At 35.6% G+C, this 242,537-nt stretch overlaps 8 protein-coding genes, 2 long non-coding RNA genes and 2 other non-coding genes across 27 annotated transcripts; 6 read left to right on the forward strand and 6 right to left on the reverse strand.

Moving 5' to 3' along the window:
- The first annotated feature begins 23,039 nt into the window (after positions 1 to 23,039).
- LOC128246227 (uncharacterized) lies at positions 23,040 to 24,676 on the forward strand. The gene is made up of 3 exons (XM_052964420.1): positions 23,040 to 23,106; positions 23,882 to 24,128; positions 24,485 to 24,676. Exons 1-3 carry the CDS (start codon positions 23,040 to 23,042, stop codon positions 24,543 to 24,545), a joined length of 375 nt encoding a protein of 124 aa, XP_052820380.1. The 3' UTR covers positions 24,546 to 24,676.
- Positions 24,677 to 34,753: 10,077 nt separating this feature from the next.
- Positions 34,754 to 37,113, forward strand: LOC128203784 (uncharacterized). The gene is made up of 3 exons (XM_052905326.1): positions 34,754 to 34,820; positions 35,303 to 35,549; positions 35,902 to 37,113. Exons 1-3 carry the CDS (start codon positions 34,754 to 34,756, stop codon positions 35,960 to 35,962), a joined length of 375 nt encoding a protein of 124 aa, XP_052761286.1. The 3' UTR covers positions 35,963 to 37,113.
- Positions 37,114 to 42,065: 4,952 nt separating this feature from the next.
- LOC128246874 (rho guanine nucleotide exchange factor 5-like) lies at positions 42,066 to 93,748 on the reverse strand. 13 transcript variants are annotated; one of them, XM_052965383.1, is made up of 23 exons: positions 93,613 to 93,748; positions 77,193 to 79,449; positions 73,403 to 73,457; positions 67,326 to 67,368; positions 66,132 to 66,853; positions 63,744 to 63,922; positions 63,279 to 63,347; positions 62,680 to 62,749; positions 61,659 to 61,673; positions 59,244 to 59,394; positions 58,690 to 58,779; positions 54,875 to 55,013; positions 53,225 to 53,421; positions 52,690 to 52,925; positions 51,401 to 51,553; positions 50,394 to 50,601; positions 49,834 to 49,926; positions 48,987 to 49,162; positions 48,335 to 48,523; positions 47,287 to 47,363; positions 46,590 to 46,694; positions 45,772 to 45,798; positions 42,066 to 44,586 (listed from the first exon to the last, which is right to left on the reverse strand). In XM_052965383.1, exons 2-23 carry the CDS (start codon positions 79,357 to 79,359, stop codon positions 44,435 to 44,437), a joined length of 5,313 nt encoding a protein of 1,770 aa, XP_052821343.1. In that variant the 5' UTR covers positions 79,360 to 79,449; positions 93,613 to 93,748; the 3' UTR covers positions 42,066 to 44,434. The 13 variants fall into 13 exon arrangements, with proteins under 13 accessions (XP_052821343.1, XP_052821344.1, XP_052821351.1 ...); XM_052965384.1 differs by lacking the exon at positions 93,613 to 93,748 and adding an exon at positions 92,343 to 92,494; XM_052965391.1 differs by lacking the exon at positions 93,613 to 93,748 and adding an exon at positions 85,664 to 85,727.
- Positions 93,749 to 93,790: 42 nt separating this feature from the next.
- On the forward strand, positions 93,791 to 115,694 carry LOC128246875 (uncharacterized). Of its 3 annotated transcripts, XM_052965397.1 has the most exons (19): positions 93,791 to 93,897; positions 94,521 to 94,644; positions 96,029 to 96,107; positions 98,720 to 98,770; positions 99,619 to 99,714; positions 100,904 to 100,983; positions 101,766 to 101,965; positions 103,401 to 104,957; positions 105,053 to 105,131; positions 106,159 to 106,316; positions 106,550 to 106,686; positions 106,956 to 107,012; positions 107,726 to 107,776; positions 110,462 to 110,564; positions 111,554 to 111,676; positions 111,924 to 112,036; positions 112,387 to 112,518; positions 113,442 to 113,612; positions 114,302 to 115,694. In XM_052965397.1, exons 1-19 carry the CDS (start codon positions 93,882 to 93,884, stop codon positions 114,452 to 114,454), a joined length of 3,480 nt encoding a protein of 1,159 aa, XP_052821357.1. In that variant the 5' UTR covers positions 93,791 to 93,881; the 3' UTR covers positions 114,455 to 115,694. The 3 variants fall into 3 exon arrangements, with proteins under 3 accessions (XP_052821357.1, XP_052821358.1, XP_052821360.1); XM_052965398.1 differs by lacking the exon at positions 107,726 to 107,776 and having other exon boundaries at positions 114,302 to 115,693; XM_052965400.1 differs by lacking the exons at positions 106,956 to 107,012; positions 107,726 to 107,776 and having other exon boundaries at positions 114,302 to 115,693.
- A 13,793-nt stretch (positions 115,695 to 129,487) lies between these two features.
- Positions 129,488 to 130,877, reverse strand: LOC128246228 (uncharacterized). The gene is made up of 2 exons (XM_052964421.1): positions 130,815 to 130,877; positions 129,488 to 130,621 (listed from the first exon to the last, which is right to left on the reverse strand). The coding sequence occupies exons 1-2, from the start codon at positions 130,875 to 130,877 to the stop codon at positions 129,488 to 129,490; spliced, it is 1,197 nt and encodes a 398-aa protein (XP_052820381.1).
- Positions 130,878 to 133,913: 3,036 nt separating this feature from the next.
- Trnal-uaa (transfer RNA leucine (anticodon UAA)) lies at positions 133,914 to 133,995 on the reverse strand. The gene has a single exon. It is a non-coding gene; the product is annotated as a tRNA-Leu (tRNA).
- Positions 133,996 to 134,143: 148 nt separating this feature from the next.
- Positions 134,144 to 134,225, reverse strand: Trnal-caa (transfer RNA leucine (anticodon CAA)). The gene has a single exon. It is a non-coding gene; the product is annotated as a tRNA-Leu (tRNA).
- Positions 134,226 to 140,456: 6,231 nt separating this feature from the next.
- LOC128246511 (uncharacterized) lies at positions 140,457 to 145,072 on the reverse strand. The gene is made up of 7 exons (XR_008263268.1): positions 144,739 to 145,072; positions 144,335 to 144,405; positions 143,854 to 143,942; positions 143,341 to 143,416; positions 142,110 to 142,186; positions 141,762 to 141,876; positions 140,457 to 140,557 (listed from the first exon to the last, which is right to left on the reverse strand). It is a non-coding gene; the product is annotated as an uncharacterized LOC128246511 (long non-coding RNA).
- Positions 145,073 to 160,827: 15,755 nt separating this feature from the next.
- LOC128245724 (uncharacterized) lies at positions 160,828 to 169,154 on the reverse strand. Its single transcript, XM_052963953.1, has 6 exons — positions 169,015 to 169,154; positions 168,485 to 168,660; positions 165,262 to 165,438; positions 164,782 to 164,940; positions 164,020 to 164,169; positions 160,828 to 161,054 (listed from the first exon to the last, which is right to left on the reverse strand). Exons 2-6 carry the CDS (start codon positions 168,654 to 168,656, stop codon positions 160,843 to 160,845), a joined length of 870 nt encoding a protein of 289 aa, XP_052819913.1. The 5' UTR covers positions 168,657 to 168,660; positions 169,015 to 169,154; the 3' UTR covers positions 160,828 to 160,842.
- LOC128245723 (mucin-2-like) lies at positions 161,061 to 163,994 on the forward strand. The gene has a single exon (XM_052963952.1). The coding sequence runs from the start codon at positions 162,335 to 162,337 to the stop codon at positions 163,568 to 163,570; it is 1,236 nt and encodes a 411-aa protein (XP_052819912.1). The 5' UTR covers positions 161,061 to 162,334; the 3' UTR covers positions 163,571 to 163,994.
- Positions 169,155 to 183,778: 14,624 nt separating the features above from the next.
- Positions 183,779 to 184,844, forward strand: LOC128203473 (uncharacterized). The gene is made up of 2 exons (XR_008255952.1): positions 183,779 to 183,983; positions 184,228 to 184,844. It is a non-coding gene; the product is annotated as an uncharacterized LOC128203473 (long non-coding RNA).
- A 1,962-nt stretch (positions 184,845 to 186,806) lies between these two features.
- LOC128245554 (uncharacterized) lies at positions 186,807 to 191,248 on the forward strand. 2 transcript variants are annotated; one of them, XR_008263180.1, is made up of 4 exons: positions 186,807 to 186,963; positions 189,619 to 189,716; positions 190,035 to 190,162; positions 190,407 to 191,248. XR_008263180.1 is itself a non-coding variant. In XM_052963753.1 (3 exons), the coding sequence occupies exons 1-3, from the start codon at positions 186,919 to 186,921 to the stop codon at positions 190,543 to 190,545; spliced, it is 312 nt and encodes a 103-aa protein (XP_052819713.1). In that variant the 5' UTR covers positions 186,807 to 186,918; the 3' UTR covers positions 190,546 to 191,248. The 2 variants fall into 2 exon arrangements, 1 of the variants encoding a protein (XP_052819713.1); XM_052963753.1 differs by lacking the exon at positions 189,619 to 189,716.
- Positions 191,249 to 242,537: the final 51,289 nt, after the last annotated feature.

Genomic DNA, 242,537 nt, shown 5'->3' on the forward strand with positions numbered 1-242,537 from the left:
ATATCACTCATTGAGCCACGTTCAGAGTTATGAACCTTCACTTTGAGAAACTATGTCATATAGAGCATGCAATATTGTGTCGCACATATCTCTCATGGAGCCAAGATCAGAGTTATGAACCTTCACTTTGAGAAACTATGTCATATAGAGCATGCAATATTGTGTCGCGCATATCTCTCATGCAGCCACGTTCAGAGTTTTGGACATTGACTTTGAGAAACTATGTCGTAAAGAGTTTAATGCATTCTTGTGTCGCGCATATCACTCATTGAGCCACGTTCAGAGTTATGGACATTGGCTTTGAGAAACTATGTCGTAAAGAGTTTAATGCATTCTTGTGTCGCGCATATCACTCATGGAGCCAAGATCAGAGTTATGAACCTTGATTTGGGAAACTATGTCATATAGAGCATGCAATATTGTGTCGCGCATATCTCTCATGGAGCCACGTTCAGAGTTTTGGACATTGACTTTGTGAAACTATGTCGTAAAGAGTTTAATGCATTATTGTGTCGCGCATATCACTCATGGAGCCACGTTCAGAGTTATGGACATTGGCTCTGAGAAACTATGTCGTAAAGAGTTTAATGCATTCTTGTGTCGCGCATATCACTCATGGAGCCAAGATCAGTTATGAACCTTGATTTGGGAAACTATGTCATATAGAGCATGCAATATTGTGTCGCGCATATCTCTCATGGAGCCACGTTCAGAGTTTTGGACATTGACTTTGAGAATCTATGTCGTAAAGAGTTTAATGCATTCTTGTGTCGCGCATATCACTCATGGAGCCACGTTCAGAGTTATGGACATTGGATTTGAGAAACTATGTCGTAAAGAGTTTAATGCATTCTTGTGTCGCGCATATCTCTCATGGAGCCAAGATCAGAGTTATGAACATTGATTTGGGAAACTATGTCATATAGAGCATTCAACATTGTGTCGCGCATATCTCTCATGGAGCCAAGATCAGAGTTATGAACATTGATTTGGGAAACTATGTCATATAGAGCATGCAATATTGTGTCGCGCTTATCACTCATGGAGCCAAGATCAGAGTTATGAACCTTGATTTGGGAAACTATGTCAAATAGAGCATGCAATATTGTGTCGCGCTTATCACTCATGGAGCCAAGATCAGAGTTATGAACCTTGATTTGGGAAACTATGTCATATAGAGCATGCATTCTTGTGTCGTGCATATCACTCATGGAACCAAGATCAGAGTTATGAACCTTGATTTGAGAAACTATGTCATATAGAGCATGCATTCTTGTGTCGCGCATATCACTCATGGAACCAAGATCAGAGTTATGAATCTTGTTTTGGGAAACTATGTCACATAGAGCATGCATTCTTGTGTCGCGCATATCACTCATGGAACCAAGATCAGAGTTATGAACCTTGATTTGAGAAACTATGTCATATAGAGCATGCAATATTGTGTCGCGCATATCTCTCATGGAGCCAAGATCAGAGTTATGAACCTTGATTTGAGAAACTATGTCATATAGAGTATGCAATATTGTGTCGCGCATATCACTCATGGAGCCAAGATCAGAGTTATGAACCTTGATTTGGGAAACTATGTCATATAGAGCATGCATTCTTGTGTCGCGCATATCACTCATGGAGCCAAGATCAGAGTTATGAACCTTGATTTGGGAAACTATGTCATATAGAGCATGCATTCTTGTGTCGCGCTTATCACTCATGGAACCAAGATCAGAGTTATGAACCTTGATTTGAGAAACTATGTCATATAGAGCATGCATTCTTGTGTCGCGCATATCACTCATGGAACCAAGATCAGAGTTATGAATTGTTTTAGGAAACTATGTCATATAGAGCATGCATTCTTGTGTCGTGCATATCACTCATGGAACCAAGATCAGAGTTATGAATCTTGTTTTTGGAAACTATGTCATATAGAGCATGCATTCTTGTGTCACGCATATCACTCATGGAACAACGTTCAGAGTTATGAACCTTCCAGAAACTATTTCAATTTCTTTCCGGCAACTTTCACGGAATTAACTAAACATCATAGTTTTTTGTCTGCTACAAGATAATCATCTTTGCCATGTGGACAGTATTTGAATACAGAGCCCACAATAATAAAAAATCTCATCAGCAGAAAAGCCATCACTGTCTGTAAGTTGATGGTCAATGGAGTTAAATGGAGGATGGCTATCTTCCTCGGTTATGAAGAATGAGCCAAACAAGGACTATGCCAGGAACAAGTCAGAAGCATTGGACCTGAAATCACAATTTAAATTTGAAACAAGAGCACTTAAAAGCAATCAACAACCCTTCATTGTTTTTGATTGTAAAATTAGTATTTATGTTTGTTATAATTGAGGTATTTACTATAATCATCATTTATCTGCCTACAGCTGAAAAGTTGTAACGGTAGGACCTTTTGCAAGGTAAAGCAGCGACTATGAAAATATTTTGACTCGCATTATTTTAGAGTACAAATAAATACCAACATATGTATATGTGATATAAGGACATTTTGGTTTCCTGTGCTTAAACCGTCTACCAATGTTCGACTTCTTTTTACGAGGCATGCTGAAGGGATCCGCTTATAAATGATAAGAAATGAGTACAAGAAGTGGATGGGGCAGCCTAAACTACAATTTATAACATAACCACAGACATGTGTCTATTTTTTGACTACATAAGAAATATAATTATGCAACAACAAAAAAGTAAAAAATATTTGCCAAGGAAAAACATTAAAAATGGGTGAAATATGGCTCTATTATTTTTTATGCTGATTTTTGATCTGTCTGTAAGGAGTATATTATTAATTCCATTAACTATGATATGTTAATACCATTACATAAACGAAATGGCCAAATTGATATAAGTATGTGTAAAATAACGAATAAAACTTATCCATTAAATAGCAAATACCGCCATTTTGTGCGGATATCACCCATCCTAATACGAAGGACTTGCCCCTTGACTTCAAAAAAATGGTTGTAATATCGAATAATATCAATTGTAGGCCTTTAAATAACACCTGCGGTAAAAATCATTGATAATGATTAAAAAAAGTTATAGAGGATGTTTGTTTATTTCAGTGTAAGATCGTATTTTATTTCAAAAGTGTCATAGAAAAACATATTTTCACGAGTGGGGAAGTTTCACGATCTTACACTGAAATAAACGAATTTTCTGTTTCTTTTATGCTTATTTTTGGAGTTTTATTAGTGTTTTTTTTTTCATTTATTTCTTTATTACCTCCTTTTTTGAAAATGGTGTTATTTACGCCGCTACCCCTGGGGCGCCCCTTACGCAAAATTATAGCTGTCAACTTTTCTATTCCCGGTTTGTTGAGAAGAAGATCTCTGCTATTCATTCTTATAGTTTATTATTCGCTCGTGTTTTTTTGTGTTTTTTTTAGTGCAAAGCTCTTATGAACAGTAATCAATAAGTTTTATAAGTGCACATATGTTCCAAAAAACTAATGAAAAAACTTTTATTTTAAGTTGGGCATGAATACATAACCAGATTACTACGCAGCCATTTAATGAATGAAAAATTGGAAGGTCAAATGAGTTAGCAAAAAAAATGCGGATACTCATTGGATTTTAAACAGTTTTCTTAGTTTAAGACTGCATGTGTTTCATGATACATGAATATTCAGTCACCTTACTCTCAGAGACCAGTCTGCTTCGCTTGAAAACAGGTTTGTTTAACCGGTTAAGAGTGAATGCCACGCTAGTATTAAACGGTAAGTTGTTAATTTCCAAATATATATTTATTTAAACTTATAATACATTTCTTTAAATTTTAAACATTTTATGCCAACATTTACTGGTTCAAAGTGACGTGTTCTGTTTTGATCAAGGGGAATTAACTACAAAGGAATATTAAAGTAGTTCTGAAAGTTGATATTTTTACTCTTTATTTTTTTAAATTTTCACTGTTGTTATTTCACTGTTAAAAACCCATATATCATCGAAAAGCATGAAAGAAAATGAAATATTTAAAGTTTACGTCAAATTCATTATATTTATTTGGGATGAAAATGATGCTTATTTTATTGTCCAGTTTTCTCTTCTTGTGTTGTATTTGGAGCTAAATCTGAAATTATACAATATTTTTACTCATATTCATTTGATTGTATTTTTGGACAATATCTCTTGCATGAGGCTGTCTTTAAGAGAGGTACATAGCCGGGTATAAAATGAATAAAATACCGCATCTTTTTCGGGTCAGAAAAAAATAAACAACTGGGTATTTTCCGTTTCGAATGATAAAAAATCATTCACCACAAAATGCGCCATAACGGGGTTTGGTAATGGGAAATTAAAACACGGTTAAAAAGGCAAAACAAGCGTTTTAAATTTGAAAACGCGCTTTTTTCACTACTTTATGACCGGAAACTTTGCGCGATTTTATCATAGGAGAGCGATAGAAACCGAGTTATATGCTTACAAGATTACGTAAAAAACTTGATGTTCTGAAACATTTAATATCTTAGCTTTGCTTAAAACTCATTAAACGTGATATTATTCGAACGTTACATATACTAAAAGCCATGTATCCAGCCTGGGTTAAAATATCATAATACGCTTCGCACTGCCGGGACGAGCCAGATTTGCCAACAGACTGTTCTGAAATCTATAAGTCGAGTAAAGAGATATGTCTTAGTTCACATGGAAAGAATGGTGTAGTAGTTTTAAAAGTATGCCACACTGTTAGGCTGTTAACATCACGCTGCCAGGCTGCCAAGCTGCTAACTTAACGCTGCTTAGCGGCTGGGCTGCTAACTTAACGCTGCTTATTTGCCTGGCTGCTGAGCTGCTAACTTCACGCTGCCACGCTGTTAGGCTGTTTACTTCACGCTGCCACGCGGCCATGCTGCCAGGCTGCTAATTTCAAGCTGCCAGGGTATTGGGCTGCTACCTTCAAGCTTTTATATGCCAGGCTGCTGGGCTGCTAACTTCACGCTGCTATGCTGCCAGGCTGCTAACTTAACGTTTCCAGGCTGCTGGGCTGCTATCTTCACTCTACCAGGCTGCAAGACTGTCAACTTCACGCTGTCACGCTGTCAGGCTGCCAGACTGCTAACTTCACGGGCATGGATTGGTGTGGTTCTAGCGGCAAGGACGATGATCAGCAATAAAAGTGTCTAGGATGTTATAATGTTCATCTTTGTTTAATCCTTAATTTAATTGTCCTTAAATTCTGCTTTACAAACTGAAGGGTTATATGCGATGAACATTGTATACTAAAATATATTAACATGTATATGTACTTCTTATTGTCAAATATGTCCGTTATAGTACGTTAATGACGTACTGATTGCTCTTGTAGATAAGCTGTACATATGCTTAATTAACATTTCCTATGTAATATGGTGCCTTAATGCTTGTCAGTTCGCAGCTGCCGAAATAATTGTTTAATGAAGCAAAAATAATAACCAGCTCCTTATGGCCGTGTGAACAACTTATTGAAGGATCAAGACAGGATCATTGATCGAGTGGTCACTGGCTGAATAAATTATCATTTAAGAATAATCTGAGTGCGAAAAAATAAGTGGCGGTTCAATTGAGGAGATGTATGTATTCACTTACTTAGGATAGGTTTATGCGGAAAAAATCAAAGCGCAGATTTCACTGCCAGAATGTAGCTAGGCAATACATCGTTGCTCATGTTCGTCAAAATGAAGTCCAGAATAAACATGAGTGTACGCATTTTGAAGCAAAGAATGTTAGCGCAGCTGGTTAAGGAGGCAGGAGATGAAAAACCGGCCAGAAACTGACGCGACAACATTTAAATCATAGTTCTAACGAATGGTTTTGTTTTGTTACTCAGCGAAAAAGTACATGATCTGACCTGAAAATAGGAATGATAGTCGTACATATTTACGTCAAATAACTAATCACACACCACTAACATCGTCATTGATTGAAAACAACTGCGAAAATTCTTTAATTTTCTCACTGTTCATGCGTTCCTTTCACTCCATATATTGTATGTATGCAGTTCTGTATTTTCAAATGCTTATTTACTGTGTTCAATATTTTCTTAAATAAATACTGGTTAAACCAACATCTGCGAAAAGTTGGGAGCATATCAGTGGATTATTTTAACTAATCCATTAACAACTACTTTTCTCGACGAAGACAAAAGTAATGTCGATAATAAACTCTAACATTGTCACGGTATGATAACGTACACAGGCTTTTGCGCAATAAGTTTGTGCAAACAGGGTTATTCTATACATTTACTGTCCACGCTTTTTACGTGTACTGTGCATGTAAAACATTATATTTTGATATCCACGTTAACTTTTATCAATGCATTTGTCAGTTTATCCTTCTTTGAATTATATAAAACTGATATTTGTGTGATTGAATTATGCCTTTTTAGAAGAAGATAGTTGATTGTTTGTTCAATTGTTTTGAGATATTTGTTTGATAAGATAATGTGGCAAGTCTCATTGTTTTGGCGATAAATTAAATTTAACTGATATCGCATATCTCTGCAAAATATATCATTTACAGTGTATATCAAATCACAATAGTAGCGTCATCACGGTGTTTCTTTAAATCTATAATTCATGCAAAAATATTAAGATAGTTCATCAAAATCCATTAAACATTGAAATAGCCTCGATGTTAATATCTCAAATGCAGCAACAAATCCTTGTGTTGGATGGCTTACCTTAAAGTTTATTATCTAGATATTTACTTCTGTTGAAATTTAGACAGCCGCTGGGTTATAAATGGATAATATAAGTAAACAAATGCCGCTTAAAACAATTATATTACAGAACCATTTGTTACTTCATGTTTGATCAACTCACCCACAATATAAGTTTATAAATGGACTGTTACTTGCTTTTGATTATATCAAACATATAGTATTTCCTGCGTCATATAGTTGTTTATGTTCTTGTCATATCTTAAAAAAATCGGAAATATATACGTGTGTAAACGTACTTACTATTCTATGCAAAACATGCTTAGATAAAACACTGAAGAATTGTATGCTTTGTGATGAAAATAGATACCAGGACTTTCCGTTTAACACTGTTTAATGATAATAATCTATGCTTCATATGCCCTTGATGTTTATGTAATGTAATTTCTATATCTATATCTATATCTATATCTATATCTATATTTCTATCAGTATAAACACTCTCTTCCACTTGCCCCAAGTAACGATTGAATTCGCATTGTGTACGTTCCCACACCGTGGTCGGTCGATTTCTACACTTACTCTTTAGTGATGCTCGGTATATAAGGACCATAGATGCTCATATTATTTTCCTAACAAGCAAAAAACAATCGAGGATGGTGTGGTTACAAAAATATGTGGTGTGTACGAGTTTCCTCTTTATTCTCGAATTCCGAAGTTTTGGTGAGTTATTTTTTACTCTCATGATACAATAGACGCATGATGATATTAAAACAACTAAGCATTATTATATTTGATGATTATGACCTGAGTTTAACTTGAAATAAAAACATTGGTATACTAATAAAACATGAACAAATAATATTTTGTGTACTTTGATAGTATCATAATTATGTTTTAATAAAACAGTTAAACTTGTCTATATCTTGACCATCATGCTATGTTGTACGCTTTTCTCCTGTGTGTTTAAATACTATACTGGAAATTCGTAATAAGAAACTTAGTATTCTTAGTAACTTCAGTTGCTCTTTCAATTGATCTAGGAGAAACTCTGGCAATGCGGCTAGCGGATGATCTTGCCGTCCTCATGAAATACGAGGCCGCGAACACAGGCAGCCAAGTAAGGTCGACTGACTTGGATCGGCTACGACTATTACAGGAGCGGCTGCGCTTGGTCGAGGCCCTGGATGCAGTGGCAGGTGACCGGAATGACATCCAGAAGATTGCCCAAGATTTGCAGAAAATGGTAGACAAACACAGGGGGAAAAGGTAAATGTACAAAAACCTAACTTGAAACAAACTACCATACTTATTATTATGTCTCATGACATTGGTGCCATGTTTTGGTAAAACAATAAATCTTTTGATTAACTGATTGAAAGAGATGTTTTATGTAATGAATTTAAGCTCTTCAATTACTATTTAAATGGTAATCTTCAAATCATTGGGAAATCTTACTACACTTGTAATTATAGTATCCTTTTTCATACCATTATTAGAAGGAAATGATACAAAAAACAATCTGGACCTTTGCCCTTAACCAACAATATATTGCCTAACGTCTTTTAGGAAAATATGGGTTATTGAGATTAACGATACACTCTAGAAAAACGATACACTCTAGACAAACGATACACTCTAGAAAAACGATACACTCTAGAAAAAACGATACACTCTAGAAAAAACGATACACTCTAGGAAAACGATACACTCTAGAAAAACGCTTTAACAAGGGCCGTATTTAGAGACAAATGTTTAGGGTGTAACATGCACACAATGACCAATTACAACACTTGCAGCTCACATAAACATTAAAATAACATTTTTAATGCATTTTTGGACTACCGCCCTTAAACGTTCAGCGAAACAGAATAATTACAGTATAAATGTCGACTGTTCTGTAGTATTCAACCATATCACGGATTTTACAAGGTATTATAAAGTTAACGCGTGTTCGCGTGCTATTACCATTGGCGAGTTGATCAAATGACATCAATAGAGAGTCATCAACCAAGTTGGTATCATTTTGATACAGCTACTGGCAATAACTGACCATCTGATGTAACGTATACATTGCATGGCATGTGCCGTAACGGAAGTAATTCATTTTGAAACGTTTAAAATATAACAAACACAGTCCACGTGTGTTCATGATTTATTTGTATAAACAGTTTGCATTCTTATTTGTTCTTCTTGTAGGGCCCTCAATGTTGGTAACTGTAGTGTTCCGCCTTGGTGTGGTACGAGCGGCAAGTACGATCCGTAATAATGATTACGTAATGATGTCGAAAAATAGCTCATTGAGCTTATGTTTCTTGTTATCATATATCCGACTTTAAATAAAGTTTCTTGTATCTTGAATCTTGTTTTACATATAAGATGATAAGTTAATCTTGAAACTCGGTTTTATGAACTGTACGTTCATGTGCTATGGAAATTGTTAATGTATGAATACTTGCGTTTATTTATCCTTTACCTCTTGTTGTCACTTACACAACTTTTAGAATGTTGATTACTTATTCATTGCGTTTGAGTATAAGCTATATATGCCAAATTAATACAAGATTGTGTAATAAAGTGCTTGATTTGATTCATCATTACATGCTTAACAATGGAAACACAATGGTGGTATGCATACCTTTCCCAAGGGTTAATTCAGGATCTTAGATCGAGTGATCACTGGCTGATTATAAGATTTTATTAAGAGCAATCCGAGTGCTTAGGATTTTGATAAAAAAAGTATATTATGTAAGAAATCTTAATCAAGGAATAAATAAGACTAGAAGACCATAAAATGTCAAAGTTCTTTATCAAATTATACGTAATTTACGCCAAATATCATTTTTAATTCATTTTGGATGAGAGTTGTCTTATACAATAGATATCGGCCTCTTGCCAAAGAGGTTGTGATTTCGAGCCCAAGCACAGACACTTTCTCATGGCTTTTCAAAAAGGACAACAGTACTGGTATCTGCCCTAGAAACGGTCTCAAGAGTAATTCATTACAGCTTGCAGCTGTTTCCTTACATACATAAGTATAATATGATTGGTAATATCAAGAAGATTAGATTCGAATTTCGATGTAAAATCGCAATTTAGTTCACCGAGATATGACATAAAGAAATCATCAGTGCTCGTGAGTGACGAGTAAAATAAAGTAAAATAAGTCTTGCATCTTATTTTCTATTTATTGTACTATGCTTTAAGATATGAGAAATATCACCTTAATATGTATTCATTAACGTCGTGGCGTCAGAATGGTGACGTCATTAAGAAATATCTTAAAGGCCTAGTTTAAGCCTTCTATAAGTGGTCGAACCCCCCCCCCCAAAAAAAAAAAAAAAATGTGTACAGTACACAACCTCTGTTTATTGATCTTAATCTACTTAATCTACTTGCCTTGATCCTACTTATCAGATCTCCGATCTGAGTATCCTGCTGTACAGTTTTTGCAGTTTAATTATAGAAATGGACCCTATATGGCCCGGAGACAATAAACGAATACACAGGAAATTCGCCCCTACTGTTACACCAGTGCAATTAGCAGGAGATGCACAGCAGGGGATTATCACGCCAAACATTCGTTAAACTAGGCCTTTAAGCCATGAACTTCGTATGCTATTATGTAGATTTGAAATTTTAATAGTATACCCGCTGGACTGCTGGGATGAAATTAATTAAAGGAATGCATATTAAAAGAACAGGCGATATGTTGTTAAGTGGTTATTAAAACCGTATAATATTTGGTACACCTCCTTAACAAAATATTGTTATCACAATGACCTTAAACTTCCTAACATTAAGTTTAATGAAAGCCTTCAGAGAAAGAGGGTATAATATAAGCCGTTACAGCATGGTCGTTTTTTTCCATCATATAACGATTTAGTATAAAATTTATATTCATTCTGTTTACATAGGTCTTCTAGCCTTATTTCTTTTATCAAAATGTTATACACATTAATCCGAAACAAACATCTGCTCAAGTAAGTGTTCTTTGTCTTCCCGGTTAAGAGCTTGATTCCGACGAATAAGTTAAACGCATGCCTGGAGGACATTATCTAAAAAATAGAGTTTAATCGAAATCGAGTAAAATTGCGATTAATGCAGTAGCTCATTTGTGCTTTGTGTTTTGCCAGAAGAGCAATTCTTTCAGGTCGTGTTTTGTCGAAGGCTCACAAATTCCACATCTGGATTGCCAAAGACGCATCATTATCTTTGGGTTTAAAGGACAATCAAGCAGGCCATGAAATGTGATTGATTTTAGCAAGTATAACATAATTTATATGCTCCTTGATCATGCTTGGTACTCCAATGCAGGCGTTGAACTTATCACGTACAGTTCAGATGGCAAAGGCTTAGGCTCTGGTGTGTATTTTGAATGGTGATGGCCGTTAGGTTATGAGGCGCACAGCTTCAACTAAGACATTCAATTCAATTTGGGTTAGTCAATCATCGGTGGCAGTCATATAAATTATAACCTCCAAATATATTCAACAAAATGTTGATTTTAAGAGGTATATCAGTGACTTGTTTGGCACATAATATCGTGATCAGAGCTGTGCATTGTCCTGGTGCGAGGACCTGATTTGTGACTATTCAGTCTGTTCAAAGAGTTGGCGGACAGAGGCAGATCCAAAACCAGAGCTTGTTCCAACAAACCCGAAGTTGGTAATACAGGTGTTTATTATGTTGGTGTGCCTAGAAGAGAACCATGCCAAATTAAAAACAGCAAACGAATTAAACTGCATGGACAATGAATATTACTAACATCGGGTTTTCACATGAGAATGAAAAATGTCAAATATTGTTATGAGTAAAAGACGTGAATGTAGCACTTGCTATAAACATTGGTTGAGCAAAAACATGTTATGATCATTATTATTTTAAGTCATGATTTGACAAAATATTATTGGTAAATCGGCATACAGTTTTGCAAAGGTCATTAACATTGCAAAGACATACTACTCATGACCATTACATTTATTGATAATATGCATATCATACATACCACAACATATACTGTAGTAAACACAGCATACAACTAAAATGTGTAGAATGAGCAATTATTCTGAACCGTTTTTTATCATAGAAAACAATATTGATAACAATCAAGTGAACCATTGTCTTTTGTCATTCCTAAGTTTCAATGATTCGACTTAATATTTTAAGATTTATGATGTAAACATTATGTAACGACGTGAGAAATAACACAAATTGATAAGACATAGTTATATATTTATTGATGTTATCCAATTGTTTTTACTAAAATGGCTTTAATACTGGCATGGCACATTCATTGTGATAAATTGCATTTGCACGCCATGTATAAACATAATAAACAAAAACAAAGAAAATTACATAGAAAATCAATTGTTTGATTGATTTTTGACGAAAATGCTACTATGCTTGGTCATGCCGTAGTCAGAGAAAAGGAGGAAAGAACCCGAACAGGCATGTCACCGACACGTGTTAGCCAAATAAACCCTTATTCTGTGGCAATGATAATGTATTGCGTAATTTTATTTTCCTTTTTCCATATTCTTCATTTTTTTTCTCAACTCTCCAACTCCGCAAAAAGCCAAAAAATAGACAGAAACTAGAGTGTGTTATAGTATTAAACTATAAGGGATTAATCCTGGCCGCAAATTACATTCAAATGTTTGCAGTTGAAACAAACAACATTTAATACATATTCCGTCCAAACCTTCACAACCAAGGTTCAACGCCGTGATCAAGGGAGATCATTCAGTAAAATACTACACCTTTTGATCTTGTTAGGTTCATCTATATGAACGCACCACAAGTCAGAAGCATGCCGTCTTAAACTTTCTTCTTGGCAAATATGTGGGACTACTCTTAACAAATTCGTCCCTCAAATATCTTATCTAAAGTTCAACATATTTTACTGCTGAAGTTGAATAACTTGGTTAAAGCTGCTTGCATTGTGACAGGATACATCCGACAGCTAGCTTAGTATACGTGGACACCATTAGAAGAGTAAAAATCAGGCGTTCTGCAACAACATTTGAGACGATTATCCGACCACTATAAACACTACAAACAGCCTGTCGACCCAAACGATTTGTACGCTGTCTCTTTATGTCAATGGCCTAGCAGATGAATGATGCTAGGCCATTGACATAAAGAGACAGCGTACAAACCTCCGAGTCATATCAACATTGCCGTTTTAAAGCATCGATACCAACGATTTTATAAACAATATCAATTGTTTTCCGATTTAAACGTTTGATGCTTCAAAGCGCATTGAGTTAACAACTTTTGTCACCGCCTGCCTCTGGCAAATTATGTATACGCATTTTTTTTAAAGAAACCAGGTCCCGATTTATTACTTAAGAAAGAAGCAAAACATTGCGGGCTCCCGAAATGCTTCCTCAAAATGACGTCTTTGCAGAAATAATCAATGCATTGTTGTCTTTAAAATACTATTCATTTCCTGAATATAGGTTGATGGCAGGAAACAGTATGATTACTGCATCATTTGTGTGGATATATAAAAACTGATACCAAACATGGCCAACATTGTGCTGGGTTCTGTACGCTGTATTGTAGTGTCTATGTGTACGCGGTCCAAAACAACGCTTTTCGTCTGCCTGGACTCAGACAAAATGTATCAAAGGGTACAATCCTCTCCAAAAAGTCCGATCACAACATCTACATTAATACTCCATTTCTGAAGAAACCAAAATGAGCTTTACAAAACAACACATGTAAACCATATTTTATCATATGAATCAGTTTTGGGAATAGGATATATCTGCGAGTTTTGTTCCTTCCTGTTCATTGAAAGTCTAGAGAGGAACATTCAAAATCAATATATAGGGAATCGAAAGTCATGGGGCCGCTAGATAACCAGTATAGTTTTGTTACATACATTTGTGTGATTCACATATCTCTAAGAACGTACCAGGGGTTCCATTAAACTATTTGACATTATTATATTCCGGTATTATTCATTTGCAAGATGTCGAATCTCTATATTCAAAATTGCATATTTTTTGTTAGAGCCATCTGTTGTTTTTCTCTATGGATAGAAAAACGTACTCAGCCAACCATTTCTTTGGCATTCATGAAGCTTCTCAGAGAAAATCGGAATGAATATTCGTTCATATATACGTCAAATTACTAATCATATATCAGTGACATTTTTATTGATTTGCAACATCTGCAAAATGTCGGAGCATGTCAGAGGATAATTAAAACTATTCCATTGAACAAATACCTTTTTCGACAAAGACAAATGTTGATCGTGACTATAAAGTTGTCACGGTGCGAGAACGTCCAAAGGGTATTGCACAATAAGTGTGTACAAACAGGGGTATTCAATACAGTTACTGTCCGCGTATACTGTATTGTGGTTGACATTCATGTACAAACAGGGGTAATCTATACATTTACTGTCGGCGTATTACTGTATTGTGCTTGACATTCATGTACAAACAGGGGTATTCTATACATTTACTGTCGGCGTATTACTGTATTGTGGTTGACATACATGTACAAACAGTGATATTATATACATTTACTTTCAGCGTATTACTGTATTGTGCTTGAAATATATGTACAAACGGTGGTATTCTGTACATTTACTGTCAGCGTATTATACTGTATTCTGCTTGAAATACATATACAAACAGGGGTAATATATACATTTACTGTCAGCGTATTATACTGTATTGTGCTTGAAAAACATGTACAAACAGGGATATTCTATACATTTACTGTCAGCATATTACTGTATTGTGATTGACATTCATGTACAAACAGGGGCATTCTATACATTTACTGTCAGCGTATTATACTGTATTGTGCTAGAAATACATTTACAAACAGGGGTATTCTATACATTTACTATCAGCGTATTATACTGTATTGTGCTTGACATACATGTACAAAAAGGGGTATTCTATACATTTACTGTCGGCGTATTACTGTATTGAGCTTGAAATACATTTGATTCCAATGCATTTTATCGTTTTATAAAATGTTTACGGTTGATATTAGTTAGTTAATCATTAGTGGCAATCTTAAGAAACCGGGTTCGCTACACTTTCAACTTCCTTCGTTTTGTTTTTCCATCTTATTATGTTTCAAGAAACTGAAATGGGTATTTGACGGATAAAACTTAAATGTTTACTAATGTTGAAATGTTAACAACTGTTGGGTTATATCTGCAAGCAAATGACTCGTAAAAAATAATTCCACTAAACTTTTCGTTTCGTATTTTTTGATCAACTGATCAGCAATGAAATTAATTTAAAGCACGGTCCATCATTAGACCATAGAAATGCTAATTAAAATGGGTTCTTTCATATATTTTATTCATACTAACGATAACATACAAAATATTTGTTTAAATTAAGATATACACGATTCAGAAGTATATCAGTTTTAATAAAACAAATCTCATTACAGTATACATTATTTGGATGAAAAACATAGATGTGTTCTTGTCATATTTGAAAAATGTCGAAAATACAAACGTGTGGAACTCTGTACAGAAACATATTTACACCTAAAAATCGCTTGCTTTGTTTTGAAGATAAAAACCCTGTTATTCTGGTTAACACTGTTATAAGTTAAAGTGATACTCTTCTTCAAAATCAATACATATACATGTTTAACAAACATATTTTCTTTAGTGATAAACCTTTAACTACTTACTTGATAATGCATTAATGGAAAATATTAATAACTAATAACAAATTGTAACCGTGTATTTAACAGCTGAAAACGCAAAAAGAAAAGATTGGTGAGTGCTAAAAGATTTACTGTTATCTACTGTCGTCTCATAAGGTAGAAATAGCGTGTTTTCTGCACCTTTCTTTCAAATTAAATTCGGTATCCTTCATAAGAACCATTGTTTTCAACATTCATTCATCCTTTTCGGTATATTAAAACAATTGTATTAATTGTGATAAATCTTTTTTAAGAGTAAGAATGCATCTTTAAAGATCTCTGGGTAGTTTTAACTTGATGTTAATGTAATTAGATTTCATATAAATGAGGAATCGCCAACTTCATCTACCCCAGATAACGATTTGATTCGTTATGGTATACGTTCCCACACCGTGGCCCAGTCGAATAACTCAATAATGACTGGCACACGGTATATAATGATCCTAGATGCTCATGTCGTTTTCACAAATAACCGAGGATGGTGCTTTTACAAAGATATTTGGTGTTCACGAGCTTGATCTTTATTCTCGAATTCCGAAATTTTGGTGAGCCTTTTTATTACCATGTTAACGAATATAATCGACAACATCATACAACAGCAGTATACTAGTAATAATATTTAATTAACTTAATATTACTTTACTTTATCTTATAAGATTGTATGGTTTCTGCAATTTCCGTTTAAATTGATAAGAAACAATACTTGTACACTATCTCAAGAAGTTGTAACTAATTTAGGACTTCTTTCGGTTGCCGTACGTTGAAGTGTATTCAAAACTGATATCTGATACTGCTATATTTATAATGGTTAAGACCTGAGTCTAATTTGGAAAAATGTTGTTCTGAAAAAATCGCATACTCAACACAGAAAAAGCACTTCACTTCAGCTGGTGTTCCACTTGATAGAGGAGAACCTTTGGTAAGGCGGCTGGCGGATGACCTGGCTGTTCTCATTGAATACGAGGTGGCCAACGCAGGAAGCCCTCCGCGATCCGATGACTTGGACCGGCTTAGACTGCTACAAGACAGGGTTCGCGTGGCTGAGGCCCTGGGTGTCGTGTCGGGCGACCAGAATGACATCCAAAAGGTGATCCAAGAATTGCAGGACGTGGCCGAAAAGCACAGGGCAAAAAGGTAAATCACCATTTACGTGGTTGTTCGCAGATCATTGGGAATTCTTTCTCTACGTTAAATTATATTACATGTACTATATACAATACAGTAATTCAATTATTGACCGGAAAATAATAAAATAGTAATACTAAAAATACAGTGTAGTATCAATCGGGATAATCTTAGCGATTGAGAAATTGTTCTATAATTGTTTAGAAGCACTTTTTTAATGTATACTGTACACAAAGCACCAAATTTTAAATTTAACCTGAAACTTATATAATGTGTCTTTAAATAAACACTTCACTGTCTTCGGGTAATACATTGATAACAAAATCTTATTGATATTTTGTTTCCTCTCGTAGGGCCGGCGATGACTGTGAAGTACCGGCATGGCGTGGTATTGGCGGCAAGCAGTAATAAGGATTTCATACAGGGTGATTTGTTACATCTGATAAATCTATCCTGAAATTTGGCTTTTTTAATTATACATTTTTTGGCTATGAACATGGTAAACATATGTATACTTGTGTGTACTTAACTTGTTTCTCTTCTTGTGACTTATAAGACTGGTAGAACATTAATTAACTATTGGCTGCTTTTTAAGATAAGCTGTTATGCTCAATTAAAAACACATTTGCGAAACATGGTGCTTGCTTTGTTTTGCTTAACCCTTCAAATTATTTGTTTTTAACGGAAAAATGATGGTCGTGAGCAAACTCTCACAAGGGTCAATACAGAATATTAGGTCGAGTGTTTGAGAGAGCTATTAATGGGGTGAGTGTGGTCTAGTGGGAGAGAGAGAGAGAGAGAGAGAGAGAGAGAGAGAGAGAGAGAGAGAGATGGGGGGAAGTTTGCTGGACTTCGAGGTTAAAACACACTTTATTGTAACGAATGGTCACAGAAAGGAAAATTTTCATAAGTGGCTAACTACCAGTGCATTTACAATTTTCGGTAATCACGAGTTGATTTTTGTTTGTTTTATACCGAAATTCAGCAAGCATTCTGTGTCCCTTCTGCTATAGACCATATGATGTTGGTTATCATTGGACGACTGCGATATAAAATTAAAGACGTGACGTAAAAATAGTGTAGCCATGTTCAGCGCGGCACTATGGACCCCGTGTTGTTGTTTTTTTCTATTAAACAATAAGGGATCAACATTTATAAGAGCAGTGAAAAAGATGGTTTTATTGAAGTGAAAATGACAGCAGTGCAGATATCATAATATTTCACCGAAAAGCATAACAGTGACGATTATTCTTTTACTTGGTATCGGTAATTCAGTAAGCCATTCTCTTTGTATGTTATTAGACGTGACCTAAATATTGGGACGATTGTTTGCAATACTCAATCGGTGTCTATGGATAAAGTTTAGTTCTTTAAGAGAAATTATGTCTTAAACAACTTTTATATTTTTTTGTCTTGGAATATATTAATCTTTTCTGGAGACCAGATATATAAGACTGGCAACAAAATATCAAATCGCAGTTTTAAATATTTATGTTTGAAAATTAAAGTTTTGTGGCCAAAGCGTTACAAACGCTTTCAGAAAAATGAGTTCGTTTATGTGAAAAATGTGTATGCAGGCTTATATCACTCGCTCTCAGATATCAACGCGAAAGAAAACGGTCATTCTATGAAAAAATAAAGACATTGTCAAAGCGTCCATCTGTGAGAAAGTGCTCCTGTTTAAGTGTGTAATTTCTGATAACAACTTTCATTCAACTTTTCTCAAAATGTGTGGTGAAGAACCGCGCTGATGCGTGTAAAAACCTTTATGAAAAGGATTTATATACGCGAATGATTCACTTATTTCAAATTTAACAGTTCGATTATTCCTGTGTTTGATATAAACGTCATGGTAACTACGTAACAACATAACTTTAAAATAGAATAGATACATGAGATGCTAATCAAACGACTCGGGTCATGCCGTTCCTGAAAAAAACCCAGACTGAATGCAGAATGGCGACACCTGTTATATCGTAGGCAATTTTCCTGTTTACATTTAACGGACACATAACACCACGATAATGAAACAGAAAAGGCATAAACTTAGATCGTCGGTATTTAGATTTATCAAAAATATATTTCCACGAAATTATGACCGAGTCACTTGAGTCTTTTATTGTGTACTTTTGACACTCAAAAATTAAATACAACTTATATAATCACTTTCTGTTAATAGTGTATTAAATGGCGTTATCCATATGCCTGGATATGCCTGACATAAAGAAGGCAGTCTTACATATCAGAGTAACAGCTATTACATGTTTGACCGTTCAGATACAATAATTTTATTTTAACTGTATAAATGAATGAACTATAATTTGAATGAGAAAATGTGAGCAACTGAAATCGTATTGCATTTTACAGACAAGAGAACATGGCTGCTAATATTCAGGGATAGAAAACAACAACAAATGTTTGGTCTGTAATACGTATGGGCCGATTATTTGCTTGACCTTCTGTTGTTGTTCAGATAAATGTTTTATAAAAGTCTACATCTACACCCTATATCACTATTGGAGACACCTCCAATTGCTAACTGTGTTGCTAGAACAATGCGAAACATATGAGACTCAAAATAAGCTATGATAAATGTACTTTCGTGATTTATTTGGTCAGGACGCTTTAGAAACAGGCTTTAGTTATTGGTAACTCAAACTGATGGAGGACCAAGACACCTTCACCACCTGAGCGTACCGAAATATATATTCAAGCATCGACTTTACTGTACAAAGGTTTGCCTTTCCTACGAAATCCTCAGGGTCATTGGTGTCCTGCTTGTTTTGGATATCCTGATCGTAACTAATAAGGCTCTAGGGTTGCCTTCGAATACAGAAGAGCGGATAAGGTCTATGGGTCACTACTCAAGCGTAAATTGTACGATCTAATTATTTATTCAACTGTATCGATATCGTACTCCCCCGAAACATTGTAACCACCCAAACCAAGAATTGATAATATGATAAATTAATCGATATTTAGTATCAGACTTTCTTCAAACTATGTCTGCATTCAGTTATTTGGTAGATATATATGCGAAATAATGCCAAAACGCCTATTGCGATGCCAGTACGGTATGCGTGTATCGTTTTGAAGATAATAAAATGGTTTCAGAATACGAAATTAAGGTTAATATATACATATAGAAAGCGAGACGTTGTCGAGCTCTTTGGTGAGTTGATTATGATTGTGTATTATATTGTGATGAGTATCAGATTCTTTTTAATGAGCCTAATATCTCAAACTGACAAAGCTATGCCATTTCCCGCGCTACATGCATCAACGAAAATGAAGTTCCCAAAATTATTAAATCTAAAACAAAATATATTTCCGATCGTTTCATTACAATTAGAAGTAAACTAGATACTAAGATGATATCAAATAAGAACCACAAAATAAACAAAATACTTTTGACAAAACATTTCTTTCATATAATTGTTTGTATGTTTAAATTGTTAACACATATGCGGAGAGATACTGTTATATTACAAAGTATGTGTTATAAAAAAACATGATCTATAGTGATGATGATAGTAATATTTTAACGGAAATAAGGTAAAAATGAGACTGAGCTTTTGACCTTGCAAAAATAATAACAATATTTAATTAAGACTTGGGCTGTAGTTTCACTATTTATGATTCATATATTGCTATCTTTGAAGTCGATTACATGGGGGATTATTGTTGCTTGGACAACCCAGTAGTGTTGCACAGGATACGTTGCCTATGTTCATAATTGATAGAAGTAATAATATGCACAGATAACTTTGTCATTACGTTTGCTTATTTTGTTAAGAGTTGCCTTCACTGAATACACATGGGCTTAACATTCAAATGTTCAATGAAGCGCACCAAACTTAATTATCAAATCGTATCATTATTGCCGTATTAAAGCATCAATACGAACGAAATTATAAACCATATCAATTGTATTCTGAATAAAACATATGATGCTTCAAAATGCATTGAGTTAACAATCTTTGTCATCGCCTGCTTCTGCCGAATTATGTATACGCATATTATAAAGAAACCAGATCTCGACTTGTTATTAAAGAAAGAAGGAAACAAACCGTTGCGGGCTCCAGAAATGCTGCTTAAAACGACGTCTTTGCAATAATACAGGCGCTTATATCGAGCCATTTTATCGGTTTATTGTTGTATTTAGGAGTCGATTCATATTCTGAATATTGGTTGATGGAAGGGAACAGAACGAGTGCTGCATCATTTGTGTTGCTATATAAAAATATAAACCAAACATGGCCAACAGAATGTTGTCAATTGTCTGGTTTTCACACGCTGTAATGTAGTGTCTATGTGTCTACGCGATCGAAATAACGTTTTCCGTCTTTCTGGACTATGACAATGGGGATTCAAAGGGTATTGTCCTCTCCAATAAGTCCGAGGAAACATCTTGATACTACATTGCTGAAGGAACCAAAATGAGTTCTAAGATACTGCAAATAATATCTTATTATATGAATCGGTTTTGGGAATCTGTGAGTTTTGTTCCTTCTTGTTCATTGAAAATCTAGAGAGGACATTCAAAATCAATAAGGGGATTTCAAAAGTCATGGGACCGCTTGATAAACCAGTAGTAGTTTATGTTACTTACATTTGCGTGATTCACATATCTCTAAGAACGTACCAGAGTTTCCATAAAACTATTTGACCTTATTGTGTTGCGGGATAATTTATTTGCAAGATGTCGAACCTCTATATTTAAAATTGCATATTTTTGTTACAACCATCTGGGTTTTTTCTAAAGATAGCAAAACGTAATCAATCAACAATTTCATTGGCATTTATGAAACTAATCAGAGAAAATCTGAATGAATAGCGTTTATATATTCGTCAAATGAATAATCATATATCAGTAACATTTTGTATTGATTTGCAACATCTGCAAAATGTCGGGGCATATCAGAGGATAACTAAAACTATTCCATTTAACAATAACTTTTTCGACAAGGACTAATATCGATAATGAACTATGACATTGTCACGGTGTGGGAACGTACACAAGATATTGCGCAATAAGTGTGTACAAACAGAGTTATGCTATACATTTACTGTCCACGCATACTGTATTGTGCTTGTAATATATTTGAATTCAATGCATTTTATCTTTCTATAAAATATTTACGATAAATATTAGCTGTTTAATTTTTGTGGAAATCGTAAGAAACCGGGTTCGCTAGGCTTACAACTTCCTTCGTTTTGTTTTTCTTTCTAATTATTTTTCAAGAAACTGAAACGGGTATTTGAAGGGTAAAAATTAATTGTGTACTAATGTTGAAATGTAAACAACTGTTCTGTTGCAAAATGCTCATGAAAACAATAATTTTACAAAACATTTTGCTTCGTATTGTTTGATCAACTGACAAGCAATGAATGTGATTCAAAACACAGTCCATCAATAGACTATAAAAATTAAAATGGGTTCTTTCACGCAAGGTAAATAAAGATTGTAAAATGTTTCGAAAAATAACGTTTAACCAGTTCTTTACAACTTATAACAATAATTTGGATATGGAGAAGACATTCTATTCATATTAACAATAACATACAAAATATGAGTTTAAGTTAGTATACACACAATTCAAGAAGTACAATGCAATACGGACAGACATAATTGTACTAAAAAGTCAAAATTAATATTAGGTATTAGACCTGTACAATATTCATATTTGCCATAACGATTTCAAATTACTCGTGTCAGTTTTAATCATTATTTTTTTCATTTAAGCATATATTATTTCGATAAAATACATAGATGTGTTCTTGCTGAAAATCGTCGGAAATACAAACGTATGAAACTCTATACAAAAACATGCTTACACCTAAAAATCACATGCTTTGTTTTGAAGATAAATACCATGTTAATCTTTAAAAACGAAGAAATGAGTTGTAAATCGAGCGTTTGTTTATTTCTGGTCGGCAATCTTGATTCATGTATCTGAGACGGTAAATCAATTTATTATATACCCACACGCAATAAATATCGCAAAATACGGTAGTCCGTAGTCCAATATGTTAAAATGACATTTATTATTAAAACAAGTGACTTTTAAGTGGTCTAGCCAGAAATTGAATAATAATCGTAATCGCCTCGTGAAATCTGAATCTGCAAAAATCCACTAGAGTCGAATACAACCTCCAGGATCAAACGCATTACTAATTACCCTATTTTTTCCACCTCTTGGAGGACGGTAAATATTATCATGGTAAATAGCTCGGTACAATCTTGATTTTGTTATATACAATTACTAACCGCCAATTTACCAGAAACATTACCGGCGGTAAAATTTTACCTTGTATAAATCTGTTTATACAATTCGCTACTGGTGAACTTTGTTAATGATCCTTGGGTAATGTGAACTTGATGTTAAAGTCATGTAATTTATTTTATTTTAACCTACACCGGGTAACGATATGATTCGAAATGGTGTACGTTCCCACACCGTGGCCTAGTCGAATAACTCCATAGTGAATGACACACGGTATATAAGGATCCTAGATGCTCATGTCGTTTACTTCACAATTAACCGAGGATGGTGCTGTTACAAAGATGTCTGGTGTTCACGAGCTTGATCTTTATTCTCGAATTCCGAAGTCTTGGTGAGAGTTTTACTATCATGTTAAAGAATATAATCGATAGCATAATACAACAGCAGTATGATGATCTTTAATTAACTTAATATTACTTATGATTTTATGGTGCCTGGATATTCATTTTCTGTTTGTATTGATAGGAAACAATACTTGTACAATATCTCAAGATGTTGTAACTAATTTTGGGCTTCTTTCGGTTGCCGTACGTTGACGTTTATTCAAAACTGATATCTGACACTGCTATATTCATAATGGTTAAGACTTGAGTTTAATTTGGAAAATGCATACTTTGATAAGATTTACCTGTTACGTTTTTACTTTATTTAGGCTTGTTGAGTGAGGTTTGTGCACGTAAACTTACATTTTACTGACCGTTCCAAGGCGGTACCTAACAATCCTTGATAACCATACCTAGTTTTTTTTATTTAGTATATATGCACTGTGCTGTTTGTGGAGTTTTGTGCTGTTTATCCATGTTTTTTGTTTGCCATTTTTTTGTTTTTGTGTTCTTTGTCTTTGGTGTTTATCCAGTACCATTAAACCAGGTTAATGTTTAAAGTTTTGGCTACTGAGCTTGTTTCTGTAGTTTTTCACATAAGTATTGTTCTGAAAAAATGGCATACCCAAGACAGGAAAAGCACAAAAGTGTATTCTTTTAACTTTTCAATGATACAGTCTTAATGATCCATATTTTAGCTATCATGCTCTACTGCTTGCTTTTTTCATGTGTATTTAAGTATTATACTTGGTACTTTTAATAAGAATCTTAGTGTCACTTCAGCTGGTGTTCCACTTGATAGAGGAGAAACTCTGGTAAAGCGGCTGGCGGATGACCTGGCTGTTCTCATTGAATACGAGGTGGCAAACGCAGGAAGCCCTCCGCGATCCGATGACTTGGATCGGCTTAGGCTGCTGCAAGACAGGGTGCGCGTGGCTGAGGCCCTGGGTGTTGTGTCGGGCGACCAGAATGACATCCAGAAGGTGATCCTAGATCTGCAGGACATGGCCGAAAAGCACAGGGCAAAAAGGTAAATCACCATTTACGTGGTCGTTCGCAAATCATTGGGAATTCTTACTCTACGTTAAATTATATTGCATGTACTATATATACAATACAGTTATTCAATTATTGACCGGAAAATAATAAAATAGTTTATTAACAATATAGTGTAGTATCAATCGGGATAATCTTAGCGATTGTGAAATTGTTCTCTAATTGTTTAGAAGCACTCTTTTAATGTATACTATACACAAAGCACCACATTGTAAAATTTAACTTGAAACTTATATAATGTGTCTTTAAATAAACACTTCACCATGTTCACGTGTCTTCGGGTAATACATTGATAACAAGCTTGAATTCATATTTTGTTTCCTCTCGTAGGGGCGGCGATGACTGTGATGTACCGGCTTGGTGTGGTTATAGCGGCAAGTACGAGCCGTAATAATGATGTCATATAGGATGATATGTTACATCTGATTAATCTATCCTGAATTTTGGCTTTATGAACTGTAGATTTCTTGGCTATGAACATGGTATACATATGTATACTTGTGTGTACTTAACATATATCTCTTTTTGTGACTTATAAGACTGGTAGAACATAAGTAACCTATTGGCTGATTTTGGAGATAAGCTGTTATGCTCAATTAAAAACACCTTACACATTTGCGAAACATGGTGCTTGCTTTGTTTTGCATAACCCTTTGAAATACTTGTTTAATAACAGAAAATAATGGTCGTATGCAAACTCTCCCAAGGGTCAATACAGGATCTTAGTTCGAGTATTTGAAAGAGCAATTAAAGAATAAATAAGACTTAGTCTAAGAGACATGTCGAAATTAACCAAAGAAAATTAATGTTATGTGGGTCCAATTGAATATCTATTGTAATGTATTTGGGGTGAGAGTGGTTTACAGAGAGAGAGAGAGAGAGAGAGAGAGTGCTGAGTTTCGAGGTTATCACAGAAAGAAATAGTTTCATAAGTGGCTAACTACGATTACAAATACAATTCATTGTGATCACGAATAATAATAATAATAATAATAATAATAATAATAATAATAATAGCAACAATAATAATAATAATAATAATAACAACAACATATATTCTTAAAACTACGCCTTATACAAAAACAATAAAACATATTCTTACAACAACAATAACAACAACACCACCACCACCAATTCTTAAAACTAAAATATTCTCTATATTTATCTTGGTCGGATTGTGTCCACGAGGGTGAATTGTTATACTATCGTAAATGCTCGACTATATCAGGCAAGCTCGGAACAGAACTATGTTTAAACCGAAGCTCTTCTAGCACTGCGGTATTCACTGCTTGCCCGAAATTTAGCCATTGAAAGCGTTGGAAATACTTTTTCCAGTACATCTGTCTATGCCAACACAACTCACAACAACAAACACAATGCCATCTAGCTTTACTAGGCATACACCAACTATTACGGTGCCAACAAGAACCAATACTATTCATACTTATACCACTAATACCCGTACAGCAACAACATAAAGAAAATAAAACAACTATCTCTACAACAACCGCCACTGCGCCTACAACTGCAGCCAACTAACAGCAACAACAACAACAGAAACGACAACAACATAATCAACCAGATGGTTTTATTGCCGTGAAAATAACAGCAGTGCAAATATCATGCGCTAAAAGCGTTACAAATGCTTTCAGAAAAATAAGCTTTTTGGCATAAAACATCAATTTTCGAACGTAAATATGAAATATTTGTCAGCAGTCTTATATCACTGGGTGTTAGACATTAACGCAAAAGAACTAGCTCATTCTAAGACAAAACTTCATAAAAACATTGTCAAAACGGTCCATCTTTTAGAAGGCAGCTTTAATTAATGATTACAACTTTCATTCAAATTTGCTCAAAATGTGTGGTGAAGAACCGTGTTGATGCGTATGAAAACGATTTATATACGCGAATGATTCACTTATTTCAAATTTAACAGTTTGAATATTTCTGTGTTTGATATAAACGTCATGGTTACTTTGTTACAACATTACTATAAAATAAAACAAAAATACTGAGGAGATGTAAATGAAATGACTCGGGTCATCCCGTTGACTGAATACAGAATGGCGGCACCCACTATATCGTCAATTACTATTACCCTTTACCGCACACATAACACTACGATGTTAACACATAAATAGCAAGAAGTTAGATCGTCTGTATGCGGACACGTGGGTCTTTTTATTGTGTACTTTTGACAGACAAAGATTAAATACAATCTATATAAATAATCACTTTCTTTTTTCAATAGTGTAATGAGGTTACCATTATGTCTACAAGGGGAAGGACAGAAGAACATAACCTTCAATATCAGAGTTACAGCTATAAAATAACAAATGGGGAAAAACAGAAACCATGGAACACATGTTTGACCATCTAGTTACTATAAGTTAACCTTTTTGATTTGTATGATTGAATGAAACGTATTTCACAGTGTGAGCAAATGAAATCATTTTGAGAACACGGTAAAATTGTTAGAAGCTTAATCTCTGATTGAGTCAGTATATTTCGATATATTTAGGGATAAATAAGCAACACGTTACTGGTTGCAACTGGACTCAATAATATTTTGAAAGTGCCTCCAAGACAGATAACGTTGTTAAAAAGTATCTTCACTACAACTGTTGACTGTTAACACATTTTGCTTCTATGGTGAACCATTTCGATAGATATATTGTTTTTAAAGCGTAACATAACACCATCCAAAATATGATATATCTTTGGTGCGCGACTGCGGCAAAACCCCTTCTGTTATTTCTTGGCTATGTTTAGATCTTTCAATGTTTCCAACGATTCTTTTTTTAATGTTACCCAAAGTGAAAATGTTTTAATAATTTAAAGAAAGCGACTGAGAGGACTTAAAGTGGGGGCATGTTACTCGTATTTTCTATAATGAAAGCTGTGTTTATTAGTCCACCGTTAAGTTTAATGATAGTGGTTTAGATAAAGAATCCAGAAAATGTTACAGCGTTTTGCTGATGATGTTTCGGTTTAATACACAGTTTATATTCACAATACTCAGATTTTTCAAGCTTAATTGCTTTTAACATTTTAACGCGTTATTACACAGCAACACACATTGTTTAAGCTTTACTGTACGGATGATCAAGGCAAAAAAAAATGATGTTACACTGAATGTCCATTGTTTAACGCCATAGACATTGCCAGTAACATCTCTAGTATGAACATAGGGATTCAATAGTTATAATATCTGTCATGTGTTTTCGTTCCGGATCGAAAAATCCGACCCGAGGGCACCTGCGTTACCAGGTAACGAGGCTTGCCGAGTTACCGGCTACGCAGCGTGCCCGACGGTCGGATTTTTCGATCCGGAACGGACACACATGATAGATATTTTTTCTAGCATACCTTGAATTACACTTTTTTGTGAAAAATGCATAGAAAAGCGCAGTTTTGTAAATTTCACCAAAAAGCACGTGCGATGATGTAAGCTGACGTCATGACGCGCATTAATATTTATTCGCTGCATACGTCAAGAAGTTACTTTAGTATCACGTCTTTTAAGGGTTATTTTGTTTTGTTTTGAAGGTGTTTTTTTTGTAATGATAGTTATGGAACTCATCTATTGATATCTCATAATTATGGTTACATTAAATGTAAAATAAAATAAATGAAAAGTATTACGTCACAGCGCGTGACTCATCTGGCATGGGGGATGCCAGATGGGATTTTCCAGCACGGCTGACGTCACCGGAAATGCCTATCCGGTGTGCTAGAATATTAGTTATGGACGTATAAATAATTTATACAGCATGCCGTAGTTAATTATAAAAAAGCAATGTTCTTATTAGTTTTCTTTGTTCTAAGTATATACGTGTGCTTTAACTATTTTAGCATTAGGTCTGTAGGTCCATTGACCTAGCAAATGTATCATACATACCCTCCGATCAACAGCCAAAAATTAGAGAGAAACTTAAATCAGTGTTAGGCTATAAGGGCTTAATCCTGGCACGTTATTGCATTCCAATGTTTTGTAGTTATAACCAACATCATTGAATGAATATATTCTGCCAAAGCCTGTACAATCCATCATCCCAACCGAGGTTTGACTCCATGACCAAGGGAGATAATTAGAATAATTGATCTTGCTAGTTTCATTCATGGTTAAGACCAATATTACGAACGCAACATAAGTCAGAAGTATGCCTCCTAAAAAATTCCGCCAAAGCAAATTTGTGGGTCTACTTCTGAACAAATTTGCCCCACAAATTTTTATCTAATGTTCAACGTATTTGACTGCAGAAGCATCATTGAGGAACTAGGTTATAGCTGCCTATAGCTACGTATATATTCAAAATCTGAAAGTTTTAACATTCCTAGCTCCATGGATAAGAGCTAATTGCCGCCCGGTTTAAAAAAAATAACTTTTGAAACACTCGTTTTCATTTGCATCCAATCCACTATGGGCTTTACCCGCTCGAGCAACGAGTACCAGTTTGTTGGTCTGATATCTATTTTATAAGAGTCGAAAGTGCAGCTCTCTATCCGCTATATGTCACTATTGGAGACACCGCCCAATGCAAACTCTGTGGCTCGACCAATGCAAAAACTATGAGACTTGAAATTAGCATATGATGAACGTACTTTCGTGAAATATCTGGTGAGAACCCTGAGATTTGAGCCTAAGATATTTGCAACCCAAAAAAGGGAGGAACAGGAAACCTTCAGTACCTGGCGTACCGAGATATAATCAAGTATCGACTTTATTGTACAAAGGTTTGACTTTAATTCGACATTCTCAGGGTTATGGGTGTTCTGCTAGATATTGTAACTTATAAGGCTCTATTGTTGCCTTCGAATACAGAAAAGCGGCTGCACAGTGGTTCTGGTGAAGTACCTGATAACGCAAGCTGGCTTATTCAAGTCGTTGGCACGATTGTTAGCGAGAGTGTGGTATTGTGATACGGAGAAATCCGGAGAAACCGGAGGGAACCAACTTTTGTAAATAATTGGAATATTATCTGCTATACGTTTAAATTATTTTATAAATATGCAAACAATTAATTAATTATGAATCTAGATATTAAACTTTTTTTTAATTACGACTGGAAATCAAACTGGTCTCCTGGAAAATATTAACTTGCTAAAAAGGCCGTGGATAAAGCAAAAAGCAAAAAGCGGTGGAATGAAATTGTTTGTGTTTGCTTTACCTTATACATATAACATGCTTTTGGTCAGGGTTTGATGAGATATACTCATGCTTAAGAGCGGACTAGGTTTATCGGTCACTACCCAGCGTTAATAGTACGATAGCAAAACAGTGTTACCACCCAAACCAAAACTAGATGATATGATAAATTAATCAATATTAAGCATGTGAGCCATATATTCAAAGTGTTAATACGTGGTAAGTGCGAAGCATTTATCAATGTTCTGCAATGACGTAAGACGCAAAAATAACCAACAGCCGGAAGATCCAGTACTAGCAAGAAAATACGGATTTTGAAGCAAAACGCGTCCTAGCGGCTGGTAATGAAGGCTGAAAGGAAGAATAGGAAAGGGCTTGAAGTGAGGACATTAACATTTAGATTGAACTATTTTATTTGAAAAAACAGTGTCTTTAAATCATAATTTAAAATAAGTGCATGTCTTGTTTGAATAAGACCTATTATTGTTTGCAACTCAATTGTTAACACACATGCGGAGTGATACTGTTATATTACACATGTGTTATAAAGAAAAATACTAAGTTAGTTATATTTAAACGGAAATATGGTATATCATGTGAAAATGATATAAAGTACATTACTTTTTATGTATGTAATTTTGACGATATTTTACGTTATCAAGATGAATGACTACGCAATTTGCTAGGACAACCCATACAGTGTTATAAATGGTGCGTTGCCTATGTCCATAACTGATATAAGTTATTATATAATCAGATTAATTTGTCATTACGTTTGCTTATAAGCGAGCCTTTTTTAGTGATTGGTTTATGAGATCGTACTGGAGACGGAAATGATTGATTTTTGCCTTTCGATTGTAAGCGTATGCACAGACAAGTGTTGTTGAAAATTTAGAATAATAGAATGATACTTTTTTGACTACTGTTAGAGTGATTTCGATTTATCTTTTGTAAAAATGTTTTTCTTTAACCTAATTGGTAAAAGGTGTAAAGAAATAATGTATTTTTTTTCCATTTCGAGGCGTATAAACAAAGGCCCGGAGGTCAATAACTCCTTTCAATTTTTGGACATGCGCAAAGAATGGTAGGGTATAAAAGACTGGCCGGACCGGACCAAATGTAATCTCCCAACTGTTACGGAAATCTTTCGGAAAATTCCTTATTTTGTGTTGGTATAAAAAGACTGGCCGGACCGGACCAAATTAAAATACGCATTGCTTTGTTTTATAGATATTGAATCTATTCTAAAATATATTTTATTATGTCTGTCTGTGCGTATGTTTGTGCATCTGTCTGTATGTATGTCTGCATGTGCGTCTTATGTGCATGCACGACTATGTGCGGCTGTCTGTGCGCCTGTAAGTATGTCTGTCTGTATATATGTATATATGTATATATATATATGTCTGTCTGTATGTATATATGTCCGTCTGTTCGCCTGTCTGGGCGTTTGTATGTGCGTTCGTATGTTTGTATGCCCGTATGTTTGATTGTCTGTGAAACTGTCTGTGCGTCTGTATGAATGTCTGTATGTATGTATGTATGTATGTATGTATGTATGTATGTATGTATGTATGTTTGTGCGTCTGTCTTTCTGTATTATTATTATTATTATTATTATTATTATTATTATTATTATTATTATTATTATTATTATAACTATGATTAACTATGATTATTATTATTATTATTATTATTATTATTATTATTATTGTAACCTTACATAATAAAATGAATTGATTAATAAATAAAAATATATGAAACATAGCAATGCGTATTCTAATTTGGTCCGAAAATAAGGTAAACTTCCGAACGATTTCCGTAACTGTTCGGAGATATTAGTTGGTCCGGTTTTTTCATTCTGATTGAAGAAGCTGAAACAAAGACGGGTATGTAATTAATGCTTTCTTTAACGGATTGAGTTATTGACGTCATATATGCTACGTCTGAAGGCAATATTTTGCTTAAAATGAAGACTTAAATCAAAGATAACCTTTCTTTTACTACACCATTTAAAATAAAACAAAGGGCAGTCTATGCCGCTTAAAGAGCCCCGCCTCCGTTTTATTACCGGAGTTTGATAAGGTAAATTGTTTAATCGAACACTTAGACAAACCTGTCACCTGTGTCACCGCCTGCTTCTGACAAATTATGTTTACGCATATAATAAAGAAATCAGGTCCCGACATGTTACTGAAGAAAGAAGCAAAACGTTGCGGGCTCCCGAAATGCTTCTTCATAACGACGTCTTTGCAGTAATACAGGCGCTTATATCGAGCCATTTTATCAATTCAACGTCGATTCATTTCCTGAATATAGGTTGACGACAGGAAAGTATGAGTACCGCATCATATATAAAACCTAATACAAAACATGGCCAACATTGTGCTGGGTTTTGCACGCTGTAATGTACTGTATATGTGTACGCGGTCCAAATAACACTTTCCGTCTTCCTGGACTCACACAAAGTGTATCAACGGGTACGGTCCTCTCCAAAATATCCGATAACAACATCAACATTGAAGGAACCAAAATGAGCTTTACAAAACAACACATGTAAACCAAATCTTATCATATGAATCAGTTTTGGGAATCGGATCTATCTGCGAGTTTGGTTCCTTCCAGTGCATTGAAAGTCTAGAGAGGAACATTTAAAATCAATACGGGGATTCAAAAGTCATGAATGTACTGTGGTCGCTGAATAACCAGTAGTCGTTTTTTGTAACTTACATTTGTGTTATTCACATATCTCTAAGAACGTACGAGGGTTTCCATAAACCTATTTGACCTTATTGTATTCTGGTTTTATTCATTTGCACGATGTCGAATCTCTATATTCAAAATTACATATGTTTGTTTGAGCCATATGTTGTTTTTATCTATGGATAGAAAAAAGTACTCAACCAACCATTTCTTTGGCATTGATGAAGCTTCTCAGAGAAAATCGGAATGAATAGTCGTTCATATATACGTCAAATTACTAATCATACATCAGTGACATTTGCTATTGATTTGCAACAGCTGCCAAATGTCGGGGCATGCCAGAGGATAACTAAAACTATTCCATTGAACAAATACCTTTTTCGACAAGGACAAATGTTGATGATTGACTTTAACGTTGTCACGGTGCGAGAACGTCCACAGGGTAATACGCAATACGTGCGTACAACTAAACATTTACTGTCAGCGTATTATACTGTATTGTGCTTGACAAACATGTTCAAACAGGGTTATTCTATACATTTACTGTCAGCGTATAACTGTATTGTGCTTGACATACATGTACAATTAAGGGTATTCTGTACATTTACTGTCAGTGTATAACTGTATTGTGCTTGACATACATGTACAAACAGGGGTATTCTAAACATTTACTGTCAGCGTATAATTGTATTGTGCTTGACATACATGTACACACAGAGTTATTATATACATTCACTGTCAGCGTATAACTGTATTGTGCTTGACATACATGTTCAAACTGGGGTATTCTATACATTTACTGTCGGCGTATTACTGTATTGTGCTTGACATACATGTACAAACAGGGGTATTCTATACATTTACTGTCGGCGTATTACTGTATTATTCTTGAAATACATGTACAAGCAGGGGTATTCGATACATTTATTGTCAGCGTATTATACTGTATTGTGCTTGACATACATGTACAAGTAGAGATACTCTATACATTTAATGTCAGCGTATAACTGTATTGTTCTTGACATACATGTACAAACAGGGGTATTCTATACATTTACTGTCAGCGTACAACTGTATTGTGCTTGCCATACATATACAAACAGGGGTATTCTATATATTTACTGTCAGCGTATAATTGTATTGTGCTTGACATACATATACAAACAGGGGTATTCTATACATTTACTGTCAGCGTACAACTGTATTGTGCTTGCCATACATATACAAACAGGGGTATTCTATATATTTACTGTCAGCGTATAATTGTATTGTGCTTGACATACATATACAAACAGGGGTATTCTATATATTTACTGTCAGCGTATAATTGTATTGTGCTTGACATACATGTACAAACAGAGTTATTCTATACATTTACTGTCAGAGTATAACTACACTGTGCTTAAATACATGTACAAACAGGGGTATTCTATACATTTACTGTCAGCGTACAACTGTATTGTGCTTGACATACATATACAAACAGGGGTATTCTATATATTTACTGTCAGCGTATAATTGTATTGTGCTTGACATACATGTACAAACAGAGTTATTCTATACATTTACTGTCAGCGTATAACTACACTGTGCTTAAATGCATGTACAAACAGGGGTATTCTATACATTTACTGTCGGTGTATAACAGTATTGTGCTTGACATACATGTACAAACAGAGTTATTCTATACATTTACTGGCGGTGTATAACAGTATTGTGCTTGACATACATGTACAAACAGGGGTATTATATACATTTACTGTCAGCGTAGTACTGTATTGTGCTTGACATACATGTACAAACATGATTATTCTATACATTTACTGTCAGCGTATTACTGTATTGTGCTTGAAACACATTTAATTCCAATGCATTTTATCGTTCTATAAAATGTTAACGGTTGGTATTAGTTGTTAAATCGTTTGCGGCAATCTTAAGAAACGGGTTCGCTACATTTTCAACTTCCTTCGTTTTGTTTTTCTTTCTAATTATGTTTCAAGAAACTGAAATGGGTATTTGACGGGTAAAACTTAAATGTTTACTTATGTTGAAATGTAAGCAACTGTTGGGTTATATCTGCAAGCAAATTGCTCGTAAAAACAATAACTCCACAAAACTTTTCGCTTCGTATTGTTTGATCAACTGACCAGCAATGAATTTAATTGAAAGCACAGTCCATCCTTAGACCGTAGAAATGCTAATTAAAATGGGTTCTTTCACGCAAGGTAAATAAAGATTTTAAGATTTTTCGAAAAATAACGTTAAACCTTTTCTTTACAACCTATCAAAGTAAATTTGGATGGATATGGACATATAAGACATTTTATTCATATTAACGATAACATACAAACTATTTGTTTAAATTTAGATACACACAATTCAAGAAGTATATCAGTTTTAATAAAAAAAAATCTCATTTAAGCTAACATTATTTGAATGAAAAACATATGTGTTCTTGTCATATTTGGAAATACGGTCGGAATTACATACGTGTGGAACTCTATACAAAACATGCTGACACCTTAAATCTGTTATCTGTTAACGCTCTATGAGTAATTAGAACTTGATGTAATGTGATTTCGTGTTAATGAGGAATCGCCAACTTCACATTCCCCAGGTAACGATTTGATTCGAAATGGTGTACGTTCCCACACCGTGGCCTAGTCGAATAACTCCAAAGTGAATGACACACGGTATATAAGGATCCTAGATGCTCATGTCGTTTACTTCACAAATAACCGAGGATGGTGCTGTTACAAAGATATCTGGTGTTCACGAGCTTGATCTTAATTCTCGAATTCCGAAATCTTGGTGAGATTTTTACTATCAAGTTAAAGAATATAATCGATAGCATAATACAACAGCAGTATGATAATCTTTAATTAACTTAATGTTACTTTACTTGATCTTAATTTTTTTTATGGTGCCTGGTTATTCATTTTCTGTTTGTATTGATATGAAACAATACTTGTACAATATCTCAAGATGTTGCAACTAATTTTGGGCTTCTTTCGGTTGCCGTACGTTGACGGTTATCCAAAACTGATATCTGATACTGCTATATTCATAATGGTTAAGACTTGAGTTTAATTTAGAAAATGCATACTTTGATAAGATTTACCTGTTACGTTTTTACTTTATTTAGGCTTGTTGAGTGAGGTTTGTGTACGTAAACTTACATTTTACAGTTTTAATGATCCATATTTTTACTATCATGCTCTACTGCTCGCTTTTCACATGTGTATTTAATTATTATCTTGGTACTTTTAATAAGAATCTTAGGGTCACTTCAGCTGGTGTTCCACTTGATAGAGGAGAAACTCTGGTAAGGCGGCTGGCGGATGACCTAGCTGTTCTCATTGAATACGAGGTGGCAAACGCAGGAAGCCCTCCGCGATCCGATGACTTGGATCGGCTTAGGCTGCTACAAGACAGGGTGCGCGTGGCTGAGGCCCTGGGTGTCGTGTCGGGCGACCAGAATGACATCCAGAAGGTGATCCAAGAATTGCAGGACATGGCCGAAAAGCACAGAGCAAAAAGGTAAATCACCATTTACGTGTTGTTTGCAGATCGTTGGGAATTTTTACTCTGCGTTAAATTTTAGTACATGTACTATATACAATACAGTTTTGCAATTATTGACTGGAAAAAAATAAAATAGTTACTAACAATATAGTGTAGTATCAATCGGGATAATCTCAGCGATTGTGAAATTGTTCTCTAATTGTTTAGAAGCACTCTTTTAATGTTTATTATACACAAAGGACCAAATTTTAAAATTTAACTGGAAACTTATATTATGTGTCTTTAAATAAACACTTCACCATGTTCAAGTGTCTTCGGGTAATACATTGATAACAAGCTTGAATTCATATTGTGTTTCCTCTCGTAGGGCCGGAGATGACTGTAAAGTACCGGCTTGGTGTGGTTTTGGCGGCAAGGACGAGCAGTAATAAGGATTTCATATAGTACAAAAAAAATAAAAATGAATTTCACTATTTTTTCAAAATTATTTTCCCGACCGTATTGATTTTGGTGCGAAACGAAAGAAAAATGCACAGATAAGAGTACGAATGCAGTAGATCTCGACTGGTTTGTTGTTCCGTGGCCGTATTTGCCAATTTATAGTGATAGCATGTGAGCCAGTCAACTGTTATGGCAGCGCCGATGGCAATGGCGGAATTGACGATAGCAGTCATTCTTTGTATGAAATAATTAATTAAAATATGCAGGAGTTGTTAAAATAACAATAGCAATAAACATTGGCAAATTTAACAGCCGACACAAACAATAACTGTCACGCGATTGTTGTTATTCCCCGCCAATTTAGGTCATGAAAATATTGTTGTTTATAGATAAAAAATAAAATTGTCAGCGGCTGCCATCGAATTAGTAGACACAAATATCTGTAAATTATGTGTGCGAAAAACATTTTATAACATTTTATGGTTAAATATCAAATAACAGTGCACTAAGTGTGAGTGGTGAAATCGAAAGTAAAATTTCTAAGTTGACACCGGTGACCTAGTTTCACAAGTTCGGTCGATGGTGTTTATGGATTTGAAATCACAAAATGGTTTGGAAATACTTGTTATTGAGTCAATGTAAAGCTTGTGTTTATTCTAGATTACATGTTTATTCATGTTTGGGTTAATAGTAGAGTAAAAACAATGAAAGAGTTGAACACATGTCTCAATGACATTTTAATACTAATGCCATGAGTTGTGTGCAAAACATTTAGATAAAATAACACGGAAAACTATTTTGAATAAGTCCATTTCAATTTGTAATGAACTTGATATTTCACTATAATTGAGATTTGTTGTTGTAACCAAGGAATACTCTTTAAAATAAAAAATAAACAAGCATGAAGTATAGATGTGCTGTGAACTCGTGTATACACAAAATGGCGGAGTTGGAAGAAGATGAAAATATCCGATACATAATTATGGATTTCTCTGTTACTATCATTGGTACATAAAGTTAAGTCACATGCTAGATTTATTATTTTGTTATGTGATTTTTATGTACTGATGTGGTAATTTGCTGCAAGATTTGAATTTGAAATGGATTTGTTGAACATCCCATGATAAATATCCCGGTCCGAAAATATCCGAACTTAGCATGGATCGAGTTACACACAACTAGGACCCACCATAGTAGAGGTTATTAAAACGCAAATCTAGGTCTAGTTTGGTGTTTAGTTTTTCAGGAATTGCTTTCACAAAGTTAAAGCTCAAATGTCTTCATAAAATGTTACTTCCTTATTTACAAAATTGGTAATTATTTCACTTTATTGGCATTTTCCAATATTGAAATAACTGAAACAATGTTTAGAAAATAGTATGTATTGTTTTAATACAGTGCAATTTTTTGTATTTTAATGCGTAAGATTGCCTTCTCTTTTTTCAATTTAATATTGTTCAGTTTAGTGTTCTGCATTCACTTTTGCTTTAACATACCCTTGAAGCTTAAAAAATGTCTTGCTGAGTGATATTCAATGTATCTTTGATAAAAAGTGTAGTTTATACATGTAAACATGTTTTATAGTCAATTTCATTGATGTTTTATATGCACAGTATGTAAGATTTAAACTGTGTGTTTAATTAGAACTTTGAAACTTTGAGTGTATTTAAACATGCATTAATAGCAGTTTAAAAATTTAAAATATCATGTAAATGATATAAATTTTCAATGTTTTTATGTTGTTCTCTGATTTTTACCCTTTAAGAGTATGTTTTGTGACTTTTTTCCTTTTTTTTTTTTTTTTTTTCGACCGCCCGGTGGACATTTTTCCCAAAAATTCTTGTAAACCAAAAAATAAAAAAGGAGTGGACTAACGGAGAAAATATGGTCGTTTGCACACTCTCCCAAGGGTCATTCAGGATCTTAGGTCGAGTATTTGAGAGAGAGAAAGAGGGGGGGGGGGGTCGAGGTTTAAACACACTTTATTGTAACGACTGATTACCGAAAGGAATAGATCTATAAGTGGCTAACTACCAGTGCATTTACAATGTTCGGTAATCACGAGTTAATTTTTGTTTGTTTCACCGAAATTCAGTAAACATTCTGTGTCCCTTCTGCTATAGACAATATGATTGGACGACTGCGTTATAAACATAAAGACGTGAGGTAAACTATTGAAGCCATGTTTAACGCGGCACGATGGACCCCGTGTTCAACATTTATAAGAGCAGAGAAAAAGATCAACCAGATGGTTTTTATGCCGTGAAAATAACAGCAGTGCAAATAACATAATATTTCACCGAAAAGCATAAAAGTGACGATTATTCTTTCACTTGGTATCTGTAACTAACAGTGTCTGTATACCACGTGATATATTACGTCATAAATGCTATGTCGCAAGGCAATATTTTTCTTCGAATGAAGACTTTAAACAAAGATAACTTCACTGTATCTTCACCAATTTAAGTGAAACTTAGCGTAGTCTACGCCGCTTATAGAGCCCCGCCTTCGGTCTTTTACCAGAGTTTGATTGAGAGTTTAGTTTCTTAAAACACTTCGACAAACCTTTTCACAATACGGCCATCCGACGTAGCACTGCCAAAACATTATTTTGGAAACAGGTTTGTCGAAGTGTTTGATGAAACTAATCACCTTATCAAACTCCGGTAAAAATCAAAGGTGGGGCTCTTTAAGCGGCATAGACTGCCCTTTATTTTATTTAAAATGGTGTAGTAAAAGAAAAGTTATCTTTGATTTAAGTCTTCATTTTAAGCTAAATGTTGCCTTCCGACGTAGCATATATGACGTAATTTATCACGTGGTATACACACACTGATTAAGTAAGCCGTTCTTTGTGTATGTTATTAGACGCGATCTAAATATAGGGATCATTGTTTGCACTTTTCTATGGGTAAGTGTGATGACACGATGAAAAACTATCGTGTTACGGGTTTTAAAAGTAATGTCCGGAATACACGGTATCGCACACTGTCTTAGTCGAGTATGACGCAGTGTTCTTCTATCTATAATTTGTCCAACGCTCACTTCGAACGTCTTCAAGTAAAACAGCATACAAGTTTGAAGTGTTTTATTGGATTGTGATAATAACCAATAACAGTGTTGATAATTCCTTTTCACTAGTTTAAAATGTTAATATATTTTTGTAATTTTGATAGGAAATCGTAACAGAGGTGTATCCTCGACGCTTGTCAAAACCAGAATATTTTATCAATATATTTTGGTCAGTATCTTCCACGTGACTGTCATAAGGCTATAAATTAGTTAATATTACATAACTTTTATCCATGCTGGACCGCCGCATTCAGAAAAAAGATGTTTTAACAACAAAATGCGCTTAGGACGATAAGCATTATTTAAAGATAGATATCTTAAGCATGTACTTGTAACGTGGTGGATATGTTACGAACAAAAAAAATCATTAAAATATTAAAAAAAAGAATATTAAAAATTAATATGAAATGAACATTTAAATATTGCAAAAATATACGTATATGTATTCTTATAAAATAAAATTCAGTGATTAAAATGCAACAAGTAAATTATTGCAAATAATTGGCGTTGTAGCAAGTGTCTATGGATAAATTTTAGTTCTTTTAAGGGAAATTATGTCTTAAAGCTGCAGCCGCAAATATTGGCCAATTTTAAAACTTTTTATATTTTATGTATTTGAACGTTACTAACGCTTTTAGAAAAAATGAGTTTTTTGGCATAAAACATCAATTTTCGAACGTAAATATGTAAAACTGCGAACTGATCTTTTGTCAGCAGTCATACATCACTGACTAATATCAGGGAGACACATGTTTGGCCGTTCAGTTACAATGATTTGATTTTATCTGTATAAATGAATGAAACATTATTTGTATACGACAATATGCGCAATTGAAATCGTTTTGCATTTTTTAGACAAGAGAACATGGTTGCTGATATTTAGGGATAAAAACAACAAATGTTTGGTCTGTAATAAGTATCTTAAACAATGCGATGTGGTAAATTGTTAGTGCATTATGGCCACGGTACACCCTCTGTTAAAAACTGATGGCGACTCATTGAAGAACATAGTCTAGCTGTGCAGAACTACCGCTTTTAAAACCTGTAATATAGGACGTTGATGTCAACCGTGTTGTTCATCAATGATGTCGATGGACAATTCAAAATAAACAGTGCAGGTGGTTTTCAATTTTTTGATGTATCGCTCCTTTCCAGTGCTCATATCCGTCACCGACTTAAAAACATACATATATCGACTGATTGTTACTTGTAGACCGCAATACTGATCTGATTGCGCGGATTTGAGCAAAAGTTCCGACAAATCGAGTTTAATTAGTTACCCTTATTCTGCATCGCTGAACGCTGCCGAATCAGCCGATATACATTACGCACATTTAAAAAAGTATGCAATGTTGACGTTGACAACTTTTTTGATTTTTGATTTAAAAAAAACGAGGGGTTAATTTTATTAAATACGACTGGCAGTAGCAAAAGTGTGTGTTTCGTACCTTAGAAATAATATTTTTCAAATTCTTGTATTCTTATCTTGTGGTTCTCAATCTAAGTTGCTTTTTGAATACGGTTTGATTGGCAAGTATATTAAGCTGACCAATAGGCTGAATGGAATCACTGAGGCATTTCTAAGGATAAGATTAATATTGGATACTGGCCCTGGTACGTCTAATAATTATGTTGTAAATTAATATTAAAACAAACTGTAAAGGCTGTCGCATGTTCGCAGAATAATCAAAGAACAAAATAACTAATCTGTGTTTTGCTTAAATACATTTTAATTCGGTTTGGTGTGCGGACCTCTGGTCTGGTCTCTGTTAAATACAATGTCAATGGCAACGTGCTTTCCAGCTATCAATAATATGTACTAAGGTTTGAAATTGTGTATAATGACAAAAAACATAACCCATTTTGTCTTCTTTATTTTCGGAACAATTAAGAGCATTATTTTATTATATAAGATATATTAGGTTTAACAATCCCAGTTGGTATATACATGATGAAAACGTAGATGCGTAATTTAAACTGGTTGTCCTTTTATATCATGTTGATATATTTACCGTCGTTAATAATTAAAACAATTTTATAATGTCGGTGGGACATTTTGTGTGTAGCAAAATAATACAAGTATTCGCTGACCAAGACCAAGACGGGATAAAAATAGTGATATGCTAGGTAAAGGATTTGAAGTTCTAGAAACAATATGTGTTATTTAAATACTAGGAAATTTGTAAATGCCAAAACAAAGTTATTGATCAAACAAGAAAGGCATTATTTACCTAGTATGTTAGAATAAGATACTCTGATTTACCATTTGATTGTCAACTGAAACTTATTGATAATATCGATAAACGAATTTTCGTTTAAAGCTGCACTTTCACAGATATACCGTTTTTGCAATATTTGTTTCGTCTTGGAAAGACCAAAATTGTGCGTAAATATCTGCAAACCATGATAAAAGATTGCTGACAAAAGATCAGTTCGCAGATTTTCGTTCGAAAATTATTTTTTTAGGGCTTAAACCGTTACTAACGTTGGTGGATTTCCATTTCTTATTGGTATTAAGACGGACTAGATGATTTTGGTATAAATGAACTCACAATGGTTAATATTTATCTTCGAAGTTATTCTTCGTTCTTTATTATGGGTACAGAAGCAATACTCATGGCCAGACAATTTTAATGGATGTTGACTAAGCTTTATATAGGCAGAACTTTGATGGTACATACTATTTTTTGCCATTTCTTTGAGCTAAAACAATGGCGGTAATATACTATACAAGAGCAACCTATAACTTAAGTTCAAACAGTTTTAGTGTGTGTGCGGTTTTAGTGTGTGTGCGGTTTTAGTGTGTGTGCGGACAATTTTCATATGGCGGTTGAAAACATTATGAGTAATCTAATGGTCAAGGGCAACCTAACACTGAGGCGGTATTGTCCTGTGTCATACCGTTCTCAAGGGTATTTGCGGACTAGATATGGTCTCCCGACCGATAGACAGACCATCCAGGGGATGGCATGGGGGTAATAATAAGTTGATAGTTATTACATAAATAACAAGGCAAACTCCTTGAGAATTGCATTCTTTAATTATATAAGTATTAGTGAATAGGAGTATACTTTCAGTTGTAATAGGTTTTACATACATAAGAGTCTATAGATCCCAATATCTACAGAAGAATAAGATACATGAAGCTAGCATAACAGAAATAATCTTGCCAACAAATGTTTATCTGTATTTTTTAAAGATTTTAGTAGACAAAGCATTGTAATGAAGCATTTTCTGCAGTATCAAGTTCAAAGGTAAACTAAAAATGAAAATAAGAATACTTTAATTGATCTTATATAATGAAATATAAAATCCCACATGGCCTACGTTTGATAAATGTTTTGTGTACTCCAACATCACTGGTAACAATACAGGCTGTTGACAATATAAAAAGCAACAAAAGCTTAAAAAGGGCAGAATTAAAAGTATTGCACATTTGAAGTTCAGTATAATAGAAACAAAACGATCACAAACTAAACAAAACTTAACCAATACATAACATCTCACAATATCCATGTATGTTGTTTGTTCCCGCCCAAGTACATAAACAAATATCAGAAATAACAAAAGTGAAAATCATTGAAATAATGGTTTTTCAAAAACAAAACTTTAATGCTTATTAAAATCAAAATGATACTATTCAAGACTGATATGTCAAATATAATGTAATAACGCAGTTTTACACTTTATTTAGTAAAACCGATTTTCAAATAAGCTAATGAAAGTCAACTATAGTACATGTATTAAATTGACCAAGTATTTAGTTACAGTTGATAAAAGATCATTCAAATAAAATAAAGAACTTTATATCCTGATTATCATGCTATTTAAATCAGTCATGTTTTCTGTGGAAATGGCTTTTCTTTTAGAAATAATAAATTACTGGTTAAATATTGAAGACATAATCATGCAGAGCTTATTATATAACCATAATGTGCATCACAAGTTTCTCACAAGATTATAGATCAAATCTATACACTTGAACGCTGACAACACTATTAGTTTGTGTCTGGAATGTGTAAAAGAAAGAACAAGTTTACCCTGATCTCTGTCAAACATTACACATACAATGGGCGTATTGTTCAGAACTGGGTTAAAGTTAACAGCGTGATTAACAACATCATTGTGAATTTTTTAACGTGAAATAATTCAGCATGTGCTCACATATCTTAATGTAAACAAGTACAGCTGAAACAATTGTCTCAGATCCTGTTAGAAATACTGAAGATCACAAATTCATCTATTAAGCTTCAAGAGCAGTTAAGATTGTAAAGTTAACAACGATGGCGATGAAAAACGCTGTTAACTTTAACAACGCTATGAACAATCGGCCCAATGATAACTACAGGGACAAGCCCAGCAGCAAACAATTCAATCAAAGATGCATTTTATAATATCAATGATATAAATTGCAAGATGAATAACATAACTACACTAACAGCAATGTACAATTCAAGCACTATTATTGTTTTGTATCTCTTACATAATGAACGACACATAGAAAATGTATATAAAAGAATTAAGGCATTCAATAGAGAAATTTCCAAGACTTAAATACAGTTTCTTAAAAGGCACGCTGGGATATTAAGATAGAGGAATCTCTTGTTGCGCCATCTGTTATATCCACTAATATAGGATCTGTGATTGACCGATATTGTATTAACATACATGCACAATGCACATTGTTCAATTATCCAGCACAGTAGACTATATATTTAAATCCATCTCATTTAATCCAGATTAACATAATGTGTAATACCTGTCTAGGGTCATACCTTTTAAACAAATACAGACAAAGCACCATGATAATGATTTATAAGAATATGTTGCAGTAAACCTGTTTCCACACATTACGACACTGAACAGCAATAACAGAAAATTGTTGTTTAACTGGTAAACTGGAATCAACCAGCAGTGATACAGATTCAATAATGTCCAATTACAATCGACTGCGGCCATAGTAAGATATACATGTTTAATATGTCAAACACTTAAAATTAGCCAAAAGACTTGTTCAATGTTTTTTATATCAGCACTCCTGATATTTCACTGCCAATCTTATTGGAGTTACAAGGTATCAGCTTTTACCTCAGTATTTGTAAGTGTTTACGCTCATTCTCCAGAAATGTTCCAAAGATCAACACCATTGCCATTGAATGTTTCAATTACATGATATAAGACATCTATGAAACATCTCCAGTGAGGACCAGAGGTCAAATGACGACCAGAGGTCATATTATTAACAATGGCACAACAATGCCAACTGAGCATTATTTCCATTGGCCAATGAAATATTTGGAACCCTCAGACTTTATCAGGGACAGATAAGCCAGTATTGTCTCTCATTGCTTGAGATTCTTCCCATTTCTATATCTATAATAGTCATCTCAGGACGGGTTGCCGTAATCTGCCGCCGCCATGAGTCGGTACTTCATACGCAGGTTACGCGCTCGCACATGGGAGTTAACAATCTCGATGGTGTGGTCCTTAGGGAACCAGCCCCGTTCACCGTCCCGAAGTCGCTCACCTTCGTACATACCTAGAAAATATTTAGTAAAGAGTAATGATTATATAGCAAATATATATACAACTCACTTCCTCGCCATAATAAGACTAATACATGGAATTTGTTGAATTTTTGTGTTAGATCATAATTTATACCGCTGTCATAGCAATGGTTGTAACAAATGGTTTTAGCCACGCATGGAAATGTCATTGTCTACTATCAAAGGTCAAATTATCATTTTTTACTGAAATTTAAAAAAACACATAAGTTTAATTGGTTTTAAAAGAAAAACGTGACGTCATACTTGTGACCCCATAATCCTCCATTTGGAATGGAAACCATAGTGCCTGATACTTAAACCATCACTTGGTAATGAAAACCTTTCTAAAGAAGTTATTTCGTATTCAACATAACATAATATAATAAAAATAATAATAATAAAACTGTTAATTTATAAATTTAAAACTATGATACCTTTCATGCATGTTTCAATTTATTTCAGTACATAAACATGCAGTTATTTTAGGAATCGTAAAAAATGTTCATATAACTTTGATTATTCATTTACAGCATGCAAATGTATAAATTCATCACCTCTTTGAACAATGTATACGTAAACATAGTACGCCAAATAGAACATGATGTTCTTGTATTTAACCGAAAAATCTCCATTTGCAGTAATAAGGCTGGACACAAGTAATTATTCTTCTAAATCTCGAGTCTCTTGGTGACAAAGGGTGTCGCAAATAATGATGATGCTAAAAGTGCTCAGTAATAAGACTTAAGGTTGGAGAAGAATAAAATGTTTAGTAAAAGTTGTTATTTAAAGCACTGGGCAGAACAAATCCCTTTTTGATGTTTAATTAATTAATTTAATAAATATATTATGATTAAAAGGGTTGCAATGGGAAAAGATAGCACACCTCCATTGTAAAAACAAGGCTAATTTTCTAGTATCTACATGATTTTGAACACTACAGAAAAATAAAATAGAAATGTATTAATACTATTATTTGAAATACCACACTGCTTTAAACAATTCAACAGACTTCTCTGTTTACAGCTTTTGTTTATTTTTTCACATAAGCCTCTATAATGAAATATCTATCCAGCTTTAATTTCAGGTGACCATACACAAGAGTGTGTTGATTCAGAACATGTTATGTATAAAGCAGTATGGTTTGGGTTTTGATAAATGGGATCTTATAAAATATCTACCATTAACTTCCAGTTTCAAGTTTCCATCTGGAGATAATATTTAAAATGCTTACATCTAAAATATACATGAAAGAATAAAAACAAGAGCATCCCATGGGAACACAACACTTGTCTATATTCACAGTCAAAATCAAGAGGCATTACTGGGCAGCTATAAAAGCTTTCATACAGATATGGGCCATGTAACAAATAGGAAAAGGAATATAGACAGTGAATGAATGACTGGAAACATTTCTGCTAAGTTCCATGTAAAATTCTTGAATGTTTCTTTTATTACGACCATGGTTATTACTTTTGCATTGACGACCCCTCAAAGCTATGGCAATTCTATGAATTACCAAAACATATTTAAAACAATCCCTTTAAATTGTGCTCTGAATCTTTAAATTTTCCTTTCTTTGATTTTTTTTTTTAAATTGGTAACAAGTCATTAAATTAAGGTTGAACAAGCCTGGTAAATTACAGATGGTGTTGCAGTCTTGTGCTTACTTCCAACACAAATGAGAGAGCCCATATAATACAAGGCTCACATGTGAAATGACACTCACACATTACGGTATCAACTGTTTAGATTTCCTACAATTTGCATGATTCTTATTTTACAATTTTAGGTTTTTCCTCATTTTTACAAGGTAATTTATTATCATTGGCGATGCCAAGATGAAACAAATCACTTCTATATATACAAACCCTAGGCTTTGTATTATTTTGTATTAAATTAAGCTGTCTTTGGAATTTACAACGCGAGTAAAATGTGAAAATTAACAAATACAAAACCCACGCAAAATGCAAAGGTGTATTATAAATTAGGGACATACCGTCATCAAGTTTCTTGAACACATTTACAACATCAGATTCATCGAGAGCGAGTTCATCCGGCTCCCTGGCGATGTACGCCTTAACACATTGTACCTGTGGACAGTCTGGAAAATACGAAACAATGAAAGTGGAATATAGTCAAGCCAATTTAGCTTTATTTCCCAGTGGCACACTTGACTCTCACTAAGGCGTCACAGGTTCAATTCCTGGCCTTGAAAATGTGAGTTTAAGTTGTTGTCAACAAGTCAGACAAGTGTTGTATTTTTCAGGTACACTGGTTTCCCAACAACACACATGCACTCTCTCATGCAACATTATGGCTGATGGAAGTTTGTATATCTTCCATCAAAATGATCATTAAAAAATAAATAAAGAATAAACTGATTTTGCTTTCTTAGACTTATATTAAATGTACAAAATTGATAAAATAATATATTTTTGAAATTTAACACCAGAACATAGGTCACTGAAATGATGACTTATGTACTAAAACAGGTTTTTTCAACTTTCATTCTTTATTTTCTGGCTTTCCTGTTTGTCGATAACTTCCTGTTATATCTATCAGGTTCAAAGCATGTGTGGTTTTTACAGTCTGTAAGAAGGTTACTCCAATGTTTCATCCCTGACCTTAACTTTATAATTTTGAAGTACTAAAAGTAAACTCAAGTCGCCAAGACAGAAGGCTGGCAAGCATACCCCATTCCTCGTATATTCTCTCAGCATCACTGCCTCTCACTGGAGTTACGGCATCTACCCATCGAGCCCGGTCACTCCTGTATACAACAGTAAACAAATTATGAACAAAATATAAGTTTGAATATTAAATAAATCTGTGCCTGCTGTTTTTTGGTCTCATACTGTCTGTCAATGCAACATGTTGATATTGTGTAGCCGACATTGCAATCTTCACAACTGTATATTTTATGTCACCAATTATTCACGAACGCTGTCATTACCTAAAAATTGTCTCTTTTTTCCTTGGTCCCGATGACTTAATTAATGGCGCATGTGTTTTGTCACTGGAAGCATGTTAACCATATCTCATGCTCATATCTTGAATGGTTTTTGAATAATGGCCATGGTTAATTTTTTTGCACAAGAACAATGCTTACGAGCAAAGTGTCATCGTGTATGATCAATAACAAGTAAAAACATACTGGGATCTCAGTCTTCCCGAAAATGTAAAAATAAAAGTTTTTGCCTGTCCGAAAAAAAATTGACCTGTCCGAACAAATATGTCATTACATAGAGAGTAAAAAAATGAATGTCAACTGTTTTTAATGCTTTCCTGGTTTAGTTCACAAAAAAACAACAACATATAAACAAAACATGGTTCAGTAAAAATAATCACACTTGGTATTGCAAAAGATATTTAAACACAGCCGACAATAAGGTGCTTTCTGGTTTTTCGGTCTTCCAGTAAATCCACCAACTGCCGCCATTTTGACTGCAGATGAAATATATTGAGTGCCGACAATATTGATTGTACCTTGTTGCAAATCATGAATCAATCAAAACTACCGCAAAAGCAAATAATCAGTGAAAGTTTTAAGAGACATTTCGCTTTCAGGTACCTTTTCGCTATTTAGTCGTCTCAAAAATATGTCTGTCATCCAGACTGTCATTTTCAGAAGACCTGCCGGACCCGTACAAAATATGCCAGACATGTCCGGCGGACCAGCACATTTCGGAAAGACTGGGATCTAGGAATATTTTACCTCGCCCCATCTATATGTGTACTTACGTTGTATTACATGCCAGCACCATCTCCACCTGTTTCTTCTCGTGGTTCTCCAACATTGCTAGCAGTAAGAGGTTTTTACAGCCGCCGGGAACGCCATAAGGAAGAACTCGTGTATTCTTATCGGGGTTGTCAATAACCTCTACATGAAGTGCGTTTCTCTGGCTGTAGTCAGTCACTATGTACTTGTCCCTGTGGTAGAAGAAAAGAGATAACATGAGATCATGATTGCAAACTTTCCTTACAACATTTATGCAGCAGTCAAAAAAATGTGTTAATCACATAAAATCAATGGTAAAATTCACTATCATAGCCTACTTGGCTAAAAAAAACATGTGTAAATCTATAAAAAACAGCTAGCTTAAGCCTTGTTTTCAATGAGAGAGCTGCAAAGCAAAAACCAACACTTGTCTGTTTGTTTTCAGTCAGAGAAATGGCAAAACTCAATAATGATAAAACCCTGAGTTATGGGCCTTGGTACATATCTGCAAGTTGTCTCTGTAAACATGTCCACTAATTTTCATCTGAATATCTTGAAAGTTTTTTGAGTCCTGACCCTTGATAAAGCTTTGCATTAAAGCGGAGGACCTGTTTTCTTCAAAAATCAATCAACGTAAAAAGCTTGAAACAGACATTATCTAAACATGACACCTACCCCTTCTTTTTAGTAATCAACAATATATCATTGAATAGGTACAAGTTGATTTTCTCTTTCTGGGATTTAGCCTTGCCAAAAGGGAGGCCAATTGCAGCCTTGTTGATGATCTTTATTACCTCCCCCTGCTTCACAAGAAATCGGGACGATGAGATGAGAGGGATCTGAGCTATCTCCTGAAATGGGAGGTTTTGATTGGTTATCTCTTAAAATCAAATGTGTTCATTGGTTATCGATTAAAACCATGGTATTGATTAAATTTCTCCTTAAAATGGAGATTTTGATTGGTTCACAAATGTCAAATTAGGTCAAAGGTTGATTATTTTTTTTACAAGACTTTGAGACAGTCATCGAAATTAAGACTTTTGAATCAACAAGCCAGAATTATTATACTACTGCTGGCATCAAATTTTTGCACAGGCCCTGCTATATAAAATTCAGAATTTGAGGAAGCCAAAAGACATTTAACCAGTGCAGGGCTTGCGGGCCTCTGCTAATTTCGACCACTTATGAGAGAATCGGGAGAAACCATTGATACTAACATTATTTTCTATTTGTACCATTTTTGCATGCATTTTGATGTGAATCTCATTGCTTCAACAAAGATGAAGCCTAGTTTAAAAACAATGCTTTAAGAACCATACCTTTGTAGAAAGGAACTAAAAGGCTTTGCTATTAACTACATGTACACCCCTTTGTAGAAGGGAACTCAACTTGTTTAGCTATGTGGTACATACTTTTGTAGAAGCGAACTCAACTTGTTTAGCTATGTGGTACATACTTTTGTAGATTGTGGTATATACCTTTGTAGAAGGGAAGTCAATTTGTTTAGCTGTGTGGTTCATACCTTTGTAGAAGGGAACTCAATTTGTTGAGCTATGTGGTACATCTGTTCCGTCTGCTGCATCTTTTTCGCTCCATCATTGCATCGCCGCACCACCTAGGAAAATTATTAAAGACATGGCTTTACTTTTTTCCACAATGAAAATGACACGTAAAACATAAAAATTAACTATCTTATTTGCATCTTATAAGCAGAATCATATTTGGGTTTGTCTTTTATATAAAGTATGAGTTGGTTTGCTTTATTTGAATAATATATACTCCTATTTTCCTGAGAAAAAAAAGCATTTTGTCTAGTTTCAGTGTAAAAATATTATTTGTGTAAAATGGTATTTCAGTATTATGTCTGCCTTACTATTTACACCAGTGATCATGGGTTCAATCCCTGGCTATGATGGTTTCTTTTAAAATATATAGACATAACACTTATGTGGAATGCTACTCAGTAGATGGAAAAGTAAGTGAATTAAAATCGAAAAAAAACTGATAATTTATTATTATCAAGCTAAAATAAAGTATTAGAGAGGAATTCATACTTAACAAGCATTTGTGATTTAACCATACCTTGCTCAGGGCAGTGCATGCCTTCGTGGCTGACTTATGCCGCTCTTTATCCTTGACGGGATCCATCCTATGACAGATGGCGTCCACCAGAAGGGGTAGGCGGGTGACCCGCTGCATTGGTAACAGCAGGAATGAGATCATGGGCAGACCCTGACAGTCTGGGTGGCTCTCTAGGCGTCTTAAGGCCTCTGCAAATTCAGGCTTCTTCCTACAATGGTTAATGTACAAGGTACAGGATCTTGATCGTGTAATTGTATTTCAAGTCATTGTTTATATGTGTAACAGCTACAACATAAGAGATAATTGCAGGCATAGACATTGCCGTAAACCAGGTGACACTCTCTCTGTAATGTTTGACATTTATTTTCTGTAACATGACATGTTTAAAGAAAGGAAAATGATAATATAATTGTTTGTTATACACCAGCACCTGCAACAAGCTGTATGAGGTCATACATGTAAGTAGACTCTTGGTGAGTAGAAGATAAGCATTCATATAGAAACAAACTTGAACTCAACAAAACCCCACATACAGTCACACATGTCACGCATGACTGTTTATACATCAGGGGGATAACTCAGGTAAGCGAACTTGCTTCTCACCAAGGCAACCTAGGTTTGATTCCCTTCCTTGACGCATGTGAGTTAGTCGGACAAGTGGATTTTCTCGGGGTAGTCCAGTTTCCCCCACACCATTAGACTGCAACATCATGCCGACAAAAGTGTCCTAGTAAGTTATTCTAACTTTCTTCACAGTCGTAGTAAAATATATAATGTTTAAACTGCACAAATATCTCAGAGAGAGTTATGAAACTTGTCAATGTGAACACGTGTACCAAGTATCAATATATTTAAATTGTAATACCAAGACATTTGTTATTGCAGACATTACTATGCGTGGATCCTACACGGCAGCCACTGATGATAGCAAGAGGGCTTGTAGGATAATGCCTCAAAACTTTTAAACTAATAAACCAAAGTCCCAGATTAATTTTTATTTAATATACCTGAGGTCCATGACAGCCCTATCTTGAAAAGCCTGGTTACTGCAGTAATGGACATAACCTTCAAATTGCCCCGACGCATGCTTCACTATTATATCACAGATGTCAGTTAAAACCACTGATTCCTTCCAGCGAGCTTCAAGGTCAGCAAGGAAGCTGAAATGTGCAAGACAACCATGACATATCTATTGCTGAAAAGAGCATTGTCTTATAATACATATGACACAAACAAGATACACCAAAACTACAAACAATATTATCAAGTTTACTCTTTGATATTAAGTATAAGTAAGTATGCCATTTTCACACCCAAATAAACATGTTCAACTGTTGATTCTGAACTGAGCAGTTACTGTCTATTTACAAATCTTTCGGTATATTACACTACAAAGAAAGGTTTTTAATAATAAATGTGCCACGTCATAAGGCTCTTCATCCAAACTTGATTGTTTGGTAAAAATGTGTTTTTTACATAAATATATCATAGATCAATTACCATACTTCCGAGTGTAAAGCTGAATTTACTTTGAAAGGGAAGGTTCTCATCTTGTGCCAATAATCTAGCAATATGACACATCAATGAATTTATTGATTTCAATAATTAGCTGGACTGGTTGAGTACCTAAATCGGAAAACTTTCGGCACTATTTTTGAAATATTTTTAGTTAGACTTGCACCACAACTACAAAAATTTCCATCAGCATACTAGGATTCAAGACCAATTGGTTGATATAAATGGCATTTTTCAAGATACTTCCAATCTGCATGAAAAGTACTTTATTTACTGCACAATTAAAGACTGCCATGTTCGTCCTCGGAGTACCAAAATATGGAACAGTTTTAATTCGTTATTTATTTTTATGTATTCTTTTAAAATTATTGTTCCATGATTTATTAAAGTAAATTAATAATTAATGTTATTTCCAGCTTGGTTAAATGGTCATTTTTGTCAGTAAAATTTGATGATTTCAGTAAAATACAGGCTGTACCAGTATGCTGTGATTATGGCAAGCATGAAGTCTTTCCCCCGCGTGCCATGTATTGACGTTTGAACATAAAACTTTAAATGATCGCAGTATTTGAAATACTTACCAGAGAATCGTGTTCTTTGGAATTTGTATCTAAGACAAATGTCTTTATTGATTAAAATCATAAATAAACTGATCTCGATCGGAAAAACACTTTTATAATGGGTGTTCCATATTTAGGTACTGTTCCGATTTAGGTACTCACCCAGTATATATACTAAATGAAAACAAGTTTTTAATCACAAAAGAGTAGACAGTTCAAACCTTTGGCTTGCATCTCTTATGGCACCAATATTTGAGAAGATCACATGGCGTTCCGGCTTTGTAAGGACGCACTTGTTGGCTATCTCTGACCCAAACTCCTCTGACATGAGGAAAACGTCAATCAGCACATTAATACTCTTCAGGTACGTCGCTTCAGAGGTGAGAATCTCAAACATGGTTTCTTGGAGTTTACGCTCATGAGGTGTGATTGTCTCAAGTACCCCACTGTCTTTTACCTGATTGGGTAAAAATGTCCTGGTTGGTAACAAAATATAGAAAGAAAGGTAGACGTTTTTAAATTTTTGCCTGTCTTGATATTTGTCAATGTGCTCTTTGCTTTTAACAAAACAATAGTTAAAAGTTGACTTCTAGTGAGCTGCATGACAATGACCTGCCCTCAAATACAAAATATTACTAGCCCACAAAATAATCCCCTAATCTTTCCATACATTAGAAGAGCGAAAATATCAATCGCATCACAGCATAAGCATAATCCCTACATCACAAACCTCGCTCTAAACACACAATTCCCTACCTCCTGCATTTCCGCCCACAAAGCACGCAACATTGTTCCTTTCTTCCCGAACATCTCGAGCGTGGATATCTTGCTGTCCCTCGTTTCCTTGGCCTCTTCAACACGCTTTTCAATCTCAAGACTTCCTCGTCCTGAACTGTACTCGGACAGGTCCTCGTATATGGTTTCTTTTTCAGGGCTGCTGTCATCTTCTTCATCTTAAAGAAGGTAATTGATTGTAAATATAATGATATTCATGATGACTTGAATAGAAATAATTTTCATAATAACTTTTAATAATAATTGACTCCAAGGTCCAGATTGTAACTTTTGTAACTTCCTTTCTTACAAAGTATTGATGGTGAAAACTGCTGAATGTATTACAACATGAACATTCACTCGTTTCCACACATAACGTAAAAGATCATATAAATGATTTTTTCTTATTTTTTTTCTGATTCTGAGTCTAGACTTGAGACTGTTGGTAAAAATTGGCTCAGGGGTCTCAAGTTTGAGTTCAGATTCATGTGACAAAACAGCAAATCTTCATTTCATTGTAATTTTCCTTCTCCCTGTGTAATTATGATGAAATTGAAGAATGGCATTTCAATTTAAAGCTAACCTTTTTTGGTAACGAATGGAATAAAGATGACTCTTTGTAATTCAATTACATTGCATTCCTGAGTCTGAGTTCAGACTTGAACCTGTTTATAATCACGGCCCGAGGCATCTTGTCAATATTTTGTTAGCCAATGTGTACCACAAGACCTTGGCTGAAATTCCCCGCTGTATATGACCCAGATTCCTTGGTTTTCTACTAGCCCGAAGGGTTAAAAAGTTTCTGAATAGCCGAAAACATCCTTGTGTTTGATATCATGGTGAGGAGTGTTCTTGTGTTTGATATCATGGTGAGGAGTGTTCTTGTGTTTGATATCATGGTGAGGAGTGTTCTTGTGTTTGATATCATGGTGAGGAGTGTTCTTGTGTTTGATATCATGGTGAGGAGTGGTTGATGATCAGTTCTACAATAATTTGTCCTCAGTCAATTAACTTAAATAACTTATTTGTTTTCAATATAACTATTTATAATGCCTAACATTGATTATAATACTATCTATTTCAATGTTTTATTAAGACTTCCCAACGTCTTAGCTAAATTATCAATTCGGAATCAGGATGTGATATTCTCAGAATCTCTCTTTCCCTCACATGTCTTTCCCTACAACTTCCAGTATTATATTTTTTCACTTGTACACTGCAGTATACCTTAGAATTATAACTCTTATTGTATTTGCTTATTTTATAAACATTTTCAAAAACACTTTTAGTTGGTATAGAATGCGAGTTTCAGGAGAGGGTCATAACCCATGTTGGCAAAATTCTTGGCCCAATCCTTTTGTATGCTTAATTTTATGATGTCCATTCTAATATTGTGTTAAACTTTGCATTGATATTCTCATTGTCAAATGTGTTCTCATGTAAATAAAATATAAAATTAACTTAACTATTTTAACCTAATTGTATCAGTGTTTTAATTACGAGAGGCCATGAGAATATCCATGATGGGGATCAAACCCTCGACACCTTTGGTGAAAGTTGGGACACCTTTACCACTTAATCATTTCTAACTGATTACATTCAAAATGTACAATCAAGTGAAATAATGCCTACCTGATTCATCAAAGCTAGAATATATAGCCTTCCTCCTGCTGGCCCGGTGTATTTTATCTTTGTTATAGAACTGGTACAGGGACTCTGACTCGAACTTTGACTTGTACCGGCTCGCTGTGCCATAAACCTGGTCATCACTCTGAAACAATCAAGCACACAACTCAGTTGAATTGATTAATGGAAATATATTTCAGGTAAAAAATCAAGCATCGATGATGTTGGAAAGATTAAAATTATTACATGCTTCAGTAACATTAATTTTTTTTAAGTATTACAAAGTTTGTAATTTTACAATTATAACATATCATCTATTAAGAACATTAGTTTTGCGAAGTTGTCAACATTAAAACTCTTCATACTAATGGACATTATTCTAACAGTATTTATACTTTTTAATATTTATATTCGTCCAAACAAATATTTTGAACAAGACCATTTTGCAGCAGTGCGTGTAAGCATTATGTTATCATTGGTATCCTCAATTTCAACAGATTCAAGTGTAGACATATTACTCACACAGTCACGCAATATAAGCAGCTTTTTGTTTAATGTTGTTTTTTTACATATATGTGTTAGAAAGATACCCTAAAAAAAATGTGTAGGCAAATCAACAGTTCTTAGCAGCAGCAAGAGCTGAAGGCAACAAGGACCTGGAACATCCAGAGCACAACTTGGCATGTCTAGGACGGCAGCAGCAGCAGCAAGTTGGAAACATTTTGAAGCATCCATTATAAATAAAAAATGATCATTAGACTACGCCCAAAGCAGTACATAGACATTGAGGAAAAACATGAACTTAACAATGCGAATTCAATTAATTCTAATTTCAACATTGACAGTGGATATTTCCATAAAAAAATCGAAGAATCTCATCTACTGTCAATAGATCCAATTTTTGACCTTTTGGGCATGGTCAGGCAAAAATCCTGAAAACTATTATGTCCTGCCAACAACTTTACAAGGTAAGGAAACATGGTTTGGTTACCATCATTCTGAACCATTCTGATTGGCAAAATTTGATGTTACATTCAATTATATTACATTAAAATAAACTGTGCAGATCTTAAAGGGTTGCCCTTTTAAAATAGGTATTACGGTAGCAGGGCAAGCATAAATATGATGGCAACAAAAACATATATCAGTTATAAGAACAATTTAGGTGTAAAGCATATAAGATTTTGGGATATTGTTCAGAAAATATTCCCACCCTATACCGTATCCAGATAAGAATTTTAGAAAATTCAATTAATATTTAAGATAATAATGACACAAATCATTACTGCATCTTCCGCGCACATCCACTTGTCCTGCAAATGTTTAGCATTTTTTCTAAAATTAAATAATATTTTAAGGCAGACTTTTTATATTAAAATGTATTTCATTTTCAATAAAATAAAATGACAAATGTAAAATTCAGGCAAAACTTTGGTATTTCCTCTGAATAATCTAGAAAGTAAATGGCATGCAACCGAGACCGGGCCTCCTTTAATACCTGAACTTGTGAAAAACAGCCACCAGACAACTCATGACAGTCCTAAGACTGTGACTCGCTACACACCCATCTCATAACTTTTGACACATATTATTTCTGTCACAACAGTATTGCAAAACCCTTATAACCACTAAAAGTGGATTTCGGGCATGTTGCAAGATCTGGCCACCTCAAATATTTCACTAACACAACAAAATTTAACACGATCCGTGGTGCCCTGAGGGCTTTAAGATATAGCAAAAACAATGCAGATTTAAGAAAGTCCAGTGACATCACAGGGAATTTACTATCAAATAATTAGAACAACTAAAAACCAATTAACTGTGGAAGCATGATTTAGAAGAAATTTCCTTCTTCAAATCTTTTTTATCACATTTTAAGTTTAAGCAGACCTTGAACAATGCAGATCAAAATTCAAGTAACGTGAAAAGCAATGGGCGTACTTACAATCCATTTCTCCTGTACAAAACATGAACATGTGTACACAATAATATTAATAATTAATTAATATATTTCTTTATACATGGTGTAGAACAAAACAAAAAAATAAAATGTCATGCATGGATAGTTATTAGCATATATTCCGGATGGGGCCGTTTCCTTATAAATGCTACGTTTACACTATGTTCCCGGTGGCCACAGCAGCACCGTTTGCCCGAAACGCATTGCGCCGTGTGATTTTAGCCATTTTTGTCTCCATAAACAAGTTTTGTTAGGTTGTGCTAAGTTTCCTCACGTTTTATCAAGGTAATCGTGACAAGCCGTAGTGGCGAAAAAGTGGTTCGTCCAAGGCGCACTAATGTCCGGGCGCGGTCTACCAGGGATGCATGTACGTTGCGTCCCGGTCCAATACGTTCTGATGGGATCCCTCAAGTTGTTCACGTCTTCATCCAGGTCTGATGCGTTTTCCACGTTTTGTCAAGGTCTCCTATGCATCGAACGTGAACACCGCAGAGCTTTGGATTACGTTTGTGTCCACGGTATAAATAAAATCCCCCGAGCAACAGCTATCGTCTAACCCTAACTTGCCGTGAAAATCGTGATAAAACGAAGCACAACGTGACAAAACTTGAAAGGATGCGGGGGATTACATAAGATTCCCGCCCCACTACGGACGTTTTATAAGTTGTGTAACAGCCTATTACGTACTGTCACGTGTCATTGCGTTTACCCCATTTTACTACGACCTACTACGTTTCTCATCCACACCGTGGCTGCAGTGGCAAATTTTTTGACAGTTTAAAATTCTGGCTCCACATGCACGCCAATAATGGTCTGTCACGTTTGCATATCCTGTTCCCCCGCGCTGTCTCACGTTTATCCTGTTTTCTCCACGGTGGTCTGAAACGGGGCTGCCGTGGCCACCGGGAACATAGTGTAAACATAGCATAAGCAACTTCGTTAGGATACATTTTCAGCTGAGTGAACAGTTGGCTTGTTTTAAGCTATCTTTAAAGAAAACTTAAAAATTTCATTTACCAAAATATCAAAATTATGCAAGAATATATTATGGTCTAAATAAAAATGAATACATCTAGGTATAAGTTCTATGAAACATTGATGAATTTTAAATATACTTTGTCGAAAAACTTGGAAAGCTGAAAACTTTCACCAATTCCCAAGTGGCTTTATGAATACAATCCCTGAGGCGGAAACTTTCTAACAAGAGGCCAGTTTCAATAAAGATATAAGTCAATCGAAGATGTCAATTTAAATTTATGTCAATTATCTTAGTTACATAGGTCGATTATTTTACTACATATCTGTGAATTGAACTTCACAAAGTATAAAATTTACAATGAACACACAGTTAAAGAAAATAAAAACAATGAATATGTAGCCATTTGTGATGTAATGATATAAAACTTAGATTATTGAAATTTCGACTAAAATCATTAATTGAAATGGTACCAAGTGACTGAATCCATCAAGGGACTAAATCCATCCTCACCAAACTCTGTGTATTTTCTACAGGGCCATTATCCCTTAAGCTATATAGACGACTACAGTTGCATGGAAATATGGGGACATAACAGTGCATTTTGTTTTAAACTTCTCTGTTGTGCAGAAAATCAACATATTGAGGATATATACATTATCTATTTACAATTCAATTTGAAAATGGATAATAAAAAAACCCATAGAATAAGATGTAATCTAAATTGCAGATTTCATAAACAGTTTCCATCTGAATTCTTTACATTCATAAAGCCTATTTTATAAGTAATTATTTCTGAACACCAGAGAAGTTCTGTGCAAGCTCCTTTTCTAGCTCCTTCATAAAGCTACACACTTTACATTACGGTAACTTATACATTCTCACTTGAGCCATGCTATATGTTGGTTGAACATATTCCCCCTTTTTTCTGCCACTGTCACGCAACTCCGAACGGCGGACAAAATGTCCAGATGACTGATACATAAGGTAAGTACATACTATAATCAATAAGAAGTCGAGAACTTTGGATTACAGAATATTGACTTGTTATGCATATATGGTTACATAGTAACAGAATCTTGAAATTTCAGCCAATATTTTCTCAGATCTACTGGTCTTTATGAGTCTGTACCAGAGTGGGTTGATGTCAAGGCTTTCTACGGGGCGCGTTAACTCATTTAAAAACTGTGTCTGAAAGTTGAGCATGCGCCATTTGCAATATGGCACCCCTAGAGATAAAAATACCTTGAAAATTTTCATGCACATGCTTGCATTTATCAATGGGTTTCTATGGTAAGTGCCCTTAGGTGGCTTTTAATCTACCCGTAGACTTCATCTCACCATAAATTTACTAGACAATATTGAACAGCAAACGGGTTTTTTTTTAGTTTATGGGGGCTAATGAAATTTCGTCTATTTTATCGATGTTTTATATTTACCAGGTCAATATAGAGCCCATCTTCGTCATACTGGCTACAGAACTGTATCATGTCCTGGAAGGGCGCGGTCATTGTCTTGTGTGGCGGGACAGTGGACAGGTCAGTGGGCTTGATGTACGCTGAAGATATTGGTCTCCTTTCAAGCTCCTTCCTAGAAATTGACAAAAATAATACTTTGTGAAAATATTACAAAACCACCATTTAATGTGAGTCGAGCCAGATCAAGTCAAGTTATGTTGCTTACTGTTTGATATGGTTACAGCCAATATTACATAACACATCAACCAAATTTATATGTGTACTCTGATACTGTGTTAATTGGAAAATATTATGAAGTGAAACAAATACTACACATTTCTGAATGTGTGAAAACAAATGAATTTAATATCAAACTAGTTCAAAAGAATATAAGAGCTATACACTCAGTACCTTGACAGTTCAGAGGAAAAACCTGCCAAGGGAGAGAATCCAACAAGATTTTTGTAAAATGTTGAGATGGATCATAGGTTAGTTTCATTGAATAAGAACACAAGAGCTACAGATCTGGGTCATAGTGGCCTTAAAGATGCTTTAAAATGTGCCAAATTATGGTCATTTAATCAAGCATTTGTTCCTTATGGTATGAATAAATTTATTATAAGGGCATACAATTTACAGCTATTTAGGGAACAACAGTTATGACAATGTAAAATCAATTCAACTCCTATGTAGTGATCTCCCTTTACCAGCCTATAGTCATTTATACTACAAAGGGAGGTTAACACTGTGCTTTTAATTGATTAAGTTCTGCGTTTCAAGCATATGGCATAATTATGTAAAATACATAAGTTTGCAATCCACTGGACCATACACTTTTTCATGAAACTAAGGTGAGCAATATGCTTTACAAAATTTAACATAATGGCCTAAATTACACATTAAGTAAAGGGTTATCTGTAGCTCTGAAATCAGATCATGAATTTTGAGAAATAAAAGTATAGTTTAGCTTGATGGACTAAGAACAGATTTTCAAACATTGCTTATGAAGGTAATAATATAGCTCAAAGAAGACATGACTATGCCCGTGTATGTATATCAGTACATATCAGTACATGTAAACATATACTTTTCAAGGCAAAGAGAGAAACTATTCAGAATAGGTAATGAAGAGTATGTAGAGTAATCATATCTGAACTTGACAACCACAAGCGCTGAATAATACCATAATAATACCATATACGGTAGGTGAAAGCTGTTTAATATGCTGCATGTCAATGCGTATCCTGTAACATTACCTGTATGGTAGTCTATTGTAATTTAATTGGTTTTCACCCTATATGCCCATTATCAACACTGAGTAAAAAAGTCAACAGAATAGAATTATTACCATCCTCTGAATGATGGAAATGCTAAGTTACACACACATAAGCATTCCTGAAAACAAACAGTGCTGATTATATTTGCAACACACACACACGTTAATTGCTAGAACATTAAGTCTACCTACATGTATAACTGAGTGTTAGGGCATTTATTTTCTACATTCATGGTAGCTTAAACTGCCTAGGACAGGGACACTTAAATCAACAAAACTGAAATTAATATTTCAACCGGTTACACAAATAAACACAAGGCACTGTTCACAATGTTTTAATCAAACAGGTAATGATAGTGTAATTTACTTGCAAATGCGGGCAGGGTATATTTTTAAAGTCACAAAATTTAAACGAGAGCTCTCATAAAGAACTTACTAATAAGCCCCGCCTACACATGTGAAGTAAATACGACTATTCAATACAGAAAGCTAAGGTACACAGTACGAGCAGTTTGGATGAAGGCAACTAACATATCTAAGTGATGTACAGTTAGAAAGCTATAATTCTCTGATTATAATGTTGACAGAAATATTAAAACTTGTCCCGGTCATTCTAACAGTAACTTTAACTGTCAGGAAAGTTTACTAACAGAATTGAATGAGACTGTTCGAATGAAATTGAGCACCAGTAACCAACGTTTGTACAGTTTTCACAATCAACTTGAACATTATTAAGTGTTGTGGGCCTTGTGGCATATATCATGTATTGTCAAAGGTAACATATGTACAGTTCAACAAGGAGAATGTTTGGTTTAAAACACTAGACAGATTTAGTCTCATTAGGCAGAAGATTACACCAATATAAACATTATTAAAGTACAACTGATTTTTGCCTACCTACTTTCAACCAAACTAATTCTTCCTGCATTTCTTGGGCTATATGTCTCATGTAAATGTCTGGAACTGGTTTTTTAGTTCTGATGGCAAAAATTAATGGGCCTTTTCAGTGAGAAACAAATTAATGTGCATTGTCTGCCTATAAGCTAATTATTGTACATGTTAGAATGACCTGGGACACAAGACGATAACCATACATAATTTGTCAACCCTCAAGCCCCTACCTTAAACCTCGACCCCTGAAACAAGTTACAACATTCTATATACAACAGCAAAGTACATGAAAAATTAGCTGCTACCTTTCAGAAAAAACATATGTTAACCAGGCAACATAAACCCCTACAGCAAAGTATAGGTCAGCTCATCATAATCCCCTTTAAAAACAAGACCACCACAGGCTGAGGCAAACACTTGTCCGTTGTTTTTCAGTGAAGAGGGATTGGGCTCAACAATGAATAAAGATAGAGTTATGGCCCTTGCTTGGTATTGTGTTATGGCCAAGGCTGTAGTCTTTGCCACTGACAGGGTCATCATATCTGTCCCTATTCCTCAACATATGTCTTCAAAAACCAAATAACCTAATGTAAAACAACACTGACCCATCTCGGAAGATATAGGTTAATTCAACATGGACTCATCATCATGTTAAATCAACATTTATCTTCATACAAAAATTAAAAGATAAAAAACATGGACATTGCAGCAAAACATATGTTAAATAATATAATATGTAGGTATATGTACAAGCAATTGAAATTCAGACCCCCCCCACCCCTCATAAAAAAATATAATGTTGAACAAAGTAGAAACTTTCAGCCAAGTGAGTGTTAACCAGGCAACCTAACCCATTATATTAACAAAATATACATTTCAGAGAATACAGACTGTTTCACAACAAATGTATTAAAACACCGACCCTTTCCAAACATAAATTTTATGAACACAGAACAACCTGAAAAGAACCTACCTTTACTCGTTTATTCAGATCAATATTTTTTGTTAAAACACCAAGACCTCTACTTTTAACAAAATCAACATCATCAGTATCTGGCTTATGATATACCAATAATTTTCAACAAAGTCTACAATGCATCATTCTACAGCAACTGGTGCGTCAGCCAAGCCTTTCCCCAACCCAGATGATGAGGCAATGCATTGAAAAGTGAACCACTCGTGAAAATAGTGAAAAAACCCAACTGTAGCCATGGAAACAAAAAGTAGAATGGAATGTTCTATAGAGCCCACCTGATTTCCTCAGCTAGGGAGTAGTTGTCATCAGGCAGAGGGTCATCCCCCGTGTCCACATAGCTGTCTTCTGGAGAAACAAAGTTTCAAACATAGACACATACTAGGAGATTGGTCTAAAATCATGATTGATCAGGAAAAGTAATCGGTCAAGCAATTTTGATCAATTTTTTTTTCAACTTTTGTGGTATAAAAGCGCAAGAAGCTGCATTTAAATGTTAATATTTACAAAGTATTCAACAATGAATGAACAAGAAAAAAATTCTTATGCTGTATTTTTGTTATTTGAAAGTAAAATTTCAATGATAACTTGAGATTTGTTTATAAACAGACATAAACATATAATAGATATTAAATATGATTAAACTATGAACTTAATAGCTGTGAAATATTCAACATTAACTGACGCGTAGTGTATTGCCATAGGGAATAGTGTTTGACATAACTATAATCTGCTTTTCATGCTTCAAGCCTTTAAGTTTAAGGGCCAACATTCAATTTTGGCTTATTGACTACAATGAAACCATGGTTAAAAGCTTTTTGTAAAAGCATAATTATGAAAGTTAACAACAGATGATCATGTCCATAAGGTCACATACGTTGAAGGAGAGGCGGCTTGGATGTCGGTCTTGGTGGTGGAATTGAATCTGCATCCACATAGCTGCTCGCTGTAATGTAGAAAACATTAATAAAGTCACTCATCTGTTAGCAAACAGCTAATTCTCATAATGTAGCAAACAGCATCTGTTACGCATCTAACAAATAACTGCTTGCCGTTATGTAGCCAACAGCAATTTTGCCACCGAGCAAATAACTGCAATCGAAGTTGCATTTTGCATGACAGATTATTTTATTTTTTGCACACTCTTTTTATCATTAAGTGCAAATTAAGAAATATTATTTAGTTGGTACTACAGTATTAATTTGTAATAAAAGTTAAACAACATTAATTTTAATCAAAATATGAATGCTCAAATTAGAATATGTTGCCTGATAAGGGCTGGCCTGTACAAAGATATGACAATACCCTGATTATTCTAATAAAAATAACACCAAGTTCATACTGGAAGATGTTGAAGACAGATGCCGTTTTGCTACGGGGACAGGCCTGGTAGGAAGGGGCGGGGCTTCTCTGTCTGGTGAGGGTTTTGGACTTGGACTGTCATCCATATACGGGATCTCTGCGTTGTTTATCTTCTGGCTGTGCAGATAGCTGTCCTTGGTCGGGGGCCAGTCGCTTTTCCTGTTATGGAAAATATACATAATAAACTCCCTTACAATGCAAATTGGATTATTTTCTTATTAAGTTACAATTTTTTATTCACTTATCTGCCACTGGTTGAATATTTTTTTATTTTATAAAAACCTAATTGCTAGGTGATATGTAGTGTGGGTGTCCCAAGACAAAACCACTCAACTTCGGAGTTCGAATATTATTTATTTATACGTAGTCGAACGAAACCTAAAACATATAATAAAACATATAAAAGTATACAAGTAGACAAACTCGCATAACCAGTATTCACGCTCTGACGCACTCGGACATAGACGGACATTGACGGACATAGACGGACATTGACGGACATAGACGGACAGTAACGCACAGAGGACAATAACTACGTAGCACAACACTAAACACGACGATACACAAACAATACAAAACGATATACGATATAGAACCATACCAAACACACAAACTAATAAAATACTGAAATATGCACCTTGCTACATACTCCCCCTCCTAGTTGGAATGTACCCTACATTCAGGAAACATACTTTCCGGGTACAGAGAGTAAATAACTTTATCTCAAGGAAATGAAATATGATAGATATCAATATTAAGTGTCAACGATAGTGTATTCAAATAATATTACGAGAAGAATAAAATCTCATAATGTATAGCAAAGGCTTAAGTATTGTATATAAAACATGAGACAAAGGATGTGGCAAATACAATAGAGTATATCTCAAACAGATACAGCTGTTAATACATATATGTCACAAAGGGCAGCAGTCGCTTCGCAATGAAAATGCCTGTAACGCAATATGAATATTATAATGAGTAAAACCATAGTACACTGCGCTATAATAATAAAACTACTAATATTGTTGTGAAAACTACCTGAAATGCTATAATGAGAGCAGTACAACTCATAGCCAATAAGATGGATTAATTGAGAAGGAATTCCACATGAAAGTGTAACCAGTACGGAGATAAGGCTTCTTAATTCATCTTCATATAGGATCTTCTAGTTCTAGTTCACATACACTTCATATGAAATATTTTCTTTGTTATATATCTGGACATAAACATGTTCAAATTACTGGGGTAATTTACTACTTATCGGTAAATATTTACAGAGAGCAAAGAAATATTGTTTTATGATGTTTATCAAAGGAAGAGAACCTGTTCTAGCCATGAAATTGTGCTATGGTTCTACTTATACCCATGTTAAATTAAAAATCAACATCTTCTATAATTTCTTGCTTTGCAGAAAAAAAAAAGATTTGTATACAGTGTTCTCAATAAGAACCGGCTGCTGGCCAAAGTGGACGGTTCAAATGGCAATTGGGCCGGTTCAAATTTGGAAAACTAAATGAATTTTAAGTAGAATAAGTAGAAGCTGGTCGGTTACTTTACTATTTGAGACGGTTAAACTGAAACTTATTGAGAACCCTGGTATATAAAACTTTGACTCTAATGATCATTTTTTAGACATTTGACTTAAGTTTTTGAAAGCTGGCATTCATGCAAGTTGTGGTATAATTTCACATAACATTGTTTATTTAAATGGCAAGTGATTCAACAAGTTAAGGAGACTGAAGCTTTTCTGGTATTCTGAGGCAATCTAAGTGAGGGGCCGATACTCGAGACTACAGATACTGGTATGCAGTACCCAGAATCTCAAAATTTTCCATGCACAGACTCTAACAACCACTGAGTGTCTACATTCATGCCTCCATCACCGTAGGTATCACATTTAATCATTTAGAAAGCCACTGACAAAAACATAGTTTACATCATCGTTGGATACTCCAAATACAATATTGCGCAGTGCTTCCTTATGTTCCATGGGCAATTTGGCTACAACAAAACTAGTTCTCCTGAAATCTACATAATGTGTACAGTCACTCAGTCTCATCCCATTATGTTTCCCGTAGAAAAAGAATTCTGGCAAAAGCTTGAATTGAACTCCTGATAACTTAAGATTTAGAATTAATCCAGTCACTTAGACCACTCCTCTGCAGACATTAATTGACAGTAGAGGGTTATGTAAGTATTTATATTTAATTGTAACATGTGATTTAATTGGAAGAAGAGTTGTCTCCCCTGCCTCATACATATTCATATTATTGAGATTTTGTCAGTCAATTTTCCGACGGTATGTATGAAGTGTAATGAATAAAAGTACTGTGTATGCCAACAATTTACATATAATACTGAATCTTACCGTTGGTTACCACCAGGGTTTACAGGAATCACTGTGTTTAAATCCAGATGGTTTGAAACCCTATTTCTTGCTGGCAGTGGTGGAGATTTTCTTCCACCCTCCAAATTTGAGCTACTTCTAATGCTATTGTCAGAATGTCCTGAATTCCTTGGACTTCGAGTTGGTGTCTCATATTCATTTTCAGTTTTTATATCTGCACTACTTGTGACCCTTCTTGGGGGCAAAGGAGGTGGAGCCAAAGCTTCGTCTACCTCTTGCTCCTCCTCTGACTTAGTTTTCCTTTGAGACATGTCGTTACCTTCAGTATCTGAGTCAGATCCCAAACTATCACATACTGGGTGGTCTTCAATATTCAAAGCTTCTAAATTTGAGTCTGATTGAGTAGATTTAGCTTTATTTAATCTCTTTAGTTTACTAAAAACACCGCCTGCAGGCAAAGTGGCCGCACCAGTGTTAGGAAGATCAGAAGTGTCCTTAGATTTGCCCTTATACAATTGTTTTATCTTTCCCTTAAATCCTTTCTTTTCTTTCTCCCCTTTTTCTACTTTGCCTTCTTTCTTTTTCTTTTTCTTGTTAATGCTTGACTGGCTTCTAGAGGGAGGTAACTCTGGTGGTGCTTCAACACTGTCAGAGTCACTTATAAGTTGTTCGTCTTCAACATCGTCATCTATAGGCTCGTATATACTGTCAGAGTCACTGTCTATATCGCCCTCTGTGCCAGTCTGAAATGTTAATGAAAAACATCACAATATTATATTACAGTAAAAGGATCACGCTCGCACATAAACATGACAGTAATATATGAGATGGTTATGCCTATAACAAAATTTTGGTTCCTGTTTTAATTTGTTATCCTTGTTATTTAACTTTCAGATGCAAGTCACTTGAGTGACAATAGACTATCACAATGCTTAATTTATGCTATTATTTGTGATTCTACGGAGGCGCCAATTCAAATCTATCTATGTGAATATAACTATTAAAAGGAAGTAATTAATGCCTACAATACATACATTAAACTTGGTCAAAACACAAAAATAAACAAAAAAGGACCATACAATTTTTGGTTACAAGAAGTAATAAAGAAGTAGAATCATTGTTTATGAAATGTTGAATATATTACATGTACATGACAATGAAATAGTTTGAAAAGCAAAGGATCTAATGCAAAAATAATAACACATATATACATACCTGTGTGTCTTGAGACTTTGACTGTTCTTCGCTCGCCTTTCGTCTGTAATCATATTAATAGTTCATTTGAACTATGTATAAATAGTGAGTGGTTATAATACTTATATACTTAGTCAATTCAGTTGAATAGACAAAAAGGTTGATGTACAAAGTCTGAGATCAATTTCGTACAATGTCTGAGATCAATTTCGTACAATGTCTGAGATCAATTTCGTACAATGTCTGAGATCAATTTCCAACAATGTCTGAGATCAATTTCGTACAATGTCTGAGATCAATTTCCAACAATGTCTGAGATCAATTTCCAACAATGTCTGAGATCAATTTCGTACAATGTCTGAGATCAATTTCCAACAATGTCTGGGATCAATTTCGTACAATGTCTGAGATCAATTTCCAACAATGTCTGGGATCAATTTCGTACAATGTCTGAGATCAATTTCGTACAATGTCTGGGATCAATTTCCAACAATGTCTGAGATCAATTTCGTACAATGTCTGAGATCAATTTCCAACAATGTCTGAGATCAATTTCGTACAATGTCTGAGATCAATTTCCAACAATGTCTGAGATCAATTTCCTACAATGTCTGAGATCAATTTCCTACAATGTCTGGGATCAATTTCCTACAATGTCTGAGATCAATTTCGTACAATGTCAGAGATCAATTTCGTACAATGTCTGAGATCAATTTCCAACAATGTCTGGGATCAATTTCGTACAATGTCTGAGATCAATTTCCTACAATGTCTGAGATCAATTTCGTACAATGTCTGAGATCAATTTCGTACAATGTCTGAGATCAATTTCCAACAATGTCTGAGATCAATTTCGTACAATGTCTGAGATCAATTTCGTACAATGTCTGAGATCAATTTCCAACAATGCCTGAGATCAATTTCCAACAATGTCTGAGATCAATTTTGTACAATGTCTGAGATCAATTTCGTACAATGTCTGAGATCAATTTCGTACAATGTCTGAGATCAATTTCGTATTTTTTTGTCTGGGATCAATTTCGTACAATGTCTGAGATCAATTTCGTACAATGTCTGAGATCAATTTCGTACAATGTCTGAGATCAATTTCGTATTTTTTTTGTCTGGGATCAATTTCGTACAATGTCTGAGATCAATTTCCTACAATGTCTGAGATCAATTTCGTACAATGTCTGAGATCAATTTCGTACAATGTCTGAGATCAATTTCGTACAATGTCTGAGATCAATTTCCTACAATGTCTGAGATCAATTTCCAACAATGTCTGAGATCAATTTCGTACAATGTCTGAGATCAATTTCCTACAATGTCTGAGATCAATTTCCAACAATGTCTGGGATCAATTTCGTACAATGTCTGAGATCAATTTCCAACAATGTCTGAGATCAATTTCGTACAATGTCTGAGATCAATTTCCTACAATGTCTGAGATCAATTTCCTACAATGTCTGAGGTAAATTTCGTACGGTGTCTCGAATCAATTTCTTATGATGTCTCAGATCAATTTCTCATTTCAGTTTCTTTAAATATATTTATAAGCATGCATATTTTATGAATAAAAACAATACTTAACCAACAAATGACTCACATTAGGCGTACAAAATATACCATTTTTAAGACTTTCACACTAAAGACTAACTCCTTTTTGTCAAACATGATTTAGTTATTTGTTGTATCTAATTATATAATAATTATTATTTTAAATTTGTAGAAATCCAAAAGCCTTTTTATTATTCCTAACAATCCAAAAGCCTTTTTATTATTCCTAACATGTTCAAAATTAATTCGAGTGTATCTGCATGTTATATTTTCATAATGATCTGTTTTCTAAATATATGATGTTCAAATTGATGGAGGGGTAAAAACCTAATTAGTATATGGCAGATTTCACAAAAAAGGCAATTATTTGGCCCATTTGCTTTCATTTATTGTTATTGCATGTCAACGTCATATATACAGCAATTGCCTTTCCCAACCCAATAAGAACACCTAATAGAAGTGATTTGTATTAAAATAATGAAAATATTGTGTTAAATAAGGTAAAAAAATGTAAAAATATGCCGATATTTAGGACAAAAAAGACAGAAAATCTTCCCGGTACCAATATACCACTTTTTTGAGGATGCTTTTCAGTAACATCTGGTAAGTATTTTATTCTTGTCTGTTGAATAATGTTTGCAAGAAATGTTAATTAAAACAATAATATATCTAAAATGATTGCATTTCGTTCGTAATATACTTAAATTTTCGGTAATTGCGCATGGTGATAACGTTACGGTAATCTGTCCTCGAATTTTTGTGTAACATTAGCAGACATGATCCACTGCTAACTGTTTTAAGCCTAAACACACCTTTATTAAATCACTGAAAACAAAGACTTCGTGTCGGATAAAAACAGTATTGCATGTAACAAGAAATTGGTCATTCCCGATCATAAAGTTTTTTAGGTCTAAAAATGTGTTAATGTTACTCAAAATCGATTCTGTCCCATTTTAGCATGACGATAGCACCTTTTCTATTCGTGAATAATTTACACCGACTGAGGGTTAACATCCGGGTAGCGATTACTTTTATATTGGACTGGTTCACAGTTGACATTGAAATGATAAAAATAGTGGTGAATACCGTTGATAAAAACTTAATCCAAGTTTGGCTCATTCTGTCCTTCGATGTAACGTTAACATTATGTCACGCTAGCATTAAGACAAGCGCTTAATAAAGCAAGAAAATCGTTGAAATTTGATGACTTTCCCAGAGTCAATTATTCAAACATAACAATGTCGTCTGTAAACTATCGTTTGTAAGTATTCATTCATTAGGTACGTAGTTTATATTGAATTCATACCGCTTTTGTGTTTGATATCGTTATTTATTGGACAGAATTAAGAATTTTTGTGATTATCAATTGACCGTGTTTATCAATCATTTATATAGTTTGTTTTATACTGTATCAAGCTCAAACAGTCTGTGGTAGGTCTGTATTTTAATTTGTTGTGAAACATTTTGTCCAACTGCTAATGTGACATACTGCTAATGTTACTCATTCTGTTTTGTGGTAACACTAGCACATACTCACAATTAGCAATTTATAATATATATGTTTAATATCAAAGGTAATGATAATTGCACCATACTAGAGACATTTATATTACCACAACAAAACATTTATGTTTATAGCTTATCTGATCTGATATAAAAAGAAAACCTATGTTTGCAGAAAACATTTTCTGTCCTGTTGTCCAATTAGGGTTTGTTTCAATAAATTTATTTGAGAAAAACGAAACAATCTTTATTTTTTGTCTGTACAATCTGTTTTATAGATAAATGAACCATTTAGTGCAAGACAAAATACTTCTTTGGATCAAAATATTAAAAAAAAACAAGTTTTTACCATCAATATTGTAACACTAGCACAAATGGTATGGTGATACAAAATTCTTTTTTTTATAAAAATGCATGAATAAATCATTGCAAATGTTCTAAAATATGATAGATAAGAAATTGCTGTAAAAGATTATGTTGAAATTACAAATCTGCAATAAATTTCAAAAATCAATATTCGCCGGGAACTTTTTGGTAACCAAAACGTGAAATCTGCCCTATACAATTATATAGACAACTAATTAGTATGCACTACACTTAAGGAGGTGAACCCTTCACATATCGGTCATTTGGAAAGATCTTATTTTGATAGGTACATGACACATAACATGTATATAAATTAACCTAATTTTCACAGTTTCAGTACAAAAAGTTTTTACTGGATAGAGCTCTTAAAGGCATTGATTTATCTTTTACAAAATATTCAATAATAAGCCTCGATGGTATTTAAATTTGTAAAAATAAAAATCGTGCTTCATAAAATATTTTCATCCACATTGTTAAGTACAGATGTTTTTATGCAACAAACCTGAAATATTATAAACAGGTCAAATAGTGATTTATCATAGGATGCAGGCAAACATACGTGATGTTCGCTTTAAATCACTAAAATCAATCCACTAGTATTTAATATTACTTCCAATCATAACTCGTTAAATCTATCTTTCTTATAAAATATTATTAAAAGACTCGAGATTGCACATAATTGATAAATAAATTTGAAATGACAATTGAAAGTCATCAATTTACCTGTGATAAAAACTCTTAAACCTAGTAGAAGGCAGCCATTTTGTGTATCCTACAGTCAGCTTAATATAGACACTACAGTCATAAATAAACCTGTGTCACATTATACACACATGCTGGAGTTTACTCCTTTATAGTATACCAATACTCATTAAACATACCTAGGTTATGGCGCACTATATCCTGGACTGTGTGACAAGACAGTCAAAACTTATATAACCTTTTTGCCTTAAAAGGATGTTCCCACTGACTGCAGAGTATAAAGTATAAAGTTTCTGGTCTGATTCAGAATAATCTTATCTGTCAGGGCTCACTCAGTAATGTCACCCTAATGTCCAAATGTAAACACAATGTTCAATACAGTCCGACTTAATCACTGGAGTTTGATACAAATAATCCTTCACAAATGGACTTGTAAATTCTATATTTAGTACTACATATTATATTGAAAGTTGTAAATTTATGGCATTTATAGCTCAAGCAAGACCTGATAATCATTTTTCATCACATTTGAATTTCAAGCTCTATTTATTTGACCTTATTTTTGCCAATATTTTACATCCAGTTATCAGATGTAAGACTAACATTAAAGGCAATTTCAGCGCTAAGAGACTTGAATGTGCTTGCAATAAAAAACACTTTTTAAGTTTTAAAAAGTTATGTAAGATGTTCCTGTTGGTAATGAATAGGATCACGGCTTTGTTTGCAGCTTGATCAGGTCATTCTGGTATTGTTGTGGTGAGGATGACGAAAGTTAATATTGATGACAATGATGATGAAAGATGCTAATGCTGATGAAGATGATGATTCTGCTGCTGCTGCTGATGATGATGAAGTTGCTATTAATGATGATGACGATAATGATGATGATAATGATGATGATGATGATGATGGTGTTGATTTTGATGATGATGATGATAATGGTGATGATGAAAGATGCTGATGATGATGAAGTTCTTATTAATGATGATGATGATGATGATGATGATGATGATGATGATGATGGTGATGATGATGATGGAGATGATGATGTCTAAGAATTATAATGATAAAATAATGTATATAGTGGTAATAATGATGATAAGTCGTTAGTTAAAGGAGATGAATACCAATGTGATGGTCATGGTGGTTAACTATAATGATACAGATTTATAATAAATTTAAACCATCATTTGAAAGAACCAGATTAATTCTGCCAGAGTTTCCTGAATCAAGACATTTTAAGCCAACAGAAAAAAAAAACACTTTTGTCAGAGCTGGGCAAGTTTCTAATTTTCATTACTGGAAAATTATGCTGTCCAAATAAACATTTCTGGCACAAAAACTGCAAGTCCCAAAAATAATTGATAATAATTGCACAGCTGCAAATCATTTAGAACAATTATAACAATTCTGTGGAATGCAAAACTTGAACATTATCTAAACATTTGAATTTTAAGATGTTCCACCCCTTTCCAATGATCCTGATCTGTGACTTGGAAATATAGAGGATTATTTCTAGTCTTTCCTCCGCATAATCAGTCATATTCCAGTGATAATGTTTTTTTCAAAGCATTTTTGAGAAAAAGTTTATACAAATAATTAAACAATGGTGACTTTGTATCATGCAATTGGAAAAAAGATGATGATGATGATGATGATGATGATGATGATGATGATGATGATGATGATGATGATTCTCATTGTGCTTAAAAATTTACCATTATATGAAGTTTAATTAAATTCCAATGATTAGTTTTCCAGTACTTTAACTCCTCCGGACAAGGAAAGTTGCACCGGCCGACCTACCACAGGGTGACTCCAATATACCCGGCCTTCAAACTTTGTTTGTTTGGGGTAAAATGATAAGACAATTATGTTGCTGTTTTTGTCATTGTTTAACAGTGGCTGAAGCTGAAGTTTAAGTTAATGATACTTTTAAACAGAAGTTATTGTCTTGAACTTCTTACCTTTTTCTGAAGGCCGTGGCTCGTCGGTCCTTGAAGTCCTTCTTGTTGCTCGGATCTGGACGAGAAAATGGCATGGTTACTTCATACAGGTAAATATCCCAATTTGCCTTCATTTACCGCACACAAAAGGTAATGCTTAAATCCACAAAGTATAGGTAGGTTTGCCCACCATTGAAGCACTCAACAGTTCTTGAAATATTTATCTGGCAGAAAATAATTTATTGACTTAGATTAAATGTACATATTTTTGTCATAAATGTTACACTAATGTATACTGGTGTTGATAAATTGGCGTTCGATTGCACAATAAAAACTGCCGATACAGTTATCAGCCACTAATAATCGCAGCACTCAACACTTATTGAAATTTAAAATTTATCCACTTTTTTCAAGTCACAATTTACACATGCTGGTAATTACCAACAATCAAGAAACTGAAAGTGGACTGAAATGTATAAAAATAATGTTCTTATAATATATCACTGTTTTAAATATATATTTTCCATATGACACATCTGATTCACAAAGTCTTGCTTGCAGCAAAGTCGTCATTATTGCCCGTCATCTTGATTGATTCAAAGTTTTCAAAACGCTGTTCTACAGTAGCCATGACGAATTGTGATATTACTTTATCAAGTTGGTTCATAATTCTGCGCATTTTTACATAATTATGCTCTCTTTCTACATTTTAAAGTTTTAAAAGTAACAATGCGTTCTTTATAGTTTCTTACAAAATCTGAACACAAAATTTCTCTTACATTACTATTCCATCAAGATTTTCATCTCTGAATGCAATGCATGGACTGTAAATTATATGATAAATTTGTACTTGAAATAACACAGAATTGTTTGCACTAGAAAGTCTTAAGTTTCGAATTTGCTGTCAACTATAACATTTACAATCAGTCTTGATTTTCAAAAACCATTTTGCACCAGGATGGTAACCCTTGCACTTTAACAATAGAATGCTTCTTTATTTTTAACTCATATTAAACTATTAGGTCTTTAAAACACAGATGAAACATTATGCCTGATCGAATTGATTTTATTTAAAATAAATTAATTTACATCATGGTAAAATACTATAAGCTGTCATATAACTGGTTTGAATGCTTATTGTATACACTGTTATTTTTTACACAATATTTCTATTCTATCCAAAGTTGTTTTGTAAACATATCTTCAATAACATTCCTCCAGAAGAAACAGTGCACATGTATAATTCCACTAGTATTAGTATTTTTCCAAAGTAATTATTATCCTGACAGCCCTAACACTTTCTTTCTCCAAAATATAATTCCCTAGAGAAAAACAAGCACAACTCCCATTCTGAAACACCTTAACATATATTGTTAATATACATACTTCTACAGGGTAATTTAGGCCACAATAAAAACAATGCATCTTGAACTGATCTAGCATCATGTCTTTAGTTTGAACAGTTAAATGAAGGTATGTTATTTGTTTTTAGAGATAACAGGCACATGACCACAGTTTATTGCTAGTTCTGTACACAGAAATTGCTATTTTATTGACACAAATAATTATTATAGGTATATCATCCATGTCAAAGACCTTAAAGGCACATCATCATTCCATGCCTGCAAACTAGTGTTTAAAACATTCAGACCAATAGGTTACATAGTTCATCTAGGTGATTTAAAGGCCCCCCCCCCCCCTTGTCATGGCCATGACACATACAACAGAGCTTCACCCTAGTGCATTAACTCAATAACTGCTTACGAAAATAGAAGCAGATTTTGAGTTATTGCACTAAGGTGACGATTAATTATTAAAGTACTGCCTTACTGTTCCATTTATTTATCTATATACAACACCACAACAGTAAATGTTTTACCTGACCAAAATGTCGATTTTTGCAGTTCCATAATATTCATCCTTATAAGAGCTTAATTACGTTTTGAATCATTCCTATGAAAACTTGTATTCAATGTATATACTCTATTTTCTGTTATATATTTGTTATATATTTACTAATTTTTATACAGAAATGAACGTTAAAGCATTAAAGGACTCCTGAACATTATTACTAACCATATGGACTAAAAGCGAAAAAAGTTGACAAACAGGAGACCTTATGTAAGAAGTGCCCTACAGAACATAAACATAAAGAAATGTAAACAACTTTTGCTCAAATGTTTAAATTCTTGAAATGTTGCAAATTGTGTTTATGTTACATAAACCCTTCTGCAAGGATCTATTTACTGGCATAGTGGATATGGTTCCGCCTGTAAACCTTGAGGCCTGGCTGCCAGCGTATTAATAGAAAATTATTTTGTAACTTTCATTTTTGGGAATATAATTATTTGTTTGTATTGAAATAAGTTTCATATTAAGTTACAAAATATCACATTCATGTCTTTTTTGAATTGTTCAGATATATTTTATACTTCTATAACATCAAAATTGCAGCTACATGTAATGCCATTTTAAAGTTTAGATGACCCTCAATTCTTTATTGTAAAATCAGTATAATGCAACCTCATATAAATCCTACACTAATGTGTCTGGTTCGTTTTTGTTTAAAAACTTAAGTAATTACATGAAGATGCTCTGAACTTGCCATTCCAAAACAAAATTATTTCAAACCCTGCATTTAAATACATTTAATAAAAAGGTTATTGATCAGTAAAAATCAGTATTATATCTTTTAAAGACCTTAAAATAGACTCAACTTACCGTCCTTGTCAGCCATATCTCACGAAGGTTTGAGAGTTGACAATAATATTATAGAGCCAATCAAGTGAAATTGTTAACAGTAATTTAAATTTCACAAGTATTAAAATCCTTTGCAAACCCAGACAAACTTCTGTTAGACACGTGTTTTATCTAAATATCCTGAGTTTGAATCAAGTCATAAACTGTGATACATATAGGCATATTTCAAAGATAGTTTATCTGATCTCCTTTGAACGTTATCAGTGCCATCCTTAATAAAGTGCATAAAAACTTATCATCTATATATATATATACCGTATGCAAAATATATATTTTTTTAAATAGTGAAATAAGATTACAATGATAAGATTTACCCAAAATTCTTAGCCAAATTAATCAGGTTTCTTATAAATAACAATTTCCTTGTGTGCAATATTTATCCAATTAAAAACATTTCTAAATAATGTCATTATAGCCCCTAAATTTAACACTTAATCTTATGTCAATTATTACATGTACACCACCATGTTAAAACCCGTCTCCATATTGAATATATATATTCGCCAAATTTTGCTTTAAACAATTATTGATCGCCCAAGTTGGGTATTTACTCATCTAAGACTTATAAATATTGATATTTGACAATTAAAATTTGAACATTTTCTGGTTTACAAATTTTCTGTCATACTCAGTTATTTGTTAACAAATGCAAAATTCAAAGAGTTAAATCTTTTATGAGTTTACAAAAGAGTGTCTTATGTAAACTGATATCTTTCTGTTTGAGTTAAATTATAAGTCCCAAGTTTGAAGAAATCAAGTTTATATTGAAAAATAATTTCACTGTATAAATATATGCCAAATATTGAATATCTGTACAGACTGACTGTGACATTTCAAGTTAAATTGCAAAATTGCATCATTCGAAGTCCAGCACCCAGTTATACTACTGAGCACCATATTTTCCTATAACATTAAGACTTCAATGGTTCTTAAAAGCTAATTTTAAGACCTTGTTCCTAATCTATCTAAAAAGGGCTGATGTATAAATAGAACAATATATAGAAAAGACAAGTTAATACTCAACTTATGGTATACCTAAAATAGCAATTACCTGACAATGAAAACGATGCCGGAATCTCTTCGTAAATAAGGTCAGCATCACTGCTAATATCTCCTTCATTTGAGAGGTCATCACCGATTGGATATTCAGGGACATTCGGGAAACCCCTCGGAGAACCAATATCTTCGTAATAATCAGCTGATGAGTCGTCTTCAAGGCTGTCAGAGGGGAGGGACTTTGTTCTACGAACAAGGTTTGTTTGAGCTTTTGAACGGGCATCAAGCTCAGTCAGAGCTTTTACTGTTTGAAGCACGTTTCCACGGTCTCTTGGTGAAACAACTTCTTTATTTTCATAAGACTTTTGTCTGCTTACTTCACCTCCTTCAAATGACTGCTTACGCTCAACAAGTCTTTTGTTTACGTTTATATCAACTGCCTTTCTTGGACTTACTTCTGATTGAGATTCTTTTTCCTTCCCTTCAAATCCTTTCTTTAAATCTCTGAATTTGTCAACACTAATTTGCGAATTTTTGGACACTGCAAAATCTTTTCTCTTTAGACCAAAATCTGCTGACTGGGACAAGGGACTATTTGCTCTAGGAGATGGTGTATTCCTTCGCAGCTCAGGTGATCCAAATCTTTCTACACGAGCCTGCATGTTCAAACCATCCATTCTTGTCAAAGAACTATTAGAGCCAGAACTTGATGCTCTACTCAGAGGCCTATGGTTCTGCACTGGAGATTTTCCTTTTGTCTTTTCTTTGAATTCTTCCAAAGAAATCCTACTCTTGTCCATCCACTTGAATTCTCCTTTCACTTTCGGGGATTGTTTACCTTTCTCTGAATCACTACTGAAGGAGCCAGAGTTGCGACTTGTTTTGATCTTCTCCTTATCTAAAGCCAACTGTTCGACAGCAGACAACTTAGGTTTTGAATCATTTCGCACCAACTTGGTAGTGCTGGTTGATTCAGCGTTTGCTCTTGAAGCCAATGTACTTAATTGACTATCACTACGAAAAGTTTTTATTGTACTTGATTCAGTTTTACTGATTAATTTGGAAGCACTTGATTGTTGCGGTTTTCGCAAGTCAGATTTTGGTGTACTCCCCTGATTGTCAGAATTAAGTTTGAACATTTCGTGATTAGACTTTGCAGCGTCAAATTTCTTAATGTTTTCATTAATATCGGTTTTAATTTCTGCTGACTTTGTTTTGTCATCTTTCTCAATGAAGTCAAATTTTGGTGGTTTGTAACCTCTTGGACTTAAATTTGCACTTCCTGCAGATTCGTCTACAGATTGAAAACTAACAGGACTGACAGATCTAAATCCTTTCACTTTAGTTTCATTTTCACTCTTCACTTCATTTCTTACTTTTCCTACTGAACTGTCAGCAAATTTTCCAGTTTTTGTAACACCTGCATCACCAGGATCTTTTGATTTGACATCCACACTACCTTTCCACCCTTTTGCTACTCCGGGGATGTATTTATCCTTTCCAAAGTCTTTTCTTATTGGTGAAGTTGGTTTCGGAGACTGTGACCGTGGGGAACTTGTACCCATTGACACGCTTTCGCCACCACTCTTTTCTTCATTGTTTAGAAGCCCTGGTCGAATTCGTAATTTTGTTAAACCAAATGACAGAAAATTTGCTGCCTGTGTCTTGGTAGCTGGCACTTTAACGTCATCATCGTCATCAGCATTGTGGACTTTCTTTTTAGCAACGGTAGCTTGGTATGTAGTTCCACCACTGTATGTTTTACTTTTTGCAACGGCTACTACAGGTTTACTGCCATCACCCAAAGAACCCAGATTTTCAATCCCCGTTCTGTTCAATTTTGTTCTTAGGGCTTCAAAGGCACTTAGATCTGCTTCAGAAAGCTGTCCACCACTATTTTTAGTTATTTTTGTCGTTGCTGAAGCACTTTTTTTCGAACCAACAATTTGACTAGTATTATCAGTTTTCACAGTTTTTGTATAGCTTGATTTTTGTGTTGATGAACTTGTTTCAGTTACAACTTTGGTACTTTTCTTTGTAAGAATTTCACTGCTTTCTTTGGCTTCTTTATCAGTTTGATCAAACAAAGCTTTCAGGTCTGACACTGGTTTAGTTTTGAAGTCGGACCGCCGGGTTCCTCCTGCAGTGTAACTGGTTTGACCAACAGATTTCTCCCCTGCACCATCCGCCTGTTTCAGTTTTACACCAAATTTTGACGCCATGATGTTTTCAAGAAATCTGGTCTTCAATTTATCCTGACATATATACGTCCATCAGCAACTTTTGTTCTACAGAGAGGTTTGACCATTTTCCTGAAAATAAAAAAAAATTAAACAAATAATAATGCATTGCATGGTATTCCATAATTTTTAATTGTTTTAATAAATATAATTCTGCTTATGTATTGCCGATATTGCCAATAAACTTAAAACTTGTTAACATTGCATATCGCTAATTCCAAAACTCAATTACTATCTGCTTTATTTTAAACACATTATGGACATTAAAGCGTACTATCATGCTTTCACATCTACAGATTTAAAGAATTGTACCAACAAGTTAAACCCTATCAATGATGAAAAACACATTTCACAAATTGTACAAACAAAACTTCTAAATTCCTGACCTCATTTCCATACTGTCAACAAGCAGACAATTATGTTTGTCAAGTTTTTCACAACAATTTAGATAACCTCAACCAGCTTACATGGATAACTAATATTCACCTAGAGCTGTCAGTTATACCATCCATAAATATATTTAATATCCTCATTCAGCAAATACATCCACTGTTTGAATCCGACAGTATTTTGTTTAAATATTTACCAACTGTCCTATTTTTAGAGTCCATAACTAAAGTCTATGTTTTACACAGCTTCGTACTAACTTAAGTGTTTAAAATCCTACCGAACACGACATGTTTTAAAGTTGTAGGTGATTTAAGTTTAATTATTTCACACATCAGTTCTTTCACGCTATTTCTTATAATAATATCAATTGCCAATAGTCCAGTTAAATGTCATAATGTTGTAATGTAGCCAGTGTTACATCAACCAATTATTTATGTCTGACATAACTTTTAGCTTAATCCAATAAACATAAACATTTCTACCTCATTTTGTATATTTTATTTAAAATTTTAAAATTCATAAACATGTACACTTAACTTTTATGCTGGTATTGAAAAAAGTTCAAATTCTAACTTCTATTCACAAATAAAAATAAAAATCATATCAAACTAAATAAATATTTTGGCAGATGATTATAATCTCTTTTCATACAAATTTTATAATCATGCACAGTGCACTTTCAAACATTTAAGTGAAACGAACACCCTTAAAAAAAATCTAGCTCTGTAAAAATTGCAACATGATGTATCGGGCAGCAGTACCAGTGGCTGATAGAATGTTCCCCCAGCTGTTGCAGCCAATTTTTCTATTGTTTGTCTACCATTTTATTGTGTTATCAAGCTTTCTTGGTTTGCTAATTAATCACTTCATTAACTGAAATCAAAGGCAGTCTCTAACATCTTATAACAGGTGGAATTTCCTTGAGAAAGCTTGAATCTTTATTTTCTCTGACATTTTTTTTTCCTACAGCTGATTTTAGAAAGAAGATTCTGAAGTGAAACATCTAATATTAATTTCAATATCAAACGAAAAATAATTAATCAAGTTTATTGCATGTTATCATGATATATTACATAATCAATAAAATTACTTTTCAGTTTGTGCCAAAAATGGAATTTTATATACATTCCTAATAAAGACTATAACAACAGACTAAAATGAACACACTTTTACATGTTTAATTCAGAATACAATTTAATAAATACATTTCTTAAATCCACACAATGAAATGTCATACTCCATTGGTTAATCCACAGACTATAGAAACAATTAGTTATAATATATTTAATAGTTATATGTCCTTGCTATTTCCCTTCTTTGAAGTAATTGGTTATAAACCAAACTTGAAAACCACCCTTTACCACTTGTGCATAATAAACCAGGATATTTGGATCATGATTATCAGTAAGTTTTGCACAATATTGTAACCCTACACCCACCTTGTAATACCAAATATACCAAAACCATATTAAACAATGATACACTCCCACAAAACCAGGATTTTTTGCACACAATGTGAATAAAATAATGCTCCTAGACTGTGTGAACGAAGCAATCCCACTCACATAAATTACACCACAATGGTTGACGGCGCGGTTTGATTCATTTCCTAAGGAATATATTACAAATATATATATAGTATGTTTACACAAGAAAGTTTGCAGTTATTTGCTGGGTTTGAATCATTTCCTACTGAATAATCCAAACAATTTATCTGAAAAAGTGACTGTAGGATGATCCTTCTCCCATTATCTAAGATCTAGCTTAAATATTTAGTGGCTTGTCAAACACGCCCTTGTTAAATTTTGTATGATGATTTGGTTTTTTCTTAAGTCAATTACTATAATGAGAATAAATTAAGACACAATTAACTATTAAGTCATTCTCTGATTTCAATTCACTTCTTCTGGTTTTTAACTGCAGCAGGAAAATTGTAACAACCATGCATGTAAAGAATATGAAATAATCATAATTATATATATAAAAAATATATGACTTTTTGTAAACTAATGGACATGCACTAAAATGTCAATCAAAAAGAAAGTAAAAACCCAAAATGCGTAATACAGTAATATTCAATGATATTTATAAATCATATAAAAAATTAAATAAGAATTTAAATATTCTTTATCTGTCTTTTGAAATACTCTAAATTGAATAATGACCTCATCTTAAGTTTTACCTCACTCAATAACTGCCTGATACATGCACATACATAACAATATCCTCCAGTAATGTAAAAACTGACCATTTCACACTTAGGCTGCACGAATAATGACAAATGTCCATTATATATCACATCATGTTTGGTGTATGACTGCTAACTATACGAACCGTTCAATGATAACAAGTATTTAGGAATGGTAGTTGGCCCAACTGGGAAATTTAATAAAGCCAAAAAAGCTCTTCATTTCCTTATACAGAAGAATTAATAAACTGGACCTCAATAACCAACTTAAACTATTTGATCATACTATTGTTCCTATATTAACTTACTATTGTGAAATTAAAGGATTTGAGATACCAAAATTGATGAAAAACCACATCAAGATTTTTTAAGGGAAATAAGTAATTCAAGGAAAAGTACACCTGCATATATCGATGTTATATGGTGAACGCGGCAGGGAACCTCTTTAATGTTATAAATCTCACAAGAATAATTGCTTTTTGGAGTAAATTAGTACTTTTAAAATTACTATTAGTGAACACTTGTGTGCCTCAATTGTATACCATTCAATAATTGCAACAAAGTTAAGTCTAATTTTTAAATGGCTAAATCATATAGAGTATATTTTTGACTCAACTGGTAATTCAAATTTGTTTGAAAATCAATTAAATGCATGTGAATGTTAAGGTCACAACTAATAAGTATTATGAATATCGAAGGACCAGGACTTACAATTTTGTCAGAAAAAAATAAAGATCGTCCCATAAAGGAAAATTTTACAATACAAAACATTGAACCAGAGCAGTATTTAACTATCATTCCACTTAATCTTGCTTTAAATTTATATAAACTAAGATCAGTAACTTTAAATTTCCAATTGAAACTTTAGCATGACAAGGACTAGAATACCTACGCACAGTCAGGCGGTGTCGGCCGCTCTGTCAATCAGACATTGGTGACTGTGAGCTATCATTACATACTTATGATACTATCATGCAAAAATTTCCACGATCGAAGATTTTTTTTAATTTCATGGTATTTATAATTGGCAGCATCCAAATATGACATAGTTAAGTGAGCTCCTAAACACAGGATGATTAATTGGTCCAAGTTCTCCTAAGACATTTGATGAATCAGGTGAAATTCTAACAATGTAAAATCGAGGACAAAAGAAACGCCCCACTTAGTACAAAGTGAAAACTGAAACTTTGTAAGCTGTATATATTTTAATAATTCTTATTTCATAGGAACGAAAAAATACCAACGAGTATATGCACAATTTATTCGATTTTGTTAACCAGCAATGTTGGTAGATTAAAGACGTCGGAACGGAGGAGGGGTCAAGTTTTTGCATGAACTTTAATAATGAGAATGCAAACCCCCTGTTTGGAGACATTTTCTTACACTGGACTGCATTGATCAACACAAACGTCCAACCACTTGCCGGGAATACTTAGAGCCCATTCCTCACTTAATGCATTGGCAAGCTGACATTACGTGTCCGTGGGGCTGGGTGACTTCATCCTAAACGACGTCCTAAATCATCCATTGCATGTTCAATAGGGTTAAATTCTGGTGACTATGAGGGCCATTCTAGTGTATTAATGTTATTTGTACGTACAATATAAAACGTAAGAAGTCAAGGTGATTCTTGCCGTATGCATATGGGTGATGTTGTGAAGAAAGGTGTGACAATGACATCACATTATTGGAACAACAACACTCAGCCTGGCCACTGTACTTCGTCAATATAATCGTCTGGCGGTCACATTTCCAGAAGTATGACGAGTTCTGCCAAAATCTATGGCTTATGGCAGACCCCACACTACTACACTCCCCTTCGGTATCAATCAGTTTCTAGAATGATGTTCTTGTTAATATTCTCCCGCTCAGCCAGCCATCAGTGTGGAACAAGTTAAAGCGTGATTCATCACTGAACACAAAATTGTTCCAATCACGCCTGCAAAGATGATTCTGAGCCCAGTGACACCTTACTCTTTGATGAAAATCGGAAAGAATGGGTCCTTGATAAGGGGGATGGCAGCGAACTTGATAGTCTCTCAGACATCCAGACACAGTCCATCGATGTATCGGCCTTCCATGAGATCCGAAAATCCTGACAACGATTGCTTTTGCCGTCAAAAAGTGTCCAGCAAATGACGGGGAGTGGTCACCCTAGGTGCCACTGAGCGATGTCAGTCATTTACGGTCCTAGTATCCATAAATAGTCTCACAAGATGCACAATAGTCAACAGTTAGTGCTTATAAAACAACACATTCTCTGAGGATTTTTCGATTATCACACGCTCGAACCCCAATGTGCACATGCACAAATAATCTGGAATGAATCGGCCATAAAATGAAAAAAAATCACCTGTATGTTTAGACAAAGAAAAGTAATGGGGATATGTTTTCATTTTCCACGATTGTTTTGTGACATATTGGTTTTATTACAATACAGTAAAACTGCGATCGCTCGAGGTCGCCAGGGACCGAGCCAAAACCTCGAGAGAACCGATGTTTCGAACGACCCGATTTTCAATTTTCCAGTTTGATATGAAATATCTTTCAGTGTATCTTATCTAGCTATCCCCCCAGTCATGGGTCCTTCACTAGATTGCTCAGGTGTTCGACAATTTTAAGCTCTAAATTCTCATTTGCCATTTTGCAAAGCAAAGTGACAAGAAGGAATTCTTTTCAGATATTCCGATGTTGGATCGATATGGTAGTGTTTTAATCATATTTTTATTACTCATTTAAATTTCTCACAATTAACTTCTCATCATTAACTTCTCATAATTATCATCTCAAATGCCCATATCAACTAATATCGGTCAAGCGTTAACAGTGATAAACGGTTTTTCACACCAATTGTTTGTTTATTTTGGAACACGCGTTCGGGAAAAAGTGTGTGTTATTATGACCTCGAGGGAGCCATAAGGTTTTGTGCACGATTTGTGTACTTGGGACCGAGGATATTGCTCGACTGCTCGAAATAATTAGGTTTCGAGGCAGCGTGGGTATATTTTATATGAAAATAAAAGGAAAAAATTTCGGGACCAAGTTCCGACCTCGAGGGAACGCCGGTTCTCGAGCGACCGCTTGTTCGAGGGAACGCAGTTTCACTGTATATATATATGAGGCATTTCTTTTGTCCTTGAGTTTATTATTTTTATTCTTACCTCCCAGATTATATTACTAATCATGGAGGAGGTGACCATTATCTACACCTATGTTATAGGTCCAAGATAATCTGACACCATTCATAAATTCATGCACATGCTTCATGCAGCCAGCCAATATTTAATGGACAACTTTTCATTGATAAATGCCCCAGGCAACTTTAAGAGACTTAATTGTTTTTACTACAAATCTGTTAGCAAATCAATGAATTTTATACATGTAAAGCATTGTATTATGTTGATTCTCTTCATTATGAAACAAGCCTGTTTGAATTTTGTCACTGTACCTGGTTGTATAAATGTGCTTTAATGGTCAAATATACAAGGTTTATTCATCTAGTCAAATCACTTTATTGTATATAAAATCTGATTATTATGAATTAATCAACATTCATTCTAAATCTTATTATATACAAGACGTCACAGAAAAGAATATATAGTACTTATAGCAGTATATATAAACAACTGAACTGCATATCTTATAAATCCAGCAAATGTCTTTTTGTATATTTTCTTATTATTAAGCACACCAATAAAGTTACCTTACACGAAAACTTCCTTGTTTCTTGGTGTTCCTTTTACACACTAATTACAGTCATTTTTCTCTCTTTTAGGTCAAATTCCAGACATTGTGTTCTCTTTTCAAACCTTAAAGTAATGTTGTTAAAAAGAAATAGTTTATCAATAGGGATGTTTTAAGTACAAAGGGAGGTAATTTGTCAAGCAAACAAGCCCTCAGGGCTTACCAACCTTCACTGGTCAAATTAAACTAATTATACAAATATTTGTTTACAATGAGAAACATTTTTATAAGGATATATATATTGTTGTACAGGAAAACTGCTACTGTATAAACATTATTCATTATTCTCTTTTCTACAAAAAGGCAAAAGCTATACCAACCCTCTACAACGTTCTTCAATCAGTTTTGCATAAATCATATAAATATGACTTTACCAAATTATTTTATGTACTTCCTTCTTGGTGAAACATAATGAGACAATTTAAGCTAAAATGATCTTCTCAAGACTTGAATTCAAATATAATTGTTACGCCTGGTTTGAACAGTTAAGTCAAAGTTCATTAAGTTATGAAAGGAATGCAATTGTATGGTTTGTAATACAACACCCCCTGTTTATATTAATTCACTATGCTTACATCATTTCTCATTTTTCATATTCATTGTAAAATTGTGTTGCTAAGCAAACCATATTAATGTATTTATGAGCAAAGGATAATTTTCATTTTATATAAAAAAAAATGAATTTTAAATAATTTTGTTCACATACAGTCAAATAAAAGTATTTAAGTCAATCAAATCCCAAACAGACTGTGAATCATCTTAAAATCATATACCATATTATTGTACATTCCTTTTGTTCCCTAGCAACCAAATAAAAGCATATCAGCTATAAAAAAGAGGGAAATTAAATAAACATATTATTTCTTGTACAATGTGTAAACATTACATGAATGTCACATGTCTATCAACAAAGCTGGGATATCTATTGCACCTGTAAAGAATTATTTTATACTTCACCTTGAATTAATTGTTATCATGTCTGATTTTAAATAAATAATTTGTTGTAAATTATAATGATGGCCAAATCTACCCCAGACAAAAATATGAGACTTCACATGTCCTTAACAATTGTTAGTGGACTTCAAAAATGGGTTTTAATCATTGTAAAACATTTTGTTTTCAATTATCTCAAAAACATTTTTCAGTATATTTTAAATACATAAATATACCTGGTTCAGCCCATATAAGAGTGTTATTAAACTACTAATACCTTCTGCCAGAATTATAGCCCAAATTAATGTTATCAATCTGTCAAGGACTGTTCACTTTTTCTGACTTAAGTGGACAAAAATACTGTTCAAACCATGACATGTAAACAATGGCACTTTTATTATCTCTATTCCATTGATAATAAAAGAAAAATATTCTAAAAAATAATACAACACACCTTTTTTCTGTTAATCAATTATGAATTTTAAGTCTGACTGTGCATTCATTTACTTCTTTTATGTCAGTCTCACTATCTGTCCATTCATCTGTCTGTCCATTCACCTGTCAGTCTTACTGTCTGTCAATTCATCTGTCAGTTTCACTGTCTCACTGTCTGTCCATTCATCTGTCAGTCTCACTGTCCTTCCATTTATCTGTCAGTCTCACTGTTCTTCCATTCATCTATCAGTCTCACTGTCCTTCCATTCATCTGTAAGTCTCACTGTCTATCAATTCATTTGTCAGCCTCACTGTTCTTCCATTCATCTGTCAGTCTCACTGTCCTTCCATTCATCTGTCGGTCTCACTGTCCTTCCATTCATCTGTCAGTCTCACTGTTCTTCCATTCATCTATCAGTCTCACTGTCCTTCCATTCATCTGTCAGTCTCACTGTCTATCAATTCATCTGTCAGTCTCACTGTCTGTCCATTCATCTGTCAGTCTCACTGTCCTTCCATTCATCTGTCAGTCTCACTGTTCTTCCATTCATCTATCAGTCTCATTGTCCTTCCATTCATCTGTCAGTCTCACTGTCTATCAATTTATCTGTCAGTCTCACTGTCTGTCCATTCATCTGTCAGTCTCACTGTTCTTCCATTCATCTGTCAGTCTCACTGTCCTTCCATTCATCTGTCAGTCTCACTGTCTGTCCATTCATCTGTCAGTCTTACTGTCTGTGCATTCATCTGTCAGGCTCATTGTCTGTCCATTCATCTGTCAGTCTCACTGTCCTTCCATCCATCTGTCAGTCTCACTGTCTGTCCATTCATCTGTCAGGCTCACTGTCTGTCCATTCATCTATCAGTCTCACTCTCCTTCCATTCATCTGTCAGTCTCACTTTCTGTCCATTCATCTGTCAGGCTCATTGTCTGTCCATTCATCTGTCAGTTTCACTGTCCTACCATTCATCTGTCAGGCTCACTGTCTGTACATTCATCTGTCAGTCTAACTGTCTGTCCATTCATCAGTCAGTCTAACTGTCTGTACATTCAGCTGTCAGGCTCACTTCTGTCCATTCATCTGTCAGTCTCACTTTCTGTCCATTCATCTGTCATGCTTACTGTCTGTCCATTCAGCTGTCAGTCTAACTGTCTGTTCATTCATCTGTCAGGCTCACTGTCTGTCCATTCATCTGTCAGTCTTACTGTCTGAACATTCATCTGTCAGGCTCACTGTCTGTCTATTCACCTGTCAGTCTCACTGTTGAACTGTCCATTAATCTGTCAGGCTTGCTGTCTGTCCATTCAACTATCAGTCTCACTGTCTGTCCATTCATCTGTCAGTCTGTCTGTCTGTCAATTCATCTGTCAGTCTTACTGTCCTTCCATTCATCTGTCAGTCTAACTGTCTGTCCATTCATCTGTCAGTCTAACTGTCTGTCAATTCATCAGTCAGTCTTACTGTCCTTCCATTCATCTGTCAGTCTAACTGTCTGTCCATTCATCTGTCAGTCTTACTCTCTGTCCGTTGATCTGTTAGTCTCATTGTCCTTCTATTCATCTGTCAGTCTCATGTCCTTCCATTCATCTGTCAGTCTCACTGTCCTTCCATTCATCTGTCAGTCCCACTGTCTGTCAATTCATCTGTCAGTCTCACTGTAGAACTGTCCATTCATCTGTCAGTCTCAATGTCTGTACATATTTATCTGTCAGGCTTACTGTCTGTCCATTTATCTGTCAGTTGCACTGTCTGTCCATTCATCAGTCAGTATCACTGTCTGGCCATTCATCCGTCAGTCTAACTGTCTGTCCATTCATCTGTCAGTCTCACTGTCCATTTGTTTGTCAATCTCACTGTCACTCTGTTCATCTGTCGGTCTCACTTTCTGTACTTTCATCTGTCAGTCTCACTTTCTGTCCATTTGTCTGTCAGTCTTACTGTCTATCCATTTATCTGTCAGTCCTACTGTCTGTACATTCATCTGTCAGGCTTACTGTCTGTCCATTCATCAGTCAGTCTAACTGTCTGTACATTTATCTGTCAGGCTCACTGTCTGTCTATTCATCCGTCCGTCTAACTGTCTGAACATTCATCTGTCAGGCTTACTGTCTGTCCATTCAGCTGTCAGTCTAACTGTCTGAACATTCATCTGTCAGGCTCACTGTCTGTCCATTCATCTGTAAGTCTCACTGTCTGTCTATTCATCTGTCAGTCTCACTGTAGAACTGTCCATTCATCTGTCAGTCTTACTCTCTGTCCGTTGATCTGTTAGTCTCACTGTCCTTCCATTCATCTGTCAGTCTCATGTCCTTCCATTCATATGTCAGTCTCACTGTCCTTCCATTCATCTGTCAGTCTAACTGTCTGTCCATCGTCTGTCCATTGATCTGTCAGTCTCACTGTCCATTCATTCATTTGTAAGTCTCACTCTCCATTCATATCTTAAGTAAGTCTCACTTTACGTCGATTAATCTGTCAGTCTTGCCTGTCCATTCATTGTCAGTATCACTGTGCTGTCTGTATATTCAATTGAACCTTTCATCTTAAGGCCTGTCTGTATGACCATTCAACTAACTGTGTGTCAGTCTGACCATTTATTTAATTGTCTGACAGTCTGACCATTCATTTGAATGACTGTCAGTCTGAAAATATTTTTTCATAATTAATCTGACTGTCTGTCATACTGAACATTCATCTTGTCCATCAGTCTGACCATTTATTCAACTGTCTGTCAGTCTGACCATTTATTTAACTGTCTTTCAGTCTGACAATTCATCTATCTGTCCATCTGACCATTCATCTAACTGTCTGTCTGTCTGTCTGAGCATTCATCTTGTCCATCAGTCAGACCATTTATTTAACTGTCTTTCAGTCTGACCATTTATCTGACTGTTCGTCCATCTGAGCATTAATCTGTCGGTCAGTCTGGCAATTCATCTGACTGTCTGTCTATCTGACCATTAATCTAACTGTCTGCCAGTCTGATCATTCATCTGACTATCTGTCTATCCGACCATTAATCTAACTGTTAGTCAGTCTGACCATTCATCTGACTGTCTGCCTATCTGACCATTAATCTAACTGTCTGTCAGTCTGATCATTCATCTGACTGTCTGTCTATCTAACCATTAATCTAACTGTCAGTCAGTCTGACCATTCATCTGACTGTCTGTCTATCTGACCATTAATCTAACCGTCAGTCAGTCCGTCCATTCATTTGACTGTCTGTCTATCTGACCATTAATCTAACCGTCAGTCAGTCTGACCATTCATCTGACTGTCTGTCTATCTGACCATTAATCTAACTGTCAGTCAGTCTGACCATTCATTTGACTGTCTGTTCATCTGACCATTAATCTAACTGTCGGTCAGTTTGACCATTCATCTGAATGTCTGTCAGTCCGATCATTCATCTGACTGTCTGTTCATCTGACCATTAATCTTACTGTTGGTCTATTTAACCATTCATCTGACTGTCTGTATATCTGACCATTAATCTAACTGTCTGTCAGTCTGACCATTCATCTGAATGTCTGTTAGTCTGACCATTAATCTAACTGTCTGTCAGTCTGACCATTCATCTGACTGTCTGTCAGTCTGACCATTCATTTAACTGTCTGTCTGTCTGTCTGACCATTCATCTGACTGTCTGTCTGTCTGACCATTTATCTGACTGCCTTTAAGTCTAATTAGTCATCTGAATGTCTGTCTTTAAGTCTAATTAGTCATCTGAATGTCTGTCAGTCTGACCATTTATTTAACTGTCTAACAGTCTGACCATTTATCTACTGTCAGTCCATCTGACCAATTATTGAGTGAAAGGGAGAGAGGGAGGGACAAAAGGAATTGGGGGGGGGGGGGGGGGGGGGGAGATATGGTCATGAATTTCATGCTCTTAAAATTTAGCTTCATATATATTAATGCAGCAATTCAGAACCATACTTCAGCCAATGTTTCAAAGCTACATTTATCAATGCACAAAATCAAAAACAAGCAGGCATTTGTCAGTAAAGACACTAAGCTGACAGTCAGATAATGATATTGATTCTGAGATAGCGAAAAAGGTCTCTCCGACATTGCAGAAATTTATGGATACCAGATATGCTAAATAAAGCTGACTACATGAATGGGATGACAGCCTTTACTAAACATTATATTACTAATGTTGCACATTCAGTGATTTTTTAAAACTATAGATACTAATAATTTTAGCATCTAAGCAAATGCATCATGCGGCATCTGACCAAATACATCATAGGACTAAAATAAAAAAATACTCACTTGCAGTTAAGTATATAATAAGTAGCTTAATATTTATACAGTAAATCTGCGATCGCTCGAGGACGCTGCGGACCGAGCCAAAATCTCGAGGGAACCGATGTTTCGAACGACCCGAATTTCAATTTTCCAGTCTGTTATGAATTATCTTTCAGTGTATTTTAGGTTTGATGCCGTCTGACTGTTAAGACAGCGATTACAATGTATGTGTTAATCGCTCTTATGTTCATTTAAGGCTATCATATACTAAGTGTATACTAAATGTAAAAGAAATATCAATAAATGAATAAATAGAAATGTTTATTTTTACAAACATTTTGCAAAGCAAAGCAACTGAAGAAGGAATTCTTTTCAGAGATTCCGATGTTGGATTGATATGGTAGTATTTATTCAAATCTTTATTACTCATTTACATAATTTCTCACAATTTACTTCTCGTAATTAACTTCTCATAATTATCTTCTCAAATGCCTTATCAACTACTATCAGTCACGGTCAGTGAACGGTTTTTCACACCTTATCAATTTGACTTTCAACTGACATTGCAATTTTTACAAAAAATGTGTGAAATTATGACCTCAAGGGAGCCATAAGTTTTTGTGCATGATTTGTGTACTTTGGACGGACTATATTGCTTGACTCCTCGACATATTTAGGTTTCGATGCAGCGAAGGTATATTTTATATGAAAATAGAAGGAAAAATATTCAGGACCAAGGTCCGACCTCGAGGAACTGCTGGTTCTTGAACGACCGCTTGTTTGAACGACCGCAGTTTTACTGTATATAACAACAGAGAAATCAGATCATTTATGAAAAAAATGAAGAAGTTCTTGTAACAAAAATTGACATATTTAATACATTAAGTGTTTAATATACATTAAATTCCTTTCGATAATTGTTTAAAAAATCTCATATTATAAATAATTTTGTAAATTTATCAACAGATTTATGACCAAGATACAGTCATGAATGTTTGAATCATAATGAGACATACCTGTAATGTGTTTCATAAATCATTATAACAAACCTCTTGTATTCTTACAATCATTTGTTGTTTAATGTTATGTCTTTCAAAATACTCAAATTAAATTTCAACTGCCGTTATATTAAGTGTATACTACATATCTAAAGGATAACTATTCAATTTAACTGATTGAATCTTATCTACAGCAAACACAACTTCCGCCAAGTATCCGTGCGTTTCCACTTGAAATGAAGGAACAGTTTCAAGAATATATTTCCTTTTACAGTAGTATCCCTTCCTGATTTATAACGACCACATTCATCAGTCAAATTATCATGTGCATTTTTTCATAATTATGGTCCTTTCAGCATGTTAAAAAAAATAAAACAAACAATGTAAAGTGTTTTGATTCTTTTTATATGAAATTTTCCTCCTATTATATAAATATGCTGCTGCTGATATTCAAAGATTAACTTTACAAATCTAACCCTAAGTCCACAGATCAGCAACAATCTGAAACCTTCTGAATTTGTAAGGAAATTATATTGGTTACAAGTCATTCATTTATTTTTACACCAGAATATACTCTAAATATACTAAAACAAATTATACTAACAAATATCAAGGTCTATATGTAAACAGAAATACAGTTAAAACTGAATAACTTCATTTAAGTGTTGACAAATATTGACTAAACTTGGTATATAGAAAGAGTTTATGGAGACCTTTGGTCAAGGTCAAGGTCACTGCTACTACCGTAAATATAGAAAAATGCTATTTTACTGATTATAATTATCCTATTGTCCCGAACTATAAAATGTTACAAAGTTAAATCAAAATGTGAATAAAATTATAAATCATGGTTTTTAATATCCCCAAATATGGTCCGTCATACCACAGTCTAGCTGGTGTCAATGGTTTGTAATGGCCTGACACCCACCCCAAACATGTCAATGCCTGACAGATTGCAAATTACTATCTTCAGAAATGTATTGTAATAAATATATATTCTGCAGTATGCATTTACTATTTTTATCTTATGATTATAATAATATATAATAACTTATAAGCAATTTTTTAAAACAAAGAAAATTTCCATTTTCAACCCTTTTCAAAGTTGTTTTGTGAACAGACTATTCTTATATTTTTTTATAACGAAAAAGTGTTATAATTTTTAGGGACAATAATTTCAAATTGATTGATGACTGAATTTTCATGATGTCATCCGTTGACGTTGTCACAAAATCATGTCAGCACTTTTATTAAAAAACAAAATCAATACATATTATGAACGACTTACCTATTCTCATTATAAAAATTCAAACCCGTATTCAAATACACGTGTATATTCTGAGTAATCGCGGAATATACCAATAAACACACAGATGTTAACGTTGACTCATGCAGAATAACGAATCGTTAAAGTCCGTAAGGTGGCGTTGCACGTGCCGTTCTCTTTATGACATTTCCGTAAAAGCCGGAAATTGCCGAAAGAGCTTTCCGGAAGTGAAATGTCAAAAATGAAAACAAAGCAACACCCCAAAATTTAAGAGGCAATATAAAGCAAATATGTTTAGAAAGAAAGGTAAAATAATGAAAAAAATATTGGTTTGCCAATTCGTTTCTTATAAAACGCATTCATATTCTCTTATTCAAATATTTCAGTGTTGATTTTTGTCATGAAGTGTACATGTTTCGGATAGGTAATTTCGGATCAGATGTTAGTTCATATATTTATCAAGGATATTGACTGAATACTTTTAATGATAATTTGTTAATACAATTTTATGTCTAAACCTGATCGAAACCGCATCATTAAGCAGGCTTGAGTTCATTATTTGTCCAGATTAGGGCTTCAATGCCTTTATAAAGTAAATTAAACAGTATATTTGATTATTTCTAAATGATTGACATCTTATGTAGAATAAAGCAAACAATAATAAAGTTCTAAATGACATTAAAATATAGAAGAATATAGAACCTTTTAGCTTTCAACATGAATACTGAAACAAAGTATGAAGCATGATGTTTACACTTTCCGTACTGGGGTGCCGATTAAGTAAGAGGAAATTAAAATTATTCAGCAAGATTGTTGATTAATGTGTTGAGTTTTTTCAATAAGGAAACCCAGAATCTATCTGTCCGCATATATGCTTAAAACAATTTGATATGGCCTTATTTTGATTTGTTTGACATGAAATCTTATAGGTCCATCTGAGGTTGAGATTGCACAAGAGAATGAGGTAAAGATCGGAATAACACAGGAGTTTGCGCAGGCTCTGAAGACAGTACAGAAGGAGAATATTGGGACTGCTGATCAGGCTGTGTATAGGTAGCATTGAAATAAAAAATGTTTTTAAAGTAGCCTAAAAATTACATTATCATTAAAAACAAAGATATTGAAAATACATATACATACCTGAGCAATCAAGGTAGTCCAACTTTAATAGACTCCCTATTGCTTATAATAATCCCAGGAATTCCGGTATTGGCCAAAACCAATATGACAATAACTGAGTCATGGAAGTTGCAACTATACATACACCTAACGGATCAAGCCAGTGAGCAATTAAAACATGGCATGGAGAAATTTTACATTTTCCTCCTACTGTGCAACAGCTTAATAATATAGTTTCATTAATGGTATTATTTTAAGACATTTATAAAAAGAGATTTGCTTGAATTCTGCATCACGAGTTAGAGTAATGTTTAGTTTTAATGATGAGATCTTATGAATCTCTTGTTTTTGCCCCAAAAGTATATTTAGATGTCACTGTGTGTCCTTCCGTCCATTTTTTCTTCCTGACTTTGTTCTGCATACCATGATGTTGAAATAACCTGGCACAGTGAAGGTCAAGGTCACATTTAGAGGTTAATCATTATGCATAAAATTTTATGCACATAGTGTATAGGTTTCTGCTGGGCTGTAACTTTATCATGCAAAGGGGATTTTGAAGTATACTGGTGTTCGGCACATAAAAATGACATGTTCCGTGCAAGTTCCATGTCCCTACATTGAAGGTCAAGTCACACTTTGAGCTCAGTTATTATGGAAGGCTGCATATATATATGTACATGGAGTAATGATTAGGGTGTTGGGTCTGGTTTCTAACTTTTACAGGTACTGGGGGGTTTTGGTATCTGTGTATACATTGTCAACTTGATGCAATAAAGTAATAACTGCATATAAAAATAGAAGCAGACAAGAGTTTTTGCAATAAGGTGAATATATAGGTGGTTGTGGCTTGGCTGTAACTTTTTAATTCTATGGGGGATTTTGTTAAAATACATAAGATAGTTCCACGCATAAAATTGGCATGTCGGGTGCAACATGCAGGTACTTAACTCTGGATTTGTGACATCAAGTCCCAGGTCCCTACCTCTAATTCATCTCTCCCCATCACTATAAGTCAACAATCATGGGGTCCTGCATGTACATATGCTTATAGTTTATGCAAGCTCTTTCTGAATGTAGGCATATTCCATTGATCTGTCTGGCATCTCTGGAACATTCATCACTCACAGTGACAGCTCTTGTTTATATATAGTATCCATTACATTTGTGTATGGATAATTCTACATGTAGGTCTTCACAGGTTTCACATTTTACAGCAAATATAAGATATGCATAAATATGTCACACTTTATCTATTGAACTGCCAAAAGCTTAAGCCAATTTGATTTTCACAGTCATCAATAGTTTGTTTTATTTCCAGTACTGATACAGCAAACTCAGTGTGCAACTGTCTGGAAGCTGTCTTTTTACATGGACTTAAATCAAAGGCTTTAAACAAGGTATAGTATGTTACAACAACTTCAGATCTAGTAGTATTACAGAATTATAAATTCAAAAATTAACGTTGTTCTAATTTAGTACCAGTTACAGCTCCCCATTATTATTTATAAAGCTAGGACCATTTTTAGCTCGACTATTCAATGAATAAGGAGAGCTTAATACTACTTACCCTAGTGTCAGCATCAGCTGAGCGTCGGCGTCACACCTTGGTTAAGGTTTTGCATGTAAACACCTTTAAGTCATTATCTCAGTAAATACATCATTTATTGCATTGAAACTTTGGATATGTATTTCCAACTATCTAACCTACTAAATTAATGAAGTTAGATAACACTTATTTGAATATAATGCAAATAATGGGCCTTTATTATTTTGACTTAAATTCTGGTTAATGTTTTGCATGTAAGCACATATAGGTTAATATCTCAGCAACTACTTGATGTACTGCATTGATACTTTTTACAATGGTACTCAACCATCCATCGTACTTTAATTAACCAAGTTAGATAACTCTAGTTAGCATTTAATGCAAATAATTGCCCTTTATTATTCAACTTAGAAATTCTGGTTAAGGTTTTGCATGTAACCACATTTTAGTCAATATCTCAGCAAATACATCATGTATTGCATTGAAACTTAAAGTGACACTCTTATTCAAAATCAATACATACACATGTATAACAAACATCAATTTTTGACTGATAGACCTTTAACTACTTACTAAATAATGCATAATATGTGTAACACGTCCTCATTGTCTATTCTTCGTAATGGGACTATATAAGGCGTTAAGTCGCGGGTTCGTTTTATTCTTTTTATTAAACAGCTATTAGCTATTATGAAAACTCGTGCACTGAAAGAACAAGTTCAAATATATTTAACATAGTAATATAAATCAATAGTCAATCGCAATAATTCCAAAAGGTACAATACAAAGCGTTTGTCCGTTAATAATACATAATCAATCACATATAACATAAAACAATACAAACATGATACAACGAAATATATTACATGACAAACAGTAAACATTACATGACAATTATACATAAATGTCTTACCAGTATGTGGTACTGAGCACATTTAATTCTCTCTCACAGGTGCGTAGTGGTTACATGTTATTTTACTAAATTTGAAATGTTAGTAACACCTTCTCCGTTCAGCTCCAAAATGTAATTGAATATCTAAGACCATACCAAGCGCTGAAGTTCAATGTTGAGGTCATACATGTAAATATATTGGAAAACGAAAGTAAAGAAAGTAGTCCCCCATTACGCGATCTCCTGAGCCGTGAAATGTTAGTTTTAAGGTTTCATCACCATACTAATAATAATAATGATAATAATAATAAATGACCCTGTTACATATATATTGAAAATATGAGTTACTGATAACAAGTTTGTAACCGTGTATTTAATAACAGAAAATTCAAAAATATTAAATGATTGGTGAATGCTAAAAGATTTACTGTGATCTACTATAGTTTCATAAGGTGGAAATAACGTGTTTTCTGCACATTTCTTTCATATTAAACTCGGTATCCTTCATAAGAACTATTGTTTTCAACATTTATTCATCCTTTTTGGAATATGAAACAATAGCATTAATTGTGGTAAACCTTATTTGGGAGTAAGAGTGCATCTTTAAGATATTTATTCCCAACTATCTAACCTACTAGATAAAAGAAGTTACATAACACTTTTTTGAATATATAATTCAAATCATGGGCCTCTATTGCTTGACTTAGAAATTCTGGTTAAGGTTTTGCATGTTAACACACATAGGTTAATATATCAACAACTACTTGATGTATTGCATTTAGACTTTACACAATGGTACTCAACCATCCAATCTACTTAAATAACCATGTAAGATAACTCTAGTTTGCATTAAATTCAAATAATGGCCCTTTTTTTTTTTCGACATAGAAATTCTGCACAACCACCAATTCGTTGTATATCCCACCAACTGATAGGAACTTTAAACAATGCTCCACTGCAATTGAGGAAAATATGATTACTCTTGCATTATTGTATACAACATATCGTCATTTAAGTGCAAGAACTCAATATCTGCTTCTATTTCTATATGCAGCTATTGAGTTATTGCACTAGGGTGACGATATAATCATATAATCCTTTTATGTATTGCATGCTATTTCCATCAAGTCTGTATTTCATTAAAGGCTGAATGTTTTTGAATTTTACACAAATCTTTGCAAGCATCATTCTAATCTAATTTTACATGCATGTTACCCCAAAACTTTTCAATCCTTACATTGAAAAGCGGCTGAATAGTTGAGCGTGCTGTCTCTGTGACACCTCTTGTTTCATTTATTTTGAATAGCACCCTGCCCCTGTGCTTTTAATGACTTTACCTTACTTGTCAAAACTTGATGATAATTTTTTTTATTCCCCCGGTGTGTCTTGTAAACAAGAAGTCATCAATTTATATTTGAGTAGAAAACAACCACACCTTCTGCAAAGTTTAAGATTTCATGTATGTAAATAAGTGAACAGTTTTATTTGGGAAGAAAATATGCATTATGGTATATGCTTTTTGAAAATCGATGAGTTATAATCTTACATGTGTTTATACCTATTCATTTCAGATTGCCAGCTATGTTGGCGTTGGTCAACAAGCCACAGTACAGACTAACTTGGTAGGAGTCAAGAAAAATGCTTTTGATTTAAAAAAAATTTTTTTAATAAACTTCATAATATTGTAGTCGAGAATTAAGTAAGAACAAGTCTGTTGTCATTACATTCTAACTTAGTCTGTTTGTTGGTGATTGACTTTTTGTCATCACAGTGCCAAAACTTTCTCCTTAGCCATAACTTAACTGATATTCAAATATAACATGGTACCCCGTCCATGACTCCAGAGGTAATATGCAGCAAGACCCATAACTCTGGCTTTAATATTTCTTGAGTTATGCCCCTTGTTTCACTGAGAATACAAGTATGCTTGCATTCCCTAATCAGCAATCTTTTTTTAAGTTGATGTATCAGTAGGTTAAAATTGATACATGGCTCAGCTGTTAACATGTTTAAGTGTGAACAATTTAATATACCAGTAGCTGAGCGTAGTAAATCTACTCCATATCTTGATGTCACCTGTAATCTTATTGGCATGTTTAAATGCCAATCAGAAAGTTTTGTATTGCCAATGCCTAGCAATCAGGTATCCTTGAAGGCAGTTTATGATTGCCTTGATTTAGATAAGAAAGATTGTTTTTCATTGATGGTTTAAGGGCAATAAGGATACATGTCAACCAAGGAGTCCAAGACCGTATTACATGTGTATCTTAAAACATTGACTGTCTAGATGAGAAGCAAAAGTTCCCTCTTTTGTCTCCACCACAATATAATTTATAAGGGCTGTTTAAACATACAAGCCACCTCAGGAAGGCACATTCAAAATGACTGGCAAACAACAGATGTATGTTTGTGAGCTCTCTGCGGGGCTCTTGTTCACTTTGTTATGATTTCACTGTACATATGTTTACAGAATTTCTGGGGTTTGGTGTCACGAATTACCCACAGTGAGGTTATTGCCCAGTTGAAACATCTCGGTCAGATCACAACAGAGGTGGGATTATGCAGGGTAAGGCATTGTGAAGTGTTATGAATTTAATTTCGATAAAGTAAAAGTGAAGATGTTTCAGGTCGGATTTGAAGTTATAGTTATAATGTTCACTGAGAATATCTCGTGCTAAGGAACTTAATGACCGTTACAAATTGATAGAGATATGCCTGAATTTGTTGAAGTCATCTTTTTCCTGTCTTTGTCAGGAGCTTATTGACACACAGCTGGTATTTATTCAGCCATTTAATGGGTCAATAGGGGGATTATATTTTATTTCAATGAATAATAGCACTCTTCATGATCCCTTGGCGACTGACAAATGTTTAATATATATATAACAATTCAGCTCAAAAGTTGCTTTTTTAAATTGAATTTCACAGAACAAAATTTAGCTTGTTATGAGGATTTGCCCCATTCAAAATTTTGCCTTAAAGGTGTTGATAGTTTTCATAAAGACAACATTATATGAATACTTAATCAGTTATTTAGATGTTAATGATGTTGCAATACCCTGTTTAACTATAATTGGGATTTTCAAATGACCAGCATTTTGTCTTACTGCTTTATTTTTAGCCGGAAACTGAAAGTTTGGATAGTTACACAAAATAGATCTCACAATGAAACTCATGCATGCAATGAAAATACATCATATTGATACAATAATTGTAGGATAAAGTAGCTTCATCTTTGTCTGATATAAAGGACTTAAAGTCGATGGAGAAATCAGCCCCGGTTGTTTGCAAATAAACTGATTTTTTAATAAAGTTTCAATAAAATTGAGACAATGCAGGACTGCCTTGGACTAGTAAAGCTGTAGTTCTCTGTTTGTGGGTTGAAGGTCATGGCAGATCCGTGGTCTAGTGGTAACCGACCTGACTATCAATCCAGGGGTCGCAGGTTCGATTCCCCGTCGCACCACTCAAAAATTCTAATTTTCTTCCGGGATGGGCGTTAAATTGGGGTCCTGTGACAGTGCTTTACACTTGTCAACATTAGAAAACCAAGGTTACATTCTGTATGTGCACAATGCTCCAGTGACTAACAATCTTAACAGAGCACTCCCTGAATGGGCAAGGCCCGAGTGCAAGTATAAATAAGCTTACACACCACCAGGTAGTACACTTTTACTTGAATTTTCATTGTATAAGCATTTCTATAGGCTTATTTGGTTGGAAATGATTGATTATAATGTTTTCTCCTATTTCAGGCGTGGGTGAGAGTGGCGTTGAATGATGGGATTATGGAGAGCTACATTGATGCCATTGTTGCCGATGTGAAAACACTCGAGTATTTATGAACAAAATAACTATGTATTTGCAGCCTTTTTAAGGGTTCACAGAATATAACAGAACTGGTGTAAAACTTAGCTAGTATGCCTCCCAAATATGATTTGGATTATTTCATGTTCTGATCACTAAATACTGTATTGATATTTAGCACTATTCAGAGTACATGTGTTAAGTTATTATATCACATACCTTTCAGGTTTGTGATTATATGTACAAGTTACAACTATGTGAATTGGAGACCCCATATCATTTCAAATTCTTTTGAAGTGGTTTTATGAGTGGAAAAATAATATGTAAATATTATAAAAAACATATATTGAAGACATAATCTTTTGGCCCTGGGTTATACAAAAAAAGGCTGTTCCATGTTGGCTCTCAGTTGGAATAAAGTACAACAATTGAAACATGTACATTTGTTTACATAAAGACGTTGTCAGTGTGCAATAACATTTCAAATGATCCCTAAATTATACAGGGTCATCAGGCATCAAGATATAACCAATGGCTCTGTGAGATGACAAGTTTATGTGTGCATCAGTACCTTAAATACCAGTGGGTCTGAAAGGCATTTGAAGAAATAGCTGTATGACTATATTGCTTATATTTGCTCCATACATATTCTTTAAATACCTAGTATTATTATCATGGAGTTTATAAAAATAAATAGACAGAAGTATTACATTCAACAGGTACACAATAGAACACATGCAAGTATTATTGGTTGTTTGTGATCTTGTTTATACCAGTACAAAAGAGAATCAATCTGATTGACAATTTAAGGTACTACTACCAAAGGACGGCGTATTTACGGGACAGTGAACAGCCAGAGATCATGAAGAGCTACCTTCAAGGCCTGATGCATTTCCAGTTCAAACTGTCATACAACGCTAGTGTGCTGAATGAATGGGCCTACCCCCCTCTCCTGCTTGCGGGGGTTATAGATTCCAAGGATGCCCCACCCCCTATAATCAAACATCCAGGTAAGTAAGCAGAATGCAAAGTTTCTCCACAATATTAGAGTCCTAAAACTTAGGCTAAATAACACATCCCTTCCGTTGTTAGAGGTTTTAGTCTTTGTGGACCCCAAACGATCCTGTAATTAAACAAAATTTAAATGTTTTTAGCTCTACTGGCCAAAGGCCAGAAGAGCTTATGCGATGGTAATGTGTACGTAGTATGTGCATCTGTGCGGTCGTGCGTTCATGCGTCTGTAAACAATTGGTTGTGAACACGATACAGTCTTCAGTTTTGATTGTATCTCGATGAAACTGGTACAGTATCTAGATATCCATTAGTGCTCGGTTCCTTTCGAAAACCAGCCAGATCCGCCCATAAATGCCTAGATTATGGGCCATGAAAGTTTTAAAGAAATGCTTTCTATTTTTAGCCAGGTCTGCATGAGCGAATTCTATTTTTAGCCAAGTTTACATGTACATGTAAATTCAAGTCTAGAGTTAAGGGAGACAATTTGCAAGTCTAGGATTTTGAGAGACAATTTGCTTTTTGCTTCTGCAGTTGATTTTGTGAATTACTCTGCCTTGTTCTTGTTGAAAGCCCAAAGGCCATTTTTTAGCTTTAAGTTCTGTAGTTTGCACATTCATCTTAACAAAATTGGTTGTGAATGTTTAAGTTATGCACCTGGTGTCATTACTGGCCACACCCAGGGTTCACAGGTTTGGTAAACATAAATCTGGAAAGGTTTGAAAATCTTTTTGTGTGTTCGTGGATCCATCTCAGCACAATTGATTGTGAATGTTTGTTCAAATTGATCATTGTTGTCCTAGGATGCCCTTGACTTTGACCTTTTGACCAACTTTTTTTAACTTTTAAAACTACAGAAATTTTTACTATGAGTACAGTTTTGAAAGCATTTTTTTTTGTCAGATGACTTTTACTTGGCACATATTAAAAAAGTTCATGCAACTAATCTGCTTACAATACTTTCTGGGCTCAGATGTTGAACGTGCTACGTTTTCAGGTAACCCAAACACAAAACATAAACTATATGTCTGTTGCCTTTTACCCATACATACATGCTGTAGATTGATATGACCACAAAAGCCATGCCAGTAGAGCATAGGCCCTTTTGGGCCTCTTGTTTTGTATTGTCAGGAATCCTCCAGGAATGGCTTAGATTTCACCACTATTGGTAGGGAAATTCTCCATTGATGAATCTAGACTTTTTGCAAAAGTGATGAGATACTTCAACTGCAATACCACTATTTCTGGACATATAAGATAAATCAAAGGGATATAATTCCAATATGTCAAGGTCACCAAACAACTTGGTTTGCAATGCTGCTTATCATGCTGATAATGCATGTCTTATTACTTTGAAATTAATTTCAGACAAAACCATCGGCAATATCAATTTAGCAGTGGTATTTTGATTTACAATATTTTCTGAATTTACAGTCACCCAGCCAGTAGAAGCACAGCCAAAAACGTCAAGTTCACACCAAAACCTGGAACCAGTAGATCCTGATCCAAACAATTCGGTGGAGGTCAGAAAAATAAGGTCAAGGTCACGAGGAAACAATGACACTGACAGCAAAGGTCTTTCAAAAAGTTCAAGGTCAAAGGACAACCCTATGGAGCAGCCAAGATTCGGGTCGCCAAGATCTAGTTATTATGTTACTTCTTCAGAATTTACGTCAAGAGATGTTGAAGAATTTAAGAAATTGTCATCAAAGGCCTCATCAAAGGCAAAGTCAGAGTGTTCCACTTCCAGTCATGTTTCTTGTCCTGATCCCCCTCATATGAATTTAAGCCCTGCTGATTATGTAAGAAAAATGTACAAGAGTTCAGAAGGGTCCCCAGGGTCAGAAAAAACATTTTGGAGTCAAGAGAGCGGTAATAGGTTTAACGGTTCAGAAAAAAACTATGAAAGTCTTGAAAATAAAGCTGAAAGCACTGAGCATTTAAGTGCACTTGATTATGATTCTTCATATGGAGGTGATACTGAAAATGAGGGGAAAGAAAAAGAAAGGACCAAAACAAAAGAACTAGAGGAAAGTTGGGAAGAATTCTATAAAAGTCCTGTTCAGAAACAGAAAGAAACTTTTGACAAAAGGAAGTTTCAAAGGTTGGACTCATTTAATAGAGAAATGAAAGAAAAATCAATTCTACATAGTTATGATGATACTTTAGCTGATAAGAGTGAGCACAATGGTAATGAAAGTTTGAAAACATTTGAATCACATTCCAAGATGAAGGTTAAAGCAATTGTTAAAACTACGGAAGATGTTAAAGAAAATGAAGATGAAATTGATTGGGCAAGTGCATTAAATGAATCAAAACAGATTGGCTCAGATACAAACACTAAAAAGTATGAAGTTACAATTCAAAGTCAAGTCGAAAAAGTAGACACTGGGGAGATAGATGACCTTTTAAATATTTCTCAGAAACTTCTCAATGAATTGGGTATTGAAGATGTTGAAGAATCAGTTGAACTCGTAAAAGATGAGATTGAAACATCTGACAAAAAATCACTTGAGGAGAAAGATGCACATGCACAAGAAACTGTTACAGACAGTAAACCAAATATTGACATATCACAACCAATTCTTATAGAAGAAAAAGTAAAGATAGAGTCAGATGATGATAATGAACGGATTGGTGGAAGAACTACAGCTAGTCCAAAAAAGAAGAAGAAAGGAAAATCTAGAAGCTCTCTTGAAAAGTTAAAGCCCCAATTAAGCCTTAGTCCACCAAATTCTGAAGCTTTACCTCCAGAGCTTTCTGATGCAACAGCTGACAAAGTTGATAGGATAGAAACAGATGGTAAATCAGAATACTTTGCAAAACATAGACTGTCCCTACCAGCTGTTAGTCCAATGCATGACAAATCAAGATCAGCAAAACGCAAGTCCCTACCAAATGTTCTAGAAAAACCAAGTAGTTCTCCACATACCATTGAAGATTATCTATATGGGACTGGACCTTTGGAAGAAGAGGATGAAGTTGTTGATGGTAAGACCCAAGTGGTGTTAAATACTGAAGAGAATTGATTAATATTAGTATGTTCATATTTTTATTATAAAGAAATGTTACCCTTTTTAATGTAGGTGATGGAACTGCAATAGGAAATGGAAATAAATCAGAGGACGATGTTATTGATCCTGAGGAAGATGAGCTTAAAAGAAGGTCAGTAGTTGTGCGAGTTAAGAGGTGGAAAATGGATTTTGAGGCTTTGTCAATGTATACAAAAGAGTTTACCAGAATATATAAGGACAAACTTCCTGCACTATTGTTTTAATCAATTTAGTTAATGGTTACAACAATTAATGCAAATTTGAATTATGTCATTTCTCTGAACAAAGAAAAATAAACCAGTTCCTTACCTTGCATGGCTTTTTGGTGGGACATAATTGGCTGATTGTTTTTTTTCCTGGAAAAGGGCAAACATTCTGAAAAAGGCCATAAAATGAAAATATATCACAAAAATATCAAGATGTTTAAATAACATGTAGATATTATTAAAGTCTTATATTCAATGTTGTAAAAATGGACCCGTCAAAATATTTCCAAATTGCCATATTACTGTCATAGACATTTTTTGTTGATTGTGGACTTTCAATGTCCTTAAACTTGAACAGCTCTTACTTAAATATAAGTTATCAAAGTGCCTACACATGATGGTTTAACATCATCCTGTTTAACATTTTAACATAAAAATCATATTAATCAAAATAGTGGCTTCTATTGAGTGAATTCTCTGAGCAATATGTCTACACGTGAATCTATTGAAGTAGCTACTTTTTCATCACTAGGAGAGGATTCTAGACATATTGAGGGTGTTATGATTAATCATCAATAATGTATGTACATTGCTTAACAATGGTCTGGAATCTGGATGAAAAAGCATTTCTTGCACAAACAAATGAAATTATATGTTATATTTGGATGTCTCTTGGTAACAAGAATTTTAATGTGTAAAACATTTTGCCCTTTAAGTATACATTGATTTAAACTAACTTGCAGTCTGAAAGATTTTTACTCTGACAAATGTGAAAATGATAAGAAAGCTTTTACATGATTGTATTTATCTTTTCATGTGTGATTTCTTCAATCTTAATGGACGAAAAATGATTTCAAAGAAATTTAGTTTATTTGTTTAATACAATTTAGTTCCTATGTTAACTAATTACATTTCTTATATTATCTACCTCAGGGAAGCTGGTATGGACCCTCGGCAGAGTGTAGGCAACAACCTGATGTTTTCTGGTCGAGGATGGTCGTCCTCAATAGGCAGTGAAGGAACAGACACATTTGATGCAGCATCACCCCCGAGATCCAGTGCAGCCATGAACATTAACAACAGGCCCAAATGTAGCTTTTTCTTATAATATGTTATCTTCCGCCTTACTTAATTTATTGTTTCTTTCAAACCTCAACACGTAACTAAAGGTGTGAAAATTAGTTGTTGACTTATGCCATGTGTGTATTTGAAACTAAGTACATTCATATGTATCATCATGCAGAACTTAACCATATAACTAGTATCATTAAAATGGTAAATAAGCATGCACAAAAGTCATAAAAACATTATTTTGTTTGAGCAGCGGAGAGTTTTGGTACCCTCCTCCAGAACTACACCCCTGCCAGCTCTCTCTCAACCAAGTCCATAGATGATGTCCTGGCTACTCTCCCAGAAAGGAGGACTACAATTATCTCCCCTGTTGTCAGCTCTCCTAATGAAGTAAGTACTAAAGTTCAACTAAAAATATGAAGACTATAATTAGCTCCAGGAGCGGATCGAGAAATTTGACGTAAGAATGGCAAATAAAAGAACAAGCCTTCTAATGTGTTTGATTATGATTCTTAAAGACCTTTTTAATGGTTGGAAATGATGTAGATTTTGCATTTTACATACACTAGGAAAGTCTTGACATTTTTTACATTTATTAGTACGGTATTATTTATCAAAAGAAAATGTTTGTATGTTTTTTGTGTTATGTGCCAACCCAGGTAGATACCGGGATAGAAGGTTTTGAGGTCGTAGAAGGCTATAACGATCCTGACCCCGTGAGTTACTCTGTGTGTTTGGTATCTTAACCCCCAGTTCAGCTTTACTTACTATTTTACAAGCTTGTATTTATTACACAGAGAATGCATTTTCAGTAAATTTCATTTTTTATTTTATTCATTCGAAGTTTGATTTAATTTTTTTAGTTTATGTTTTTATTGTGTAACACCTTTTGAAGTCATACTGAAAATATATATAGGCTATATAACGGACAAATAACTAGATGTTGGCACCTATTTACGCAACACCTGAACAGTATGTAGCAAAGCATTTATGAAGGTGTACCCAAAGATGTAAGAATTGAGGGGAGGGGGGTATATAGGTTCCCAGTGACTTAAATAAAGAAAAAAGGAATCTTTCCTCTCTCACTCGTTAAATTGATAAGATTTGTGGCACATTTCTGGAAACAGAACTGAAAAAAATACAAGTACAACTATAAGAAAGATTTTCCTTTTGTGTTTGGCTTTGAGTTGGCATGTACAAAAAGTGTGATTTATAAATTATATGATTATCATGTGGATTTTCCAGCTGGGAATCCTGTGTTTGACAATCGAGTGGTCTTGGGTATACTGAGGTGTCCCTCTTATAATGATTAACATTCAAAGTTACTCTATTTTTTGGGACCCAGGAATGTAAGGAGTCATTGAGTTTTCAGCTTAAAATTTGTGTCAGAGAAATCCCTCATTTTATAATGTGTATGAATGTGTTTTAGGTTTTTTTAGGACATGGTCACCCTGGTCGACCTGGTCACAGCAACACAGGAGTAACTTTTGATTTGAACATGTTCAAGATGCCGTGCTATTTTGTCCTTTGCTGCAAAGCTTTGTTTGATATATACACAAAATTTTCCGCTGCCATGCCTCCAAAACCTTTGTTATATTTAACATAAAAGTTAAGGTTACACCTGAAGGTTTAAAAGTGCTCTACTACATAGTTAATATAGGAAATCTACCTGGTAAATGTGTAACTATTCTTTTTAATAATACTCGGTATAAGCATCGCTGGTATTGTAAAAAAACACAAAAAAACACTTCATTTCTAACTTTTAAAAGATTAAAATCTTACGAATGAAAAAAATATATTTCTTAAGGCATTTAAATGTCTAGGGTCGGGGCAAAAACATGGGCAGGTTGGGAAACCAGAAACATACAAAAAAAATTACGCCTAACAGTTTATCACATCATTGGACTAGTAACTTACTCTTGTTACCAAGTGTATAAGCAAGGATGAATATCTGATTATCATAAGATTCAGATATCAATATAACATATATTTTAAATTTTTGCATGATTTTCAAAAGATGTTAAAAATCTTCACTGTCTGTGCTTTTCACTAAAATGAAATGAACAACAAAATATAGATACCATTTTGGGTTTTGATTCAGAAGTCAGACTTGAACCTCTTCAAAAACATTGGGGTAAAACTCGCACTAACATGTATAACAACTTGAATGTAACAGTAATGCTTAGCCTTGAAATTCACACTAATGCATGGAGGACTGTTTCAATCAAGATCTAAGTTGATTTTAGTCATAAATGAATTATCTTAGTATCATAGTTTGCTACATATTGGTGTGAATTGAAATTAACCAATATTGAATTTGAACATGAAGTTCATTTAAGACACATAAAATCAATATATTGCCATTGTGATGTTTAAACAGGTTTAACATAATTGAAGGTACCACTAAAGTCTATTATCGAAACATTCCCTGGAATTTATGACATGTTCACTAATAATTTAATCCAATACACAACTAAGAGAATTTCAGAAGCCTTTCCGAGTAGGTATCATGTTAAAAGGTTCTGTACGCAGAAATAACATTGTGAAAAAGATTACCAAATAAAGTATATAAAACATACTTGTTTTGCCTTCAAAGAATGCAAAGCAGGTCATTTTATGTCCAATTTTAGTTGAAATAAACAGCAAATGTTCATTCCGTTATAACTTTATGTATGTTATATAATTTTATTAATAATAGTTAGACTGTTAGTATTAATATCATTTCAAATGATACTTAATAGATATGGGGGTCCCCAGGCTTTAAATGTTAACTTAAAGGTTAATGGAGCTGTCAGAGGGCTAGCTTAAATGTGGGTCTCATCTTTTTAAAGCAAATCTCTACACATTTTTACTTACAGTCTTCATACCATGAGTTTTAGCTTCAGTTCTATCGGTGGTTTGGTTTTTTCTTGTTCCATTTACAGATGTACCAGTGTATACATAGCATACAAGTGTATACATAGCGTACCATTGTATACATAGCATACCAGTGTATACATAGCGTACCATTGTATACATAGTGTACCCGTGTATACATAGCATACCAGTGTATACATAGCGTACCATTGTATACATAGTGTACCCGTGTATACATAGCATACCAGTGTATACATAGCGTACCATTGTATACATAGTGTACCAGTGTTTACAAAGCGTACCCGTGTATACATAGCGTACCCGTGTATACATAGCGTACCAGTGTATACATAGCGTACCCGTGTATACATAGCGTACCAGTGTATACATAGCGTACAATTGTATACATAGTGTACCAGTGTTTACAAAGCGTACCCGTGTATACATAGCGTACCCGTGTATACATAGCGTACCAGTGTATACATAGCGTACCATTGTATACATAGTGTACCAGTGTTTACAAAGCGTGTACACCCGTGTATACATAGTGTACCAGTGTATACATAGCGTACCCGTGTATACATAGCATACCAGTGTATACAAAGCGTACCATTGTATACATAGTGTACCAGTGTTTACAAAGCGTACCCATGTATACATAGCGTACCCGTGTATACATAGCGTACCAGTGTATACATAGCGTACCCGTGTATACATAGCGTACCAGTATATACATATGTACATAGCAATAGGGTACCAGTATATACATAGCTTATTTTTAGCTAGTCTAGTTTCTGAAGGAAAAAATCAAGCTCTTTTGATAGCTGCTGCATTGGCGTTCAGTTAACAATCTTTTACCTTGGTCATAACTCAAGAACCATTCAAGATATTTGAATGAAACTTGGTACACATATTGCCACAGACATCATGCACTTGTATAGCAAGGGCCATGAATCTGACTTTAATAATTGCCCAAAAGTGCCGAAACAACATGTTAGCCATTGGTGTTTGTTCCATTGTGCTCTTGTTCATTATTTTGCTTATTTTTTGTCTTTCTTTTGATTTATACATTTAATTGGTGTTTAATTTAAGAAACAACGTCTAAGCAGTGCATATTTTTAATGAAAACTTGATAAAACAATTTAATTCTATTGGTTATGACAGTAAAACATAAAGGTATTGATTATACATGTATCTAGTATTATGATAGTGTCTGTAGATTGGACTCTCCTACAATATCCTGGCCGATTACAAAATCTTAGCTAAAACATTCCTTCCTTTACTTTAAGTTGTGTACTTGAACTTGCAGAATGAGCTGTCGAGAATGTGTCAGTTCTCCGAGATCGCCAATGAGAAAGGTTTGGATGCCCAGAACTTCCAGTGTAAAGGATGCTCCAGGTCCATTGGTCTTAGTAAGTGTTTGTTTTATCAAGTACTGGGTGTTGTGTGTTTGAATATGTATTTTTTAACTGTTTGGGATTACTTGAATGCTCAATATTGTATTGATCAGGATTCCGTTGGTTATTTTATTTTGTCTCCGGTATTGGGTAGTAATATTCCCTGTTTATGCAGTCAAATTGCTCAGGTACATTCAAACTACAAATCCATGATGCCTGCTAGCCTGTCTTTGGAAATTTGCTAGCGAACAGATCTTTCATAAGGCATGAGTGCACAAAATAAGAAGTAAAACACTTCATTGGATTTGATTAAGACATGTACTTACAATTATATTAATATGTATATGTCTGCAAAGAACAGGTCAATATCTGTTATTATTTAAGGAATGAATTTCATGATTGATGTCATTATCAGGGTACGAATGCAGTTGGGCTGTTTAAAGTGTGTGGTGACCGAAGGAATCAACACACTTTAAACAGCTCACATGATTGTGTTCATAAGATGTGGACCATCATTATAACAAATCAAACACTCATAACCATTTCTCAAGGTTACTGTTAGATCTCCAACATAAGTCTGAGATATTGAGTTAAACTACAAAGTCTCCTGAAAAGTAAAATCGACATGTTTGCATTGTTCAACAGAGCACAACAATCAATCATGATTTTTTTCCTGTACATTTAACACATGATAAAGGGAAAGTAAAATGAAAAACCAAGCACTTTCTTTCCACAGAGGTTGTCTCCCCTAGACTGTTATTTTTACTTGTCTAGTAATGGTGTGAGTACCAAATATTAAATTATTACTATGTGAACATGTATAATAGTTTGGAGTTTACTTATATTTGAAAAAGTCCTTTCTTCTGACGGTATCGGCAAGCCATTTACTTGCTGGTACTTAAGAGTGACTGACTAATACATCATTCCCGCCCTTACAGTAATTTATGTATTCATTGTAATATGCTGAGGTGGATTTTAAGCAATATTTTCGGTTCTCTATCCAGTATTTGGCAAACCGCGTACGTGCAAGTTTGATGGCTGGTATTACTGCTACGAGTGTCACGAGAATGATGAATACTACATTCCTGCCCTCATTGTACATAACTGGGATTTCCGAAAACAGAAAGGTTTGACTCTCTTCACTCTTCAGACAAACTAAATTCTCATGAGGTACAACTTGTAAGTTGATTACACAAATCTGGCTGATTAAGTTAATTTTCTTATTTTATTTTAAAAATACCCTTATATCAAATGAATATCATTTTGTAAAATTTTCATCATAATTATAGAATATAATTATGATGAAAATTTATGTAATAATATAATTTATATTATTATGTTATTTATTATTAAGGAGCCCTTTTTTACTTGTAGTGTGTAAGAAGAACTTTGAGTACCTGCAAGACAAGGAGGAACAGCCATATATTAATGTTGAAGATATAAACCCACGACTGTATGAACATGTCCCAGAAATGCTAGAAATACAGGTGAGTGCTCACATACTTAATTATCATTTCATTTTCTTATGAATAATCTTATACTATATAATGTAAAAAACAGTTTTTATATTGTCTGATTTTTGGAAGAAAAAAAGGTGTTGTCATTGTCTGTATGTCATAGCCGCTGTTGTTGTCAGCAAGCAATGGCTAGATTGTCGACCATTACTTGAAAACCATAAAAATAGTAACTTTGTATGAATACTGACTGTAATAATAGATGCACATTTGTTGAAGCAAGTCCCAAAACTGTTACTTGAATATTATAAAGTGCCCCTTGAATGCATGAGAAAAACAGTAGAGTGTTTGCATCCACCAAACGTGTAGCTTTTGTTTTACAGAACCTGCGAGTTCAGCTCATGCACCTGAAAACATACCTGTTTACATGTAAGCAGTCGATAGCGGAGGACTTCCGCAAGCTCATCTGGCCAAGGGATTATCTATATGAGGGGAGGGAACTATACTCACTGGCGGTTAGCACTTCCCCTTGTTCAAGTCATTATGTAGTTTACTAATAAACTATGCAAAAAAGTTTGTGTAAATAAAAACACAGATTACAAAGCAAACCAAAGCACAGATTAATTGAAGAGAAGTTTTATACCACCCCAGTGGAAGGTTTGAAAAGCCTGTTTTATCATTTTAAGCAATTCATTTTTCACCTTGCATCTTTGAGGAGGTAATTGAAAGCTTTGATGATTTAATAGGTAAGATGACCCTTATGCAGATTGTACATCTGTGGATATTTTACGTGTTTCCATCCTGCCTGTTCAGTAGTTAGACTGAGTTCACATAATGCACACATGTGTACACCAGTTGCTGATGGCTGCTGGCAGTTACTTTGATGTGTGCCCTTACTTGACAGGGCCCGTATAAACACTTAATAAGTAAAAAGTAATATTCAATGCTCCAAAACCATGACATGCCAAGTTCATTTGCAGACAGTAGAAAGAGTGTTTGTGGAAGTTACTCAACAGCTTTCATGAATGTTTGCCAAGTTTGATCCAATCTTTGGAAATATGGCTATGAACTTGTTCAAGTAACAAATATACATGAAGTCAATTATGTATTGATTTCATTATTTGGAGCTTTTTGACCGACTATCTTGGGAAATTAACTGAACAGTTTTCAGTTGAACTTCTTTAGATAGATAAAGTCCCAACAGGTAAACATTGCAGATACCTTAATAAGAAATATGGCCCTTTGTTAATTATCAAATCAGCAATGTTTTGATATCTTCTCTCAAGCAAAGAATTCCCTTTCTTGTAGTTTGTAATGATTAGTATCATATAATGTTGATCAGTAGAGTTTTTGAAAGAAATTTGTATACAGTTGACAATGGAAATTCAGAGTGTCCCAATGATGCGCAAAACAAATTATGTTTGTTCTTAAATTTCAGGACTTACTGCAAGTTCCAACAGGGTCACTAGCCAGTAGTTTACGGAAGGTCATCAAATTTGCCACCAAGCATGTGTACAGTTGTCGACTGTGTAGCCAGAAAGGATTTATATGTGAACTCTGCAACAATCCCAAGGTCATCTATGCCTTTGAGATGGATGCTACATTCAGGGTAAGTACATGTAATAAGTATGCATCATGATTTATAAACATTGACTTTCATGAGGGGGACAGTGCATCTTGTTGGCTCAAGTGGACACTCTAGGCCGACAGTGCTTTCTCAGGTGGATAGTGTTCCCTCCGGTTGACCAGATGCACTGACCACTCAAGAACATGAATGTACCAATCAGTATCCAAGATTGCCACTCAACAGTTGACATGATTCCCATATGAGTTACAAGCACCATCCTTAGCACCCCAGCATATTTTTAACCTATATGATACCCTAAGGAGCTAAGGATATACGAACAGACCATAATTCTGAAATTATGATTTTAAAGTTATGTCCTTTTTTAACTAAAAAACAACAACAAACAGATGTGTTTTGGGATTTTCTTGCAGTGCTTTTGTTTTCAATGATAATAACTGGCCAAATGTATCATGTCGCATGACTTCATGAATATAATTATGACAGTGTAATCAATAGTTTTGGAAGTTATGGAAATTATTACATATTTCTTGCCATCAGCTTATGTAAATAAGAACATTTTTAACAGTCTGGAATGTTTATGGATAGCTACGGTATCATTTGTGAACAGCTTTGTTTTATTTCTTGAATTTATAGGCTTATCATGTATGGTCAACAGTATCAGACTATTCCATGTGAAGATAAATACATGCACTTTCATAATTACGTTTCAGTGTCCCCAGTGTAAGACGGTTTTCCACAAAGCATGCAAGACGGACAATCGACCATGCCCGAAGTGCCAGCGACGTCAACATCGTCAATCACTGCACGGATCCAACAAACCCCTGCTTACACCGGACTATGACTCACATGTGGACCAAGTCTGAGGAATAATTTGGGGGTCTAACAGACATCTTATACAACAGACAACATCACCCTAGATTTTACCATAGGTTACAAAATTGGTATGTGTGTGGGATTTTATGTTAGGTATTTGTCAGTGTAGGGAATGTGTGACCGTGAAGTTTCATGCTAACTAGTTATAACTGAACATACATAATGAAGCTTCAAATACGACTGTGATATTCTTTAATATTATTTAAGCTTTTATATATTTTTATTCTGAACATGACACCAATGTCTTCCATAAGATAATAATCCTTGTTTTGTTTTCATTATGTTTGATGCTTAAACATGGATTCATATTGGAGTTATCCTTTGTAAGTTTGAGAACAAAACATCAAGTCTCTTTAATAGCATATATTTACATCTCAACTTAGTTTCCTTCAATTAGTGGCCTTTTGATAATTTCAAATATGTTGAAAAGTGTTCATTTATGATTTGTTATATGTATTGTTGTTAATAAGCGTTTCAATTTTCTTATGAAGTGATTTTATTTTGGGACTATTTTTGTCTGTAGCAATAAAATGTGTAAACCGGTTGGTTCGATCAATTTTTGCATGGGGGAGAAAGAATTAAATACTGTTAAGCTTCTGTTAGGTTTTCTTAAATGAGATAAAGTATTTTATTAACACTTGTGAAAAGAAATAAACATGGTGTAAATACAAGTGTTAAATTGTGTGATTTATGTCATTTTCGGGGATATAAATGCAGTTGTGCTGGTTTCAGTACACGTTGAGTTGACCACGCACTTGAACCATCCCAACTGCATTCATACCCCGAAAGTGACTTCATTCACATAATTTATTCTTAAATATTGCTTTTCCTTTAGGCTTCTTTGGACATTTCAATATATAATCTTTTGGGCATTACAAGCAGGGTATAAGCAGTAATATACATGTATTGTTTTTTGCAAAATTGGAAATGTTGTGACTTTATACACTTTAAATTGTCCAATTTCATGGAATTGCAAGCCATTTTGGTATAAAAATGTATGTTAGCCACTGATAGCTTAAATGAATGTTTCGGTGATTAATTTATATTTGTATGTTTTATGTCTAAAGGATATTCTGTTACTGGCAATCATATAGAAATGAGTGCTACAAATGTTATACAAAGATTACTACCATTTATATTAGTAACAAATGTATAGGTTATGAGTTATGTATGTCTTTCCTTGATACATTGTTCATTAAATAAATCATTTGTTGACTATTTATTTGTTCCATTTGTTGCAAATTTACCGACAATATTATAAGTTTTGTCATATTTTATTGCCTTTGTTTAAGTTCCCTTGAGCATTAAGTACTTGGGGTCATTTGTGGTCAGTTTCTCATGTGTCATCTGTCAACATTTCTAGCAGCCACTCTTTGATACCAATGAACTAGTAAAGCCAATATAACGTTCAACCAGTAACATAAAGTTATTATATCAATTTTTTTCTGCTTTAATTTCAATGTTAAGTTATGCAATAATTTGCCAAAAGACCACCATTTTGTTGCCAAAAAACCACCATTTTGTTTTGCATATTTAGAAATTTTGGAACATCAGGCAAACAACAAAAATAGCATAGAGGCAACAAATGGTTATCTATATACAATGTCCAACTTAAATTGAAATAAGAGTTAATAGTAGAATCTGAGTGTACTGTAAAAATAACCGGCCAATGGTTAGGTGCCTAATAAACGTTGTTTTTTCATATGTAGCTCATGGATTTGTTTGTGTGGCATGTAAACCCTGAAATACTGCACAAACACTCATGAAAGTTCCTTTATTATGGTCAGTATGACTATTGTGCCCCTGTCATTCTTTTACAAATTTAACGCAGGTAAGTTCAATGTCCCTGTCTCAATTGCAAAAACATTTTTTGCCTCAGACATGTTGTGTCGCCTGTAGCACCAATAGTATTGCATCTACACCAAAGAAACTTCATAGAAATGTTGGTCGGCATGAGCTTTCGTGCAACTGCCATTTATTCACATGTATTTTGGTCTAACAAGAGAAATGGACTTGGACTTAGTTAAACGTGATCTGAACGATATTGTGGCGCATTTAGCACCCAAAATATTGCACCTACACTCCTGAAGTTTCTGAGTTGCGCACATATTATTCAATCATGCCTGGTTCCCAGCAGCGTCTGCGAGTATTCACATGACCATGATAGCTCTAGACCTGTCATTTAACCATATCTGTGTCCCAGCAGCGTGTGTGGGTATTCACATGACTGGGATAGCTTTAAGCCTGGCATTTATTCATTCCTGTGTCCCAGGAGCGTCTGCTGGTATTCACAGGAACGTGATAGCTCTAAGCCTGTCATTTAATCATGCATGGGTCGCAGCAGCGTCTGCGGGTATTCACATGACTGGGATAGCTCTAAGCCTGTCATTTATTCATGCATGGGTCGCAGCAGCTTCTGCGGGTATTCACATGACTGGGATAGCTCTAAGCCTGTCTTTAATCATGCATGGGTCGCAGCAGCGTCTGCGGGTATTCACACGACTGGGATAGCTCTAAGCCTGTCATTTAAGCATGCCTGGGTCCCAGCAGCGTCTGCGGGTATTCACACGACTGGGATAGCTCTAAGCCTGTCATTTAATCATGCATGGGTCGCAGCAGCGTCTGCGGGTATTCACATGAGTGGGATAGCTCTAAGCCTGTCATTTAATTATGCATGGGTCGCAGCTGCGTCTGCGGGTATTCACATGAGTGGGATAGCTCTAAGCCTGTCATTTAATCATGCCTGGGTCCAAGCAGCGTCTGCGGGTATTCACATGAGTGGGATAGCTCTAAGCCTGTCATTTAATCATGCCTGGGTCCCAGCAGCGTCTGCGGGTATTCACATGAGTGGGATAGCTCTAAGCCTGTCATTTAATCATGCCTGGGTCCAAGCAGCGTCTGCGGGTATTCACATGAGTGGGATAGCTCTAAGCCTGTCATTTAATCATGCCTGGGTCCAAGCAGCGTCTGTGGGTATTCACATGAGTGGGATAGCTCTAAGCCTGTCATTTAATCATGCCTGGGTCCAAGCAGCGTCTGCGGGTATTCACATGAGTGGGATAGCTCTAAGCCTGTCATTTAATCATGCCTGGGTCCAAGCAGCGTCTGCGGGTATTCACACGACTGGGATAGCTCTAAGCCTGTCATTTAATCATGCCTGGGTCCAAGCAGCGTCTGCGGGTATTCACACGACTGGGGTAGCTCTAAGCCTGTCATTTAATTATGCATGGGTCCAAACAGCGTCTGCGGGTATTCACATGAGTGGGATAGCTCTAAGCCTGTCATTTAATCATGCCTGGGTCCAAGCAGCGTCTGCGGGTATTCACATGACTGGGATAGCTCTAAGCCTGTCATTTAATCATGCCTGGGTCCAAGCAGCGTCTGCGGGTATTCACATGAGTGGGATAGCTCTAAGCCTGTCATTTAATCATGCCTGGGTCCCTGCAGCGTCTGCAGGTATTCACAGGACTTGGCGATCGCGCATTAAAATCACACATAGGAGAAACACCTTATTCATTCACTTCAACAACCACCAGACGAAAATACCGCCCCCCCCCCCCATAAAACAACACCAACACACACACATAGAACATTAGAAAGTATTGCTGTACGAGCTAACGAGTACCCGGGTACCAGTACAAGCCAAAAGTCGGATGCTAAATAATTGTCGACACTCAACAGGGAGAACACAAAACTCTCTGTCAAAGGGATGAGGTTTAAATTTTATAGGCATGGTTTGCCGTGTGTGTCAAAGTTGTTTCGTGTCGTACAAATACGCGTTTAGTCTAGGACATGTCCCCCGGTAAGCTAAAAGTCTCAGTTATGTATGAAGGGTTTGAGCATTGAATATCGTGCCATTGTTAGGGTGATTGTTTTCAAAACACAAAAAGTCAAGGTATACTTTTATGTCGTTAGAGGCAGTCATACCAATACAACACATAAGAAACACATATATGTTCATGTATGACGGTATTCACATCAAACTTGGTACCCATTTAACAGTATTTTCATGAAGAGCATTACGCATTTATGAAGCAAGTCCAGTATATTTGGCTAGTATATTTGTTCTTTGTGCTACATGATGAACATACAACAACTTTTGACCATTATTTAACCATTATCATAGCAAGTCAAGTCATCATTGTTTGCCTCCATGCACTAGAAAATATGTATAAATGACCATCTGTCGGGGGCATTTGTAATGTTTTGGACATATCATAAGTTATTCATTGACTATTGAGTTTCATCGTGTTTGTGTATGATCTATAAATATATTGAGACTTGTAAGCTTTTGATTTATGCATTATGATTTTCTTATAAGTATATTTGACCATCATATTTACTCTAAAAAGTGATTATAAGTATTTTCCATGGCCGAAAGTGTAAGATAGGTTCATTCCGACCCGAGCGTAGGGTGTTTTGCGGAAACGAGGTTTACCGAGCGGCTATGGTAGATGCTTTTTCTCCCACCTCAGTTAAACAAAATTAAGTAAAAATGTATATTTTGCTGGAACTCTTTTGTGCTTAGTAACTAGCTAGTCTAATGAAATACGCATTTAAAATGTGGAATACCCAAATTATTACTAAGGTATGGAGTAACAATCAATTGAATATTAAACCCTATCTGGAACTGTGATTTGATAAACAATGCGCTGTCACGGCTATAGCATATAGGTATTTTTTGTAGTAAAATATACTCTACACATCAAATATGATTCGTAATTAATTTACTATCAGAGTATGCATCAAATGCATCCAACAAAATACACAAAAAGGCAATTATTTGGCCCATTTGCTTTCATTTATTGTTATTGCATGTCAACGTCATATATACAGCAATTGCCTTTCCCAACCCAATAAGAACACCTAATAGAAGTGATTTGTATTAAAATAATGAAAATATTGTGTTAAATAAGGTAAAAAAATGTAAAAATATGCCGATATTTAGGACAAAAAAGACAGAAAATCTTCCCGGTACCAATATACCACTTTTTTGAGGATGCTTTTCAGTAACATCTGGTAAGTATTTTATTCTTGTCTGTTGAATAATGTTTGCAAGAAATGTTAATTAAAACAATAATATATCTAAAATGATTGCATTTCGTTCGTAATATACTTAAATTTTCGGTAATTGCGCAAGGTGATAACGTTACGGTAATCTGTCCTCGAATTGTTGTGTAACATTAGCAGACATGATCCACTGCTAACTGTTTTAAGCCTAAACACACCTTTATTAAATCACTGAAAACAAAGACTACATGTCGGATAAAAACAGTATTGCATGTAACAAGAAATTGGTCATTCCCGATCATAAAGTTTTTTAGGTCTAAAAATGTGTTAATGTTACTCAAAATCGATTCTGTCCCATTTTAGCATGACGATAGCACCTTTTCTATTCGTGAATAATTTACACCGACTGAGGGTTAACATCCGGGTAGCGATTACTTTTATATTGGACTGGTTCACAGTTGACATTGAAATGATAAAAATAGTGGTGAATACCGTTGATAAAAACTTAATCCAAGTTTGGCTCATTCTGTCCTTCGATGTAACGTTAACATTATGTCACGCTAGCATTAAGACAAGCGCTTAATAAAGCAAGAACATCGTTGAAATTTGATGACTTTCCCAGAGTCAATTATTCGAACATAACAATGTCGTCCGTAAACTATCGTTTGTAAGTATTCATTCATTAGGTACGTAGTTTATATTGAATTCATACCGCTTTTGTGTTTGATATCGTTATTTATTGGACAGAATTAAGAATTTTTGTGATTATCAATTGACCGTGTTTATCAATCATTTATATAGTTTGTTTTATACTGTATCAAGCTCAAACAGTCTGTGGTAGGACTGTATTTTAATTTGTTGTGAAACATTCTGTCCAACTGCTAATGTGACATACTGCTAATGTTACTCATTCTGTTTTGTGGTAACACTAGCACATACTCGCAATTAGCAATTTATAATATATATGTTTAATATCAAAGGTAATGATAATTGCACCATACTAGAGACATTTATATTACCACAACAAAACATTTATGTTTATAGCTTATCTGATCTGATATAAAAAGAAAACCTATGTTTGCAGAAAACATTTTCTGTCTTGTTGTCCAATTAGGGTTTGTTTCAATAAATTTATTTGAGAAAAACGAAACAATCTTTATTTTTTGTCTGTACAATCTGTTTTATAGATAAATGAACCATTTAGTGCAAGACAAAATACTTCTTTGGATCAAAATATTAAAAAAAAACAAGTTTTTACCGGCAATATTGTAACACTAGCACAAATGGTATGGTGATACAAAATTCTTTTTTTTATAAAAATGCATGAATAAATCATTGCAAATGTTCTAAAATATGATAGATAAGAAATTGCTGTAAAAGATTATGTTGAAATCACAAATCTGCAATAAATTTTAAAAATCAATATTCGCCGGGAACTTTTTGGTCACCAAAACGTGAAATCTGCCGTATGTTTATGGTGTGGTTTATAATAATGATAAAACGATTATCGATTATAATCAATAAATCGTCGCTGCAATGCTATGTCGGCGTCAATCGATAGTTGTTGTTTAAAATCGATGTCGCTAATGTTATTTCCGGTAACTACGATTTTTTTGCTTTGTAGTAGAAGTCGAGTATATGTCATTTTTTCTTTCCGGTAAATTCTTATTGAATTCATTTTAACGAGGGAGGTCAATCTCTTACACAAATGCGGTGAATGTTAACTCTTTTGCTTAAAAACTTACAAACTCTCCCAATGTTACAAAACTAAAACCTTCTTCAATAACCTGTCTCTTCATGTGTTGTCTTGGGTTCGGTCTTACCTGCAAACACATGGGATCTCGGCGCGATGCATTCTGTCTGAAACCTTTTTTGGTATCGTTTGTAATTAACTAAATATTTTTTTTGTAAAATTTTTGACATTAAGATAATCTAATGAAATGTTCAATATAACAGGTTATTGAATGTTAAAGGGGCTGTACCCCGTATGATAAAATAGCGGGGAAAAAAAGAAAATTGTCGAAAACTGACATAAACTTGGCATCGATGTGTACAATGCATTAAAACTTACTAACTGAAGTACCACATAGTTTACAATTTATTTAATTTAGCAGTTATTTCGTATTTTTCCATTAAAAAAGATTACTGGGTATGTCTAACAGGTAGAATTCATTACTTATGCGTGATTAGCTAGTCGGTGTTATCACGTGATATTACCGAGGTAGGTGTATAGCTTAATTACGTCACTCTATTAGAGTAAGCCTTCATAACTCAGTGGATACGACGCTGGTCTGCAATTTTAGAGACACGGGTTCAAACCCGGTCTACGACACATTTTTTTTTTACATTTTGGTTCTTTTTTTACAATTATGGTATCAAAGCGTAACACATTCTATTAGATAATTGTCCTGAGATTCGTTACAGAAAAAACCTTTTTTGGTGTCAATCTGGTGTACAGTCCCTTTAAGCTGGTTCACAAATATTTAATATGCTTTTACATACTTAAAATGCTACGATAATTAACTTACTTGGTGCGGTTTGCATCATTTTGCAATTGATCTGCAATTATTAAGTATGTGTTGTGTTATGTTTTTTCGTTAAGTTATTAAAGACAGAAAAAGGTTATGAAAATTTACTTACTGTTGCAAACAAAACATGACTATAGCATCACACGTACTGATTCCATGTTTATCCATATACATGATCATGATGATACTATTTATAAAGAATGTATTCCTTACTGATATTCTGACCTTTCGATTATTGTCCGATAGTTATTTGAACTACTTGGTCCGATTCGATTCGATTATCGATAGCAAATGGAGTCCGATTTTCAAACATAAGTTTATAAATATGAATGTGCAACAGGCTTAAGACTCTGGGCTGAATTTACTAAGACAAACTGAGGAATATTTCGGCTTTACATGACTATACTCACAAATCGTAGCAGACCGAATGTCTGCCAATACTTGAAGCGCTTTGAAATTAATTGTAAAGGGTATAATATGCATTAAGTAATGGTTAAATGTTGTAAATATGTTTCGTTGCGATGAAGTAGCATACAAATTTATTTTGTTCAATCTAACACTTATTGAAAACATGTCAAGTAAGACCCGCTTGGAAAGAAGCCTGAAATATGATTTTGACTCAGTTTTTTTCAATAGATATCAATGACCTTGTCTGCGATTAGCGAGGTCGTTACCCATCTGAATTCAGGTCTCCAGAACTGATGTCAAGGATCTTGCCTGAGGTGAGCCAATCACCAACCTCATCGAGTCCTTTGACGATTATTGTACTTGAAAGACTCGAGTTAATTATACAGGGATTCATAACAAATGTCAAAATGATTAAAAGGTTGTCACAATCTCATTAAAATCTGATCCTTTATACACGCTTCACGGCGTTATGCTATGTTCATAATGTAATATTTACACCTCAACTTCCATTCCTTAAATGAACTGCCTTTCGGCAATTGCGTTTATCAATCGATGAACGCAACATCTTCGGATATGTTCGGATCGCAATTCATCGCATAACAATATACATGAAAACTATTGATCTGGTTATTGTTTGTATTGTGTCAGCTGGTCCCGTAAAATATAAATCAACATTTTAGAAAGTGTTAATTTATTAAATTTTAAATGTATTGTTGCCATAAGTGTTTCAATTTTACGTTTAAAACTAATTTCAAGTGGTTGATCTTTTCCCGCGTTATTGTGACGTCATTTGAAAAAAAACGTTTCCGGTCACACTCGGGTCGTTCTATTTACAGAATGGGTAAGAAAGGATAACCGAAAGGTTTTCTTTTGTCACCTCACTCCACTAATTTATTTTCAATTATAACAAAAGCAAATTTTAGAGCAAATCAATTTTATAACTAAATTGAGTCGTACTGGTTTTGAAACATACTTATTACTTGGCGTGTTAACAAAAAATTTCCCAGAATATGTTTAACCCAGAGTCGAAGTTGATCAATGTAAGAACGTTTCAGTGATTGTTGTGTCTTTTAGAAGTACTAGTAATCGAATTAATTGTGGACGCCGAATAGACAGACAATAGACATCCGAAGATATCACCTTTATCAACTGCATGTAACGGTGAGCTGAAGTCTCAGTAAGGTACGTGAGTCTCAAATATTTGAATCAAATATGCCCTTGGCCCCCATACTATTTTGGTATATATTTTAGGGTTATATTTGCAGAAGGAAATGTAAAAGTTAGACCGCAAATAATATAATATGCTTGACAAACTGTAGGTCATGTCACGTTCTTTTCGTTGATAAAAAGTATCTATGAAGTTATTAGTAAACAGCAAGTATTATATTTTGAAATAACTCAAATATTGTTTGGGTTTACCAAAATCAAAATTGAATATTATTGTTAATGTAGCTATGAAAGAAACTAGCTTATTTGATGGTCGGAGTAATAAGAGTCGTAGTATAACGTCACACCTTTCTCGCGTGTGTTTGTGGCGCCATGTTGCCGTACAGCGGTGATGGTTGGTACGGTGGAGGTGGGTCATGAATTTCCACCTTCCCGTCTGAATGATAATTCTTACACAGCCTGACAGGGTGATGAAAAAGAACAAAACAACCAAAGCAAAGACTGATAAAAATACTTTCCTGAAAAAGCAAATCCATATTAAGGCATTTGAATAAACTTACCATTTGTAGTACGGAAATACATCAGACTTTGATTATACTAGTTCTAGCTACTTTTGCATAAGATATGCGATGTTTAAGTCAATACTAATTTATGATTTTTAAATAACAAAAACAACCCATTGATTTGATTCGAGATGCTCAACATTCACACTGGGAAACACAGTTTCTTTTTTATCCAGTAGAGTATTTAAAAAAAAGAAGAAGCTTTTTTTTAAAAAGGAACCCTGTTTTGAAATTTTCGAAACTTACACTGTTCTCTTTAAGATGATGAGGGTAACAATCGCCACTAGAAGTCACACAACCAATCAGTGCACCAATCAAAAGGTTGTGTGAGTTTCTGGAATGCGAAGATGTTGTCGTCTTTTGGACTGGGGTTGTGTGTTCTTTACATGGAAGATTCGACTCTGATAAGGAGATATATTTATACCACAAATGTTTCATCAGACCTGAGTTATGTAAACGGTACCATTCGCTCACGAAAGCTAACTTGTTAGATTTGGTTTACCGCTTGCAGTGGATGCGCTGCAATATTATCTGGCTTTGAGTTAGAGCTTAAATGTATTTCAAATTCATATCAATGACGTTTATTCCATTTGTTGGCTTAAAACGATGTTATTTATCGTTTTTCAGAAACAGACATTGATATACGTAAATGAAAAATCAATAAACACACATGTACAATCTGGAAAAAATAAAAAACATGAGAATGGTCTTAATATTTAACAATAAATATTCAAAGAAGATATTGTGTATATGTATTTTGGTTTATCAAGAGTAGTTACCAAAGAAGTACACAGATGAACATATTGGTGTGTAATCCAGATAAAAGACCAGGAAGTCAGTGCAGTTGGTGTGTAATCTAGATAAAAGACCAGGAAGTCAGTGCAGTTGGTGTGCAATCCAGATAAAAGATCAGGAAGTCAGTGCAGTTGGTGTGTAATCCAGATAAAGACCAGGAAGTCAGTGCAGTTGGTGTATAATCCAGACAAAAGACCAGGAAGTCAGTGCAGTTTTAACTTGTACATTTATGGTTCGGTTGCAGCAATTGTCAACCATTTCGATAGACGCGGTCATGTCCTTTGCCTCATCTGATACGCTCGGAAAGGAGCCTGAAATGTGCAATACAAATAAAAGGTAGGCTCGATTGCAATGCTGTACGTTAAAAGTAGAGCATTATAGACACCGGTATATAGTAGGGATGCAAACGAATATTCGAATATTCGATCAAACGTTTGGTATTCGAATGTCAAAATGGGTATTCGAATATTCGAGAAAAAAAGTTCAATAAAGAAAATAAAAAACCGTTTGCCTACAACACAGTTGTTGTTTATAGAGTTCTTTTGTCTTTTTTTACAACGACCCTAATGCCAGAGGTGTGAATGAGACGACAATACACTAAACACACGTCATATGTCATTTAGGGACATATCGTCGGGTACTATAAAAAGTCCCCCCACTTTTACAATAACTGGCTAGTATTCGGCTTTAACACCAATGTGTTGTCTTGGCTAAAAATTAAGCTGTGCAACTTAGCTCAAATCGCCGTGATGATATGAATGACATGTGTTACAATACTGTTTTACATATATGTGCTTAAATTTTTTTTTCATGTTTCGATACAATGTTCGTGCTTTAAAATGTAAATGTACAGTATAGCGTTTTATGATATATTTCCTCTTTTGTTGTACAATAAATGAGTCAAATCCACATATGTTTTTGCTTTATTATTTCACTAGTTCCCGAGTTGATTTGGGCTTTCTATAGTTATATTTAGTCAATTTAGAAGTCAATATCAGAACGAGGCTGCTTGTCATGCGGAAAGACTCTCCATTGGCGCAAAACGCTATTTGACTAGGAATCCATATAATTTCACATTGTTTACAGAAATAAAGACAGCGGAATTGAAATTATTTGATTGTGTTGTTTGTATGTTTATAATGTATTGTGTGTTTTTTCTTCCTGAAAATGGAGAATTTCAAAGGCTCATTTCGGGAAATCAGGGTCCGCTGTGCGTACTAGCTACGACAAAGTTGGGTAAAAATGCCCCGGCTATTACTTTGGGGACTATTAATAATAGTAGTTTACCACATCTTCTGAAATAAGTATTTCGGTCATCGAATATTCGATCGAAAGAATTACCGAATATCAATTTTGCCATTCGTTTGCATCCCTAGTATATAGTAAATCAATGGTAAACGTCTTTGAATGCCCCAGTAATGACTATAATGGCGATAACGACGATTATGCAAAACAAAAAAAAGCTAGTAAGACCCCAAAAATGGTATCAAAATGTTGAATACAATTGAATTAAATGAGACAGATACCATTTATCCATACTGGATAGATAACTCCACAGTCTCCTCTATCTGGACATTTATTAAAAATAGTAGCGTTAGGTGCAGAATACCAGTCTTGCTGCAAAGAGTAATCGCACTGTTGTCCTGTTGCAGGTGTGTCGTTAGCATAACAATGGGCATTTCTATACCCCAAATAGGAATAATCTGTAATATATTTGTGTGCTCCTGGCCTGTACGGATCAAATGGGGTAGCTAAAAGAAATTTACAATCTACAATTTAAGCTTTTCAAACGTATACAATGAATGTGGTCGTGGTATTTTAATATTGAAACAATTTATAGCACATCTGTTTTAAAACCTAGTTTAATGTGATTTTATCACAGAACGGTTTTAGATGTGGACCAATCGAGTGATAAAGAAGTTTAAATTTCATGTCAAATATAGATACACTAGAGTCTTGCATTTCCTTCTGCGAATTGTTACGAACCTGCTTAGTATATGTTAACAGACACTGACAGACCGTCAAACATATACACCGACATACCGACATAAGACAATATGGGAATTAATTACAAAAATGAAAACAATGAAAAAGAAATTCATCATTTGACATACCTTCACGAATTCCGAATACAACAAATAAGAACAAAATTTGTGTTCGTTTCATGACGAACAATTTATTCACAATGTGATGGTTTCGTTCTGTTTCGTTATTGATGATATTTATTAACAGAGAGTATTTCCAATTTGGGTTTAACTAAAGAGGTCGTTAAATAAGGTTTTATTAATTGCCGCTTCTTTTACAAAAACAAGCAAAAACTTGAATCTTGCAAAATAGACTTCTGGAAATCATTTTGTTGGTTTAGGTGTATATTGAATGATGCAACCTGTGTTTATTGAATAATGGAACCTGTGTATATTGAATGATGGAACCTGTGTATATTGAATGATGGAACCTGTGTTTATTGAATGATGGAACCTGTGTATATTGAATGATGGAACCTGTGTTGTTTTAGTATTAGAGCACAATTATATTTTATCAAATACTAAAGCAAATAAATGTGATTGGCATAAGTTGACATAGCAAGGCATGTTGCGAAATTAAATTAGCGGTTGTTTGTCTCATATTTCATCGAATATTGCGATCGAAGGTTGACATAGGCTGATTAATATTAAATGCATCTGTTTTCTTTACAATATTTGAATGCATTTCTATAAACGTTTTCAGATATAATTGAAGCAGGCTATCTTAAAAATTTTAATCACATACAAGGTGAGATTTTAAATAAAATAAAACAACTTTATTAAATTAACTGTATTATAAATGAAGTGTCAACGATTTCAGACTCCAAACGATTTTTGTGGCCTGGATTCTTTGCTAGAGAGTAGATGAAACCTGCAAGAAATTACACCATGGTTTTCTAAAACAAGAGGCACATCAGTGCCTGTGCTCCACTGGCCAAAAGGTTCAAGCAAAGACCACCTAACGAACATTTTCGTCAAGTTTCATAGAAATACAATCATCAATTTTTGAGGAGAAGTTATTTAAAAATTTTTTTTACTTTAATAGCTCTGGCTGCCATGTTGTGCAGTGGACCGAAATGATTTGGGCAATTTGAGTAAAGGAGCACCAAACAAACATTTCTGTCAAGTTTTATCGAAAAAAGGTCATCGGTTTCGACGACAAGTCGTATAAAGTTTTTTTTTATTTTTTAGCTCTGGCAGCCATGGTGTGCAGTGGACTGGAACCATTTAACAAATTTTGGTTAATGACCATCCAAGGAACATTTCTGTTAAGTTTCATCAAAATCTGATCATCGGTTTCTGAGAAGATGTTCTTTAAAGGTTTTTCTATTTTTTTGCCCTGGCAGCCATGTTGTGCAGCGGACCGGAACCATTTGAGCAATTTTGGTTAAGGACCACCCAAGGAACAATTCTGTCAGTTTCATCAAAATCTGCCTATCCGTTTCAGAGGAGATGTCGTTTAAAGATTTTGCTATTTTTAGCTGTGGCGGCCATATTGTGCAATGGACCAGAACCATTTGAGCAATTTTAATAAAGGACCACCCAAGGAACATTACTGTCAAGTTTCATCAAAATCTGCCGAACCGTTTCAGAGGAGATGTCGTTTAAAGATTTTGCTATTTTTAGCTCTGGCGGCCATATTGTGCAATGGACCGGAACCATTTGAGCAATTTTGGTAAAGGACCATCCAAGGAACATTTCTGTTAAGTTTCATCAAAATCTGATCATCGGTTTCTGAGAAGATGTTCTTTAAAGGTTTTTCTTTTTTTTGCCCTGGCAGCCATGTTGTGCAGCGGACCGGAACCATTTGAGCAATTTTGGTTAAGGACCACCCAAGGAACAATTCTGTCAAGTTTCATCAAAATCTGCCTATCCGTTTCAGAGGAGATGTCGTTTAAAGATTTTGCTATTTTTAGCTGTGGCGGCCATATTGTGCAATGGACCAGAACCATTTGAGCAATTTTAATAAAGGACCACCCAAGGAACATTACTGTCAAGTTTCATCAAAATCTGCCGAACCGTTTCAGAGGAGATGTCGTTTAAAGATTTTGCTATTTTTAGCTCTGGCGGCCATATTGTGCAATGGACCGGAACCATTTGAGCAATTTTGGTAAAGGACCACCAAAGGAACATTCCTGTGAAGTTTTGTCAAAATCCGCTTATCAGTTTCAGAGGAGATGTCGTTTAAAGTAAAAGTTTACGCACGCACGCACGCACGCACGCACGCACTCACGACGGACAATCTGTGACGACATAAGCTCCATGGCCTTCGGCCAGTGGAGCTAAAAACAACAACAAAACCTTCACCCCCACAAACAGCTTTCTGTTGCACGTTTACTTGATGATGTCATATAATAGAAAGTGGGGCATGTAGGTCAGAGGGTTTGTCGTTTTCTGCACAATAACTAGAACAGCTTAATCTCGGACAATAGAGCATCAGTGGTGAGCGTGGGTGATCAGTAACTGATCCTCATTGTATTGCGGGTAGGGAGGAGAAAGGTCACATCAATATTGTGAAAAATATTTGTTCAATAAATCGATAACGGTGGGAACACTGATGTTGAGGCCAGTAGGGGGAACACTGATGTTGAGGCCAGTAGGGGGGACACTGATGTTGAGGCCAGTAGGGGGGACTGGGGAACACTGATGTTGAGGCCAGTAGGGGGGACTGGGGGACACTGATATTGAGGCCAGTAGGGGGGACTGGGGGACACTGATATTGAGGCCAGTAGGGGGGACTGGGGGACACTGATATTGAGGCCAGTAGGGGGGACTGGGGGACACTGATATTGAGGCCAGTAGGGGGGACTGGGGGACACTGATATTGAGGCCAGTAGGGGGGACTGGGGGACACTGATATTAAGGCCAGTAGGGGGAACACTGGTGTTGAGGCCAGTAGGGGGAACACTGATGTTGAGGCCAGTAGGGGAAACACTGGTGTTGAGGCCAGTAGGGGGAACACTGGTGTTGAGGCCAGTAGGGGGACACTGATGTTGAGGCCAGTAGGGGGGGACACTGGTGTTGAGGCCAGTAGGGGGGACACTGATGTTGAGGCCAGTAGGGGGAACACTGGTGTTGAGGCCAGTAGGGGGAACACTGATGTTGAGGCCAGTAGGGGGAACACTGGTGTTGAGGCCAGTAGGGGGAACACTGATGTTGAGGCCAGTAGGGAGAACACTGGTGTTGAGGCCAGTAGGGGGAACACTGATGTTGAGGCCAGTAGGGGGAACACTGATGTTGAGGCCAGTAGGGGGAACACTGGTGTTGAGGCCAGTAGGGGGAACACTGATGTTGTGGCCAGTAGGGGAGACACTGACATTGAGGCCAGTAGGGGGAACACTGGTGTTGAGGCCAGTAGGGGAAACACTGGTGTTGAGGCCAGTAGGGGGAACACTGGTGTTGAGGCCAGTAGGGAGAACACTGATGTTGAGGCCAGTAGGGGAAACACTGGTGTTGAGGCCAGTAGGGGAGACACTGGTGTTGTGGCCAGTAGGGGAAACACTGATGTTGAGGCCAGTAGGGGAAACACTGATGTTAAGGCCAGTAGGGGAAACACTGGTGTTGAGGCCAGTAGGGGAGACACTGGTGTTGTGGCCAGTAGGCGAAACACTGATGTTGAGGCCAGTAGGGGAAACACTGGTGTTGAGGCCAGTAGGGGAACACTGGTGTTGAGGCCAGTAGGGGAAACACTGATGTTGTGGCCAGTAGGGGGGACACTGATGTTGAGGCCATTAGGGGTACACTGGTGTTGAGGCCAGTAGGGGGGACACTGGTGTTGAGGCCAGTAGGGGGAACACTGGTGTTGAGGCCAGTAGTGGGAACACTGATGTTGTGGCCAGTAGGGGGGACACTGACATTGAGGCCAGTAGGGGGAACACTGATGTTGACACGGTAGGCTTTGATGCCTGGGGAAACCATATACCGTTGACACGGCAGGCTTTGATGCCTCTGTAAAACATATACCGTTGACACGGCAGACTTTGATGCCTGTGGAAACCACATTCCGTTGTCAAGGCATGATTTGATTGCTGGGGGAACCATATAATTTTAATACGACAGGTTTGGCTTGCGTAACTTATGAATAACGTTTGACTATAAGTAGTTGTGTTCTAAAGGTTTGCTTTATAATTCAATAAAAATAAACAGAAACTACTTTTTTACACTTTTGGCAATGAAAGTTTCACTTAAAAATACTTTTTCGAAATAGTAAATACTAGTTTTTACCCTTGTTTGAAACGCATTTAAATGGTATGAATACTTTATAGATTGAATATATAACAATTAATATCACAATTGACTAAATGAAGACGTACATGATATGAAATTCTCTTATAAAACAATTCCATCACAGAATGCCCCATGACGGCCGACTCCGGGGCTTAATTATGGGTGATAGACGCAACAGTTGCTCCAGATGGCTTGCTGGCAGCTATAATAGCTGCAGCTTACTGTTACAGAACGTAAGTGCGTTGTTCCTTCCAGAATACTGCTTTAAAGTGTTATTAACTTAATAGATTCAAAAGTCAGCTATTGTTATTGCACATTATTATATCATTGTTTTCATATCATTAATGCTCATAAGTCACGTATGTGCGTGCGTGTGTGCATACGCCAACTACGAACACATGCATGAATAAGTGAATCAATAAATTTATGTACTTATGTATGATATTACAGTTCAGAATAACGATAAAAAATACGAACAGCCATAGCTCTGTCTGTTTATTAACAAAATATTACCTTATCTCTAAATCAGAAATCTGTACCCTTTAAAATAATGCCCAAAATACATTCGGTCACCTTATTACTACTGTTTGCAAATGTACTTAGCAAAGAGTACTTGTCTAATATACTCACGTCAACAATGTCATTTATCAACAAAGACAGTCAATAAAAACCGATCCAAAAGAGGCTCGAACTGTAAGTGTTCGGCATTTACAGAGGTTTGTGCGTTGTTGTTGTTATTGGTGTTGTTATTAATGTTGTTGCTAAGTTTAAAAAGGTCTGCACCGCCCTATAATTGCTGCATTTTGGCTTGACCCCGTTACATCCCCAAGTGTGAATTAAACATAATTTTGTATCCAACGGGATTCTTTTGTAACCGTGCCATCTTTATGAGCGTAATTCAAGGCTACGATTTTATTGGTCAGTTGAATGCAAACTGTACATGTATGGATGCGGAGGTTTGAGCCCCGCGCCTCTGTTGTAGTAAGTTCATGGTTATAAGTCATAAGCATATATATACCAGCTCTTTGATACCTGCAGTCGGCTTCCATGGATGTGGGCAGTCGATTGACAGGCTCTATATGTTGCACTTGATTTGAAAATTTCTTGTCAGATTTCGAAGAACTTAAATCCATGATTATTTAATGTATTACTGATTTGGAATGCTAAGTTCATTTATAAAAAGTAAACAGTATCAATGACACAGAAGAATGAAAGCCTTGTTAACATCGGATACCTAGCATTGTACATTAAAGTAATTATATGTGAAAATTTGAAATGCAAATACCTTTAAATACCTACTGAAATGTGTTTTAATACCTTCAAGGTCATGTGTATCAATTTTATAAAGACTAAATTTTCCGGTCAGTGAAGCAATTCAAGCAATTTTCATCGGTTACATCCATTGTTACATTCGCACAGTCATACTTCGATTTATATAGGAAACAATGGGGCTTGGGAAAGACGGAACACCCCCACGATGTATCGTAGAGGTACATACATGTATGACTGTTATGCCCCTCATTTATGTGTAATTGTTTTCTATTGGTATCTACTACAACCCGATATCGGCGGTGAGTGGGTTTAGTCCCACGAGGGTGAAAATGAAAATGACGAATGTGAAAATTGAGAATGAAAATTGAGAATGAAAATTGAGAATGAAAATCGAAAATGAAAATTGAGAATGAAAATTGAGAATGAAAATTGAAAATGAAAATTGAGAATGAAAATTTACAATGAAAATGAAAATTGAAAATGAAAATTGAAAATCATCAGAGAAAAAAATGAGCGTCTTGGTATCAGATACAAAAACAAAGTAATTTATTTCAAGTTTTTATTTTTTATTTTGTGAAACAAGATAATTGTCACAATCAATCGAAAACTTTCTTCAACCACGTCAGGGTTAGCCGGCCAAGATTGCAAGATTTTCAAATCGGTGGAAGAAACATGACAAACAATAGTTTCTCATTCGCACTTTTGGTGGCGTTCCATCAGCCTTACAATCATTACAGTACCACACATATCGAAAACAGTTTTGGCAGTAGCCAGCTGGAGGGAAAATGTTCAAAAGATCATGTCGTTGACAAGGTTCTAACGTAAAGACTCCAGCACAACACAATTGGCATTCCCAACAGAATCTTTTGAAATAATCATTGTACTGTAGTCCAGCAAACCCAGCGATGTCAGTATATCGTTTTGCCATAGTAAGTGAAGTGTGAATAGTACAGTCACTGCTGTATGTTTAAATAGTTTGAAGTACTCTAAAAAGCGTATACATTATTTCTCGAACTTGCATTCGTCAACTTTGCTAACCAATGTTAGAAATTTGAGCTAACTAGCGTATTGCGGTTGTCTACAGCATAACTGTGTGAATCAGAACTGGTAGTGTTTGAGTGATTAACACAGTTCACCTTTCCATATAAATGAAATAAACAGAAAGCAAAAATACAAATAATTGTTTATGATTTATTCATAAATTTGATATTTTCCAATAACAACAGTTCTGCAAAAATAGCATTTACTAGTTTTGATTGAACATGCATGACAAGTCAAATGGCCACAAGGCGTAAACACAATACACTTTTTGTCCGTAACACAAATTTGACAAATGTTTTTTTCATCGTTTTGTAGTTGCAACTCTTGTCGCGTTTCTTGTTTCATGCTGAGGTGATGCCAAATTACGAAATATCTTGGATACTAATCGCATGTCAGCCAAAATGCAAAACATATTAGTACGGGTGGGGTTCGAACCCACGCGGACATAGTCCATTGGAACTTAAGTCCAACGCCTTAACCACTCGGCCACCGTACTTGGTACAAATGAGATGAGAAGTGAAGATTATAAGAGCTTGAAATTATAATGCAAAGGCCATACGATCTGCCAAATTGCTCATGGATTCCTTACAAAACTTTGCAGTTACTCTTAGTCGAATGGACAATTGCCTTAAATGCAAAAGTATTAGTACGGGTGGGGTTCGAACCCACGCGGACAATGTCCATTGGAACTTGAGTCCAACGCCTTAACCACTCGGCCACCGTACTTGGTGCAAATGAGCTGAGAAGTGAAGATTATAAGAGCTTGAAATTGTAATACAAAGGAAACATGAGTTTTTCTTATGTTTGAAGATTTTGAAAAATATGAGATGAAATTTAAAAATTGCTTTCACGTGAACGTGAAGTGAGCTTTGCAGTTTGAAGCATTTCAAAAGACGAAAGTCTTCATGATGCTTAAATTTTGTTTCACTCAATCGTTGCATAACTATTGAAAATTTCTCATATACAACTAATGCTTCTAATTTCAGTTTAGGTTTTATTCAAAGTGTAAGCAGATAGCAAAGTACAAACATGCATAGCATACATAACATTGCAAACATATCAATATACATAATTATACACATTTGCTTTCATGAAATCAAACACAAGCAAAAGTTTACAATTGTTATAATGTCAAACATTCAATGTAAAAAGTATTTTTGTTATGTAATGTGGTCACTCCCTGTTTTTCATCCAGACTTGTGACTGGCATTGGTCAGGTTACCCACCGCACAAACAAGATCGGAAAATGGTAACTCTGAGCCAGAAACCTATTTTCCTAGTGTCATACACTACGCAAAATCAGCACCCATTAGAGGCCTTCCAGGCGACCTTCTACAATTTGTTACACCTATAATGTAGAGTGCTGGACTACTCGGGTGTAACAAACGGGGTATTGCTGACTCGTTGTAGGTACAACGCCGAACAAGTGATGTCTGATACAAGAAGGCCTGTACTGGGGCAAGAATCGAGTGCCTCAGCCGCATTGTCCGATCAAAGAAGGGATTTCTGCGATCAACTTCAAGTACCTCAACCACAAGCTAGGCTCGAAAACTCGTAGACTTATTTCTCTTTTGATCTAAGAGAAGGCTACAGAGTTCACTTTCAAACACACCTCTTAAGCACATAGAGGCATATTTGCTCGCTTTACTTGCAGGCAGGAAATGCTAACTTTAATCTCAGAAAGCATTTCCTTTTATGTATCGCAACTTATGAGCAAAGAAGCGATTGAATTTTGAATTTTGAAAAAAAACTGAGGCAGCGCTAAAGGCAGTTACTCGACAGGGCACACTTAGGACTAGCGCCCCATTCGCTTCGTCCACTCTCTATGCATGCACTAGCGTACAGAAAAGGGGTACTCGTGAGCATAGAGGTTGCCACTCCCTATTTTTCATTGCCTGTAGCGCGACATGATGACCATGAGCGGTTCCTAGTATTGGTACTGTACATCACCTTACACCAATACTAAGCTGGTCTAACGACACCTCCATACTCATGGTAGCCTCTCAAATTTTACTTTTACCAAAATGTTTTTGCGAAGTTGACAAAATCATTGCATTGCATCCAAGACCGTAGCATATTGAGCAATGAGAAACAAATCTCGTCGAAGCTATACTTCTATGCTCATGCTACCAGACGCAAATAACAAATCACTTGCCAAAATCGCTTTTTGTATATGATCTAATGGCTATCACAGAGAATGATCGTATTCGTCAGGCGATGTCAAAGTGATCGACAACATGAGCTGGCCAGACTCAAGAGCGAAAAACTATGAGGTATCGCGACATACGGTTCTCATGTTCAAACCAGAAGGTCAAAAAACCTCTCAGATATTTTCTCTGTATCTCTGATGCACCAAGTTCATAGTGCGAGGAGAAATCTGAGAAGTTCAAACCCACTTTGGGCTCCCAGCAGACTAACAGCACTTCTGAGCTAAGAGCTTGCTACTGGAATGACGAATATTGAAAAATGTGGAGCTTATATACCCGATGGCCAAAATTAATGCGCATCGCATTATAATTGTGCATAAATGGTTAGGACTATTTTTTTTACCGTTTTTATTTATACGCTCATATGAAATAGTTCCAGAATTATCACTTGATTCCGCATTATTATTGTACAAATGGCTCGAGATTTTGAAATCTGTGAATGAAGTAGTTTTTCTATGAAGATTATGTGAAATCAGTTTCAGCAAAATATCATTTTTTTCAAGTTTCATGGACTTGGTGGAATTTGTGCATATAGCTTATGATTGTGAGATCTGTGAGATTTGCTGCAAATGTCGATTTGTTGAATTTGATCATTATGAAGATTTTATTTTTTTCATGAAATCTTGTGTGAACGCCAGTTTCAGTAAAATATCAATTTTTCATGTTTCATGGACTTGGTGTTTTTTTGTGCATATAGCTTATGATTGTGAGATTTGTGAGATTTGCTGCAAATGTTGATTTGTTGAATTTGATCATTATGAAGATTTTATTTTTTTCATGAAATCTTGTGTGAACGCCAGTTTCAGTAAAATATCAATTTTCAAGTTTCATGGACTTGGTGTTTTTTTGTGCATATAGCTTATGATTGTGAGATTTGTGAGATTTGCTGCAAATGTTGATTTGTTGAATTTGAACATTATGAAGATTTTATTTTTTTCATGAAATCTTGTGTGAACGCCAGTTTCAGTAAGATACCAATTTTTCATGTTTCATGAACTTGGTGTTTTTTGTGCATATAGCTTATGATTGTGAGATCTGTGAGATTTGCTGCAAATGTTGATTTGTTGAATTTGAACATTATGAAGATTTTATTTTTTTCATGAAATCTTGTGTGAACGCCAGTTTCAGTAAGATACCAATTTTTCATGTTTCATGAACTTGGTGTTTTTTGTGCATATAGCTTATGATTGTGAGATCTGTGAGATTTGCTGCAAATGTTGATTTGTTGAATTTGAACATTATGAAGATTTTATTTTTTTCATGAAATCTTGTGTGAACGCCAGTTTCAGTAAAATATCAATTTTTCATGTTTCATGAACTTGGTGTTTTTTGTGCATATAGCTTATGATTGTGAGATCTGTGAGATTTGCTGCAAATGTTGATTTGTTGAATTTGAACATTATGAAGATTTTATTTTTTTCATGAAATCTTGTGTGAACGCCAGTTTCAGTAAAATATCAATTTTTCATGTTTCATGAACTTGGTGTTTTTTGTGCATATAGCTTATGATTGTGAGATCTGTGAGATTTGCTGCAAATGTTGATTTGTTGAATTTGAACATTATGAAGATTTTATTTTTTTCATGAAATCTTGTGTGAACGCCAGTTTCAGTAAAATATCAATTTTTCATGTTTCATGAACTTGGTGTTTTTTGTGCATATAGCTTATGATTGTGAGATCTGTGAGATTTGCTGCAAATGTTGATTTGTTGAATTTGAACATTATGAAGATTTTATTTTTTTCATGAAATCTTGTGTGAACGCCAGTTTCAGTAAAATATCAATTTTTCATGTTTCATCGACTTAGCTGCATTTTTTGTGCATATGGCTTATGATTGTGAGATTTGTAATTTTTTGAGAGATTTGCATGAGCCTATAATTTTTTCAACATTATGAAGATTTGATTTTTTCATGAAATCTTGTGTGAACGCCAGTCTCAGAAAGATATCAATTTTTCATGTTTCATCGACTTAGCTGCATTTTTTTGTGCATATGGCTTATGATTGTGAGATCTGTAATTTTTTGAGAGATTTGCATGAGCCTTTAATTTTTTGGGTAAATGAAGCCTATAATTTTCAACACTATGAAGATTTGATTTTTTTCATGAGATCTTGTGTGAACGCCAGTTTCAGTAAGATATCAATTTTTTTCAAGTTTCATGGACTTGGTGTTTTTTGTGCATATAGCTTATGATTGTGAGATTTGTAATTTTTTGAGAGGTTTGCATGAGCCTATAATTTTTTGAAAGATTTGCATGAGCCTATAATTTTTTGAATAAATGAAGCCTATAAATTTTTTTTGGAATCTTGAGATCACGCGTTAATTTCTAGATTTTCGACAATATGAAGATTTTAATTTTTTCTCATGAAAACTGGTATGAACGCTAGTTTCAGAGCACAAATGTTGAAGGTATGGCTTATGATTGTGAGATTTGTAATTTTTTGAGAGATTTGTATGAGCCTATAATTTTTCAACAATATGAAGATTTGATTTTTTTCATGAGATATTGTGTGAACGCCAGTCTCAGAAAGATATCAATTTTTCATGTTTCATGGACTTAGCTGCATGTTTTGTGCATATGGCTTATGATTGTGAGATCTGTGAGATTTGCATGTGCCTATAATTTTTTGAAAGATTTGCATGAGCCTATAATTTTTTGGGTAAATGAAGCCTATAATTTTTTTTGAAATCTTGAGATCACGCGTTAATTTCTAGATTTTCAACAATATGAAGATTTTATTTTTTTTCTCATGAAAACTGGTGTGAACGCTAGTTTCAGAGCACAAATGTTGAAGGTTTTGAAATCTGAGTGTTTGAGTGAGTTTTATGAAGCCTATAATTTTTGAAGAATGTAGCCTATAGTTCGATTTTTGAAATCTTGAGATCCAACGTTAATTTCTAGATTTTCACAATTTTTCACAATTTTTCACAATTTTCGATGCATATTTTTTTGTTGAGAGCATGAAATTACAATTCAGAGTTGCATTATTTTTGTACATATGGCTTATGATCGTGAGATTTAACATGTTTGAAAATAAAAAAGAAGCTTTTTCATACAATCTCATGTTTGATTTTTAAATTTCAACACAGCAGAATTTGTGAATTTGCTGTTCATGTTTTGCATTATTTTTGTACATCTGAGTATTTTTTTGAAAAATGAAAAATGTTGCAGATAAAATGTTGAAATGTTGAATGTTTGTGTGATATGTATTTCGAGCCATTTTTTTGAAGTATAACGCCAGTGGCTGTTATCTTCAAGCATTAAAAGGGAAACCTAATTTTCATCGTAACCCTATTATGTGGTCCTAACCTAGTTTTATTTGTTCACAAATTTGAAAATAAAGGCAACGCCAAAGGCAGTTACTCGACAAGGCACACTTAGGAAGAAGCATCCGATTGCCTATATTTCCCCTCTCATTGTAAAGACTGTGTGGAGTGTCGGACCACGGCGATACAAAGAGGTTGCCACTCCCTATTTTTCATTGCCTGTAGCGTGACATGGTGAACATGAGCGGTTCCTAGTATTGGCACTGTACACCACCTTACACCAATACTAAGCTGGTCTAACGACACCTCCATACTCATGCTAGCCTTTAAATTACTTTTGCCAAATCATTTTGCTGAACGAAAACATTGCCACATATCAATGTTCGGTCGTTCAAGAGGAATATTTGTGATGAATGAAGTTTTGCACTTCGAAACCAAACTAAGAATGCAATGAGCCTAGTACATTCACTTGTATTTCACAACGCATCTACATTCTAACATTTTTTTTAAAAAGTGCTTGATCTTGCAATATTGATTTCAATTTTCATTCAAGCTGAACTTTATAGACATTGACAAAACAACAGGCTTGCATCTTAAACCGCCGCATAAAGGACAGCGAGAAACGAATCTCGTCGACCCATGCTGGCACGAGCAAACAAATCATTTTGTCAACAGCATTTCACAACGCATCTACATTCTAACATTTTTTTTTAAAAAAGTGCTTGATCTTGCAATATTGATTTCAATTTTCATTCAAGCTGAACTTTATAGACATTGACAAAACAACAGGCTTGCATCCTAAACCGCCGCATAAAGGACAGTGAGAAACGAATCTCGTCGACCCATGCTGGCACGAGCAAACAAATCATTTTGTCAACAGCATTTCACAAAAATGACACATTTTAAAATGCAGTGCAAATTTTGCTCTTGTACACACTATCAAAATGTTTACCATTTTACCAAGTTATGTTCCAACCAATATCGTAATCAATATGACAAGACCAAAGCTTAATAAATTTATGAATTACAAGCAGTATTACTGCTAAAATTTTGTTCAATCACAAATGTTCCTCGGTTTCAGCCGTGACCAAGTCTGGCTGTTTCTCATAAAAAAATATAGTGAAAAACCGTTTGACTGTGGTTTCATTGAAAAAAATCGACAGACCAAAATGTAACCAATTTTATGAAAAAAATGTGTTATCTTTCGTGAACAATACTTTGGATGGCCAAAAAAAATAACAACAGTACTCACAATAGCAAACAAGACCCGCGTTACTGGGGTAAGCAAGACAGCACAAACATTAAAAGCAAACAGATAAATCAGTATTTCTCCATTTGATTTTTATTTTTTGAAATGATTTACTGTATGATAAATTTTCAATGTTCATGTAAAACACGAAATACAAGTGTTGGAGAATTACTGATAAACAAAAAGCAACGGTACAAAGCACATATAATACAAACAATATTTTAAAACGAACAAGTGTGGATAGGTATCTTTTTTCAAATAAACAATGACATTTCAAATAGATCGACGAATTCTGTCTGCTGTCTTCTGTCGGATCCCCTGTGTATGGCATCTCATCTGAAAAAATGAAATGAAACGTGTAAAAGACGAAACATTCTTACATACAATAGCACATTAATGTTTACTCTGGTAAATTTTGGTTTCATTTATAACATTGGATTTTTACAAAAATGATAAATGCTTAATTTCAAAACATATTAACCATTCTCTCAGTTTTGATTTACAAATGACAGAGCAGTACACTAACAACGTGCTTAAAATTATGATTTTTTTGACAACTTTTCAATTTTTTTCAAAATTTTTGACTTTGGATTTTCACCATAGCGCATTCGTTTTTTAGCTATATACTTACCAAAGCGCATTTGCGTTTAAGCGATGTAGTTTTTTCACGCTGAGTACCCCCCTTATGAAACTTTTTTTTACATTGAATTTAGAACGATTTATTTGAATCTCAAAATTAAGCACACAAAGTGACGATGTACAAATATTTTGGGATGACGAGATTTTGGCTCGCTCGCCCGACCAAACTAAAAGACTTATAGATATACTTTAAGTCTTTCAGTTGGGCTGGGCGAGGTAACCAAAAAGCTCGTCACCCTAAATTATTTGTACATCGTCACCTGGTTTGCTTAAATTTGTGAGTCGATTTGTCATAAAAAGAGTAAAATGTATGATAAGATGCTTAGCATCTTCAAATAATTTGACATTCATCTTTTGGTTTGACAAATAATAAAGTGAAATGTATGATAAACTGCTTAGCATCTGTAAATAATTTGACGTTCATCTTTTGGTTTGACAAATAATAGAGTGAAATGTTTGATAAATGCTCAGTGTCATGAATCGATTTGACACTTAGCATTTGGTTTGACAACTGAAAGAATTATTTATTTGCGATTGTGTACTAGAAGAATTTGCATTGTATGACTATTTCTAAATGCCATGAACAAATAATGTCATATGGTTTGACAAAAAAGTAGATTGAAATACCATTCATTTGTGATGTTTTACACTTGTGAAATGCAGATCGAATGCATTATTTTTGTGCATATTTAATATGTAACGCATACTTAATATCATTACAAAACTTGAAAACTACAGCAATTTATGATCTGTACAATGGAGAGACTTAATCGCAAAATTAAGAGAATTGCCATTCTTGAGGCTAGACTTGCTGTACTCAAAACAGAGTTACAGTCAGAACTGGAGCAGCTGAACAACTCCAATGACATGACAATGAACTATGGTTCAAAAACATTATCACCTGTACAAACTGAGGTTGAAGACTGGGGTGACTGCGTAAGGACTTCAGAAATCATCAGCGAGGAGGACTGGGAATCTGAAGCAAACAGGCAGCCCTTCACTCTTGGTGGGACATTCTGCAAAACGAGAAAATCTACAAACTGGGAAAACAGATGCCCTGTTTGTTTCTCAAAAAACTGTGGACATAAAGTGAACAGATGTTTGTTCAGAGAAGCCGCAACTCAGTGATTTAATATTCTACATTATTGTTGTATGTACCATATAATACTGGATGAACAAGTTCAAAAACTGTTTATCATATACTACTGGATAAACAAGTTAAAAAATAAATAAGCACTTTGTATTTTACCTCGTGTTGTTTTACTTCAATGTCCCGAAACCATTTAAACGAACAACTTCCACTGAGGTCAGACCAGCCATACAGAGCTGAAAAAACAAAACATTTCTGTTGAAAAATGAAAACATCAATGAGTAAAATAAGAACAATACTTTTTCAATTTGTTTGCCACCAAAAGCATGAATCTTAAATGATCTTGTTTTCCCTGCCAGATGATATACAATAAAACTTAACAATATAAGCTTCAACTCACTAATTTTCATTTACTAAATATGAACACTGGCTAATTAACTTCTATTAAGTCTTTGACCACCAAAGAATATTTGCAGTGAGTTGTAAATGCTTTGTCTCAAAACATATTAACCATTCTCTCAGTTTTGATTTACAAATGACAGAGCAGTACACTAACAACGTGCTTAAAATTATGATTTTTTTGACAACTTTTCATTTTTTTCAAAATTTTTGACTTTGGATTTTCACCATAGCGCATTCGTTTTTTAGCTATATACCTACCAAAGCGCATTTGCGTTTAAGCGATGTAGTTTTTTCACGCTGAGTACCCCCCTTATGAAACTTTTTTTTACATTGAATTTAGAACGATTTATTTGAATCTCAAAATTAAGCACACAAAGTGACGATGTACAAATATTTTGGGATGACGAGATTTTGGCTCGCTCGCCCGACCAAACTAAAAGACTTATAGATATACTTTAAGTCTTTCAGTTGGGCTGGGCGAGGTAACCAAAAAGCTCGTCATCCCAAAATTATTTGTACATCGTCACCTGGTTTGCTTAAATTTGTGAGTCGATTTGTCATAAAAAGAGTAAAATGTATGATAAGATGCTTAGCATCTTCAAATAATTTGACATTCATCTTTTGGTTTGACAAATAATAAAGTGAAATGTATGATAAACTGCTAAGCATGTGTAAATAATTTGACATTCATCTTTCGGTTTGACAAATAATATAGTGAAATGTATGACACATGCTAAATATCATGAATCGATTTGACACTTAGCATTTGGTTTGACAACTGAATGAGTGAAATGTATGACAAATGCTAAATGTCACGAATCTGACACATAGCTGTAATTTTGCTGCCATAATGTGAAATAAGTTAAAAGAGCAAAATCAAATCATGTTGGTTCAGTGTTTCAGTATTTAAAGTACCAAGATGAGTTAACTTTACTGTTCATTGCAACTTTGAGATTTGTTTCTGATGAAATTTGGTGAAATTACTTACTTGTTATTGACAGAGCAGAACACACTGCATATTGGGTGAGCTTCAGGTTATATAGGCTAGGTTACTCCTCACAACTCTGAAACAAAACATTTTATCAACAAAACTGCACATATTGCTTGTTAGTTTTTTTACATTTTTCATTCCATTAAAAGCATGGCTAAGTGCACATTTCATCCACATCAACAATGTTGAAATAATCCTGAAAACAAAATACTTCCTACATACAAACAGAAACAGAAAAACTGTTCACATGCAGAAGGTATTATGTTCCCAACATTTCTTATCATTCACAACAGGAACAAAATTATGCATTTATGGCATTGGTAGATATCAAACACAAACTGAAAATTTATCTAATAGCAGTTCAATGTAATAAATCAAACACAGTGTCTGTTATTAGATAAATTATCAGTTTATAAAAATTATTCCAAGCATATTTCCAAACAGACTAAGCACTGAGATTATGATATGACAGTTCAATTCATGGAATTAATTTTCAGCGATTTTACTTACTTGTAAATGTACTTTCTTGGGTACTGCCTTCAACCATTTTGATCACCAGCTTTCTGACACACAGGACGACTGCATCTGAACTGCCGTCTCTGGTTTAAAAAAAATAATTTTCAACATATTTTTCAAACAAAGAAATAGAAGAAGATATTTATCAATCTTGCATGATTTGTCATTTCTTATTTCTGTCAGTTTGGTCCCTAAACAAAGTTAAAATCATTCAAAATATGACATAAACAAGACAAGAGATATGAATTAACACTGCTTACTATGTTTTTCAACATATCTAGCCGAGAATTAAAGTTTCTAAAATCGGCTTCGAGAATGTTCGAAACATTCTAAAACGAGCTGGGAGCAATTTCTTTTGACATAAGTTTTTACGTAATTCAATAGCATACATCGACAAAACTTGTTGGTAATATGATACATCATATATTTAGACACAATTTCTCATAAAACTTTTAAACATTCATGTCATACTTACCGCAGGAAAGCTGGAAATACGACCTTCACAATTTATTTTTCAAGATGGCCGACCAGCGCACAGCGAGAACTCTGCAATATGACGTCATACATATCACGTCATATCATTCCATGAATTGCATTATTTATTTATTTTTTAAACTTTTACGAAAATAAAGAAAATACACTCATTAAAAATAATTTAAAATTATCTTAATCATGTATTATGTATCGTTTTATGAAATTAAACAATAGGAAAAAAAAAGTTTGTTCATTTTCAGAAAAACGAAATCGAAAGTAGAAATATTTTCTGAAATTGGAAATGTTTAAAACCTCGTAAAATCATTTATATCTCTTGTATATGCATAAACCCGGCTTGATTCAATCGCGAACACATTATAGAAACTATAACTACCAAGGTCGTACCTTCAAACACAGAAAATATCCCAAATTTTACACACAAAGAGTATTGTTTACATGGTTCAACCGTATCCAAGTGAATACGACAGACAACACTTTCCCTTATAATAATCAGCTCAGTATAGCTTGTACCGAAAATCGTAACATTATTCTGTGATTGTTTTACTTTATTTCATGTTTTATTTTGCTTAAGTATCGTACTTTGTAGCATTTTACGATACATTCTGTGTATCTTTGAGGAGTTATGCATAGCGATTTGCACATATATATATGACCATATGACCATTACTCGTTTGATAACTATGTGCAAGCATAGTTGTTCTTGAAGCTTAAGTGATCCCAACTAGATTACTATAGATAAACACAATAAAACACGAACAGTTCATACATTTTATTTTGTTACTATTCATTGTCTGTTCATCACTCAATTTATTGTTAAAACTGTTTTGGCACAAATTGCCTCCCACGCCTGGCGAAGAACTGGCGAAGTGCTTCGTGATTCTCATTTCTCTCTAAGTCTCTGCTACTGAGCTTTTCAACAACTTTGTAAGTTTTGTCAACACTCGACGAGTCTTCTTGCACCAAACACACCAAACAGGGGTACAGTTCAGGGCACTGATGGCTTGGGGCTCTCTGTTCTGCTTTCTGTTCAGCCTCTCCGTTTTTGAAACAAATCAAACACGGATATAGTTTCGGACACGTGTGGATTTCAATTGCCATATTGATGTTTGCATTCAATTGCACACTGTCCATGTTTTTCTGTTTTGCATCAGACCTTCTGAGCAACTTCTTCAAACACGTTTTGATGATTTTCTTGATTCCCATAATTTGTATATATACTAGATCAGTAGGTTTTGACAAGTATGACATGAGAAGAAAAGATAAGTTTTATATATGAACTATATACGTTCCACTCATTGCATTATTTTAAGTCCATGGACCATGCAATCTACAATGCTAGGTACAGTGCTTGCTACTATGTTACTATGCTTCTATTTTTCAATCGATATAAAACAAACAATCAAATTGCATTTCAACGCATTTATTCAAAGTTAAAACATCAAAACAATTGTTTGAACCTTTTCATTCGGAAAGCACTTAATGAAGTATCATCATGTTTGAGCGGATTGAAAACTAATGTCAATTCTTGTTTTCGCTCACAAAAATACTTGGTTCAATTTCGTCAATTTTTACTTCCTCGTCTACGGTCTCAATGTCTTCAAAATTATCACTATCATAACAGTAACCGTCACAAACGCAGCAATTTCTCATATAACAAACTGCCCCGTCTGGGTTGTCATCTTGTATGGATTCGATTTCGCTCGATTTTTGTTCTTCAGCATCTCGCAAATAATCTTCTGCCATCTCCATCATTTTTTCATATTCATTGATATCATCCATGGGTTGCTGAGAAGAAGATTCGCTTTTTTGCTCGTTTTCACTGGTGTTCTCACAAGGCGTTGTTTGCTGTGTCGATGCTTGACTGGACATAATTGTTTGAGAATGTGTATGACAAGTAACAAATTTTCAGCCCTTATAATAAGAATAAAATAATTCACTAGTAAATCGCATTCCATGATATAAATCGAAAATAAAACTGACATTGAACTCGCTCACAATAGAAATATGACGGACATAAGCAACCTTAATTTACAAATTACCGGCTTCGTAGCGAGACTATGTATGGGTGATAACAAGCACGAGTCTACGTTCAAAGAAATCGTCTCGATACTTGACAATATCGAAAAAACATTTCTGCAAAACAAACTGGAAACGACCGAGTATCGCAAGAAATGTGGCGCACTACAGCAAAAGGTGTTTAGGTTGATCAGAGAGAACGATCGGTATAAGCAAACTCATGTGCACAACTCGAATACGGACGATAGTCAACTATTGCAGGACGAAGTTACACGCTTGACATTGAATCTGTCACAGCTGACTGCGGAAAACAATCAGCTTAAGCAAAATAACACGGCATTGGAAGACGAAGTTTTGCGCTTGAAATCTCAAACAGACAACCTGCAATCCTTAGACGAAGCTGCCTGTATGGAACTATTCAACGAAAACACTCAAGATTTTTCATGAATTACTTTACTTCTGCCACTTACAAGTGAATATTACGAAGTTCAATAAAAAGCAATTTCAAAGCATTCGTTTTTTATGTTAATTTTTTGTTATCCTAAGTCTTAGAAACGCAAATCTCAGTACGTTTTGCTTAAACTGTTCTCTTGCGCTTTGCTTGATTCTGGCCAGATAATCTTTTCCTTCTGAGTTACCCAATCTTTTGTAGTAACGTTTAATGTTTCTTCTATTCATTTTTCGTGCCGGGTGGTTTATCCAACAAGCGGGACAAAAGCCGTTGTATTTATCAAAACAGCTTGGACACGCGGAATGTTCGAATGCACATTGTTTCATAACGAGCAAGCGATAGTCAATGTTACTGTAGCCACCGCACCAATGACAAGCTCTGAAACGTTTTCCGAGTCTCTTATCATACGAAATACATTTTGAGTTTTTTTTACCGTTGTTGTGAGCCATACTTTATTTAAAAGGTTCAAAAATATTTCACTAATATAGTGTCAAGTCAATTTCATTCAGTTTATGTAATTCAAATGTTTTGACAACAGTAACATGGCAAGTCTTAACCGTTGGTGACACAATAAACTATTGTCTATATTTGCTGCGTTTTACACATTTACGAAAACACAAGACAAAGAATATTTCATTTTTTCATGTTTATTTTACAATTGAATCGTTATCTACAAAAACTTGAAACATCATAACACACTAAATGTCTCCAAAGTCCTGATACTCAGAGTCCCCAGGTTCATTGTTCATAAGTATGGTTTTATCGTTTCCCACATATAGCCTATGTGCTTCAACAGAAAATCGTTTAGAATCTCAGGTTCAGCATAATCGTTTGAACTGTGTCTCAGTGCTGTCCTCGCTTCTTCCGTCTCACAATACTTGATCTCTCTGTACATTTCAACGCACCTCCTGATCTGGTCTGCCTCATATTTTGACTCCTGAATAGTGTATATTTGTTCAAGTATTTTCGCAACTTTATCATGATCCAAAGGGGAAGCCGGCGAAGAATTTTCAAGATCATCGCTAAAATTCCCATCCTCGATATCGTCATCATCTGAAAGGACAACAGCTGTAGCTTCATCTTTTCCTTCCCATGCCTTGAACCTCTTCCTTATCGGGCTAGCAGGTGGAGTAAGAACGTCTGCTTTTACTTTTACTGCGCTGAATTCTTTCTCATCCATGCTCACATCCATACAAGACTCTGCCGCATCTCGCAAATAGTCTTCTGCCATTGCTTGTAGTTTTTCGTCTTCAGTTGAGTAGTGCTGAGGAGATGATTTGCTTGACATGTTGTAGATTGTAGATTGTTTGTAACCAGTGCACAATTTGGAGACCTTATAATAGCAAAAAAATAATTCATCGATATTATTCATCGTCAAAACTTTCATATTGGTTTTATGTTCATTTATTTCAAATAGAAGCACATTGTAGCTTTTTGCATAAATATCAAACAAGATCCATACAGTCATTGTCCTTGTCAAACATACCAACTCTCATCGATTCGGTTTGCTGGGGGGAGGTATTGCTGTATTCTATTTTCTGTCTTTTTACAATGTTATCCATCTCACCATTTTCCACTTTTCTTTTCATTCCCGCATTGGAACTGGAATCGTTTAAATCCATCTGCGGTTTGAACATTTCATAATAATTCATGAACATTTCCTTATCCAACATATCAACACTCATCGATTCGGTTTGTTGCGGTAAGGTATTGCTGTTGTCTGATTTCTGTGTTTTTACGGTGTTAGCCAGCTCATCCATCTCACAGTTCATGGCATTGGAATCATTCAAATCCATCTTCTGTCTGTACAATTTACAGTCGTCGCACTGGCAGTTATCGATACAGTCATAATAATTCAATCTGAAAAGGATACAGTCATAATAATTCAATCTGAAAAACTTACAGTCGTCACACTGGCAGTTGTTTGTCATGATCTCTTTGCAGTTTGGTTTTGCCATGATCTCTTTGCAGTTTGGCTTTGCAGTATTTTGCAATGTTTTGCAGTCTTTTGCTTTTATACCCATTTAGAACTTTTGCATTACAAAAAGGCGAACATCAACACGTCACTTTTGAACTTTTCCCTTGTGCTTTTCTTAATGGTGGCGAGGTAATCATGCCTCATCTCTCTCAATAACCAGTCGTTAGTTTCTATTTTACCCAATTTCTTGTAGTATCGTTTCCTTTCCTTAATGTGTGCTAACGCAACTGGATGGTTCAACCAACAAGCAGGACAAGAGCCATTGTATTTATCGAAACAGCTTGGACACGCGGAATGTTCGAACACACAATTTTTCATAACGAGTAGGAGATAGTCAATGTTACTGTAACCACCACACCACTCACAACATCGAAAACGTTTTCCGAATCTCTTATCATACGAATAGTTTGACGTGTTTGACATGTTTGACATGTTTGACATGTTTGGATCTGTATCGGCTGCATCGGCTGTCATATTGTATGTTTGTGTGTTTGTATGTGTGCATGAGTTCTTTGTAGCCACCACAAATAATGGAATACAGAAAACGGGGGTGAAAATAAGGGGGGGGGGATTTTCAACAAGGGGGGGGGGCCTTTTCTATCAGCCTATTTCCCCAAGTCCATTCCATTTCCATTTTCATTTTTCAAACATCAAAACAAAACTTCCCAGTTTGCTCTGTGTAAACGCGCAGTTGACTGTGGTTTGGTCCCATCCGATGTAGCCATTTAATGTCATCACAATAGAGCCTGTACTCTGCCTGTGATTTTCTTCCGACATATGGAACAATTTGACAGGATGTTGGCACACACTCTGCAGCAAAACAGATGCCCACAAGGCAAAAGTACCATGTCTACGAGACCGTCAAAACAAATTTTGCACTGTCTTCGTTCATCAAGGTTTGTGTCTTGTTCATGGTTTTCAGATGGTTCGTGCTTTACATTCGTTTCGAGCAAAATGTTACAAATGTCATTGATTTCATAACTCTTTTCACTGCCGTATGTTCTGCGAAAGACCAGTTTGGCGTTACTAATTATCCTCGATGCGAAACCCAAATTCAAGTAGGATTTTGTCAATATTTTGTTGTTCTGAAATGCATACCAGAGGTACATTTCTTGTTTCAAATCCAGCAGCAAAGGGACATTCTGGGCTGAAACGATAATGAACATTTGGGATTCGGTCTTCTGGCTTCCAGTCAGAAAAACATTTTCGACAAAACACACACTGAACGCGATCCCCAGTGTGTTGGTAAATGAATCCATTTTTTGCCAACTCTTCTTGACTTATCACAGATTTCCAATCTCTATACGTTTCGAGTCGTGCTGACTCGCTGAAAAATTGTCTGTAAAAGGGATCAGGATCATATGCATCGTCATCTTCTTCGTTAATAAGATCTTCAGATTCCATGTTATGTGTTAACTTACAATTGGGGAAAAAACGTGCATGTTCATTTTCTGGGACTTCTCCTCGCTCCCACGAGTGTAAATGATTTCCGCAAAAATAACAAGTTACTTCATCACGAAAACCGGTAAAAAACAATCCTGCTTTTGCCAAGTCAACTGGATCAATGAAATCGATCGACCAAGCACTATATGTTGCTAATCGAGCAGTGAAATTATCATATTCTTGATGTTTTGGAATCGATACTTGTTTGAAAGAATACTCCATTGTAACAAATGATACGTTCTGTTTAAAGCCATATATATATATAGTGTTATTTTTCTCTCTTCATCATCTGATAATGAGACAAAACCGAAATATCAGGTTTATTGGTTTATTATGTTTGAAAATCACAAACAATGGAAAAACAACAGATTTGTGAATAATATCAAAGCCATGGAAATTTATCAGGGTATGAACCTCCTACTTTGCGTAGAGCAATGTGCTCTGCGAGTTGACTGATTGATTGAGGATAGTCAGGTTGTTCAGCCTTAAGCTTCCGTGATTCTTTATATGCTTTTTTCATATCGAGATATTGGTACAGATACTTCAATTGACACATACGATTGACAATCCATTCTGGAGTTTGTTCTTTGATTTCCCCTCTGATATACCTCTGACAGAGAGTACTGTCGTCTCGGAGCTCGAGGCCACTCTGAGATAAAAGATATCTCAGATGTGAATGTCTCTGTTCTTGTCTCTGTTGTGATTTAGCTTGGCGGATAGCGATGCGTTTTTCTCGTTTATGCTTTAATATTTTCAAGATCTCGGTCGGGTCATCAGAACCATATTTCTTACTCACTATTCCCTGTATATCATCTCGATTGTATAGTTTTTGTGTCGCGAACTTGACGAATGGTACTTTTAAAAGGTCTGTCACAGAAAGGAAAAAGTCTTGTTTAGCTTTGGTAGCACACACATATTTATCATCATCGAACTTAGGCTTCAACGATTTTACATTTGTTTTCACCTCGGACGTGCGAACTTCATTTTGTCTCTTTTCCCTTTGAGGTAATTTACTATTTTCAAATATCACTAATCCTCCATTGCTACAATGCATTTTGCTCTTCACTGGTGTTTCCTCCGCTGGTTCGATATGTGCTTTATCTCCTACATCTCTTTTGACGCCAGTGAAGGTTTTTCCGCTTCCCTGGTAGTAAATATAACCTCGTAACCGTACTTCATTATCTCCAATTACTTTGCAAATGATGATATATTTACATTTAATATCTTTTAGTTTTTTTAAATCATCTTCGTTGTAATCGTTCATTGTAAAGCAATATCCTCTTTTTTGTGTCATTCTGATTACAATTGACAATCAAAAGCAATTACACTAGCCTTACATACCATTTCTGTTAAATACTTTTTGAAAAACAAACATAATTCATATCATAATTTATTTCACACCAATGTGACACTTAGGATTTGTCATACATTTCACTCTATTATTTGTCATTCCAAATGATGAATGTAAAATCGAATAATGACACTGAACATATATCATTTATTGCTCTTTATTTATTGTCAAACCAAATACTAAGTGACAAATCGATTCATGACACTGAGCATTTGTCATACATTTCACTCTATTATTTGTCAAACCAAAAGATGAACGTCAAATTATTTGAAGATGCTAAGCAGTTTATCATATATTTCACTCGTATTATTTGTCAAACCAAAAGATGAATGTCAAATTATTTGAAGATGCTAAGCATCTTATCATACATTTTACTCTTTTTATGACAAATCGACTCACAAATTTAAGCAAACCAGGTGACGATGTACAAATAATTTAGGGTGACGAGCTTTTTGGTTACCTCGCCCAGCCCAACTGAAAGACTTAAAGTATATCTATAAGTCTTTTAGTTTGGTCGGGCGAGCGAGCCAAAATCTCGTCATCCCAAAATATTTGTACATCGTCACTTTGTGTGCTTAAATTTGAGATTCAAATAAATCGTTCTAAATTCAATGTAAAAAAAAGTTTCATAAGGGGGGTACTCAGCGTGAAAAAACTACATCGCTTAAACGCAAATGCGCTTTGGTAAGTATATAGCTAAAAAACGAATGCGCTATGGTGAAAATCCAAAGTCAAAAATTTTGAAAAATTTGAAAAGTTGTCAAATAAATCATAATTTTAAGCACTGTGTTTGTTTTGTGCTCTATCATTTGTAAATCAAAACTGAGAGAATGGTTAATATGTTTTGAGACTAAGTATTTACAACACACTGCAAGTAAATCATCCAATATGAATAGAGTATTCGTCCATTTGTAGATCAACTTGAAAAAATGTCCAAATGTAAACCATCACAACTCATTGATGTTTCACTTTATTTTTTGTCATGCCAAATAGCCACAGATTGTCTCATAATTATCAATATGAAGATTTTATTTGTTTTCAAATCTTGTGTGAACGCCAGTTTCATGGACTTGACACAATGAGTAAAATCTTTGAAAATAAAAATGGAATATGAACATTTTGCATTTCATGAAATTTTCATCTCCTGGAAAAAACATGCAGATCATTAAGGTTTATTTGACAGAAAATAGAATGAGATACCATTCATTTGTGAAAATTAAGAAATCGTCACGAATGAATAAATCATTTTTTCATTAGTAAAACGAATTGATGAATATCAAAGCGATTCATGATACTGAGCATTTATCAAACAGTTCACTTTATTATTTGTCAAACCAAATGCTAAGTGTCAAATCGATTCATGACATTTAGCATTTCTCATACATTTCACTCTATTATTTGTCAAACCAAAAGATGAACGTCAAATTATTTGAAGATGCTAAGCAGTTTATCATATATTTCACTCTTATTATTTGTCAAACCAAAAGATGAATGTCAAATTATTTGAAGATGCTAAGCATCTTATCATACATTTTACTCTTTTTATGACAAATCGACTCACAAATTTAAGCAAACCAGGTGACGATGTACAAATAATTTAGGGTGACGAGCTTTTTGGTTACCTCGCCCAGCCCAACTGAAAGACTTAAAGTATATCTATAAGTCTTTTAGTTTGGTCGGGCGAGCGAGCCAAAATCTCGTCATCCCAAAATATTTGTAACATCGTCACTTTGTGTGCTTAATTTTGAGATTCAAATAAATCGTTCTAAATTCAATGTAAAAAAAAGTTTCATAAGGGGGGTACTCAGCGTGAAAAAACTACATCGCTTAAACGCAAATGCGCTTTGGTAAGTATATAGCTAAAAAACGAATGCGCTATGGTGAAAATCCAAAGTCAAAAATTTTGAAAAATTTGAAAAGTTGTCAAATAAATCATAATTTTAAGCACTGTGTTTGTTTTGTGCTCTATCATTTGTAAATCAAAACTGAGAGAATGGTTAATATGTTTTGAGACTAAGTATTTACAACACACTGCAAGTAAATCATCCAATATGAATAGAGTATTCGTCCATTTGTAGATCAACTTGAAAAAATGTCCAAATGTAAACCATCACAACTCATTGATGTTTCACTTTATTTTTTGTCATGCCAAATAGCCACAGATTGTCTCATAATTATCAATATGAAGATTTTATTTGTTTTCAAATCTTGTGTGAACGCCAGTTTCATGGACTTGACACAATGAGTAAAATCTTTGAAAATAAAAATGGAATATGAACATTTTGCATTTCATGAAATTTTCATCTCCTGGAAAAAACATGCAGATCATTAAGGTTTATTTGACAGAAAATAGAATGAGATACCATTCATTTGTGAAAATTAAGAAATCGTCACGAATGAATAAATCATTTTTTCATTAGTAAAACGAATTGATGAATATCAAAGCGATTCATGATACTGAAGCATTTATCAAACAGTTCACTTTATTATTTGTCAAACCAAATGCTAAGTGTCAAATCGATTCATGACATTTAGCAGTTCTCATACATTTCACTCTATTATTTGTCAAACCAAAAGATGAACGTCAAATTATTTGAAGATGCTAAGCAGTTTATCATATATTTCACTCTTATTATTTGTCAAACCAAAAGATGAATGTCAAATTATTTGAAGATGCTAAGCATCTTATCATACATTTTACTCTTTTTATGACAAATCGACTCACAAATTTAAGCAAACCAGGTGACGATGTACAAATAATTTAGGGTGACGAGCTTTTTGGTTACCTCGCCCAGCCCAACTGAAAGACTTAAAGTATATCTATAAGTCTTTTAGTTTGGTCGGGCGAGCGAGCCAAAATCTCGTCATCCCAAAATATTTGTACATCGTCACTTTGTGTGCTTAATTTTGAGATTCAAATAAATCGTTCTAAATTCAATGTAAAAAAAAGTTTCATAAGGGGGGTACTCAGCGTGAAAAAACTACATCGCTTAAACGCAAATGCGCTTTGGTAAGTATATAGCTAAAAAACGAATGCGCTATGGTGAAAATCCAAAGTCAAAAATTTTGAAAAATTTGAAAAGTTGTCAAATAAATCATAATTTTAAGCACTGTGTTTGTTTTGTGCTCTATCATTTGTAAATCAAAACTGAGAGAATGGTTAATATGTTTTGAGACTAAGTATTTACAACACACTGCAAGTAAATCATCCAATATGAATAGAGTATTCGTCCATTTGTAGATCAACTTGAAAAAATGTCCAAATGTAAACCATCACAACTCATTGATGTTTCACTTTATTTTTTGTCATGCCAAATAGCCACAGATTGTCTCATAATTATCAATATGAAGATTTTATTTGTTTTCAAATCTTGTGTGAACGCCAGTTTCATGGACTTGACACAATGAGTAAAATCTTTGAAAATAAAAATGGAATATGAACATTTTGCATTTCATGAAATTTTCATCTCCTGGAAAAAACATGCAGATCATTAAGGTTTATTTGACAGAAAATAGAATGAGATACCATTCATTTGTGAAAATTAAGAAATCGTCACGAATGAATAAATCATTTTTTCATTAGTAAAACGAATTGATGAATATCAAAGCGATTCATGATACTGAGCATTTATCAAACAGTTCACTTTATTATTTGTCAAACCAAATGCTAAGTGTCAAATCGATTCATGACATTTAGCAGTTCTCATACATTTCACTCTATTATTTGTCAAACCAAAAGATGAACGTCAAATTATTTGAAGATGCTAAGCAGTTTATCATATATTTCACTCTTATTATTTGTCAAACCAAAAGATGAATGTCAAATTATTTGAAGATGCTAAGCATCTTATCATACATTTTACTCTTTTTATGACAAATCGACTCACAAATTTAAGCAAACCAGGTGACGATGTACAAATAATTTAGGGTGACGAGCTTTTTGGTTACCTCGCCCAGCCCAACTGAAAGACTTAAAGTATATCTATAAGTCTTTTAGTTTGGTCGGGCGAGCGAGCCAAAATCTCGTCATCCCAAAATATTTGAACATCGTCACTTTGTGTGCTTAATTTTGAGATTCAAATAAATCGTTCTAAATTCAATGTAAAAAAAAGTTTCATAAGGGGGGTACTCAGCGTGAAAAAACTACATCGCTTAAACGCAAATGCGCTTTGGTAAGTATATAGCTAAAAAACGAATGCGCTATGGGGAAAATCCAAAGTCAAAAATTTTGAAAAATTTGAAAAGTTGTCAAATAAATCATAATTTTAAGCACTGTGTTTGTTTTGTGCTCTATCATTTGTAAATCAAAACTGAGAGAATGGTTAATATGTTTTGAGACTAAGTATTTACAACACACTGCAAGTAAATCATCCAATATGAATAGAGTATTCGTCCATTTGTAGATCAACTTGAAAAAATGTCCAAATGTAAACCATCACAACTCATTGATGTTTCACTTTATTTTTTGTCATGCCAAATAGCCACAGATTGTCTCATAATTATCAATATGAAGATTTTATTTGTTTTCAAATCTTGTGTGAACGCCAGTTTCATGGACTTGACACAATGAGTAAAATCTTTGAAAATAAAAATGGAATATGAACATTTTGCATTTCATGAAATTTTCATCTCCTGGAAAAAACATGCAGATCATTAAGGTTTATTTGACAGAAAATAGAATGAGATACCATTCATTTGTGAAAATTAAGAAATCGTCACGAATGAATAAATCATTTTTTCATTAGTAAAACGAATTGATGAATATCAAAGCGATTCATGATACTAAGCATTTATCAAACAGTTCACTTTATTATTTGTCAAACCAAATGCTAAGTGTCAAATCGATTCATGACATTTAGCAGTTCTCATACATTTCACTCTATTATTTGTCAAACCAAAAGATGAACGTCAAATTATTTGAAGATGCTAAGCAGTTTATCATATATTTCACTCTTATTATTTGTCAAACCAAAAGATGAATGTCAAATTATTTGAAGATGCTAAGCATCTTATCATACATTTTACTCTTTTTATGACAAATCGACTCACAAATTTAAGCAAACCAGGTGACGATGTACAAATAATTTAGGGTGACGAGCTTTTTGGTTACCTCGCCCAGCCCAACTGAAAGACTTAAAGTATATCTATAAGTCTTTTAGTTTGGTCGGGCGAGCGAGCCAAAATCTCGTCATCCCAAAATATTTGAACATCGTCACTTTGTGTGCTTAATTTTGAGATTCAAATAAATCGTTCTAAATTCAATGTAAAAAAAAGTTTCATAAGGGGGGTACTCAGCGTGAAAAAACTACATCGCTTAAACGCAAATGCGCTTTGGTAAGTATATAGCTAAAAAACGAATGCGCTATGGTGAAAATCCAAAGTCAAAAATTTTGAAAAATTTGAAAAGTTGTCAAATAAATCATAATTTTAAGCACTGTGTTTGTTTTGTGCTCTATCATTTGTAAATCAAAACTGAGAGAATGGTTAATATGTTTTGAGACTAAGCATTAACAACACACTGCATACACGATGTACAAACATTCTATTCATTAAGTAAGACACATAATTCACCCAACAACTCCTCAGTCAAAAATGTAGCTTGAGTCCTTTGTAATTGATGTTACTATTGCAACAAAAACCATCCTTGCAGAAGCGGTTGGTCGTGTAGGTTTGTAGTCCATATTTTGATTGAAATAAAACACATAATTGGTGTTTCGAAGTGTCAATGTAGCAATCTCGGTAAGTCCATGTATCATTTGCAATATCTTTTATAACTGTGTTCAATTCAGCACACTTTAGAAGTCTGTTTGATTGATCAGATCTATACAAATTATCTCTCTGAGATTTTATCGCAAGAAGTGCTTGTTCATGAATGTCCTGTATTCGTCGATCTAAAAAGTGTACCATATTTGTAGGGTAGAGTTCACTTCCAAACCGCTGCAGTAAATGTTGGGCAATTTTCAATCTTGAGAAGACGCTGAATTTTGTAAGGAAGTCGAGTTTGATTACCGAATAATAGGCTGTGGCTGCCATGTCAGCTGTACATCTATCGGAAAAAAATATCTTGTTTGCGTATCCCTTATGTAAATGATCCCGCTCACTAACATATTCCTCAGCTAGGAGAAAATCTGAATCGTATCCATCGTTATGAAATTTGATTCTGACAATTTTCTGTGTCAACGCACTGTCAAGCGTAATTTCGATGGATTTCACATGTGTTGGTGTAAATTCTATGGGAACAAAGTGTTCCTGGCGCATTTCAACCAGAAATTCATATCGCATATCACCGTGTTCGTTTACGATATTGGCAATCTCAGAAGATTGAATTTCCTTAGGTAAGGTATAATCGCTAAATATGTGATATACCATATCTTCGATAGGAATGTGTCGTTCTTGATTAAAGTGTCTGGCTAACATAATGTCAATAAAAGTAACGATACAAAGTAATTCTGCAAGCATTTATTTTTTCAAAAATAATACAATAATCTTATCGAAATAGTAGCTCTGGGCAAGTTAATTCAATTGCCATAGCAAGAATGTCTACAGTTGATTTTCCGTCTAAGGATTCATCAAATAAGTCTAACCACCATTTGTTGTCATCATCCCGGTTACCACAATATTGTGTGTCATTGTCGTTTAAGTCATTTTCGGAATGTTCCACGCACTCCTTCTTTATGTGTGTGTGGTTCGCAGTATCCGACGAATACTCTGCTAACATCTGAATTACCGATTGTTCAAGAGGAATTTCTGTGTTTAGCGAGGTAGCGTTATTTAGCCATTTCTTCTCCTGGGTACCACAATCTTGTATGTCATTGTCATTTGAGTCATTTTCGCAATGTTCCACGCACTCCTTCTTTATGTTTGTTTTAGTCGCAGAATTCGACGAATCTTCTGCTAACATCTCAATCACCGATTGTTCAACAGGAATTTCTGTTTCTAGCGTGATAGCATTTTTTCGCCATCTCTTTGGTAGTTTGGATTGATCTCGTGGCGCTTCCACATGCTTTCGTTTTCTGTTGGGTTTAGCATTCGATAATATTCCTTTACCGTCATTTATAAGTTGCGTTTCCAGAGTAAGCGCATCTTGGAACTGTGCAAACATTGGGTGTAGTGCAAACAAACACTCAAGTGCTTGGCAAAGGTTTGAGTGAAGACATCCAAACAAAGGCTTCACAACCATGCCACTATTTTCTATAACCTGAAGGCGAATTCCTATCCGACTTAGTATTCCACTAGTTTGAATCTTCCTGAATGCATATGTTAGCTCTTTCTGTGTACATACAAGATGAAAATTTTTACTGGGTAAAATGTTTTTTCGATACATAACATCTATGATGTCCGATTCTCTACAGTTCAGTGTCCTTATCAGAGCGACGAAATATGTGTTTAGGCGAAGTCTGATCTGAGTTCTCTCCAGAGATTGGTTGTTTGATTTAACTCCATAAATCCTACTGTAGTCTTCAAGGGCTGCGAACTCGGTTACTGGTATGATGCAAATTGGAATGCTCGTTCGCACCTCTTTGTCTACCCTTCTGCTCAGATTTGTATTTTCCAGAGTGTCTGTGAGTTTGCTGAAATCCATTGGAGAAAGCTTCTTCAAAATGTTGAAATACGACCAGTCACTTTGTTCGTTCTTGAATATTTCATCTATGTATTTTTCAAAGGCTTCCAAGGTAGGTTCTGTCAAAAAGAGATGCTGGGCTGTTGGGATGTAATCCAAAAAATCATATGGACTGTTCGTTATCGACGTGAATCGAAAACCTTCGATATCGGTGAAAGGACATGTTACATTGAACATGTTTTTTCGTTGATGGCCAGCCCCTTCAAAGTTTCTTTTCTTTCGTATAAATGTTTCACACAAAGCATGTAGGTCTGGGTTGACAAGTTGAAAAGTCATCGTGAAATGAACAAAAATAATGAATGTGTCGCCCTTATATACTCAAAAATGCATGCGCGCGCACCAATCAAATGTTATACATATAGTCGTACAAACAAATCAACCTATTAAAATGATGTCATTTGCTACATCATACTTCAATCGTCACGCTTGACAACAAAACCAAACAATCTTTAATTGACGAAATTGATTATCTTAATTTAGGTAAAAGCATATCAGCTAAAAAATGGATCTGTGTTTTATGTAAGAAAAGTGAAGTCAACGTATTCTGTAAGAAATGTCGTTATAGATTCGCCTGCCGATATTGTTTTTTAAATTCTATGTTGAAGGGTGAGACATTTACTTGTAACACATGTATCAAAGTGTCATGTGTATGTCGAGTAAGAGCACTCGTCTAAGTATTTTCAAATCGAGAAAAAAACTAGCACATTATTAAGCTTCAATTCTTTGGAAAAGGTTAAAAGAATACAAAAAGATATGACAATGGTTTTACCTTAGACTAATCCATAAAATCACCGTGACCACATTTTTTATGCCCACTCACATGGGTCATGCATATAAAAAACAAGAGTTACAATATTTCGATGATTTTCGTGATAAGACCAAACACATAACAATCAAAATAATTATCACCACATATTTTACAGTTACTACCAATTGATTACAAAAACTCGACTATTTATATTTTCTGCAGATTATTTCTGGCTTATTTATCATGCGGATGATGAACAGAAGGCCTTACTCAACACCAAGGGCGACAAGTGCCCTTAACATTTACATTTGCTCTTCACGTTTTGTTCCCTTTATTGTTATCAAAGACTTGTTCTCGAGCATTAAAAGGTCGGAAAAAAGAAGAATTAAACCAGAAAAATGTAAATATAAGGATTGATTCTTATTTTGCGTGCATTCATGCAGAATGAAGCCCGCTTCATGGATTTGCAAAATCGTGGCCGAGCGTTCATACTGCATAAACGTACGAAAAATAAGAATCAATCCTTAAAGGATTTATATTAACCTTTTTAACTTTTTGAACCTCCAATTTGATAAAATAAAATGCATCGCAATAACCAGACATGCAATGAAACCCATAGTAAAGGTTACTTTTAGCGCTTAAAACGTCACTGCAATATATGCATGTCACGTGACTTTCCTAATGCAATAAGAATTATATTGCTTTTTATACAAATCCTTTTCATTAAAATAAATTATATATATTTTGCTTGAATAATTGGGTTCGATTAGTTTGTTTGAATAGATAAATTATAATTAAAGTCATTATGACATGTTTTCGGATAGTAACATACCAATACCTTTCTAAACACTCTTAATATAAAGCTTGAATTTCCAAGTAATCATAAAGTATAATGAACACAAACAACTTTACTTACATCAATTGTATCATTACACGAGCTTGTTTGCACGTCATTGATGAATACTTTGATTGTCCCATTACGAGTGTTAAATCGCCAGGTACAATGAAAATTTGCACTATAGCCCCTGCACGACTGGATATCGAGAACATGAATATCATCGATACCCAGGACGAAATCGCAGTCTAAGTAATCTGAAACGGAAATGAACACTATTTTTATAACTGTGCATGGCTAGTATCTATCCAATCTCGTTAAAACCCTATCATGACTTTCACTATATTTCACTTGGCTGTGTTTTACTCAATTGCTATACATGTATAGGAAAATACATGATAGGTGCGGAAACGTACGTGAATGTGAGGTGTTATGAGTCTGCAACCAAAGATGGCGACTAAATTGTTAAAATGCCGTGATAGTATGAATCTTTTATTCTTAAAATAAGTTGAGTGAATAATCCTATTCAATAATAACATAAGTTCGCATTCAAGATAATTGGAACCAAAAAGGGTTATGGAAGAATCGGATGAGTACAAAGTTGCTTGTGGGATGTTCAAGGTTTTAGAACCTTTTTGTCCAAAATAAGTTGTTGTTTGTGGTATCATTAGATATGAGTTTTCAATTTTATGACAATAAATGCGTTACACTAGTCTTCATGATCAGAACAAATTAGTTTAATTTTACATTCGCCTGGAGCAAAAATATACGCACATTTTGAGACTTGGTTTGACTTGGTTTGTGTTACGGTACTATACGAGTAAGTGATATTTTCCATTCATTTATTTAATAATTGCAAGAATCAGTAAAGACTTGATTTTTCTTGCCACAAAATGTAAGAATTGGTCTTTTTCAGCAAACAAGGTAACGTATTAGTGATTTATCATTTTTATTTTTCTATAAATCTATAGTAAGAGACTTCATTTATTGTAAAATCAAGGGGTAACATAGATTACATGCAATACCTCCTTAAAGCCCCCGTGACTACAAATAGCAAGACGTACACTAAGTAAAATATTGGTTTTCACTGGGAAAGGGTCATTATTTTGCTCCACAGCAGTATGTTTAACCATCTCAAGATCATAGCTATTAATATATATACACGATAGCGCCGCGGAGCCAACGCTAGCGCTTGTTTGTTCCTTTAAGTCGAGAAAGGGGCGAAGTTCTTTCTTTTCATGAATGTAAGAGGTATTGGTCTTGTTTCATATAAGTTCATTCTTACTGGTCAATGTGTACACAGTTTATATTGAACGGTTATTAAGTTATTGCAAGGTTAAAGGTTTTACATGACTTCTTGACTTCTACTTGACAATCGATAAAGTAGAGTTATGGGCCTTGCTATGCATGCGCGCGTCTTCTCTGGCAACATCTAAACTTAGATTCAGTTGAATATCTTGAACAATTATGATTGACGGCTAAGGTTTAAGTTTGTTTTACATCGACGCCGACATCGACATCGACATCGACGTGGACAATGACGCGGACATCGACGCCTACACCGTCACCGACGCCGACGCCGACGCCGAAACTGACACCGATATCGACGTTTGCACCGAAACAGACGCCTGCACAGACGCCTACACCGATGCCTACACCGACACCAACGCCGACACCGATACCGACGCCGACGCCTACACCGACGCTTACACCAACACCGACGCCGACACCGAAACTTACACCTACACCGAAACCGACGCCTACACCAAGGCTATCACCGACGCCGACGTCGACACCGACACCAAGGCTATCATCGACACCTACGCCTACACCGACGCTTACGCCGACAACGACACCTACACCTACATCGACACCTACACCGAAACCGACGCCTACACCAAGGAAATCACCGACATCGACACCTACGCCTACACCGACGCCGACACCTACACCTACACCTACGCCGACACCGACATCGACACATTCGCCGACACCTACACCTACCCCGACGCCGACACCGACGCCGAAACCGACGCCGACGCCGACACCTACACCGACAACTACGCCGACACCGACACTTACACCGACACCTACACTTACACCGACACCGACCCCGACACTTACACCAACACCGACGCCGAAACCGACGCCGACGCCTCCACCGACGCCTACACCGACACCGACGCCGACATCGACGCCGACACCGACACCGACGCCTAGACCAAGGCTATCACCGACGCCTACGCCGACGCCAACAACGACACTTACACCAAGGCTTTCACCGACGCCGACACCGACACCGACGCCTAGACTAAGGTTATCACCGACACCGACGCCGACGCCTACACCGACACAGACACCAAGGCTATCACCTACACCGACACCGAAACCGACGCCTAGACCAAGGCTATCACCGACACCGACGCCGACGCCGAGGCCTACACCGACACCTTCACCGACGCCTACACCAAGGCTATCACCGACGCCGACGCCAACAACGACACCTACGCCTACACCAAGGCTATCACCGACACCGACGCCGACACCTACGCCGACGCCTACACCAAGGCTATCACCGACGCCGACGCCAACAACGACACCTACGCCTACACCAAGGCTATCACCGACACCGACGCCGACACCTACGCCGACGCCTACACCAAGGCTATCACCGACACCGACGCCTACACCGACACCTACACCGACGCCTACACCAAGGCTATCACCGACACCGACGCCGACACCGACACCGACACCAAGGCTATCACAGTAACTCGGAAACAGACGAGCTAAAATGCAACGTTTTGTCAAAATTTCCCAAATAAATACGATATAAAAAAATATATACAGTGTTGTGTGTTATTTCCATTTCATTTACTATGGGCCGAGTTATTTTCAAGTAAGCATATTCCCCAAGTTACAGTCCGAACTAGCGAAACTAGATCGATCTCAACGAAACTGCACATATAGTGCCCCATTCGGTTGCATTTCCTAAAACTCGAACAAGATAACATACCGTGTGCATCGGATTTCATATTTCAGTAACTAGCAATCTTTCAAAAAAGGACATAATTTGGGATACACATAAATGGTTTTAACTTGGATATTCATATTTCATTTTCTAAATATTTCAAATGTCGTCGCGTGATGTTTGATATTTCTGATCACAGTGACAAAACTTGCGATGTTATGGAATGTGTTATTTTTGTTTAGTTGGCATACCTGGAACGACACGGGTTATGTTATCTTGAACCTTGACGCCATCGCAGCTTTCAGGATAGTCGGGATGGGGATAGCAGGTTCGCATTATTGTACAGATAATATCGCGACATCCTACGCAACTGGTCAACTCCCAGCTAGTGACGTTGGGCTCTAAAACGAATATATGGATAATCTTAAAATGAAATGCGAAAGTAGAGTTAGTTTTTAAGTGAACATTTTGTTACTTAATAAAATACATAGGGGATATTATGATTGGACGCTTTTCTGGTGACCTGTATCACGTCGAGTTCGTTGTGTAAACACGTATCCGTCGAGACCGCAGGTCGATAGGGATACATGTTTACTCACCGAACGAGACGTGATACAGGTCACCAGAAAAGCGTTTTATCGTAATATTCCATTTATTATATACCTGCCTATTTAATTATTCCTTTTTAATTTTCGGTTTTAATTTGATTTAAATTTACCGCCATCTGTCAAGTGCGCGTATGAATTCGAATGTGTTATGCAGTTTTGTGTAATGAAGTCAAGGGAGGCTACTTCAGCGAAACGAAGTCAGAAGTTACAGAATTCACTTTTTTGAGCAAAATAAGAACAAAATAACAAATTGCTTATACGAGAACAATTATTAAATGCCACAGCACAAAAGAACAACAACAAAAATACGATACTCATTTTACGAGTATACACTAATCGTCATTTTCTGTAGACGTAACGCTATTCTGCCAAAAAAGCTACGTCAAACATGTGTGTTTCACTTACCACAGTTAGAACCACTGCAAGGCCTTGTTTGATTAAGTTCAGGTTCCCCAAAGCATGCACACGGATTGGACTGACTTTCGATGCATTCCCTTGTTCTTACTTCCTGTCCATTGACAAAGTCTATCGCCCAGTCCGACCATTCCAGTAAGCCCGCTCCAACTTAAATGTGTACGTCATATAAAGCGCATCGACATACTAGCAATTTCCTATCACTCCTACTCATAAGTAACCTATTTCTGTATTCGGAGATTAGATACTTTAGTCTTCCATTATATCTGCAAGCGATGAAATACTATTATATATACTGTTTTTTCTCTTGAAATGACTGTCAGATAAAAGTAAATTGATCAGTATGACTTAATGCAAATAAATACTTGTGATTATTTCTAATACGATTGACTTTGAACTTTGAACACACAGAACTGCACGTACGCACGCACGCGCGCGCGCACGCACGCACGCACACACACACACACGTACCTAATTGTTCGCATACGGCATCACATTTTTCTTCATCGAATTTATTGGCGCCCTTTAAGCACATTACTGTCTCCTCGCACTCACAGGAGGACGAGTTAAAGAACACAGATTTCAAGGACTTCAAAGATTTGGGCCGGCATTTCGTCTTAGACCGTACTGGCTTTAGGCAATTATTTTCTAAAAATCGAACAAATACGTGCTTCATTGATTTTTTTTATCAAAAGACAGACATGATCGATAAAGACCACAATACCATCTCACCACATATATGTCATTTAAGAGAGGCGAAGGAACACAAGCATGACGAGTAACAATATTAAAGTTAGATTATAGTAATTAGAAATACAAGTAACATCGTTTGATTGTTCCTTTTTACAAATCCTGCTAATTTCTGCATGAATTTGAGAACTCTGTAAGTCTTTTTATGAAATACTGTTGCAAAGTAGTTAATATCAGCGTCGTTGTGCTTGGATTTCCTTAGATCAAAAACACATATTTTACATTAGTAGTTTGGTCTCCCAAAACGAAACGTCGTGCCTATATAATGGCCTAGCATAACTTTTGTGAGAAAATCGTTGTAAAACAAACAAAAACGTTTACATGAAATACAAAACGTAATGCACAAAGCAAAACCATATTTGAAAAGGAGTCAAGCATCCATTCGAATTAGTCAAGTAACTACCGTTAATTTATTTCAGTGGTTTGAAAAACTGCATATATTTGGATTTTCGACTACTGGGCTTGTCCCTGTAGTTTTTATTGTGCTATTCAATAGTCCTTATTCAAGATGTCCTTAATAGTTTGCGGCCAGAATGGGTTAGAGTTTATTTTGGTGTACAGTTAAAGCATATAAACTTTATTTACCATCAAGAGCTTGATATTTAAAAAATGGTTTTAATTTAATTATAAACTACAAAGACTTTTTTAGAAGCATAACAAGTTATATCTGAAAATAAAATTTGCCCAAAGTGATATTTTTGTTCGTCCCAGGCCAAATGTTATGTGGTCAGAAATTTCCAAATACCGCACCATAATTTACCTTGTTAAATCCTGTACAGACGCTTCTTTTTAAAGAACAGCTGGGATCTTAAAGTGTGTGTCACAAGACCTATTTACTCAACTTACCTTATCCGTAGTAGGGATTAAATATCATATTTTGCTTTTTGAATAGTTTCCTATTTAGCCGTTCCCACTAGCGCTGTCTTCTTAAATAAGAAATAATGTGGAACGCATCTTTTAGTGTGAGCCTGGCAGATGTTTAAAGGCTACAGTCAGGGAAGTATTGAGTTAGTTGGGGACCGGAAGCACTCGTTATTATATAGTTTCATGGTTTTCCACTCCTTGAGGAGGTTTATAAAACGGCAAGTGTTCAAGCATTTCTGACTCTAGTCTAAGTCACTGCAAATTTGATAGAGATAAGTGCGAGCAGTGGTTGGTGTACTTCATGTTTTTACAAACAAGATATGCCTATCCGTTGACGTCAACCCATTGAGAGTACCTTCCCTCTCGGAAGACAGTTAATAGTTTTAGTAAAAAGGCGGGAAATTGTAATTGCCCCCCCCCCCCTTGGTTGACAGTCAAGTGGCTTTATCACTATACCACCATTAAGTAAAGCTTCATTATAAGGTGTGGGACAAATAACATAAAACATCACGTACATCAACTTGCTTTAGCTAATTGGTTTTCTATTTAGTAAAATTCTTTGTTTCAATTTCAATTATCAATTAAAAGAATCATAATTCGGTAAACACGTAACAAAAGGTTTGCTATTTTCATTTTCAATTACTCGTTATTTATAATAGCTAATGCGATTCAATTAAGGATTAATATTCGACTTTTAGCATTTTATTGGGGTATGGTATGCAATGGGGCTGGAGTCTGAAGGACTTCACCAGCATTTTGAACTGCGCCATTGCATACCATAACCCAATGAAATGCAAAGTGTCGAATTTCAATACTTATATTTACATGTACTTTTCTGCTAAAATAAATAGATTATTCAAGAGCGTTTTCTCTTTTTTCTTTCTCTCGTTGTTTTGAACGGTGGGTAAATTAGAACAGCTACAGTAACCTAAATCTTTAAAACAATGAATGCGCAGAAAAAATAGTTCCTTATTCATGGATTTAATTTCTATATTTTCAAGGAAAAGTATATTTTAACAACGTATTATAACTGTATTACAGCTAGAAAAATACAACTGGAGTTATGAAAAATATACAATAACAAGAAAACAACAAAAATATCGCCACCTCCAAAGTTCTCATTATATCTCGCGATAATACGCGATACTAGCGTTTGTTAGTCACGAGTTTTCAAATTGGAGAAAAATTCCAGTCAATTTACTTGTTGAGTGTTATGTTGAAGGATCAGTTGTTCAATCTTGTTGAAATAGGGTGTTGGACAAATCAGCAATTAAAGTGCATTGTCATTTCTTTGGAAGTTAACATCGGATGAAACGACAGTGGCGGTGGGTGGGGTAACGTGTTTAGCAATGGGAACTTTCGCGGAAGGAAAGCCAGAGGACGCGAGAAGACTTAGTGTTGAACTGAGCTCTTTCTTCTGGACGTTGCTGGGTGCACTACAATATGTTATTGTTTCATTTCCTCGATTTCATGATTTGTCAGATGCTTTTTTACCAAATGTCAATTCCAAATTCCGAAATAAGTCGTCATCATTGTCATTTAATATTTCTTCAACTTTTCAATCCATCATGAAATCAAAATCTACATTAAAAACAATCAAATTATCGTTGCTCATTTTGTTTTTACTGCTTTACTGCAGATTTCAGTTTTGCAGGTTGCCAATAACTTTACTACGATTTCATTGAAAAAAATAGTTCCGTAGTAAATATGCCCCGCCCATTAGTATTATTGCGCCCAGTGACAGGACAGAAGTATCGAACAAATGCATGCGATTTCGATAGGAAATGCCATTGCATTTTATACAGAAATAATGTGAAATTGATAAACAGCAACCATCGTTAAGGAATAAAGTGTGAATGTAAATATAACCAAATTGTTATGTCTTACTTCATAAGCTTTCATGATGCATGCCAATTAAATCATTTATAATTCCAGAGAATAATGATCAAAACCGGTTAAAATCATTGACAAATAAAAATCATATGTATCATACAGGATTAGAGATGGTTGGCAATGGATTTTGCATTATAATCGCCCAAGTTAAAAAATACCCTCTAGGGTCGATCACTTCCTTTCCTACCTCCTTTCCCCTTGCTTCCCTTACTGTCCGACCGACTCATGCTCACTTCCTCACTTCCTTCCTCACTGTCCGTCCGACTCTTGGTCATTGTCCCATTTCCTCCCTTACTGATCTTCGCTCCGTTTGCCCAACTCATGATCATGAGCAAACATAGACACTTTAGAGGTGTCATCGTACTGAAAAAGAAGACTGTTATGTATATTGTATATCGGTATATGTGGTATTTCATTTTGCTGAGTCGCAAACAATCATAAATCACATTAATAGCCGTCAATATCAAATATATACAGAAATGTTCTCATCTCTACCATACTTAAATATTTAGCACAAAAATGTTGATGCAAATTCTTATCAATTCTACCTAAACGCCAACCTTTTCTGAACAACTTCTTTATCATTTTTCACATTCGCTGTGAAATACTTTTACAACAATAACTATTTAAATGATTCCTGCAAAAACTTATCTTACATAATAACTGCGCCATCTACAGTTACAAATAAATTTTCTTAAATGTCATCGATCGTCAAACCTGCATTTAAACTTGCTGTAAACGAAGTTAAATGTCCTTGAGAAAGAGAGAGAAAATATCGTGTTGGTTATATCCCAAAGGAACAACCCAATGCTAATTTCAATGAAGTCTGCCAATGAACCCAGGCGTTTATATTTCCATCATCAGCAAGGACATTTTTGTTCCATCCTAAACCAAGTTTGATGCGTTTGTACCGGTTGTGTCATCTACCAATGAAGGCAGTCGACAGAAGATCAATAACTTTTGACACCGTCACCAGCCCTTCATACAAAGTAAAGTATATTCTTGTAGCGGCGTCTAAATTGAAATAGCGTGCACTTGGCATTCAACTTGAATTGTACAAAGTATATACGTACGCACCGATAATAGCCATTTACCATCATGTTTTCGCAACCCTTCTTTTCATTGTTCGAGATTGCACGCATGCTTACTCATATTACTGAAGTAATGAAAAACTTGTATCAAATCCCACCTTATATACATTAGTGACTAAATCGGTACAATTTCCATTTACTCTACCAATAAAATAATGATATTTCATGCCATGCATCAACTTTTGTCTTCTTTTCTTTTCACTTAAAAAACTTGCTTTTGTGTGAGAGAGTTTAGTATAAATACAGAAACGACCTTACTTTAAGAATCAATCAGAATAGTTAGCTCTTTTGACCACAATTCGATCAATCAGCATAACTGCGTCAATTTTACGAGTGAAATAGCGATTATCATGATGGATCAGATTTATCTCCCTTCCAAAATATTGGAATAAATACCCCTGTTACCAATGATCTGGAAAGTAAATGCGTGTTTACAACATAATTAAAAAAATACTCATAGTGGATTTATTATAAGGTATAAATGCCGTGAGATACAATTTGCTATTAAAACAATATAGGCTTTGTTGCTGTCTATTTTCAAACAGCGGTTAAAATAACCTGACTAATTATAGGATTGTTAAACCCTCAAATGTAGGGTCATTATTGGGATCAGAACCGTGACCATCTTCATATTGTCTGCCTTTGCCATTGGTTTGGAAAACTATATCTGATATTAAATAGAGACATTCGTTATGATCTGAGTGACCAATTAATTAATCTGGACGTAAACTAGTGTGTGATCATGTCACAACTGCAGTCTAGTTTAAACCGAATGGTACTTGTATCTGTTGTTTGTAGCGAAAACATATGTTATATTAAAATATTTAAAGGCGATATTTATAATGTATGATACGATAAACACTAAAACAGGTACATGTACTGTCCCATCTCTACATTATCAAATCATCTAATTAAAACATCAAAATTAATGATACACAGTCTTTAGTAAGTATATGTTAAATATTCATTCATGTTAAATAAATATTAAGAATTTATTTTTTCGCAGCTTACAATTATTTTACATAACATTGATTTGTGATCTGTCTGAAACATGTAGATTGTACAGAAACTTCATGTACAATTACTACAAATGCTCACATTCCTAAAAATATTTAAAAAAAATTGTAAAATAAATGCAAATGTGTTACAACAAACCTGTCATGTGTAGATTGTTCGTACTTGGTTGCAATTCAAAAGAATACAAGAACCAAGTTAAAAAGTTAATCAGCGAAACTTTAAAAACGATTTTCTGAATAATAACTTTGCCAACTATGTACCTCTTCCGTCAGGCGTCGTCACATATGTTGCTCAACGAGCGACAGCAGTTTGTTACTCGTGAGGTTTTGAAATGCACACTGTGATCACGTATCAATAATTAATTATAATATAGCGTTCAAGCTTTATCGGATTGGATGGTTTGCCCGGTTTACACGCCCTTTCCATTTTAGACCTGCCTTTTTTGATGAATTTTATTGGACAGTGAAATCATGCCGGGATGTTAACCTTGAGTTTTAGTAATAAAAAACAGTGTTTCAATAACGATATACGCGACAAAACTTTATCATTGGAAAATATCATAATTAATTTTATATCATAAAAGTATAAATATAAATATAAAAATATCATAAGTATTTGTTTTTCACTCTTACTTTGCAATTCTTGTTTGTTTTGTTCGTTCGTGTTTCATTTTTTCATTCTGCCCTCATACAGATTTGGTTCCCGTTACCTAATACTTACTGGTTATACTTAAGCGCATAATTTGTGCGAAATGCGTTCCGTAGGTTTTGTCTGACCCTTACCTTGATCGTGTGCTAATAATAGAACCGTTAATAAGATGTGAAACGTTTACATTTTTTTTTATTTTAAACTAATTCATTTTCAATGATTGTGAACCAAGTTTCTTTTCATCATTGTATTAATCACTATCGTTGGTACCCGGTGAAAACCCGCTTGTCCGTTTTTGTGATCAAAAAACAAACCCAAAAATACACAGGCTGGAAACCGAACCCGGGTTGCCGAAGTGAAAAATGAGTGCGCTGACCACTGCGCTTACCGGACAAATGTTTGAAAGTATGAAAATTGCAAGAATATGTTTAAAACTTTAAGTGATATTATTTTGATAAAATCAGTTTTATCGTTGTATATATTTTTGTATTTCTTTTATACAGTCTTAAAAATTACCAGGACGGTGAAATTAATGATATGTAAAACACAAAGTTAAATTCACATATTAAGTGTGAAATATCCTAATATGCAAACTTAATTTCAAGGTATCACTGCTTAGAGAACGGACATTTGCATAATTTTCAGACAATAACAACCGCACATGTCGCCACCAGACGATGACGTGATATGGTTAATGACGATGTATATTGTACAAGTCGAAATAAACTGCCTGTCTGTTTATCTTCAATTGATTACATGATTATTACACGTAATATATAATTGTCAAATAAAAACAACATGACTCGAAGCTGCCAATGTAAGGGAACCGACAGCCTCTTACAGGTCCTATACTCCTCTATAAGGGAGCGAAAGCCTTTACCTGTCACTGAAATGAGCCTGACGAACCAAACCTGCCAATTTAATAGGAACCGGCGGCAGCTGACCTGTCAATAAAAGGCCTTCTAACCTGGCGCTCTATGGAAACCAAAGGTCCTTTACCGGCCTCTATAAGGGAACCGACAGCCTATAACCTGCAACTATGAGGAAACTGTCGGCGTCTTACCTGCAAAAATAAGGGAACCAACAGTCTCTTACCTACTACAAAAAGGAAACCGAAGGCCCCTAACCTGCCACTATAAGGGAACCGACGACTCCTAACATGCAGCTGTAAGTAAACCGACGGTCTGTAACCTGCCACTATAAGGGAACTAACAACTTTTTTTCTGCCACTATAAGGGAACCGACTTCCTTTAACCAGTCACTATAAGGGAACCGACGGCCTTGAACGTGCCACTATAAGGGAACCGACGGTCTTTAACCTGCCACTATAAGGGAACCGACGGCCTTTAACCTGCCACTAAAAGGGAACGGATGAACTTTAACCTGCCACTATAAGGGAACCGACGGCTTTTAACCTATCACTATAAGGGACCCGACTGCCTTTAACCTGCCACTATAAGGGAACCGACTGCCTTTAACCTGCCACTTAAAGGGAACGGATGAACTTTAACCTGCCACTATAAGGGAACCGACGGCCTTTAATCTGCCACTATACGGGAACTAACAACTTTTATTCTGCAACTATAAGAGAACCGACGGCCTTTAACCTGCCACTATAAGGGAACCGACGGCCTTTAACCTGCCACTATAAGGGAACCGACGGACTCTAACCTGCCATCATAAGGGAACCGACGGCCTCTAACCTGCCACTATAAGAGAACAGACGGCCACTTACGTGCCACTATTAGGTAACCGACGGCCTTCAACCTGCTAATATTAGGGACCCGACGGCATTTAACCTGCCACTATTAGGGAACCAACGGCCTTTAACCTGTCACTATTAGGGAACAGACGGCCTTTAACCTGCCACAATAAGGGAACCGACGGCCTTAAACCTGCCACTATAAGGGAACCGACGTCTTATATCCTCCCACTATAAGGGAAACGACGACCTTTAACCAGCCACTATAAGGGAACCGACGGCCTCTATCCGGCCACTACAAGGGAACCGACGGCCCCTATCCGGCCACTATAAGGGAACCGACGGCCTCTAACCTGCCACTATAAGGGAACCGACGGCTTTTAACCTGCCACTATAAGGGAACCGACGGCCTCTTACCTGCCACTATAAGGGAACCGACGGCTTTTAACCTGCCACTATAAGGGAACCGACGGCCTCTTACCTGCCACTATAAGGGAACCGACGGCCTCTAACCTGCCACTATAAGGGAATCGACGGCCTCTAACCTGCCACTATAAGGGAACAGACGGCTTTTAACCTGCCACTATAAGGGGACCGACGGCCTCTAACCTGCCACTATAAGGGAACCGACGGCCTCTATCCGGCCACTACAAGGGAACCGACGGCCCCTATCCGGCCACTATAAGGGAACCGACGGCCTCTAACCTGCCACTATAAGGGAACCGACGGCTTTTAACCTGCCACTATAAGGGAACCGACGGCCTCTTACCTGCCACTATAAGGGAACCGACGGCTTTTAACCGTCCACTATAATGGAACCGACGGCTTTTAACCTGCCACTATAAGGGAACCGACGGCCTCTTACCTGCCACTATAAGGGAACCGACGGCTTTTAACCTTCCACTATAATGGAACCGACGGCCTCTTACCTGTCACTATAAGGGAACCGACGGCCTCTAACCTGCCACTATAAGGGAACAGACGGCTTTTAACCTGCCACTATAAGGGGACCGACGGCCTCTAACCTGCCACTATAAGGGAACCGACGGCCTCTAACCTGCCACTATAAGGGAACCGACGGCTTTTAACCTGCCACTATACGGGAATCGACGGCCTCTTACCTGCCACTATAAGGGAACCGACGGCCTCTAACCTGCCACTACAAGGGAACCGACGGCCCCTATCCGGCCACTATAAGGGAACCGACGGCCTCTAACCTGCCACTATAAGGGAACCGACGGCTTTTAACCTGCCACTATAAGGGAACCGACGGCCTCTTACGTGCCACTATAAGGGAACCGACGGCTTTTAACCTGCCACTATAAGGGAACCGACGTCCTCTTACCTGCCACTATAAGGGAACCGACGGCCTCTAACCTGCCACTATAAGGGAACAGACGGCTTTTAACCGGCAACTATAAGGGAACTGACGGCCTCTATCCAGCAACTACAAGGGAACCGACGGCCCCTATCCGGCCACTATAAGGGAACCGACGGCCTCTAACCTGCCACTATAAGGGAACCGACGGCTTTTAACCTGCCACTATAAGGGAACCGACGGCCTCTTACCTGCCACTATAAGCGAACCGACGGCTTTTAACCTGCCACTATAATGGAACCGACGGCCTCTTACCTGTCACTATAAGGGAACCGACGGCCTCTAACCTGCCACTATAAGGGAACAGACGGCTTTTAACCTGCCACTATAAGGGGACCGACGGCCTCTAACCGGCAACTATAAGGGAACCGACGGCCTCTAACCTGCCACTATAAGGGAACCGACGGCTTTTAACCTGCCACTATACGGGAATCGACGGCCTCTTACCTGCCACTATCAGGGAACCGACGGCCTCTAACCTGCCACTACAAGGGAACCGACGGCCCCTATCCGGCCACTATAAGGGAACCGACGGCCTCTTACCTGCCACTATAAGGAAACCGACGGCTTTTAACCTGCCACTATAAGGGAACCGACGGCCTCTTACCTGCCACTATAAGGGAACCGACGGCTTTTAACCTGCCACTATAAGGGGACCGACGGCCTCTAACCGGCCACTATAAGGGAACCGACGGCCTCTAACCTGCCACTATAAGGGAACCGACGGCTTTTAACCTGCCACTATAAGGGAATCGACGGCCTTTTACCTGCCACTATAAGGGAACCGACGGCCTCTAACCTGCCACTATAAGGGAACCGACGGCTTTTAACCTGCCACTATAAGGGAACCGACGGCCTCTAACCTGCAACTATAAGGGAACCGACGGCTTTTAACCTGCCACTATAAGGGAACCGACGTCCTCTAACCTGCGACTATAAGGGAACAGACGGCCTTTAACTTACCACTATAAGGGAACGGACGGCCTCTAACCTGCCACTATAAGGGAACCGACTGCCTTTAACCTGTCACTATAAGGGAACCGACTGCCTTTAACCTGTCACTATACGGGAACCGACTGCCTTTAACCTGCCACTTAAAGGGAACGGATGAACTTTAACCTGCCACTATAAGGGAACCGACGGCCTTTAACCTGTCACTATACGGGAACTAACAATTTTTATTCTGCAACAATAAGAGAACCGACGGCCTTTTACCTGCCACTATAAGGAAACCAACGGCCTTTAACCTGCCATTAAAATGGAACAGACGGACTCTAACCTGCCACTATCAGAGAAAAGAAGGCCACTAACGTGCCACTATTAGGGAACCGACGGCCATTAACCTGCCAATATAAGGCAAAAAACGGCATTCAATCTAACAATATTTGGGAACCAACGGCCTTTAACCTGCCACTATTAAGGAACCGACGGCCTTTAACCTGCCACAAAAAGGGAACCAATTGCCTTTAACCCTTCCCCTATAAAGGAACCGACGGCATATATCCTACCACTATAAGGGAACCGACGGCCCTTAACCAGCCACTATAAGGAAACCGACGGCATCTATCCTGGCACTATTAGGGAACCGACGGCCTATAACTTCCCACTATAAGGGAACCGACGGCCTTTAAACTGTCACGATAAGGGAACCGACGGCCTTAAACCTGCCAATTTAAGGGAACTGACGGCATTTGGCCTGCCTCTATATTGGAACCAACGGCCTTTAGCCTGCCACTATAAGGGAAATGACTGCCTTTAACCTGCATCTTTAAGAGAACCGACGGCCTTCAACCTACCACTATAAGGGAACCGACGGCCTTTAACCTGCAACTATAAGGGACCGACGGCCTTTACCTGCCACTATAAGGGAACCGACTGCCTCTTACATTCCACTTTAAGGGAACCGACGGCCTTTAACCTGCAACTATAAGGGAACCGACTGCCTCTAATATTCCACTTTAAGGGAACGGACGGCCTTTAACCTGCAACTATAAGGGAACCGACGACTTTAACCTGCCACTATAAGGGAACAGACGGCCTTTAACCTACCGCTATAAGCGAACCGAATTCCTTTGACCTGCCACTATAAGGGAACTAAGAACTTTTATTCTGCCATTATAAGGGAACCGACGGCCTCTAACTTGCCACTATAAGGGAACCGACGGCCTCTAACCTGGCAATATAAGAGAACAGACGGCCTTTAACCTGCCACTATAAGGGAACAGACGGCCTCTAATCTGCCAGTATAAGGGAACCGACGGCCTATAACCTGCCACTATAAGGGAACCGACGGCCTGTGACCTGCCACTATAAGGGAACCGACGGGCTCTAACCTGCCACTATAAGGGAACAAACGACCTTTAATTTGACAATATAAGGGAACCGACGGCCTCTTGCCTGCCACTTTAAGGTAACCGACAGCCATTAACCTGCAACTATAAGGGAACCGACGGCCTCTAACCTGCCACTATAAGTGAACTAACGGCCTTTAACCTGTCACTAAAAGGGAACCGACGGCCTCTTACCTGCCACTATATGGGAACCAACGTCCTCTAACCTGCCACCAAAAGGGAACTAACGGCCCTTAAACTGTAACTATAAGGGAACCGACGGCCTCTAACCTACAACTATAAGGGAACCGACGGCCTTTAACCTGCCACTTCTAGGGAATGCCGGCCTCTAACCTGCCATTATATGGGTACTAACGGCCTTTAACCAGCCACTATAAGGGTACCGACGGCCTCTAACCTGCCACTATATGGGAACCAACAGCCTCTAACCCGCCACTTTTAGGGAATCTACGGCCTTTTACCTGCCACTATATGGGAACTAACGGCCTTTAACCTGCCACTATCAGGAAACCGACAGCTTTTAACCTGCCACTTTCAGGGAACCGACGGCCTCTTACCTGTCACTATAAGTGAACCGAAGGCCTCTAATCTGCTTCTACATTGGAACCAACGTCCTTTAACCTGCCACTATAAGAGAACAGACAGCCTCTAACCCACAACTGTAAGGGAACCGACGGTCTTTAACCTGCCACTATAAGGGAACCGACCGCCTCTAACCTGCCACTATAAGGGAACTAACGGTCTTTAACCTGCCACTGTAAAGGAACCGACGGCCTCTAGCCTGACACTATCTGGGAACCAACAGCCTCTTACCCGCCACAATAAGGGAACCGACAGCCTTTTACCTGCCACTATAAGGGATCAAACGGCCTTGAACCTGCCACTATAAGGGAACCGACGGCCTTTTACCTGCCACTATAAGGGATCAAACGGCCTTGAACCTGCCACTATAAGGGAACCGACGGCCTCTAACCTGCCACTTCTAGGGAATGCCGGCCTCTAACCTGCCACTATATGGGTACTAACGGCCTTTAACCTGCCACTATAAGGGTACCGACGGCCTCTAACCTGCAACTATATGGGAACCAACAACCTCTAACCCGCCACTTTTAGGAAACCTACGGCCTTTAACCTGCCACTATATGGGAACTAACGGCCTTTAACCTGCCACTATCAGGAAACCGACAGCTTTTAACCTGCCACTTTCAGGGAACCGACGGCCTCTTACCTATCACTTTAAGTGATCCGACGGCCTCTAACCTGCTTCTATATTGGAACCAACGGCCTTGAACCTGCCACTATAAGAGAACAGATGGCCTCTAACCCACCACTGTAAGGGAACCGACGGTCTTTAACCTGCCACTATAAGGGAACCGACGGTCTCTAACCTGCCACTATAAGGGAACCGACGGCCTCTAACCTGCCACTATAAGGGAACCGACGGACTCTAACCTGCCACTATAAGGGAACGAACGGCCTCTAACCTGCCTCTATAAGTGAACCGACGGCCTCTAACCTGCCACTATAAGGGAACTGACGGCCTCTAACCTGTACATATAAGGGAACCGACGGCCTTTAACCTGTCACTATAAGGGAACGGACGGTCTTTAACCTGCCACTATAAGGGAACCGACGGTCTCTAACCTGTCACTATAAGGGAACCGACGGCCTCTAACCTGCCACTATAAGGGAACTAACCTGCCACTATAAGGGAACCGACGGCCTCTAACCTGCCACTATAAGGGAACCGACGGCCTCTAACCTGTCACTATAAGGAAACCGACGGCCTTTAACCTGCCACTATAAGGGAACCGACGGCCTTAAACCTGTCACTATCAGGGGACCGACGGCTTTTAACCTGTCACTATAAGGGAACGGACGGTCTTTAACCTGCCACTGTAAGGGAACCGACGGTCTCTAACCTGTCACTGTAAGGGAACCGACGGCCTCGAACCTGCCACTATAAGGGAACTGACGGCCTCTAACCTGTACATATAAGGGAACCGACGGCCTTTAACCTGTCACTAAAAAGGAACCGACAGCCTCTAACCTGCCACTATAAGGGAACCGACGGCCTCTTACCTGTCACTATAAGGGAACCGACGGCTTCTTCCCTGCCTCTTTATTTGAAGCAACAGCCTTTAGCCAGCCACTTTAAGAGAACAGACGGCCACCGACCTACCACTGTAAAGGAACCGACGGCTTTTAACCTGCCACTGTAAGGGAACCGACGGCCTTTAACCTGTCACTATAAGGGAACGGACGGCCTTTAACCTGCCCGTATAAGGGAACTGATGGCATCAGGCCTGCCTCTATATTGGCACCAACGGCCTTTAGCCAGCCAGTTGAAGAGAACAGACGGCCACTGAACTACCACTGTAAGGGAACCGACGGCCTTTAACCTGCCACTGTAAGGGAACCGACGGCCTTTAACATGCCAATATAAGGGAACCGACGGCCTTTAACCTGCCCGTATAAGGGAACTGACGGCATCAGGCCTGCCTCTATATTGGCACCAACGGCCTTTAGCCAGCCAGTTGAAGAGAACAGACGGCCACTGAACTACCACTGTAAGGGAACCGACGGCCTTTAACCTGTCACTATAAGGGAACCGACGGCCTTTAACCTGCCCGTATAAGGGAACTGACGGCATCAGGCCTGCCTCTATATTGGCACCAACGGCCTTTAGCCAGCCAGTTGAAGAGAACAGACGGCCACTGAACTACCACTGTAAGGGAACCGACGGCCTTTAACCTGCCACTGTAAGGGAACCGACGGCCTTTAACATGCCACTATAAGGGAACCGACGGCCTTTAACCTGCCACTATAAGGGAACCGACGGCCTTTAACATGCCACTATAAGGGAAATGACTGCCTTTAACCTGCCACTTTAAGAGAACCGACGGCCTTCAACCTACCACTATAAGGGAACCGACGGCCTTTAACCTGCAACTATAAGGGAACCGACGGCCTTAACCTGCCACTATAAGGGAACCGACTGCCTCTAACATTCCACTTTAAGGGAACGGACGGCCTTAAACCTGCAACTATAAGGGAACCGACGGCCTTTAACCTACCACTATAAGGGAACAGACGGCCTTTCACCTACCGCTATAAGGGAACCGAATCGCTTTAACCTGCCACTATAAGGTAACTAACAACTTTTATTCTGCCACTATAAAGGAACCGACGGCCTATAACCTGCCACTATAAGGGAACTAACAACTTTTGTTCTGCCACTATAAGGGAACCGACGGCCTCTAACCTGCCACTATAAGGGAACCGACGGCCTCTAACCTGCCACTATAAGGGAACCGACGGCCTCTAACCTGCCACTATAAGGGAACCGACGGCCTCTAACCTGCCACTATAAGGGAACCGACGGCCTCTAACCTGCCACTATAAGTGAACCGACGGCCTCTAACCTGCCACTATAAGTGAACCGACGGCCTCTAACCTGCCACTATAAGTGAACCGACGGCCTCTAACCTGCCACTATAAGTGAACCGATGGCCTCTAACCTGCCACTATAAGTGAACCGACGGCCTATAACCTGCCACTATAAGTGAACCGACGGCCTCTAACCTGCCACAACAAGGTAAGCGACGGTTCTTATCAGTACACTGTATGGAAACCGAGTGCATGGATTCTCTCACTGTAGTTGAAACGACGACCTCCAATCTGCAACTTTCAGGGAACCGTCGGCCCCTTACCTGCCAGGGAGAGGGAATTCAATTAATGGATTATATGGGTACACTACGATCTGAACGTTCATCATGTGTGAAGACTTTTCCAATAAAATATAACCACTAAAAGCCGTTGAAATGCTTAACATCTTAACATGAAAACGCAGCTTGTGGCCATTTTGAAATTTAAACCATGCCGGCAATTTTGGATGTTGTAACTTGGCTCTCTATCTCTATTACATATGAAGAGTATTCATTTCATGCCATGCTTTCCTCACTAATTGCATGATATTTCCACTAAGTGACCTCAGTTATATAATGAATTGATTAATAAATGTAATGAATAAAACTCTTAAGATTCTTAACATCATTCAAAATATATCCACTATACTATAGACATATTGATTGGAATAAAATGTTGGAAACTCATGCATGTATTTGCGTCATAAAACAGATGGTATGTTACATGTGCTGCAGCCTACACGTCTTTCGGCGTCATGAATAAAATTACTGGTGAACAGTTGGTCTTCAAATTGGATATTGATCAAATCATATGGTAACATAAAATCCATGCATAATTTATTAAAATGCTGGATTGATTTTTACAATATATTGTTCATAATATTACATTTTTTGTATAATTATCCTCTCGCAAGAAATGATAGTATTGAAGATGCAATTAAATGCCCATTGCCGTAAGATATCCAACCAACATTTTTTTTTAAATCAAAGTAAGATATTTGATTTTATCCTATAATCATTTGCTTGGGGTTTATCGGTATCATCACCGTAACTACCTGTCCAGTGTCATTCCTTGAGACTTGTGTCTACTGATTGCAAACGAAAGTTTCAGTAGATACTAGGGATGAGACGATACAGTGAATATCGATACTGTATCGATATATACTGTTGCCGATACGTATCATCGATACACAAGCCCGTAGTATCGATACGACTTGGGTCTCTAACCTGTCACTATAAGGGAACCGACGGCCTCTAACCTGTCTCTATAAGGGAACCGACGGCCTCTAACCTGTCACTATAAGGGAACCGACGGCCTTAAACCTGTCACTATCAGGGGACCGACGGCTTTTAACCTGTCACTATAAGGGAACGGACGGTCTTTAACCTGCCACTGTAAGGGAACCGACGGTCTCTAACCTGTCACTGTAAGGGAACCGACGGCCTCGAACCTGCCACTATAAGGGAACTGACGGCCTCTAACCTGTACATATAAGGGAACCGACGGCCTTTAACCTGTCACTATAAAGGAACTGACGGCCTCTAACCTTCCACTATAAGGGAACCGACGGCCTCTTACCTGTCACTATAAGGGAACCGACGGCTTCTAACCTGCCTCTTTATTGGAAGCAACAGCCTTTAGCCAGCCACTTTAAGAGAACAGACGGCCACCGACCTACCACTGTAAAGGAACCGACGGCTTTTAACCTGCCACTGTAAGGGAACCGACGGCCTTTAACATGCCACTATAAGGGAACCGACGGCCTTTAACCTGCCCGTATAAGGGAACTGATGGCATCAGGCCTGCCTCTATATTGGCACCAACGGCCTTTAGCCAGCCAGTTGAAGAGAACAGACGGCCACTGAACTACCACTGTAAGGGAACCGACGGTCTTTAACCTGCCACTGTAAGGGAACCAACGGCCTTTAACATGCCACTATAAGGGAACCGACGGCCTTTAACCTGCCACTATAAGGGAACCGACGGCCTTTAACATGCCACTATAAGGGAACCGACGGCCTTTAACCTGCCACTATAAGGGAAATGACTGCCTTTAACCTGCCACTTTAAGAGAACCGACGGCCTTCAACCTACCACTATAAGGGAACCGACGGCCTTTAACCTGCAACTATAAGGGAACCGACGGCCTTAACCTGCCACTATAAGGGAACCGACTGCCTCTAACATTCCACTTTAAGGGAACGGACGGCCTTAAACCTGCAACTATAAGGGAACCGACGGCCTTTAACCTGCCACTATAAGGGAACCGACGGCCTTTAACCTACCGCTATAAGGGAACCGAATTCCTTTAACCTGCCACTATAAGGTAACTAACAACTTTTATTCTGCCACTATAAAGGAACCGACGGCCTATAACCTGCCACTATAAGCGAACTAACAACTTTTGTTCTGCCACTATAAGGGGACCGACGGCCTCTAACCTGCCACTATAAGGGAACCGACGGCCTCTAACCTGCCACTATAAGGGAACCGACGGCCTCTAACCTGCCACTATAAGGGAACCGACGGCCTCTAACCTGCCACTATAAGGGAACCGACGGCCTCTAACCTGCCACTATAAGTGAACCGACGGCCTCTAACCTGCCACTATAAGTGAACCGACGGCCTCTAACCTGCCACTATAAGTGAACCGACGGCCTCTAACCTGCCACTATAAGTGAACCGATGGCCTCTAACCTGCCACTATAAGTGAACCGACGGCCTATAACCTGCCACTATAAGTGAACCGACGGCCTCTAACCTGCCACAACAAGGTAAGCGACGGTTCTTATCAGTACACTGTATGGAAACCGAGTGCATGGATTCTCTCACTGTAGTTGAAACGACGACCTCCAATTTGCAACTTTCAGGGAACCGTCGGCCCCTTACCTGCCAGGGAGAGGGAATTCAATTAATGGATTATATGGGTACACTACGATCTGAACGTTCATCATGTGTGAAGACTTTTCCAATAAAATATAACCACTAAAAGCCGTTGAAATGCTTAACATCTTAACATGAAAACGCAGCTTGTGGCCATTTTGAAATTTAAACCATGCCGGCAATTTTGGATGTTGTAACTTGGCTCTCTATCTCTATTACATATGAAGAGTATTCATTTCATGCCATGCTTTCCTCACTAATTGCATGATATTTCCACTAAGTGACCTCAGTTATATAATGAATTGATTAATAAATGTAATGAATAAAACTCTTAAGATTCTTAACATCATTCAAAATATATCCACTATACTATAGACATATTGATTGGAATAAAATGTTGGAAACTCATGCATGTATTTGCGTCATAAAACAGATGGTATGTTACATGTGCTGCAGCCTACACGCCTTTCGGCGTCATGAATAAAATTACTGGTGAACAGTTGGTCTTCAAATTGGATATTGATCAAATCATATGGTAACATAAAATCCATGCATAATTTATTAAAATGCTGGATTGATTTTTACAATATATTGTTCATAATATTACATTTTTTGTATAATTATCCTCTCGCAAGAAATGATAGAATTGAAGATGCAATTAAATGCCCATTGCCGTAAGATATCCAACCAACATTTTTTTTTTAAATCAAAGTAAGATATTTGATTTTATCCTATAATCATTTGCTTGGGGTTTATCGGTATCATCACCGTAACTACCTGTCCAGTGTCATTCCTTGAGACTTGTGTCTACTGATTGCAAACGAAAGTTTCAGTAGATACTAGGGATGAGACGATACAGTGAATATCGATACTGTATCGATATATACCGTTGCCGATACGTATCATCGATACACAAGCCCGTAGTATCGATACGACTTGGTCGAATTTCCGTGACGAAACTGTTTTATACCGTTTCTTAATCGGTGCAATTTGTATTATTCGGTGTAAATTTTATCCTTTTGTAATACGCCGTCTCATTGGTTGATTGGTTAGGAGTAGCCAATAGTATGCGTTGTTAGGGAAGCGCTCGGCATAATCATCAGTATGGCGGACGAAGGAGACTTTGTAGAATTGAGCAAGCCAAAAAATACCTCATCCCGCATCTGGGGTCTGTTCCACATGTACAGGTCTAGTAGGATTTAAACAATATATTGTTATATGTACCAAAAGGATATTAATTCATTTCAGATGTATGCAGTTATTTAAATTTCAGGGAAATATAATGACTAAATTATTGCACAGTGTTGCTTTGTTAAATAGGTTTGAGTATAATTAATTAATTAATTAGCAAAGGCATTCTACAGTTTAATCAGTTAACAATGGTTCTTTATAAATTTTTGTCAGGTGTTGCATATGTTTTCTACTTTGCAGGACTGGTGGAGACAACATGAGGAGGAATTTCCTCGTCTGAGTAGGCTAGCTAAAGAAGTTCTGTATATCCCAGCCACATCATTTCCCAGTGAGAGAGTCTTCAGTGTTGCTGGGGACATAGTTACAGCAACACGAAGCCGCTTAGCACCAGACTTGGTGGACACCCTTTTGTTTTTAAAATATAATATGTGACTCTATTCATTGGCTCCAGGAAGGATTCATTAAGGAGGAAATAAGTTCAAATAACTTTGTGAACGACATTCAAATTTCATATTGGCGAGATGTATTATTTTGTTCATAAGTTAAAACAGTTCATATGTTCTAGTCATTGGTGTTCTAGTGAATCTAGTCATTGGTGTTCTAGTCACATAGTAGCCCAAAGAATGTATTAGTATGTATCTAATTAGTATGTAATAAGTAAAGTTAGATTATATCAAATAGGAAACATTTAAAAATGATAATGAACATATTACTGTAAAATTTTACTTTTAACATACTAGTCAATATATTTTTTTCTATAAAATCATTACAATAATTTTAGAAAATATTTCTATAGTTATCATTAAAATTAACACATTGGTTGTTACAAATTTGTTATATAAAATAATACAATTCTGGGTTCTTTTGTGTGTTTCTGTAATTGTTTTTACGTATCTGTATCGTATCGAAAATATCGTATCGGAATGTAGTTGTATCGATACGTATCGTATCACCTGATGACCGTATCGTCTCATCCCTAGTGGATACTATTCCATAACTGCTACATCCATATTCGTGAGTGGACGAAAAAAGGAAATAAGAAATAGACCATGCAACAATAAGTCACTTTAGATAGTGTGTGTTTTAAATAAATAATATATTTTTTCAACATATTTATCTTAAGTTAATTAGTCATCCAGAATGTTTACTTTTAGTTGTCCATTTTAAAATAAATAAAACTGTATACATATTTAAACACAACTTATCTTTCCAAAGAATGATATTAAACAGAAATACCTGTACATTTTACTTTTTTAATTAGAATTTAATTAGCAGCAAACCTGACAATAAGGCCATCGTCAGTGATGCTAGTTACAGGCCATTTACAAGCTGGTGTGTAAGGTTGCACATAAGTATCACTGGCACACCAATTTTCAGCCATTACACTTTAATCCTGTCATTTTTCCAGATACTGCTTCTCTACAGTTGTGTTTGCACTAACTCAAACATATGGCCGGGCTGTTCAGTTATGCTTTTCCTATTGAACTCGTCTACCAATTCATTCGTGGAAAATAACATGGGTGCAACGTTAAACATTTTTTTCTGGCAATGGCCGATTTAAGCTTTCGAAAGGTATGCAGTCTGAAGACTCACATTTCCCATTGAACATTCTTCAATTGCCTTGATACAAAAAAGGTCTTTTAGGCGAATTACTTAAGTGCAATTTGATGGGGAAGCGTTTCATTAAAAATCTTAAGAAAAAACAATAGTCCCTTTCATCCCCGCACGGACAGGGTGTTAGATACAGATGGCAACTGTCTGAAATCACAAGCTAAGACTAGGTGTAATATTGATTTTACAAGCTTACACAACTTAATTTTATTCATTGGCTTTAAAGTATAGGGAACATACATATTTTACTATTTTGTACATATGACCCAACGTAATTATTTGACAGCGCGTTTCGCGTTTCCTTTTGGGTTTATTTAACCTGAAAAATATACTGGGGAAATACCCCTAGGTAATACCACTAGACATAGTATTACGCGGAGTGAGACACGAATATAGATTGATTTTAAGAAAGGCACCCTATCAAACATTCCGTTTAATTATTAGCATCCTCCAATATGTTCTTCTTCCCGAAGTACCTTAGCTTGTACACGAACTGTATCCTAGCATATTAAGACCAGAATTATGTCAAAAATCAATCGCATTACTGATTGTTGCATTTTCGTGAATATGAACATATTATAGCAGTTGAATTCTTTAGGAACGGTAACTTGACTCGTATTGATATAGTGTTCCTGACAATTTTCAATTCATCAATAAATCTACTTTTTTTGTTTAATTAAATCGCAACAATAAACACTGCGTACAAGCAAAAAATGGAAAGCCATGTATGGAAAGTATGGAAAGCCATAAGTCCCGATGGTATTTTCATAGCAAATTCCCGCAGGTCCGCGCCTCCGCAGTTCCGCAAGTCCGCACTTAGCAAGCCCGCAGTTACTAAAACAGTTTACCGTGCCGAAGTTACAAGTTCCGCAATCCCGCACATAGCAAACTTGCTAGTTGCGCCGCACTTACGAATCACGCAGTTAGCAATACCGCTGTTTGCTAAGTGCGGACTTGCGGGATTGCAACGCCATAGGTCCCGCAAGTCCGCACTTAGCAAATCGCGCAGTTACAAAGTGTAACGGATCTGGATGAAACAATCCCGCAAGTCCGCACTTAGCAGACTCACTCACAATTATGAAAATAGATTCTCCGCGCTTAAAAAACTGACTTTGTCATCATTGTTGTAAACGCGCAGTTATGAGATTAAGTTGGACAAAATCCGCAGTTGTTACTTTGGCGGCAATCTAACGGATGTGTGTCACTACGCATGCGCATTTTGACCATAAACAAAGGGGATTTATTTATTAAATGGCAGTGAAAATAGGATTAAAAGGAGCAGAAGCATCGTGTAATTATTAGATCACTATCGATGTTTTAATGGTTCCAGGTTGTCAAAAGAAGGAATTAGTCAGCCGTCACCAGGTAAAGAATAATTTTGCTTAATTCAAGTTAAGAATCAGTTATTAAAAGAAGCTGAACCTTCGTTTCTTGATTAAAGGTTTTGTTTCACGTTATTTAAAGCTGCACTCTCAGTCTCAATAATAAACCGTTTTTACAATTTTTTTTTAATTTTTAGTCTTTGAAAAACAAATTTTTGCGTAAATATCTGCAAACAAATGATGGAAAAATGCTGACAAAATCTGATCCCACATTTTCATATTTCCGTTAGAAAAGTAATGTTTTATGGCTTAAACTGTTACTAATGCACCAGTCAATTGTAACAACAGCCCCCAGGTCCAGGGACAGGCGGGGACTTTGAATTTCGGTCAAGCCAACCCCGGCTAAAGTGCCCGTCCTGCGGGGACAAACAGATGGTAAAATACTCTCCACCTAAATGGCTGTCAACGAGTCTTTTGACGATTTTTAGACTATGGCAGACTCGAGACAGGGATACACATGTCAAAATAATAAAAAGTATCCCTGATCGCTCATTATTGTAGCTAAATGCCCCCGCACCCCAGGGACCCTAGGTAGGACCCATTCCCCGCTATATTTAAAGCGTAGAGAAAACCACTGCATTCACCCGACACTGCGGGGCCACCTGAAAGGTAAAAACACAGCACATTTCCCCGGCCATCCCCGGTATACCCCTGGACCTGAGGGGGGGGGGGGGGGGTTACAATTGACTGGTTGACTGGTGCATAACGGTTAAAGAAAAATGCATAAAACATCAATTTTTGAACTGAAATATAAAAATCTGCCATCTTATTTTTGTCAGCAGACAAATACAACTAGTTTCCATGCATTTTCGCAAACAAATTGCTCGTTTCAAGTAAAAAAAATAATATAAACATTTGTCAAAACGTTTAATCTGTGAGAGTGCAGCTTTAAGTTAAAATATTGATGTTTTTGCATTTTCTTAATCTGTTAGTAAAGCTTTTGGCCATTAAATGCTAAGTTTCAAACAGAGATATGTAAATCTGCGATCTGATCATTTGTCAGCAGTTTTATATCACTTGTTTGCAGATATTTACGCTAAAAAAGGCTAATTTGAAAACAAAAAGTAATAAATGTTGTCAAAACAGTAAATCTGTGAGAGTGCAGCTTTAAATCTCTTTACTTATAGGCTCCCCCCCCCCCCCCCCCCCCTAAAATCTAAAGTTGTCCAAGTGTATTTTTTTATTTTAATAAAGGAGAAATAAGGTAATAAAATATGCCAAAATTGCTCCATTTCAGATTGGATATTGTTGATTTTTTTCAAGGGGGACCCCCAAACCCCTCTACCACTAATTTTAACCAAATAAATTTCGGTTCTCAGGGAGGGGCGCAAGTCAAAAAGTTATGCCTTTAGGTTATTAAAGTCGAATCCTGGATCCACACATGTTATGCTCCCATTCCGAGGGGCAAATAAAAATTGCACTCTCTGTCTGTTCATACTTTGTGTAACCTGCCTTTAACTTTATCAATATGGTGCTTACAGGGAACATGTTGCTTGCAAGAAACACATCTCTTTCACAAGCAGTTGCCAGGGTGGATCAAGGATTCGACATAAGATGGGCAACTCTCAGGGTTGCTACTTTTAAACTTGAGCCCCTCCCTCAGAATTGAAATTGATTTGGTTTAAAGTGCTGTTGTTGTTTTTTGGGGGGGTACTCCAAAAAAAAAAAATATGATAATTATCTCACTAATTTCTTATCAAAAACGGTGCATTTTTGTTTATTTCATTAATTTTTCTCTCATATATTGATATCTAAAGTATACTTGGACCCGCTTGTGGTTGCATTTATCACTAACAGAGACAAAAAAAATTCTCCTTAATATATGAAAGTATAATTACAAATTAAAAGTAATGGACATATTGATCAGAATTTTGTGTTTACAAAACTTATTTTCTGACTCCTTTACATGTATATCTATTTAATGTCACAAGTATACATTTTTTATGATTAATTAGGAACCAGGTCGTATGCTCTAGCTGATCCAGGGGTGGAGGAGGATTGTTAAAGTTTTTTGGTAGAGTACCCCAAAACACCCGTACTGACACTGAAAGCCGCACTCTCACAGGTTGTACGTTTTGACAACTTTTTATTTTTTGTCTTGGAACCAGCCATTTTTTGCGAAAATCCATGGAAACCAGTTGAATAAGACTGCTGACAAAAATTTAGATCGCAGAATTTTATATTTCAGTTCAAAAATTGATTTTTTTATGCATTTTTCTTAAACCATTAGTTGAGGCCATAAAATATTAATTTTTCTAACAGAAATATGAAAATCTACGATCTGATTTTTTGTCAGCAATCTTATATTATTGGTTTGCAGATATTTATGCAAATAATTGCTCTATTCAAGACAAAAAATAAAAAAAAAAAGTTGTAAAAATGGTAAATCTGTGAAAGTGCAGCTTTAAAACCAAATAAAGTTCGGTTCTGAGGGAGCGTGCATGTCAAAAGCTAACGCCCATAAGTTATTCCCCCTCTAACATCAAATCCTGCATCCACCCTGGTTCCCTGTTAAGCCAACTATGAAAAACATTATCAATTATCTGTTTGGGTTGCTCATGCATTTTTGAACACTCTTAGTACAAGGTGTACATAATCAGAAGATTTATAGATAATTAATCTTTCCTTTTTTATTCAGAAATTGAGGATGCCATAAGAAATTATTTCTGGAATGGTTATGAATTCGAAACAATACATTATACCTCAGCTGAACCACAAAGACAACTTTTCTATCAGGTATTTCAAAGTCTAAGATATAATTAATTATTTGTTTTTAATAATTTTCTTTTAGTTCAACATCAATTATATGGGAATTTCAGACAAAATCCAGTCACTGGGTCAGCTGTTTAACATTTTTCATGATGGTGTCCTGAATATTGACAATTTTTAGCACAAATATTCAGTTATTCATACATATTCATTCATTTATTATATAACTTGAAATTTCTCAAGGCAAAGTGAAAACGAAATGTGCCAGTTACACTAAGATTTGAGTGTTTTTCACAAAAACACTCAAAATGCTTTAAAAACACTATTTATTGTTTATTTCTATAGCCAACATTGCTGAAGAAGCTCTTGTGGGACATTCAAGGACAAAACCTGTGCTGGTCAAAATGTGATCCTGTCCGGAATTCCAAACTGTCTCCTGGCAAGTGTTTTCCAGAAAGGAATACCTTTTCTAAGTAAGTAGTAATACTAAGCATGTCCAGTTTTGACTCCTTCAAAATCCTTCTGTGCACCCAATTAGAAGACCTTATTGTTAAAACTTATTGCAAACTTTCCTAAATGTTAAATATATAACTACAAAATATAGAGTTCAGTTGTATGCCTCAAATTAGTGTGTACAGACATTTTTCATACTAAAACAGTAGAAGTTTATTGCATTATTCTTTGTAATACTTTGTATCTTTTTACACTTGTTTGCAGATTATTATGTGCAAAGAAGCTGCAGCATGGGTCATGCAATCTACAACCAGGATATGCAGCTTTGGATCCAATATTTCAGATGAATGAAGATGCCAGTCATCTCTGTAGGACTTGTGTGTGTGAAAATGATTCAAAATAGTGAAATTTACAGCATATCATTTATAATAAAGCAACACACAGAATATGAGAATATACTGTTCAATTCCATTTATGCCAATTATAGCAGTAATTTTTTTACTAAAATTGAAAAAAAATCAAATTTGCCATTATGATGTTTTTCTACACTTACTATAGGATGTAGTCATCTTACATATGAATATACAAGTACTAGCAGTGATAATGAATCTTGAAGTTTTTATGATTTTTTACCATTCCACTTCTACACCAATTGACCTGGAGACGATCAGTATGGCATTTAGTGGTGTTTAAATGTTTATAAACAAAAAAGATCACTATTTCTATATGTAGACAGGTCACTTTCACCCCAGCAGTCTGTTTTGTTTTTGTCACTTGTGTTGTCCAAGTAATCTTCATGTATGTACAATGTTCTGTATGGGGTGATGTCTTAAACAGATTTTATATATTTAATTTAAAATTTCATTGGTTGATATTTGTATCTTTACCGCACTAGACTAACTTTCTATTTTTTCCTCTAATTCAGTACCTGAACTTTTTCAGTGTGTTAAGTAACACTCAGTTTATCATGTAACTGTTTAAAATTTTAAGTATATTATATTGTCTCATATCCTGGTGAGTTGTTTTATATAATTACATAGTTACGGTAAAGATTATTTTTTGTATTAGATAATATCTAAATAATTAAACACATTTGCATTTCTTTATATTTTGTTCCATTACACGGGCGTTTTTTGTACTCTGTATTATGTCTTTTATTTAAGTTTTAACATTTGTCTTGTGCTGCATTTAAACATATGTTTATAGGTTTTTCACCAAAATATAAACTGAAGAACCCCGAGAAGTGTTAATTGTAAAATATCCACCTTCTACATATATTATAAAACTGAACTGTTCTGTAAACAATGCATAATAATGGACCCAGAGCACAAATCTGACAAGTTGAAGCATATGAATTTTACTTAACGTTGAATCCATTGTTCAAAACTAAAGTGACTGTAAAAGTTGATTTGTTTTTATATTTTGCTTAAAAAGTATTCAAACAGTAGGCTTGCCAGTTTTGTAGTTTAGTTTCATAGACATCATTGAAAGTTACGAGGAAAACTTCTTCCAATATACCAAGTTTGATCACTATATGTCAAATCTTTCAAAAAATATTCGATACCATAGGAAAGTTTGATGCCACCCGTCATCGGCCAGCCAAAACAATGATGCAAGGCAATAAAGGGCCATAATTTGTGTTAATGGTTAAAATGCAGATCTTATACCTAATTGTAAGATGTATACATGGTCATTTTTAATTGTGGGAAGTATTAAGTCAATTGAATAAATTGTATAGAAATTATTGATAAAAATCCCAACTTGCCGTAACACTTTAACCTGCACTAAAACTTTAACTTAACTTCCAAAAGTTAATAAGGGGCCATAATTTATATTGAGGTTAAGATGAAGTTGTGTAACTTAATTTCCGCGATGATCCTGGAGTATTAATTAAGTGAATTGAATGAAGAGTATTGGAGTTTTAATTGAGAATGCCAATCCCACCCGAAGCTCTAACCAGACACCGATGATGGGGCGAGTAATAAAGCCCACTTATTCTTCGAATAATGGAGCTGATAATACCACGAAAGTCATGTTCTAAGAGTTGTCTCATTCTTCAAGTATTAAACTCTTGTCAAACTTTCAGTATGTGTTGCATTAAGCCTGAAATTGAAATTTAACTCTGATTTGTAAAGTTACATATATAAATAATCTTATGACCAAAAATATCTGCCCCTCTCTCGTTTATGTTTTAATATATGTAATTTAGTTCCGGATGTTTTAATACAGAAAAATAGTGCTTGTTTTCAAGTATCAGTCTTTTATTAAAGTTGGATAAAATGATGCAGGTGCTCTTTTAAACAGGTCGTGAACAGCTTATTTGTTGATTTTTTTTAAATTTTAAACTCACTTTTTCATAATAATTCATGCATATTGTGATTGTCTTAAAACAAATTTAGACATAACACTTTTGGTTTAGATCAACCTTCAAGTGACTCGCTCATGATTTTGGACCAAAAATAAGTTTTCCCGGTAGAGCATTTGAAAACACAAACCGTATTTTATCATAATTTTACTGTATGATATCGAAATTGCAGAAAAAATACATTTATAGCATAAAAGTTATCTTGTTTTCAGTGGGGTTCTAACCCACACCGGTCAAGTCTAGAAAAAATTAGAGAGCCGGCTAATCCACACGGCATCGGGACTTAAACAAAAGTGGTGGATATGTTTACCTGTTAAGGATACATTAACAGCTGTTTTTAATTTTCAATCCCGTTAAAAACGCTGATGGAAATTGTGGTCTTCAAAGACTATATTTGAGGAAATATCAACATTTGCTGAGGGTTTCCAGCTGTTGGTATTTTTGTTTTAACACTTTTTATGATTTGCCGCACTTAATTTTGTGAGTTAAAACAAATGGATTTTACAAACCATGAGTGAGTCACATTAAGGCATCCATTCCTTTTTTCTTCATAAATAAAATTATTATTAAATGAGGTTTGGCTCAGCAGAGAATAAAAAATATATCCATTACTTCATTCAGAGTTTACATTCAAAATGATACCAATTGTGTTGGTGAATGAATGATCATTATTTCAAAATACCGTAAAATTGTCATAATTGAAGTGCAGTAAATAATATATATCAAAGCAACTTAGAAAATTGTCTGGCTATTATTGTAAGAGAAAGACTGTTTTTTTTGTGTGCCACAAACTGCAATTCTAGTAAGCCACCGCTGGGATTTGAACTCATAACTCTTCCAACATGGTAGAAAGTGTCTTTCTTAAGACTACGTTGGCTGGGATTAGAGCAGTTTAGAGCAATTTGCCGAAAACATTTACTTTATAAGGAAAAAAGCCCGTAATCATACTTCGTAAAGAAACAGTGCCAAATTAATTAAAAGTATTTAATTAACAAATGCATGAAATTTGTAATTTTGGACTGGAGACGAACAAAAACAGTGAAGTTTGGTTTATTCACCGTATTAAATAGTGAATATCTACTGCGACCTTGATCTTTGACCTACTGATCTCAAAATCAATAGGGGGTCATCTACTAGTCATGACCAACCAGCATACCAAGTATGAAGTTTCTGGGTGCAAGCGTTCTTTATTTATTGAGCCAAAACGTAGTGAGACAAACAGACTGACCGGCTGACTGACTCACTGACGGACTGATCACCAAATCAATAGGGGTCATCTACTAGTCATGACCAACTTGCATACCACGAATGAAGTTCCTGGGTGCAAGCGTTCTTTAGTTAAAGAGCAAAACCGTTTATTCCCCTCAAGGTCAATTCGACCTTGACCTTTGACTTAATGATCTCAAAATCAATAGGGTTCATCTACTAGCCATGAACAACTAGCATACCAAGTATGTAGTTCCAGGGTGCAAGTGTTCTTTAGTTAATGAGCGAAAACTGTTTCTTCCCCTCAAGGTCACGGTGACCTTAACCTTTGCCTTACTGATCTCAATATCAATAGGAGTCATCTACAAGTCATGACCAACTAGCATACTAAGTATGAAGTTCCTGGGTACAAGCGTTCTTAAGTGATTGAGCAGAAACCATTTTAAAGCACCGCCAACATATTGTTTTTTACCTGAACGTAACCTTGATCTTTGACGTTTTGATCTCAAAATCAATAGGGGTCATCTACTTTTCATGAACAACTAGCATACCAGGTATGAAGTTCCTAGACCCAAAGGATTTCAGTTATTGAGTGGAAACAGTTTCTTCACCTCAAGGTCACGGTGACCTTGACCTTGTGATCTCAAAATCTACTAGGGTCATCTACTAGTCATGACCAACTAGCATACCAAGTATTAAGTTCCTGGGTGTAAGCGTTCTTTAGTTACTGAGCAGAAACGAAGTTGGACGGACGGACTGGGCAAGAACAATATGTCTTCCCATTAATGCGAGGGAAGATTTTCAAAGTGTGAGGATAGAGTGTGTTATGACCATGTCCTTAGACTCTATGACATCAAAATCCATAGGAGTCATCAGCTAGTCACCAAAAATCTAAATGTCGAGTTTGAGAGCCATGGGTGCAGGCATTGACAAGTTATCACACAGACAAGCTTTTTTTGTTCAAGGTCACTGTGACCTTGACCTTTGACCCGATGACCCGTAAAATCATACAGGGTCATCTACTGGTCAGGCCAATCAAGTATGAGGGCCATGGGTGCAGGCATTGTTGAGTTATCACTCGGACAAGCTTTAAAATTATTTTACCATTAAAGGTCACTGTGACCTTGACCTTTGACCCGATGAGCCCTAAGATCAATAGGGGTCATCTACTGGTCAGGCCCAACCTGCATGTCAAGTTTGATGACCATATGTCCGGGAATTGTTGAGTTATCACTCGGACCAGCTTTGGTCTACCGACGGACCGACCTACCAACCGACATGTGCAAAGCAATATACCCCTCTTCTTCGAAGGGGGGCATAAAAAAAGATAAGTCAAATTTTAACGTTAAAATGTTGAAAAAAGTAACAAATATAGACAGAACTGAACAGTCCTACGCGTATGGACCAAATCTTTAGTTTTTCCTCAAAATGTATTATCTGGAGGTCAGTGCGGTGTTTATTATATAAAGAACAGGGGGTTTATGAAACTAGCAGAAAGCATCTTCAAGGATGCCTTTTGACCAATATTAAATTACAATTCACTAGCTTGACTGAGCAGAAATGTCATATTTCTGTGACTGTTGTTCTTGTTTAAATTCAAAGAAATAATTATTTCCAAAAGAACGTTTTTTGTTGGCCTCCAGAGTACATTTCTCTATCACTGACTGACCAATTTGACATTTTGTTTTAGAAAAATGACTTAGATGAGGCATTTTTTGCGTAAAAGTCTGGAAAGCAGTGTTTAAGACATCTGACCAAAGTTTAGATATTTTCTAAATTTAAATTTGGAAATTGATCTTTTACGGCTAGAGTGTTACTTATGCTTTAGGAAAATTTCAGCTGATTTTTTTTAAAAATTGAGATCCTTTCTATTGTTTTATCTAAAATGACTTAATTGAATGCTGGTTCTGAGACAAAAAAATGAAAAATAATGTCAAAACTGTCAATATGTAGAGTGCAGCTTTAATGTTGTGTTCTAAAATTTAACAACACTAAACTGTGTTTCCCATTGCTTAAAAGAGTGAATAGAAATCACAAAGGCTGAAACAAGATTAGATCAACAATGACCCTAATTTGTGATGGTCAAGAGTCTGGGCCCAAAGCTTGTCAGTATTTACAGTAACTAAAATACACAAATAATGATTTGCACTGCTGATAAGCTATTGCTGAATTTCAGTAGGTCCCTGGTACATATGCATGACCTGTGAAAATAATTTCAGTCAAATCTAAGAAAATTTAACTCAAGACTGGTGGTGAAGGTCAATAACAGGAATAGATGTATAATTAAATAAAACATCAATATCAGGGAGTAATGCTGTCATATTTCCGTGATGGTAACACAGACACATCTGGAATTTTACATTGTCACTATCAGTGAAGGCAATGTCATTTTCAACGCACTTGTTAAAACCCTGTCTTGAATCAGGGGTCTCTGTCTGTCTGAATGGCTGGGAACCTGTGTTCCTGGCCAACATTGATCAGTGAGGTGCTCTTTTAAAGGACGAGCTCCATAGGAAAAGGAAAGTGACCTGTGGAACCCAGGCATGGGTGGCTTTCTCAAAGTGAGGCCCTGCTCCAAGGTGGTTGACCACCGGTCCTGAAAGTACACACAGACTGGAACATAGTGTGAGGCCTTAGTGTAAACTTAAATATATACAATGCGTCAAACACTTTATTGCTTACCGAGGTTTAATTCTACTACAATTTAAGTTATGCATCAGTCAGCCATGATATGTAGATTTAAGTGACTAGAAAACATATGTGTAAAATCGAACATTTTAACCATTGTTAATCTAGCAAAACCTTAAAAGTGAGGATGTTAGAACTGAATAATGCTGGACAGTTTATTCCTTCCTCATATATACCTTTAAGGGATAGGAACAGAACTCCCATAATTATATGATGTACTGACTTTACTTATTATAATGATAACTGCCCAAGGTATTATGATTACCTAATTAGGGTAGTTTGTAGTTTCGCTGTCCCCAAATGCCTAAATAAGCTTGCCTTTTATTTGAAAGGCTGTGAAACAAACAGCTTTATGTTAGCTTGTCAAGGATTAAGAAGAATATCGCTGGAAGCAATGGATGCTCCCCATACACCCGTTTTCTATGAAAAGGCAGAACTTGTAAGACAATGTGCTGGTAAAAGGTAATTTTTTGTAGCATTATAATACACAGTTGTTAAGATGCAGCTTTGAGATATAAATTTAAGTAATTTACAAGAAATGAAATAAAAAAAGCAGCAATTCAAATTCACAAATATTGAAGAAATGGCACAGACAAACTCATATTTTATAAAAATATCAGATAAGGTGAGATTCAAACCTGAACTTACTAGGCGTCCTTGTTTTTTTTCTTAACGAGACGGGGACTGTTTAAGAATTCACTGACAGAGTATTATGCACCAGTCAACTGCAACCACAGCCCACACCCCCTTTTGGTCCAGCCAACCCTGGGTAAATTCCCTGCCCTGTGGGGACTAACTGATGGTAAAATCCTTACCAAATGTCCCCACACCCCATGGACCCTAGGCAAGGCCCATTTCCCGCTATATTTTGCAAGAAGACAAAACCACCCCATTCACTGTGGGGGGGGGGGTTACAATTGACTGGTGCATAACACTTGCTTCTATTTTCTATTCCATTTCTACCCATTTTTGTGCATGTTCCAACACTTCCCAACCACTTTATAATAATGCTACAACCAATAACCTCCTGCCAAAATATGTAAGAAACTAATAGAAAAATATCATGGTTATGGATGTATTTGAACCGCTACCTTGAAACCCTCAAAAGATTTGTAGTCCTGTGCTTTACAACATAGGCTAAAGCATGAAATATGAAAGTGGAGGTTTTCATTAGGAGTGTGCTAATGTACCTTAATATACATGATAGGATTATGATCATTGTGCACTGCACTTCCCAATCATTGCCATCTATCTATATACCAAGTTTTATTTCAATCCCATCAGTAGTTTTGAAATTTTGGCCCGGACGAGCACTAATTATGAAAAAAATGGTTAAGGGGAGATAAATTAATAGATATGCATGATAGGATTATAAATGGTTCTTGTGCACTGCAAACTCCAATGCCATCTATTTCTATACCAAGTTTTATTTCCATCACATGATTCACATTAATAGTTTTAAAGTTCTCCGGACAAGTGTGATGGGCGAAAGGACGGACGGACAAAGCGGCAACTATTTGCTCTCCCTTCGGGGAGCATAAAAATTAGTATCAGTGTCTAAAAATAGTTAACAGGGGGGATGGCAGACAATTTCACATCGCCAGATAGACTAGTGACTGTGGTAGAGCTGTCATTTTGGGTGGGGGGAGGGTTCCATCCTGGCTTATCATACAACACCACATTTAAAGGGGTCTTTTCATAAGGAACTAGCATATCACATCCAGTTCTTCTTGAGCCTGCAACATGTCGTGGAAAAATAACCCTTTAGAATATTACCAATGTCAAAAAAGGCCTTTACCTATTCGGACAACTAGGATTAACAAATTGATTACCCAAAGTTATGCAGCATTCTAATACTGGAACCGAGGGAGGGGCACCGGTGCGCCAACCCTTAAATAAACTAAATTTATTTCCTGGCCGCCCTTGCATTCATAAGGAACCTTGAAATATTTTGTCTACATTTTTGGGCACTTTGTTCAGATCCCTTTTCATTACAGTTTTCATTCACTAATAAATTCTGACAGATTTTAAATCAATTAAGCACCCCAAACCCTTTCAAGGGGGATAACACTGGTATATTACAAGATGTAGCAAGCACCCACAATGGAAAAATACCAGGTAAAGAAAGATGACTCAAACAATATGCAGGGTAGAATAATGGTTCTTTGAAATTGCATAAATTACCTTTCATTGCTACTGTAAAGCTAAAGTGTCATTTAGGTCCAAGACATGGCCCGTACAAGCATCAATGAAAAAAACATTTTTATAATTAAACTCGGAAATCATTGATTTTCATCACAATCAGAGATCAGTATGAAATATCTGTAATGATTTATTGCAATAGATATTTACACCCCAAGGATTGATATTTTTGGGGGTCTTAAATTTTAAAGGGAAAATTAACTAATATTAAATCATTTCCTAATTCGCAGGATACTAGTCAGCTTTTTCTTTTTACTGTAAAATTTCCTAATTTCAGCATTTTCACAACACAAAATTTCCCAAAATGTCAAGGGTCTTTTTCCCAAAATGGCCAGAAAAAGCCATGTGTTTTACATATAAATTTATTTAAGGTATGTTCCCCAAATAGTAAAACGGATATTCTCTTTTTTTATCTATTTCTTACCAAACAAGAGCATCACTTCAAATGAAAAATGCTTAAAAACAATCATGATCTAGAAAAAAAGATAAAACACAATAGCATGTACTTGTGGAAAGTAAATGATACATGATATCCAGTTATAACTACATAAATATGCAGTGAAAGTGAATGGTTGATGGGCATTGGGCACTTAGCTTTCCACCATTTCCATCTATTTATACATTAATTAAGTCTGAATCCATGTCCAACAATCCAGAATGTTGCCTTAATTTTGGAAGAAAAATTAAAATTTCTGTATATACAGTACTACAATTCTTACCATTACCATCTATCTGATATGGTCCAAGCAAAAACCCATAATGGAAATATATCAGGTTAAGGGAGAAAACTTAATAATCATGCAGTTTAGGATTATGTTTTCCATACCAACTTCAAGCTGCTGTGTATCTATTCTTTTTTTAAGTTACATTTGAAACTCACCGATAATTTATCTGTGAATACTCAATACAAATAATTCAGTATGGCCTAATTTCACACAATAACCTAGACAAAAATCAAACATTCATTTCCAGCCAATGGAGAGACAGATACAAAATATTATGAAGTACTGTTCTTTGCTATAAGCCTTAAAAATTTAAAGTACAAAAATTAGAATCTCAAAACAGTAAAATCTGACTACAGTCATAAATTTATCATTCATTTCCATATTTGGGACCAAACTTGTATTATTACTATATACTATTTCAGTATTTCAAAATGCAAACTTCTGCAACTTATCTGGCATACCCAGGTATGTAAGCTGTTGTCTTTGTCTGTCTGTAAACTTTTAGGATTTCTAACAGTTGTTAGAAAAAACATTTTCAAGAAGGTATAAATTTTCTGTAAGGCTTAAAAAAACAACAACATTTGGTTCAGGTTACCCAACCCCACCTACGGAATAGGCGCCGACCCTACCGTTTTTATAGTCAGTTTGAAAAACAAGAGCTGTCACAGAGACAGCGCGCTCGACTATTCCGCCGCTTTTCAATGTAAGGATTGAAAAGTTTTGGCTAAACATGCATGGATCACTGTTAGATTAGATTTCAATGCAGTACATGGTGTGCTGAGATATAAACATAAATGTGATTCCATGCAAAATATTAACGGGAATTTCTAAGTCTAATAATAAAGGGCCATTATTTGCAAAATACAGTTATCTTACTTGGTTATTCAATTAAGTTGGGTGGTTGAAAACTATTGTATAAAGTCTCAATGCAATACATCAAATAGTTGACGAGATATTATCCTATGTGTGCTAACATGCAATACCTTAACCAGAATTTCTAAGTCGCATAATAAAGGGGCAAAAATTATATATTATAAAAGATAGAGTTATCTTACTTGATTAAATAAGAAGGTTAAATAGATGAGAGCCTGTGTGTAAAGTTTCAATGCAATACAGGATGTATTCGCTGAGGTATTGACTTAATAAAAGTGGTTACATGCAAAACCTTAACCAGAATTTCTATGTCGAATAAAAAAGGGGCCATTATTTTAATTTAATGCAAACTGGAGTTATCTTACTTGGTTATTTAAGTAGATGGTTGAGTACCATTGTATAAAGTCTCAATGCAATCCATCAAGTAATTGCTCAGATATTAACCTATGTGTGCTTACATGCAAAACCTTAACCAGAATTTCTAAGTCAAATAATAAAGGCCCATAATTTAAATTATATTCAAAAAAGTGTTATCTGGGAATACATATCTAATGTTTCAATGCAATACCTCAAGTAGTTGCTGAGATATTAACCTATGTGTGCTTACACGCAAAACCTTAACCAGAATTTCTAAGTCAAATAATAAAGGGAAATTATTTGCATTAAATGCAAACTAGAGTTATCTAACTTGGTTAATTTAGTAGGTTGGGTGGTTGAGTACCATTGTATCAAGTATCAATGCAATACCTCAAGTAGTTGCTGAGATATTAACCTATGTGTGCTTACACGCAAAACCTTAACCAGAATTTCTAAGTCGAATTATAAAGGCCTATTTTTTGCATTATATTCAAATAATTGTTATCTAACTTCATTAATTTAGTATGTAGGATAGTTGGGAATACATATCCAAAGTTTCAATGCAATAACTGATGTATTTACTGAGATAATGACTTAAAGGTGCTTACATGCAAAACCTTAACCAAGGTGTGACGCCAACGCCGACGCCACCGCCGACGCCAGGGTGAGTAGTATAGCTCTCCTTATTCTTCGAATAGTCGAGCTAAAAACAAAAACACTAAATGCCTTCACTTTGTAGTTGAAAACCTTAATTGCTTATACAGATGATAATTTTAACACCATTATCCAATGATGAAAATGACATTCGTACATGTATATAAAGCCAAATTAAAAAAATGCCTACATACTCTACCTATTTTTTAAAGGATGTAACCCTAACCAAACATTTTTTTAGGCCTAACCATGATCTTGTACAGTCCTAATCATAAATTACTTTGCAGATCTTCAAGCTACTTCTAATGCTCATTTCCATAGATCTACAAGAACTACTATATAGAATACTAATGCATGATCCTATTATCCAGATAATAAGTTAAATATTTAATGAACAATGAAAATATAGGTACTGGTTACATTGTTAATCAGATTCCAATCAATCTGCGCCTTCAATTCATTTAAATGTTAATTACAAAATAATATCCTTACTTACCACCTTCATGGCTGTTTTTCTTTTCCCAAATCTGTCCTTCTATCTTTCCAGGCTTTGCTCTACAGTGGAAGCATCTGAAAATAAGCAGATAATAACAATATAACACAGACATGGTGAAAGTAAAGAAAAAGTGTCAATCATTCAAACAGCCTCATATTTTTGGTCAGTCATAATAAAAATTTGCCTGTCAAAACTTTTTGGCTTAAAAATTCAAACCTTGCTCTTTCAAAGCCATACATGAAACAGGAACAAAAAATATTAAGATATTTACCAGCACCGTTTTCGCCAGGTTATGCTCATCAATAAAACTAAAGGACGCCATCTTTTGACACTCTTTTTTTTAACAAGGTTTTGATTGGTCCATTTGTTTACAATGTGTATCTTTCGGACTGTACCGGTATCGATTTCGGAATCAAATTACATGTTCCAAAGGATTAGATTTTTGTTTGAAACATTTTTAACTATCCTTTTAAACTTTTCCAATGTTCACACCAACAGTTTTATCATATCAGTATAAAAAAACATTGCATGAAAAATACACAGAAAAAAATCATTTAATATTGCTAATGTATGCAATGGGAGACAAATGCTGCAAGGTGTTTGACTAAGTCATAATGCATTCCATAACTGGCATTCATGCTTTGCTATGATAAAAGGATTAATAATCATTTAAGGTTTTAAGAGCGCAGTGCTGTGTCAATATAAGCAAGCTTATTATTAAGCTGATTCATCAAAATGCATGCAGGATCAGTGATTGCAATAACAATCATTAATAAAGCTGAACTCACACAGATTAAGCTTTTTGACATTTCTTCATTGTCTTGGAATGAGCCATTTTTTGCATCAATATTAGCCAACCTTTTGTACATTATAAGACTGCTGACAAAAGATCAGATCACAATTTTTCATTTTTCTGTACAAAAACTAATGTTTTTTGGCTAAAAGCATTAATAACATTTATTACTGTTAAAGTCAAATGCATATAACATCTTTTTTTAAAACTTACGTATGTACATTTGCAATCTGATTTTTGTGGAAAGTCTTTAACACGGATTAACATGAATTTTTACCTAAATTGGCTCCTTCCAAGACAAAAAATAAAAAAAGTTGTCAACACTTTCAATCCGTGAGAATGCAGCTTTAAACCATGTGTATGTGTGTGTTTGATTTCTAGTATACTTTTCAGAAAAGCAAGTATTTGTAGCAAAACATTGTGGTTGTAGTTCTTTTGAGTTTCCTCAAGGTCTACCCGCGCCCTATAGTGGCTCCATTATAGCTTAATCATGTCATATCCCCAGGTGTGATTTTAACAAAATACTAATAATTATTCCAAAGACAAAGTTTTTCCACCAATAGTTGATTGAATATTCAACTTATGTGTAATTTTGTAACCGAAATGCTGCGAAACCTGCAATGTATGACATCTAGAGAATTTCCACAGCTCAGATGATTTTATAAAATAATGACCTCATTTCTCTGGTCAATATAACTAGTTCCTATTTCAAAAAATGAATATTATTAATAAAGTAAACCTGAGAGGAAAATAGCACCCGATGTGGGGCTCGAACACACAAAAGCCAGAACAATACCATGGCGCTCTAACCAACTAAGCGAAATGGACGTCTGGTTTTATCCCAGACACACTAAACTTGTGTGTGGTGGAAAGTGACACTTGCAACCCCTTGACTGAATGACAATTAGGTGTGGGGAAAAAACCTGAGGGAAACCCCTGGTGAAAGACAACCTGTCAGTGTTATGCACCAGTCAGTTGTAACCATGCCCCCCCCCACCCCCATGTACGGGGGTACACCGGGGATAGCCGGGGAAATGGGCCATGTTTTTACCTTCCAGGTGGCTCCGCAGTGCCGGTTGACTGTGGTGGTTTTGTCTTCATGCCAAATATAGTGGGAAATTGGCATTATCTAGGGTCACTTTGGTGTTGGGGCATTTGGCGGGGGTTTTACCAGCTGATCGTCCCTGCAGGGCGGAGATTTTGCCCGGGCTTGGCTGGACATAAAGTCAAAGTCCCAGCTATTCCCCCTGGGGGGCCATGGTTATAAATGATTGGTGCATTATTTTGTCTAGTTTAGCCCTCTAGCGGCTAGTTTATTAATGTTTATAACAAGGACCTGTTAAAAAATCCTCTGTCCATACGTATTAACTATACACTGAAACGTTACTGTATAATCATGTCTGCCTTACCGGGCTTCTTCGCCTCCTGGACCTGGTCAGCTTTCGGGCAACCACAAAATGACCATTCCTTGTCAACGATCTTCCCACATCCTGTGCAAAACTGTCTGAAAATTAATAAATAAAATAAAACATCATCGCCGGAGTAAGCATTTCCTGAGCAGCAATTCATCTCCTGGAATTATACCACCCGGACAATATTAACATTATCATGGACCAATAAAACAGGCCATATTAATGAAACAATTAGTTCAATTACCGGTCTGCCATAATGCTTATTTAGTAAGATAAGAGGATGATGAAACTGTTGAAACAAAAGAACTTTTTGCACATGCGCAAATAAATCACTGGTTTATGTTTCCTGTTACTATTTTTAGCGAAAATGTGAGATATTTGTTAACTGCGGGCCACAAGTCCCGCTGATGTTAAACTGCTTCTGAATATCGGAAAATTGTAGCTCTAGTTGCGCGATGGTATATGCGCGTTTTGCTAACTGCGGGAACAAATACTCTGTAACTGCGCGATTTGCTAAGTGCGGCGCACTTAGCGAACAGCGGTATTGCTAACTGCGGGATTCATAAGTGCGGCGCAACTAGCGAGTTTGCTCTTGCTATGTGCGGAACTTGTAACTGCGGCACGGTTTAACTGTTTTAGAGTTAAGTAACTTCGGGCTGACTCTAAAACCTTTGGAACATGTAATTTGATTCTGAAATCGATACCGGTACCGTCCGAAAGATACACATTGTAAACAAATGGACCAATCAAAACCTTGTTATAAGAGAAAGTGTCAAAAGATGGCGTCCTTTAGTTTTATTGATGAGCATAACCTGGCAAAAATGGTGCTGGTAAATATCTTAATATTTTTTGTTCCTGTTTCATGTATGATAATCAAGAATGGCTTTGAAAGAGCAAGGTTTGAATATTTAAGCCAAAAGGCAATTTTTTATTATGACTGACCAAAAATATGAGGCTGTTTGAATGATTAACACTTTTTCTTTACTTTCACCATGTCTGTGTTATATTGTTATTATCTGCTTATTTTCAGATGCTTCCACTGTAGAGCAAAGCCTGGAAAGATTGAAGGACAGATTTGGGAAAAGGAAAGCAGCCATGAAGGTGGTAAGTAAGGATATTATTTTGTAATTAACATTTAAATGAATTGAAGGCGCAGATTGATTGGAATCTGATTTACAATGTAACCAGTATCTATATTTTCATTGTTCAATAAATATTTAACTTATTATCTGGATAATAGGATCATGCATTAGTATTCTATATAGTAGTTCTTGTAGATCTATGGAAATGAGCATTAGAAGTAGCTTGAAGATCTGCAAAGTAATTTATGATAAGTACTTTACAAGATCATGGTTAGGCCTAAAAAAAATGTTTGGTTAGGGTTACATCTTTTAAAAAATAGGTAGAGTATGTAGGCATTTTTTAAATTTGGCTTTATATACATGTAAGAATGTCATTTTCATCATTGGATAATGGTGTTAAAATTATCATCTGTATAAGCAATTAAGGTTTTCAACTACAAAGTGAAGGCATTTAGTGTTTTTGTTTTTAGCTCGACTATTCGAAGAATAAGGAGAGCTATACTACTCACCCTGGCGTCGGCGGTGGCGTCGGCGGTGGCGTCGGCGGTGGCGTCACACCTTGGTTAAGGTTTTGCATGTAAGCACCTTTAAGTCATTATCTCAGTAAATACATCAAATATTGCATTGAAACTTTGGATATGTATTCCCATCTATCTTACATACTAAATTAATAAAGTTAGATAACAATTATTTGAATATAATGAAAAAAATAGGCCTTTATATTTCGACTTAAAAATTCTGGTTAAGTTTTTGCGTGTAAGCACACATAGGTTAATATCTCAGCAACTACTTGAGGTATTGCATTGATACTTGATACAATGCTACTCAACCACCCAACCTACTAAATTAACCAAGTTAGATAACTCTAGTTTGCATTTAATGCAAATTATTGCCCTTTATTATTTGATTTAGAAATTCTGGTTAAGGTTTTGCGTGTAAGCACACATAGGTTAATATCTCAGCAACTACTTGAGGTATTGCATTGAGACTTTATACAATGGTAGTCAACCATCCAACCTACTTAATTAACCAAGTAAGATAAGTCTAGTTTGCATTTAATGCAAAATAATTGCCCTTTATTATTCGACTTAGAAATTCTGGTTAAGGTTTTGCATGTAACCACATTTAAGTCAATATCTCAGCAAATATATCATGTATTGCATTGAAACATTAGATATGTATTCCCAGATAACACTTTTTTGAATATAATTTAAATTATGGGCCTTTATTATTTGACTTAGAAATTCTGGTGAAGGTTTTGCATGTAAGCACACATAGGTTAATATCTGAGCAATTACTTGATGGATTGCATTGAGACTTTATACAATGGTACTCAACCATCTACTTAAATAACCAAGTAAGATAACTCTAGTTTGCATTAAATTAAAATAATGGCCCCTTTTTTATTCGACATAGAAATTCTGGTTAAGGTTTTGCATGTAACCACTTTTATTAAGTCAATACCTCAGCGAATACATCCTGTATTGCATTGAAACTTTACACACAGGCTCTCATCTATTTAACCTTCTTATTTAATCAAGTAAGTTAACTCTATCTTTTATAATATATAATTTTTGCCCCTTTATTATGCGACTTAGAAATTCTGGTTAAGGTATTGCATGTTAGCACACATAGGATAATATCTCGTCAACTATTTGATGTATTGCATTGAGACTTTATACAATGGTATTCAACCACCCAACTTAATTGAATAACCAAGTTAGATAACTGTATTTTGCAAATAATGGCCCTTTATTATTAGACTTAGAAATTCTTGTTAATATTTTGCATGGAACCACATTTATGTTTATATCTCAGCACACCATGTACTGCATTGAAATCTAATCTAACAGTGATCCATGCATGTTTAGCCAAAACTTTTCAATCCTTACATTGAAAAGCGGCGGAATAGTCGAGCGCGCTGTCTCTGTGACAGCTCTTGTTTTTCAAACTGACTATAAAAACGGTATTCCGTAGGTGGGGTTGGGTAACCCGAACCAAATGGGTTTTTTTAAGCCTAACAGAAAATTTATACCTTCTTGAAAATGTTTTTTTCTAACAACTGTTAGAAATCCTAAAAGTTTACAGACAGACAAAGACAACAGCTTAAATACCTGGGTATGCCAGATAAGTTGCAGAAGTTTGCATTTTGAAATACTGAAATAGTATATAGTAATAATACAAGTTTGGTCCCAAATATGGGAATGAATGATAAAATTTATGACTGTAGTCAGATTTTACTGTTTTGAGATTCTTATTTTTGTACTTTATATTTTTAAGGCTTATAGCAAAGAATAGTACTTCATAATATTTTGTATCTGTCTCTCCATTGGCTGGAAATGAATGTTTGATTTTTGTCTAGGTTATTGTGTGCAATTAGGCCATACTGAATTATTTGTATTGAGTATTCACAGATAAATTATCGGTGAGTTTCAAATGCAACTTTTTTCACCAAAACTAACCCTAAGAATAGATACACAGCAGCTTGAAGTTGGTATGGAAAACATAATCCTAAACTGCATGATTATTAAGTTTTCTCCCTTAACCTGATATATTTCCATTATGGGTTTTTGCTTGGACCATATCAGATAGATGGTAATGGTAATAATTGTAGTATCCACGGGTCTGAATTGTACCCTACTGTGAATATACAGAAATTTTAATTTTTCTTCCAAAATTAAGGCAACATTCTGGATTGTTGGACATGGATTCAGACTTAATTAATGTATAAATAGATGGAAATGGTGGAAAGCTAAGTGCCCAATGCCCATCAACCATTCACTTTCACTGCATATTTATGTAGTTATCCCCTGAACTGGATATCATGTATCATTTACTTTCCACAAGCACATGTTATTGTGTTTTATCTTTTTTTCTAGATCATGATTGTTTTTAAGCATTCTTCATTTGAAGTGATGCTCTTGTTTGGTAAGAAATAGATAAAAAAGGGAATATCCGTTTTACTATTTGGGGAACATACCTTAAATAAATTTATATGTAAAACACATGGCTTTTTCTGGCCATTTTGGGAAAAAGACCCTTGACATTTTGGGAAATTTTGTGTTGTGAAAATGCTGAAATTGGGAAATTTTACAGTAAAAAGAAAAAGCTGTCTAGTATCCTGCGAATTAGGAAATGATTTAATATTAGTTAATTTTCCCTTTAAGACCCCCAAAAATATCAATCCTTGGGGTGTAAATATCTATTGCAATAAATCATTACAGATATTTCATACTGATCTCTGATTGTGATGAAAATCAATGATTTCCGAGTTTAATTATAAAAATGTTTTTTGCATCATACAATTTATTAGGATGTTGAAAATGAACCAGTGCATTTAATTTTTGATTGGGATTTTCTTCTGAAGATTGGGAAAAATATCCTATATTTTGCTTTGGGAATGGGTCCGATAGTCGGACCCATTGGTACTATAGAAAAAGCCCTGAAACATTTTTTATTCTTTTTTGTATTTATCACATCATTAAGTACAAATCAATCACCATTTGAATTGAAAACTTGCAAGTCAAAAAAGCTATTTTCGCAAAACAGGGTGACCCAAAACTCTTTCAACAAACAATTGGCTGAAGGTGAGTCTTGAATTGGATCCAAAATCCCTCACAATTTGTAATTAAATGATAACAGTAATGAAGAGGGATCTAAATCTTGTAGTTTTTATTAAGCACACAGACAGGACTGTACATTATTAATATTATAAATGGTGGCCTTATGAATTTTAGAATTCAATTGACTGGTCTGGTGAAAAAAATAATTTAAATGTGTGTTTTTAACAGAAATTCAGACATGTAAAACATCCTGTTATTGATATGCCCAAATGTGACAACATTTTGAAACATTATTCTGCCTTTTTGTTTTGCAAAAACCTGATCACAGCAACAATATGTACATTATATGACAATGCATGCTTTTTTGACTGATAATTCTAGAAAGTTGTTATGTTGGTACCAAATGCAGCTATTTTTACAATATGCTAGACATAAACATCTTATCAAGGTTTGGGAAAATCACATGTCACACAGACCTTTCGTCCTCAAGCGATCAGAGGTTAACTATATTTGTTTATAATGCTAGATTCTGCAATTTTCAATTTTGATAATAAATCTACACATAGTTCATCTCAAGGCAGTTCAATGATTTGAGTTTGCAAATCTTTCAGATGAAATAACCGAGTCCAATTTGATTGAAATTGTTGAACGGATTTTTCCATATGTGAAAGTCAGGTTAGGGTGCCTGGCTGAGGATGGAAGGTATTTGAGTCTTTTTGTAAACTATTTCTTCATTTATGCATCAGTCAATTGTAACTATGGCCCCTCCAGCTACGGGGAATAGTGATGACTTACTTTCTGAATAATCCCTACCCTGTGGGTACAAACTGCAGGTACAAGCCACCACAAAAAGCTCAGCACCCTGGGGACATCCTAGGTAACAGTGTGTGCATACCATGTGATAAATTGTGTCATAAATGCTACGTCGGAAGGCAATATTTTGAGTAGAAATAAGACTTTAAACAAAGATAACTTCTCTTTTTCTTCACTATTTTAAATGAAACATGGCGCAGTCTACGCTGCTTACGGAGCCAGACCTTCGGACTTTTACCAGAATTTGATTGCGAGTTTAGTTACTTAAAACACTTTGACAAACCTTTTCACAATACAGACGTCTGACTGAGCACTGTCAAAACCTTATTTTGGAAAAAAGGTTTGTCGAGGTGTTTGATGAAACTAATGACCTCATCAAATTTCATAAATAAACAAATGAGGGGCTCTTTAAGCGCCATATAATACCCTTTGTTGTTTTTTAGGTTTTGTAAATGAAAAGTTATCTTTGATTTAAGTCCTAATTTTAAGCAAATTGTGCCTTCCATGTAGCATATATTACGTAATTTTTCACATGGTATACACACACTGGCTTTTTGACACTATTTTCATTGCAAAAACGAAAAAAAAAAAACGCATCCACTCAAGCCCACCTAGAAAGTAAAAACACCATTCCGCTTGCTGTCCCTAAATTTCGTAATTTGACTTATTCGATTATTAGAAAATATCATTTTATTTTTTTTTATTTATGATAAAAATACATTTATGCGAAAACAAGCAATTGTAAACAGTGAGTACCACAAACATAGCTTAAAAGTTATATCAAAATGCATAGTAATTTAGGGATGGATAACAATTAGAGACAGAACTTAAAGTGATGGCATGTTTATTCAAACTGTTAAACCATTTAAATTCGATAATAATTATAATATCAGTCAAGCAATTTTAATCGATTAGCGCCTTGTGCTAAATGAAGCCAATCAAACAAATCAAGGTGTGAGATTCTTAATTGAACCTGCGAAAATGACATCGACCCAAGCAAACAAATCAAAGTGTGAAATTCTTGTTTGGGACCGCGAAAACGACTTCGAGCATGGAGAAATATCGACTCTCAAGATATCGAGCCATCCGATCGAAATTTATATGAACAAAGAGCAAATAAAAATCGGTCCTTATAATTTGGTTCGAGCCAACGAGGATATCGAGCCATGAGATATCGAGCCAACGAGTTTTGACTGTATTTATTGGTCAAATAGCAAAAAAAAGAGTATAATTATCAGGTTCAAATTGAGCTCCAGCTTAAAGCAACTGTGCACCAGATGTTCAATTGTCGAAAACTGACATTAACTTGGTATTAATGTGTACAATGCATTGAAACTAACTGAAGTTCCACATAGTTTACAATTTAGCAGTTATTTCGTAATTTTCCATTAAAAATGATTTCATCCCTAATGTGTGATTGGTTTATCATGTGATATTACCAAGTTAGGTATATAGCTTAAATAAACCACTCATTTGGAGTTAGCCTTCAGTAAGCACAGTCGATACAACACTGGACAGCAATTTTGGGGACACGGGTTCGAATCCGGTCTCCGAGGGTATGGCTAAAATACGATAATAGCCTATTTTTGCGAAAATAGCTTTTTTGACTAAAATAAGAAAATAAGGTTACTTTTTATGAAAATGAAGTTCTTTTCGCGAAAGTAAGATTTTGATAAAAAAAAATCTGGTAAATTTTGGCCATAATAACATTTTTGACAAAAATGCAGTTAGTTTTTGGTTAAAATATATTTATTTTTTTTTTTGGGGGGGGGGGAAATAAGGTTTGGTAAATCTCTGAAAATAGGGTAAGTTTGGGTGAAAATAACATTTTGGAAAAAATGTAATTAGTTTTTCGATAAAATAAAGTTAATTTCGCGGAAATAAGTTTTGGTAAAAATCTGAAAATAGAGTTAGTTTTGGCGAAAATAACATTTTTGACAAACATGTAGTTAGTTTATGGCTAAAATAAGGTATTTTCGCGAAAATAAGATTTTGGTAAAATCTGGAAAGTTTTGGCGAAAATAACATTTTTTGAAAATTATGTACTTAGTTTGGGCTAAAATAAAGTTATTTTTTCGCGAAAATAAGATTTTGATAAAAATCTGTTAAGTTTTGGCCAAAATACCATTTTTGACAAAAATTTAGTTAGTTTTTGGATGAAATAAGTTTTGGTAAAAATCTGAATATAGGGTTAGTTTGGGCGAAAATAACATTTTGGACAAAAATGTAGTTAGTTTTGGGATAAAATAAAGTTGTTTTCGCGAAAATAAGACTACTATTGTTGTAGGACATATCGTTGATTGTTCTCTTTAGTTTTATCGTGTACCTGCTGCAGTGGCAATAACGGTGTATAATTGTGGGTCATTGTCATTAACTTAATCCGTTTAATGACAAACAAGTGTGTATAACCGCTTTGATGTTGCACATTTCGGAAGGAGGTGTGATCAACAGAAACATGTCAAAATACATTCAATAATCATTGTTCAATTTTCTTAAAAACACAATTGTTTCGAAACACTAATGCACCTGTGTTCTGTAGACCAAATAAAAGTTTTTTTTAATATTATATCATTTACGGAAACAGAAGAAGGTATTTTCCCCATTTTTAAAAAAATCTTATTCTCGCGAAAAGAACTTTTTATTATTCAAAAACTAACCACACAATTGTCAAAAATGTTATTTTCACCAAAACTAACCCTACTTTCAGATTTTAATCAAAATCTGATTTTCGCGAAAATAACTTTATTTTTGCCAAGAACTTACTATACTTTTGTCAAAAATGTTATTTTCTTCTAAACTAACTCTATTTTCATATTCATATCAAATCTTATTTTGGCGAAAATAACTTTATTTTTGCCAAAAAATTACTATACTTTTGTCAAAAATGTTATTTTCGCCAAAACTAACTCTATTTTCATATTTATTTCAAAATCTTGTTTCGCGAAAATAACTTATTTTTGCCCAAAACTTACTATATTTTTGTCAAAAATGTTATTTTCTCCAAAACTAACTCAATTCTCATATTATTTCAAAGTCTTATTTTCGCGAAAATAACTTTATTTTTGCCCAAAACTTACTATATTTTCGTCAAAAATGTTATTTTCGCCAAAGCTAACTCTATTTTCATATTTCTTTCAGTCTTATTTTCGCGAAAATAACTTTATTTTTGCCAAAAAATAACCTTATGTTCGTATTTTAGTCAAAAAAGCTATTTTCGTATTTTAGTCATACCGGTCTCCGACACAATTTTCAGCTCGACTATTCAAAGAATAAGGAGAGCTATCCTACTCACCTGAGCGTCGGCGTCGGCGTAACCACTTATATTAAAGTTTGCGTACCACCTCAAATATTTTCAAAGTCCATTGATATATGGCTTTGAAACATTGCACACTTGTTCACCATCATAACCACAATCTATACTCAGGAGGAGGTAATTTGATCAAGCATTTTGACAAAATTATGCCCATTTTTCTACTTAGAATTTACGTTAAAATTTGTATACCACCTCAAATATTTTCCAATTCAATTTATGTAAATATCTCAGCACATCATTGGTGCATTGAAATCTAATCTAACAGTGATCCATGCATGTTTCGCCAAAACATTTCAATCCATACACCGAAAAGTGGCGGAATGGTCGAGCGCACTGTCTCTGTGATAGCTCTTGTTATTTCAATATAAAAGATGAAAGTAATAAAATACACCCAAAATGCTCCATTTCGACTTGAAATTGTTATCATTTTCTAGGGGGGAGTGGACCCCCCCCCCTACCCCGCCAACTCTTTTAAACCAAATAAATTTTGTTTCTGAGGAAGGGGCGCAAGTAAAAATAATGTACGCCCCGTTTTACTGCGAAACCTAGATCTGCCCCTGGTTCTATTCAGGGGTAGCAAGTTTGATTCCCTTTGCACCAATAAAAAATATTAATAATCTCTAGACAGGGACATTCGATTGTCCCGGTGACTATGTTATACACTCATGAATTATGGACATAACGGACAAGACATAACAGACCATATTTTTGGATATATATAAATACAATAACATGATAAGCTGTCATCTGTGAATCATTAAAAAATAAGATATCACATCTATATACTTATGCATTTCACTTGTTTGTCTTTGTGACATTTATCGTTTGATATTACCTCATTTATCCATGTTTGTGTATTGGAATGAGTGAAATAAAGGAAACTAGAGTTGACTTGATGAGACACAAATATACACAAACAACAACAACAACAAAAATATATAACACATTAAACATGTTTGAACAGTACTATTCACACTGGGTTGTTAAGTCTGTAAGTAAGCTTTAGTAAAGTCAATAATATTTGTCTGTTATGTCCGTAAATATGGTACGTTATGTCTAGTCAGTAATATTTATAGTCCATAATGTCAGAGACCCACTCTTAAAGTCACTGTTAAAGGTTCCATTCTTTCCGTACGCTCTGCTTAAAAAGCCTAAATGCTAAATTGGCGAGACCCTATGCATGTATAAATATACCAATACAGCTAAATATTTTGCCATAATAAACTTGAGTTTACTGAAAGAATGTCAACACATACATGGAATCAAACTCACAGGTAAATAATGATTGAAATTGTTGCACAAGTTTCCTGAAACAGCTATAAAACATTAACCTTGCTCTTGCACATGGAAATTTCACATTTTATTGTATAAACAGTTTGCTATGTATTTTATATATCACATTTATGAATTATTTGCATGTGGTATTATATATATTTAGATATTTGTAAATAAATAAGATAGGTGTGGCTGGAAAAGTGCTTTCAAACAGTACTGTTTATCAGGGGCGTAGCTAGTCATCTATTCATGTACTTGTTTATAATTGTGCTAGGGGGTGTGGGAGCCTGAAATTCATGAAAACAATGGTGCATTAAGGGCTTTCTGATGTGCTTTAACAAGTACTGAAAAGTAAACAGTGTTAGGTAAATAAATCAACAAATTCCTTTACTGGGCTGATTTTTCCTCTGAGATAATGAAATAAAAAGCCCTTATTAAGTTAATAACATTCATATTGTCTAACAGAAATTAATTTTCTGTACTTCTTGCCACTGAACTTCCTTATTCAATTTTCAATGTCAATGTCCATTAAACATGTATGTCTGTAACAGCCTATGCGTACATGTATAGCCAAATACGAATATAGTAACTTTTGTTGATTTGTTTTAGTTTTTTGTCAGAATGATGTAGATTCAGCCGTGTACTCATGTATAGGTAGCTACGCACCTGGTCATGTATTTTTGTTATTATCTGGTTGTTTCAGATGTTGTCGCAGTTGAGCAGAGTGTTGAAAGATTAAATTCCGAGTTTGAAAAAGAAATGAAGGTGGTAAGTAAGAATCTTGTATTGTAATATTTTCATTTAAATGATAAAAAAGGCACATAGACTAGTGATTAGAATATGACCTACAATATAACCAGTGTCTTCATTTTCCATCTACAAATATTTACATGGTATCTTGATCATGCATTGGTTAATCATACAGAAGTTCTTGAAGGTAGAAATGACCATTAGGCCTAGCTAAAAAGCCTGAGAAATCATTTACGATATTTTCTGCTCAGTATGATAAGTACTAGATCAGAGTTACCATTGCAAATTTATACCTCATTCAAAGGTGTTTTTTTTCCAAACCTCTAAACACTCCTAAAAAAACAGATGAAAAGACTTCTTTATTAGCATATTTTTTTAATAGTCTCTTCACAAAACATGATATGCATCAGAAAATATTTAAATTGGTCACAATGATACATAGCATTTTACAAGGAAAACTATCTAGGCATTCAAAATAGAGAAACAAAAGTTTCAATTAAAAAAATGTTAAATTTAATATCAAATTCAAGTTTCTTCATTATTGTACCTGAAATCTTTTTCTTCATTGATGCTTGTACAGGCCATGTCTTGGACCTAAATGACACTTTAGCTTTACAGTAGCAATGAAAGGTAATTTATGCAATTTCAAAGAACCATTATTCTACCCTGCATATTGTTTGAGCCATCTTTCTTTACCTGGTATTTTTCCATTGTGGGTGCTTGCTACATCTTGTAATATACCAGTGTTATCCCCCTTGAAAGGGTTTGGGGTGCTTAATTGATTTAAAATCTGTCAGAATTTATAAGTGAATGAAAACTGTAATGAAAAGGGATCTGAACAAAGTGCCAAAAATGTAGACAAATGTTTCATGGTACTTGGGCTAGACATTTATAAATGCAGGGGCGGCCTGGAAATAAATTTAGTTTATTTAAGGGTTGGCGCACCGGTGCCCCTCCCTCGGTTCCAGTAGTAGAATGCTGCATAACTTTGGGTAATCAATTTGTTAATCCTAGTTGTCCGAATAGGTAAAGGCCTTTTTTGACATTGGTAATATTCTAAAGGGTTATTTTTCCACGACATGTTGCAGGCTCAAGAAGAACTGGATGTGATATGCTAGTTCCTTATGAAAAGACCCCTTTAAATGTGGTGTTGTATGATAAGCCAGGATGGAACCCTCCCCCCACCCAAAATGACAGCTCTACCACAGTCACTAGTCTATCTGGCGTTGTGAAATTGTCTGCCATCCCCCCTGTTAACTATTTTTAGACATTGATACTGTTTTTTATGCTCCCCGAAGGGAGAGCAAATAGTTGCCGCTTTGTCCGTCCGTCCTTTCGCCTATCACACTTGTCCGGAGAATAACTTTAGAACTATTAATGTGAATCATGTGATGGAAATAAAACTTGGTATAGAAATAGATGGCATTGGAGTTTGCAGTGCACAAGAACCATTTATAATCCTATCATGCATATCTATTAATTTATCTCCCCTTAACCATTTTTTTTCATAATTAGTGCTCATCCGGGCCAAAATTTCAAAACTACTGATGGGATTGAAATAAAACTTGGTATATAGATAGATGGCAATGATTGGGAAGTGCAGTGCACAATGACCATAATCCTATCATGTATATTAAGGTAGCACACTCCTAATGAAAACCTCCACTTTCATATTTCATGCTTTAGCCTATGTTGTAAAGCACAGGACTACAAATCTTTTGAGGGTTTCAAGGTAGCGGTTCAAATACATCCATAACCATGATATTTTTCTAATTTTTTCTAACATATTTTGGCAGGAGGTTATTGGTTGTAGCATTATTATAAAGTGGTTGGGAAGTGTTGGAACATGCACAAACATGGGTAGAAATGGAATAGAAAATAGAAGCAAGTGTTATGCACCAGTCAATTGTACCCCCCCCCCTCCCCCGGTGAATGGGGTGGTTTTGTCTTCTTGCAAAATATAGCGGGAAATGGGCCTTGCCTAGGGTCCATTGGGTGTGGGGACATTTGGCAAGGATTTTACCATCAGTTAGTCCCCGCAGGGCAGGGAATTTACCCAGGGTTGGCTGGACCAAAAGGGGGTTGGGGCTGTGGTTACAGTTGACTGGTGCATAATACTCTGTCAGTGAATTCTTAAACAGTCCCCGTCTCGTTAAGAAAAAAACAAACAAGGACGCCTAGTAAGTTCAGGTTTGAATCTCACCTTATCTGATATTTTTTGAAAATATGAGTTTGTCTGTGCCATTTCTTCAATATTTGTGAATTTCAATTGCTGCTTTTTTATTTCATTTCTTGTAAATTACTTAAATTTATATCTTAAAGCTGCATCTTAACAACTGTGTATTATAATGCTACAAAAATTACCTTTTACCAGCACATTGTATTACAAGTTCTGCCTTTTCATAGAAAACGGGTGTATGGGGAGCATCCATTGCTTCAAGCGATATTCTTGTTAACCTTTGACAAGCTAACATAAAGCTGTTTGTTTCACAGCCTTTCAAATAAAAGGCAAGCTTATTTAGGCATTTGGGGACAGCGAAACTACAAACTACCCTAATTAGGTAATCATAATACCTTGGGCAGTTATCATTATAATAAGTAAAGTCAGTACATCATATAATTATGAGCGTTCTGTTCCTATCCCTTAAAGGTATATATGAGGAAGGAATAAACTGTCCAGCATTATTCAGTTCTAACATCCTCACTGTTAAGGTTTTGCTAGATTAACAATGGTTAAAATGTTCGATTTTACACATATGTTTTCTAGTCACTTAAATCTACATATTATGGCTGACTGGTGCATAACTTAAATTGTAGAAGAATTAAACCTCAGTAAGCAATAAAGTGTTTGACGCATTGTATATATTAAAGTTTACACTTAGGCCTCACACTATGTTCCAGTCTGTGTGTACTTTCAGGACCAGTGGTCAACCACCTTGGAGCAGGGCCTCGCTTCGAGAAAGCCACCCATGCCTGGTTCCACAGGTCAATTTCCTTTTCCTATGGAGCTCGTCCTTTTAAAGAGCAGCCCACTGATCAATGTTGGCCAGGAACACATCTTCCCAGCCATTCAGACAGACAGTGACCCCTGATTCAAGACAGGGTTTTAACAAGTGCGTTGAAAATGACATTGCCTTCACTGATAGTGACAATGTAAAACTCCAGATGTGTCTGTGTTACCATCACGGAATTATGACAGCATTACCCCCTGATATTGATGTTTTATTTAATTATACATCTATTCCTGTTATTGACCTTCACCACCAGTCTTGAGTTAAATTTTCTTAGATTTGACTGAAATTATTTTCACAGTCCTATGCATATATATGTACCAGGGACCTACTGAAATTCAGCAATAGCTTATCAGCAGTGCAAATCATTATTTGTGTATGTTAGTTACTGTAAATACTGACAAGCTTTGGGCCCAGACTCTTGACCAACACAAATTAGGGTCATTGTTGATCTAATCTTGTTTCAGCCTTGGTGATTTCTATTCACTCTTTTAAGCAATGGGAAACACAGTTTAGTGTTGTTAAATTTTAGAACACAACATTAAAGCTGCACTCTACATATTGACAGTTTTGACATTATTTTTCATTTTTGTCTCAGAACCAGCATTCAATTAAGTCATTTAAGAGAGAACAATAGAAAGGATCTCAATTAAAAAAAAACGGCTGAAATTTTCCTAAAGCATAAGTTACACTCTAGCCGTAAAAGATCAATTTCCAAATTTAAATTTAGATAATATCTAAACTTTGGTCAGATGTCTTAAATCACTGCTTTCCAGACTTTTACGCAAGAAATGCCTCATCTTAGTCATTTTTCTAAAACAAAATGTCAAATTGGTCAGTCAGTGATAGAGAAATGTACTCTGGAGGCCAACAAATAACGTTCTTTTGGAAATAATTATTTCTTTGAATTTAAACAAGAACAACAGTCACAGAAACATGACATTTCTGCTCAGTCAAGCTAGTGAATTGTAATTTAATATTGGTCAAAAGGCATCCTTGAAGATGCTTTCTGCTAGTTTCATGAGCCCCCTGTTCTTTATATAATAAACACCGCACTGACCTCCAGATAATACATTTTGAGGAAAAAACTAAAGATTTGGTCCCTACGCGTAGGAGTGTTCAGTTCTGTCTATATTTGTTACTTTTTTTTCAACATTTTAACGTTAAAATTTGACTTATCTTTTTTATGCCCCCCTTCGAAGAAGAGGGGTATATTGCTTTGCACATGTCGGTTGGTAGGTCAGTCCGTCGGTAGACCAAAGCTGGTCCGAGTGATAACTCAACAATTCCTGGACATATGGTCATCAAACTTGACATGAAGGTTGGGCCTGACCAGTAGATGACCCCTATTGATTTAAGGGCTCATCGGGTCAAAGGTCAAGGTCACAGTGACCTTTAATGGTAAAATAATTTTAAAGCTTGTCCAAGTGATAACTCAACAATGCCTGCACCCATGGCCCTCATACTTGACTCGGCCTGACAAGTAGATGACCCCTTATGATTTTAGGGGTTATCGGGTCAAAGGTCAAAATCACAGTGACCTTGTACAAAAAAAGCTTGTCTGTGTGATAACTTGTCAATGCCTGCACCCATGGCTCTCAAACTCGACATCAAGATTTTTGGTGACCAGCTGATGACTCCTATGGATTTTGATGTCATAGAGTCTAAGGACATGGTCATAACACACTCTATCCTCACACTTTGAAAATCTTCCCTCGCATTAATGGGAAGACATATTGTTTTGCCCAGTCCGTCCTTCCCACTTCGTTTCTGCTCAGTAACTAAAGAACGCTTACACCCAGGAACTTAATACTTGGTATGCTAGTTGGTCATGACTAGTAGATGACCCTAATAGATTTTGAGATCACTAGGTCAAGGTCGCCGTGACCTTGAGGTGAAGAAACTGTTTCCACTCAATAACTGAAATCGTTTGGGTATAGGAACTTCATACTTGGTATGCTAGTTGTTCATGAAAAGTAGATGACCCCTTTTGATTTTGAGATCAAAACGTCAAAGATCAAGGTTACGTTCAGGTAAAAAACAATATGTTGGCGGTGCTTAAAAATGGTTTCTGCTCAATCACTTAAGAACGCTTGTACCCAGGAACTTCATACTTAGTATGCTAGTTGGTCATGGCTTGTAGATGACTCCTATTGATATTGAGATCAGTAAGTCAAAGGTTAAGGTCACCGTGACCTTGAGGGGAAGAAACAGTTTTCGCTCATTAACTAAAGAACGCTTGCACCCTGGAACTACATACTTGGTATGCTAGTTGTTCATGGCTAGTAGATGAACCCTATTGATTTTGAGATCAATAAGTCAAAGGTCAAGGTCGAATTGACCTTGATGGGAAGAAACGGTTTTGCTCGTTAACTAAAGAACGCTTGCACCCAGGAACTTCATTCTGGGTATGCAAGTTGGTCATGACTAGTAGATGACCCCTATTGATTTGATGATCAGTCCGTCAGTCAGCCGGTCAGTCTGATTGTCACACTGCGTTTTGGCTTTATAAATAAAGAACGCTTGCACCCAGGAACTACATACTTTGTATGCTGGTTGGTCATGACTAGTAGATGACCCCCTATTGATTTTGAGATCAGTAGGTCAAAGATCAAGGTCGCAGTAGATATTCACTATTTAATACGGTGAATAAACCAAACTTCACTGTTTTTGTTCGTCTCCAGTCCAAAATTACAAATTTCATGCATTTGTTAATTAAATACTTTTAATTAATTTGGCACTGTTTCTTTACGAAGTATGACTACGGGCTATTTTTTCCTTATAAAGTAAATGTTTTCGGCAAATTGCTCTAAACTGCTCTAATCCCAGCCAACGTAGTCTTAAGAAAGACACTTTCTACCATGTGGGAAGAGTTCTGGGTTCAAATCCCAGCGGTGGCTTACTAGAATTGCTGTTTGTGGCACACAAAAAAAAACAGTCTTTCTCTTGTAATAATAGCCAGACAATTTTCTAAGTTGCTTTAATATATATTATTTACTGCACTTCAATTATGACAATTTTACGGTATTTTGACATAATGATCATTCATTCACCAACACAATTGGTCTCATTTTGAATGTAAACTCTGAATGAAGCAATGGATATAAATTTTTTAACCTCTGCTGAGCCAAACCTCATTTAATAATAATTTTATTTATGAAGAAAAAAGGAATGGATGCCTTAATGTGACTCACTCATGGTTTGTAAAATCCATTTGTTTTAACTCACAAAATGAAGTATGGCAAATCATAAAAAGTGTTAAAACAAAAATACCAACAGCTGGAAACCCTCAGCAAATGTTGATATTTTCTTAAATATCGTCTTTGAAGACCACAATTTCCATTAACGTTTTTAACGGGATTGAAAATTAAAAACAGCTGTTAATGTATCCTTAACAGGTAAACATATCCACCACTTTTGTTTAAGTCCCGATGGCCGTGTGGACTAGCCGGCTTTCTAATTTTTTCTAGACTTGACCGGTGTGGGTTAGAACCCCACTGAAAACAAGATAACTTTTATGCTTTAACTGTATTTTTTCTGCAATTTCGATATCATACCGTAAAATTATGATAAAATACGGTTTGTTTTTTCAAATGCTCTACCGGGAAAACTTATTTTTGGTCCAAAATCATGAGCGAGTCACTTGAAGGTTGATCTAAACCAACGGTGTTTTCAATGTTCTGCACAAAGAGCTGGCTGTCACTTGGAATCAAACCCAGCTTTCACCCTTCAAGATGATGCTTTCTACCCCTGACTACAGTGGCTAAAAAGTTTGCAATTTTGAGCAACTCTTCATGGGATTTCTTGCAATTTGCTTTGTGTCTTTAAGTTCATATTATTTCAAATAAATATACTTAAAATGCTGTATATAACCATGGTCTTGAAGTAAAATTTATGAGTGTTTTGTTTTTGTAGTTCCTTGTTATGTCTAAATTTGTTTTAAGACAATCACAATATGCATGAATTATTATGAAAAAGTGAGTTTAAAATTTAAAAAAAAATCAACAAATAAGCTGTTCACCACCTGTTTAAAAGAGCACCTGCATTATTTTATCCAACTTTAATAAAAGACTGATACTTGAAAACAAGCACTTTTTTCTGTATTAAAACATCCGGAACTAAATTACATATATTAAAACATAAACGAGAGAGGGGCAGATATTTTTGGTCATAAGATTATTTATATATGTAACTTTACAAATCAGAGTTAAATTTCAATTTCAGGCTTAATGCAACACATACTGAAAGTTTGACAAGAGTTTAATACTTGAAGAATGAGACAAGTCTTAGAACATGACTTTCGTGGTATTATCAGCTCCATTATTCGAAAAATAAGTGGGCTTTATTACTCGCCCCATCATCGGTGTCTGGCTAGAGCTTAGGGGGGATTGGCATTCTCAATTAAAACTCCAATACTCTTCATTCAATTCACTTAATTAATACTCCAGGATCATCGTGGAAATTAAGTTACATAACTTCATCTTAACCTCAATATAAATTATGGCCCCTGATTAAGTTTTGGAAGTTAAGTTAAAGTTTTAGTGCAGGTTAAAGTTTTAGGGCAAGTTGGGATTTTTATCAATAATTTCTATACAATTTATTCAATTGACTTAATACTTCCCACAATTAATGATGACCATGTATACATCTTACATTTAGGTATAAGATCTGCATTTTAACCATTAACACAAATTATGGCCCTTTATTGCCTTGCATCATTGTTTTGGCTGGCCGATGATGGGTGGCATCAAACTTTCCTATGGTATCGAATATTTTTTTGAAAGATTTGACATATAGTGACCAAACTTGGTATATTGGAAGAAGTTTTCCTCGTAACTTTCAATGATGTCTATGAAACTAAACTACAAAACTGGCAAGCCTACTGTTTGAATACTTTTTAAGCAAAATATAAAGACAAATCAACTTTTACAGTCACTTTAGTTTTGAACATTGGATTCAACATTAAGTAAAATTCATATGCTTCAACTTGTCTGATTTGTGCTCTTGGTCCATTATTATGCATTGTTTACAGAACAGTTCAGTTTACTAATATATGTAGAAGGTGGATATTTTACAATTAACACTTCTCGGGGTTCTTCAGTTTATATTTTGGTGAAAAACCTATAAACATATGTTTAAATGCAGCACAAGACAAATGTTAAACTTAAATAAAAGACATAATACAGAGTACAAAAAACGCCCGTGTAATAATATAACAAAATATAAAGAAATGCAAATGTGTTTAATTATTTAGATATTATCTAATACAAAAACTAATCTTTACCGTAACTATGTAATTATATAAAACAACTCACCAGGATATGACTAATGAGACAATATAATATACTTAAAATTTTAAACAGTTACATGATAAACTGAGTGTTACTTAACACACTGAAAGTACTGCCAAACTTTGCAGTTTGAAGTTCAGGTACTGAAAAATAGAAAGTTAGTCTAGTGCGGTGAAGATACAAATATCGACCAATGAAATTGTAAATTAAATATATAAAATCTGTTTAAGACATCACCCCATACAGAACATTGTACACACATGAAGATTACTTGGACAGCACAAGTGACAAAAACAAAACAGACTGCTGGGGTGAAAGTGACCTGTCTACATATAGAAATAGTGATTTTTATTGTTTATAAACATTTAAACACCGTTTAATGCCATACTGAACGTCTCCAGGTCAATTGGTGCAAAAGTGGAATGGTAAAAAATCATAAAAACTTCAAGATTCATGATCACTGCTAGTACTTTTATATTCATATGTAAGTCAAGATGACTACATGCTATAATAAGTGTAGAAAAACATCATAATGGCAAAATTTGATTTTTTTTTCAATTTTAGTAAAAAAAAAATACTGCTATAATTGGCATAAATGGAATTGAACAGTATATTCTCATATTCTGTGTGTTGCTTTATTATAAATGATATGCTGTAAATTTCACTATTTTGAATCATTTTCACACACACAAGTCCTACAGAGATGACTGGCATCTTTATTCATCTGAAATATTGGATCCAAAGCTGCATATCCTGGTTGTAGATTGCATGACCCATCTGCAAACAAGTGTAAAAAGATACAAAGTATTACAAAGAATAATGCAATAAACTTCTACTGTTTTAGTATGAAAAATGTCTGTACACACTAATTTGAGGCATACAACTGAACTCTATATTTTGTAGTTATATATATAACATTTAGGAAAGTTTGCAATAAGTTTTAACAATAAGGTCTTCTAATTGGGTGCACAGAAGGATTTTGAAGGAGTCAAAACTGGACATGCTTAGTATTACTATTTACTTAGAGAAGGTATTCCTTTCTGGGAAACACTTGCCAGGAGACAGTTTGGAATTCCGGACAGGATCACATTTTGACCAGCACAGGTTTTGTCCTTGAATATCCCACAAGAGCTTCTTCAGCAATGTTGGCTATAGAGATAAACAATAAATAGTGTTTTTTTAAAGCATTTTGAGTGTTTTTGTGAAAAACACTCAAATCTTAGTGTAACTGGCACATTTCGTTTTCACTTTGCCTTGAGAAGTTTCAAGTTATATAATAAATGAATGAATATGTATGAATAATTGAATATTTGTGCTAAAAATTGTCAATATTCAGGACACCATCATGAAAAATGTTAAACAGCTTACGCAGTGACTGGATTTTGTCTGAAATTCACATATAATTGATGTTGAACTAAAAGAAAATTATTAAAAACAAATAATTAATTATATCTTAGACTTTGAAATACCTGATAGAAAAGTTTTCTTTGTGGTTCAGCTGAGGTAATGCATTGTTTCGAATTCATATCCATTCCAGAAATAATTTCTTATGGCATCCTCAATTTCTGAATAAAAAAGGAAAGATTAATTATCTATAAATCTTCTGATTATGTACACCTTGTACTAAGAGTGTTCAAAAATGCATGAGCAACCCTAAACAGATAATTGATAATGTTTTTCATAGTTGGCACAACAGGGAACCAGGGTGGATGCAGAATTTGATGTTAGAGGGTGAATAACTTATGGGCGTTAGATTTTTACATGCACGCTCCCTCAGAACCGAACTTAATTTGGTTTTAAATCTGCACTTTCACATATTTACCATTTTTACAAGTTTTTTTTAATTTTTGTCTTGAATAGAGCAATTTTTTGCATAAATATCTGCAAACCAATAATATAAGATTGCTGACAAAAAATCAGATCGTAGATTTTCATATTTCTGTTAGAAAAATTAATATTTTATGGCCTCAACTAATGTTTTAAGAAAAATGCATAAAAAAAACAATTTTTGAACTGAAATATAAAACTATGCGATCTAAATTTTTGTCAGCAGTCTTATTCAACTGGTTTCCATGGATTTTCGCAAAAATTGGCTGGTTCCAAGACAAAAAATAAAAAGTTGTCAAAACGTACAACCTGTGAGAGTGCGGCTTTAAGTGTCAGTACGGGTGTTTTGAGGTACTCTACCAAAAAACTTTAACAATTCTCCTCCACCCCTCGATCAGCTAGAGCATACAACCTGGTTCCTAATTAATCATAAAAAATGTATACTTGTGACATTAAATAGATATACATGTAAAGGAGTCAAAAAATAAATTTTGTAAACACAAAATTCTGATCTATATGTACATTACTTTTAATTTGTAATTATACTTTCATATATTAAGGGGAATTTTTTTTGTCACTGTTAGTGATAAATGCAACCACAAGCGGGTCCATGTATACTTTAGATATCAATGTATGAGAGAAAAATTAATGAAATAAACAAAAATGCACCATTTTTGATAAGAAGTTAGTGAGATAATTATCATATATTTTTTTTGGAGTAATCCCCCCCCCAAAAAAAACACAACAGCACTTTAAACCAAATCAATTTTAATTCTGAGGGAGGGGCTCAAGTTTAAAAGTAGCAACCCTGAGAATTGCCCCTCTAATGTCAAATCCTTGATCCACCCTGGCAACTGCTTGTGAAAGAGATGTGTTTCTTGCAAGCAACATGTTCCCTGTAAGCACCATATTGATAAAGTTACAGCCAGGTTACACAAAGTATGAACAGACAGATAGAGAGTGCAATTTTCATTTGCCCCTGGGAATGGGAGCATAACATGTGTGGATCCAGGATTCGACTTTAGAAGGGGCGTAACCTAAAGGCATAACCTTTTGACTTGCGCCCCTCCCTGAGATCCAAAATTTATTTGGTTAAAATTAGTGGTAGGGGGGTTTGGGGGTCCCCCTTGACAAAAATCAACAATATCCAATCTGAAATGGAGCAATTTTGGCATATTTTATTACCTTATTTCTCCTTTATTAAAATAAAAAATACACTTGGACAACTTTAGATTTTAGGGGGGGGGGGAGCCTATAAGTAAAGAGATTTAAAGCTGCACTCTCACAGATTTACTGTTTTGACAACATTTATTACTTTTTGTTTTCAAATTAGCCCTTTTTAGCGTAAATATCTGCAAACAAGTGATATTAGACTGCTGACAAATGATCAGATCGCAGATTTACATATCTTTGTTTTAAACTTAGCATTTAATGGCCAAAAGCTTTACTAACAGATTAAGAAAATGCAAAAACATTAATATTTTAACTTAAAGCTGCACTCTCACAGATTAAACGTTTTGACAAATTTTTATTTTTATTTTATTTTTTTTACTTGAAACGAGCAATTTGTTTGCGAAAATGCATGGAAACTAGTTGTATTTGTCTGCTGACAAAAATAAGATGGCAGATTTTTATATTTCAGTTCAAAAATTGATGTTTTATGCATTTTTCTTGAACTGTAAAGTTAAGGCCATAAAATATAAATTTTCGAACAGAAATATGAAAATCTACGATCTGATTTTTTGTCAGCAATCTTATATTTTTGGTTTGCAGATGTTTACGCAAAAAACTGCTCTTTCCAAGACAAAATATAAAAAACTTGTAAAAATGATAAATCTGTGAAAGTGCAGCTTTAAAACAAAATACAGTTCGGTCCTGAGGGAGCGTGCATGTCAAAAGCTAACGTCCATAAGTTATGTCCCCTCTAACATCAAATCCTGCATCCACCCCTCTGTTGTGCCAACTATGAAAAACATTATCAATGATCTGTTTAGGGTTGCTCATGCATTTTTGAACACTCTTAGTACAAGGTGTACATAATCAGAAGATAATTAATCTTTCCTTTTTAATTCAGAAATTGAGGATGCTATAAGAAATTATTTCTGGAATGGTTATGAATTCGAAACAATACATTACCTCAGCAGACTCCCCTGCAAAAAAGGTTCATGAAGTTCATGAACAATTCCAAAAGTTTATTAACTATTCCAAAAGTTCATGAACTTCCAAATAAGTTCATGAACTTTGAAAGAATTTTTGTAAAGTTCATGAACCAAGTATTGAAGTTCATGAACTATTATTGTGATAATTTATTAGTTCATGAACTTTTGACCAGTTAACTGAAAGTTCATGAACCACAATTTAAGTTGATGAACTTTTGAATAAGTTCATAAACTTTGAAATATTGTTTGTCAAGTTCCTGAACATCCCCCCAAAGTCCGAGGTAAACTGGGGATAGCCGGGGAAATGGGCCATGTTTTAACCTTTCAGGTGGCCCCGCAGTGCCGGGTGAATGCGGTGGTATTGTCTTCGCTTTAAATATAGCTGGGAATGGGCCTAACCTAGGGTCCCTGGGGTGTGGGGGCATTTGGCGGGTATTCTACCATCTGTTCGTCCCCACAGGACGGGGATTTTAGCTGGGGTTAGCTGGACCGAAAGTCAAAGGGTTTGCTTTGTCCCCGGACCTGTGGGGGCCGTGGTTACAAGTGACTGGTGCATTAATGTTACAATGCCCCCCGGGCCGGATTAAGAGGGGAATGTGGCATGTTTTTACCTTTCTTGTTCATCAACTTTATATACGGATGATCTGTGATTTGTGGCCGAATGAATATTCTTCACAAGGTGTTGAAAAACAAAAAAAGATTTTCTCATAAACCCAAACAACTGGTTTTGAAATATTTTTTGATTGGTTATCCATGCTTAATAGTAAGACCATGCTGTACCATGCTGTACATACTTAATTGATAGGCATTCATAGTCGTTTATATGATTTTTAAACTTCAAAATTGACTTACGTTTTGTTTTAAGTAAATGTCTGGAGTCTTTGGTTTGCGATGGCGTCAATGTGCCAAACAGTAGTTTTTAATCTCCACTATTTGACAGTGTGATAATGCAACACATTGGCTGATAGCTTGTGATATAATTAATAGCTACAATTTCTATCCCCTAGAGTAATTCAAAGTCCATTAGTTGTCTTCCATCACTGACAAAATGTTGTTGTTGCGGCAAACACAGCGGAATGAAAACAATAAGCCGCCATTTTGAATTGAACCGGAAGTACAGTTCTGCAGACGATAATGGATGAAGCTTTCACTGTGAGGTCATATAATGACCACGATGGCAAACTGGTTAGTTTATACCTATCACTTGTAAATTATTGTTGAACTAAATTGGTTTTGACTCCTTACTAAATGTACAATGTTATTCAATGTCAATATCAAGTGACTCTAAATTGTAATATCTGGAAAGAGCATGTCAATCGTCAATTTGATTTTTCTTATTATGAATTATATGTTTTTAATACCAAAAAAATCATAAGAACTTACTGTCATTTCGCTTCATAACTTTGATAAAAAGAAGTGAAATCACATCTCATTGTTGGTATGAAATGTGAAGAAATGGAAGATTTCCTATTTTATTAATTGTTATTCATTTAATCTTGCATATCAGTCCAAAGATTTTGTCATATTATGCTAAAGTGTCATATGGTTTTAACAGTCGGTTGCATTATAACTGTAAAAGTTCGATATCAAACATTTAATCATTCTTTAACTGGTCAAGAGTACATGCATGTTATTTTTGTATAAGTAAACCCAATTTAAACAGCTTACAACTGAGATCTTGGCAAATAATTATATTTGTCATAAGGACCCAATTGGAAATAAGTTGAATAACTTTAATGGGTTATCCTGTGTTATATATTTGTCACATTGAATTAAATCTTTGTTAACGCACGTATGTATCCAAAGCATTCTAATGATGTTGTGCTTTAGTATAGATATCATCACTAATACTTTGTTAATCAGTCTGTGTTATAACTTTATGAGATATTTGGTTTGTTACTATGACATATATATGCATGAATAAATCTATCTATCTAACCCCGGCAAAGAACATATTTCATGAATGAAAGCTATTAATAAATCATACGTGGTTAAAGAGTTCATATCATGTAATATTTTGTTAAATAGCTTTTATGATTCAAATGATTTATTTTCAGCAGCAATCGAACTATTGTATTTGTTTGAGTAAGTTACTTGGATTATAACTATCACAGTGTTTCAACGTTATGCCTATTGTTATTCTGTACTATAGGGTGTAGTTTTTAAAGTCATACACAATATGGCGGCGATTATGCGGAAATGAAATTGAATATTACTTCGAACACGTTCCTCTACAAAATAACCGACCTGTATTTAGTGTTATTGCTTCAACATCAATAAAAAAATGGCATCAATGTATGCGTCTAAAAATGTTAAATTTAGATGGAGACAATCCAGAAATGAGCTGCCAGGAAGTGATCGATTTCGGACACGAAGGTACATGTACATTAGTCTGAACTAATAGACGTGTTATACGGGATTCTTCCAATCCTTAACGTCTAAACGGGTTTGTGCAAAAAGCGGGAGTGTTTGGAAAATATTGAAATTGTATTAAATGAAGTATTATATGGTTGAAATAGATCATTAAAGTTTATATTCATATTTTACCATGGAAGTGCAAAGCTATTTTGCAAAAAACCATTTAATGCATTAAAACACAGTTTTTACATTTCCATTGAAAGGAAAGTTGACTGACACAGACAACAATTAGGCCAAGCGGAACAACTTGACCCAATCGTAATAACTCGGCCACCGACAAGCTTCGAGATTATACAATCGTAACAACTCGGCCATGGCCGAACAATGGGAACACCTAGGCCAGTATCCAACAGGAATTGACTATCTCGAAGCTTACAGAAGATGGCGAGTTGTTACAATTGATGGCCGAAATGTTCCGATTATTGTAAAATTGTGAACTGCAGCCTTGCAGGTGCCCTTCATGTATATATTGTTATGTTTTGACAGAATGAAATGAAGAAAAAACCATCAAACTCATAATTATTTGCTGGATATTACTTTTTGGTTACGGAATTTATATAAAATAACATTATCTGGTAATATTTCTTATTTTTATGAAATGTTATAGACGCAATATGCTTTAACCCCGGAATCCCGATCGGAAAAACTACCCACTTGTCGTACAAAACAATTTGTACGTGAAGGATTTGTTGTGTCAAAAATCGTTAAAAAAATCTGTCAACGTACAATTATTTGGACTAGAAGGTACATCTAGCTGATCCACATCTCTTAGTCTAAATATTTGTACATTGGCGGACTCTTTTTATGATTCAAAAAAAATATATATACATATATTTACATTATATAAATATGGCAAATCCTTCTTACAACATCTTCATGTTACTTTCAATTCAGAGTTGATTATTCACTAAAATTATTTTGCATTTTTAATTGTTGTTTAACCTGAAACATCTCAACCATCAAAAAAGAACATATGTGCTTCATTAGTCTAAAACAATAAACGTGTTATATGGGATTCTTACAATCCCTTACGTCTAATCGGGTTTGTGCAAAACAGGTGGGGGGGGGGGTTGAAAGATATTGAAATCGTTGTTAGATAAGTATTATATGTTTGAAATAGATATTAAAGGTTTATATTCGTATTTAAGTTATAACCATGTAAGGGCAAATATTTTTTTTCACAAAACAAGCATTTAATGCATTTAAACACAACCATTTTGCCTAGCATAGCAACTGGACCATCTCAGGTTAACTTCGAGATAGACCAGTCACATTTTGTATATATAATTTTAACAACTTGACCATGGCCAAAAGGCTCCGATTGTTGTAAATCTATGTACCGCAGCCTTGCAGGTGCTCTTCATGTACTGTATAACAGTTTATATCATGTTTTGACAGTATGAAATGAAGGAAAACACTCATCAAACTCATAATAATTTGTCGCATTTTATTTTTTGTGTACATAACTCATATTTTAGATAATTATCTGACCGGAATCCCAATCGGAATAGCTACCCACTTTTGGTACAACAAAAAATGTATGTAAAGGATATGCCATTTCAAAATTTGTAAAAAGATCAGTCAAATTACTATTATTTGGACAAGTGCTTCAAGTGTTTGATTTATTTTCTTTATAATGTATAATGCACCTGTCAATTGTAGAGCCAAGCTGGGAACTGCCTAAAAATCAGTTACGCGGTTAGCTCAGTTTGACAGATCTTCATGCAAGTGTTCACATGGTCGTGGGTTCAAGCACCATAGCAGTAGCATCTTTTCTCACAGGTTTACTTTAGAACCCATCATCCAGGGGTAATATTTTTTTTATTAAATATTACAGGCCATGTTCTTTTGTAAACTTTCAGATTGAGAAGTGCCTGGATACAAGGCTAGTATTGTTAACATCATCTGATACAATCAACTGGAACAAAGCTGAAATGGCTGCTTGACCTGACTTAAAAATCGGATGGCAATACATCAGACTAGAAGATTATTAGTATTGAGATGGACAAAATGAAACATGAGCCTACCAAAGCTGACAGATTGCACAAGAAACAGATAAATGCAGGTATTTGCTGAGATATTGTAATTATTTTTTGAAACTTCTCATTCATTTAGGAAGTTCAGTTGAAACAGAGTTGGCAAAAAATGAACTAAGGTATATACATTTTGAATTCTAATTTTTAAATGAGAACTTTACTGGCTTTACTGGCTTTACTGGCCAGCACAGAATGGTAAAATGCTAGTCTACCAATATAAATGTGCCTGGTTCGAATCAGTAAAGCTTATGAATGTACTGGTTGTGTAGCCAGGATGTGAATAGGTCTGCACTTGGCTGATAATGCATATCACTTTAAATGTTTAAGCTGCACTGTCACAGATTCACTGTTTTACTAACTCTTTTTTTATTTCTTGATCTTGAATTATTTTATTTTTTTTGAAAATATTGGAACGCTGATTTCTTATTTTAATACGATCAAAAGACTCAAAAATCTCATTATTAGTAAAGCGTTAGTAATGCTTTTAACCATAAAACAATTAATCACAAATGTAAAAATAAAAGAAACATGATCATATCTTTTGTCAGCAGTCTTATATCATCAGTTTTCATACTGCTTTTCATTAGCTTATTCCAAGCCAAAAAGTAAAAGAAGTTGTCAAAACATTCAATCTGTGACTGAGAGTGCAGCACTCTCACAGATTGAACATTTTGACTACTTTATTTATTTTTTGTCTTGGAATGGGCCAATTTATGTGAAAATGCATGTTAACCATTCATATAAGATTGCTGACAATAAATTAGTCAGAAAATGTTTATATTTAAGTTCAAAATGTTTTATGCATTTTTCTTAAATCGTTAGTAACGCTTTAAGCCATAAAACCTTAGATTTCGACCTGAAATATGGAAGTCTGCAATGTAATATTTTGTCAGTAGTCTTATATCATTGGTTTGCAGATATTTACGCAAAAAATAGGTCATTCCAAGACAAAAAATACAAAAGTTGTAAAAACAGTAAATCTGTCAGAGTGCAGCTTTAAATGACTAAATGTTTTGATTTGGCTCAATTCTCACCTAAAATCTTATAGTTTTGTTGCACCTAAATGGTTTGTTTTTAACAACATTACACTTGCATATGTACAAATTTGTTCTTAAATTTGTAATTTAGATTGGAGGATTCATTCTCTGGAAAATAGAAAAGGGCATGTTACATACTGTTATCATTGCCATGGCAGAAACCATATTGAGGAGCTGGTCCACCTGTAGGAAGAATTGCGCTATTGGTTGGAGCAGCACTATTCCCCAGCCATACACCAGCACTTAGTTTGTCATAGGGAGCATTTCTGAGCAGTTATGGAGACCACTAACTATGCAGGTATGTCATAATCAAAATCTTGGTTTATATATTTTTTTTATAATTTAGCATATGTTGAGAAGAAATTTATTTCTAGATTGAAGGCACACACTATAATTTGATGCCCAAAAATATATTTCTTATTTTAATGCGTTATCATGTCTAACTCATTTGACTTAAATTATCAAAGCAAAAGAAATGCAATTGATTAATCTGCAGATATGCAAATGTAAACTTTTTAACTGGGGAAATTGTTGCCACTTGTCTATTTATTAAAGAACATATTTATAATTAATAATGTTTAATCTGTACACAAATCATATGCCTTCTTTATTTTAACCATCAATGTCAAAGAGTCCAGCATGATAATGGATTAAATTGAAAAAAATGCATTAATTTATATGAACCCCTTAAAACAAAGACCTTTCCTAAATCCAATAAAATATAATTGAATATTGATGCAGAGTTCAGTTAGAATATAATATAACTTTTTTGCAGTTGTTGCAGTGAAATTTGCACCAGTGTGTTTTCTGTGGAAATAAAGAGATAGTGTCCAGCAATGAAGACCCAACTCAAGATCTGACCTTGTAAGGCCAATATGAAATAACTGTGTGGAAAAATGGGAAAAACCTGCAGCCAGGAATGCACGGAAATCATCAAAAGAACAGTGTTGAATTAATCTTGAATAGCTTGACATTTATTTTGTTTGACATATTTATTCATGGTGCAGTGAAAACATGTTTTTTTTCCCTCATGGTTATTTAAATTTAGAATTGATAGGAGGGAACATCATTATGTAGTTTCATGTTCATAGTCAGATCAAAACCCATGTACATGTATAAATGAGCATGCGAAAATATCAAAATGGAACTTGTTGTATGTAGTGTAAGTTAATTAACATAATAAACAAAAATATTTAATAAATTTCAAATTTATTATGCCCCCTTCAAAGAAGAGGAGTATATTGCTTTGCACATGTTGGCTGCTACGTCCGTCTGTCTGACAGTAGACCAAAGCTTTTCCTGGTTGATAACTCTACAATTCCTAGACCTATTGTCAAACTTGACATGAAAGTTTGGTTTAACCAGTAGATGACGCCTTTGAAAATTAGGGGTAATATGGTCAAAGGTCACAGTGACCTTGAACAGGAAGGTGTCAAAGAATGACTGACTGACTGATAAGTTGACAATGCTTGCACCTATGGCCCTGAAACTCAACATGGAGGCTTAGCCTGACTATTAGATGATCCTATTGATTTAAGGGGTCATTGGGTCAAAAGACAAGGTCATAGTGACCTTGAATGCTTAAAGGTTGTACTAATAATGACTGGACAAAGCCTGCACCCATGGCCTTTCAACAACTTGACTTTGAGGTTTGGCCTGACCAGTAGGTGAGCCCTTTTTATTTGTCACAGAGACATTGAACGCAAAAAGCTTACCTATGTGACAACTCGACAAAGTCTGCACCCATGGCCTTCAAACTTGAAATTTAGGTTTGGGGTGACCAGCAGATGACCCCTTTGAATTTGGAGGTCAAGGTCACAACTCCAATATTGGTCATTAAAACTATTTCATTTACTTATTCCCTGCTGCTAAGAGGATACATGTTTATCAGCAAATATCAGCCATCATCTGAATATGATTGAAAACTTTACCAACTACCCTCATACTTTGAATAGCATATTCTTAAAACTGCCTCTAAGGCATCTTTTGTCAATGAAAAACCATGCGGTCATTTCGGTCCATGCATATTTCATTTAATTGTCCAGACATTCTTGACAGCATGGCGCTAATAAATGCTGCAGGTTTAAAATTAAAGACATTAGTTTTTTTTCTTCAGCACCATGCAGATTTATTAACACTTTTATAATAAAAACAAACTAGAAACATATTTTAAAGATACTGTTTTTTTTTTCATGGTATGATGCCACAGCACCATGCAGATTTGTTTTCACTTTTATATCAAAGAAAGTAACTCAAGCACAAAATTAATTTTGTAGATATGTGGACTCTGTTGATAGAAATTCTTGGAGGCATTTTTAGGCTTGAAAGAGCATCATTTTAAAGTTATATTTTTATTTTGTCCCTTGAATCTTGAATATAGTTTGTATTGTATTTGCATTTTAAAGACATTGGCTTCAACAGACCCTAATGAAATGAAGTAATGTAAATGCTTACTGAAACTGTTAAAGCGACGTCATAAATTGAAGCAATTTTAACATAAGGAATATGCATTTAACTAATTTAAAGCGGTTAAAACTTAGGAAACTTGAATTAAGAACCTTGTAGGCCATTGGATACATGATTAAGAAGGGCCAATATATTTGTGCTTATTATAATCACATTTATCCTTCTTCATCTTCCTTAAAGAGTGTTCATCATTTGTATAAAATCATTTGATCACGTTTCATTTGAAAGAACTTTGCGGTAGTGTTTGCTTGCGTCAGTTACATCACCGACAGTCTTGCAGCGCTTTCAGCGCTTTGATTACAAAAGTGAATATTCGTAGTATTTTTCGACAATCACTTTATTCAGAACTGAGGAAAGTTTGTGAGTCAATCGCTATTACTATCGCTAATGCGATTTCACCTTCTTCTTTTGTATTGGCGAGCTGCCCATATTTATGATTATGTTACAATCTATGACCTTCGAATTGGTAAACAACTATTTGTCTAGATAGATCGGGAATGTTCTCTGCTTCGTGCTTATCCCCATGTTTCTTTGAATATCATGTTCCTGAATATGTACATGCTACTGGTGGCGTGGGTAAAATTAGGTAATGTTATGTATCAATAATTTGACAGGTTTTACAAGTTATTTTTGTCACGCTATTTTTAGCGACTCGAAAGTAGTTCCTAGACTGCAAACGATACTAGCATGATACGGAATCAGACAACGAAAGTATGGTGATACGGCGTGCTGTATTTTCAATGTTGGATATGGAAAAGGAAATTGATAGGCGTATAGTAAATGTTATGTTATAAGATGACAACTCAACTCAACTCAACTTTATTCAGTACATAAAGGCCTCCGGCCCAAAATACATACTATAATATATACATCATTAATTACAATACAGTGGTGTCATTGCTTAATACAAATTGTTTACAAACTTCAATCTGCTATTTTTAACAAGTAAAAAATAAATATTGCCACTTGTCGAATAACAAAACTATTATCTGACTTTAGGAGTCTGTAAAAGGCATGTAGGTCAGATCGACCCGTGTACCAGCTAAATAAAAACTGATTTCTTACAGTAGAGAACCTTGGGCATATGAAAAACACATGAAATTCATCTTCTAATAAAAGCCTGTTCTCGTTGATTAAGCAGGACGCACATATTCTGTCGTTTCTGTCTATGTTAAGATGTCGGCCAACTTCGATATTTAACCGGTGACTTGGACACCTAAATCGCGCGAGCGCACGGACAAATTTATGTGACAAGTTTATGGAAAGATATTTTTCCGGATTTAGTAAGGATTTAACATGTTTATAGAGATCGCATCTTGAAGATGAATTAACGGTATCGTGCCATCCCTGAGTCATACAGTCGATTAAGCGAAGTTTAAAATGCGCGTTGAAAGTATTAATGTCGCCTACGTCTTGCCATAGCCAGACGTAGCCAAATCCATACTGAAATAATATTTCTCTAACTTTTGTTACCCAATTTATTCTTCCAATATCGTCTTGACGTTTTAACATAACGTAACAATGTTTAGGGTAGCGATGGTTTTGCATATGCAGAATTTTACACCAGTATTTTATACATTTTGAATTATATATCACGCAAAGTGGAGCACGACCACATTCACCTAGTGCCATACAATTATTAGTACTTATATTTAGACCGAGACTTTTTTTACAGAACGAACTTTGAGCTCGTTCGATTTCAGGGGCGTAACTACAACCCCAGATTTCCGCTCCATATGTCAGAATGGGGACCACCATAGAGTCAAACAGTTTAAAATGTTCCTTGTTATTAAAACGACCAAACGGTCTTTCATAAGATTTGATAGCGAAAACTGCTTTCCTGGCCTGCAATGTTAACTGGTGTTTAGCATCTGACCAAGAAAGTTGGGGGGTAAAAAGTAGACCCATATATTTATACATAGAGGTTGCCTTAACATGTTGACCTTTGTATAACCAAGTTTAGTACTCCGAATATGCAACGGTTTAAGTGGGGATTTTGAATATGAGCTGCAGGATGGCGGCGAAACGTTATAAAATAGAATTTTTGGAACCTGTTTTCCCCTGCCAGTGGTAAGAATGATAAATTATATATTTCAAAACATCATGGCGCTTTCTATCGTGGTGAAGATCGGGCGTACATAAAACCCTCTGTTCGTATCTCTCTATCGTGGTGAAGACCGGGCGTACATAAAACCCTCTGTACGTATCTCTCTATCGTGGTGAAGACCGGGCGTATATAAAACTCTAGGTAGGTATCTCTCTATCGTGGTGAAGACCGGGCGTACATAAAACTCTAGGTAGGTATCTCTCTATCGTGGTGAAGACCGGGCGTACATTAAACCCTCGGCAAGAATCTCTCTATCGTGGCGAAGACCGGGCGTATATAAAACTCTAGGTAGGTATCTCTCTATCGTGGTGAAGACCGGGCGTACATTAAACCCTCGGTAAGTATCTCTCTATCGTGGTGAAGACCGGGCGTACATTAAACCCTCGGTAAGTATCTCTCTATCGTGGTGAAGACCGGGCGTACATTAAACCCTCGGCAAGTATCTCTCTATCGTGGTGAAGACCGGGCGTACATAAAACCCTCGGCAAGAATCTCTCTATCGTGGTGAAGACCGGGCGTACATAAAACCCTCGGCAAGAATCTCTCTATCGTGGTGAAGACCGGGCGTACATAAAATCCTCGGCAAGAATCTCTCTATCGTGGTGAAGACCGGGCGAACATTAAACTTTAACATTTAACTTCTACTGATGTAACGGCATACATCCGAGGTTGTTTTCGATAAAATGGCCGAGGAGTTCCGAATGGGTATCTCTCTATCGTGGTGAAGACCGGGCGTACATAAAACCTTGGGTAGGTATCTCTCTATCGTGGCGAAGACCGGGCGTACATTAAACCCTCGGCAAGAATCTCTCTATCGTAGTGAAGACCGGGCGTATATAAAACTCTAGGTAGGTATCTCTCTATCGTGGCGAAGACCGGGCGTATATAAAACTCTAGGTAGGTATCTCTCTATCGTGGCGAAGACCGGGCGTATATAAAACCTTGGGTAGGTATCTCTCTATCGTGGGGAAGACCGGGCGTACATAAAACCTTGGGTAGGTATCTCTCTATCGTGGCGAAGACCGGGCGTATATAAACCCTTGGGTAGGTATCTCTCTATCGTGGGGAAGACCGGGCGTACATAAAACCTTGGGTAGGTATCTCTCTATCGTGGCGAAGACCGGGCGTATATAAAACTCTAGGTAGGTATCTCTCTATCGTGGCGAAGACCGGGCGTATATAAAACTCTAGGTAGGTATCTCTCTATCGTGGCGAAGACCGGGCGTATATAAAACTCTAGGTAGGTATCTCTCTATCGTGGCGAAGACCGGGCGTATATAAAACTCTAGGTAGGTATCTCTCTATCGTGGGGAAGACCGGGCGTACATAAAACCCTGGGTAGGTATCTCTCTATCGTGGCGAAGACCGGGCGTATATAAAACCTTGGGTAGGTATCCCTCTATCGTGGCGAAGACCGGGCGTATATAAAACCTTGGGTAGGTATCTCTCTATCGTGGCGAAGACCGGGCGTATATAAAACCTTGGGTAGGTATCTCTTTATCGTGGGGAAGACCGGGCGTACATAAAACCTTGGGTAGGTATCTCTCTATCGTGGCGAAGCTCGGGCGTATATAAAACCTTGGGTAGGTATCTCTCTATCGTGGGGAAGACCGGGCGTATATAAAACTCTAGGTAGGTATCTCTCTATCGTGGTGAAGACCGGGCGTATATAAAACTCTAGGTAGGTATCTCTCTATCGTAGTGAAGACCGGGCGTATATAAAACTCTAGGTAGGTATCTCTCTATCGTAGTGAAGACCGGGCGTATATAAAACTCTAGGTAGGTATCTCTCTATCGTGGCGAAGACCGGGCGTACATTAAACCCTCGGCAAGAATCTCTCTATCGTAGTGAAGACCGGGCGTATATAAAACTCTAGGTAGGTATCTCTCTATCGTAGTGAAGACCGGGCGTATATAAAACTCTAGGTATGTATCTCTCTATCGTGGCGAAGACCGGGCGTATATAAAACTCTAGGTAGGTATCTCTCTATCGTGGCGAAGACCGGGCGTACATTAAACCCTGAGTAAGAATCTCTCTATCTTGACGAAGACCGGGCGTATGTAAAACCTTGGGTAGGTATCTCTCTATCGTGGCGAAGACCGGGCGTATATTAAACCTTCGGTAGGTATCTCTCTATCGTGGCGAAGACCGGGCGTATATAAAACCTTAGGTAGGTATCTCTTTATCGTGGGGAAGACCGGGCGTACATAAAACCTTGGGTAGGTATCTCTCTATCGTGGCGAAGACCGGGCGTATATAAAACTCTAGGTAGGTATCTCTCTATCGTGGCGAAGACCGGGCGTATATAAAACTCTAGGTAGGTATCTCTCTATCGTGGCGAAGACCGGGCGTATATAAAACTCTAGGTAGGTATCTCTCTATCGTGGCGAAGACCGGGCGTATATAAAACTCTAGGTAGGTATCTCTCTATCGTAGTGAAGACCGGGCGTATATAAAACTCTAGGTATGTATCTCTCTATCGTGGGGAAGACCGGGCGTATATAAAACTCTAGGTATGTATCTCTCTATCGTGGCGAAGACCGGGCGTATATAAAACTCTAGGTATGTATCTCTCTATCGTAGTGAAGACCGGGCGTATATAAAACTCTAGGTATGTATCTCTCTATCGTGGCGAAGACCGGGCGTATATAAAACTCTAGGTAGGTATCTCTCTATCGTGGTGAAGACCGGGCGTACATTAAACCCTCGGCAAGAATCTCTCTATCTTGACGAAGACCGGGCGTATATAAAACCTTGGGTAGGTATCTCTCTATCGTGGCGAAGACCGGGCGTATATAAAACCGTGGGTATGTATCTCTCTATCGTGGCGAAGACCGGGCGTATATAAAACCTTGGGTAGGTATCTCTCATTCGGAGCTCCTCGGCCATTTTTTCCAAAAACAACCTCGGATGTATATGGACGGTTTACATACTCAAAAAGTGGTACGTTTAAGTCTGCAGCAAATAGATCGCGTAGTAATCTTAATTAGTTGTTAAACTTTTGGACTTATCTCTTGGGAATCTTAATTATAATTGCAATAATACACTTCACTGGCAATCAATTTGAAGTGAGAGCAATGAATACAACTCTTAAACATTACATTTAATTAATGATATTATTCAAAAATTTACGGACTACTTCTACTGATGTAACGGCATACATCCGAGGTTGTTTTCGATAAAATGGCCGAAGAGTACCGAATGGGTATCTCTCTATCGTGGTGAAGACCGGGCGTACATTAAACCCTCGGCAAGAATCTCTCTATCGTGACGAAGACCGGGCGTATATAAAACTCTAGGTAGGTATCTCTCTATCGTGGTGAAGACCGGGCGTACATTAAACCCTCGGCAAGAATCTCTCTATCGTGACGAAGACCGGGCGTATATAAAACCTTGGGTAGGTATCTCTCTATCGTGGTGAAGACTGGACGTACATTAAACCCTCGGCAAGAATCTCTCTATCGTGACGAAAACCGGGCGTATATAAAACTCTAGGTAGGTATCGCTCTATCGTGGTGAAGACCGGGCGTACATTAAACCCTCGGCAAGAATCTCTCTATCGTGACGAAGACCGGGCGTATATAAAACCTTGGGTAGGTATCTCTCTATCGTGGTGAAGACCGGGCGTATATAAAACCTTGGGTAGGTATCTCTCTATCGTGGCGAAGACCGGGCGTATATGGTATCTCTCTATCGTGGCGAAGACCGGGCGTATATAAAACCTTGGGTAGGTATCTCTCTATCGTGGCGAAGACCGGGCGTATATAAAACCTTGGGTAGGTATCTCTCTATCGTGGGGAAGACCGGGCGTACATAAAACCTTGGGTAGGTATCTCTCTATCGTGGCGAAGACCGGGCGTATATAAACCCTTGGGTAGGTATCTCTCTATCGTGGGGAAGACCGAGCGTACATAAAACCTTGGGTAGGTATCTCTCTATCTTGGCGAAGACCGGGCGTATATAAAACCTTGGGTAGGTATCTCTCTATCGTAGCGAAGACCGGGCGTATATACAACCTTGGGTAGGTATCTCTCTATCGTGGGGAAGACCGGGCGTATATAAAACCTTGGGTAGGTATCTCTCTATCGTGGCGAAGACCGGGCGTACATAAAACCTTGGGTAGGTATCTCTCTATCGTGGCGAAGACCGGGCGTATATAAAACCTTGGGTAGGTATCTCTCTATTGTGGCGAAGACCGGGTGTATATAAAACCTTGGGTAGGTATCTCTCTATCGTGGCGAAAACCGGGCGTATATAAAACCTTGGGTAGGTATCTCTTTATCGTGGGGAAGACCGGGCGTACATAAAACCTTGGGTAGGTATCTCTCTATCGTGGCGAAGACCGGGCGTATATAAAACCTTGGGTAGGTATCTCTCTATCGTGGCGAAGACCGGGCGTATATAAAACCTTGGGTAGGTATCTCTCTATCGTGGCGAAGACCGGGCGTATATAAAACTCTAGGTAGGTATCTCTCTATCGTAGTGAAGACCGGGCGTATATAAAACTCTAGGTAGGTATCTCTCTATCGTGGCGAAGACCGGGCGTATATAAAACTCTAGGTATGTATCTCTCTATCGTGGTGAAGACCGGGCGTATATAAAACTCTAGGTATGTATCTCTCTATCGTGGCGAAGACCGGGCGTATATAAAACTCTAGGTAGGTATCTCTCTATCGTAGTGAAGACCGGGCGTATATAAAACTCTAGGTATGTATCTCTCTATCGTGGGGAAGACCGGGCGTATATAAAACTCTAGGTACCTATCTCTCTATCGTGGGGAAGACCGGGCGTATATAAAACCTTGGGTAGGTATCTCTCTATCGTAGTGAAGACCGGGCGTATATAAAACTCTAGGTATGTATCTCTCTATCGTGGGGAAGACCGGGCGTATATAAAACTCTAGGTAGGTATCTCTCTATCGTGGGGAAGACCGGGCGTATATAAAACCTTGGGTATGTATCTCTCTATCGTGGGGAAGACCGGGCGTATATAAAACCCTAGGTAGGTATCTCTCTATCGTAGGGAAGACCGGGCGTACATTAAACCCTGGATAAGTATCTTTCTATCGCGGGAAAGACCGAGCGTCAAAAAAACGTGGGTAGGTATCTCTTTACCGTGGTGTAGACCGGGCGTACATCAAACCCTGGTTAAGTATCTCTTTACCGTGGTGTAGACCGGGCGTACATCAAACCCTGGGTTAGTATTTCTCTACCGCTGTGAAGACTGGGCGTGTATAAAACCCTGGATAAGTATATTGTTACAGTCGTGAAGACCGGGCACACATGAAACCCTGGGATAGTATCTTTCCACCGTGTTGCAGACCGTTAGAAACATTGTGAAACTTTAACGCAAACTGTTCGGAAAGTATTTTATGTTGAAAATATAGAACAGAACGAACACATTCCTGAATCAATAAGCCTTTATTAAAAACCTTACTGTTGGTTTATCGTAAATTCACTGCTTTAATCTAAAATA

The sequence above is a fragment of the Mya arenaria genome, chromosome 9 (genome assembly GCF_026914265.1).
Source record: "Mya arenaria isolate MELC-2E11 chromosome 9, ASM2691426v1".
In the NCBI taxonomy this organism is placed as follows: domain Eukaryota; kingdom Metazoa; phylum Mollusca; class Bivalvia; order Myida; family Myidae; genus Mya; species Mya arenaria.

What these genes read in the sequence shown, in the direction of transcription:
- LOC128246227 (XM_052964420.1), top strand. Translation starts at nt 23,040, where the DNA reads ATGGTGCTGTTACAAAGATGTCTGGTGTTCACGAGCTTGATCTTTATT. An exon ending in TCTCGAATTCCGAAGTCTTG is followed by an intron (nt 23,107 to 23,881) that starts GTGAGAGTTTTA and finishes GTGTCACTTCAG; the next exon opens with CTGGTGTTCCACTTGATAGA. An exon ending in GAAAAGCACAGGGCAAAAAG is followed by an intron (nt 24,129 to 24,484) that starts GTAAATCACCAT and finishes TTCCTCTCGTAG; the next exon opens with GGGCGGCGATGACTGTGATG.
- LOC128203784 (XM_052905326.1), top strand. Translation starts at nt 34,754, where the DNA reads ATGGTGCTGTTACAAAGATATCTGGTGTTCACGAGCTTGATCTTAATT. An exon ending in TCTCGAATTCCGAAATCTTG is followed by an intron (nt 34,821 to 35,302) that starts GTGAGATTTTTA and finishes GGGTCACTTCAG; the next exon opens with CTGGTGTTCCACTTGATAGA. An exon ending in GAAAAGCACAGAGCAAAAAG is followed by an intron (nt 35,550 to 35,901) that starts GTAAATCACCAT and finishes TTCCTCTCGTAG; the next exon opens with GGCCGGAGATGACTGTAAAG.
- LOC128246874 (XM_052965383.1), bottom strand. Translation starts at nt 79,359, where the DNA reads ATGGCGTCAAAATTTGGTGTAAAACTGAAACAGGCGGATGGTGCAGGG. An exon ending in GTGCTGGCATGTAATACAAC is followed by an intron (nt 47,364 to 48,334) that starts GTAAGTACACAT and finishes TGTTGTATACAG; the next exon opens with GAGTGACCGGGCTCGATGGG. An exon ending in GTTCAAGAAACTTGATGACG is followed by an intron (nt 45,799 to 46,589) that starts GTATGTCCCTAA and finishes TATTATCTCCAG; the next exon opens with ATGGAAACTTGAAACTGGAA.
- LOC128246875 (XM_052965397.1), top strand. An exon ending in CTCCAGGTCCATTGGTCTTA is followed by an intron (nt 110,565 to 111,553) that starts GTAAGTGTTTGT and finishes TTCTCTATCCAG; the next exon opens with TATTTGGCAAACCGCGTACG. An exon ending in GGATTTCCGAAAACAGAAAG is followed by an intron (nt 111,677 to 111,923) that starts GTTTGACTCTCT and finishes TTTTACTTGTAG; the next exon opens with TGTGTAAGAAGAACTTTGAG.
- LOC128246228 (XM_052964421.1), bottom strand. Translation starts at nt 130,877, where the DNA reads ATGGTTTCCCCAGGCATCAAAGCCTACCGTGTCAACATCAGTGTTCCC. An exon ending in TTCCCCCTACTGGCCTCAAT is followed by an intron (nt 130,622 to 130,814) that starts GTCAGTGTCCCC and finishes CCTCAACACCAG; the next exon opens with TGTTCCCCTACTGGCCTCAA.
- LOC128245723 (XM_052963952.1), top strand. Translation starts at nt 162,335, where the DNA reads ATGACGCGGACATCGACGCCTACACCGTCACCGACGCCGACGCCGACG.
- LOC128245724 (XM_052963953.1), bottom strand. Translation starts at nt 168,656, where the DNA reads ATGACACCTCTAAAGTGTCTATGTTTGCTCATGATCATGAGTTGGGCA. An exon ending in GGGAAGCAAGGGGAAAGGAG is followed by an intron (nt 165,439 to 168,484) that starts GTAGGAAAGGAA and finishes TTCGATTTTTAG; the next exon opens with AAAATAATTGCCTAAAGCCA. An exon ending in TTGCAGTGGTTCTAACTGTG is followed by an intron (nt 164,170 to 164,781) that starts GTAAGTGAAACA and finishes TATTCGTTTTAG; the next exon opens with AGCCCAACGTCACTAGCTGG.
- LOC128245554 (XM_052963753.1), top strand. Translation starts at nt 186,919, where the DNA reads ATGGTTCCAGGTTGTCAAAAGAAGGAATTAGTCAGCCGTCACCAG. An exon ending in AATTAGTCAGCCGTCACCAG is followed by an intron (nt 186,964 to 190,034) that starts GTAAAGAATAAT and finishes TTATTTCTATAG; the next exon opens with CCAACATTGCTGAAGAAGCT. An exon ending in GAAAGGAATACCTTTTCTAA is followed by an intron (nt 190,163 to 190,406) that starts GTAAGTAGTAAT and finishes ACTTGTTTGCAG; the next exon opens with ATTATTATGTGCAAAGAAGC.